Source organism: Chamaea fasciata, unplaced genomic scaffold (genome assembly GCF_029207755.1).
Source record: "Chamaea fasciata isolate MVZ Bird 193981 ecotype frontalis unplaced genomic scaffold, bChaFas1.0.hap1 SCAF_9, whole genome shotgun sequence".
Classification (NCBI taxonomy): domain Eukaryota; kingdom Metazoa; phylum Chordata; class Aves; order Passeriformes; family Sylviidae; genus Chamaea; species Chamaea fasciata.
In genome coordinates, this window is record NW_027094094.1 from 12,715,364 (window position 1) to 12,921,030 (window position 205,667).

The 205,667-nt window shown below is 48.1% G+C and overlaps 5 protein-coding genes across 8 annotated transcripts; 2 read left to right on the forward strand and 3 right to left on the reverse strand.

Moving 5' to 3' along the window:
* Positions 1-7,327: 7,327 nt before the first annotated feature.
* Positions 7,328-37,028, reverse strand: TRIM8 (tripartite motif containing 8). Its single transcript, XM_066191017.1, has 7 exons — positions 36,619-37,028; positions 35,675-36,330; positions 11,702-11,797; positions 10,693-10,926; positions 10,292-10,323; positions 9,607-9,722; positions 7,328-8,888 (listed from the first exon to the last, which is right to left on the reverse strand). The coding sequence occupies exons 2-7, from the start codon at positions 36,242-36,244 to the stop codon at positions 8,281-8,283; spliced, it is 1,656 nt and encodes a 551-aa protein (XP_066047114.1). The 5' UTR covers positions 36,245-36,330; positions 36,619-37,028; the 3' UTR covers positions 7,328-8,280.
* A 7,679-nt stretch (positions 37,029-44,707) lies between these two features.
* SUFU (SUFU negative regulator of hedgehog signaling) lies at positions 44,708-138,026 on the reverse strand. 3 transcript variants are annotated; one of them, XR_010722270.1, is made up of 13 exons: positions 137,722-138,026; positions 131,978-132,112; positions 113,938-114,074; positions 94,617-94,759; positions 92,217-92,302; positions 90,078-90,150; positions 85,352-85,508; positions 83,770-83,881; positions 73,075-73,209; positions 71,480-71,618; positions 58,494-58,562; positions 55,006-55,326; positions 44,708-45,292 (listed from the first exon to the last, which is right to left on the reverse strand). XR_010722270.1 is itself a non-coding variant. In XM_066191020.1 (12 exons), the coding sequence occupies exons 1-12, from the start codon at positions 137,895-137,897 to the stop codon at positions 55,237-55,239; spliced, it is 1,449 nt and encodes a 482-aa protein (XP_066047117.1). In that variant the 5' UTR covers positions 137,898-138,026; the 3' UTR covers positions 48,990-55,236. The 3 variants fall into 3 exon arrangements, 2 of the variants coding, with proteins under 2 accessions (XP_066047117.1, XP_066047115.1); XM_066191020.1 differs by lacking the exon at positions 44,708-45,292 and having other exon boundaries at positions 48,990-55,326; positions 85,352-85,505; XM_066191018.1 differs by lacking the exon at positions 44,708-45,292 and having other exon boundaries at positions 48,990-55,326.
* Positions 138,027-139,871: 1,845 nt separating this feature from the next.
* On the forward strand, positions 139,872-154,629 carry ACTR1A (actin related protein 1A). Its single transcript, XM_066191023.1, has 11 exons — positions 139,872-140,009; positions 145,595-145,659; positions 146,531-146,606; positions 147,345-147,470; positions 148,256-148,380; positions 148,643-148,859; positions 149,760-149,852; positions 150,589-150,763; positions 151,624-151,685; positions 152,060-152,100; positions 152,431-154,629. The coding sequence occupies exons 1-11, from the start codon at positions 139,962-139,964 to the stop codon at positions 152,531-152,533; spliced, it is 1,131 nt and encodes a 376-aa protein (XP_066047120.1). The 5' UTR covers positions 139,872-139,961; the 3' UTR covers positions 152,534-154,629.
* Positions 154,630-155,290: 661 nt separating this feature from the next.
* MFSD13A (major facilitator superfamily domain containing 13A) lies at positions 155,291-168,942 on the reverse strand. Of its 2 annotated transcripts, none has more exons than XM_066191022.1 (9): positions 168,856-168,942; positions 163,025-163,094; positions 162,296-162,375; positions 161,031-161,480; positions 160,047-160,164; positions 158,987-159,083; positions 158,065-158,236; positions 157,312-157,505; positions 155,291-157,094 (listed from the first exon to the last, which is right to left on the reverse strand). In XM_066191022.1, exons 2-9 carry the CDS (start codon positions 163,028-163,030, stop codon positions 156,841-156,843), a joined length of 1,371 nt encoding a protein of 456 aa, XP_066047119.1. In that variant the 5' UTR covers positions 163,031-163,094; positions 168,856-168,942; the 3' UTR covers positions 155,291-156,840. The 2 variants fall into 2 exon arrangements, with proteins under 2 accessions (XP_066047119.1, XP_066047118.1); XM_066191021.1 differs by having other exon boundaries at positions 162,826-163,094.
* Positions 168,943-172,258: 3,316 nt separating this feature from the next.
* On the forward strand, positions 172,259-181,287 carry CUNH10orf95 (chromosome unknown C10orf95 homolog). Its single transcript, XM_066191024.1, has 2 exons — positions 172,259-172,347; positions 179,718-181,287. Exon 2 carries the CDS (start codon positions 179,783-179,785, stop codon positions 180,455-180,457), a length of 675 nt encoding a protein of 224 aa, XP_066047121.1. The 5' UTR covers positions 172,259-172,347; positions 179,718-179,782; the 3' UTR covers positions 180,458-181,287.
* The last annotated feature ends 24,380 nt before the right edge of the window (positions 181,288-205,667 follow it).

Sequence of the window (205,667 nt, forward strand, 5' to 3'; positions counted from 1 at the left end):
AATTCTCCAAGGGCATGTCAGAAAACCTGAGTCCCCACACCCCTGCTCTGACCATGAGTGCTGAGTGTGGGGACTCGTGTCCTCCCCCGCTGTGGCCGTGTCCTCCACTGCAGCTTCGCTGGAGAATGTCACTCCTGCCCTTGGAGAATGCTTGCCAAAGCCTCTTGCAACTTTCTCCAATTTTTCCCACTGCCTATAATGTTTCTTGCACATTAATGACTCCTCTCTCTGACCATAACTGGTCACCAGACTCTTTTTATGAAGTGTACTGGGATGAGACCAGCCCACTCCAACATACTCACTCTTCTCCAAAAGCAAAAGGTGGTGGCTGTTGCATTACCTGGGCCGGCCAGGTCCGCGCAAGCTCTTTCTTTTATGTTCCCTTTTTGTATTTCACCAAAAAAGGATATTTGCAATATCTGGTCATGTTGTTACTCAGTGTAAAATTTAGATGTCTTTGTCGAAAAAAAAAAAAAAAGAAATAAATTAAAATTTAGTAGAAAGACAACTGGTGTTTGGGGGTGATCCATTTTTCTTCAGCAGGTTCATCTTCTGACAGGACTGTCTGTTCCCAAGGAGCCCCCAGCCGGCCACAAAGCTGCTCTTCCATTGCTCCTGTCACCCCACCAGAAATGGTTGCTGGTACTAGAAGTGATCAAAACTGTTGAAGAAGCCTTTTTCCTTTGGATTTTCACTATTCCAAAACTATCAGAGAAGGCAGCCAGCGAAAAAGGGAAACTCTGAGAGGATCTTCTTTTTTCAAAAATCGTGTTGTAGGTTAAAAAAAGCATGTCATGAAACACGTTCTCCACTGACCTGGCAGGAAAAGGGAAGGGGGAAAAGGAAAGCGGCAAACGGTTTAGGTTTAGTTCAGTGAAATGGGGTTGGGAGGGGGTTAGGAGGGAGGGAAGCAAATCTGTTGCTTTCCAACTAATCTGACTCATTACTGTTCCTGCAACACCCCGATGGGCCAAAAAGTGAGAAACTGTTAGAACTCTTTAAACCATCAGCTCACTCCCTGCACAGTCAGGATGCCTGGAAGGCTGTCAGAGCCACTGGAAAAAAAACGTTAAAGACGGTCACACTTAATTTCTTTTCTCTTTTTTTTTTAAGGCACGCTTTATACTCAGTCCTGGTATTTTTTCAGCAAAGTAGGAAATACTTTTTCATCTTGTTTGCCTAATGGATTGGATGTGAAAAATATTTCTCTGGCAAGTGAACACCCTGAGAGTTGTTTGACTTGTCACAATGTTATGTATCGGCCCCTGCGGCCCCCGGCCCCGAAGCCGCTGCGCTTCCCCTCGCCTGTTGCTGTTTACGGTGGGACGCGGTAATTTATGGGGAGGCTGCGTGTGACCTTGCATGCGTCTGCTCGAGCAAACCGCGGGTCCCTTCCCTGCACAAGCCCCGCTTCACATCCACGTGATGAATTTAGTGCTCTCGAAAGGACAAGGAACCGAGCGAATTGGGTGTGGAGAGGAGAAAAAAAAAAAAAAAGAAAATAATAATCTGCAGCCTGCAGGAGAAAAAAACACAGAGATTTTTGTTCCTCTTTGACCAGTATTTCCCTGTTTACGGCCTCGCACCCCCGGACGCCTGTCTTTATCGGAGCAGAGAAGTGGTCTGTGGCCGCAGAGCCCGGATATTTCCGCATCCCCCAGCCCGGCCGTGCTCTGCTGGGACACCTCGGAGCAGGGCAGCAGGACCTATGGCCACGGCCGTGCTCCAGCCCACCCACCCCGGCACCCACCCAGGCTCTGGCTGAAGCTTTTTTCATTTTATTTTGTTTTGTTTAAGTGGAAACAAGCTCGCACCACAGACTCATGATTGGCTCCTGCCGAAATGGCAGCTTCAGGCTTAGTTGGCTGAATTTGGGCTTGTTGGATTTTTTATTGCAATCTGTTCACTTATTTCTCTTCCCAGCACCGATTGGAAGCAAAACTCTTGTAAAGCTGTGGTCAGGCTGTGCCCGTGCTGGGGGATGCTGTCGAAGGCTTGCTGGAAACAGCACCGGGTGGGGGGTGCCCCCTCTGCGTATGCTGTGTAGCTGTCTGAGCGAGATGAATATCTGTATCATTTTTAATGGGAAAAGGAAAAAAAAATCACATTCAGAAGAGGAAGGGCTGGAAGGAGCCCCTCTGCTTGCAATGTGCCGTGACCGCACACCTCCGAGCTGCAGCCCTCTGGGCGGCACAGCTGGGCAGCCAAAGGCAGCCCCAAGTATATAACCCTAGGGGGAAGGGGGGCTGGCAGGTGGGTTAGGCACCAGGTCTGAGCTGCACTGGGAGCTGGCAGGAACGCCCTGCAAGTAAATCACCTGGATGAGAGATATTTTTAAATAGAAGTTGTCCTTGCTGCTTGGCTTTGCAACATTTATGCTAGCAATGACAGCCACAGCCTGGAAGATTTAATGCTTCTTTGTCTGACAGGAGCTTGGGGTGCCGAGGGGGACACTGTTGGGGACAGCGAGTCCCTCCTGCCGAGAGCATCACTGTGGGCTGGGACACTGTGCTGTCCCCAGCCTGTGACAGCTGGATCCCAACCATGGAGCAGACAAAGCACAACGTCTTGGGGTGGCTGAGCCAGCTGTCCTGCCCCAGCTCCATCACCCTCCCTGATGTCAGACAGGAGGATTTATATGTATTTTGGGTTCGTTTTTATAGCTGGCACCTGTGAAGCCAGAGCCAGGAAGGGATAAGCAAAGGGGCCTTACTGTGAGGGGCTGGCTGGGTGGCGAGGGCATGGAGAGCTGGTGGGGGAATGGGGAAACAGGCGTGGCAACCTCTCTGCACCTGGGGACAGTGCTTGGGTCTGGGACTGGGCAGAGAGGTAGGCCTGGCTGGCGGCTGCTTTTGGAGCTGGGGCAGGAGCTGCAGCTCTCACAGCCCGGGGGGGTTGGGAGGGGCCCTGAATTGGGTGCATTCAGCACGGCACAGCTGGTGTGGGCTGCGGGGCGGGGGGGCCGCAGTTGCTCCTGACACTTTTGCCTCTGAATGTGATGATAAACTCCCTTTCCCGATTAGCGCTGATCCCTCTGCCTCCAAAACAGTTGGCCCTAATGAACATACGGCCCAACAGCTGTAAGCGGTTATACATATGCATGGATATATATATTTATCCCCCCCCAGCCCATCCATATATACTGGAGATCACAGCTGTTGCTATTCTTCCTTGCAATGCAGATCAGACGCTCTCTCTCTTTGGAGTCTTACTTGACCTATTTTGCAGGCGCAAGATTTTTTGTGATGATGATTTCCCCAGTTGGTGCTTTTGATTCTGCCTGAAACATCTTGATTGAAGGCAAACAATGGCAGCTCCGGCAGCCGGCAGCACCCCGCACCCACGCGCCGCCCCAGCCCCGCCAGCCGCCACGCGCCGGGGGGGCCCCGGGACGGCTCCGGCCCACAGCGGCTGCTGGCTGGTCCATCCCCACCCAGCTCCTCCGATGCCACTTCCCTGTGCCCATGGGACATGCCTCTGCCACCTGGCCCACCGCCTAGGCCATCCAAGATGGACCTTGAGGCTTGTGCTCGTGTCCCCACTCTCTGCCCAGCTGTCTCCTGCTCAGCCCTGAGCCTCTTCCCACCAGCTGGAAACTGCTCCACCACCCCAAAATCTTGGAAGTCAGGTGGTGATGCCCCTTGGGGTCCCAGGGGTGGCTTAGCTGTGAGACCAGAGGGGGAGATGGTGCCAGAGCTGGCAGGGATGTCAAAACCCCAGTGGCTGCAGTACAGCATCCCATGGGTGATGGACACCTTTGAAGTGCATTCCCCAGTGACCCCCAGTCTCTGTTTGCTGCTTAAAGCAAACTTTCGGGGCTGTGAGGGAGCCTCCCCTGTCCCTACAGCCCTCCCCATCCATACAGGGTGCCCCAAGGAAAGGCCTCAAAGCCACCGCATCCTGGCAAGGAAAAGCGGCCATCCGGGCTCACACAAAGCCATTTCTTGTTTGGCATTTTTGTTTGAAGTGTGTCCTTCATCTGGGTTTCTACAGCAACTGGGAAGTTCCTATCCTGGCCCAGCTGGAGGGAGCGAAGCAGCCAGGGAAACAGAGCAGGAGGGCAGAAGGCGAGGATTGAGGGCAGGAAGGGAAGAAACAAAAAATACGTTTTTTGAGAAGTGGGGCTGCATTTTCTGCCTCCATCTTGGGCCCAGGGCTGCGGCAGCTGGGACAGGATTCCAACCCTGTCTGTGTCCCTCTGTCTTCAGAGGCAGTGCTGCTAGCTGCTAGGGGCCAAATCGGGAGGCGTAAAACACCAGCTTTTAGGGTCCCTTCAGGTAAGGAGTAGTCCACTGTGTCCCACCCTGGTTGGCCCTGGCATGGCTGCATCCTCTGAGCCCTTGTGCCAGCCTGGGTTAAAATGAGTGAATTACCTTAGAAACACACTTTTCTTAAAAGAAAGCAACAAAACCCAATGAAACACCAGTGGTTCATCTTAGGCAGTGAGTCTCTTCATTTATTCATTATGAGATAATACCCAAATCTGGCTAATTAATATTCCTGCATATTTTCCAAGGGCTGATGAGGTATCTTAAACATCTCGTGGAGATGGGCTTTCATATTTATAAGGTTGATGTGCAAACTTAAATTGACACTGTCTAAATATACTCTCATGTTTAAGCATGGGGCTTTCACTCCCAAGGCGCTGAGGGCATTCCCGGGGCACACACCCTGGCTGGAAGCAGGACCTGGGGCTCAGTGGGTGGGAGAGCTGCCTGAAAAGGCTCCTGCAAGGCAGGGTGTGATGATGTGTGGTCCATCTTTCCACAAAGATGTGGGATTTCTGTTTGCTTCGGTAATGGGAACAGAGTGCTACAGGCACTGACCCCAGTGGTGGTCGTGGGGTCAGCGGTGTTTTGGGGTGAAGGATCACTACGAGCACCCACAGGGCCGGATGTGCTGATGGGTACCAGGGCAGGGTCTGCAACTTCCTGCTGAAACCCTTTTCCAAGGTTAAAAATAGGACCTGGTTGCAAACTGAGAGCTTGGTTTGCATTTGCCCTCATTATGTTAATTGCTTATTTACATGTATGCAAATGGAGGAAGAGGCAGTGGCTCCTCCATCTGGGGACCCCTTGGCACTGAGGGGAGCCTGAACCCCACTGGGTAAACCCCTGCTGAGGGCTGTGCCCCCTTCCCAGGATCACCCTGAAGGGGAATCATCAGCTCCTCTTGCCGTGCTGATCCAAGGGCTGAGCCGCAGCCCTGTGCCCCGAGTGTGGTGGCTGGTGGCACGGTGGTTACAGCAGCCATTGCCTCTCCCCTCACTCTGCTGCACCAGATGTGCGTGTCCAGCTCCAGCTGTTCCCCATCAGCCTCCCCCGTGCAGCACCGCCAGCCCTGGGATCCCTTTTCCACCAGGCCCCATGTCCTTCATCAGACACCAATTTGGTCTGGCCCAGCTGCTCATTTTTCTTTCCGCCGCGTGACATGTTTTCACCTGGCTCCTAATCCGTCTCTTTCCATTCACAACTCGAGCTGTTTATGGATGTGCCTCTGCTCCCCCTGCGCTCCCCACCCCCCGGACAGAGCCATCCATCAATAAAACCTCGCTGTGCACCCGAGCATCAGCACTTCCCCTCCCAGGACGCCAGTATCCCAACAGGGCCACGGGCACACATTCCTCCTGCTCCATTGGGAGACCCCATGGGGCCATTGCTTTCTCCTCACCACCAGCAGCACATGGGGCTTGATGGCACTGATGGTCCTGGAAGCTGGGGCACCCAGGACACCAGGGGACTCTTCCTGGATGGGGGGGCAACAGAAGGGCTGTGGCCCCTCTTCTCTGCATGGGCACCCACTCTTTTGGGGCTGGTCCCTCCAGCGAAGGTGTGAGGTCAGAGTGGCCCATGGCAGGGAGACTCCTAATCTTTGGGGGTCACCCTTCAGGGTGGGGGCTGTGCCTGTGTCCCCCCATCAGTAGGTGGCAGGTGCTCTAATGCCTGGGCTGGCAGCTGCTGCAATCATGGGAGGCGGCAGCTGTGCCAAGGAGGAAGAGGATGATGATGAGGAGGACAGCTGGGCAGTCAAACCTAGAGGCACCGAGCCTAGGGGCCATGCCTGGGGAGAGCCCTGGGGTGGGGGGTGGTGGCCCTGGCTGTGCATCGGGGACCCTCCTCCACAGGGAGGGATGTCACTCATCTTGCCTGTATCCCATCACCCCGGGGCTTTTCTTTACTCCCCAGCAGCTGGCCCTGTGAACATGGAGCGGAGACATCATGGGATCCCTGTGGAGATTGAGAGCATCCTGCTCCCCCTCCTGCCACCCTGGAGTACTTTGCTTTTGACTGAGAAGCAAACCCCCAAATATCCCACTGGACTGGGGGCTTCCTGAAGAGCCTGAGCAGGACAGGGTTGGGAACTACTCAGCAGGACAGCAGGGCTGAGCTGCCAGGCTCTGCAGCCTGCGTACAAGAGCGCTCAGGGGCAGGAGGTGCTGCCTCCCCAACCCGGCACTGCCAGGGAAGTTGTTCAGGGTTGTGCTGCCACCTCTGTTGGAATGGAATGGGGGGAGTTAGTGAGAGGGTCCCCCTCCCTCGAACCCACTGTTCCCCTGTTTCAGCTCACTGAGACTTTCTGCCCTTCCCAGTTCCCACCAAAGCAGCACGGGGGGAATCCAAACCGGAACTAAACCAGGGGTGTTTTGCAACCAAGAAAAAAATAAAGCAAGCTGAACCCAAAGAGAGCAATGGAAAACCCCTCCTGCCTCTAGGACACTGCTCTGCTTTATGAAGTCAGCCTCATTTCCCCCAGACAAAGATAGCCCCTGCACGGCCCCAGCCAGGCCAGCCCATGGCCCCACTGCACATCCTGGACAACGGGTTCCTCCTCACCCTTCCCAGCCTTGGCTGAGCACAGAGGGTCCCCAAACCAGCCCAGGGTGCTGCCAGCACCCACGAAGCCCCAGGGGGCAGTGGGGCTTTAGGTGGGGGTGAAGGCTCAAGGGCTGGGTGCCGGGGCAGCAGCATGGCCAGAATGGTGGATGCTGGCCGAGTCAGGAAAGCTGCTGTCCCCGACCCAGTCCCCATCCCACAATGGGGATTGTTCTGGAGCCCATGGGCAGGATGCGGCCTGGCCGGCTCTGGGCCTGACTCACATCCTCCAGCACACCTTCCCACGGGGCTGGGACACGGGATGGGCGCTGGCGGGGACCCCCTCTGCATCTGGGACCCACTGCCGAGCTGCTCCCTCCCAAAGAACCCCTCCAGAAAACCCTCCCGTCATCGTCCGGCCCTGCGGGACCGGGGGGCGTTTCCTTCCGAAAGCAGGTTGGAGCCTCCCGCCGGAGCTGGTGGTCCCGGGGGAAGAGCTGCAGCAGAGCGAGGCATTTGCACTAAGTGATCACATTTATTTGAATATTTTGCATGTGTGTGTGTGTGTGTGTGTGTGTGTGTGTGTCTAAAATCGGTTACAGAATAAATACCTGTGCCTTATAGCAGGAAGTCCACTTTTTTTTTTATACAAAGTGCTTGTTACAGGAAGTTGCATCAGCGATATGCAGGAGGGGAGTGCATTTCGGTCACTCTTCCCCTCCTGAAAACTAGAACAGATTTTTTTTTATTTATTTATTTGTGGTTTTTTGTAAAGTTTCTTTTCCCTTTTTTTTTTTGTGCATTAAATTTCCTGCCATTGTGTATTTACAAATCTCTGAAAGAAGGAAAAAAAAAATGCCAATATGCATGAGAAGTGGCCTTGTAACACAAAAAAAAAAAATCAGCCTTTAAAAAAAAAAAGTAACAAACCCAAAATCTACAAGTATCATTTCATACTGAATCAATGATAGATTTTTTCTTTTTTTTTTTTCTTTTTAAAAAGGGAAAGAAAGGGGTGGGGAAAGGGAAAAAACTGAACCAAACCAGAAGAAATAAACTCGGAGAAATAGAAAGAGAGAAGGTGCCATTGTCCCTTCTGAAGTTTTCCAAAGGCAGAGAGGATCGAGGAAGAGCACAACGCACAGACCCAGATGTCCGACTGAAATCCCCATCAATTTCTTCTCGGTAATTTCTCCCTCGTGTTTACCCAGCAAGGGGCAGGAAGGACTTCCAAAATTAAATTAAAAAAAGGCATTAAAATGAAAAAAAAATATTATTTCATTTTTAAAGGATTAAAAAAAAAAAAAAAGAGATATGACAGAACAACCCTCCCCAAAATCCTGGAGGGGCGTGAGGCAGGGAAAAAATTGGGTTTGATTTAAGAAGAGGGGAAAAAAAAAAGCCAAACCAAACCAGACTTTTCTCTCTGAACACGTCATCGAGCGGGACTCTCTGGAGAGTGTGACGGTTAACTGGTGACGTAGTGTTTGGCCGATGGCTGGCCGTAGACCCTATAGAAATCCTGCCGCCCGTGCTGCTGGGATGCGTCAATCCATTCCCTCACGGCAAGTCCCGGGAGCGACTGGGGGACGGCGGGGGCGGGCGGCAGCGGGTGGGAGTACTCCTGCGACGAGACTGTCCAGGGGAAGTGCCCCGACCGCGGGTAGGGCTGGTGCCCGCTGTGGTTGGACACCGAGGAACAGTAACAGTTATCCACGGAGCAGACGAGGATTTTGCGCCCGCCGTACTGGGAGAGCACGGACTGCTGAGATGACGTGGTGTTGGGGTAGTGAGATGGGTTGAAGACGGAGCCCGAGTGCACCGGCTGCGGGCCGCTAGGAAGTCCAACTATGTGCTGCGTGGAGCTACAAGGCACCATGGCTTGTGCGGACTGCCCCTCGCCAGCCGAAGCGCCCTGGCTCATGTACTGGCTCGCCACAGTCCCGGACGATGGCTCGAGGAAGCTGCCCTCGGGAAAGGCGGTGGAGTGCTTGCGCTTCTCCGCGCCGGAGTTGCTGACGGTGCAGGGGTACATGGGGATACTCTGCAGGAAGGGGACAGGGGTGCTCAGAGGACCTGCGGAGGGGAACAGGAGAGCGGGGTTGTATTAAGCACAGTGTGGAACAGCTCCGGGGTGCTCCGGTTGCTGACCCAAACCTGCAGTGGAGCCCCAAGACCCACATGCCAGCCCCACGTGTGCAGAGGGTCCCCCAGCCCACCCCACCAGTGGCAAACCTAGCACACAGCCCTGTGCAGGTGGACTTGCAGATTCAGTTCTGGGCCCTTGCCAGCAGGCTCGGAGCAGTCCCAGGCACTGCTCTGCAAACAGCCAGTGAACACAGTCCCTAACAGGAGCAGAGCAGGACAGCCTGGGGAATAAACACAAATCCCCCAAGGAGGGGACTGGGAAGCCTCCACAGGACGTGGTCTGCTCCCAGGCATTAGCTGGGGGCTGTGGGACCACGCCAGCCCCCGGCTGTCCCTGCCCACATGCTGACCCCCATCTTTCCACTGACTTTTCCTGGCAATGGCCAACCCCCCAAAAGCTCTGTATTTCAGGGTTTTGTGTAACCCCAGAACACAGCTGTTTCACAAGACAAGGAAAATGCCCTGGGGAGAGTCAGGAATTGGCTTTGTGACTCTCCACACCCCTGCTGACAGCAGAAGGGCTCCAAGGGGTCCCTGCCCCAAAGAGCTCTCCCCACCGTTTAGTACTGGCATCTGCAGGGCAGCCAGCTATGGATACAGGAGGTAGTGAGATCCCATGCCCCTGCACCCCTCAGGTTTCACCCACCTTCCAGCAACTTCCTCAGCTGCTTCTCCTTCTTGGCGATCTCGTTCAGGAAGAGCTTGGAGTTGAGGTGGCCAATTTTGGGTGGGGGCAGGCTGCCACCTGTACAGTTCTGAGTCCTGTTGGGGATGGCAGGCAGAGTGGCATGAGTTACAAGGCAGACTCAGAAGAGGGACAGCTCCTCCCCCCACACCCTCCTAGAGCCAAACCCCCTCCCTAGGGTAGAGGACAGAAGTGAGCTGGCTCTCTCTGGCAGGTAGGACCTTCCCTGTCCAGTTTAGCTTGAACGTCCCCTGCCAGGGCACACTTCCTGGCAGGGGACATATCCCCACCGCATGGCCATCCCAGCTCACCTCTGCTCTGCTCGTGCTGGTTTTAACCCTGTGCCCCCTCTCTGCCCAGTGGAGCTGGACAGAGCCCTGCACCCCAACCCAGCTGGTCACATCCTCTGCTCTGCCACAAGCACAACACTGAGTTTCCCCTAGTCCATGGGGAGGACCTGATTCAATGGCTGCACGAGGGGAGTTTTTCATCCTCCCAGAGAGAGAGGGAAGCTGAGCATGGCACATGCCTCTCCCAAACCCTGTAGCATCCCTAGCCCTGGTCTTCCTCTGGATATTGTGCTACTGCCGCCCCTGTGGACATGAACACACCCTTCCCCCAAACATGTCTGTCCCACTGCGCTTACCTGTCCATTAAGATTTTCACAGACTTGGTGTTCTAGAAGTGGAAGGAGAAGATCTGGTCAGTAAGGCCAATCCCTGCCATGGTGGCCATGCCCCCTTTCAGTGTCAGCTTCCATGGCCCCCCAGGAGGGGACAGTCTGACCATGGGCACTGAGCCTCCCTTCCCCTGCATGGGCTGCTCCAGCCCCATCTCCAGCTGTGGCACCTCCTCATTTGAGGCCAGCACTGAGCCTGCCCCACTTCTCCTTGACTTTTTCCACTGCTGAGCACTCTGGAGGCATCAGCCAGCCCTGCTAACGTCCCCATCCCGCTCCCCACCACACCCGACAACTACCCAATTCTTCCCCACATAACCAAACCTCCCCACTGTCCGTCCCACCCTGGCATGGGCAGCTTGTCTTACCTTCATGAAATTGATGTCCTCAGTTTTGTCGAACATGACCTGGACAGAGCTGAGGAGCTTCTTGGCTTCCTGCATGCGCTCATTGAGGTGCAGAACCTGGGCTGCATTCTCATTGCAGAACTTGGCCTGGGCCTTGTCCAGGATCTCCATGGTCTTCCGCAAGTCCTCATCCAAGATCTGGTGCATCTTCTCATATTGCAGGCGCACCTCGTCCTTCAGCTGGCTCACCTTCTCCTGGGGGGAGGAGTAGGGTCAGGCCCTCTGTGCCCTTTGACCTCTTCCATGATGTCCCAGGACACCTGGGTCCTTTCTCAGCAGTGGAGAATGTGACCTGAATGCTGCACCTCTGCTCTCCTGCAACACCCAGACAGCTCAAAACCTGCTGTGAACTACCACATGGGACTTCCATGTGCCAGAGACCCAACAGGGACACTGTGAAGGTTTGACTGGTTCAGCAGATTCTTGGACGTACTTCCTGGGGTCTGTGTGGGGATCAGCTCCAGAGACCCAATGCCAAGGAACAACCAGCTACACCACCAATGGAAGTCTGCTCCCTTGGAAAATCCCACCCCTCCCCATCTGAATACCCTTTCCCATCTTCATCCCCAGCCCCACCCCAGGCTGGAGAGACTTCATGTTCCAGAGCCTTTCCGTTCATGCTCTGGGAGGCCGAGAGGCTTTAGAGACCACAAGCACTCCCTTCCTGAGAAAAGCTGTGCTGAGCTGAGGAGAGGATGGGCCATCTGATATTTAAGGACAGCCTTGTTCCTCACTTCCCAACTCAACCCAGGACCCATGAGGCTGCAGAGCAGCTCCAAACTCATTTTGCCTCCCAAAATGATGACTGACGACACAGCAATGGAGGCAGGAAGTCTATCCAGCCGCTCCTCCCCTGCATGTCTACCTTCCTCCCTGCCCACCTGGCCCCTGTGTCCCAGGAGCTTGTCCCCATTGTGCCACAGGGTGACAGTCCCCGGGACTGGCCGTGGCAGGGTGAAGCACTGGTTACCTCGACCAGCCGCTTGTCCGATTCCAGCTTGTAGAGCTGCTCCTCGATGTCTTGCTCCCGCTCCTCCAGGCGGTCCTGCTGTTTCATCAGCATCTTCTGCAGAGATGGGGGAAAGCAGCATCGTCAGAGCCCGGCAGCTGTATGTGCCAGTGAACATCAGTGCTGCCCACACTGGCTCTGCCCACGTGGTTCAGGAGGGATGGTGCTTTTTCCTAGCAGGATGCCACTGCCAGGCTGAGAGCCCCCGCATAGCTTGTGGGGCTGGAAACCTGGTTATTTCCATGGCAGAAATGGCAGAGGGGCTGCCTGTGCCGGGCTGTGTTATTGGCTGGGTTGGGTCCCCTGGATGGGGGCAGCCCCTCAGGTAACTTTCTGCAGCCCAGTCAGCGGGGTTGGGTCAGGGCTAAGCCCTGGGGACTGCGGGGGGGGGACACAGAGAGGCTCATCCCCCACTAAGGCAGTACCATTTTGAGGCCCATCACCCATCGCCAGCAGGCTCCTGCGAGACATCACCACCTCCCTCCCTTGCGCTCCCGTACGCCACGCCAAATCTTTTCTCCCTTCCCCGCCTCCTTGACAAGCCCCAGAGCCAGCGTCAGTGTAATCTGGAGGGACAGAGTGAGGAGGAACGGGGCCTCCCCCCGCCACACTGCCAGCCCCCAGCCCACTCCTTGGGGCTGGGCCTGGGCCATCCGCCGAATAACTGGGACAAAACCTTATCCCCAGCTATCAGCGTGAATGCCTCGCTCCTGCATGCTTCCCAGCCAGGAGAAACCCACTGCCCATGAGAGAAGGGCTTCATCCCTGTGAGCAGGAGCAGGGCTTCCCAAAACACCCATCAAAAGCAACTTCAAATATTCACCCTTCATGTTTACTGGGGGAAAAGCCAGGACACCAGCAGGGCAAGGAGAAGGGTTTCTCCTGGCACAGAGATGTGGCGTTAGAGACTCAACGACGGGGGCGAGATGGAAAGAAACCGGCAGCAAGAATGAATTTTGAGGGGATTATTGCTATTATAAACTGCCACTCGGGAATTTATAATCAAGTAATTAATTCCTGGACGAGGCGGGAGGGGGAGGGTGGCAGAGGCGCTGCTGGGATTAATTGCATTGCAGGGAAAGGCTGTCACCTCCGACTCAATTCAGGAGCAGGAATGCGAAGCCTCCTCCCTCCTGTTGTTTTTCTTAAGGTCTCGGGCACCTCCAACCTTACTGTCACTGGGCTCCTACCACTAATAATAACGAGGAGCTAAAAAAACCCAGCTTCCCACTCACAGGCACACTCCACATGCATTCCCGGGGCCCACGCATGTGCACCCACCCAGGCACATGCAGACAGACACACAGACAGCACATCCACTGAAACAGGGCCGAGGGGCACTCACAGCAAGGCAGATCCCCAGCCCACGGGGGGACATCTGCTGCGCGTGCATACAGAAACACAGGGGCCTGCAGCATCCAAGGGCATCCACACGGAGAAAGATTTGAGGCACGTATTAAAAACCTCCTTTTTTTCTTTGTAAAATGGTTGTTATTTGTGCTGCTGCAGCATCAGGAGGCTGCATTCCACTCCCAGGTTTAACATGGTGGGAACTGAGCTCTGGAGAGTGAGTGCCACACCACTTGCTTGAACCTTGGAGAACCAAGGGTGCAGGCAGGAACTGTGTCCTATGTCCTGTGCCAGCAGCCAGGCCTGAGTGTGGAGCTGCTGCGGGCTTCTCTAGGGGCTCAGACAGGGTTTTGGGTCAAGCACCAGGCAGAATTGTGGAGCAAGTGGACAACAGCCCCATGTAGGCAGACTGAGAAGTGGCAGGCAACAAGCCTGCTCCTGGGCTCCAGAAAAAGAGATGCCTTCCAACATCCCTGCTTGCAGGAGGCCAGTTGAATGTGGGAGTTGGGCAAGTCGTGCAGTGCAGGCTGAGCTGCTCACACCCCACGCTGGGCAGCCAAAGGACACAGCGAGCTTTGCACCGAGCCCTTCCCTACACCTCCCTCCCCCCCACAGATTCGCCCTCTCCACCACGGACAGCCAGACCCATCCCACACCAGCCCACCAGGAGGACGGCCAAGTCTAGCCAGGCCCCCAGGAGCAGCCCAGTCCTCTGCCCGACTTCCCTGTCTGCCAGCTGGGACAGGAGTGGGTAAAAAACACAGGACAGGATCCGAGGCTGGCAGCTTGCTGGGCACAGAGGCCAAACCCCCATCCCACTCTGTCGTACCCATCAGGTATCTGACACACCCGAGGCAGCCACTGCCCTTCCCCCCGGTGCTGCCAGGATGCTCTTGCTAGGGGAAAGCAGGGTTTCCCATCACTGGCAGATGCCAGGCGGGCAGAGGCCACCCTGCCAGCCCCACTGGTGTCAGGGACCCCCGAGGGAGGCACCAAACAGCCCCGGACATGCACGTACCATCGCCCTGCAGCTGCCGTAGCAGAGCTGCCAACCTTTGTGTTTTGTAACAAACCTCAGACTGCTCCACTCCAGGAATCATGCAATTGCGTGAAATCACAAATATACATATAAACATATGTAAAATTAACTTTTTATACATACAAGTTAATTTAATATCCCCTCAAAGCTGGAAAAAGTTGACCAAAATCCAACTTAAAGCCATAAAAATCAGAGAGAATAGAGGACATGCAGTGCTTTCTTTAAACCTCATATTTGAGCCAGTCTCTTGATTTTAGGGTGATTTAAAAACTGTACATGCCTGGGATTGCAGCGGAATGGGAGAGTTTTTCACCCACGGCAACAAAACCTTAACAAGACACGAGGGTATGAACTACTCCTTCTGGCACCGAGGGGCAAAATCTCATTGTCTATGCAGCACAGGCTGAATTCCTTAAGTATTTTGAAAAGGAAAATATATCCCTTCCCCTTCCATCCCCTCCCAAATCTGGCATTTCTGAAGTCATGAACTCCTCCTCCAGGATCAGAATTTCTCGGGGTAATTTCTCATATTTCATGCATGACCTTGATGCTGGGAGAACCAAGGCTCCCTCTGTACAGGCACCCTTCCCAGCCTGTGAGCAACTCCGATCCCAGTTTGTCTTTTCTGAGACACGTCGCCAGTTTGCGAAACGCATGCTAAAAATGCTTCTTATTCCAACACCAGCTGAGAGTGAATTCATCTCGTTAATTAATAAATTAATCGGTGGCTGGGGCAAGTGGCTGGTCCACCATGACCCTGTAGGCCCCAGTGAGACAGGGCTAGTTCATGCACACCAGCTTATTCTGCAGGAGATGAACACAATCTCCCCCCTCGTCATGGGAAAAAAGGAATCGTGGGTACAAAAGGGTTGAGCCGATACAGGGAGCTCGCAAACACGCCGTGGGCATCAACCCTGCAAGGGAGCTGGATCACCAAAGGTGGAAGGACAAAGGAGGGTCGTTATCGTTGACTTCCTTTTGGGAGCAGGCTGCACTCCTCCCCTGCAGGCAGAGGAGGGTGATTCCTGAGCAGCCATTGTGGCAAGTCAGATGGGTTTGGGGTACCAAGGTCACGCACTGGGAGTAAAACACTGCTTGGAGGGACGTATCTGCAGGAAGCAAAGCAAGCACTGCAAGGTCTCGTTGCAGGGAGGATGCACACAGCTGGTCTCCGTGGGATTGTGCCGGGGGAAGGCTTGCTGACCACAGCTATCCACGGCACTAGCTGCGAGGAAACCACCACCAGGGCAACCACGCTCGCCCTGCCTGCACCTTGCTGCACCTCCTGGTCAGTCCCCACAGACTATGTGCTGAGGCCAGCTCCCAATGGCCACCCCAGCATGGGACACATCCACCCTGCCAGGCAGGGCATGGGGATATGTCTGCTGGGGGACGGGGCAGTCGCAACAGAGAACTTCGGCAACATTAAATGCCTGCACCCACAAGACAGAAAGATAGTAATAAAGAGTTTAACAGCTCTGATGGCACAGGGCATCTTTGCTTCTCATCCAAGAGCCACGGCATGGCTGCAGCAGCACAAGCCTCAGAGGTGTTACACACACGCGTCCAGCTCAGCCAGCTGGGAAAACCCCCACTGTAAATCGGGGCACTGGGGTGTAGGAAGGAGCTCACACCCACCCAAGACCTCCCAGGCTGGGAGCAATCTGTGGGCAAGATGTCTCCCCTGACTTGTCTTAGGCTGGTCTCGACGCTGTCCTCTCCCAAAGGGCAGAGCTAAGGCTGAGATCACTGCTGAGCCCAGAGCAACAGTGGATTATGGCCCTGCCCTGCCTGAGGCCCAGCACTCCCCTCATCCCCCTTTGCAGCCCCCAGAAACCCATTGCCCTGGGGCCAGCATCGGGGCAGCGAAATCCCATGACATGCCCCAAGGCTTTGTGTTCTCTGAGGCTGGTCAGGGATCTTGTATGCCTCCCAGGGAGAGCTGGCAGGGGAGAGCCTCTGACACCCCTCCCCTGGGGGCTCGAGTGCTCACCAGCCCCTGCCCAACTCCCAGCAGAATCAGGAAGGAGCCTGGCAGCTCCACCAGAGGCAGAGCAGTGCCCCATGACCTGCTGAGCTGCTGTGGTTTTAAACAAGAGCTGGAGCAGTGAAAAGCCTTACTGTGCTCACAGGGCAAATGGAGCCCGTGCAGCTTCTCTGATGTCTAATAAGCACTGTGCATCCTTCAGGGCCATTCACCTTGCAAGAGCAACCGAGTGCCCACACACTGACCTGTGGGATGCTTGCAGGATGCTAATTCCCAATAAACTCTGCTGAAACTGTCTGTGGGTTTGGAGGGTGCTACAGCAGGGCAGGTGGACAAACCACAGGAGTGCACAGCCCCCATTCCCACAGGAAACTGGGGGAGCCGAGAGCCAGACTGCCCCACAGAGCACCTTTAACCACAGCTGGACAGCTGGCCCAGGACAAGCACACTCACTTCTCTGCCTCTCTCCTTCCTCCTCCTCTGCACCCAGGCCTTCCCCTCGCCGCCAAATCCCAGCCACCGAGTGAATAAGGACATTGTTTGCAGTCACCGGAAAGCCAGAACGGAGGGAGCAGCTTGGAGCATGAGGGGCAGGAAGGGTGAGGAGGAGGAGGAGGAAGGTGGAACCGGAGCGAGGAAGCTGCAAAGGGCAGATGCCTGTTGCGGGAATGGCTCCAGACACCTGCAGCTCAGACCAGGGACCGGGATCAAGAGCCCCCATTGAGACACATGTCCCAGCACGTTGCTGGAGACGGGCCTGAAGTCACAGTGACTGAATTTTAATGCACCAAAAGCCCTGGGCCAAGGAGGCGAGCGCAACCTTTCGCCTCTCCAGGCCTCCCACACACAGGCTTCCCTCTCCCCAGCCCCACTCCACTGTCAGCTGGACTGTTTTCTGAGAAAAACCCACGCAATGAGCTATTTTCATCCCTCCTGAAAGTGTCACCCCACCTGCTAACACATCAGAACCTTGACACTGAGCACATCTGGGGCGCAGCACCCCAGTGCCCCCCAAAACAGGATCTCAAATCATGAAATCATGTGCCATGCACTGCCACAGCCCAAACCCCCTGGAGCATCCCTCCCATCCTGCTGGTGGCCTCCTGCTGACCAGACCCAGGCAAAACCAGCTCTTTCGCACTCCCCACAGCCCTCACAACACTCGCAGGAGGCTGATCCATTTAAAGGGGCAGGAAGGAAATGCTTTCTGCTTGGGGTTTCATCTTGCACACATTTACAGTAAGCACCAGGCAAAAGGGAAGGTCTCCAGCCAGAGCACGAGGTCTTGCCTCCCCTGGCCAGCCCAGAGCACACACAGTGCTCCAGGCTTTGGCTTTTCTCACGGTGCTCCTTGTGCAGAGATCAGGCTGGTTTATCCTCAACAGGGGAAGGAAGAGGGGAGGGGAACAGCCTGAGATATTAATAGCTGCCCTTGCTAGGAAGGGATGGAAGCAGCAGCCATGCAGTGAACGGGCACCAAAGAGACCCCCTTTCCCAGCACTGAGGAACCCCTCAACACCAGGAGAGCTGATGCTTTGCAGAAAAAGGCTGAAGGCCAAATAATCAGCACCAGCTTGGGGGAACAGGATGTACAGTGCCTCTTGCAAGAGCAGCTCTCCACCCTGTTCTCACGCTGGAGTGGGTGACGATGCCTCCTGCTTGTCCACATCACCCTGTGAGATGCTGCCTGGCCTCTGAGCCTTCCCTGGAGAAGAAACCATCAGGCTTAGACCCACATCCCATCTCCACGGGCTACCCCACAGGCACAGCCCCACGTCCCACCTCCTGTGCCCACCCCAGCTCAGGGCATCCCTGCAGCACAACTGGCACATAGCAGCTGGATGCTGCATGGAGCCATGACTCATGACTGCTCAGCAGAACCAGGTCAGACCCGGCTCCTGGAGCACCCCAGGACAGTGCACATGGCAGACCTCGCCTCTCTGCATGTCCCTGTACCAGAGCAGATCCTGGGCCACCACAGGGCTGTGCTGGTGCCTGCAGCCTGGGTCAGCTCTTTATCTTGTTTACACCCAGCAGAAAGGAAGAACTCGTTAATAAGGAGAAAATACAAGGCATTGTGTTGCACGGGGCCAGCAACAGGATTTCTGGAGGCCAGGAAATGGCGACCTATTCTCTGTCAGAAAGCAACCCTCAGGAGGATCTTGAGAATGCTAATTCACCTTCCTGGGCCTCTGTGTTTCCCCCTGCTCATCACGGCCACAGGGGTTACTTCATGCTGTGCCTCTCACACAAATGGGGGAAAGAGGCTGGGGCTCTTCCTATAGTTTTTGGACCCCAACTTCAAGCCGTGGCCCAGCTGCCACTGCTGTCAGTGTCCTTGGAGAAGAGATGAAGATTTGCTTCGAGAGGAAAAGGAGAATAAGGGAGATTAAGGAGCAGAGAGATGAGGCCAGTGGCTGGAGACACATCACCTCTCCACCAGCAGCCCTGCAAGTCCTGGAGGAAGGAGCCTTCCTCATATTGGGTGTCCAGTATGGGTGATGTACCCCTCAAAACAGAGGCTCCCTCCATACAAAGCACAACAAGAGGCAGGGAAAACTGCCTCTGCCAAACCTGGGGCTCAAGACTCACTCACAACATGTGCAGAAGAGGAAAAAAGGAGCTGGAAATGCACCAGGAAGACGAATACCAGGACAAGAAGCTAGTCTGCATGCTGGGCATGCAGCCAGGCGAGCCATGACTGATGCTACTGGCTCCACAGAACAAAGATGAGCCTTGGTGATAGAATCATAAAATCATTAAGACTGGAAAACACCTCCAAGATCACTGAGTTCAACCTTTGACTGAACAGCACCTTGTCAACTAAGCCATCAGCACTAATGGCCATGTCCAGTCAGTTCTTGAACACTTCCAGGGATGGTGACTCCACAACCTCCCTGGGCAGTCCATTTTAATGCTTAACCTCCCTTTCAGTGAAGAAATTTTTCCTGATGCCCAACATGAATCCTCCCTAGCACAGCCTGAGGCTTGTCCTGGTCTTGTCACTTGTTGTCTGGAAGAAGAGGTCCACCCCCACCTTGCTACACCCTCCTCTCAGGCAGTTGTAGAGAGTGATAAGGTCTCCTCTGAGCCTCCTTTTCTCCAGGCCAAACACCCCCAGCTCCCTCAGCCACTCCTCACATGACCTGTGCTCCAGACCCTTCACCAGCTCTGCTGCCCTTGCCTGGACTCGCTCCAGCACCTCAGTATTTTTCTTGTGGTGAGGAGTCCAAAACTAAACATGGGATTTGAGGTACTGTGTAATGAGTACAGGGGGATGATCACAGTCCTGGTCCTGCTGGCCACAGTACTGCTATACAGGCCGGGATGCCACTGGACTTCTTGGCCACCTGGGCAACTGCTAGCTCACGATGCCCAGGTCTGTTTCTGCTGGACAGCTTTCCAGCCACTCTGCTCCCCAGCCTGCAGCACTGTGTGGGGTTGTTGTGATCCAAGTGCAGGATCCAGCACTTCACTTTGTTGAATCTCATAAAGCTGGCCTTGGCCCATCGATTCAGCCTGTCCAGATCTCTCTGTAGAGCCTTCCTAGTATTAAACAAGACTGGTCACAAAACTGAGCCTTGGGGAACCTCACTAGTGACTGTGTCTTTGGCCAATAGAGCCACTTCCTGCCCGGTATCTGCCAGGAGAGACAGCATCCCATAAGGGAAAATGCTCCCACACTGTGTCCCAAAGCCACAGGGACAGCACATACATTTGGGTGGTGCAGGAGCAAGATGGAAAGACCATCTCTGAGGGCTGGGGCTGTGGCCACAGGCACAACCAGGCCCTCAGGGCAGCAAGGAGCTCAAGAAATTTCTTCTCTCTGCTGGGAAGGGAGGGAGAAGAGATCCCCACCCAGACCTGGCCAATAGTCCACTCCAGCCAGCTTTCAGCAGGAGGACAGTACAGGCCACCTTTGCCTGGGAGCGAGGAGAGCCAGGAAGAGTCACAGGGCTCAGCTCTGTGTTTATAAAGGACAAGGTCTGTGTCTTCTTCACCATCACAGATGCAGGGGAGGAGCTCCTTTCCCCATCTCTTTCAGTTTTTGGGCGAAAATGTACAAGTTTAGGGCTGCTTATAAATTAGTGCCAAAATTCACCCTGCTGCTGAACCATGTCCAGCACAGGGCTCTGGCTGCAGGCCCTGGCACAAACCTGCCCTGCCCAGCACCAAATGGCCTTCGAGTAAACAGCTTGGGAGCACCAGCACTGGGACACTGCAGGGAAAGTGCAGGGCTTTGTGACATCCAGAAAGTTTCAGACACCCAGACCCGAGTGCCTTGAGCAACTGTTTCCAGCCACTTGGGAGCTCAGACTGACACCAACACCTGGAGCACAACTGGTCCCCATGACCAGCATTGCCTTGTGCTTCATCCCTGCCATGCCAGAAAATAAAATCTGGAGCCTGTAGCTGTATTGAGTGGGATTCACCAGATTTCACAGTTTTTCAGAGCCTAAAAGATCATGTAATAAGTCCTGCCCTTTCTGCCTTCAGCACACTCTGTGCTTGTGGTTTCTCAAATGCTTCAATCAATTTATATGGACATTAGGGGGGCTCTACCATCCTTTTCTCCCTCATGTCTGTTTTCATACATCGGCCCCTTCCCAACCAGAGATTCAGATTTAAAAGTTCATCCAGAGAAAAAAGAGCAGTCTGTCTTTGGTGGGATCATCTCCCCCAGCTGGCTCTCAGAAGTGCTCTGCCAGCTCCAGTGGTGGCAGTCTGGGCAGCAAAGGGAGATCACTCAGCGCTGAAACTCAGCTGAAGCACAAAGTCCTGCTCCTCACACAAGCCCTATTGCTCTGATGTATCATTTCTCAGTCACTCCTCCCATAAAAAATTCAACAGGCTTTGGCAGCACCCCCAATCCTGCCTCGATCTGCTGCTGTCCCAGTCTTGTCTCGCTCTGTTGAATCCCAGTATCTTCCCAATGTAACAAAATCTCAGGGTCTCAGCCAGTTGCCCTCAACGATGGCTGGGGGAATGGCTTGCCTTACAAAGGAGCCATCCTGCTAAGACCCATCCTACTGCTTGGCAGCAAACCTACCCCCATCTGCAAGCCCTGCAAAATTGAGAAACCCTCACTCTCCCTTCCAAATAAAGATCTTGGATTCAAGATCCAGCTGGCCTGTGTGATCTCAGAGCCTTCTCCCTGCAGGGGTGAAACACAGCCAGCCCCTTCCACCACTGCTCCCGCTGCAGGCTGAGCAGCCTCCCCCCTGCCCAAAGACCTCCACTCTGCACCCACCAGGCTGAGTCCTGCCATAGGAAGCCATGAGCTCTGAACAACAGCCCCTTTGGATTCCTACCCCCCTGATTTCTAGTTTCTGCTCTGGAGAGAGCCTGGCATGAGGATCTGGAAGCATAAGCAGGTTTTGTGGGGAACTCAGATACCTCTGAGGAGGAGAACTTCAGCAGCAATACCCACGTGTACCCACGTCTCAGCCGTGAGACCACTGGCAATGACCTGCAGCCACGTGCCCCATCAGTGTCTCATTTGGTGAGCCAAAGACAAGGGGTCCAGCTGCACAGAATGCCTCTCCAGACTCAGGCAACACTAGAAAGAAAACCCTCCTTTGATTTAAAGGGCATGATTTTATTTTTTTTTCCTCCCAACCGATCTAGTTAAACTTCCAACCGCTCAAGGCCATTTTAATTTGTACTGGTAAGTTAAATCAACACAAACAAGGGCAGAACAGGTTTATATGCACCTCTATTACTGGCCTGCACCAACTAGAGTGCAGCTACATTTCTCCAGGCAGCTTTTTTTTCTCTAATAAAGATAAGGGGGACGTTTTGTGCACCTCCAACTGACAAATGGAGCCTGAAAGTGAATTGGGAGTCAAAGCCTTGAGGAAAGTCAAGGTGACTTATGCGCCAATAGGCTGGATTCAAAGAGCTTTGCAAAAATGCAGATCAACTAACAAGATTTATAAAACTCGTTAGGGGCTTAGAGGTCGCTTAATTCTCAAAGGTGCCAAGGAAAGTGCCTGACTCGCAGAAGGATGGATGGGGCTTACAGAGGTGGCTATCTCAACCTTTCAGTTGCTTCAAGAAAAGCAGACTCAATTTCTCTTGGAAATGAGGTTTTGATATGCCAAGATGTTTACTGTGAGCCTTGGCTCCTCCATCACTTACTTTAAAGAAAAAGAAACCAAGTCCTGTTGCTGCAGACAACTGTTACAAACATCTACTGAAAGCCACAGCAGAATCTGCTGCTTCAGCTCACCAGCGCCAGACACCACCCAGAGGAGTATGAGACCAGATTCAGCACACAAGCTGGAAAAAACAGAAGGGGGGAAAAGACTTCGCACTTCTACAGCTCCCCAGTGCCTGGCATTTTGCAGGCTGGAAGCAGCCTGTCAGCACCTGCGGGCAGCCAAGGAAACGTACATGGAGGCCATCCACCCCAGTGACCATGACCACAGTCTGCTGAACACCAAGGACCCTCCACTGCCTCCCTGCTAGGTTTTTTTCTGTTCCAAATTTTGTTTTTTATTTTTTTTGTGAGGTGGTTGTTGAGAATCTGAAAGCCCGGATTATAATCTTTATGAATCCCATAGTTAGATCGCGCTGAACAGCAGCCCAGCAATACCAGATGTTCAAACAAAGCTGCCAACCGACAGCTGTCTGCAGCTTGCAGCGTGTTTTTACTTTAAAATGCAAAATGATACCAATCTATATTAAAAGAGAGACGTTCAGAGCCTTGTGATAGCAGCTGAAGCCGCGGATATTGCTCTTTCACGCAGGGTGTGGCAGCAGAAGGAAATATCTCAAAAACTACTGCTTAAGCCACCCTCCCAGCCCCCCCAAATCCTGGCCCCTTTCCTAATGGGAAAGAGACTCACGTTACTGCCTGAGTGCCGTGAATGTACCAGTGCGTGTCCAAACAAGCCAGCAAAAAGAAAAATGCAGCATGAACAAACACTGTCTAACGAAGGATGCCAGAACGAATCTGGGCGCTGCCCACACCTGGCTCTCAGCAGCATGGGGAGGACAAAGTGACACATGGGGGGACAGAGGGAACCCGTTCTGGGGTAGAGGGTGCAGCCTCTCCTGCACCAGTGACCAAAGTGGGACGAGAAAGGTCCCTTCTGGCAGCACAGCATCACCAGTGGATGCATGGAATGGAGGGGCATCTTCCACTGCTCCAGCCCATCTGCCCAGTGTCTCACCTCAGGTTGTCCCACATCCCTCTAAAACACACAGGGATGCTCTGGCCCCACTGGAGAAACTGCCTGAATATCCTTGATGTGAAGCAGGTTTTCAATTTGCATTGCTTTGTACCTTAATTTCTTAGGCTGGCTGGGACCAGGCACAAAGCCCTACACCCTGCAACCTTTTCTGCACATCAGCAGCTGGAGAAGGCAAGAACTGGAGATCAGCCTTGCTCTTCATTATTTCTCCCTCTGGAAATGCAAGCCACCCACAATGACCACATTTTGGGGATGGCAAGTCCCGAATACACAAGGCATGGCACAGTACTCCTGGCTTGCAGGAATTGTGCAGAAAGGGCTCTGACTTACTCGAACGTGACGTCCCAAATTCCCCATCAGCCACGATCACAGGAAATCTTTGGGACCAGTCCCAAGGCTGCCTCATTGTGCTCCGAGCAGCAACAGCATGAATGAATCATGCTCTTCAACGTGACACCCAGCTCCCAGCAACGTACTCGGGACCAAAATATTTACGTTGCAGATGAGTAAGAATAGGACCAGATCCCCTCCCCAGCCTGGTGACATAAAAAGGCCAACCTGGTCTTGCATTGAGCAAGTGGGTGGCAGAAGGATAGGAAAACAGGAGGCAGAGACCAGTCCCATGTCTTGCAGCCTGGCTCTGCCCAGTGATGCTGAATCAGAGCCCTTCCCAGTTACAGGAAAACCCCAAAGTGACAAGCACCGAGACTACGATCCCTGTGGCACCACGCTCCCTCTGGGTGACACGTGAGGGAGCATGCTGGGACCTGTAGTTTCCGGCCAGCCAGCTGCAAAATGCCATCCCCCAGTAAACACATCTCAAATTAAAGTGATGCAAGGCCCCCAAACTCCTGGCAAGGTGCCAGCCATGGCGTCTCGTTGGCAGGCACTTGGCCAATTCCCATGTGCTGCACTAGCCCCTTTCTAAGGAGAAGCCAAGAGCCCGCACGCCACAAATCCCCTCACAGCTGACCTGCAACCTGCCCTTTCTGGAGCATTGTTTCTGCACAGACAGCAGGATGCTCCCAGAGCTCTGGTGCAGCCCTGGCCCACAGGAGACATCAGCCCTGCTCCTGCCTTGCTGTTGAGCCCCTCCACCTCTGCTCCATGGCACTGTGATGCCAACCCCAGAGCAAGGCCCCGCATTCAGTGCTGGTCAAACTTCGGCCACATAAATCCCAAGAATGCATCCCTTGAGGGGTCCCATAAAGACGCCGTGGAAGCAATCAGAGTCTTGGGCAGCAAAAAGCAACACGCTGGTGGGGTGTTCTCAGGCAGAACAGCACAAGCAGGCAAAGCTCCACCGAATAACCATACCAGTAAGGCTGGGGATAGCCACTTCCCCACAGCATCCCAGATGGGCACACAGCCACTCCGGGAGTGCTGTCACCCTGTGCTCCAGCAAGACCAGACCATACGTCATCCCCTGGGGAACGCGGCACCCCTCTCCTTGCCTGCTCACCCTCCCCGCTGCGGAGGAAATCGTGCACCCGGCTGATGTCAGGAGGCATCACTTCACACAAAGGCCAGGCTTCCTGGCGGGGAAGGGGTGGGGGAGTGGGGAGGAAGGGGAAGAGGAGCCCGGGGCAAAGGCAAACGGCATCTACAGCTCCTTGTGTGCGCAAAAGGGGCAGCAGCAGGAGACAACACGGCCCCTTTACTTCAATTGCCCTTGCACCCTGGAAAGAGAGGCAACATCGTCTTTCCTAGTGCCCTTCAGAGGAGCCACAGCGTGGCCCTGCCCTGCACCCTGTGCACCCCTTTAAGAATGCACGGAAAAGAAGGGACTCAAGTTTATTTTAATTTGCTTCTGCAAATAAATTAGTTCTATCTTCTCCATGCCAGGCTGTGGCTGTTGCCAACCAGGGGACACAGCTCCCTCCCTGCTTAGCACCCAACCAGGAGAAAAGCCATTTCTATCACAAGATATAACATCAGCACCCCCAAAATGAGCATGAGCATGCACCCCACCTGTCTCCTGCTCATGGCTGGCTAAATACTCACGGTACCCATTAATTGATAAATACAGATAAAAATAACGTATTGAGGACCAAAGGCAAGAGCAATCGGCAGCCCTCATGTCCCAAGCTCCTCTCCCAAGTATGCTCCCCGAAGCCATGCATCTTTGCAAAACCTGGCATATCATGGTACCCACAGCATCAATATGACCTCCTGCTTCAGCATCTCCTCTCTTTACCTCCTGCAGTCCCAGCTCACCCCCAGGCAGTGAAAGAGGATGGCGGCCAGCACCAGACTACATTGCTTTTGTCTCCAACTCAGCCACTCTCTTGAGGACAGGAGCACTCTGGACCAGCTGCACAGGGACCAGTGAAGAAGGCTCGGCTGTAAGGGACCTGCAGGATGTGGTCGATGTTGATTGAAAAGGGAAATCACTGATACTGCAGAGGGCAGCCAGGGAAGGTGGATTTTGGATGTGGGCACCGCCAGGGAATAACTGTAAAGGAGCAAACCCTGCCGCTCTCCTTCAATGGGCCGACTTCTGCTCCTAGGAGAAGGCCTGTCATTGGTTTTTAATCTCACCCAATTACGGACCAGCCTTTGACATTATTGATCTCAGGCCCCTGAAGTATCATTTATCTTCCAGGTTTGACTCGGCCATCAGAGCTCGACAGCTCAGACCCCAGTCAGCTCCATCTTTCCAAGGAGCCAGGGGAGCTGCTCTGCACAACTCCAGTCCTGCTGATTCACGTGAGCCATATTTGATGCTCAGTTTCTGTCCTCATATAAGGTGTCTTTCACTCTCTGCCTACCTGGCATTTCATTTTTTGTCTCAAAAATCCAGCTCCTCAGGTCTCTGGCAGACCAGCACTGCTTTCTCAAGCTTGGCAGTCCAAGGTGCCTCTAGTGTGCCCTGCTTCCCCCTTTCAGTTTCATTATCCTCTTTCAAAGAGGATGCGGTGGAGACTCAAACGTTATGGGATGTGCTGAGAACTGCACAGGGACTGGGGGAGCAGCGCCAGCAGCCAGTGCACAACCAGAGAAGCCATTTCTAGCTGTGACCCATTGCCATCTTCTAGAGTAGAAAGGACCAACAACTGCATCTCCTCATTCCCATTTCTAGCTGTGACCCACTGCCATCTTCTAGAGCAGAAAGGACCAACAACTGCATCTCCTCATTCCCTGGTGAGATTGTACCCACAGAAAAACCAGGTGGCTATCGTGGCTTTTTGTGGTGGCTTCCCCTTACCTGCCAGCCAGCACAGCTGCCACAGGGCCTGCTTGTGACTTCTGCTTGACCTTCAAAACTCCAATGTCTGCTCGCCCCACCAGACCCAGAAGAGATGGGCTGACGGGTTCCCTTTCCCCTGGATACCTCCATCTCCCACCCAAACTGACAGACGCTCCCAGCCTCCACTGTTTGGGAAGCACAAGGTTTTCCTCAAATGCCTTTGTCAACAGTTACTGGATGCAGCACGTACATGAAGGCTGTCTTTTCAGATGCCTCCTGTCTCTCTCTCCTGAGAAGCCAGGCCTTGTGTTTTGGGAAGGAGTATTTCCTGAGGAAGGCTCCAGTGAGCAGTTTTAATGCATGGAGAGAGGAAGGTTTACTTTTGGTTCTTCCCCTTGTTATCGTTTATCATATTGCTGAAAAGCACTTTGGCAAATGGAGATTAATACCATGTGCATTCATAGATTGTAGCAGGAACCAGCCCAGGGAAGAAGCAGAGGAGGAAGTGCCTGGATGGGGGCAGCTAGCAGGGTCCATGTTCTGCAAGGTACCGTCATCAGCAAAGAAATCTCCAGGATTGCTTCCCCACACTGCCATGGACTTCCTGACTCCTAGCAGGTCTCCCCACCTCTGCTTACCTCTAATTTAGGGTAATACCCTGACTTCCCCATCCAGACTTTAGGTGGGTGCAGAGATTAAAAAATGATCTTTTTTCTTCCCTGTTCTAAGTAGAAAGCTACAAATTCCTTAGCTGGAGGACAGGCCTCGTTTATTTTACCTGCTGAGCTTACATGCTCGGGTGATGCATTTGGAAAGGGGCGGTCTTCACAGCAGGCACTATTTTCAGTTCCCTGCCCAGATGCCCTGTTGTGCAGGATGCCAGCAGGCAGAGGCAGGAAAACAGCCCCCAGATGTGCTCCCATTCGCTTGATGGGGTCAGGCTCTGTCCCCACCCCCTACAACCAAACCACCTCTGACCAAAACAGAGCTCGCAGGCCTCAGTCACCCGGCCACAACAGTGCAGCTGTGGCAGGAGAGCTGCAGTAATTCCCTCCTGGATCTGGCCACCCCCATCACTAAGGGGCTAGCACAATACCAGAGGGAAGGGGGAGTGCAGCACCCCCCCCGCCCACACTGTCCCCAAAGGGTCTGTGAGGGGGACAGAGACCTCGCAGCACATTTATTCCGCTCCATCCATTTGAGAGGCACGCTTCAAGGGGCTTTTTGCCGTCAGAGGCGGGTGCACCAGGACAGGAAAAGAACAAAGGGAGGCACCGGCACCCCCAGCCCTTTGTCTGAGCGCAGAGGAGTTCACCTGCAGGGAAAACCTGCTCCCACCGCAGAGGCGGCAGCTCCACACGGATTCAGATGGGGAGAGGGATGCGGCCCCCCCCTTCCAGCAAGAGGATAATGAGCAGAAGGATGCAATCACATTACCCTCTCTCTCCCCTTGCCACACGCACAAGCCCATTACAGTGCACGCCAATCCCCCTGACTTACCAACAACCCAACAACCGCAACCAGCAATAAAAACCATTGCCAGAGAAATACCAACCCACCCCCCAGCGTGATCGATCCGTGTCTGCGTGTGGCCCAGCACCAAACCCTGGAGCTCGGCTCCACTGACCAGGATTGACTGGGAGGGAAGGGGGTGGGAGACTAGCTTCCAGGGGACGGGGTTTTAAAGCCACACAATAACTGGCTCAAATGAGGGTTTAGATTAAGCTGTCGTGTGGCAAGGGAAAACACTGCCTCCATTAGGACATGCGGGATTTTCTTTCCCTTTCTCCAAACATACAGCTCTAGGATGAAGCTTCCAGGTCACCCAGGCAGGGAGAGGAGAACTGGATGATGCCGAGCAAACGGGGGATCCTGAACAGAAAGAGATGGGTGGGGGGAAGAAAAGACAGATCAGCCCTCCCGAAGCCCCAGATCATACAGTCGGCTGCTCTGACAATGTTTACTCATATTTCAGAGAGACACAGCCATCCGGAACATCACTCCCTGCCAATTGCCTCATCTGGAGCCATCCACAGCTCGGCTCTTCCCAGCCCACTCCAGAGACAGCCCCTCCATCAAAGCATGCACACAGCAAGAAACTGAAAAAGGACAGGTAGGGGGAAGAGAAGAAACAGAGAAATTAAATTAATTCATGGGGGTTTTTTTTAACAGTTCTGGTACATCATCCCAGCAAACGGGTGACTTGGAGTGTGCTTGAAGTGCTGCACCACTGCAGACTCCAGGGCACTGTGCTGAGCTGGGAACTTCTGCTCATGCCACCATCACAAGAGAATCACAAGACAGAAGAGGGACAACCACGATGCCCTGGTGAGAACAGGCTAAAGCTGTCCTTATCAGAAAGGATCTGGGACTGGGAACCTCTTCCCTGAGTTCATCTGGGGCACATATGTAAAAACTTTTGCGTGCATCCAGAGTTTCATGCCTGTGAATAACCATCCATATTTGGGGCCAGAAATCTCTTCCTCCCATTCCCAAGTATGCTGGATGTAGCTCCCAGGAAAAAGAGGGGTGGCTGCCTCTGTCCTTCCATGGAGGAAAGGGAAGGGCAGGACATCCTGCACATTTCACATCTCCCATCAGTCCCCCAGCATCTGCCTCACCTTCTCTTCCAGCAAACAGAGGTTCATTGCAGAAAACTGGCTATCACTGCAAGAAAACTCAGCAGCTCTGAGTCCTCTGTGCCATCCCCCTTACTTCAACCCAACCAGCATCTCCCCAGCCTACAGGCTGTTGATAAATGCAAGAAGTTGACAAAGTCACCAGAACCTAGCCCAGATCCATAGCAATTTTTTTAAAAGCAAAAAAGCCAGGCCAAACCAGATTCTGCCCCGGAGCCTGCGTGGCAAAGCAGAATCCTGCTCCAAGTGTTTATTTATAAATCCGTACATACATGTACATTTGAATTCTGACAGAATTAATTCTGGCATCCAGCTAATTCAAAGCATTCCTCCCCCATCACACTACTGTTGCAGGCCAGCCCTGCACAGAAGCTGATTATAAAATGCTGCACTAGCCAGGCATTTCTGCAAAGGCTTGTGCTATTGAGCATTCAGTCTTTCCTTGCTTGGCTATTTCATTGTTTCGGTGTCGATCCCTCCTCTCTTGCCCTGTGTTTCCTGGTTACTTTTGTCCCTGCTCTGGAAGCACTGCTGCTCTCAGCCCCATTTCAGTGTCAGATTGAAAAAAAACCCCAAAACAATTACATGAAATTCAAGAGAAGAAAAGAAGAAATTATCACCATGTACCAAGATTTCCAGTAAACAGATAGGTAACGAGCCAAAAATAGGCCAATATGCTGCAAGGCAAGCTGCAGACAGATCTGGGTGTAGAAAACCCGCTGCCCGCCTCCCAAGTACGGCTAAGAAATCCCTGTGTGGTCACACGCTGTCCTCTGGAGCAGAGAGGAGAGAGGTCAGGGCAGCCAGCACTGTAAGAGACTCTTTATTCTTGGGCAGTTGCACGAATCTGATCGCTTGTGCCCTTTGTGAGACATGGAAATCTGCCTTCTCCTCCCACCCCCTTTGCCAGCCCCTCTTCTGCTCCTCCCGCTCAGATGGGGACAGAGGCAATTCCTTGGCTCCAGAGGAAAAGACCAAAGCAGCAGAGAGGCTGTGGACGCCCCTCTGGCAGGACCAGGCCCGGATGAGCACATGGGAGACCTTGAGAACAGTGCTTTGTTGGAGCAAGGGGAGGGGAGAAGAAGGAAAGGACAGTCCTGGGACTTGTGCATTCCTTGAAGGGCTCACCCAGACTCCCACGTGTGAGGCACGAGGTGGAGGGGTGGAGAGAAGTCCAGGGTGTCCCACTGTAGTTCACGTCTCTCCTACTTCTTCCTCTCCATCACGCTCATGGGCTTGAGGAGAACAGCACGCTGATCACCTCCATGCCAGCAGACACATGATGCTCACATAAATATCACACGACAGATTTAGATTAAACACAGGTCTGGGCTAAGTTCACTATGCCCTCATCACCAGACAAAGCTGGGCTTAGGCCTCCTAGTTCAGAGACCAGATCATGACACCTCTGTCTCGGGCTCATTCAAAGTCACTGCTGAGGGAGGGCTTCAAAGTGGGAAGGCCAGGGCAGTCTGGTGAGCAGGGGAATAGCTACATTTTGTTGCTATTCCTTGCAAAGCAGCTCAAGGTCCTCAGGTGAACCTTTCCTTATCTCTCCTCTTTTCACCTCACTCTCCAACAGCTGCCATCCACACTGCATTGTCCCCTGTGGGAAGGGAGCATTCTCCACAGCAGCCCCTGTCTACTCCTTTACCAAGGCTGCCCCTCCACGCAAGTCTCCTATCTCCCACCCAACCCAGCAGGCTGCCTCCCAGCATCCTCCATCTCTGCTGTCACTTCTGGGATTGACTCTACACAAAAGACTTGCAGCTGCAGGTCTGGAGCAACCAACCACTGGCAACCTGACGGGCTAAGGGCACAGAAAATGCTCAAGCTTAGCAGGAAAGCAGCAGGGAAAAGCCCTTAATCCAAACCCTGCGGAGGCAGGAGACTGCTCCAGTTCAGCCAAAGATCTGGGACTGCCAAGATACCCACTGCTGCTTGGCCAGCAAACCCAGAGGGGTTCGTAGCAGGGTGGCTCAGCCTCCCCCCAGACCTCTCTAGGGCAGCTCGGGCTGCTACAGCTTGAACTGAAATCTGTGTCCCTGACAACACAGAGCAGCAAAGCCTGACAGATCGATGTGGAGAGCGGCACAGAGCTAGGAAGCCAGGCTAGGTGGGTGCTGGGATTTCTGCCACTGCCCAAGGCCCAAGAAGTCAGTGCTCATCACGGCAGCTGGACCAACTGACAGCATCCTAAGGCACAAAGATCAGCCACATTTAGGTGCACAGTGCCAGATTCCTGAGGCCCCTGGGCAGGAATTAGGGCATAAGCAAAGCCAGGGAAGGAGAGACCTGGGTTAGGCTGACCTAACCCTTGGGCTGGGCTGCAGCTCAGCTCCAGGGTGCTGGTGGAAGTTCAGATGGAGGGCACAGGGAGAAGCTGCAGAACTCCTGCTTTGTAGGACTTGCTGCAAAAGTTGTCTGGGGACCAGGTATGCTCAAAGAGTGCCACAGCAAACACCTGCCAGGCACCAGCCACACCACCTACAGCCATGAGAGCTAAATTAGCACTCAAGCACTTGGGCACTTGCACTCACAATGCCTGCAGTGAGCTGCGTGCCGTGCTCCTCATAAACAAGTCATCTGGAAAATAAGTAAGCCTGTAAAAATCCAGTCCATCACAAGTTACCAAACCTGTTTCAGAGTAAAACAGCCTAGAGCAGCTCATGCCAGAAGCCTGGCAGTGAAGCTGATACCAAGCTTCCCCACCGGTGGGACTCCCTTGGTCCCAGCAAAACATCCCTGGCACAGATGGCAGCATGGGGATGCCACGTGGGACTTGGTGGTGGCCAAAGCTGGCAAAGCACCAGAGTTTCTGGTACAGACTTGAGATCCGTATCTTCCTGTGCTCCTACCAAGCACTCACCTTTCCTCGTTCTCATAATTTAGAAAGCACATGACTTGGCCTTGTGGGGTGCTGCCAATAAAGAAAGCCCAAACCCACTGAGTTGCAGAGGGACCCAGCAGCCCAGCCCCTGTCCCCCTGGAATTGCTGAACATGCACTGCTCCATGGACAGTGCTGGATGCTGTTCCTACACACCTGCAGGAGGATTCCCAATGTTTTTCTCCAGGTCTCAGCACCGCAACGCATTTTCTCCCACTTAATGTTCAAAACCACCAGGGATCTTCAGAACGTAAAGGGATTTCTAGGAAGCTAGGACGGGGAAAATCTATCTCCTTCCACCAAAACAAAAGAGAAGCAGAGCCTCTCTACCCAAGCCCTATTCCACTGGTGGCACCTTTAGCTGAGGACAGGCAGCTGGGAAACCTCTGAGCAAGCTCAGATGTACCTGGCCTCAATCAACCGTGTCCCATGCAAAGACAGGACAACCATGGTAATATCCCGCAAGTGAGTCTCTTTCTCTCACTGCTGACTTCTTACACATACTCCAACCCCAGCAATGCATTTTTCTCCTTTTTGATGGAGAAAAAATAAAAAGCAACACATCAGCCTCACACTGGAGCAACTTTCTTTTTCAGCCTTAGAAGTAGATTGCCCCATGCAGGCGGGAGGCACATGGCTGGGGAAGCAAAGGCAAAGATGGAAGAAAAAATGTTTCATTTTCAGACCTTGACAGAAACAAAATGACAAGAAAAAAAAAGAAGAAGAAAAAAGAAAGAAAGAAAAAAAAAAGAAGAAAAAAAAAGAAAAAAGAGAAAAGAGGGTGCCTTGTTGGCTTTTCTTCCCCCCCTCTCCTCTTTAAGTGCTACGAAAACAGGAAACAAAGGAGAAAACATCTCACGGGGGGAAGGGGAGGTAAGCGCTTTATACGCCCACGAAAGAAAGATTAACCACATATTTTATTTACTGTTTGTATTACAGTTGCACCGTGGAGTTCAAGTAATTCCGAGCCAGGGCTCTGCGGGTTTGCGCAGCACCTAATGCTGAGCGGGGTCCCTCCCCCAAACTCACCAGGCACATGTTCCACTTCAGGAAAACCCTGCACAGACACCCCCTTTCCTCCAGCAGACACCTACCTCCAGCCTCCTTCAGCCAGCCAGAGCACTTCTGCCCCAACTGCCAGCTCAGCTGACAAAGCACCGGGGCTGTTTTGAGCCCCTGTTCCCCTTCAAACTGGTCTGCAGCCAGGGGTAAGGTGCCCTTCGAGGTGAGTTGGCAGCACAACCAGAGGAATAAATGCTAAAAAAGCAGAGGTTATGGGGAGCGTGTTTGCAGGCTCCAGTCCCTCCTCCGGGCCATGGGGGCCACCCCCTCCACAGTGAGTTGATGTTGCAACCCCCACACTTGCGAGTTCCCCGCACCAAGGTCAGGGCTCTGATCCTCCCAACTTTGACTCATTTCTCAATTAACGGCTTTCTGAACACAAGCCACACATGGAACAAACCTCTCACAATGGGCCCCCCCCGGACCTCCCAAGTCCAGCGTTACTCATCTGCCCCCCAGTCCCAGTCCATCTTTCTCAGGATGCTCCAAGTGTGGCTCACTGCCGCTGCAGGGTGAGCAAGCAGCCAGGAATCCCGGGCCCGGCTTCCCGCGTCACCAGCTGAGCTCATGCACCCTAATTCGGGAGCCGACGAGGCCACCTTCCTTGCTGGCTGGCGACGGGCAGCTTTTGGCCAGAGACCTAGCCACGGCCACAGAGCAAGGGCTGGCAACCTGCTGGGTGCTTTTCCCAGGGCCTCATCCCTACCCCAAGCACTTCAAGGAAGAGCTGCTTCGACTATAGGGGGGATCCTTTGGGCACACCGTCCCCCAGCTTGGGGCTGTCCTTCATTGACCCAGACACTGTGCACCCAAGTGAGCCACGCGCCCAGCGGGAAGAGACAAGCTTATCATCACAGAGAAAGGAAATTAAAATAACGCGGCGATGGAGGTACCGAGGGATTTGGCCAAGGTCACAAAATAATTCCGTGGCTCTACGATACAGCCGTCTAACACTTTTGGTGTCTGGCCACATATCCTAAAATTTCAAGCTAGGGCCAAAATCCAGCCTAGCCGGTGGCAGATTTCTGCCAGGTCATTAGCAGCGTGCATCCGCAAGAAGCGGCGAACATCCAGCCATAACAACGGCAGCAAGAACAAAAAAAACACGCAGCAAGAGCGGGAATAAATGAGATCAAAGTGTCCTGGAAGAGGACCTGGAAAAATAGTTTTGGTCCCTGGCTAAGGCTCCTGGGAGATGCACATGCGAGCCCCATCCCAGCCCTGCACAGCCCTCCCGAGGTGGCTCCCCACCCTGGCAGAGGGAAACCAAAATGACTCCCTATAAATAGAAGCAGAAAAGCGCTTCTCCAAAAGACTGACTGGGTCTTTCCCCTTCCAGCGTGTGTGGCGGAGCTGCTGGCACCTCCATGGAGGTCCCTGGTTTTCCCCCAAAAAACCTGGAGAAGAAAATAACCTTCCTGTGAGCTCAGGCTGGCTCCTCTCTACACAGAGCTGCACCCACACCCCCCCTCCGCCCCACTCCCAGGCCTGGCCATCCAATTGGAAAGTAATTATACTGCAATTTTTATTTATGACTTCTTTTCTTTTTTTTTTATTGCTAAATGGTGACTCATTTTGGCAACATTAAAATACACAGGAAATCATCCCCATTTTACAGTAATCACCATTCAATTCATTGTTAAATATTTATTCGGCAGACAAGCGCCGAGCCTCTTTTGAAGGGTCGGAGAGGGAGCGGAGGGGCAGCCCTGAAAAGGGGGAAGGTGGCAGAAGGGTCATGGCAGGGTTGGCCCCAGGGCTGGTAAATGCCCGCCAGGAACTGGAGGGTGGGGAGCCAGAGGTGAAAGCTCCTGCCAGATGGCCTGGCCAAGAGCAAAATACAGACCCGCTTTCCCTCGAATCCAGAACAACAGCCCAAGCTGCTCTAAGCAGAGGGGCAGCCCTGTGCCCCCTAATAAAAATCACATTATTTGGCCAAACCCCAAGACTGAATCCCCACCAGTGAGACGTCATGGGTCTGACACGTCATGGGTCTCTGACACGAACCTCTTCCATTGCTGGGGGGAAGAGGATGGCGGCCACTGGCTCCAGTGGGAGGCAGTGGGAAGAGCAGGCAGTTTGACATTCACAGGCCTTACAATGGACAGGGTCCGCTCCCGCAGCCGCTTTGTCCTCCAAGGAAGCCCAGTTTTGGGGTGACTCGACCTCAGATGCAGGCAGCTCTTCTGCCTTCCTCCAAACAGCTGCACAGCCCAGCACAAACCTGGCACACGGTCCCTCCAAATGCCCCTGGCCCGAGACCTCAACCCTTCCCTGCAGAGCACGCACCCAGGGGGCTGTAGGTCCCACAGCTCAACAGCTACAAAGGCCTCCCAGCACAGACACCTTCCCACCTTCCCTGGGGAGCCCCCCTGGCACCCATGGGCTCTGTCACTGCTTGGCTGGGAGGCCACCCAACATGTCTGCCACAGAGGGACCCCGGGCGGAAGGAGGAGCAATGCCAGGATGGATGTTGTGTAGGTCCTACACAAACAGAGGGGAACAGACACGGCAGGGAAGAGGGTGGCTGGGTGGTCCCCAGGCTGGGCAAACCCAGGTGTCCAGGATGGTTGGACTCACCCGGATCTCATTGCGGCGGATCTCCACGTCGCAGACCGAGTGTCCCTGGTGGGCCCCGCTGTAGTAGCAGCAGAACTGGCAGACGGCCACCTGCTCGGCCTCGCAGTGGTACAGGCGGTAGGCGTTGTGCTGGGGGCAGCTCCAGGCCCGCACGTCCTCCGCCTCCACCAGGAGATGCCCCCGGGCCGTGGAGGGCTGCTGCAGGTGGGTCTGGACGTGGGACTGGCAGCACGGAGCCTCGCACCTCAAACAGATCTTCTGGGCGGGCAGCGGCGGGCCCCGGCGGCAGAAGACGCAGTGCAGGACTGAGGGGGGCTTCTCCAGGTTGAGGGAGTTGAACTTCTCCACGATGTTGGTGAGCTTCAGGTTCTTCTCCAGGTTGGGCTTCTGGTTGTAGGCCTGGTTGCACTCCGGGCACCGCACCAAGCCCGACTCCTTGGCCCACGCCTCCCCGATGCAGCCCCGGCAGAAGTTGTGCTTGCAGGGCAGCTGGACCGGCTCCACAAAGACGTGCAGGCAAATGGGGCAGATGAGCTCCTCTTCGAAGCAGTTCTTCCAATTCTCGGCCATCTCTGCCGACAGCTCTGTCGACGTTTCCCCCGAGCCGCTTCGGTCGCTCAGTGCGGTCTAGGGGCGGACGCCGGGGTCTGTCCTCCCTGAAAGGGGAAGGCTGAGGGTGAACAGATAGGCTCCCCCCTCCCCGCAGCACGCGCCATAAATAATAAACCACAGCAGATTTTAAAATCGGGGATAAAATAAACCACAGAGCAGCACTCTAGGAATATCCGGCACGAAAACGCAACGTACCCATCGCTTTGTTAAAAAAACAACGCAAACGGTTAAAAAAATCCCAAAGTGATCCTGTTGGACTTACAGCCCGAAGTCCTAACCACCCCTAAAAGCCATTTGCTCCTTTTTACCCCAGAAGGTGAACTGAAACTTACCAAAGGTTGAAAAAAATCCATACAAAATCCAGCAGCAGAGTCCAAGTTCCATATAAAGCTCCTAAATTTAGCGCTCCAGATCAGATTTTTCTTTTCTTAGGTTTGCAACTGACATTCAATATTTTAAAGGGACTTTTGTCCCCCACCAAACCTGGCCAACAGCTGAGGGCAGCGACTCGCTCGGGGTTTTTTTCTCCTTCCCTGTATTTCTCCTCCCTCTCCCCCTGATGGGAGTTGGGAATCAGAGTCTTTTAAAGGAAACAGATCAAAGGGTTAAGATCCAAAACGGGAAAAGGAGGAAGATTAAAAAAATAATAATAACAGCGACGATGACGATGGCAGAAAAACGAATTCTCCCTGCGGCCCCCGAGATTTGCTTCTAAATCAGAGGAGCAGCAGAGTAAAAAAAAAAAAAAAAAAAAAAAAAAAAAAAAAAAAAAAGGAAGAGGGGGAAAAAAGACAAGAAAAAAAAAAAAAAGAAAAAAAAAAAAAAAGAAGAAAAAAAAGCCCTCTCGCCTGCTTCGAGATTGCGAGGTCTTGAATGGGAGAGCTCGGTCATTCAGAGCAAACCCCAGCCCAGCACTGCCCGCCCAGCTCCTCCAACGCTCCCGGAGAGGGATGGGAGAGGGGACGGGCTTTGCCACGGGGGGTCTTGAGCCCCGCGGACCCCAAATCAACCTGCTCCCACTTCCCACCAGGGCTAGAAGGAAAAAGGCGCCCGGGGAGGTCCGTCCTAGTCCGCTCTCATAGCCGGCCCGGGGGTCGCAAGCCCCCGACGGTAACAATGCTTTGGGGCGCACGGACGGTGCCCGAGCCGGCGGCGGAGCGCTGCCTTCCCCGGCGCGGCCCCGCCGGGAAGGGGCGAGGCGGCGGCGGGCAGCCGGGAGGAGCCGGCCGGAGCGAGCGGTTCCGGGAGAGCCGAGTCAGCTCTCAGCCATCTTGAGCTGCCCGGCTGAGAACGGAGACCGGGAGCGCGTTAAAAATAAAATTTAAAAAAAGATAAGGAAAAAAAAAAAAAAAAGAAAGAAAAAAAAAAGAAGGAAAAAAAGAAAAAAAAAAAAGGGGTATTTAAAAAAAAGAAATTATAAAGTCACCAGAACAACCCCGCTCCCGGGAGCCACCTCCTCCGCCTGCCCAGCGAGGCTCTGCGGAGGGGCTGCGGGGCCAGGCGAGCCCGAGCCGAGCCGAGCCGTCCCGTCCCGGCGGGGCCGCTCAGCACAGCCCCCCGCGCCCGCCCCCGCCGCCTCCAGCCATCTTGGGGTCGCCCTGGGCGCCGGAGCCCCACGCCCCGGCTTCCTCCCGCCGCCCCCGGGGAGGCGGCCGCGGCCGGGGGGGGGGGGACGGGGGGGGGACGAGGAGCGAGGCGGGTGGGGGCGCGGATCCCCGCAGCGGGGAGGGGAAGGGGGGGCGGCGCCTCGGGCTCAGCCCCGGCGCGGGGGGCCGGGGCGGCGGCGGCGGGGGGCGGGCGGGGCGGCCATGGGGGCGGCGGCCGCGGGGATCGATCAACCGGGGAAAGGGGTGCGGACGGGCGCGCCCCGCCCCGCTCGGGAGCCGGCCGGGGTGGGGGGGGGCGGAGCGGAGGCGCCGGTGCCGGTGGGTCTCGCCGGGCGCTGCCGCCGCCGCCGCCGCCTCGGAGCTGCCGCTGCGCTGCGGCGGGAGCGGCCCCGCCCCGCCCGCGGGACCGCCCCGCGCGTCACCGGGCACCGCCCCCGCCCCGCCCCGCGCCGCGCCGCCGTAAAGGGGACACGGCTGGCGGTGGGGCCCGGCGCCGCCTCCGCCGCTGGCCTGGAGGAGACCGGCGTTGGCGTGGATCGTCTGGCCACTGCGTCGGCCGGAGGGCCACCCTGCCTGGCCATCGGCATCCCTACGCGGCCGGCGCTGCTCACGGTGCCAGTCCATAAAAAGGCTGATTGCCCTGGAACCGGTGCACATCTGGGTCACAGCTGGTACTGGGCAACATCCTCATCGCTGTGTGCAACTTCTTCGCAAGGGCAACAGGAGGGGCAGGCACTGATCTCTCCTCTCTGGCAAGCAGGGACAGGACCCGAGGAAAAGGCCTGAAGTTGGGTCGGGGGAGATTGAGGGTGGATCTGAGAAAAAGGTTCTGGTTGGACACTGGAACAGGCTCCCCAAAGAAGTGGTCAAACCACCAAGCCTGCCTGAGTTCAAGAAGCATTTGGAAAACACACTCAGGGATGCTGAGGATGTTTAATTCTTGACTATGTCTTGTGCAGGCCAAGAGTTGGATTCGATGATCCTTGTGGGTCCCTTCCAACTCAAAATATTCTGGGATAAGTGCCCTCAAGAACCTCCTGTGCCCTCTTGGCAGGCTTCTGGATGGGCTGTTACTTTGCACAGGACCATTTAGGTGCGTTTCCTCCCTGTGCAGAGCAACAGCCGTTTGTCCCCGGGGATCTTTCCCAAACCAGCAGCCCCAGCACCTTCTGCCAGAGCTCGGGGCACAGAGGTGTCTCTGTTAACAGCTCTCTCACCAAATGTTTCCGCAGCTGTTTCGTGGGACACTGTATATCTAACCCCTGCCATATGTGCCAAGCTGCTGGGAATAAAGCACATTGCTGGTGTCAATCCATTTCCCACTGGTGAGAGTGTCAGTGGCTCAAAACGAGGTATTTACATCAAAAAATGGTCAAGGGCAACAGTCTGGTTTGTGATGGAGAGACAAGAGGGCAAATGCTCAGTTAGCAGCTTTGGGATCTGGCCCAAACCTGACCCTTGGGTGACGATCTCTGATGGCAATTTGCCTCTGGGAGGGATTTAGCAGGAATTCCCCATCTGCAGCCTCAAAGTTACCGACCAAAATTTCTGGAGACACCACTCAGTAGTGTCTACTATAGCAGCCTATTATCCCCCGTGCCTTGGACCACCTGGGGCAGCCTGCTAGAGGGATGAGCATTCCACACCACCCCCAGTATGGAGATTTCCCAGATCTTTCTGCACTGTGTTTTACAGGAGGCCCCTGTGCATAGGCAGGTCCTGCCAAGAGGCACTCTGATAAGGAGACAGTGATGGCTTCTGCTGCAGGACTGGGGCTCACCCCCTATCACCCCTCCATTCCTGCACATCCACTCCACAGCTCCTGGGGCTCAAGTGCTGATTCCTGAAAAGGGAGCGGTTTGCCATGTAATTCCTCTGCCAGGCCTCAGAGCCCATGGGCTGTACCTCTGCTCCAGGGTTTTACAAGCCATCCGGCAGCCAGGACTGGTGGGAGCTGGGCAGGGCAGCATGAGATGTGTCAGAACCACAGTCGACTGGAGGAGGCTGTGTGGAGGCAAACCTCTCCCCAAAAGTCAGCGCAAAACTATTCATGACTCTCACTTCTTTATAAACACACACAGTACCAGACAGCCTCCAGTGACAGCCACCATCCCCACCCCAGCCAGTGCAGGGCTCTTCCGCAGGGGCTTCTCAGGCCCCCTGTACTCCCACTGTGGCTGTGCTGGGGAAGCTGATTGGTATTTACCAGTACCTAAAAGTGGAAGGGAGACGGGATGGGGCTTAGCCAAGCTGAAAGATGGACCCTATTCCTGGCTGGGAATCCCTCTGTCCTGGGACTGGCACTCTGTCATCATATCCACATCTGGATAATGCCCTCTCCCTGCCCATGCCAGAGAAACTCCCTTGGCAAGGGAAGCCCCAAAGCCAGGCTGGGCATTGCAACCCTTCCACAACCAGCAGGAGCTGCTTGGGAGAAGGCTGTAGACAGGGTCTCTGCCTACACAGCTCCTAAACCCTTTCCTGACACTGCTGGGTGGCTGATGAACACCAGCAGGAGTAAGCTGCAGAAAGCCTGCCCATGCTTCAGTATCCGCTCCACCAGGATCATGGTGTGAGTCCCAGACCACACCAAGGGGCCACAGAGGTGGTTTGTAGCTGAGTCCTGGTGTACATCCCTCAACCTCCCCCAAGACTCAGTTCTCAGCCACTGCCAGACTATCATTCCTCTTTGCCAGAGGTCTCCCTTCAGCAGCCCTTAGTCCTGCTCTGGAAAGACCATTGCCTGCCCCGTCTCCCCAGAAAAGCATCAGCATCTCTGCTGAGCCCTCAATGAGCACTGACTGGACTGCAGGTACACCCTGCAGAGCCAGGGTGCTCAGACACTAGCATCTGGCATTGAGGTGGCATTGCCTGGTGCAGACGATGTCCCTGGAAGCAGGGATGAGCTTGGCTGCTCTGCAGAGCTGAGGTACCAAACTCACTTTGGTGTTTAGGGCTTGGGAGCCTGCTGAGTTGATGGTAGAGGGAGGGTGTTTGCAGAGATTTACAGAGCACTTGGCTCTTAATGTGACACCATCCCTGTCTGCCACCACCCTCTCTTGGGAACACTCCTGAAGGCTCTGGCACCCAGCCCTGTACCTTCCCCAGAAGCTTTGAGCCCTCTGGAAGTAAAGCAAAGTGCTATGTTTCTTGGGTCATTTATAACTCAATTAACCAGTCAGCAAAAACCCATCACCCCCCTTCTGTCCCCTTCCATGTCAGCCTGGTGAGGTGGCTCCCTGTGATGGAGAAAGCTTCCTCCACTCTCCTCCATGTGGTTAATACGCTAAAGGCTTTCACTGATATTTAAGTTTTAAAGCTGGTTTTAAGGAGGTAAGGAACTTGCAGGGCAGCAACAGCCTGGTTTCCAAAACTAAACGTCTGCTTATGGCCAACCCCTGTTCCTGTTTGGGGTGGAGGAGGAGGGAAAGGGCTCCATGGAAGAGGCACAACACAGAGGTCTCCATGGTCTCCTGCTGACCCAGCCCAGGGCACACCACCAACATGCACCACTTGTGCCCAGCCATCCCATGGAGTCACACTTGTCCCTCACATGCTGTCACCTGCCAGCTCTGGCATCCTCCGAGCCTGATACCTTTTGGGAGAAGATGCATATGTGTGTATGTAGTGCATCTGCAGGGGAAACCTGTCCTCTGACATTAATAAAAAGGGACCAGAAGCAGGGCATGCAGCCTGGTCCCCACAGCACACAAAGCAGGTTTCCCAGCCCCCCTGGCACTGGGATCCAGTGACACCCACATCTGACACTGGAAGCTGGGAACAGGTCTGGAATGGTGTGTGGGGTGCAGGGATGGTGATGCCCTTGCTGGCCCCGTGGGAGAGCCTTACCTTTGTGCAATGGGTGCGCAACTGGGGCTCCTCTTGGGGCAAAAATGCTGGGCTTTCTCTCTTCCTCCCAGAGCCTAAAGCATGGGCCAAAGTGGATATTGAGGGCTGGCCAAGGGGGACTGCATATCAGGGTGTTGGAGAGGAGCTCTGCTTTGGTTCCAGCAAATCCGGGGTGGAACAGCCCAATCTGAGGTTGACTGGCCAAATCCAGGGGTGCACAGCCAGCCAGCTGTGGAGCAGGGATGATGCTCCAGGGCTCAGCACCTTGGCTGAGCTCGGGGTGCTGGTGGGTGCTGGTGATGCAGCAGTGGGTCCGGCAGCTGCGGGGCTGGGGCGCGGGGAGCCGGACAAGGGCCCCTGTAGTTCCCTGCTTGGAGGGGTTTCTTTCTATGCAAATGCCTGGGAGCAGCTGCCCTGCCGGCGTGACTCATTTCCTGCTCTTGTGTCACATTCTGGTCAGGCCAGTTTGGCAAAGGCTTTCTTCTCTCCCTCCCTGGCTTCTCCTCCTTCTCTCCCCAACGCCGAGGGCTGGGATGTGCATTTGCTCAGTCCCTGGCAGGATGAGGCAGGATTTTCAGGAAACTGCGTCAAAGCCACAAAACCTCCATATATATTAAAAAAAACCCAAAACAACCAAACAAAAAATCCAGCACAATTTTCTCTTATTCTTTTTTTCTGAGCATGATGGAGACTGGCGGTCAGACAGGCTCCTCCGCTCTTCCCCCCTCCTGGGGTGGCTCCTTCCCCTGAGACCCAGCGGACAGGACCTGGCAGAAAAGCTGTAAAAGTTTGCTGGGTGGACAAGGGGAAAAAAAGGCAGCTTGGTCTCATTTTACCTTCTGCTGCCAGTTGGAGAGGTGCTGCCAGAGCCGGGCTGCCAGTGGGCAGCCTTTAACAGGGGATGGCTGGTGAGATCATCTGGGAGAGCCACCATCCCTGGAATTTGCCCGACATTTCTTTTTCCTCAGCAGAGCTCTGGGGCAGACTCACCACTCCTCTCTGAAAAATGTACTGTATGGGGTTAAAAGTAACTCGTTCATCTTAAAAGGGATCTGGAAAGGATGGTAGCAAGTGCCAATAGATCCCAGCGTGGTGAGTCTCCCACCACAGGTCAGGAAAAGGGAAGGTGATTGTGGCAGTGAATCCCTCTGGCTGCTCCCACAGTCCATCCAGGCTGGCACTGCCCAAAGCCCAGGCCGTGCCACGGGTAGAAAAGTCTGATCTGTGTTGTAGTGGTGAGGCCAGGATTTGCAGCCTCCCAGGTGGCCATGTAAACCCTCCTGCCGCGGGACTCTTGCTTTGCTGTGTCACCATCCCCTGGCTGCAGGGACACACAAATACCCCCTTGCTGCCCTCAAGGCCAGGGCAGAAAGCAGCAGCCCTTTGCCTTGAACTCATGGCTACCAGTGGCCCGGTCCTCCCTCTGCTCCAGCCCTTTCCCTGGTGCATCAATCTCTGGCACAGCATCCCACACCATAGTGAGGCATTTCCCTGAGGGAAAGATGGAGCTCCTCAGTGCTGCCAGCCCAGCAACAAGCTTGGGACATGAAGATGCCAGCCTCAAATCTGATCATGGGAGACAGGATGGGAGCAGGATATGATCTCACCACCTCCATTCCCATCTGCAGTTTGATTCAGCTACTCTCCCACCAGAAGGCCCCTGTGATCCCTGCCCAGAACAAGGTGTAATCTTTGCAATCTTCACATCAATTTCTCAGCCTTCCTGTTAATTTTCTGCATGTTCCCTGCAATTCAAGTTAGCTCCAGCCAAAAGACAGTGGCACACACATTCTAAGAAGCCCCCTGCCAGGGAGCTCTTGGGCTTTCCTGTGAAGGGCAGAGCATCCAAGGCTGTCATGCCCTGTGCAACCCCAAACCCTCAAAGCCGAGTGGTGCCATGGAGCTCCAGTTTGGTGGAACTGGGGGAAACCAGGGCAGGTGAGGGCATGAGATTGCTCCAGAGCTGTGGCCTATGCTCTCATTGCTGCTGGGGTTCAACTTCCTCTCAGAAAGCCTGAAGGTCTGTTTGCCCACAGTGAAGGGAAAAGCAGGAGGGCTCTGGTATAAATTAGGTCAGGAAGCATTGCTAATAAACTGTCACTCCTGGTTGTGTAATGGGAGCAATTACGGGCTTAGGTTTTGTTAAGACACCAGGAAGGAAAACACGACCTGTCTGGGGGTAGGAGTGTGATAGCAAACAAAAAGGAGGGTCCTGTTGACAGAAGGATGAAGCTGCTTTCGTGTTGGAGGCATTTCTGTCTCATCCTGGTGCGTTGGCAGCCTGGGGCTTGAGCAGACTGAATGGGGAATGCAGGGAGTGGGTTCTCAGCTCTCTCTGTGCTCTCTCCTTCCCCTGGGCACCCCAGGGCCCCAGAGTCCCTAGGCAGGTAGTTTTAGCCCCTCTGAAGCCTCCCTGTCCATGATCCACTCTGCTCAGCTCAGTGCTTGGTGCCCACTGTCCCCACACAGATCCTGATTTGGGCTCCAATGGGGACCTGTGGGCGGCAGGGCCCGTGCTGGGCTCTGCCAGGAAAGCCTGGGAGAAGTGCCTGAGCTCTTCCTGCATCTGATGGCCCTCCTCTCCCTCCAGAGCTGCCAGGCTTCCCTTGCTGCCCACCTTGTGCTGCCCATTGCACTGTGGGCAGCAAACACCTCTCTGTCCATCCCTCCCTGCTGCCAGTCTCTGAAGGGATGGTTGGTTGCTGGTGGAGGTCACCAGGAGCCTGGCCAGAACAAACTCAGGGCTCTCCATGAACAAAACCCCAGGGTCCTGACAAACCTGTGGTGGGGACACCCACGTCCCCTCCACAGGTATCAGGGGAGTGGGAGGCTCCCGGAATGAATCCAGCTAGTGCACACTACTAAGGAGGGGCTGTGGCACCTGGCAGCCAGGGTTAGCCTTTAACCACCCAAAACATGTCAGGAAGGGAGAGGAAATTCTTGAGGCATCTATTAACATAAAAGGAGTCATACTTTATGTTCGGTCTCACTTATGGCTTATAAATGATTACTGCACCTTTTAATAAATGGTTAATCAAATGTTAGAGTCCAAACAAGTTGATGGGTTGCTTATTACCACAGTTTATAACCTTTTATGAATGCCTTCTGTCGATGTACTTATAAACATCCATACCACGTACTTCTCATGTCTTGACACGTTGGTCACATCTGTTTGAAGTTTATTAACTCTTGAGCTGCTCGCTAACGGCAGGCTGGGGGTATCCCGCTATTTTCCTGTATCAATCCTTGCGGCTCAGAGGGCACACCTGCACCAGCTGAGGGGCGGTGTGGGCGTCCCCCTTCATCCAAAAGAGGCTCCAGGCGAGCAGGATGCAGCTGCATCAGGAATAAGTTGGCAGTGGGGTGTTGCTCTCAGGGGTGCATTTTGTTTTTGGCCACCAGGACAAGGAGCCAAGGGAAGTCAGTGGGAGATTCTTCCTCTCTTGAAGTCACCGAGCCGAGACAGGACGTCGTCCTGGGCCGCCCGCTTGAATCAAAACCACAAGTTATTGGGCTCAGTGCAAGGGGAGCTGGGGGGAGATTCTCTGGTCTGCAAACACAGGAGGTAAACACAATGATTTAATGGGCTTTTCTGGACTAGAAACCCACAGAAACATCCTTGGCCATTGCCGTTCCTGTGCAGCCGAAGCCCCCCTCCCACCATGTTGCAAATAATGAAATGAAACTTTCAACAAGTTGAATAATCAGAAAACAATTTTCCAATAAAATCATTCCCTGAAATCTCCTTTTAAGGCAAGGACTGGGATTCCCACTGCCGAGCGTGTTCCCAACGCCTCACAGTATTGTTCGGCTGGCTGTGCCGGGGCTGGGCAGGCTGCCACACCACCCTGTGCCCCCGGGAATGCTCCCTGTCACACGGCCCAGCCGCCCCTCCACTCCTGAGCCCCTTGGCCTTTATGTTTCCCCTTTTGCTGCAAGCTTCTGATAATTTTCCTGTTCAAAAAGCAAGTGGGACATATGAGGTGCTATGGCCCTGTGCTTGCTCCAGCATTTTTAAGAGGTAGAGAAAGGATCTGTGCATTAAGCAGACAGCGATGATCCCAGCCTGGGCAGCAGGCTGGGTCTCCCAGGTCATCTTGGCCTTGGACACTCCTGGAGATTTTTTAATATCTAACCATGCTTTTTCCTTTGCTTTCTGCTGTCCAGCCCTTCCAAAGTGGGTACCCCATCTCCTGCAGCAGGAGCATCTCCAGCACGGGACAGCCGTGCTCGCTGCCCTCCAGCGGGTTATGATTTGTGGTCAGAGGGTAGAAAGTCTGAGGAAATAAGAATGATGGGAAAGGGCATTAAAAATACTCCTCCCCTAGGAAAAACAAAACCAAACCTGAGGTACACTTTTTTGAAAAGCCACTGTGGCAATGGTTGCTGCCTGAAATGAGGCAGTGCTTCCCTGTGGCAGGTGAGCAATGGGGCATGGAGGGGACAGAGGGGACAAAGCCTGCACTGAGGCCACTGTGGCCGAGCTGCCATGGCCTGTCCAAACACAGCTTTCAGTTCTTGTGAGCGATGAGGTGACAGGGCAAGGTAAGGCCATCTTTTTCCCCAGTGCAAACCCTGCCTGACAGCAGGAACAGCTGCTCCAAAAGCTATTTGGAGAAGCTGGAGCTTTTGGGCATGCCGTGGGTGCCTAGACAAGGAGCTGGGGCATGCAGGGGGCTTCTCTACAGTCTCCTCCCACTCCTGCCAGGTCCTGGTTTCCTGTGCCAGACCTGAGGCTGTGACAAGCAACAGGACAAGGATGCCTGCTGGTTCCCTGCTGTCCCCAAAGCTTGGCTGTGAGGCTGGGAGTGCTTGTTCTGTGCCAGAGGGAGGCAGCAGGATCTGGCTAAGCTTGGCTGCTCTGGGACCCTCTCCATTCATGGCTTGGCCACAGGGCCCCCGGGAATATGGGGCGTTAACATGTTGGGTCCTATGCACTGGGTTGTGTTGGGAGTTTTCCTCTGCACCGAGGTGCTGCTGTGGCCAGCTGTGCCACAAACATCAGCTGGGAGAGACAGCAAGCAGGAGAGAAATGAGGGAAAAAGAGGGGAAAAATAAAAATCCAAAGGGACCTGGTGTGCTGATCACCCGTGAGGCCACATTTCTGGGTGTTGTATGACACATCCTTGTGGTCCAGGGGGGCTGAAGCATGGAGAACACCTCCTTCCCATGTCTGCACCATCCTGCCATGGGCTAGAGGGCATGCCATGGGAAGGGATATGCTGTGGGGGTGATGCTTTGTGAGGGGGTTGGGTGTCAGAACTGTTCCTGGGTGCCCAAGTCCAGCCATGTTGGCTCTGTCCTGGGTGGGCAGGGAGCACCACGGGAGTAGGAGCCCCTTGCTGTGGGGGATGCTCCCTTGTTCCACCCATGGAGGCCCCTCTCTCACCCCATTTCATCTCCCTCTTCAGCTTCACAGGTGCACCCTCTTCCCCACTGAGGTTCCCAGGCACTAACATTCACTTCTCAGATGGGAAATGAGCCCCAGCCCTCTCTCCACACTCCAGAAATAAAACCAAGAGAGGAGCGAAATAAACAAACAAATCCCTTCCCTCTCCTGGCTTGGCATCTGCTCACAGCCCTTCCATTATTAATTAGAGAAGCTGCCGGCATTATTAGCAACAAACCGCTCCTAATGAAGTTCAGAGCCGCAGATCCAGGAGGGGCTCCCAGACACTGCTTTTCAGAAACCTTAATTAAATTCACTGCCCGAAGGTGCTTTTGGCTGGGGTGGAGGCAGAGCAGGGAGGCTGCCTGGGCTGGGCACTGCTGTGCCCGTGGTGGGCCTTCGGGGGAAGGGTGCCAGCAGGAGAGGGGCACCCCACTGTGCCACAGCTCCACGGTCCCCTCCGGATTTGGGGCCGAACAGAGGAAACAGCTGGGATGCACTGTTGCAAAGGGAGTACTGCTTGACCACCTCAGGAAAGGCAGAAGTGGATCGTTTGATTCATTAATTAAATTAACCAAGTGGCTGGCAGTGAGGGTTCCCAGCACAACGTGGGGTCTCTTGCTGGTCTGGCTCTGCTGTCCTTGCTGGGATGTCCTAAAGGGGTGGCCCTGTGCTTGTACAGGCTTCAAAAACTGGGAAGGCAAGAGGTGTGAGGGGGTCTTGGGCCAAAAAACCAGTTGTGGGTGGCCTCTCTCCTCCCAAGGCCCTATCTGGGTAAATAACCTCACTGGGGAACCCAGCTGACCATCAAGATTTCCTCAAGTGCGATGGTGAAACTTGGCCAAGCTGTGGTGATGTTCTCTTTGTCATGTCCAGCCGGGGCTGTTGTGCACTGGCAGGGCTTGGAGATCTCACTGCCTCACATTGGGGCTGGGGCAGTTTGTGTCTGGATGCAGCTGTGGGAGAGGTCTTAGGAAAAAAGGATGGCTTTTACGCCAAACTTCAAAGGAAGAGACATCCTTGCAGAAACCCTTTCTGCTGATTGCTCCCCTTCTGATGCAGGGTGGGCTGAGATAACACCTGCAAAGAGCAAGTGCAAAACCTGCCTGAAGCTGGATTTTGGCTCTCCATGAATCCTTTCCTTTTCCTGTCATCCTTCCTCTGAGCACTGCAATCTCCCTTCCCCCCTGCCCAGATATTCCACCCTTTCTCTCTGGCCTTAAAGGCATTTATTACTGAGGAGTGTAAAAAGATTACTGCAAAATCGTTCTGTGTTACTGGGAAATCATTGCAACATTAGCTCAGTAATATTTTTTCATAAGTGTTTGCTGTGTCTCTTCTCCAACATATTCGGTCTCTGCACACACATCCACACCCCCACAAATCCCACTGAAGCCAGGAGGCACTTGGCAGAGGGCAGGAACACGGACCTGACCTGACACTCACCCCAGCTCCCTCCTTCCTGTGCTGGTGGACGAGGTTGCCATCCCTCGGCCAACTGGCTGCATGCTTGGACCCACGTGCAAGCACTCCCCATCCTTTTCCAAAAAGCACGGAAAACCCTGGCTGTCAGGGCACTCAGGCTGCCTTGGCTCAAGGGGTTTTCACAGCAGAGATGCTCATGGAAGATGCTGAACCTGGCAGGTCCTGGGACCAGTCGTTTTGCTGAGTTTTTAGGGAAAAAAAAAAATCCCTTTCCCTCCCACACTTGTACTCCAGAGGTCTGGGCAAGAGACCCTGCTTCCCTGCGAGGAGAGAAGAAGGTGTCAATGAGGAGAAGGAGCTGCCAAAGGAGTTACAGAGCTGAGCAGGAGACAGTTGGTCCCACCATGTTGCCCGCAGAGAAGGACACTGACAATTCTGCAAATACCTTTAATGCACTTAGAATACACGGGAGGAAAAAAAATGTTTAGTGATTCACAAAAATATTACAAAAAGTCACGTGCAGGTGAAACACACCCAGCACTGAAATAACAATGTAAGAATTTACATTAGAAACTAATATAAAATATTTAAAAACCTCTGCTAGTTTAGCTTTCCATTTGTTTTTTGTCTTTTATAAAAAAAAGGAGGAGGGGAGAGGGAAGAAAGGCCATCTACAAGATACTGGTACACCGGCCACAGAAACACAGGCTCCTTCCAGCCCCGCTGGGAGTGTCCTGGGGCTCCTCCATCCACACGACCCCCACGCCTGCAGACCACACACACACACACACACACACACACACACACACACGGCTGAAGTACTGAAAAGTTCATCTCAGGGCTGCAAGGGCAACCCCAGCGGTCAGGGTTTGCTGTGGTCCCAGTCACCCATTTGTCCTCTGCCCTGGGAACCTTGCTTTGCTCCCATTCAGCACATAAAACAAGTAGCCTCCCCAGCAAGAGGCAAAACCTCAGTCTGCTTAAAAAAAGGGAAAAGTTAGTGTGTCCAGCCTGAGCTCGACAAAAGAAGGGTTTTGAAAGAGTCAACTTGGGTTTGGAGAATGACCGTGGCCAAACTCAGAGTACCAGGACTACAGGCCTGGATGGGCACAAGGAGCATCCCAGTGTGGGGGCCAGGGCATCACTACAAGCTCCTAGTGGGATGGCTGCCTGCTTTCATGGGGCTGCAAATTCCCACTTTGGGGAAAGCCGAAAGCCCAGAGACCCCCAGCCCATGATCAGTCTCTACCAGGACAACACGGCCACTCACACCCATCTCCCCTTCCTCAGCCCCTGTGGGTTTTGCATCCCACTTGCTTCTGTAGGAAGAATGGCACAGGAGCCTCATCACCAGCACCACAGAGCCCTCCTGTTCCCATCCTGCTCGGGGCATTGTCAACAAGCCGTGTTTATGTAGGACCTACCGCACATGGTGACAGCTCGGTTCCTCCCACCCTCGCCGCTCGTGCAGTGGAGAGTTTACGGAGCTGCACTTTTGCTGCAGTTGGGCCCCAGGGAAAGGAACAAAGGAGCCATTTTCATCTCCAGCCTCATTGGGAGTGGAGGGAGAGGGCAAGAGAAAAGACCAGTGTTTGCAAAACATGACAACCGGCAGGAAATTTTCCTCTGGCTTTTCGAGGTTGGGTTTTTTTCTCTCTCTCTTCCTCTTTTTAAAGAGGGCAGGCACAGCATCAGGACAGTTTGAAACGAGCAGGCCCTGGCCAGCCACATCTGCCATGTGCAGCCCTTCCTGGCTGACGATCCTCTCCTGCATTGGGACTCCACGAGCCAAATGGTGAATGATGCTGTGGTCTTCCAGCGAGGGAAAGGAACGGGGCAGCCCCTTCACAGCAGACTAGAAATGGCATTTGTGAACTTAGGATGATTTTATGGTCTGTCAGTGACTTTAGGGGAAACAGAACCATGGTAGAAAAGAAGAGGTGGTGAAGCACAATACACGACAGGTTCGCTGCCTGAGAGACAAGTTGATATGGGAGCACGTCTAAAACATATTTGCAACCTCAGGCCCATTCTCCATTTGAAATTTTGGACTCATGTCAAACACAAGGGATGGGGTTTTTTAAAAGAAAAGAGAACAAGCAGACACTGCACAACAGAAAATAATGTTATAAAAATAGGTTGAAACAGAGCTTGTTAGGTTGAGAGACTTAAATCCAGCTTTAAAATCTTAAGAGGTGAATCCCATAGGCAAATGTGGATTTTGAGATTGCTTTGGATACAGTCTGGCTGCTGTGCAGGCTGGCATTTATCAATAGGGACAGATGCACAGAAAGGAATTCTTGGTTGCTCAACGATTTGTCTGCCCTTGCAGCTTCACTCACAGGAAAAATTAAGGCACAATGCGTTCTCTCACAGGAGGGCAGGCACCCAGTCCCTGGGAGGTGGAAGGGCTTTCCTGGTGCTGGAACTCCTCCTCACCTGGCTGAGACGGAGCAGGGGCTGAAGGCCAAGACTTGATACAGTGGAACCAGAAGGCACAGGGCCATGCTCTGGGCTAGGGGAAAACTGGACACATGGGTCTAAGGGTTTCCTCTGGCCTGAAGCTTTTCTCCCCACCTGATATGATGCTGCCTTGCCCTGGCCAGATACAAGCTGGGAAAGCAGGACATGGACTCCGGATGCCAACCTAGGAGGAGGGAAGAGCCAAGCATTGCTTTCAAGTGTTTTGGGTTTTAAAAAAATATTTCTACAGGTCCCAGATGAAAAACAACACAACCCTCACTTCTCCCAAGACCATTTGATGACCTGATGGTGTAATTTCAAAAGCCATCCAAGAGAAACTGAATATTTAAAGTGAAGAGCTTCAAATTATAATTTCAAACCACTGTTGGCCATTCCACATAGAGTAAAACCAATATACACTGTCCTCAAAGAATTAGACATAGCAGGCACCACCTATCTAAGCCAGTGAAAATATGGTCACAGTAGCTACAAGACTGACTGCTCTGCTCAGATCACACCCTACATACTTTAGTACTGAAATTATACATTCCTTGCCCTGTTTTTAATCAGAGATAGAGAGAGAGAGAGAGTAGCCCTGGCTTTTAAGACTTCTCGTGTTTCAGAATTGCTCTCACATGTTGGATTTTCAAGGCTCTTCAGCTTTCCAAATATCTGAATTGACCTGCATCACCAGATTTCTCCAGAAGAGAAAAATCCTGTACTCACTGCTTCTAAACTGCTTTCATTTCCATCCAGGTCACTGTCTTTAGCCAACACAAGCCCCACAGGTTTTGGCTCCATACAAACCTGCTTCAGGCCTTCTACACAATCTAGAAAAAATCAGCACCGGTGGTCCTACCATCTCAGCAAGTTTGGGCTAGAAAAACACCATGGCATTTATTAACACTGACGACTTCCCTCTTTCAAACTACTTGCTCACTAAAATATAAAGGTTTCTTCTCCATTTCTTTCACACACAGACATGTCCTCTTGCCCAAAGATGAAAATATCTAAACTTCACATCTCATTTACTTGCCAATGAGTAAGCCCTTGGCATGGTTGCAAACTTGATGTGAATCGTGAGGGGATGTCCTGTGGGTGCCCAGCTCTTCAGGATATTGAGAACTGCAACTTTCTTACTCTTAGATAAGTTGCTGAGAGGCAGTGACATGACCAGGGAGCTTAAGGGCTGACTTTCACCAGGTTCTCATAGTTGCTCTAACAATGAGACACAGAATTCTATTTTAGCAATTATTTGTCTAATATTTCCCCCTCTTACCTAAATAGGAAGATTTCACTTCCTTCCCTTCAAGCCTTCCCCCTTCAATTGTTATCTGGCTACCAGCAAAGATCTGTGAGAAAGTGTCTCAGAAATAGAGATTTCTGGCATGCCACCTGTTCATAACTCAAATACACAGAACTATATATAAATACATGACATGGAACAAAAATACACACACACACACACACACACACACAAGGATACTGGGCGTATTATCACATGCATTCAATGTGCTCCTTCTGAAGTCAATGGAAACCCAGCCCAGAGCGTCTGATGAGAGTAAATACGGTGAGGAAAACACTTGCATGAGAAAGGCAGAACTGGAGCACAAGCCAGCTGGGAGGAGGTGCTTTCCCTGCATACAGCACCAGTTCCCTGCCGTGAAGGCTCAAAGGGTTCATAGGGCAGGAGGTCCCAAGCTTTCCAGATGTGTGTCAGAGCCCAGAGAGGGTCTGATGGACTTCTCTCTGCCCCGTCCTGATCTCTGCAGGAATAGCAACAACTGACCTTCCAAATGTCCCTTCTCCACCAAGATGTGGATTTTAAGCTCCTTTAATGAGAGCTAGCATCTGGAAACAAGGAAGAGCAGCCAGCACCGTGGCAACAGGCCAGCTCTGCTGTGGCACCCCCAGCAAGCTTGTACAAGAGCATTCATGGGCTACTGTTGGATGTCTTTGGGACAAAATTGTAGTTGCTGCCCTTGCCTTTTCCCCATTGTCACAATTATCTGTTTGCCCATTATCTTGTGGTTAGACACTTAGGCACTTTGTTTTTCAAGCTGGACCGGTAGGTTTTTCATGCCACTTTCTCACCCATGCTGCCCCTTGCACATGCATCTACAGTGCAGAAGGGATGCTTAGTGCTAACCAGGACAATGAAAACTGGCCAAGAGAACCCATGGATGAATGCAGCCTGCCACAGCACAGAAATCACTCTGGCTGGTACATGCAGATATCTGAAAGTTTGTTCTTTCACAGCAGGATTTTAAGATGATCCTCTGAGTTCAGACAAAATGACAAACTCATTTACATGTAAATTGCTTTCATAGCTTTGCAGAAAGGAAGGTTCTGCAGAGCAGTGTTGGACCCTGCATTTGGCCTGCCTTAAATTATAATATAAAAACAATTATAATAATACAAATACTACTTTGTACACAAAGCACGCCCTCCCCTGCAAACCCTGGCATGCTTCGGTAGGTCCTACAGCCCTCTAGTCAATAGTCACCCTCTCTGCACAGAGAGACATTGAGTGACTTGCCTGAGGCCACAGAGGAATTCTGTAGCAAGTCCAAGGAAAGCTTTGTGGCTCCTAGCTCTGCTTCTTGACCAACATTAACCAGCCTCAAATATATGCAGAAAACATCAAAGCTGACTGTGCTGGGAAGAAATTAAATCAGAAAACAAACAGAAAACCAACCCCAGGGTAGTGTGAGGCCTCCTGGACTTTGCTGTTTGATCAGGGGAGTTAAGTGTTAAAAGCTTTTGTTATACTTGTATTAGGATCACACAGCAACTGCGCATAAACCACCAGTTATCTTTTAGGCAGAAAGGGGTGGAAGGAAAGCTGCACCTCCCCTGACAAGGAGTGAAGAGTTGTCACCAAAAGACAATGGGCAGAGGAAGGCTGGGGAATATGCATCAGAAGCAACCTGCAGCAGCAGCAGGGGGTAAAGCCTGCGGTGGTTTGCTGCAGCGTATCCACAGGGCCAGCAGCTGATGCAGAGACACAACCTGGCACTGCAGAGACCGGCTCCTCTGCACACATTTTGCCTCAAGGAGGAAGCCACAGGGATCTAGAGAGAACGTCTTTTCAAACTGGTTTTGATGCTTTACAGTTCAAACCCATCTGAAAGGAGGAAGGTCAGCAACAAGAGCCACCACAGCGAGGCTAGAGGGGAAAATGGAGCTGCACTAGGGCACAACCCTGCTGAAACAGGGAGAATAGTTGGCTTCATTGAGGCTGAGTCTCCTCTCTGCTATGCCAGGGCAGCAGAGATCTCCACTTCACATGCTTTCAAGCAGCCCCCTGATCCTGCAGAGCTGCTGAAGTTGTCCCTGTAAACAAATGATCCTTTCTAGCTTCTCAAATTCTGTACAATAGCAAGGAAAAAATACTTGACAGTATCTCTTTAAAGATAAACACACTGTAAACAGGAGATCTCCCCCGCCCCGGTAGCTTTCTTCCTCCTGCTTGTGCAAAACCAGAGGTTGCGACCTTCCCTGGGGTTCAGGCACAAGGACAGGATGCATGAGAATAAAGTTGCCTCTGTTTGCAGCAATACCATAGCTAATAGCACCAAGACCAACACTTAAAACATGCCTAATTTGAGGGCAGGGAGGATCTGGATTTGTTTTTCTTGACTGAACTAGAAAGTTCATATTTAAATCTGTTCAGCTTCAAGCATGTGAGCTTTTGGCCTCCTTTAAACAGGGGAAATACCATTCCGTTTCTAAAAAGAAAAAAAAAAATAGCACATGGAAGAACAGTTCTGCAGTCAGTAAAAGTTTGGCTAACAAAAGGACTCCAGAGTCACGTAAAGAACATTTAATCCATGGATTATAGGCTCGCACCTGGCAGAAATGTATGTGTAAATACAGGCGTGCAGAGCGTCTACACCCTGGGCTAAGGCAGAGGGGAGTTCTGCAGCTAGGAGAGAGAAAGGATTCTTACTACTAATTTTCATAGTTAAATATTTCTCACTCACACTCACACATACGCAGGCTGTTCCCAGAGAGTTCAGCCTTGGGAAGGATAAAGGAAAGGGCTCAGTTCGGTCTGGGCTGGTGCTGAGTAGCTCCTCTTCTCTTTGCAGTGGTTGTGCAGCAAACTCTTTTTATTTGCAGGCAGAGTTTTTACTGCATTAATTATCCTGTGAGTCACTGGGTAATGGACAGTAACTTGGCTCTCCCAGTTGTTAGAATAGTGTAATTCAGCTCTAATGCAGTGGGTTGTCGAACACGGCATCTGGCAAGATGGAAACTTTCAGTTTCTTTTCAGGCCAGCTGTACTCCTTTGGAAGTTTAAACTGTAAGACAGTAAAGAGAACCAGTTAATGCATATCACTGCAATCTGCACAGAAAAAACAAAATTGTTGCAAAGGCAGGCAGCCCCATGTTATTATTATTTTTTAAAACAAGAGGCCACTAAGAAAACATTTCCCCATCAGTGTGTTTTGGACAGCAATGGACATTAGATAATGTGGCTGGTCTCAGCTGCCAAAGTAAAGTTCTGAGCTTTCAGCCCAAGTGCTGTTTATTTCATCAGATGAATTTTGGAGGGTTTCTGCCCCCATCACCATTTCCCCTTCCCAACCTCTCAGATTTGCAGCAGAAGTGTCTTCCCTCCTATCTAACCATGTGCTCTCCTTTCACCCAGCCCAGCACCCGGAGCCCACATCTGCTTTACAGGAGTCTTAGGGCAGCTTTCAAATCCCTGCTCCTTCAGGGTGGATTGTAGGTGAGCCATCAGAGCTCTGCTGGGTGACAGGCAAACTGTGGTGCTCTGGCTGGGGAGAGCTAATGTGCCTGCACAGCATTCCTTCTCCAGTCCTTCCCACCTCTGGCACAAAGGCCTCACAGAGCTGTACAATGCCTTGTGCTCACACAGGCACTCAGCTGCTCAGGCTGTTTTGCAAACACTTGTTGAAGCACACAGAAGGGAGATTTTTTGCCCCAGTCTGGTTTATACAGCACTGTCTGTGGCCAGTGTTTCCCAAACAAGGCAAGCCCACTGGTCCCATCCTGATGCCCTTCCTTAGGCTAGGAAGTCACCCCACCATCAACCCAAACACAACCATGCAGGGACAGAGCTGCAAGGAGCCTTACCACCAACCCCTCTCACAACCACATGAGCAGTGCCCCAGCATTCACACAGGTCTCCCAAACACAGCTCTGGAGTGGGGGTGAAGGTGTGGGGTGGAATCCCTTAGGCAACAAATCTGCCCCATCCACAGCTGAATGGCAAACAGTTCTGCACAGGCATTTCATGCAATCACAGTGGCCAACCTGAGGACCAAAAATACATGGGGGAATAGCTCTGGAAGCCTGTGTACAGGCTCATTTTGTTTTCAAAACTGTACTGCACCCAGTGTTGCACTGCCTTGCCCTGTGATACTCCCTGACACCCTGATGGGACTCCCAGGGAGGAATCTCATGGGGACTCAACACCACCACTGACAATGTGCCCTAGAGGTGGCTAATTGAGAATGGTTATGGATACAGTGGTCCTCTCCTAGGACAGTCCTCAGACCCAGGCAGCAGCACCGTAGGCTTCCCAGAGGCTGTTTGAATAAGAGAGCTGGTACAAGGGGACAGCGACCTGGAAATCATCAGTCTTTATCCAATTACTTGTCTTTCTTCCTGCAAGCACCTTGTTTGTGATGAACATCAACACAGGCTCAGTGTGAGGTTCCTGCTAAAGGAGATCCCCTCCAGCTGCCTGCTCCACAACAAGGGTGTCCCTAACATGAATTTGCTCCTGACCTTGCTCCATTTGCAGCTGCCCATGAGGGTAACCTGCAGTTGGTATCCATTGACCTTAATATGCTGGTCGTTCATGGTCTGATCCGTGATCTGGGGGCATGGCAGGAGGATTCTTCAGGATAGAGGCCACCACAAACTCCTGTTTGTTATCCTCTAAGAAACAAACAGTCCAAGTCCCATTTAAGTTTTTTTTTAACAAACTCAAGCCCTGTGTATAGCTTGCACCATGTAATCTACTGGCCCTGCACAGCCCAGGGAATTCTAAGTCGCTGTCTAGGACACGTGAAAAACATGCTAAAGATACTCAGACAGATTATTTCACTTAATTTCACTTAACACAGGTGGCTCTTTATGCAGCAAAGGAAAGACTCCTCACAGCGCTTCATTCTACCACATGAACATCATCAGCAACAGTCAGGGCTGCTGAGGAATGCTTTCAGATGGCCCAACCCAGATCCTGCAAGTTACAAATCCTTGGAGGAATCTGGATGCTGAAAGATCACATTTCATCCCAAGTATTTTCCTTTTTATAAACAGCAGTGGTTCCAAAGCAATCCTCTTGGAGAAGTCATCCTTTGCATTTGTTTGTTTTTCACTTTTTAATTCAGCAAAGTCACAGTGAGTGGGAACCAAACACCCTGTTGCTGTGCCAGGAGCCGCCATCCTCTTTGCCTCCATGGACAGCAAAGGAACATGAGCCGTACAAAGCCTTCACTAAAGGGCCTTCAATCCAAAGTGCTCCTGGGCTTCCATGTCACTAGCAAAAATGAGCTTTGGATTAGGTTTAACTGGATAAAAGCTGGCCTGAAAGTCACTGCACAGCCAGCAGCGTGCTCCCCTCACTCACACAGTGAAGAACACCCTGGCATTAAGTCAACTCTGGATTAAACAATTAGAGCCCTGAGATTTTCCTGGGGGGAGGGGAGCAGAGCAAGGGATGGGAGGGCTGCTCTACTAGCCAAGGAAAGTTTCTTTAGAGTCTGCAGGGAGCTGTAAAAAATGGGATTAAAAATATTACATGTCATTTCTGCCACTGATCTTTGAAGTCAAGCAGAATATTTATATGGCATGCATGGGAGACGGGGTGTTAAATGTTCCCCAGGAAGAGATCACATGGCAGTGGGAAGTTTAGTACCAGCTTTTATAAAGCCCCCCTGGCTGTTGCTGTAATGCTTCCAGACTGGTGATGGTCCTTCACACACCATGCAGGGCCAGCAGGTGAAGGCCAAGTAGCAGATGTGAAACAGCCCTGCCTGCTTACCAAACCCACTAAAGGAGGCCCAAACCACAAATTGTTCAAAAGTAAATGTGCTGCCACCATTTTCAGCCTTTCTGAAAGCAGGGAAGATGATGTGCTAGGAGCTGCTAGTGAGAACAGTATCTATGCATGGCATGGAGGAAACCCTGCCACCTGGCCCAGGGGCTGCACTGCTTTCATTTGGGGTGTTCAGATACCATGCTGGAAAAAATGCTGATGGAAATTGAAACCCAGAGTCTCCCTTAATACCTATCCCTGTCTGGTATTTCTTGCAATCCCTTCTCTCAGTGCCTCAGTGGTTCACAGCAGATGTGAAGGCTTAGCATGGCCTCAAGTCTATGGATGGGGCAGGGCTGCAGCCTGCAGGCTGAGGGGAGGATCAAAGACAAGTTGCAGGATGGGCTGAGCTCTCTGGAACAGTACATGGAAGATACAGGAATGATGCAGCCTTACTTCCTCTGGAGAATTCAGGTCTTCTAAATCTTCCAGCATTCTCTCTACGAACTCTTCAGTCAATAGGATCTGCAAAGGAAATAGAGTATTTTATGCCTTTACACTCTTAGTTTTAGCTAACTGAAGGAATACCATGATTTCCGCACAGAGCAGACTGAACCAACTGACTCCTTCTCCTATGTCCCTCTTTACTGCAATACAAAGGTTTGAGGGCAAGGAGCTCCTAACTTTGTCTTCCATCCCAAACACTGAAAAAATGTCGAAATTATACAGAAATCTTTTTTGACCCTCAATTATCTCCCTCAGTCTAAAATTAGAGGCTCAGCTTTAGACAGAAACAGTGGGGAGGGAGGAAAAAGGGTCAAGATAACAACTGTTGGAGAGACAGTGGGAGACAGCCACTTTCATCCGATCCACTGAAGTCAAGCTCACAGTTTAATCAGGAAATAGCGGCATAGGAAGAGCCAGAGACCCATACAGAGCTGGCGCTCTGGGCATGGGGAAGGGCCTGACCCCAGTACAGCCCACTGTTCACATGAACCAGATGCTGGGTATGGGAAGTGCTCCCAGAGGTGCCCACGTGAGGCACCCCCATGTTGTGATGGCACATGCCCATCCTGCATGCCTGTGCTGGGAAAGCTTTTGGTTCATCTCAGAGCCAGGCTGGCAAAGCATGAAGCAGTCCAAGAAAACGGCTGCTGTCAAGTCAAAAGTCCTGGATGGGGACCACGACCCCAGCTCCATGGATTCCCCCAAGTCACAGAAACCAGAGACATCACGGGAGAAATCAGCCCCAGGAATGCAAGAGGAGGAACTCCCACCCTCTTTAGAAAAATACGTGATAGGCAAAAGCAAACACATCCTGCCCTCTTCACAACAGCCACAAAGGCCAGAGCTCCAGGCAGGACAGCTGGCTTGGCACAGGAGCAGAGACGGCGGCGCAGGACCAGGCAAACATCCCCACGCAGTGAGGGGGCCTTGGAGCAGCATTCCTGGGAGTTAGGTTGCAACAGCATCCAGTGGATTATTATTCCCCTTTTAGCCTACAGGTTTGTTTCTTTCCCCTTGCTCCTCCCTTCCTTCCTCTGGTCCACCCTTTCCTCCACTCTGGCATTACTTTCCATCCGGAAGAGCCCACCATTCCCATGCCCCCTTTCTCACCCTTTTCTCCCTGTTCTTCCCAGCCATAAGCCCTGTGCTCCAGAGAAGGGACTGCTCTAGCACTGCTCTCCACCTCACATCTGGAAGAGGGGCAGCCAGGCTGTCCCACTGCCCTGCAGGAAGCCCACCTCCCATGCCCACTGGCTGCTATGGGCCAGTAACACCAGTGGAGAGCAAGGGAGTGCCAGGATGCCATGGACAAGTGGAAGCCTCTGTGCTCCATTTTGGAAGCACATAAGCAGGACTATTGGACAGAAAGAGAAAGGGAAAACTCTGGTCTCCCTTCTTTTGTTGGGCAAGATAAGAGATCCAAAACCCACCAAATCCAAATCCAAGGTGTCTGCAGTCCTCTCCCCTCAACGTTGCCACACTGCTGCCACTACACACAGATTTCCTGGGGGATGACAGAACCACAACCTCCCCTCTCCACTACGTTCCCCTCTTCACTTAGCTTCAACCTGCAGCAGGCTCCAGGCCAGGGTGTATGACCAAGCTGCTCAGCATGAATGCAGGCACCTTTACCAGACCTTTCTGATCATACCTTGAGCCTGAAAAAACTCTGCTTCAGCTTGGAGCCAGCAGCTTGCTGCTTTGGACAGGACTCTGCAACCTGGCACTACTCTGCAGACTGGCAAGCAGAGGAACATTGCACTGAAACACGCAGTGCCACCGCAAACTGCTGCAGTCTCCTTGCAGGGGTCTGCAATTCTTCCGCCTGTTGAACTGGAGACACTCATTTGCTGACTGTTTGCAGGAGGAGGGAAAAGTCTGTCCCTGTTGGAGGCAGGAGGGCAACCTGATCACTCAGCTCAGGAGGAAGGGCTGGGTGGGGAGTTGGTGCTCTGCACCGAGCGGATCACTTTCTGCGGAGGTGCAGTCTGCAGTGGGGTGAGGGAATGAAAACAATTTGGCAGACATCAAAATCTACAGAACAGCCGGAAAAAGGAGGAGGAATTGGTATTCACAGCAATCAGGCCAGGAGGAAATGAATATTCAGCCATCCACAGATGAGCAAAAATGCCAGAGGTTGGGATGGGTGAGAGAGCAGGAATGAGGAGCTGCAGCTTTGGCAGGGAGACTAGAAGACAAGTGCAGCAGGAAGACCCCAGGCATTCCCAAGGTGCCACAGGCAGGAGAGAAATGGGAGCCACGTGTGCAAGGCAGCCAGCTGCTCTGAGGCTGTAGGAAAACAAGACAGGGTATGAAGGGATAAACAGCAATGCTGGAGAGAATGAAGGAGGGGACAGGTCAGGTCTTGGCTAGGGACAAACCTATGTGGAGCACTGTGCCTAGCACTGAAACTGGGGTGTGATGCCTTAAGATGGCTGAGCCTCTCTACAGCTCACTGCCCTCTCTCAGTGAATTTTGGTAATCCAGCTGAAAAAAAGCACAAATTCCACTGAGGTACTGAGCTGAACTGGCTCCCTGAAAGGTCTGACAAGTGGAGCGAGACAGGAGACCACAGCTCCAGCTGCATTTGGGGGCTCAAAGCAATGGCAGCCTGCTCTGTGCAGCACGTGAGGAAAGATCGCAGTGCATTCTGCGAGCCCTGCATGGACAGTTAACTTCGGTGGAGGGCAGGCATCACAGGCTGCAATGACAAACTGCTGCAGTGACATTCACACACACAGTGTGTGTCTCAGAGCCTGTCCTTAACAGTCCAAGTCAGAAAAAAACCCCACCCAAATCCTACTACCCCACACTGCTGGAGAGATCTGCCTTCCTTCCTGGTGAAGAAGGGAGACTCCAAAGTGCAGGTGTAACCAAATGTACAAGCAGCCACATCCCACAACACAGGAAACTGGCACTCTTGAGGCTCTCCTGAGCAGGCGGGGGGAAGGCATGTGCCAGCAGGACACCAACTTCTTAAGAGGGCTTGGAAGCAAGAAATATTGTCATCCTGGATTCGCGTCTAGACAAGATTTCTCCTATTAGGAGTAGCCCAGTCAAAACGGCCCAAGAGCATTAATGCCTGTGCTCATACATAGATCAGGCTGCCATCCCCACCTGCAATCAGCTAAACCACCTTCGTGCTGGTGAGTGAGTCTTATGGAGAAGGCTGAAAATAAATCCAATCCTATCTCAGTGCCCCTGACTCACAATATTTCACATTTCCAGTTCTTGTAGCATGCCTGCTCTTGCACAGTATGATACCCCATTACATTAACACACACACACACGTTGTATGTGCATAATATTAAAGGTGACATTCCCAGCAAATAAACATGACAGACTGCCATTGCTCTAGGCACCTAATTTAATTTCCTCTGGGATTTAAACCTTAGAAGCTCAAATTAAACAAATAGGCCTCACTCACTTTATACTTCAGAACTGAATCTGAGTTTTCCTCTGATGCTGTTGACTGATCTTATCAACAGGACACTACACAGAGATCACAATGATGAAGCAGCTTATTCCCTTCCCAAAGGAAAACAGAGCCCCACTGTTGTGCTGCAGCCATGGGAAAAGCCGACACAATCTGGAGGGCAAACGAAGCCATCCCATGTGCACTGAACAAGCCTCTTCTCCCATGAAATCTCTTGGCTGGTGCTGAGGAAGCAAAGGAGCAGTCCTGAGCAGGTGTCCTGGGTGCCGCAGCAGCCCAGTGCTCGCAGCACTGTGTTTTCACAGCCCTGTGCAAACACCCAGCCTGCCTAAGCTGGTCACAGGTTGCAGCACAGCCTATGCAATGGCTGTTTGCAGTATGAACGGTGAATGGCCCTGCCAGCCAGCTGTGGGTATCTGAAACAACTCTTTGGGTGCTGCACAGTCCTGCACGCACCAGGATGTCCCTCACCTAGAGAGGCCTGCACACGTGCAAAACCATTGCCAGCAGATCTGGGTTCCGTTTGCTCTGTGTTTTGTGGCACTGAGTCATGCTACAGATGCTCAGAAGATGATGACTAGCCAGAAGATAAGTCCCTGTTTTCTATCACGGGGACCTACCACACAGCTGAGGTACAAAGTTTGGGTTCTCACCACTTCACTAACAGCTGCAAGTGTCCACACACGTTCAGAACACCCGGCTAGGCTGCCTCATTCAGGTGATGTGCTCAGGGAACACATGCTGTCTCCCTCTCGTGGCAAGTCTCACCTGAACTTGCTGAAATTTACTTCTTATCCACAGGGCTCACCTATGGGTCACCTGAAGGAGTTTGTGTTGAAACTTTCTGTGTTGAAGCTTTCATACCCACATCTGGATGAGAAATCTGTATCATGACTTGGTACTCAGCTGCAGTCATATGAAAACGGATGAAATCTAAAAGTGTAGGCAAGATCATAGGGCTCCACATGAGTTTGTCTGACTTTGAAAGCAGCTGGTACTTAGTAAAACATTAAAGACTTTATAGTCAGCTTACAGGTACCACCCCACAGTTAACACCCTGTCTCTCACTACAGGGGCGAGGGATTGAAATTCTCAGCTCAGGAAGGGCTACTGGGGACAGAGGTCACACCAATGCTGAATGCCTGGCACAGCTGGCAAGACTTTGATCAAGGAAGACTCTCAGAGGCTGAGCTAGGAATCAAGCTGCACGTCTGCCCAACTTAAGGAAACATGCTTTGCCCACGGCAAGACACAAGCAAATGGTCTAGCTACACTGAAGCAGAGGCTTTCACTGATAATACTCCAATTTTCTTGCCTACCTAGGAAAAAGCCGAACAATCACACACTTTGCCCTAGTGCTCTGTTTGCATTAAACACTGCAAGTTGCTTTTCTAGCAGGTTTGTCAAAGAAAGGAAACAATATTTTATTAGTTCTGGACTTAGTACAGAGTTGGCCTGTCTGTCAGCCAGAGAAGGTGAGGACACATTGAAATAAACCTCTATGTAAACCACACTAACCCTTGTAAGAAGCTGTTCATGTATTGGGTGCTACGCCTGGAACAGGTGGAACAGTTGTAGCCTAAGCCAAATAATCTGTTACATCTGCAAATATCCAGCAACTTTTAGGAGTCCTTTGCCCTGAAAATGTTTCAGCTTAATTCTTGTTGTCAGCACAGCGGAAAGTTCAAGTGTTCAGCCCTTCCCACTGAAATTTCCACCAATAAAATCCCCTGATGACCATGTGTTGTGCCACAGGCACTCCCCAGCCCACCACTCTGCTCTCTCCTTGACTTGGCCTTCTTTGTGCTGCTTTGCTTATGCTGCAAGTGGTTCAGGGCAGAGGTCTTGTCACATCATTGTTCTATGTCAGGCCAGCCCTGACACTGTCTGAAAAGGCCACCTTGCTGCCTGAATCCATCACAGCTCTCACCACACCCTCAAAGGTACCAGTATTGCAACAAACACCTCTGATGGGAAATTCCACTGCTGCTCTTCCAGGAGATTCACAACCCCCCTTGTAAAAGAGAAACATCCAGTCACAGATGCCTCAGGAACCCTATTGCTTCACACCATGATGTTACAATCCCAGAAGAGGAAGTATAGGATGACACTGAAAGATTTTGACCTTGTGGGATTTTTTCATGACATTCTCAGTCGCAAGGCTGATCCCAAGGACCTGAGCTCCTTAGAACCCAGACTGATGAGATCTATCATGCAGACAAGACTTCTTTGATTCAATACATAAAATTTGGCTCAGCTGGGGAAAGGGCTGGCAAGGGAGCCAAGACAACAGGCAAACGCAATTCTTTCAGAGAGAAAAAGCAAAGGAAGAACAGGCCTTTCAAGGAATGCACTAAGTGGGTGGAAGAAAACCTACACAAAGTAGCCAAAATGTAGTTTGAGTGGGAAGGGAGGGGCATTAGGTGGCAGGATAGACAGTCAGATTAAGAAGGATGAAAGAACCTGACTCATCCAAAACTAGCCTGGACAAAGTACTAGAGAACATGCTGCAGGAGAGTTGACATTGGGAGGATCATCATGTTCTAACGGTGCATTTCTACCCCAGACTAAGTGTCTCCCAGTGTCTCATTCAGCTCTGAGGGAGAAGAACCCAACGGGATATTGCAGTAAGATTCTGGGGAGTGTTTGGGGCACACAATAAACTTACTGGAAAACTGCTAGCTTAGATTTCTAAGAGCTGGTCAAGAATTTGAGAGAAGCCGCTCAAAAGATTCTGAAAAATAATTTCATGAGTAGACACATAAAACTGCTTTGGAGAAGAGCAGGCTGTAGTTGTACACAATTCAAATCAGCTTGTGGGTGTTGTCCTTAAACACACCACGCTAGGAATAACACATCTGTTCAAGTGTGGGGAGACCAAAAATCAGTCCTATGTCTTCAAGAGAGGACACGACCCATAGCTACCACTTACAAGAGAGCATCTTGAGCATCAGAGTAGCTCTTTCAAATGTTGCTTTGAACCTCTGTTGCCGCCATTATGCCAATGTGCATAAATGATTTAACATGTGGTCTAGCAGAGAGAAGAACCAGATGTGCTCATTTCCAGGGGAATGTCCTGGCTCTACCGGAACAAAGTCATTCTCTTGTGCGCTCTGTCTCTGTGACTAATTCAGTGTTTTATATGATGTGGAACAACTCCAATTGGAAGAGCTGAGGAAGAACCAAAATACCCTATAGTTGTGGTGCCCATAAAGCAAAGAAGTAGAAATAGAGGTTCAAATTAAAGAAAAGAAATAAAGTATGAGTTTCTCATATCCTAGGCGAGAATTATATCCCTTAAATATTGATTAGAGAAAGCTAACTTCTAACACCTCCAACCCTATTCTGCAAAACTAGATTTTTTTCCTGCTTTTATTGAAGAAAACTTTCTTATTTCTGGTTTCATTCAACATAAAAGGATTTTATTTCAGCTTTTGGTCTCTTTAAGGCTTTTGTTTCAGCAGGAAAAACTGAAAATATTTAAAGATTGGGCTCAGTCTGATCTTCTTTCCCAGATTTTTCACTTAGGTTGCCAAACCAAAAGAATGGATCATCTCCCATGACCCTGCTCACAGTAATCCCCCCCTCTGCTGTGACTGCCAGCATAGATAGCACATGTTGATAGCTCCTGCATGCTGGATGCTTCCCACGGCTTCCATGCACCTATCCTGCCTACAGGCACATTTAACATTTTCTATGAAAGGTTTGACCTTGCTGTCCTAAGCCTCAACTTATTTTTCCATGCTGGATGCCTTGTTTTTAGTTTTTAAAAGGTTTTTAGGGAAAAAGGAATCAAGAGAGGTATTTTGGAAAAAGTGTATTTTGACAGTATTAGCAAATTCATGTGATAATTTTGTTGGCATGAGAACCATCCTTATGAAGAAGGTGATAAAGATTAGAAAATGAATGCTCTGGAGGACAAGGGAAAGTCTTTCTCCTGATTATGAAAATGCTTTGCTAAGTCAGAAGTCTCTGAAAGTACTGCTTGCTCATAGCCTTTATGAGAAATGAACACTCCTTCACTGAGCACATCCAGCCCAAGGCAGCTCTACCCCAAAACAGAGCAGAGGTAGCTAAGGATTCATTTTTCCTCTGATCATTCCTCTGAGAGGTGAGGGATTGCTATGTCACCAGGCACATCAGGACTTAGGGCAGGGAAACTCTCCAGCACTCTCAGTGTTTCTGCTGGAAGTCAGACCATGTGGAGGAGGAGGAGAAGGAATTTTCCAACTTGAATGAAGGGGAGGGAGAGGAAAGCAGAGACGGGCCAGGATGAGGGGAAGACAGAGACACAGAAAAACAGGATGAAAGGCAGATCAGATGCCAAAGCTGGGAACAACGAAGGAGACTGGAGAACCCCATTTCCACAGCCTTAACATCCACATTCTGTCAGATGGACATTGGGAACCTACTGGCAGGGGAGGTGATCAAAGGGGGTCCCCCAGCAGTGCCTGGTGCCAGAGGATAACACCCCACCACTGCTGCGAGCTCTTCAGCTCACACAGAGACTCTCATTGTGCTGAGAATCAGGGGGTGCCAAGTGCCAATGATCCATAGCCTCCACCTGCCTAACAGGATTAGTCCCAAACTGGAAAAAATACCCTCTGCACTCAGAGATGCATGATGCTGGACATACAAAAAATTTTTGGAAATTGGTGCACAGAAACTATGCTGCACTAATTTGCCGTCGGCACGTGTCTGCCTCACAAAACAAATGTGTAATCACAGGATCGCCTGCAGGTTTTCTCCAGCAAGACCTCTGCCCTGCTCAGTCCTCAGGATGGTTCTGCTCACTGAATGCAGCATTAGTAATTTCTTTTCATTATCATTCAGCTTGCTTCCCCATTCTCTCCTACTCTCTTCCCCTTTATTTAGTATGCTCCGTCCAACTACTGCCAGCATGGATAACACTGGAAGTACCTAATCTTACTGTCCACCACTCTCTCAACCTCTGACGTGCTTGGCCTCACACTTCTGCAAGGCAGGGAAGTGGTCCCCTCCATACAGCAGATGGGGGATGGAGGCTCAAGGAAGTAGAGACTTAAAAGTCACAGAGAAAACCTGCAGGAGAGCAGGAAGCTGAACATGGGTCTTCAGCCACAGCTCCCAGGCTGAACCCCTGCCCCAAATAAATCCTTTCTTTCTCCTAACCTGCAAGAATAAATTTTAATCTCTTCCTGAAATTGTTTCTGGTGTTCATCTGTGGAGCTGGAATGCCTGGCAAGCACTGAATTCATTACATTCTTCACAGGATGACCGGAAGAATGTTCTTCTGAACAGACACAGGAAAATGAATGAAGAAGTTGAATCTGAATGTCTTCTTCTTGTGAATGCCCATCTCAAGACTTGCAGATCCTTGTTTTGAAGTCCACTTAGTCCTGTAGACCACCGAGGTATGCGCAAGGGAATTCCTCCTGACCTCCTCTTGTTGCTGGGAACAAAGATCAGACTTCAGGTCTTGAGCTGGGCATCCAGGAAATGAGGAACACAAAGTCACTTGCCAGGTGAGAACATTTTTGTTTAAGACTCTGGAATAGCACTGAGAAAGGTGTAGTAGACACAGGAACAGGACCCAATTCTCCAGGGCAACATTTAAGAGGCTTCACTGTAAGACTGCTGTGATTTTTTTCTGCAATTACCTGCCTCATTCATTACACACTTTCCAATTTTAACAAATAAACAAAGTGGAAGTCCTATAGGCAAGCATCAACTTTACCTCATGCTCCTGATTCATCTCCCAAACACACTGCATCTCTGTGCAGTGAATGAGGCAATGAGGCAAGCACACTGTTAAAAATATGTATGATCCTTCAATTAGATATTGCATTGAAATACACATGTGTAACAGGCTAAAGTGCAGAGACATTTCTTACATTCTGTGTGCTAGATTTTACAGCTAATGAGGACTCTTTAACTATAGGTTTGTTTTTACTGCACTGCATTGGCTTGTATGTCAGAGTCTGCAGCAGTATCTGATGCGTAACATGTACATTGCACATAATCAAAGACTTGAATGTCATCTTCTTGCCTAGAACAATGACTGCCTAAAGCAGCAGGAGCAGAAATTATCTAAAGGTAGAGTTAAACAAACCTCCTTCTCCCCTCTGGGGAGAGTAAGCAGTCCAGGTGAGCAAGGCAGGAGGGGAGAACAGCCTGCTTTGTGCTAGACGGGCAGAGAGCTCCACATAAAAGCAGAAGAGCTTTGTAGAAGCATGTCCTGACTCCCATCACTGGAGACTTAATGATGGTAATTCCCAAAGGATGATGCATGCTGACAGGCTTTGACACAAACTACCTCAGGATAATATTAATATGTATTAAAGGCTCAGGCAACTTTATTGGGACAGGCTTGATCAGTAACACATTTCAAAAGAGCGTCTCTATCATCTGTTGGAACAAAAGTAAGGGAGGGAGAGGGAACACACGCACAACCTCACCTTGCTTTGGGAATGTTTTAGAGACAAACAAGGTCAATCTGTGATGAATTGCACACTTGGCACAGCTCAGACGTTGGACCAAGAACCTTGGACACTCCACCACAAATACAAATGTCATTGTGGGGCAGTTTATGTTGGAGTCTGTCTGCATGATCAGCATCCTTTAACCCTCCAACATAGGGCCAGACACCTTCTGCACAGCCTTGCCTTGTGCATCTGGAACATCTACCCCTTGGAAAGCAGAGGAGAGGTGCTTAGGAGGCAATATGGGGGCTCTGCAGTCACAGCACTGGGGGAAGGGGGAGTGGAAGAAAGAACCACAGAAGCCTTTGATCATGTGTAATGTTAATTCAAGTGTTACACATCAGAGACTTTGCCACAGTAACTAGCATATAAACAGCAGTCTAGTGTTAACAAGGAGGACTTCTTGAATATGTTTGTACATTTCTGAGTTCAAGCAATTTCCCTATTCAACAATACATGACACAGTGGAAAGAGTTCAGAAATAAACCAGCCTAACATGCTTAGACCTTTAATAGAATTTAGCTTCTTAGAACTAATTAAATGTTACTTAAATGAAAAAAAAAATTCCAAGTACTTGGGAAAGGTGCCAATTTGACAGCTCTGGAGGATGAAATAATCTAATCATCCCCAGAGCATGGGCAGCAGCAGGACAGGCTTCCCCTACTAACATGCCTCAAACGTGACCTGGAAAGACTGTTGATAGAAATGGGGCGTACAATCTCTGTGGTCTAATGACTCCTTACTTTTTCTGCTGAGACTGCTAAAACGGTTCCCGCTGAGTACCAACTGTGGTGCTGATACGGACACCTGTCTGGTCCGAATGGTGCTGGGACCTGCCAAACTCCTGTCAACCCTCCACCAGAGCCCAGTGACTCTCAGCTCATTGCTCAGCCCGGGCAACGGGGGCTGATAAGACAGCAGCTCTCTGGCCTGTCCCACCTTGGACATCCTCCACTCCAGCCCACAAGATGTAAACAGGAGGTACTGTGTTTAGTCTGCAGGTTAGGGCTCTCACTGCACCAAAGCTTAGACTCAGGAGAAGTCAGTCTCTGGCTGCTGCAGAGTTGAGGCCAGGATTTTTCAGACTCTTATTTCTACCCTAAGATAAAATCCACAGGAGGAAAAGCTTGCCATGTCTCCTCCACAGTTCCTCCATTTACTTGTGTTTGCAACATGCCCCTGCATTGCAGTAATGTGCTTTCAGCCACCAGTTCTCCTCGGAGCGCCTTGCTGTGCTTGGGGTCCCAAGCAAGGGAGGAGGAAAATCCTCTCTGGGCCTTGCTGTGAAAGCTTAGCAGGCCTTGCCAGCTCAGCCAGCCCAGGCTGCAATGGAATATACCAAACACAGCTCGTGTCCCTGGAAAGTTTATGCACCACAATTTCTTTTACTTCTGAAGCAAAGCCACATGGACCTCCCCCTCCCCTGCTCCCAACACCACAATAAATGGCTGAGCACAGATCAAGTCTTCCACTGCATACTAAGCCAAGAGTCTCAGACACTCCCACATCTCACAACTGGGTGCTACTCCTGTTGTCCCAGGATGCTTTTAGCCTCTCTTCCTCCCCCCTTCAGCCTGTCCTCCTTTGTACTCAGCACAGGACAGGGCAGGGGCCAGCAGCAGAGCTGGTTATGTCAGACATAAGATCCAATCCACTGGCCTTGTGTAGGAGACAAGTGAGGGAATTGCTTCTCCCTACCATCTGAGCCAGCAATTCTTCATCTTTCCATCCCACCTACTCGAAAAATCTTACACATTTTCAGCACCAAAATAAGAGACATGAAAACAGCCAGGTTCATAAGGGTTAACATATCTGAATGGTGAAATAATTATTGCCATTCTTCAATGTTTGGAGGTTACCTGACCACTCTACACATCAATATATTTCAAGAAGTGATGTAAATGCAAACAAACACTCATGTTTGGAGTTAACACAGTCACAAGATCCTGTGTATCATATGTTAGCAAGCACAGGAACCAACAGCAAATGACCCACCCTTAAACCTGACTCTTTGCTGTTAATCATTACAGGAACATTGCACTTTCCAGTCAGAACAATCAAAGCATGCAGGCTCTTTGAAAATCCCTACACAAGATGATTCTGGCCGAGATCAGCTCCTTTACAGGACATACAGATTCCAAGGTATGATGTCCTCCAGACGTATGAATGCGGGCTGCAGGATGCCTTGAAAACAAGTCATTGGAAGGCTAACTGCAACACTGCAATGCTGAAGCAATCCCCTGGCTTCAAAACAGAAGGGGAGGCAGGAATACCACAGTTACAGTGAAGACAGAGACATAAGAGACACACAGTCCCTCAGAAATGGGCTTTTCTGCATCAACATATTCCCTTAAGATTTTTTTTTTTTCACAATATGCTTATAACCATAAAGAAATTCAAGGGTAGAACAGTGCCACACTGTCAGATCATTAGTGCATCACTGCTCTAGGGCTGACCCTCAACTCCAAGCAGATGGGGATTTTCCAGGGAAGATCTGTGACACCAAAAACATGTGGGTGCTTCAAGTAACCACAAGCTTTTGTCAAAGAATCAGTAGAAAAGAGCTAAAACTGAAAGGCATCGCTCTCTGTACTGCTCTCCCATTAGGGATGATGTCAAATTGAGATCTTGGCTCTGCAGGATCACAGTCCCACAGCTTTCTAGCTCTTCTGCCCTGGCTCCATTCTTGTTTAGGTCATTCCACTCTGCCTCCCCAAATTCCTTTCTGGAAGAAATCAAGAATAAATACAGTCTGTAAAGTGTTCACCGACTTCAGGAAATGGATACTACTGTATTCACAGATGATTTCTGAATTTTCCGGTCAATTATCATTTTGAGTTCCACTATTATAAATAGCAACATTTCACCATTATTTTTTGGAGCCACAATTACTGAAAATATTGTGCAAGAGCTATGAGAGATGTTGCAGCAGAAAACACAGGTTTGTTACACTTTCAAACAACATAAGCCCTTAGCAAGATAATTTTTAGGTCACAGTAAAGGAGGAAAGGGGGAAAACAGGAGGCAGGGTTTCTCACTTGTAACCAAGGTCCGTGGGCTGCATAGGGGTGCTCCTCTGTAGCAAAGGCTCCTTCTACTCCTGTTGATACAAATGTGATTGCTGTATCTCCTGTAATACTTTTATAGGTAAAGTGCCGTCCATGTAAGAGCCTTCCCCTGGGGAATTAAACACATATGCATGAGCTGAGAGGGCATGTGCAGCGTTCAACACAACAATGGAGATACATCACTATTGTTTCTGCCATCAGCATGGGAAACTATTTTGAAAGTAGCAAATATTTATTTTTCAGGAACATAAGAATAATTTCCTCTAAGAAGCAGGTGATAAGCCTCCTTCTGAGGCAGGGAGCTACCCCTCATCTTCCCCCTTAATCTCAGGACCTTATTACAGAGCTAGAATACATCTAAATCTCACTTCATGCCTATCCCCATGATGAGGTGCTGATGTATGCAAAGGCAGGGGACTGCCAGTTTTCCAGCAAGATGGAAACTACAAAAGAGAATCTAAACTCCACATCTTGTGGGAATGTGAAGACGCATTTCTAAGAAGGTTCATTGCTGTGACAAGACCTCGTAATCAAATGTCCTGGTGCTTCACAAATGTCACCTGTATACTTAAGCAAGTGCCTAGAAACACACATACATGACCATCTACAGTATTACTTCCCTTTTTTTATTCAATGCAAGGGAAAATCGTGGCTCTTGTATTTCGGCTCAGAGCATCTGTGACACCCATGCATGGCTTCTAACATGCAAGAGGGAAAACTTCAGGTAATATATTTAGTGCCTACCAGAGTCACAGTTGCTTGATGAGTAACTGCTGGTCAGATGAGCTGAGGTAACTGATCAGGACAGACTGTTCACACATTTGTGACGTAAAATAAAATATGTTTGTGCTAACTTTCCCATTGGTTTCTTAACAGGCCCAGGCAAGTGTGCACCTGCTGCTGCTAACTCTGATACTACCAACATGTAACTCATTAAGCTAAAGTCAATCACCTACAATTACTTGTCTTGACACAATAGTTCATCTTTATCTTAAGGACTAGAACATTTTCACAGGGATTTTTAAAAATAATGCTGGCTAAAATTAAGGAAAACTAGAAGGCAGTGATATGCACAGACTGAACCTACAAAAAATAATGTGTAGAGTAGGCACACAATGTGTTGCTCCTTCAGTCATGTGACATAATTTGTCTAAACCCCACACTTGTATGCATAAACTGATTGCAAACAGGTTTTGCACAACCACTTATCTGAGTCCATAAGTTAGAATGAATAACTTAAGGGATTCCTTTGACACAGTATGTTAAGATGTCCCTTTTTTTTATCACAGGGTTGCTAGCATTAGACTAATAAAAAAACCCCTATAATAACCCTGTCCTGCTTCGGCACTCAAAAGACACTGGAGGATGTAAGAAGAATGAGGAACAATCTTAACATGATGAGTGCAGAATCATGCAAAGAATCATCTGTTTCTAATGTGTTTTGGCAAAATGTCTAAGCTCTGGCCTTTACAGACCCATTGCATGAATGTCTGTATGGTGAAACAATGCCACAAGCCAAAAGCAGCATGTGAGCACAGGCTGTGGAGGAGGATGGCTTCACTCACCTTAGACAGAGGGGGATGAGCGCTCCAGACTCCTGGTTGAATTTCAGGTGCACGCTCTCCAGCTGTCTCGTGCGGATCAGCTCATGAGGAATGATGGCGGCGGAGCTCTCGCTTTCCAAACTGTCCTTACGGCTTCTAAGACAACAGACAAAATGCACATATTCAGGATTCCAGTACTGAGTGCTATTTTGATTGCAAATATTGAAAGATACAGGAAAACACTGTTATGAAGACAAAGACACATCTGAGTTTTCTGCAGAGATACAGCCTCACTCAGACTACCAGTCCCAGCACGCAGCTCTTCACCTTGATTTGATAACCTAGGATCTGAATTGATGCACAGACATGGTGCATCCCTTTCCAGTATAAAAAAAATATTTTTCTGGGAAGAACTGCAGCAAAAGTCTCCAAAACTCAAAAATTCCAAACACTATAAAATGGTTTGGAAGAATTACCAGGTGTGTCCTCCCTCCTGCTTTTGCTTTATCTTCAGGATTTTTCAGGCACTGGCCTGCAGGAAAGGCTTGTCCAGCCCTTTGTGCCTTTTTTTGCACAGTTCAACCAAAAGGCTTTGAGAATCTCCTGGTTCCACCAGCATCAAGTGCAATAGCCAAAAGACAGAGTCTCCATGTGACAAATAGGATATTCACAGATTCTTTTCCCTTGTAAGTTTGGCTGCTTTAGGACAATGGTAGCTTTGCTTTCTTACTCCTTCATTTCTGCAAGACCAGCATATTCAGAAGCTACAACATGGTTATGCTGTCACATGATTAGGAACCTTGCCAGACCAAATCCTCTAGATAATAAAACAATCTATCTCAAAATACTTGACCATAAACAATTTATATGTTCAAAGAGCACCAGCATGATCCCTTACTTGACAGTCTGGAACAATGAATAAAGAACAGGATGGGTTATGACTTTAATGGATGACATGGACTCATGAGAAGTGTCTGATAAGGGATTTACATTTTTGTCACCTGGCATTCCACAAGAATTTAACAGAGGTAAGACTTTGTTAAGACAGTTTCTACAGTACAGAATCGCCAGAGGTGACGGACAGGGAAAGCAGGAGGACACTGAGATTCCACATTGCAATGTACTTCCATTGTGCCACAAGGACCAGAAGCCAAACAAGGCTACCAAGCTGTGGCTCCATTTGAGAACACTGTTAAAACAAGCCTGGATCCTTCCTCCACCCAAGCTGAACTGTCTTTAATGTACATCTGGAAATGATTGTAAAGAATCAGCTTCACCCTCATGAGCTGACCTAGATGACACCTTTACTTGATTTTACCTTTGAGGGCTGTCCCAAAATTACTCCCATCAACCATACACATAGTAGTGCAGTTCAATGTGAATTCCAGTGCAGATCAGCCTCTTGCTTCTGCCGGGTTACCAGGTGAGCCCTTCACCCATGCTCCTGAGCTGCCCACTCTGAAACAACTAAACTCTGATCTCTCATGGTCCACCCTGCAAATACACTGCATGGCCAGGTCAGAGACATGCAGAAAAAAGATACCAGAGCAGCTCAGCTCTCTGCAAGATAAAAACTGTAAAACGTGTCCCATTTTCTTCTTTAACAACACACAAAGGAGTAATGGATCCAGCAGGGACATGGTAGGTCAGGACACAGCTTATGCACAGTTTGGGCTGATGGACTGACAGCAGAGTGTCAGTTTAGTGGGTTAACCCTGAAGCAAAAACACAATATGCTTTGTAGTCTCTATGTGTGGCACTTAAAGTTGTGTTTAATCTACTTCAGCAAACATTTTATAGCTCTTTCTAGGTGGGGTCTTCAAAGAGTGGAGCAGACCAGCATTTTTCAGGCTGATTACCTGAGAAGTGCAGTTACACTTGATTAATGATCAGTTGACCTTAAGCTAAGCTTTGTCTCAACTTCCTTATCAGATCTTATATACACAGTGAGCTGTGGGAAAGTCAGCCTGTGGTCTACAGCTTCCAATCATTCATTTATCAGCCCCTACCAAAAGGCTCAGCCATTAGCAACGCATGATTTTCAAGCAAGCCATAAACTTCCTAAATGCAGTTCCAGAGTTTAGGCACTGTGGAGTGGATCAGGAGTTTTACAGCAATGTTACTGCTACAGAGAAGAGCCTGTGCTCTGCTGACCTGGACTGCCTAAGCGTGGCAGGCATGGGGACATCCCAGAACAGCCTCACAGGCAATCCATGGTGTAAGGTTTGTGCTTCAGCAGGACAGAGAGCTGCAGGACAGCTCCCCACACCCCTGGGCTCCAAATCCCTCCGAGATGAAGGTGGGTTTTTAGGTTTCCACCATGCTAGCCAGTACAGCTGCGAGCACAATGGGGCTGCAGTCCGGAGGGAAAACTGCCTCCGGTTGTTAATGCAATAATAGGAATGACGACAATATTCTGGAGGCAAGGGGCAAAGCTTTCTGAGTCTTATTAAAACCAGCAAAAGCTGTTTGTCATTACATGCTCAAGAGAAGATGTTGACTAATGTATAACTATCAAACGGAACTGTCATGACTTTACGGCTGTCAATAATTATGACTTCACATTAATAAGTAACCAGCCCTTCTGTCAAAAAGGTGAAGCAAAATGGTAGTTAATACTTTGAATGACATGAAAGCATTAATCCTTGACAAAATTTTTCCAAAGTACTTGTACTCTGTGTCTCTTGTTTCCCTTCAAAGGAGCTCACACAATTTCAGGTATTTAAAATTAAGAGTGAAACTCCAATAGCAGAAACCAAATAACCTTCAAAGGCAGACCTTTCTAAACAAGAATTGTGTATTGTGGACTGCACAAAACACATCAGGAGGCCACTTTCAGACTCAGAAAAATGTCGCATGACACGGGGACTAAGAAAAACCTATAAAAATTCTCTCTTAGGGACTGGAAATCCTTGTGCTGACCATTCCAAAGGGTGATAGCCCAGGTGAACGTTCAGCAGGACCTCTAGGTTGTTATTAATAAAAAGCTCATGTCATAACACAGATTGCCATCCACCGCTTGTAGTTTTCAGACTCAGAAAACAAATACAGAAAAAGTTTGCTTTCTAACACTAACATCCCTGGTTTTACAACTATCAGTTACACATAAGTCCTTGCTTCCTCCACCCCATCACCAAATAAATCAGCAGCAAGAGTCAGTGGAGTTTTACTTGTTATGACTAAGATCTAGCTGACTATCACGAAAAATGTTGCAAACTTTGTCTATCCCAGATTTAATACCTTGTCCAACCCCCACAAAAAAATTCATGTTTCTCAGTGTCCAGAAAAAACAACTCTGCAAAAGCCAGGGTTGCTGCATTAGGAAAGGCAGCAGATTTAAATGGAAGCAGCATGCCGGAAATGCCCCAGTTTAAAGACTGCACATCTAGTGTTTTGTGAAACTGGAGGGGAGTTGGAGGAGATTAAAGCGCATTTCCCTCTGATTGGAAGCTTGTGGGAGGTGTAAACGTGGGCAGTTGTCAGATTAATTCTTTAGATGATTACATTCTTTTTGTTTCTTTAAAGCTGTTTGTAGTTGGGTTTGATGTCTCCTGTTCTGGGCAAGTGTATTGCTGCAGTTACCAAGGTGACTTTAGCTGACTTTCAACTATTTTTTCCAGCTTCAGTTTCTACCAGTAGTCTGCTTCTGGGTGGAGGAGAGAGGGAGAAAATTATTTTTGTTGTTTTTTTGTTAAGTCTCATGAATGCTGATTAACATGAACTTAACCAAAGCCATGTTTGATTTTTTTTTCTCTTTTTCTGAGTAAGAGAGGGTGGTCAAGCCTTTGTAAAGGTGTCCAGTGTGGCCTGCAGCTTCCCCAGATCTGTCAACAAGGGGAAAGGGCCTGAGGAGACTTGACGTCTCAGTGTGCTGTGCTCCTTCTTGATGTGAGAAGGCCACACGCTGGAACCTGCAGCCTCCCGGGGGCCCTCTCTTTGTATTAAAAATCAGGGTGGCTGCAACCTGCTTAATTTGATGCCAATTAGCAGCAGCCCGTGGGGATCCTGGAAAATCGCCAATGCAATCACTGGGTTGCACAAAGTTTGGATGTCCCCTCCTTATAAGTCATGTTTATAGCAACTCCTTCTCAAGCAACCACTGGCAGTTATTTTATGGGATTCACGAATACCCAGGTTGATTGGATTAAGAAAGGTTTATTTATTCTTGCATTTGCACTTCACTTTATGATCAGAGCGCTTGATCTCATGGATCTGTCAAGGAAGGAAGTCTCAGTTCCTTTCCAAGCTCTGGTGCTGATATGGAGCATAAATTTGCTGCATTTCCAAGCTAACCTCCCAAGTATCAAAATCACAAAGGATATGCTGTGGGAAGCTGGCCATGGCAGGGGCTCCTTCCAGGACTGGGTGCTCACTGCCTCGCTGAAGTTAGTTTCTGTCATTGCTCCTTGCTCCCTCCATATAAAATTCAGTACTGTGAGTTACCAAATGCAAACCATCAGTGCAGACTTGCACAGCTGGGAGAGAAAGGTCAGGCCACTTTTCCTTTCTTCCCCTCCTGCCCCCTTCCTTCCACTCCCACTTCTTCCCTTTCCAACCGTGGCTATTTCAGACCTCCTCACTCCCTCATGAAGATATGGTCAAAGATCACTTAAGTGCCAACAATCTTCCAGTCTCTTTCCCACAGTTTCCCCTGAAGGGCAAACCAGCAGCTGTGGGAAAGAGCCCTCAGCACCTTGGCACACAGCGTTACAGCACCCGTCAGGAACGCGCAGAGGCAAGTGCAGAACTGGGGAGGACATGGTTACACGGCTCCTGCTGTGGTCACACTGAGACAAGGCTACCTCAAGTGCTCAGACTTGGGTGCTCCCCAGCCTAGTTAAACAGGATGGTGACGATGTTCTGTGTGCATTTCCTGGCAGAGAAGGGCTGCTAGGACAATGCCAGTAGCAACAATCTTCTTGCCACTCACATATCCCTTTGGAAAGCTGCATAATAACCACTGTCAGAGCTTGCAGGGGCCAGACTGTTCCAGGACCTGCAGCTGAAGTGGAATTGAGAGATTTAGGCTGTGGCACTGGCACCCTGCAGACTCATGAGCGAAGTCAAACAACTCTTTTATGCTTCAGGTTCCCTGTCTGTAAAACCGAGACATTTTTCCACGTAGGGACGTTGCAAGGATTAAGTCAATGTTTGCAAAGCACTTTTGGATTCTTAGATGGGGAAAGCTATACAGGAGTGCAAATTATTAGCATGGTGACTGCTTTCCACTTCTACTGACACTGGTTTGCAAGACATTTACTTTTCTAGTTTGCACTCTTGTCACTCAGCCTCACGCTGAGAGACACTCCCTGAAGTATATTGCCTCCTTCCATTCAGCATTCCTGACTCAACCAGGACACCGCTGAATGGCGACCCAATGAGAGAGCATGCCTAAATAAGCAGGACTGGATTGGAAACTTACTGCTTAGTGGTTGCAGAATCAGAAAGCCTAGCCAGAACCAGACAGCTTCAGAGAATGCTGAAATGCTCCTCTTTATGTAAAGTTTGCCTCCAAGAACTGAAGACAGGAAACCAGCTACAAAGACAACAGCTCCTCTCCGCCCAAATAAAGCAGAATGAAAACCCAGTGCAACTGGGAAAAGCAAAGAGCAGACTCGCCTTCAAGCAAATTCTACATTTTTGTATTACCGTCAGAGCTTCCTCAGAAATGCTGCTCAGATGGAGCTTGTTAATGTGCATTAACTCAGTGCTGCTCTCTGACAGGAGTTATCCGTGTGCTCTGTTTACCAAGTCAGAGGAACTGCAGGAGCAGTGGACTCCAGCCCTGGAAGCAGTGCCACTATTACTCATGTGCTCCAAACCAGGCACACCATGTGACAGTCTGGGGTTATCCCAGGAGGAATTCTGGAGTGACACAACTCCTCCCTCTTCCCACGAGGGAAAGGCAACCACCTGAGATGCTCAGAGTGCAGAGCTCCAGCAGGTCACTGCCAGGACAGTCCTGCCAGCCCCACCTGCCGGAGGGTTGTTCCCTACTCTGTTTGCCAGGAACCTGCCTTCATTTCCCTGCACAGCTGGAAACTGTTCAGGGCTGGATGGAATTAGCACATGGCTACAGGGCTACCATATGTTCAGGTTTCCCTAGACTCAACCTGTCTTTCTGCCTAGAAACTGAATGCAGATGGGACTTGAAGTCTCTATGGGTCCCTGGACAAATGACCACCATACATAAGGGACCACCACAATTATCTGGGAAATCCCAGACAAAATCATGAGAGTCAGGCATATGAACCACACTACTTGATCCTTCTTGAGAATGGGGAGAGCTATAAACAGCAGAGACATGATGGAAAAACCTTATCAAAGTAATAGAGACTTGGGAGACCCTTTTCTATCACTCAAACCTCATGTTCAGACACTGGGGTGTGCGTGGGCAATACCTGAATTCTGGCACAATGAAATGCAACAATTACAGATAATTTTAGCTTCAACACATGCAGTAATGCAGTGTGCTAGCACTAGGTTTCTACTCCATGCCTCAACTCACAGCAGAACAGTCTGAGTCAGCCAAGAGGCAGAAAAACATCAATTTCAGCAATGCTGCGTGATCAAGGGGGCCCTTGAGGGGTGGAAAAGGTCAAGAATTCCCCTATCCCAATGCTGGCTCTCACTGCAACTGTGGCAAATTAACTCTGCTGTCCTAATCTGTAATGTGGAGATACTACTCACCTACTGCACAGGAGAGCACAGAGCTAATTACCAGGGACAACCAAAGACTCGGCCCCAGAAATTATTACATCAAGAAATTAAATAGTGATCGAAGCAAGACTCCACAAGTGTCACTGAACTTTGACATCTGGAGCTTCCAGCCCACTGAGGCTTTGACAGCAGCAGTGTTTAGTCTGCCATTTAAATATCCCCTACAGGCAACAGTTCTCTGTATCCAGCAAGAGTCAATCTGCACGATTCAGGAGTCTGGGAGCATTGCCTTTCTGTGTGTCTCAGCAGCACCTACTTAACTGATGGGTCTCAAGAAACAAATAATGCACCACTGAAACGCACACTATTCATACACGTCTTATTTTTCCAAGTGGTAATTGAGAGTATTCAGTTACCTATGTTCAAAATGATTAGTCATGTTTCCAAAGAATAATTCACATGTTCTTTTGTTAATACCTACGAACTGATTTAATGGCTGCTTATGAACTGAGCCAACAGTCATTTTGAGAAACAGATGTCTGATGCAGTTTTAAGCTTTAAGTGTGCTTTTATTCATATCCTTAGGAGAAAAAGGGCTACACAGTCTACGGTAATAACACTAATGAATCAAAGTACTACAGCTGCCCAGCAGGATTTTGACAGAAACCAGCTTTTTCTCAAAGGAACTTTTTTTTAGGACTCTGGGACAGTGAACAACTGGTAATATGCATGCTTAACATGTAAGTATGTGCTTTGCTGAAGCCAAAACACTGAATCAAGCCCTATCTGCAACCAAATAATGTGAGGATTTTGCATAAGCACTGAAAACAGTAACTATACAAAGACTGGGAAATCTATATGGAATCTGGATCCTCTACATTATATACAAATAAGTATTCAAAAGTTTGAGTGTTTGTGATACTATTTATGATGCTGAATGCAGAACAGGTTGTCTGTTTTGAACCTTGATAGATTATTGTGTGTGGGTGGTAGGGTTAGGATAAAAGAAAGGGAAGAAAGCTACTAGGAAAGCAGTTGGTGGCTGCAAATCCATGATAAATAAACAGCACATTCCTCTTCTGCACAAAGTCCTTAGAGTCTGTGTCAGACTTTAACATCCTACTGTCAGTTGGGTGCAAGTTTGACAGACTGGGGTTCTGCAGTGCTCCCTATGCAAAGCAGATTTGAAACAATTTGCCATGCCCCAAGAGAGTGTTCCTGTCAAGTTTCTCGAGAACTTCTAATGCACCAGTTATTCACAGGACCCTTGCAAAGAACCACAGGTTTGATATTTTATGATCTGGTGTGTACAGTGCAGGATATGATTACACACGAGCCTGCTTCCCATCAGCCAGCACCTCATAATCATTAACATATTTATCCTTATGGTGCCTCAAGAAGATGACATTGTTATTAGTCCCATTTTATAGATTCAGAACTGAAGCTCAATAGCTAAATTACTTGCCTTTGATTACACAAGATTTAGAGTGAAGGACAGACCTTAGTCCCAGCCCTACCAGGCCTGAGCAATGCAAGCAAGGATCACAGCAGAAGGACTAGATCTTTGTACAGAATTGTCCTTCATCTCGGGTGCTCAGAAGTCCGATGAAAGAGTTATACCTGCACTGGGTTTGTGCCCTTTGTGTCTCAGCCTTTATCCCTGCAGGTACCTGGAGGGAACATGGATGCAGATACATTACAGCCTGCAAAAGCTGAGCTCCTAAGTTACATTCCTGTGCAGCAGCTGGAAATGAGACTCCATATCATGCTCTTGTACTTAATGCACATTGAGCAATTTTGCTCAAATGCAAGAGACATGCTGAGACAGTGTATTAAGGAAGGCGGAGACATAACAAGATCGTCCTCTTCTGCTTCATCTATACCACACTGTTCTGGAAAATGTGTTGACTGATCAGTTTTAGCCGCAGTAAGGATAATCATCGGGTCTGATTTACATACTAGTTAGTCAGAGGTTGTAAGTAAACACTTCTTTCCAGCACAAACCATCCCTTTTGGTATGGTCAATGCATCAAACAAGTCCCACTGTATCTGCTACACAGAGAGGAGAAGCAACTACACAAGGAGAAGAAGATCTTTCCCAAATTCCTCTCAAAGACTGTTTCAAGCTGAGATTTCCCCTATCCCTCCAATAGTATCACCACAGTAACACGGCTGATGGCTGTCTTTCCTTAAGTGAAGTGCTTACGGAGAAACAGGCTACCTGTCAGTTTCCCCCAGCGGTAACCATAGACCTCAGAGAAATGTATTGACCTCCTAGGAGGCAAATGTTGGAAACCAGCCATTCCTACCACTCAGGCTTCAGGCACGGTGAGTGTACAGCTACTGCAGGTAAGAGAGATTTGCATCAAAGAGCACTGCCACAGATGTGAGGCTCTGAATTTGACCTGCCTTCCTTTGTCTCAGAACAGTTAAAAACACAGGTAAACATTTGTGTGCTTCATTTTAGACCTCTGCTAACCTTTCACCACTCTGTCTCAAACGTATCTCTGTTTATCTCACCCTGAATAACGTAAAGCTCCCTTATCTAAGCAACAACTGCCTCCCAGCATTAAGGCTTACTCATCAGCTGCCTCCTTGACCTGATGTGCACCCAAAATGTTTGTGGTCACCCCCAACCACTGAGGACTCAGAAATTACAGTGGGCATGCAGATGCATGCAGGAGCCCAGCACCTGTGAGAAATCCTGCCCAGTACTTTTGAGCTCTCCAAGGCTGGGTGTGACTCGTGCAAATCACATGGTATAATTTTATATTTTTTTCAGCGGGGCCAGTGGGACCAATCAATGGTCCAATGTGACCAACCTGCAGGTAGAGAAATACTACTCAGTATTTCTGAGTCAGATCAGAATTTGACTCCATATAATTACTATACGGCAAAAGTATGATTATTCCTAAAGCAATAAGAAAGTCGCTTGACATTTTTTAATATAAGTACCTATATCTCATATTACATATTAGCAAAAAGTATCAGCAATTGACACATAATACTTCCCCCAAAGGATTAGGCAACTCATAAACATTCATATGTTAGGCAAATCGGAAATCACCCACAAAATGGAACAAGAAAGGACAATAACAAGAAATATTTTCCTCATGAAATGTCTGAATCAAGAATGAAACAGGAATTGAAACAGACCAGGGTGCTGTTCCTGCCTGGCACTACAAGGAAGCGCTGATTTCATGATGATCTTTACCCTTGAAAGCAGAAGGCACAGATGTTCATCAGAGACCGAGAAACCAAAGGAAATACCAAGGAGAAAGAGTGCAGCAAAGATGCATGTCTTTCTATATCATTTAGATGAAAACATTAAAACTGATGGGAAGACATTGATCTAGCACCTGAAGTCTATGAGGGGAAGGGGAGAAGCCCAGAAAGACAGAAGTGTAGATATTACAGATGGCTTGAAACCACAGGTAATTTTCTACGGATTCACTTAAGCCAAAACTTGCAAGAGATATCTATGGGCCACCCTAGTTCCACTTAAATCACCTGTTAGACGACTGCTATTAGAGACCCAGGTGTCACTGGCATGTAATTACTGACAGAACACACCTGTTTAAGCAAGGCAAGATCAAAGTCACTTAAAAAGAAAAAAAAAATCAACATTTTAACCAAAAGGTTTGTAATTATGACCTTGAAAACAAAATACTCAGAAAAAAATATCAGCAGTCACCTATGCCACCTATCTCTACTGATACCATAGCACTTTTCAGCACAGTACTTTTTACAGGAATCAGTCCAGTCTGAATTCAAGTACTGAAGACCATGAAGAGCAGGTTCTATAGAACAGGCAGAACCACTCTCCATTAGCATGGTTTGTCCAAAACCCCTCTAAAAAGCTGCCCTCCTGAGTACTAGCCCATTTACCCAACCTGAACAACTCTTCTCCCTCTATCTTTTCACTTTGCAAGTATTCACTGCCAGCTTTTCTCTTCCCTTGCCAAGTTTTTTTCCCACCCAGCTTTAACTTTGTTTTCCATGCTGAGCTCTTTAGTCTCCATCTGCCACCATGTGAATGTGCAGGGTGAAACTCACGGTGCTCGGTCGAGGTTCAACCCATTCTGTCTTTGTGCATTGATTGGAGGTAGGACAGGTTTGCTGTTAATCTCAAGCCCTCTCCGCAAAGTCTCCCTGATTTGCTCTGTATCTGCAAAGAGAATTTTTAAAACATGATTTAGAATCCCCAGAAACAACACAGACACAAGAAGATATCAGGTGTGTTTCATCTAAACTCTTCCCCTTCAGAAAGAAGTGGAAAGATGTTATGGCGTAACACTTAACTGCACTTCCTGAACTTCCTTAGGAGTTATTTCACTTTATAACATCAGCTTGAATTCCCTTTTTTGGGTTTCATTGATATGTCAGGCAAGGAGGGTTGGAATCTTTGGTACTGAGTCCTCCTGATGAAGAAATTCTGAGTACTTTTGTAAATTTTCATAAATAAGATGTTTGTTGGTTCTGTAACTCTCATAGAACCTCCTGACACTTCCCAGCCTTTGTACTGGAAATCATTTTTCCCATTAGGCATAACAGGAATTTGTTCCTTTCCCAAATTAATGTATGAAGGTTTCCAAGTTTTGTGCAATTTGCTTTGGAAATCTGTTGATTAATTTACAAGAAGATTCACAAAGGGAGGGATTTTTAAGCAGGGCAACCTTTAGCCTCAAGCTCACATCTGAAAATAAGCTGCAAATCATGCAGTTCAGATGCAGTCTTTTTACTTCGCCTTTTTCTGAAATGTCTACTGGCCAAATACTTTCAATAGGAAGCTTTCCTGACTTTTTTAGAAGTTTCCTCATCTATTTTTGAGAAATCTGAGAAGTAGGTAGAGAAAAAAACCCCACATTATTTCAAAATCTTTTGAAGGATATACAAATTTAATCTCTTAGGCTTTTCATTTCAAGGCTGAGGCAAAACAGCCTTTTTAGATCCAGTGCAGTTAAAAATATTTGCACAGAAGCCAGCAGAAATGCTATATGCATTTAACTAATTTTTACCATGGATTTAAGAACAAGTAAGTTGCCATTCCTGTGGAAAACATTGTTAATTCCAGGAAATCTCAAGCCCTCAAATTTTATGTTGCTTCACCCATTTGAAAGGTAATATGCATAATTTCAAGCCTGTGTAATGGCTATGACATCTCTACCCTGAGAAGGCATCTCACTGCAAAGGGTTTTTTAAATTCTTCTTTCCAGAGTTCTGTATTTGCATGAATTCTTTGAGTTCAGCTGCAGCAATGTGCAGCATCAGTCCAACTTGCCTCCCAAGAAGGGATAATGTTAATAAGGAAACACAGCCTGGGAAAATGAAATTGCTTCACCTTGCAGGTGTTTACAGTCCTGGTTTCAGCAGGTGCTCAGTTTAACTTTGCAGATTCAGATTACAATTTTCCTAAAAACTGAAAGAAACATTTAGACAAAATAATGCCAAGAACTCTTTTCCTCTCTCCTGCCTACTTCAAAGAGGCCAAAATCCATTCTGCTGCCCTGAGATACACCAAGCCTCCCCATGGCTGTGGAGTTTGCTATGAACTCAGAGATGCAGCATGATCAGTGCACTGCCCAGACCCACCAGAAGCTGAAAGGCCATGACAGTGACTTGGCCCAAGACCTCTTACCTTTCCCAGAGAGCCGCCGAGGCTGGGTCCCAATGCAAATGCTCCTGCTGTCTTCATCATCCTCTGGTGGCCGGCTCAGGTCATCCCAGGCACATTTGGCACTCACTCCACTCAGGTTTGAGCCATCTGTCTCAATCCCTTTGTCGACTCTCTCCTGCTTGAAAAGATTCAAAACAACAAGACTTTTTTGGAGCGTGGCTTGAGCCTGAGTTGGAACCCACCATGGTGCAGCGCAACCTTCAGCAGCTCCTGCAGATCCCCTTTTGTGGACAATTTCCACTCTCTGGACCCTGTGCTTTGTCAGCAAACAGCAACTGCACACTGAGCCAAATCAGGAAGCCACTCTGAACTACACAAACCTTTTCCATAGCAAGTTGGTCTGAAATCCCACCCTGTCCCCTCTGCTTCACTACATGGCCCTGGCAGGCACAAAGCAAGGAGAGAGAAAGGTGAAAATCAATGGCATGGGGTGTGCAGGATTGCTTCTTTTGGTGTTAGCACTGATTTACACCAACTTGAAATATTTAAGACATGAAGCACAGCTTGGCAGTCAATCTCTTATATGTCAATGATAACAAACCCCTGAAAAAGTAAAGTTCTCTTTCCAACCTTACCGAAGAGTCCCACAATGAAAACAGCTCACCGAGAGACTCATCATTCACACGGGTTCTTCATTTGCACACCACTCAGAGAATCCCTGCTATCCAATGTGCTGGGGTGTCCCATAAAGGACAAACATGCAAGATTGGACATGCAAGGAGACACAGACCTGTTCTCAATGTCAAAGCTTTTGCAAAACTTTCTCTATTGGCAAATAAACAAACTCCCTCCCTTGCAAGCTGGACTTTCCAAGCACCTAACCAGTGTTTGGGTCTCAGAAGGTGTCATACACCAATCATAAGCAGCTGGATGCTCTCAGGCACCAGGCATTTTCTCAAGGACATGTGCATCTGTTGCCAGCAAGACTGCCCTAAGCTACAGCCAAAACTACAGGAAGCTCCACCTGCTTGGACATGGGCATCAGTCTGAATTTCCACCTGTGACCCACAAGGGGGTAATGTTGAGCTGAACAAACCCGGGGCTGTGCTACACAGACGAAGGGCTGGCACCTCTTCCCTGGCCTCGAACCAGCCAGGCTCGCTTCCCCCATTCCTGAAGGGGTGTTGCCTCTGGTACTGACCAGTGGCACCAGCAAGATCTGCATCTCTCATCTGGGTCACCTCAAAATGCAGGCAGTCCCAAGAAACTTCAATGATTTGAGGAGAGAGCAGTGTAGTGTTATAGACAATGGGAGAGGATCTCTCCACTCCATGTAAGTACCCTCTGGTTTGGCATTGCCCATGAAGACGAGAGATTGTGCAAACATTTTGCTCTTTGCAAAATCTGTCCCCAAGAAACAGTTTCCAGACTAAATCCATGTATGTTCCTCCCCTTGCCCAGCTGTGCATGCTGCACCCTGGGAAGAGCATTGCCCGTTCTTGTGACCATTCAAGAGAAGATTTGAGTAGCTCAAAGATAAGCACTAGCATTCAGGGTGTGGTTGCACAGCGGTTTAAGTTGATGTAATTTGCAATGACTGCAGTCCCACCCTCCTCCATGTGCTCCTACCCCTTCCCTTGAGCCAATTCTTGTTTTTTTCATCTGGATCTCCTCCCAAAACCCATTCTTTGGCCCAAAAGTTGAGGTAGGAGCCTGTGGCTGAGTGCAGGAGTAGAGCAGTCTTGACTTAGACTTAAGCATTCAAAGGACTGCCTTTCTTCTGTCTTACTCCCCTTGTTAGGATCTTCCTTCAGTGTCAGGGGAAACTGGCTTCTTGAAAACGTAATAGGAAAATCTGAGAAATAATAAATCTGCTGTGATTTTCTTTTGTTTTATCCTAAACATAAAATTAGTTGTGTCACCCAGAAATAGAAGTTGTGGGAAAAGAAATAAAAATACATCCGTTCCTACATATGCAGACAATGCTCTAAGTGAGATTTAGCACGTGGCTCCTTTGGGAACCCTCCATGGTGCTCTGTGAGGACTGAAATGAGCTGGCGTAGGGAGGTGTAAGTTGTCAGCGAAGTTATTTTTTATTCAAGTCATTGGGGAAGCATCGGAGAGCCACCAAACCTGCTCTTGAGTAGGGAGAGGAGGCCAGAGGGCTGTGAGGCTCTGGTGGGATCTGCTCCCCCATCCCTGCAGCCAGGGCCCCACTCCCAGCCAGGCCCTGTGGACAGAGTGCATAGCCTCAGGGAGGGGGAAAAGACTCCCATCTGCAGCTCAGCTGGCTTGCAGAGCACTTCCTCGGGGGAAGAAGTGCTGCTCTGTTGGCATCCCCTGGAGATCAAGGGGAGCTGATGGAAACGAGCTGGCTTAAGGCAGCCTAATTTGCATAGCTGCTTCATAATGTTTGCAAGTATTGATGTTAACGGGGGAAAAGTAAAAAAAAAAAAAACCCCAATCAGTGTAGACTCATAGCTCTGGCAACGCACAGTTCTACCCCACCTTTAGCCAGCAAAGATTTGCCTGGACTGAGGGGCTGTTCTTCCTCCCTTGAAAGGGCAGCTTGAACAGGAGATTGGAGGAGCCCAGGGCAAAGGAGGTTCAGCTCTTTCCTTCCTCAAAGAAAGGCTATTTCTGTCCCATTTTCCTCTCAGCATGTGGGAGGGATGCTCTGAGGCTCTTATAAGTCATTGATCCCTTTTTAAACGAGCCAGAGCACTGCAGTGTGACCTGCAGAGCAGCAACCACAACTCAGGAAATTCAAATCAGCTTTATTCTCTTCTGAGATATCTGCTAAACAGAAGCAAAGCACTGAGAATCAGCACAGAGCTGGGGACCGACAGGAATTGTTTGACAGTGCTGCCAGGGAAATCTGAATGGCCTACAGGGAAGCCTGGCTGAACAGAAAACAACCCGCGTTGCCACAGCATTAATTGCCGACATCCTGGGATGACATCTTAGTTGGGATCCATTCTCAGCAACTCTGAACAGAAAGTACAGCTGCTGCTGCCAGGGCTGGGTTTAGGCCTCAACCAATTCCCACAAGAGACAATGCAGCCTCCAAACAAGCTCTGCCTGCTTCCCAGCAGACAACATGCTTGCTGGCTCCCAGGAAAGTTGTCCAGTTTCTCTGCCTGTTCCCTCCCTCCCCTCCACCTCTCTTCCACTGTTGCTTTTCTGGTGTCACACACCCTCTACCAACACCAAGAAAATGACACTATCCTTTCCCCACTAATTAGGGCAGGAGGCACATGACAGGGCTGAAGCCAGCCTGGCACAGCCTTACTCCTGTGCTCAGCAGAGGCTGTTTGTGGGACTCGGGCAGATTTTGCTCTACGAATCCCTGGGGGCGGCGGTAGCAGAGCAGGAGGGAGGTGTGCACACACACACACCTGCCCATAAGCACTTCTGAAAGGGCAAGAGAGAACAGAAACAGGAATGTGTTCAATGTGAGGAAGTCCGGAAGGACCACAGACGTAGCAGGACACAGTGATGAGGCAGAGGTACTCTTTTATTTGCCTTAACTTGCCTTGGCTGACTCAGATTCCAGTAAGCTGAGCTATTTTTCATTTACAATAAACTGAACAAAACCGTGTTATCATTAGGAATCACCAGTGTGCAGACAACTGAAACACCTCCAGGAGGGGAGAGGGCAAGGTTCTGGAATGTCTAAAACCTTTATGGGACTTTCAGTTGTATTAGCTCCCACATTGTGGAATATTTGTGGAACATTTTTTTGTGTTTCTCAGACTGGAGTTATTTTAGATGAACAAATCCTTAAAACCAGTAAAAGTAGAATTTGGTTTTTGTTCTTAAGCTTTCAAAGTAAAAGATGCTGTGAGGCAACTGGGAATAATCAGATACAGACATGCAGACTATAAGCAAATGCTTGTACAAAACATGCACATTTGCACGTGACCTACCAGGCTAAGCCGTAAGTTCTCTGTTAAAGGCAAATATTCAGTGATTCACTGAAACACGGCCAGCACCACACTGGATTTGCTTGGGACCCATGTACTCCAGTACCATGTTATCCAGCTCTGCTGAAGGGATTGCAGAACTGTCTCCCAAATGCATGGATCAGGAGAAGTTCATAGTACAGTAACCTCTCCAAAGAGGCCCTATTCTTATCTTTAAATTTCAGAAATTAAATTGAACTCTGAAGAAGAAGGTTTAACATCTCTTCCTGCATGGATTATTAATAACTACATGTGGTACTTTTGGGTTCCCATCATTTTTCAGTCCACACTAACTACTTGGCCTCAAGTGATATCATACAGGGATGAGCTACACTGTCACATTCACTGTGAAAAAATAGTACTTAGTTAGTTTTGAGTTTTCTGCATGTTATATCTCCTTATGCTTTCATATAAAAGGAAGGAAGAATTTCCTGGTGTACCATTCTTAAATCTTGTATTATTCTATGTCTTTCATCTTCTTTCTTCCTCCTTTCTAAAACATCCAGTCCAATTTTTACCAATTTGTCTCATAGAGGAGATTCCATTTTCCTGGTCTCCCTTCTCTATTGTTCTTCCTAGAGCTGCCATTCACATGGGGCTGGACATGTCCCCCTTGAACCACCTCTAAGAGGGCAACGAGTTCTAAGACTTTTCCAGGATTATTACAAACATTGAGAAGATCCAAGCACCTTTACAGAAAATATTAGAAGTGTTGCATAACATTAAACCAATTCTCCTTGGCTATTATAAGAGACATGACATTTTATAAACTAAACACATACTTGCAGATGTGGGTCAATCTCGAATATGGTCTCTCCTCTTCTCATGTCTGTTATCAACCAGGGGCCTCCAGCTCTACAAATAAAGACAGGTAATGAACCAATCAAGCCTTTTAATTAGAACTCCCCACCAGGGTCCTCAGAGCGGACCTGTACTGTAAGGAAGCACAAGATAAGGGTTTAAAATAAACCTAGAAACCCCTCTATGCAGTGTATACATCCCACAACATGCCTTTGCTCTTTACATTTTCCAAATAAATAAATAACAAAAGCCCTCCATGACCTAGCAGTTAATCTGCTCAGTGTCTGGCACCACCCAGACGTGCAGAGCAGTCAGGACTGACACAGGCTGTTATCCCCTGTGCAGGCCCCATTGCTCACACAAGACTGGAACGGGTTTTAATCTTACAGGAAACGAACTGGGACTGAGAAGTCCAGTGTAGCCTGAGTCAAAGAAAGATGGGCAAGGCATGGAATCAAGATTTATTCCTCTATTACACCTAAGAATAGAGCAGGGCCCCAGTGGGACTGCACTTTTTGCCAAGATTGGCAGTCACGTTCAGTACCACAAAGAGCTTATTGCTCTGATAAATACTATCACAACAGACATTTTGCTCAGTTGGTACTTAACGGCCAAGTACTCAGATGGTTCAGGGAAATCTTTGTTATCATTAGCAATAAAAGTTGGAAGGCTCAAGGTGTTTCCCAACAAAGGTGATAGAAAACAGATTACTGTGAAGATGAAATACTCAGAGACTTCACTTTGGGTCATAGTGCAGCCAGACTGCAGAAGTCAGCCTTAGTGCTTTTCATTTGAAGTAAAAAACTGAAGTCTTTTGGAACTGCCATAAAAAAATTCATTTTTTCATGAGGTACTTTGTTATTGCAGTCAAAAGCCCCCTCCTCTGGCCTAGTTTGTGCTAGTCTCCTGAAACACTTAAGAGTGGGAGCAAAAAAAGTTAATATTTTACAGGTTTTCAGATGCATAGATAGCCACTCTTTTTTCCACATCACTTTGGAAGTGGTGAATTATTAACTGCAGGGGTGTGACCTGTCACAGTTCCTCACTGGGGTGCAAGAGACTTTTACCCTGGTTCCACATCAATGGCTTAGTAGTTTGCAGCTTTGCCTTCAAATCATGCACATTTGAGTCTCATTTTTTCCTTGGAAAGGTGCTTATACCACAGCACAAAAGCCAAAAACCAATCTGAGAACAGACTGAGGAGAGAGGTACTGTATCTGTGTTGACTTAGAGGAGCTAAGGGAGCTGCAGGCAGTGTTTATTGTCTCAGGGACTCAGAAACAAAGATTGCAGCTGGACAAATTCACTCTACTCTAGGGCATTTGCATGAATTATCTGCACTTGTGCCTAAAAGGGAAAAGTTCAAGTTAAAGAAGTCCAGCTCTTCCAAATAATCAATCAATTCAAGGCTATTGTGACACTAGAGTGTACTATTGTGCCCAGAAACAAATATTCAGAACTATTTTGCTCTAAAAAGTAAGTCTTTTGAGTTACAATCACATGGCACTATCTTCCACTGAATTTAAAAATGATTAAACAAAATGCCTACAAGCCAAAAAAAGATTTAGCTGCACCCTAGCAGCAAACAAATCATCCACATAAAATTTACCATTTAAAATCCTTCCCTTCTCAACCCAACATCATCTTTGTTATTTCTCCCATGGCAAAACAATGAACTTCACTTTCATGAATGTTCTTCCTGCTGCAAACTGGCCCACCAAGAGTGGACCAAATTTGAGAGTGACTTTCTCACTTTCAGATAGTACTTTCAGACAGCTTTGTAAGCCAGACCCTCTCCTTCCTTTCTTTGAACTAAACAGCGAGGTCATCAGTAACAGTTATCCCAGAACAGCCAATGAGAAAACCCTGCAGGCATAAGAGGAAGGAAATTAGGTTTTCAAGACCTCATTCTCTTTCACCCTGAACATGTGGACTTCCACATGCATTAATTTGCCATCTAAGTGTCTGTGTGTGAGAACAGATTTACAATGAAATCTCATCTCTTGCTACAGCACAGATTAAATAAGTTCCATCAGCAAGTTAAAGACTGTTAATAAAAATAAACAACTGAATTGTTCTCTATGGAAATGCTCCCCTATATGGGCTATATGACCACTTACAGCGGGACAGTCCGAAGCAGTTCCAAGATCCCTTGACCATTCCACTGCTGAGCTGCATGCAGTTCCTCAGTGCAAACCCCAACAATCTGAAATAAATAACGACAGAGATACTAAACTGGGTGGGAACCATGAAAGAACTGTGGAGAAAATGTGCCACATGGTATGGGATCAAAGAGTGCAGATACAGAGAAACACCATTTTTTTAAATCTAACTAGATATGCCAGGACAAGTGGAGCCTGAGACAAGAGTGGGATCCCACAAGTCCTTGTTGTCTCTCTACTTTTACCATGGGAAGCGCCCTGGTCAAGTGACATTTAATCTTGTAAAGAGTGTGTGAATTTAACAATGAGGAGGGTCTGGTGACAAATCAGGGTTTATAGACTAGTCTTCGTGACTTTTCAATCAAGTCCACACAGACAGGATGGAGCAAGACAGGTAAGGGTCTGAGCATATACAAACACTGCTCTGTCAACCAATTGCTAGGGGCAAATGAAATACTGCACAAGCAATCTCAACCAGGCAAGGGACTTGCTGCCACATGGGATTGCTTTGGTGCTCATAAAATCCTCGACCAACTCAGCTTGCTGACTGGTTACATCTTACACAGCGCCATAAAGTAAAGCTGCTTACACACCACATAATCCACTTGTCACTGCAGGCAACTGCAGACTTCTGCCTTCCTGTATAAAGCAGGGTGTGTTTGCTTTTCAGGATAGGAGCTGCCACACTGAGCAATACCAGATGTCTCTCTAACAGCAGCTGAGATCAGCTGCTTCAAATGAAGGGGTGAAACACCCTTCAGCTGATAGCAGAAGGCAGTTTCTTCCTGCTGTATCAACCGCTGGCTTGTGCCTTTGAGCACAATGATTCACTCTGAGATGAAAAATATTTTTAGCAATGGCCTTCGATTTTCTTCCTCAACACTCTTAAGTCTTTTCCAACAACACTGAATTTTTGGTCAAAATCTGCTCAACTGATATTTTATCAGAAAAGAGGAAAACTGAAAACTAAGTTCTGAAGAGCAGCAAGCAGAAGTGAAGGATGTCCCTTCTGCTGTAGGCACATAACTGCACTGATAGAGATCTGTGTGGAAAACCTTCACGTCAGCACGTACCCAGCTCTGCGCACCCTACCTCTCCTGCCCCTTGCAGAGTTCACTTTCCCAGGCCTCAGCCCTTAGAGGTGCGTTTCATCCCCACCCATCTTCCCAGCTTCCTCCACGAACAGCCTAAATCACCCCTGCTTCAGGACACCCCTCCGTGGGCCTTCACTCACTAATTACATACAAACAGCAAGACTCTAAACAGGAAATTATTTTGTGTTCATTCTTTGCTTTTTGTAATCATTTATCCTCATGGGTCAAAATAAAACAACAAGCATCAAACAAAGGGGAAAACCAAGTCAACTGTATGTGTTGTGGAAGATTAGAGGCCAAGGGCCTCAGGATGCAGCAAACTGACTGTTCTTTGATTCAGGACAGATGGGCACTAAAGAAGAGATGAGGACTAACACAGTACTAGCTGGAGAGTCAGCCAAGGATTATCCTGCTTAACTTGGCCCTCTGTCTCTCCTTCCAGGTCTCACAACTCACCTTGCACTAATTAATCTCACACCACCTTGTTTTTGTTGGTAAAACACAGACATTTGGGCACCTCAGAAAAGCCTTGCACAACAGTTGTCTTGTGCAGGTTTGTGGTAACAGAACTTCCTTTTACATGTTGCAACTACAGCCAAAGACAAATGGGAGCAACTAGAAGCTTAAATTATAAAATACAGACACTTGCATTTTCCCACAGGATGGAAGATTTCCATGGAGCATGAAGAAATCAGCAGTTGGCATAAACTATGCCACTCTTCCACTAAGGTTATTAACCCAATATGCAATTTAAAAATATCCAAAGTGGCCCATATCTAAGAAGCATCGCTGAGAAGGACTTCAGGAAAGCAAGCAAACCTGTCTGGCCACAGAAGCTCCCCATGCTGAACAGCAGAGTTAAATCACAAGGGATTGTTCTTAATGTTTCTTTTGCAAAGCAAACCCAAATATTTCTTAAACAGTAGATCAATACAGGAAAACTCAGCCTCTAAAGAATCTTTGTGTCTGTGCTGCAAGCTACATTTCTGCCATTAAGTACTGCTAAAAGAGCTCCAAGTCCTGCTCCAAACTCTTCTCTTTCTGGCATGCAAACCAGTGGATCACTTACCAATATTACCATAAAATTCATTTTAATTTATCTTTACATTAGCTTTTTAAAGTGTTCCTCTCAACATTTTTTCCCATGTTCATGTTTGAAACTGAAGACAGGATAATAAATATCTGAGTTACACAGCTCAGTGCAATGTTAGCTGCACTCCATGCCCAGGAGGTGGCAGTCAGAGCCATCGTGGCTGGGCCGTACCTGTAGGAAAGTAACGACCCCAAAAGGAGTCTGCACCGGCTGCATCTGGGGGTCTTCTGTCAGTAACATGTGCTGGATTCGAGATTCACTGTTGTCCAAAGGGCTGTGCCACGACACATGGTCACCGCTGCAAAAGGTGTTTTCTGCAAGGACAAGAAAAAAGAAATAGTCTGTGAAGTCTACTAGGACGTTCCTTCTGTTGGCAGCTGCTCCTGACTCCTGCCAGGCAGGGACCTCCGGCCTGGGCTGGGACAGTCACTGGTGACTATTCACAGTGACTGCCCCTGGCCAGCTCTGCTGAGCCTCTGAACCACCTGAAGCAGGAACAGTCTCTCATTGAGTCATCTGGATTCAAGCACTGATTTCAAAATTGCCCACTCGAGTCCTGTGGCAAAAAGCACTGTCTTACTTTGATATTAAGCCAAACATAGCAATACTAGCAAGTAAAATTGGCCTGTCTCTCATTTACTATTAGTCTCCTTTGGTGAGAGGGCACAGAAAGTCAGCAGGCCATACTGGATGCCCATTGCCACAGCAATTCACACTCTTAATTTGCCACAAAGAAAACATTCTGGAATTTGAATTAAACACAAATACTATCCTGCTATATCTAATAAAAATTCTGCTGCCTAACTTGTGATAGTGTAAGTCAAAATCACTGCCTCTCCCAGTTGTCTGGGTGGCTCTGCTGCAGAATTATATTTTTCTTCTTTCCCAAACAACAAGAAAACCAGTAGGCTATAGATTTCATTCTATGTCAGAATAGACTACATCAAAACAAAGCAGGCATTCCTTTCTTTTCCTCCCTTCCTACTTAAAACCCCAGATAATCCCATGTTCCACAGCTAGTGCATGCCAGAAAGCACACCAGAACCCATCTGTCTGATGCTGCCCCATCACACGAAAGGCTAATGCTTGCTTTCTGAGTGAACTAGAAGTAAAACAACCAGCCATGACCACATTCACAGCAATTAAAGCATGCTCCATTTGCATGCAGTTCCTGGAGCATGTGTGGTAATGCTGCCTAGCTGACTGCTTTTATCTTGGGTCTTGTGCTTGTCCAAGCAGAGCTTTATTGTACATACAAATAAACAACCTGGAATCCACATTCTGCCCTCTGAGACAGTTGTAGTGCCCCAGGGACGAACCGAGTACTGCCTGCCTGCTTCCTAAGCCAGTGGCAGGCCCAGTGCCCCTCTCCTTGACCAAGATCATCATGAAGGCAGTCTGGGCTGCTGTCCTTGCTGTGGTCTCTCCCAAGACCTCACTTACACTCAGCAGGAAAAGAGGCCTTGCCCACTAGAAGAGGACTAGGAATTCCAGCACAGACTGGAAAACGTTAATGGTTATTTGAGTTGTTGTCTATTGAGACTGGAGCATCTCCCATGCTACAGGAGCAGGATCCAATTGACAGAGGTGCCCTCCCCATGGTCCTGGATCTTCACCTAACCTTCCCACATTACCTTCCAAACACATCACAACAGGACACACCTCTTAAATATCTACAGTGCCAATAGAAAAACATGGCAGCCTGTGCCACAGCAAGAGAAAAACTTTTTAAATTGCCAGTTAATTGCAACTTATTCCCAGTCACATTAAACAACACCACCAAGGAATTGGGTGCTTGCACACCCCATTGCAATAACTGTGCATCAGGACCACCATGACAACGAGCATGGACTCGTGCAAGGGCAGCAAGGCCAGGACACTTCAAGGGAGCCCTCAGCAGCAGGCAGATAAACTAATGAGAGTTCCCTCAGAATTGCTGTGGTTAAAAATATTTGCAGTCCTCTCCCTGATGAGGAGCGGCTGGCCTGCTCCTGGCTATAACATTGGGCAACTCAGAGCGTCTCCACTGGGTGTCCCCATTGGTGTGGGTTTGAACATTTATTATATGTTTTTTCAGACAAATTTCCTGGACAGCTCATTTGATTAAGAATTAAAATAAACTCTAAATACCATAAGGAACTTAGCCTGAAAAATGAGGCATGTAACAGAAGTGCTGTGATAAGTAAGGGAATGTTTTGCTTAGTTAAAATTAGGAAAGAAAAAAAAAAACAGTGAATGCAAGCTGCTTCAAAGAGTTTATCGTTATGTACACTACATTACACGCTTCCAGATCTGTGACTGAAAGGACTGGTTCAAATATTACTTTACTTTTAGAGTTGAGGAACCATAAACAGACAAATGAAAAATGAAACTTTTTTTAGTATCAAAATATGTTTAAAGAAGCAGCACATGGAATGTTGCAAGAGATATTTTGTGATATTTTCCAAGTTAGACAAAATGTGGGTGATTTTTTTTTTTTTTTTAAATGATAAAAGCCTCTCAGTCACAGTTTTCAGGAATGAAACAAAGCCACAAAGAGCTTATTCTTGGGCCCTGTCTTTATACCACAACATTTTGCCCATCAAATGCTCACACAATTCTATGCTGATCGATCGCTGCGTTTCACTGTTGGTGCTGCATCTCCTGGGAAAGCCCAGCCCGTTTAGAGCAGGTTTTCAAATGCAAATGTCTCTGCTGGAAACCCACCTGTTTATGTCCATGTGAACACTGAACACTTAGAAAATCTCCCTCTCCCTTGCATACACACGAACACCACAAAATTCACACTGACTACTCAATTAAATCACACAAAAAAAAAATTTCTGCAAATAACACGAAGCCAAATTAAAACCTGTGGGAGTTCAAGAAATTTGGAATTACACCCTGAAACCCAGCTTTCCACTTGCTGCATTGTCACCCATGTGGGATGTAAGATCAGCTCTTGTACAGAAACCATTGCAGCATTGAGAACAGCCTGAATTATATGACTTGTAGCCACAAAAACTAAGAAATTACAGAAACAAAGGACTAGATAATCACTTTCCATTGCCTCATGCTGGAAACAGGGATTATCCTCTCTTCCTACCTTTCACACTCATGTTTTCAAAATAGGACAGGGATGAGAACACCACAACTGGATAAGCCTCGTTTCCGTAGGTGGCCACAGCAAAACAAACACTCATCAGAAAAAGTTCCAGGACATGACCAGGTAATTGTCAAATCCACAGGACAGGTGGCAAAACACAGAAATGATCTAGCCATCAAAAGGAGAAATTAAAAGCAAAGAAACTAAAAGAAAATATGTTAAGAAGTTAAATCCAAATTATTTTAGCCGATGATAAATCAGCAAATCTTCAGGAGTAAACTAAGGCTCTGATTTACTGCACACAAGCTGACTGCTGCTGAATATTTCTGCCTCGTGGTAAACCTGAGGTGGTTAAATGTTCCCTTCATGAAAGGATGAGCTAAGGTACCCAATCTGCCCCAGGATAAATTCATATCCTTCAGCAGTAACCATGGGAGCAGGGGATGTGTTGTAAATACACAGGCTTGCTCACAGTACCTCTGGGACTCTTGCACCCTTCCTGCTTGGAAGGGGCACTAACAAGCCTGAAACCTAACACAGCAAGGTGACTCATCCTCACAATTTTGAAACTGGCTCTTTTCCTGCAAGTTTATGTTTTAACAAAAACCACCAACTTTTCTTTCTTTCTGGTGAGGATTGCCGATTCCACATAATCCAACTGTTTCATAGGGAGGTATTGATTTCGTTAGAACTCAACAAGGAAATCATTAAAACATTTCAATTCAAACTTACTATTTTAGTTCATAATTTATAATAGCAAATATGAAGCCTCTCTCTAGCTCCACGAAAATGAAAAGTCTCTAAATCTGCCACAGACCAGCTCTTGTACTATTCTATTATGCAAAAGCAGCAGTTATACCAGACCACTTGTTAAGCCACCCATATTTTGAAGTCTTTAAAATGTCATTATGAATTTTCTTTTACAGCTCACATAAAGCAGGTAAGGTTCCTTCATGCAGCAACAGTCATAATTCAGCTGCACAACCTCTCCTAACTTTACTATCCGACTGCTCTGTAATGAGAACTGGGGAAATAACTCAGAGGGAACCATTCCACTGTAGACTAGTAAATTTTCTTTGTCTAACTTTGCTCATGTATTTTCTTGGAGTGCATTCCCCCTCCCTCCTTTAATTTGACTAAATATAGCTGATGCCTAAAGAAATAAAACCAAGTAATTTTCTTGGCCTCAGGATGTTTCATGAACAGTATAATGAATGCAATCTACATTGAAGTGGTATTACCTAGCTCTAGAGAGAAACACAGATTACTTCCCACTGTATTTTCAATTTCTTTTATAAACCCGCCATCTTTCCATATATGGCATCCTGCTAGGAGTCCTTACTCCCTTAATTGCTACAGGGAGTAAATTGGAAAGGACAGCAAACTTAGAGGAGTACCAGGAACTGAGAGAGAGCTCCATCCTAAAGGCAACCCCAGGCTGAAAGTGAGTCAGGGAACATCTCCAGTGAGCTGGCTACCCTGCACCCAGAGCAGGTGGTGAACGCTCTTTGGGCATTTGGGAGTCTAGTATCATCTTTTGCATGCGCATTGGCAACTTAAGGAGGAAAACAAAGAGCTGATGCTGTTCCACCAGCAAGAAGACAGCAAGGCAACTTTGCACCTACCCAGAGTTCATCCAGAGGCCAGAAATTTGCCCGTTCTGACATGGTCCTGCCACATAATTCTTAAGATAAATTTTAAAATTAGAAGAACAGATTTGCAGCCTGACCATTCCTCTGTACCTCTTCTAAGACACCTCCTCCTTCCAAATGCTAGTTAAAATCAGTAACAGAGGGGTTAAACTGTATTGAGTAATCAGCCAAGTAAATCCACCCAGACAGTGTGTTACAGGTTAGAAGCTGATACAGCACAGAGTGGGGGAAGCCCTAAGTACACTAACTACTAACTATGCTTGGTATTGGGAAAACAGCCACTCTAGACTGATATCCTTCAAGAGGTTCTGTTCCTGCTGTTTCTGGGGAAAGCCAGGTCATCATGGTCACTTTATCTGGGGACATGTGCAAGATGATGCTGAAGGAAACAGCCCTGCTTGTCCCCTGCAAAAGCAGGGCTACTTGGATCACCCCCTCAGAGCAGTGATGTTGCTTAGCTATGCTAGCACAACACTTGGCAATTCTCTGCTACCTTGGTCTAAAAATAAAAGAAAAATTCAACCAAAAAAAAAGCCCAAATAAAAACATACAAAAAACCCCCACCCCAGTAAATTTGCAGCACTGGGGATGCTGGCACACAAACAAGATGACTACATCCCTCACATGAGCCAGACCTACATTATCCGCAGTGCTCAGTGGTGTGAAAACCGGCTGCTCCAAGGGCTACAAACCTGCATTTTGACTCAGAGAGCTCAGCTAAACTGCAGCCAGTGAGTCACAGATGTCAGCCTGCATAACTCAGAGAAACTGTGTATTTGAGGGCAAAGAAGGATTTTAACTCCATGACTTATGGGTGCAGGAATGTTAAAAAGGCCCCCAGTGAGTTCCTGACCAGCATGACAGTGATGCAGCCAGACATTTAAATTGAATGCAGCTTATCCAATACTTACAGAAACAACGTAATTTATTGCATTGCCATTACCCCATGCATGGTCTGTATAATTTATTATATAAATGCATTTTCTCCAACACATTTTTAATATTCAGTCTGGCTTTGTTAAAAAAAAAGTAATCTGGCAATCTGTCACAAGTAAGATTTGATGCTGTTTTTCAGTACCGTTTTGCAGACCAAACAGCTAGAATTAATTGAGAGAAACTAAAGGCGGAGTCCAGTGCTGAAATGTAATAGTTATATGTTTCACTAGACCTAGTTAATACATTTCTAACTAGCTCAATAATAAATATAAGCATGCATGCAAAGATGTTAGCTATAATAAATCGATACGAAAGCTAAAGATGAAAGTTGTGCCTAAGTATCTCAAAGTAATACTGTTATTGCAACTCATTATATGGATGAAATTTTTTAAAAAACAGAGTAAAGAAAAAGACTTTATTCAGACTCATCTGCCAGCCACGTTAAACTAGGATAATTAATGCTAAATTCAGTCTCAAGCTTAGTTTCCTAACCTACAAAGAAGTGCACACATGGATTGGTAAAGAGAAAAAACATTTGGGATATAATCTGTGGGGCCCACTGGCAGTTAGTTTATAATTTTGTTTTCAAGTCAAGATGAACATGTTTTAACACTATACAAGGAATTAGCAGAATTCAAGCTGTGAGATATTTGCACTATGTTTAAAAAATGCTTTTCCTCCCTGTTTTTCTTTTTCAGTTCAATTTTGCTGCCCCTTATCTCCTGCCTTGGAAACAGGAGCTGCCCCAGCCCTGGCACTCCAAAGAGGTGCAAATTCACACAGTGCTGCTGCCTGCTGCAGACATGCAGCATAGAGAAGATCCCTTAGGAAGAATTAAATCCCAGGAATACAATTAAACAATAGCTCCACTGCAGGGATTCAAATTGGGCTTTTAGAAACAAGGGGCCTAGGAAAAAGGTTCTTTAAAAAACATAGCAGGGAAAAAAACCAGATTATCACTACTGTAAGAACTACTTGACCTCTGAGGTTTGAAGACAGTTTCAGAAAGCAGAGAATTGTGATGTAGATTATTCTTTAAAAATTGCTCTGCAGGTTGAATATACAATATTGATTACTGCACAGCTCCAGGGTGTTAAGTCTGGAAAATTAACAACCCTCTCAAAAGAGCCCAATCAATTTATGCCAACACATATAAACTTACTTAATCATTTAATTTTTTTAACTGAAAGTCCAGTGAAGAGCCTCCCATGCTTTCCCAGGGTACATCATCAGCAGGGCTAGGTGATTCCTCACTTATCCATGTTGTGCTTAGTTAGGGTCATCACTACTATTGGCAGTGGGATGATGGAAAATGTATCTCACTGTAGTGCAGCTTCCACTGACGGAGTTGCAAATACTGCTTTTGTTATCACAAAGTAGATCCCAGGCACCCAGATGCCTTCTGCAACATTGCAGAGTGCAGTATTATAGTAAAAAAAAAAAAAAGAAAAAAAAAAAAAAAAAAGAAAAATTATGCTATTGTGCAATGAATAATTTGGTTCCGAGCCTCCTTTACCCCTTCTGTTTTCCAAGACATTTCCATCCCTTACAGATCTGCATATCTGGCTTGCTCCTTCTCCTCGCCCCATGCTATGTGTGTATACAATTTCCATGACTGCAAACTCTGGGAATTTCTCATGCAGGCTCCCAGCAAGTGACTCCAGTGCCCCGGGCACACTCCCACTCCCTCTGCAAGTGGTGGTGGTGGGCCCCCTGTGCTCTCCCTGACTCTGTACAGCCTGCTCCACCAGCCACCTCCTCACACTTTCCTCCCCACAACTACATTCAGCTCCTCCACTCTGTTCCCCTCAGGCTTCTGCAGCCCTTGCAACCAGCAGAACCAGGAGCTGGCATGTTCACCGTGTTTGGTGTCCCCTTTGTGTAAGCACTGTCCAGGGCAGGTTGCATCTCGAGCCTTGCTTCTGCAACAACACGGTTCTCACCCATCTACAGATTTATCTGCACGGCTCCCTCCTCCAGAAAGGGGAAGCTGGAAGAAGGCATGGCAGCATGAAAGGACTTAGTTGGCATTGTTGAGTATGGCAGAAAAAGAAAATGAACACAGATGTGAGTTGCTCCTTTCCAATCCCACAGAAGTTTGCTGCTCCTCTACATCCCATCACTCAGACCCATCGCCCTTGGGTGCTGCAGGGTTGGGGTTCTTTCACCTCCCCCAAGTTTTCTCTTTTACTTTCTCCATGCTCCTGCTCCAGCAACCAGAAGGGAGTGATGTGCTTGCTAAATTCTGAGCTCCAGGTCAGGCAAGAGACTCTTCCACCTCTGCCCAGTTGCACTGCTACCAGCTTTCTGCATCCTTCAACTGCAAGAGATGCATTTTGCAGCACCCCTTTAAAGGGTGGTAGTTAAATCTTCAAGAGTTTCAAAAAGTGAATAGCTTCAAGATGGAGTGGATGCCCAGGAGCCAGAAAGGATATTATACAGCAGGATCTCCTGTCAGATAAGGACTCAACTCAAAACAGGTATTTAATGACAGTTTATTTACAGATCATGTGCCCCACATGACCAGTCTGAAAAGATACTTGCCTGTCATTTAAAAACCTCATCCTGTGTTCTGGCACAGGAAAGCCAGAATGTTTTACAGTTACCTGAATATTTCCCAGCCAGGTGCAACTAGAACAAAGACTGGTACCCACAGACAGCACTTGGCAACCTTTAAATGTCCTCAGTGAGGGAACAGAACTGCAGCAGCTGAGAAAAACTTTCTTCCTTGTTGTTGGACCTCCTACATACTTGTATATATGCAGGCCACTTAGAAGGGTGGACATTTAGATGGATCCATAAGCACCATAAGCCTGTACAGTCACCTGTGATCTTCCCCGAGACATGCAGCTATAAGACATTTCTGCTGAAGAGTTTTCAAGGAGCTTGAAGGGGAAGCAAAGGCAGTATCTGCCTCTGAAGAGCCCAAAGAACATGCCTGCAGCTTCTTTTAATAGCCTTCACAGCACAGACATCTGACAGAGAGACTGTTAGACTGCACCAGGGTATCTCTTTTAGCAAAATTATTTAAGAAACAGCAAGAAAGGGGAGATGGTCTGTGAGAAAACATCCACAAAGTTATCACATCATAACCCTTTCAGAAAAAGGTTCTAATTACTCAGGCATTTGTTCTGGGACTTGTAATGGACAAGAGGGCAGAGGTCTTCAAGAGAGCACTGTGTCATTTTTCTCAGTGGTTGATTATTTTCCCTTAAATTTTCAGGAATTTAAAGCTTGCACAGGCCAAACTTTTGTTTTGCTTTGGCAAAGCGGGAGGCCAAAGGGCAGGAAACAGAAAAACTCTGCATTCACACATACTTGCATAAAATAGTTTTGCATTGAGCTCTACCAACCCATTACAGCACTGCAAGAGAAAAACACTTATTCCAAGAGTTATATTTATGGTTCAAATGCAAAATTAACAGCCTGTTTATGAAGCATTTTTTGAAACACCATCCCAAGTGTTCTGAGAAGACTTCTTTAAGCTCCTAATTTTAAATCAAAAAGCACAGGAGTCCACTTCCCTCAGGTTCTGCGCTGCCCACAACCTCTGAATATACTCTCCCAGTTTCTCTTTCCCACCAAGAACAAAACACTTCCCCTGCTGTGCCCATTTGCTGCCTCCTGGCTGAGCGGGCTGTTGCAAAGGATCTTTGGCTCTGAGGCTGTCAGAAGACGGTCTGTAATGAGCTCTGCACACTGTCACTCTTACAGGCAGAGTGGGTTAGTCAGAAAGCACAGTTTGAGCACCACTTGCTGCACAGATCTTCAATAGAATGTGTAAGAAGGTGGATATGTAACAGTGAACCCGACTTCCAGCTCTGCAGTTCATCTGCAGTTACTCTACTCTGCAGTTTCATCTCACATGGGCTTGGCAGCTGTCAAGGGAAAACACAGTCCTTTTCAGAAGACTACTCAGTATGTGTAACCTTCAAACTCTCCTCTGTGCATCCCAAACAATTGCACACAGGCAGCGAGAGAGGATGCTCTTGCAACTGCAGAACAATCCCTCTGTGTTGTTGCTTTCAGCTCCTCCATAGGAGGAGGCAATACTGTTCTCTGCAGAAGCTTTTAACTGCTAAAGCGGCCGCTTCCGTTTCCCAGGAAAGGCCGGGTGGGACAAAGACCTCACATATGAGAGGCCAAAGGACCTCACACCAGCAGGAGGGGGAGTTTTCTGCCTTCCCTGTGCTGTTTCCTTTGTCCTGCATTCCTCCTTCAGTACAGGGGACAGAGCCTTTATCCAAGGCCGGGCTCACCATGTGCAGCTTCTCCCCTGCTTCCTTTATCCCAGGGTTAAGAGATATTTTCCTCACAGAGGTTGCTGGTCTCTAACATGTGGGCTCCTCCTCACTCTCCTGCAGTGGGGAGGCTCTGGGTAGGATGGAAGAAAAGGTTTCCTGCAGAGAGCTCGGCTCCCCTCTGCCTTGGGCAGAAAACATCAGCCAGATCAGTCCTGATCTTGAACTGCAGCCACTCTGGATAAACACCTGCTAGGGGCCAGCATCCAGGCGTCCCTGGGCATGGGGCCTGCTGGCTGTCCCTCTGCCACTTGGGCTGCTGCAGCCCTGCACAGAGATGCGTCACGCAGCTTCCTCCAGGTCTCTGTGCCAGCTTCTTCCCTCCCTCTCCCAATAGCAGCCCACCTGCAACATGAAGGCTAAAACAACTTGTGCATTTCTAAGTATAACCATATATCAAAGCTACAAGTCTTGGGGCTCTATCCATCCCTAACCCTCTGGGAGCAGCATCAGAGCACATGGACTGATGTAAAACAGAGAGAAGACAATTTTCCCACCCCTTTTTTTTTTCCCTTTTTCTTTTTTTAAATAAACCAACTGAACGAACTCTACTGAACAGCTGAAAAACAACAAGCCAAGTTCAGTTCCCAGGCAGGAACAGGACATGAGCTGACAGAATTAAAGGGGACAGCATCAGTTGAAATCTCGCCAACTCAAACTGGGCCTAAACCTACTTTATCTAAATTGCAGTAGCAGCTACAAACAAGCCTTCTCTTTCAGGCAGCACTGAGATCTCTCACTTACTGCCTGGAAATACTATGTAATCAGAAAAGCAGTCTAGGGGAAGACAGCTTTCCTTCTATTTCAACAAAGTCTTTTATAAGCAACAAAGGCTTTCTGTGCCTTTGCTCCTGGCAAAGTATCTCCATGCCTTAGTGTGAACCTATCCTTTGGGGCTGGAGAAGGTCAGAGACCTGTTACCAGCCAAGAACAAGAAGTTGTGAAGACAACACTAGCTTCCACAGCAAGATACAGGAAATAACCACTAATCCAGACAAACTGCAGGAGAGGAAAAAAGCCCAAACTGTGGGAGATTAGGGAGGTAGAGAAAAAAAGACTTTAATTTATGTTACATAACTAGCTTAATGACAACATAAGACATAGACTTTTCATCCTCCAAGTAAAATGGGAATACAGGTGTCCTTGGAAACTCCTGGGTTTTCAGTCATGCTTTCCTACTGCTGCACTTCTGACTGGGAGGAGTCTCATGCCCAGCCCTGCTTCACAGCACCCATGCTAATGAAGCAAAGGGCAATGTCACTCCACAGTGGCGCTGGTCCCTTCCTCTCATGTTCCTGGGAAATCATTCTGCACTTTTCAAACCTGGCCAAAGGGCTGCAGGGGCTTTTCTATACTGCAGTGGAATTAAATGTGTTGGGGAACAGATTCTCTTGTATTGCCCAAGGTCCCAGCAAGTCACAAACAAAGGCCAGAAAGATGCTATTCACTAAAATCATAACAATTAGGAAAACTAATGGCCAGCTTATCCCATCAGTGGCTGAGGAAATGAGAGTGCTCCAAGGCAAAGGGCAGGACTGAGCCTGGCACTGGGGTGCTTCCAGTATTGCAAAGGGGCAACACCCTTCCTGCTGGAAACAGGAAGAGAAGTGAAGTCAATGTAATCACACAAAATCTAAGGCCATGCAACTCCATTTCTGCTGCCAGGAAGAACAGGCACACCACACACGTGGTGGCATTCACAGCCATGTCCCTGCTCTATGCCCTCTGCCAGTTTACCACCCACACCTGAAACCACTCTGATCAAGAGAGGACTCACAGAGAGGAAGGACAGGCCACCAGCTGCGTGCTAGTTCACAGCCAGGGAAACCTCAGCCACGGCCAAGGCCACTGCATAGCTGCTGTCCAAGGACTGCCAAGCCTGTGCCTCAGCAACCACCCATGAAAGAGAGCTGGGTGTATCCCTGCCTCACAAGTGAGGATAAGAGCATCAGATTCTGCAGGTCCCAAAACTTACAATTATACAAACTGACAAATAATACTAAGCTTTGCAAGCCTGCAGAGGGGATCTGCATTAATTCAACCGAGGAAGCCCAGATCTACACGGGGGAGTAAAAAGGGCCAGGTCTATCGACAGCCAGCACTTTGCTGCAATGCCTTTCAAGACAATTTACAAGAGTTACATCCGGTAATTCCATTGCCAACATCTTTTGCCTTGGCATCCAGCTCCAGAGGAAGCCAGCTACAGGTTAGGGACCTAAGCAGAAGCTTGACAGCTGCCTATTGTGCCCAGCTCATCAGCCAACCACTCTGCACACCAGCAACTGGTTTGTTTTATCAGCCAGCACATCATTTGGTACCACTCACAGCACGTATGTCTCAGCTGGAAGCTAAGGGATGTGACACGGCTGGCTTAGGAGATGGGGGGAGGGATGGAAAGTACTGGGGAGGTGAGCTCAAAGGCAGCAGTATGGGGAGGAGGGGATTTATTGCAGCAGTGCAGGACCCAGTGCATAAAAATGCAAAGGACCAGGCTTGATCTGAGCTGCTGCTCACAGAACAGCTTGTTTTATGGGAAACATGTAAGAGGAATTAGGCTAAAACCCAACCAATTTCTCATGGACCCGCTGAATAACTATCAGATGATGAGAGCTTTTGGCCATGACAAACTTGGGTTAAATTGGAACCAGTGACTTAATGTTTCCATACCCCTTTGCAGAATAGAGGCATGCAGCCCCTGCACACTTGGTTGAGTCCTGTTTACCTACAGCCATTTACTGTGCTACAATTTTAGCATTCATGCAGCAGAGTTCACTGCTTAACAGGTTCTGTTGAATTGAAATTGATGTTGATTTATACTTCTTTGTAGAGCTAAAAACCGCAGTTAATCTCCATACAATTTTAATCTGAAATCCTGGAATACTAGAGAGGAGACAGGGCCAGCTCTACACTGGAAACAGGTCAATATTATAAACAGATGATAGAAATATATATATATATTACAGAGCCATAGCAACCAGAAGAAAAAAATAAATTGGCCTGGGGTTGGAAAAAAAAAAAAAGATAAGGGTACAGTCAGGGAAAAATGTGTATGAATTACTGGCAGATTTTATTTGGCTTTAGTCATTCTCGTGGGAAGAAATAAATAGCTTTACAAACAAGCCAGAGAGGCTTCATTTGTATTCAAGGAAGCAAGAAGTTTGTTTTAGGTTTAGAGTTTGGTTGCTTGTTTTGGTTTTTTCCTTTTTACACACAGAAATTGGCCTGTGTCAAGAATGTTTGAAAACATGTTGGCAAGCAAAGAGTCACTGAGGCTACTACACTGAAGCTTTCTGGACCCCAGGAGATGTGAAGACCAGGCCTGGTGGATATGTCAGGACAGCAGGTGCCAAGGTACCTGCAGGCTAATGGCTGCAGGGCAGTGACCCCCATCAGATCCCCTAATCCCACTGAGCCCCACTTTCAGTGTAAGAGTTATAGTGCCTGCCAGACACAAAGAACCTCCGTGACTCAGACGAAACTAACTTTATTCAGGTGAAAACTGCTGAATAAGGAGAATGCATCTACACCTGCAGCCTTTACAACTTCCATAATCACCCTTGTTTAAACAAAGGTGAAACTGAGCATAGAGAGATGGCATAGTGGCCCCAGACTGATGTACTGGGACATTATGCACATGGCAGGAATTGTGTGTGTGTCCTTCTTTAGACTGTGGACAAGCTGTCATAAAATAATTTCTACCTGAAGAAAGTATGACATGCCAGAATTTACTAAGGAAAGCTACATGTACCTCATTTTGGGCTTGCTTTTCAGCCTGGCTGCCAAAGGCTTGTGCAGCTGTGCTGCCATGGGCACTTCCATGCAGCAGAATAAACTTCCTTTCTAGGGGAAACTTTCAGAAATTGGCTCATGGACTTGAATCATGACAGAGGACAGAAGCTTACAGATACTAAGTTCTTACAGATGTCACAGAATTATCAGATATATTTCATATATTTTTCTCTGAAAAAATCTTCACCATGACAGTGCAGAGGTGTCTGTGGGGAAAAAACCCACAAACCAAACCTAGCTAGTTTGGTTGTTGTTTTGACATGTTGTCAACATGTATAACTTGTCATGTACCTACTGGAATTGGTTCTGTCCAATCCACTTTTCAGAAGGAGTAAGTTTTCTAAGGAATAATTCTGAAGTACTCAGCAGAAATCTACATTAAATTGCCACTGAAAAATTGCACCTTGCATCCGTACTTTTTTTGCCTGCACATTTTGTTATTACTGTTTTGCAGTACCCAGGCTGCAAACAGCTTCCTACTACTGGCTAGTCAAAGGTCAAATATTAAAATTCAACTTTTGTGGTTGATGACTACACATAGACAATTACTCTGAGTCTAAATATCCAACCAGTATTGCAGCCCTCTTCTTTACCTTTTACCAAGATCTCATTTCTTCAGCTTATTCACATACTTGTTGGAACAATGTAAAAAGTCTCAGTAGTATCAAGGTAACCAACATTCATTGCTTCCTATGGTACTTTCTTCTGATTTACTGTTGATAAATCCATGCTGAAACATCCATTAATCAGTGGATGCCTTCTGGATGGTTTTTTTCTCTTAGCAGTTTCTTAAGGCCTGAAATCTGATTGACCAATTAGAAACTTTTTTTTTTCTTCATTTTGGGAGTTTGTTTTGGTTTTGATACAGGTTTTTTTGGAGGGGATGTGAAGAACAGCATTTGCCAATTTTCCAGTCTCCTGTGATGCTACCTGTCTCCCCTAAACCAGTGGGGGCTCAGCCTGCTCATGCTGATATGTTCTGGGGTAAATGTCATCAAGCTCAGCCAACCTGCAAACTTCTAATTCATGGACATCCTCTTAATACTTCTGGCTGATTCCCCACTACAATTTATGCATTGTGGAGAATATAACCATGACATATGCCAATTCATTATCTTTAGGCTCTATGCATGATGAGTTTTCATGACAATTTCTCCAAAACTGTACCTGACAGCTACAGCTGTTTTCTTGCAGGCTAAAAACGTGGAAGCAGCAAGAGCTCATACACATGGGTACTTGTTTCCATTCTACATCAATATATTGCCTTCATGACACCTATCAGACAGACCCTTGAAAACAACATAAATTTACTCTAGAGAGGATAAAAAAAAAGAAGATTTTAATTACAGGAAAACACAAACTATAGTCCCCCTGCAGTGATCAAGGGTCTTAATACTCTAGTACATAAAGAGTTAACACTTGTACTAAGCTCTGGATAAGCTTTCTGTAGGAAGAGCGTTTCTTCCTTTTCATTTGAATTGAAGTATAAATTTGTTCTGCCATGAGATATTTGCAGCACGCCCATGAACCATGACAAGCTAAGGTCACAGAATTGTGCAAAGTTTCATTTTCAAGATTTGAAGGTTTGGGGATTTTTTAAAACTAACAGAGTTGGAATTTGTGGTCATGGTCAAACAGTGATAAAATTAAGAACAGATAAAGCCACAAATAAAACTTTGTGAGACTTGAAAGCTTGGTTTTGTTGAAGCAGGGTAAGTACTGCCCTTTAATCAAAAGCACCAAGTGCTTGTTACAGTGAACAGAGAAGCCAAGGCTGAAAGAGGTCTGAAATTCAATGCAGAAGATTGCTTTTCTAAAGCACTGCCACAGTGCAGGAGAGAGAGAGAAACAAAGGAATGCAACATTCATTAGCCTAGAAGTATTTGTTAGAAAAATACATCACTTGCAATGAGACATGCTTTGCAATTGCAATACACAGGAATAATATTTAGGACAGCAGTAGCTGCTAAGTGAACATTCAGCTCAGTCATCACCACCAGAAAATGCTCAGGCTCAGCAGGAATATAACTACACCTCACTCTCCTCCAGCTTCAAGTGGACTCAGCAGCACACCTCTATGATATCTAAAAATTTCGTTTTTATCAAGAGAGAAGAATTTAGCTCTTAATACAGCTTTCAGAGTAAACAGTTTTCTGACATGTGAAAGTGCTTGGAGCCTATCCAAAAAGTCTCCGCCGATTTTATTCTTTTTCTTGCTTCTTGTTCAGGGTGGATTCATAAGCTTTACTTGTTTCAGTTCATCAAATGTTTTTAAGGCTACTTCAGACGATTAAAGAGACACCATAATTATTTTTTTTAACACAACTGAAGAGGACAACATTAAGGTACATACACCAGAGTTAGACAACACTTATCAGACTTTAATTTGACAAATTTCTAAGCACTACAGTCAGAAAGAAAGAAACCTTTCATCACGTAAAACAATGCTGTCATGCCACAGCCTGCTTCATGCCCAATGGGCTTCAGAAGAACCAATCCTTCAAAAACTTCAGTTTTAGAGTTTCAACATCTGGACAGAGAAGTCCTGTAAAAAAACCAAGAAAAACAACAGCAGAAGCTCACTTGGCTCTGCAGAGTGAGAACGTCAAACTGGGGGAAACTCTACTAGGCAGAAAAGAAAGTAACACTGCTGAGGACTGGGTGCCTGATTACTCAGGAACGACAGAAGGGAGAACACAGGAACTGCTCTGGACACTGCCATCCTGAGAGAAGACAGCTCAAGGGAGTACAACAAAACAAAGCAGGACACGTCAGATGTAACAGAAGTACTGGGGACTATGCAGAGCAATGGAGTGAGAGATCTTTGACTAAATTAGAAAATTACTGCATCTAGCTGTGTTCAAATAGCATTGCCCTGAAAGATCGAGAAGAAACATGATAAAGTATGCCCCATTACAAGTCTTACTTTTAAATGCATTATCTTGTCAGGATTAACACGATGTCTATTATTAACCAAATGATTTTAGCCTGAGAAAATTATTTTCTAAAAGAGACGTGTGATAATCAAATTTGTGCTAGAATAAAACTAGAGCTTGTTCAATTGTTGCAACAGCATACAGATTCCTTTTATACAAGGCAAGGAATGGTTGGTAACAGTCAGTGACAACACACAGCAGCTTGCTGAAGAGCATGAAGCCGTATGGGAAAAATGCCCCAAATCCAACACTTCTGTAATATTTTAAGGGGCCTTTGCAGGTCTCTTGTCCATCTCCCTGTTTGAAGTGGAGCCATCACCAATGCTAGAACAGGGCCAACTTAGTTTTGTTGAGCTAAGTCCTGAACCTTTCCAGGAATGGAGTTCCAGGACCTCTCTTAAAAACCATTCCCTGTCCTTTGCCACTCTCCTTGTGAGCAAGTTTTCCTTGAAGCTTTTCCAGGGCCTCCCATACTGCAATTCAGAGCTGTAGTCCTTTGATGTACTATCTAGCCTTGACCCCACAATCTTGTAACTAACCCTCCCTGCAGCTGTAGGCTTCAGTAAGATCACCCTGCACATTCTCCTCCCAGGCTAAACTGGCCCTGCTCCCTCCAGCTCTCCTCACGGCCCACATGCCCTAGAACCCTGACCACCTTGAACACTCTCCAGTTTTTCAGTATATCTTTAAGGCCCAAAACAGGACATGATATTTTAAGCAAGGCCTTCCCAGTGCCATGCCAAAAAGGTAAATAACTTCCCTCTATCTGCTGTTCATGCTTTTCCTAATGTAACCCAGCATGTGGTTCGCCCATTGTAGGATAAGCGTGGTACTGGCTCACACCCAATTTCATAGTCAAAGAAAGAAGTCAATTTATGATCCATACACTGTTGTTTTTCATAAGGCAAATTGAAAACTAAACACCCAGAGGCTAGAATCTATCAGCATGAGATTGAGCATGCCTTTAGAGAGTCATGGTGGATATAAAGCAAAAACCAGCATGGATAAGCAGAAGATAATACTGGAAAGTGGTTCATGCCAAATTGATAAGCACGGGCATAACCATTCTTTTCGTTCTAAGAACCGTTCTGTGGCTTTCAGGTCAAAAGGATGCATTATTGCAGGAACCAAACAAGGGAAGTCTCTGCCCTGACTGCCAGCTTAGTCACCAAGAGGTTTGCCCTAAAGTATCCTTCCAAATCTCATTTCACTCTGCAGACCTCCTCTCACCCATGAAAAGACAGTGACCAACAAGCAACTGCTATGAGAACTAGTCTAGGAAGTTGAAAATGTTCCAAATGGGATGTAGGATATTTAGTATAAGTTAACACATAACAGGTATATTACTTTGTATCTAAGAGGGAGACTTTAGAGTCAGATGTTTTCTTCAGACCCTGCTATCATTGCATAGAAAATGTGAGTATGAATTCATCACTGCATGGTCAGTATCAAAAAGCTGCTGTGCAATACAATTTAGGCAGGATGGGAATCTCAAACAATGTAAGAAATAATGATAGTCACATAGATTTAGATGCTTAACAGTTGCAAAAATCAAAATAGGAAGGTGAGACAAATTTTGGATGGCAACAGGAGAAGACAGCTACGCAGCAAAGGTTACAAAAATACAAGCAATAATCTGGGCTGACACTGAACTATATCCACCAATATTCAGAAGAATACCCACAAGATTGCCATTTCCTCAGATTTTTTACAGAGGTCAGCAGAGCAATCCTGTTCTTACCCAGACATTTTCCCTTTGAGAGTCAGCCAGCTGACTGAAAACCATCAGCAGAATCAGAAGTTACTGAGCAATTTATGAACTAGTATAGCAGGTACCAAATGCTACAAATTCAATAATCATTGATTTAGAAGGTACTTTACTTGTAAAATACCTCAAATTAGGTTAAAAATGTTCTTCAAATATTTTCATGCAAATCTTGGTGATGCTGGAATGCTGGAAAGTGCCTTTCAAGTACATTAGCCATCAGCCATTTCACAGGTTTTCATGTGCTGACACAAAAAGTAACATCCAATCTACTGATACAAATTAAGTGAAACTATACAAGAACAGTGCAAGAGGATGGTTTGTAGGTACCCTTGTTCCCACTTTTCCGGCAATACTCCATCCACAGCAATGATTCAAAATTGTTGATTCCTTGGCCCACCCAGCTTTAGCATTCCTTACAACTTTTACATTTTCACATCTTAACAACTCCATGTTCATATGCATTGCTACTGCTCGGCTGCAGGGACCACTGGACGGGATTTGCCTGTGATGGAGCTGCAACGTTTTTGGAAGTTATGGCACTTCTGCTGAAAAGTGAGACCTTGTCAGATGGTTGTTCTTCAGCCATCCAGGATAAGCAAATGTGTTTTTCTTGCTGAGAGAAGATATTGGACGTGGCACTCAGTGCCGTGGTTTAGTTGATGAGGAGGTGTTAGGTCATAAGTTGGACTTGATGATCTCAGAGGTCTTTTCCAATCTAGTTCATTCTGTGATTCTGTGAACCCAACTATGCAGGAAAGAGTCACTGGGCAGACTTCCTATAGTTACTGACTGTTGTGTAACTTCAGCTTTTCAATACTCAGGATTTGCAGTAACCTGAACAACAACTGGTTTTGTCCCTGCAGGCTGGGCTGGAGGAAGGAACACACTCTTTTGGATTCCCACACAAAGACAATTCCCAAGACCTGACTGGGTGCTGATGAGACAAGTGTCACACTCTGTAACACATGTGGCCCCTCAGAACTAGAGCAGGAAAAAGCAAGGCTGTGTATTTAACCCTGTGGTACCTGACTGGAAGACGTATCTGGCCAAGCCTTGCATCAGCTCTGCTGGCCAGGTGGGTGGTGCCGACTCCCCCGTCTCCCTCTTCAGTCTGAACGTCAGCTCAAACCCGAAACCACTCGGTCCATCTGTTCCTGTAAACCTGCAGGGAATGAAAAATAAAAAGTCATGACACAGCTCCTGTAACAAGAGCAGGATTAAAGATTAGGACCATGGGAAAAGGATGTTCTCCTCATAGAACCAGCCATCCAGGGAGTGGAATCTGGATGTGCAGTGAATCCTGTGTTCTGTAACCACACATGGAGATCTGCCTAACTGATTGATACAGGACAGTGACAGCCTCATAAATGCAAAGTTGTGCCCTGGACAATCAGCATCCCTATAGTGTTTTACTAGTTTCACATATCAGTTAGTAAAGGAAAAAAGAAATATGTCTTAAAGGGAGAAACGAAAATGCTTCAAAGTGGATATTTTTAAAGAACTGATTCCAGGAAAAAGCATAAACCAGAAACTGAAACATATTATGAATGTTATAAGAAAGTTTTAAGAAAGATCAAAGTTAAGAGAAAGCCTTTGAGTTGATCTTTCACAGCTAATTTTTTTGGAAAGTAAGATGGCTCTCTATTGAACTTCCTCCTTTCGAGGCATATTCTGAAACAACACAGCTTTACTCCTAATATGCAACAAGCTGGAGTTCAGTGGGCTTTTTTTTTTTTAACCTCTTGGATCTCTGCTTCCCAAAAATAACTGTTTAAAGAAGACCACACATGCATTACATTGATACATATGAAGGTTACTGAGTAACAGAAGTGTTTAGGCGAACATCCCTCAAATCTACATTGCTGGTCAGCAACACACCAGTAGTCACAAAGCAGTAAAGCTGAGGGGCAACATTACTTAAATGGATTTGTTCATATGGTAGTGTGACTCTTAAACTAGAGAACTACTAAATAAGAGGTAAGGAAACAAGCATTAAGCTACTTCCCTTTTAAGATTTTTAAAAAAATCCCCAAAGAGTCAAGATGTATCTTCCAAAGAACACTCAGAAAATGCAGCATACAATGCTTATATTCTCAAAATAACAGTTTAATCTTAGAAGAATTTTATTTGCATGTAAGAGATTTGTATTTAAAGTTAAAATGTTTTTGAATAGTTAATGGTCACAAGTTGGTGAAAATACAGGGAAAATTTAAAACCATGCAATTCACCTACACTGTGCAGCTGTTCTGAGGTAACAGTCTATAAAGTAAAAGCCTTTGATCTGTTTAATTTTAGCTTGGTAATCTGGTTTTGAGGAAATTGTGACACATGTGGCCTTGAATACTTGTGATTACTTTGGAAATACTTTATGCTTAATTTAGACAGGTCTTTAGTAGAAAGAAATATTAATATTCAGAATGTAATTAGCATAGTAATTTTGTTAGTATTTTTGCCAAAGGTTTTGCTTTTATTCTTAATAAAAGTCTTGTGTATTTGAAGATAAGATCAATGTAGCTGTTTCAACAACTGTCATGAAATTTCTCTCACTGAACAATGGACCATAATCCAGGATCAGACCTCCTGGATGAGGTTTGGGGGATGTACCTGAGAATGGAGGCAGACATGAGCTTCAGGAGCTACACAGACCTACAACCTTCCAGTATGCTTCTGACCCTTGGTCTAGGAAAATCACAGAGAAGTATCCAGTAGCCAAGTTATGCAGCTTGAGAAGTTAAGCCTCTCTTATGGATATCCTTTTTACTACAAGTGCTCACACTGGGCCCAGCTTCAAAATTCGTGATGATAAGGATGCATCAGTCTGCTAGTGGAGAGGCAAGTAGCATGGGAAATGATTTTTCCCAGTTAGAAACCCAAGATCTCCAGGTACATGTGCCAGTGGAAGACAGAGCAAATGGCTTATCATCTCTCACAAGGACAGAGACTCTTCTCTAGTCCATGTGGAAACACTGGGTTCTCATGGCAGTCTCTTCCTTTTAGAGTATGTCTCCCCTGCTTAAGCATTGTCTTTGGAGTATGACAAGAAGCTGGACAAAAACCCCACCATACCTTGCAGGCTTGCATGCATTCAAACTTGTGCTTCTTCCTGTAAGTACCAAATTTCCCCCAAACTTCTGAAAAACTTCTAGAGAATCAACTGCCTTCATCCAGCCCCAGTCAATGAACAAATTAAAAACCCTAACAATACTTCCAGAAGAGAAAGACCAAACAAGCCTCATTTCAACAAAAAAAAAAAAAATGTGTGGAAGGGTAATGATAACCCACAGATGGAAGAAATCTTGCTAAAGCACATGGAAGCCATGAGTTCTTCCATGGACCTCCCCACATTCTCTGCTACCTGAATCTGCACCAACCTGCTCCCTTTCCAGTGGAAAGCATTCCTAGCAGGTCACTCTGACAAAACTCCTGTGCCAGCTGCAGAGGCAACATACATTTATTACGGCCTTTGATCTACAGAAACAAGATCCTGGTACATTTTGGGGCTGGTTTCTCTGAGACCTAGGGAGGTGAGGACTGAGAGGGTAGGTTTGGTGTGGGTTTTTCTGGTCATGGTTAGGTTGGTTGGGTGTTTTTGTTTTTTGGTTTTGGTGTTTTGAGTTTTTTGTTTGTTTGTTTGTTTTTTTGAGGGGGGGTTGGTTTTTTTGGTTTTTTTTTGGGTTTTGGTGGGGGTTTTGGGTTTTTTTTTTTGGCAGGGGAGGGTGGTAGTGGTTTAAATCTGAAAGTAACCAATTCAAACTACAGCCAATTTAGAACAAGGACTTGGGAGCTTAGTTCAGCATCTCAGCACTGAGATGCTTTACAGGTCATTTCTTCAGCCAAACTCCTGCAGTGCAGCAGTCCAAAAGCATCTCAGTTGTACAGTAAGATGATGATCTGAGATGGAATGTGTGCAGGAAGAAAGCCTCAGAAGTAGTATTTTGTATCCCTGCATGGTCCTGGCTACACAAACTGAAAGCTACAGTACAGCATTAAGTTTCTGTACTAACAGATCTGAATATTTCACATAATTTGTTTTATGCTTGGTTCTGCTGAACCCTGGAGTTTTGAGGGAATGTTTCTAGTAAACACTTCTAAAACATTATGAAGAGGGGAAGAACCCATATTTTGCCCCTAAACTAAATATGTGAAGTATAAAGAATCAGCATGGACTATATTGTGCCCACCACTGCTTTGTTCCCTCCAACACAAGGGCACATCACCTTTTTAGCCAACCCAACTGCAAAGCAACCGGGTAGGTTTTCAGAAAAATAAACACTGATGGAGAAATTCTTGGCTTGCTGCATGCTCACTGGCACACATCACATAGTTTTATATTATGACTACAGCAGTAGTAGAAGGCTCTGGCATCTGCCAAGTCAAATCCAACCCCATATTTAATATTAAAACCTTATTTTGTCAAAAGAGCAAAAATAAACCTTTCAAAAGCCAAGGTCATATATTACACGCCATTCTTAGGTTAAAACTCCCTTTATCCGTTCAGCAAATCAGCTCAGCAGAACAAACCACACTGCAGCACTGCACATATGCTGGAGGAGCCTGGCTTGTTCCTTTAACTGAGGTAAGAGTTTCACTGATCATGATATTTAGTTCCAGCAAAAGAATCCAAAGAAATAGAGGCCCCTTTATTTACAGAGCTGTGCAACCAGGCCCCCCTGAGCCCCCCACCACCCCACGCTCTGCCAGGCCCTCTCCTGAAACCACACACAGAGAACTGAAAAGCTGCTCCCCTCTGCAGCAAAGTACCCAGGGCGTTTTTCACATCAAATAACCCAGCTTAAGAGGATCAAAAGCCAAAGTAACCCTTTGCTTTAAAAGCAGCTCTGAAAACCAGAGGCTTTTCAGTTTAAATCAAAGCTATTTGCCAAAGCATTTTCATTCTCACTTCTGCAAGGAAGAAGGGAAGGTTAGCTTCACTGCAGTGCAAATGGCAGTATTTCTGCAATTCTGCTTTTGAAAGCTACACAGCTCTGCACAAGGAGCAGAGTGTACTAGGTGTTTATTTTTTTGAGAGTTTAAGAGTATGTGCATATAAATATATTAGGTGAACCAATCCCTGGAAAAGGGAGTTTACATAGGGAAATCACTATGATTATTTCAGTCTCAGAACAACAAGAAAGCCCTTTCAGGCTGTTTGGGGATAGTAAGGACTGCACTTTCAGAAGTCACAGCTGCACTCCCAACAACTTCAGAGAGATAAACTGAGTCTCTTCTGGGAAGCAAGGTCACAGCACTCTGGAATGACTTGTGTCAGACTCAGTTTTCAGCTGCTTCAACACTACTTTTGTGAAGCTACTTAAGATGCCTTTTACTTCAACTCCTTAATTGCATCTTTCCACGTTTTCAACAAAGACAGTTACTGGTTCTGCTGCTGGTGAGCTACTCTGATACCATTTCGAAGGCTGCAGAAATATAGTATCATTACATTTCAAAACCAGAAGTCAGGAAAAGCTGCTGTTATTCACATCAGTACCAATTTTAATTGTACCCACAATCCCCATCCCACCCACCAAAAAAATCCCCAACACAGTCATTGCCAATCCATAGCTTTCAGTACTCCAGATCAGCTTCTCAGGATCTCTTCAAAGTTTGTGGAGATAGTCAAACCAAGGTGATGAGCAGGATCCACCACTCTGCCTGATGACACTAAAGCACTTTGGAGTCCAACTCTGAATAGTGTTTTAAGGCTGCAGAAGTAATACCCATCCCAGAAGATTTTTCTGTTAGGTAGCAAGAGAATACTAGACACAGAGAGGACTGGTGTCACAAAAAGGTACTCAGTGACTGACTTCACAGATCCTCCCTGAGAATCACTTTGATCACCTGAGACATAAATCACTTCTCTTTTACTGCCCACTAACAAGCAACACAAAGGGTGGTCTCTTGTCCAAAACCAAAGGAAAAGCCTTCAGCAGCCAGTGAGCTAAACACTTCAGTGTCTCGGTCTCCTGGGAAGGACATCAGGCAAGAGCTGATGTGCCTTAAACAAGATTATGAACAGTCAGTCTTCTGAATTCACGCTGCAGGTGCATTGCATAATTTCTACCCACAATAAGATAATGATCCTCAGATTCCAGAGCTTAAGGGAAAAAGAATAAGAAGAAGAAAAAAAAAAAGGAACTGTACCTAGTGCTTCCAGCATCTTCTCTAACAGGAAGCAGTTGTTTTTAGTGCAGCTGTCAAACAGAATAAAACTCTCATCTGAGAACCCTGACAGCAGGCTGGGAGGTTCCTGTGAAGCAATTTCATTAAAAAGTAGGCACAGAAACCCCTTTATATAAAAGGCTTTAAAAGTATCCAGAAGAGTTACTTCAGTCAAAACCTACCTGCTTACTCACATATTCTCCTGGATTGTTTCCTGACATTTAAAAAAGTATTCATTCACTTAAAAACATTTGAGAGAAGCAGGGAGTGGTTATCTGGATGTCAGATGGTTATCTCTGCTGAGCGCTTAGCAGGAAATTCCATGAGCTCCTGCCACCCCAAACTTGCGCACAGTCTTACTGGACTCCTTTGTAGCTTGATTTAAGAAAAAACTCCATGGATAAGCAGGGCAAATATAAACATAAAATGAACATGTGCTCAAAGATTTTTGTTCTTGTAAAATCATGGTTGGAAAGTGAGTGACACGGTGCTCAGAGATGTCAGTCTATGGCAGCTGCTGCTTAGAGCTTGCTCTTGCAGTACATCATATCAAATGTATAAGTCATCAACTAAATGGAAAACTCTTCTAGAAAGTTAAATTGTTTTTAGAGATTTATTCCAACATCTAAATCCAAACAGATGCAGAGGCACTTACTCTGCAGTTATTTGAAGGCGTTTCTCAGCTTTCTGAAATACCCATGTAGGATCCACTTAGAAAGATTACACTGAGATAGATCTGGGTAAAAATTTGTGAATTGATTTGTGCTGGCCAGTATGAAAATAGAACTGTGTTTCCCTGAGCTACCATTCAACGAGGGAAGAGCTGTTACAGGGCAGAAGGGAAAGAGGAGACAAGGTACAGTTTCACTCACACATACACAACACTGATTTCACAGATTTTACTATTCAGCTTCTTCAAAACTCAGCCAGTTACAATCTTGTCCCTGAAACTTGGAGACTCACAGTTTAGATTTTGTTTTTATAAAACTGTCTCTGTAAATAACAAATGTTGACACAACAGATAAATTGTTTTTTCCTCTAAACCTACAGAGTCAAGCCAACCTTATTCGTAATCCTTGTTGTTGTGTCGTGTAGACACAACTTTTATATAGCGTCACTAGATAGTGATCAAACTCCGGAATAGGAACTAGGGATGTGATCCAGGGAAGTCAGCCATCTGAGAAAGCATCAATAGGAAACTTTTGAAGGTCCCTTCCAACCCAAGTGATCCTACAAAGCATCATGGACAAGAACACAGGTATAAACTTCTACTGATACTCTGTATCCAGAACAGTGCTTGCAGGACCCACAGCTGACAATTCATAAACACTTGAGTTAAGCCTGTTTTGACAGAAGTGGTTCCTATACTCAGCTCCTGAACTGTGCTTTCTCAGGCCTAGTGCGTTACAGTAAACCACCACCAGTTTTCTGGTCCCTTTAATGTGCTGGGCTGCAAGTTAAGGCAATCTAGGGGTTGCCTCTGAGGCCCTGCTATCCATGCCATGAAAGCAGTAGCATCTGGGAGAAGGACAGAATCATGCTTAGCTGCTGGAGGTTAATCCCTTTGAGCTCTAGAGGCTTTGGAAGCATTATTGTCTCGTTCTCGAGAGTGCAAACATACAGTCACACCTGTCAGAAGAGAGCTTGCAAAAGGCTGCAAAGGCCCTATTGGTGCCAAAGGGATCAATCTGCCCCGTTATTAATGCTACGTTGGCAAAATACAGAATACGCTGAAAGTGCTAAAAGAGCATCCAGGTAACCTAAGTTTGAACCCCCGGCCTGCTACAAACTTCTCATCCTCCTCAACAGGTTACTTAGGAATTTGATTCTCAGATGTAAATAATGATAGTTCCCTGCTTCAAAGAGTAATGTGACACGCTCATCATATAGGAAATGCTTATATACTCCATCTATCAAGGTCACAAAAGCTGGGAAATTAACTCCACATTCTGCACAGCACGGACAAATACGGAACACGGGAAATGACTAAAACAAGCAAATATGAAACAGGAGGTTGCATGGGATATGTCACTCCTTACTCCAGCAAAAGATGTTCACATGAGGGCAGTCCACATTTTATTTTCTCCATTTTGTGGTGCATGGATGTAGCTATACCAGTAGATGATGGTTTACTCTCCCATTATAACTAAACTGACAAGACCAAACCATTTCGTCTTCATGATTTCCAAAACAACTTATTAAAAATAAATAAATCTATGTGTAATCGAGTAACTGGACTACTAACCATGCGTTTCAGCTCAAGGGCTCACACAGCTCTCCACAGAGCTACTCTGGCTTCCCACTTCATGGCCAGCTGAATCAGTCCCAGCCCAGATGAGGTGTTGAGAGCAGGTTCTGAACCACCACAACCAGCACCACAACTGAGGTTGTGCTTCTTGGCAAAGAAAGTGCAAAGAGCTTCACTGCAAAAGCCTGGGAAGTCGCAGCAGACTTGCATCATCTTAATGCCCACTGAAAGGATCTAGAAAGAAAAGCTAGGGGTACAATAAGGATTTACTATTGCATTCACAAAAGAAGAGTCAAGGCATTAATGAAAAAGAAAACTTATCAAGATCTGTAACATTTTACTTAAGCTGCCTATTTATGCTGCACTTCAGAACTACCCATCCCTCATTTCTACAAGGTCCAGAAGAACAGTGCTCTCATTTGGGCTCAGCTGGAAGTGATTCTGCCAACGAAGCACACAGTCACTGCATGACACAGTACACTAGAGAAGACAAACTTTCATCTGCACATGGATCCCACTTGATATTGGAACTGAATCCTTAGCTCTGATAGACAGGGAATGGTAATACATTTCCACAACTTCACCAAAGGGTTCAGCTGCAACCTCACCAGTGAAGAGAACATTAGCAAAGGGCTAGTTTGAGCCAGTGTGGCTGGGAAGAGCAGTATTGCTGTGCTTGGAGAGCAGCTGGGAAAAGGGCATCAACTTTACTTGCAGTGTCTGCTGGCTCCTTCCTAGCTCCTATTGCAGAAAGTTCTGCAGCTGCTGGGAGGAACCTATTTGCATAACAAAAGTGCCTTTCAAAAGCAGTATGGGGAGGGTGGAAAGAATATGAAAAAAACCTCAAGGCCACTGACAGCTACAGTTAGTATTTTTCAGCATTGCCTAAAGGTCTCAGGTGAGGCTCAGGACTCCAATATTTTACATAGAATATAAACACTGGGGTCCTCCATCACTTTCCTGCTGGCTAAAGAAGATACATTAAGAAAAATCACACAAGAAGCAAATTTAGCATATCCTTGAGAACATTTTTAGGACTCTCATACAATTAAGTTTTCAGCTGTGCAATAAATGAACTCGGGGCTTAAAAGATATTCAGGAGCTTTTAGGAGCTTGAACTCCAACAGCTTGCAAGCAGGCTGTAGGCACTCACGTATTGCTGGTTGGCAAAATGCTCAATGTGAATCAGCAAGGTGCACCTGCAGCCCAGAAAGTCAGCTGCGTCCTGGGCTGCACCACCAGAGGTATGGCCAGCAGGTTGAGGGAAGTGGTTCTGCTCTTCTACTCTGCTCTTGTGACATCCCATCCAGACTGCTGCATCCAGCTCTGGGACTCCTGTCCTAAAAACGACATGGATTTGTTGCAGCGAGTCCTGAGGATGGCCAAGAAGATGCTCAGAGGACTGGGGACAGGCTGGGAGAGTTGGGCCTGTTCAGCCTGGAGAAGAGAAGGCTCCAGGAAGACCTTAGAGCACCTTCCAGTACCCAAATGGCTGGAGAGCTGGAGAAAGACTTTTGACAATGGCATGAAGTGACAGGAGAAGGGGGAATGCCTTTAAACTGACAGAGAGTAGGTTTAGATTAGATATTAGGAAGAAATTATTTACTGTGAGGGTGGTGAGACACTGGCACAGGGTTGTCCAGCAGAGCTGTGATGCCCCATTCCTGGAAGTGTTCCAGGCCAGGCTGGATGGGGCTTTGAGCAAGCTGGTCTAGTGGGGATTGGAGCTAGAAGATCTTTACAGTCCTTTCCAACCTAAACCCAGGTCTATCTCTATAATCCTGATGGATCTGGAATTCAATCCTTGATCTTTCACTTCATCAGCTATAGAAATCCAAACAATTCTGCCTTCCCTGGTGAACTGTTACATAGTCTCATTTCATTGCAAAGGGTGTACTTAAAAATATACAGATGAGCACCATGAGAGATCTTAATCAATTAAACAGGCAGCAAAAGGTCCTTGGAGCTTGAGCTGTAATTCCAGGGAAAAGGAAGCACTGGACTGCTGGTGAAAGACTCCCAAAAGGGAAACATGTGAAATCTGCAATGAAAAGTCTACTATAGATATATTTTTTAATCTGCCTGTAAGTGTTAAGCTTCTTCTGCAAGACTATCTTTCATTTGAAACTTTTGAAACTTCCAGGGCTTGTCAATGTTACATGAACTCCATTTGTTGTAAGACAATGTCCAAAAGGACAAAATAAGTCTGCCTCTTAAAAATCAAACAAAGGAGGAAAGAAAGTGTCATTCCTTCACCATCCTTTCAGTGGCTCCAGGCTTACCCCAAAAATTTTTAATAGTGGCAAAACAGTTTTGCCTCTCAACCAAAGCACTTCAGTTATGGGAACTGCAAAATTGCTCAACTTGTCTTTCAAACAGCAGGAAAGTTGGGAGAGAGATGTCAACTTACAGCATACTTCAGTACTGCTTAGTGCAGTAAGCAGGAGCACTCTCCTCGTGTTCCTGATCATTTTTGGAGGAATAACCCGCCCAGTAAAAAACACAGAGGTCAGCATACAGCTCATCACAACTGCTCTCTTAGAGAAAATCCCCCATCTATCTCTGAACACTAAATTCTTTGCTTTTCTGCTTAATGTTACTCTTCTGGATAAAAAAGGAATTCGAGGCCCAGAGACATATTATTTTTGCGTAATAAGGTTATACATATGGATTCAACTTAGCTAGGAAATGTCAACTTAAGGCTTGTCTTCATGAGGAAATTTACTGTAACTGGTCTACCAGTATAATTACATTGTTGTAGTTCTACTGGTAAAATTCCCCTGTTGAGCCTTATTCATAACAACAGCTGCCTTTATGGTTTATTTTTGTCGACTATGCCAAAAAAGGCCCCTGCTCCAGAAAGGCCACAACAATTTACAGCGGAGGAGGGAAAGGAGCTGTGCCAGTGCAACTGGAGCAGTAGAAAGAATAACAGCATAGAAATGGCAGTATTTCTTTATACTAATGAGTTATTTGCTACAAAAGAAAAAGGTGAAATACTGTACGAAAACTATACTGTACATCAGATATCATTGCAGGTAAGGTATGTGCCAGTTTCCTGCTACATTTCATAGCTTTGGTAAAGGCCCCCAAGCCAGACAGTGGTCTGCATCAGCCCCTATGTGTGCATCCTTTTGTTGCTGCCTCCTCCCCAAATACTGCAGTGCATTTTTCCCAGGAGTACTCTTTTCCCCCCATTCCCTTATAGAAGCAATGCCTTGCCACCCAGCAACTGCCCAGGGCCCCTTGGACTGACCCTCAAAAACAAATGGGCATTTAAGACCAGTCCCTCTGGTTTACAGTTTGCATCTCAGGGACCAGGGATAGCTGGAAAGCAAAAAGCACTCTTTGCAAAAAGGATTTTAAAACAATTGCCCTTCACTTCGGCAGTGCAAGAATGCTGAGCTAGACAAAACAATGAGCCATCTGTGCACTCTTCCCTCCTTCCCTTGTCTGTATCCTCTGAGCTTAAATCACAGCTCCCCAAGAATGGCTGAGTCCCCCTTCACCTCCGCCCACTCTGTTTACACCCTGAAAAAAACAGTTTTCTGGCCTATTTTTTTTCTTTTTGTTCTTAAGAGCCCTTGCAAAATCTTCCTTTAAACCTCAGCCCTTTGTCAGGTGGTATCCCATCTACCCAGCTTTGTCAAGTGATCAAAAAGTGCCTCCCACCAGTGATCCGTTCCTTGTTTACCATCCCTAGAGGCAGAGTGGCACTCAGGAGCCCTACTCACCCCTTTGTCCAAGGAAGGCAATACCATCTGAATGGGAGACCACCAAGATTTGCAGCCCTCTTTTGTTAGCCTGGTGTCACTGCCTATTGGGCCTTGATTCAAAATTGAGATGACAGTAGAGAGGCAGCTGAGTTAGGTCATCACCACGGAGTTTCCAGCTTAGAACAGAGAAACACCAACAGCTCCAATTTCACATAAATTTGGCAACTTTATTGTAAGTGGTAATTTGCTGTTACCAATTGTAGCCGCTGCCTCATCAAGAAACATGCACTATTCTAGTACTAGTCAAGAAGCCATGTTCCCAACATTCAAAACGCATTGAGGAAAAAACAAAGGGGATTAGGTATGAATAACAATTCGGATCTATTTCTTCAAACATTTATTTTGTTAGTATCTCTATTCCAGGCAGCAAATGGATTAAAAAATGTCAATGATCTCACAGTTGGAATGGCTGCACTGCTCAAAAACACTTTTACCTTCATGTCTCATTGAAAGAAAAAGCTGACAATTTTTTAATTCTTGATTTTTAAAACATCATAAACAGACCTTTATCACATAAAGCAATCTTTTACTAGAACACCCAGTTTTGATCCCCAATTGCTTCTCTTCCTGGCAGGCTGAATTCACTGGGAGAACAGAGCCTGCAAATTCTCCCACATCATTCAGCACTAACCCAGCTTGGAGATCAGAGTAAGGAAGCCATGTCTCAGGATCTACTCTCCTCCACTGTGCCAAGATCATAAATGTAGAAGCTGGCAAAAAACCCCCCCATAAAATCATCCAGCTTGAGCACTATGCCCCTTCCCCTGCATGGCAGCAAGAGGCTCATCCTACCAGGATGCAGCACTGGAGTGCAGACACACTACTGAACAGGAAGTGGTGTTTGCCTTCAATGCTCGGCACTAAACCTTCTTCCAATCTTTTCCTCCCTTTTTTTATTTTATTGAAAACAGTCCTTCTTGTAAATTCAACTACCGTGCTGTAAATGTTAAATGAATTTCCTCCCATGCCTCACAAAAACATTCCAAATCTAGCACAGTTCAAGAGTGGTCTCGTCCCACAACCCCTGCATGTAAACACAGATAGACCGCAGCACAAAGCAGGCTGCTCTCTGTAGGTGGCCTACATCTTTCATTTCACTAAGGGTACTAACCACCTCCAGCAAATGACATTTGGAAGCCAAGTGCACTCTGCCTTGGAGGAGGGAAAATCAGATTTCCCTGCAGTGACCAACAGCTTCAGGGGAGGTCTGCCTCCAGCAGTGAAACACAAGCCTTAGAGGGTTCTGGTGCATGGCAGTCACTAGAGGGACACATAAATAGGCATAATGCTTGGTTTAACTGTTGGTTGTTTTGGTTTTTTTTTTCCTAGGAAATAGAGAATTCAATCCTACACGATCACACTTGTGCATATGCTCCTTTAAAATGTCTGAACTCATTGGTCAAATTCAATCCAGTCCTTCAGAGGAAGAGCTGTCCCCAAAAAGTCACATTTCTGCAAAGTATGCAAAAACAAACAGCCAGATAGAAGAGAAAGATCTACAGGTGTTCCCATTAAGCAAGTTTCAGTAGAAGCACAACTGTGTTCCTAGACGCCAGAGAATTCACACAGGTGAGACTTGTTACAAGTACCTTCATTTTAAGAAAAGCTCATTCCAACTCATATCTTCATAGGTATGAAAAAATCTAATCACAAGGCAAATTCATTAAAAGACGGATTTTATTGTGCTGTGCAGCTAAACTACTCTTTCCAACTCTGACAGATTCTCAAATAAACTATCATTGAAAGAAAACACTTTTTTTTAAATCACAGAACTCCCTAATTTCATGGCCTCTCCCTTTGCACTCTGCCATGAACCCTCCTCTCTTCTCTTTGCCTCAGACAGAAGACCAAATGAAAAAAATAAGCATTACATTTGGGGTCAGTCTTTGATAGGCAGACAAGACCTGGGAAGAAAAAGGAAGTCCAGAGTATGGTGCTCACCTCGGACCCTGTCCCCTCCAAGTCCTACCTCTGGTACCTCTTTCCTAAATTGATGCTCACTGATATCCTCTTCCATGTAATTCCCTTTAGCTGGGGCAGATGCTCCACCTCCAGCAATCTTTCATCTCTCAAGGTAGACATGCTGAACTTCACAAATCTTATCTGAAATATGGATCCACCACCCCTCTCTAATTTACCGCCTTCCAAAAGGCCCTCTGTTTTATCATGAAAACAAAGAGGGGCAGAGTCAGTCTCCACTATTTAAAAAGTGTTCACAGTTACCTTGGAGTTTGGTGTAATATTTCAGCACTGCTTTAGGCATGCGGTTTATAAAGCACTTAGGGACCCATTAAACAGCAAAATTTAAGGCTAAAGGCTGGCAAGCTGAGGGCAGTGAGCTTTTAAATTTATGAAAGGCTACAGAACTAAGAGGCCACTAAAGTGACAGCTGTCAGCACCACTCCGTCCTACATTCATGCAGGTTCAAAGGAGAAGCCAGCATGGACTCAAAAGAAAGAGAGCACTCGTTCCAACTTCCAGGCTATTTTCTAAATACTCTTTTCAAACTCCTTTTATACTGAGAAAAAGCCTTCCAGAAAACATCCACCCCTCTGCAAGCCCTGCATTGGTTACCTGATCCAGTTTTGTGCTCCTTTTTCTTCCTCCCAGCTCTAACAAGCATCCTTGCCCTTTTACAAGTTAAGGTCATTCAGAGGATCTATACAAGCAAGCAGAACACAAGCTGGACTGAAGATCTTGAAAGGCTCATGCCTACCCTTACCTTTAATAGGGAGGCACCACCCACAGAGACAACACGTTATCCCGGCATGCACCGCTCCCTCCTGATCCAAATGGAAAGCAGCACAAATCAAAAGGACCACAGCAAGTTGGAACCTGTTGTCTCAGCGGGTGGTACCCTGCATCTGTAATAGAGATGAAGGCAGCTGTAATCTCTCCGGTTTTATGCAAATGGGATGCTGCACTTCGGCTCCTGGCTGGGGGCCAGGGAAAAAAACAAAACCAAAACCTCCAAACCCCACCACCCTTGTCAGTATGAAGCTGATGTAGTAAATATCAAAACACAGTTGGCACGTCACTTTGCGGGATGTGGGAAGACCACAAATGAAAATCTTATCTCAATCTATCCATAATTTAAGCCTTACTTTCTATTTCAGCTCTGAATTACAGCCCTGCAATTTTAATACAAATAAGACTATTCAAGGTGTTCAGAAATTCTATCCCATCATGGGTTTCGCTTCCCCTGCACTTCTTTAAAGTGTTAAGAAAAAGGATGAGCACTTGAACTACAGAACAGTTAAGTGGAGACTCAACTTTGGCCTTAGAGCAAACTGAAGACAGAAGCCAGTCTGGGAAAAACACATTTTCCTTTTTAGTCCCTGGACAGCCCTGCAAACCTGTGCCAGAACAACCTGAGGCTGGCACGCACTGTGGCACCACAGTAACACAATCACAGAACGCATAAAGTTGAAAGGGATCATAGTGTGTCACCTGGTCGAACCTTCCTGATCATGCAGGGTAATCCCAGAGCAAATGGGACAGGGTTGTGTCCAGATGGTTCTCTAGTATCTCCACAGCCTCTCTGGACAATTTGTTCCAGTGCACGGTCATCCACACAGTAATTAGGTTCTTCCTCATCTGCAGGTAGAACTTCCTGTGCATCAGTTTCTGCCTGTTGCCTCCTGGGTCAGAGACTCCTGAGAGCTGCTGCAAAGGCAGCACTCAGCAGTAGCTGAAGCTGGCATTGCCACTGATGGAGTCTGAGTCCAGCTACATCTGCTGATACTGCCTTCCTCATGCACCTGTCCTCCACCAAGGAAGAAGTCACCATAATGTTTGTAAACTGCAGGTATGATCAGGCACCTGTCCCTTGACTTCACTGATGGATTGGCATCAGAGCATGAACCTGCAACAGCCAGCTGAGGCACTGGCTTTGTGCAGACACACATTCCTTGCTGCAGGCAGTTGCTGCCAGCAAGGGGTGGAGAAGAGCGCAGGACTCAGCATCTCCTCTCCCACAACTGCACTGGCCACATGCTTCCTGCCAGCAGGCTGCACACACTCACCACCCTTCAGAATGCAAGAACAGTCAAAAAAAAAAAGGACCAACTTTAACCCTGCTGAAGACATTTAAGAAGTTACACATTTGTTTTGAAAGAAGATAGAAAGAGCTAAAAATGGAGTGTAACTTGCAAAAACATCCTGGAACGATTTCTGCTGCCACTCAAGTTGTGCAACATGCTCGACTGGAGAGACTTATTTCCATGCAAGCAGCTTGGCATGAAATCCCACTGAAAGGCCTGTGGTTCCCTAATGCTGTCATGACATCATGATTTAGGATTTTTAGAGCTATCAGCCCAGCACAGCTGGTGTCATGGTTGCCATTATACCATGAAACACTGAGGGGTTTTCAATGAAAAAGGTTTCCTTGTTTGAAATTCTTAGGTTTCTTCCACCTTATTCTACAGATTCTCAAAACCAGACTGTCTCTGTAAGCAGAGCATAGCTGATACGTAAGCAGAGCAGGAAACAGTGCTGCTTTAACTGAAAATAAATCTGTCAACAAGGAGGCACCGAGAGAGCTCTACTTCAGACTTTTCAGGTTCTTATTAAAAATATAAATTAAAGTCAACATTTTCACATTATTTGCTACATCTGTTTGCTATTCCATTATAAATAAAAATACGGGGGCCTCCAATTCAGTGTTCATTCACTCAAAAAAATAAAGAAGTCCTTAATACTGCATTATAACTGTTCTAAACTGTACTGTATTACCATGAGAGGTCCACAAGGAATAAATTATGCATTACCCAAACTGGGCAATTAACAAGACCTTTGGCAGTGTTCTATCTTTCCCCTTCTAAAGTATGAAGGGCAGCAAGGCTATGGAAGCACATCCCTGTTGTAGGAACCTTGCTGACTGTCACAAGCAGACGCATCTCTGCACTCTTTGTAGACACCTAGGAAACCAAAAAACCCCACAAACCCTTTCCTGTCTCCAGAGGCCAGGGCAATCAAGCAGAACTCAGTGCCACACTGGTGTTAAAGGAAATATACCAAAGATTTAAATAACTGCCCTGCTACCCCATGCTTCTGCCAACCATTTCACAGCACACTTTACCTCAGACAGCAGAATCCCAAAGCCCTTCAAGCAAAAAAGAGACATATTTTCTTAAATAAAGCTTTATTAAATTTCCTGTCAGAGAACAAGAACCTCATGAGAACATAGGAAAATCCACCACATTCCTAAAGTGTGCACCCAGGGCTGGGCTGGTGATGTGCAGCTCCCAGAGCCATCAAATTTCAAGAGCAGTTTTAGCAAACAGCAATTGCTCTTGGGAGTGAGAACTGCTGGTGAGTGCTCAGCTCCTCTGAAAATCTTCTCTCAGCCAGTCTACAGTGCTCATGTACCAGCTGATAACTTCAGGTTCAGTCTTTAGGAGATGTATACGTTTTGACAGCTCTACCACATGCATAATTGTATATTAAGACTTTTGGACATAAGGTAGAACCAAGCTACTTGACAGGACAAATACTATTAATCTTTGTAGCTCCAAGAACGAGGCCAAATTAAAGGTGACAGACTGCAGACAGCTGAACATCTCAGGGTGAGTGACACAGGGACACAGTGCTGTGGAGCTGGGGATGCTGTTCCAGCCACACAGAGAGAAACACACACCTGATTTACAAACAAAAGCAGCATGTGAAGGCCTACATGTTCACACTCAGACCTCTTGTGGAAGGAAGGGAAGGAGGCCTTAAACTTAATTTCTTTCACTTGCCCTACTTTTCCTCTGCCTCTACAACTAACAACTGGGGTTTGTTGTTGGTAGATGCATTGGTTAAATGTCCCAGGCAGATCTCTGTGACATTAGGGTCCTGTATAAACTCCAGACTTGTTTTCTGAAAAACAGCTCTGTAACCACAAACACAAGGAGGAAAAAAAACCAGGAGAAACTGCCTTGAGGAATGAGTGAAGTTAAAGAAACTGCCCAACTGCTGCTGTTGCAAGAGAAGCACTTTGATGGAAAAAAACTGGTGACTGAATCTTAACCAAGACAAACAAAAGGAGGAAAGCTTGTGTGAACAAACTGGAGCCTTTGCTGCACCTTTCATCAAGGACATTTATCCTGCAACTATAACACAGCACAAAGATAGTTTCAGTAAAGAGTGACAGCAGAAACCTTATGCCATTTCTGGCTGGTTAAAAGGTCATGTTCACAGCCCCAAAATCATGATGGCTTGGCTACTGCTACTCACTTTAACTGGAGTTAAGGAGTAAGGTCAGCTAACGAAAGGGGGTTATATTAACGAAATAGAGCTAGCTCATGCTGCCTGCTCGGTCTAATCCAAAGTTCCTGCTAGAAACCATCCATACCAACAACCTAGAGACAGTACTTTAATTACTGGAGAAAAGAGTCAAACAATTAGAGTTTTAGGCTTCTGTTTCACAAATTGGCACCTTAGACAGCAGCCACTGGGGTGGCGGTCTGTTGACAGTAACACTGCTGTGCCAGCAACAGCAAAAATGCCCTTACAGCAGTTTTCCAGAGGAAGGCATTTAAATCCTGACCCCTCCCTGTGCATGTTAAGTGTACGACCATAACAGATTACAGAGTGTGAAAAACACAACAAGACAGACAGTTAAAAGAAAACTTCCCAACCAGTTAAAAGAAATTTAAACAAAAATCCACTCAACACAGAAAGGAAACATACTGCATTCAAAGCCTGCAGAAGGGAACAGAATTTCTTCTACATACAAGAAGCGGCATACGTCATCTTTTATGAGACCAGGACTAGGGTGTTCTCAACAGAAAAGCAGCTGTTCAAATAATATGAGCAGCAGGACAGGGTTTTACCTACACACCCCCAAAATGCAACACAAAACACAACGCCCAGCTACAGAACTTAACTGACACTTACTCATGTACTCGGTTGTCTCCATACAAGTCACTTAACCCAAAGCTGACGTAGTGCCAGTGCTCGGGAACATTCAGCGCTGGGTTTCCCAGGTTTCTGTACATGCTAACATAGTCCAGAGGGTCAGGTCCTCCCAACCTGCATTAAGACCAGAAAAATTATTACATAAGTTACTTTACTCAAGACAAATGGTAAGTCTCCCCAGGTGATAGAAGAGGTTGTACAAAGACCTGGTTTAAAACAAAAATTAGAACATTCAAATGACCTCTAAAAAAAAAAATAAAAAGATTGAGGAGAAAGGTTAGGCTAAGTCCAGAAAGCTTTGAGCACAGGAAGACAAAGTACATGTGTGCAACACAAAAATGTTTTTAACGTTAAAGCATAAAAACCTCTGGAAAATCATATTAAAGCTTCCACAAAACACAAAATTGAAAAACTGCTAGTAAAGGAGCAATGGCTGTATCTGCATTGCAAGCTCTTAATTCAGTCCAGAGGCACATACCTCAAAAATAGTGATGCTATTCCTCAAGCAGATTTTGAAATTTCTAAGTTTTGAGGAGAGTAATCCATACTTCTGAACACAGATAAAATAGTTCAAACAGCAGAGGAGAAAAACATTGATTCAGTAAAACTAGCAGCAAAACTTCCAAAAATACACCACTTGCATTAACCCAGAAAGAGTAAAAAGCACCACTGAACCCTCTGCATTAGCATTGGAATGGCTTCCTTAAAAGAACATAACTTAAAAGTCGATGCAGCACAGGCAGGTTACATTATGCAGCAATCACCAGACTGCAGCCACCCTTCCTGCTAAAAGGCACAGGGAATTGAGGCTGTGTGCCAGCGGAGAGCACAGCACATCCTCCTGCCACTCCTGTCACCTCTGTCTGAGCACAGACAGGACAACTCCCTGCTGAAGGAAGGAACATGCTGGACTGTTTTGCTGTTTGCCCTGTCAGTCATAGAACACCTATCACAAGCAGTTATGGCACAGCTGAGCAGCTGTTTAACCACTTGGTGCCTACAACACACTGTCTTCAAGTAAAACTCTTAAGACCCCATTCACTGGAATCAATGATTCTACACCTCAATTCCTCTCATGTCTATTGTCTGTTTAGACCCTGACAAAATCATCTGCAGGTTGCAGGGCATGGCTGTGCTTCTTTCACTTGTCCTGGGGGTTTGTGTATCATCATATGCAGCCTCCATGGCTGGAAGATGGATCCAGCCCTAGTGACAGTGAGACACTATTTTAAAGCCTCTGCCCTCCTCCTGTTGCCTAACCTTATCAAGTCTGTACAAAACAGCATATCAGCTTGGTGTACTAAAAGGCCTCTCCACAGGTGTGCTGTGCTGCCTTGCCCCTACTGCTGCTGGCAAAAAACCAGAGAAGCTGTCCAACATGACAGACTTTACCTAGGACAGCTTCCCCCTCTTAAGTCATATAAGGCCATCATGGTGACTGAGACCAGCTGCAGTTTCTCCAGCAAGTCAGTGAAGGCTGCACACCAAGATACTGGGGCAGGACAGAGGGGATGGGCAGCTTGCCCCCAGTAGTGGCACAGGTGTTCATTGTCAAAGGCTACATCAGAACAATGCAGCCTTTTTGTGTGACAAGTGGCATCTTCGTGGCATAAAAGGCAAACTGATGAGCAAACACGGGGAGAGTGTGTCAGACCCCAGGATGGAGCTGAGTCTGATCTACTGTAGACAACTGAGAAAACCTGTTTTCAAAGTCTAGCAATAGTTTGAAACACTCAGGAATAAACAAGTCCCCTCTAACACCCTTTCCTCACCTGTTCCCTTTCACTGGCATCAGGTCACAATGGAGGCTGAGATCTCTACCAGAAACACCCATTCAGGTGGCTCTGTTCAGAACATGGCACCAATGTGCTGGCCAGTGCACAGCCCCCCAGGGATCCATGCTGGAGGCAGTCAGATGGAAGCAATTCCAGCCAGGATGGTCACTTACCCTTGAGGAGTGGCAGTGAACAGCAGCAGCCATACATAATTATTACTGGACTGGGAAGGCTCCGGAGTGAGGCAGGTTCATACACTGACCAGTGTGAGAGATTAGTCAGTGGTCAGAGCAGTTTGTGGGCTTTGCAATGAAGGGATCACTGCTAAGCAACCAGCGTCTCCCACATGAAGAAAACCTGCTTCCAAACAGGGCTTAATAACACAAGAGAAGTCAAACAATCAATGCTGAAACACTGCTGACACAGGCACTCTGACACTGACGACACACAAGAAAAACCTATACACTGCTCTTTTCAGGACAGGGACTGCTCCATGCTTTTCCCTAGGGCTACTCAAACATACTTGTCAGGTCTGATGCAGATGGCAAGTCCTGCCTAGGACGGCACCAGGCAAGCCAGACACCTCTCCCTCACTCCTGCCAGCAATCCTGTGTTTGTTTCCAAAGGCCAGACTTCTCTGGAGACCAACAGCACTGCACTACCCAAGAGATGGCCACAGCAAAGTGGCACCAGGTGGCCTGGAGCAGCTGAGCTCAGTCCTTCCCAGAGTTCACTATCAGCTGGTTCACATGTTGCTCAATGATCCAGTCACACCATATTTACTCGCTGAGAAATGTAGTAGGCTTGGAAGAGATGTAAACTAAAAGCCTGCAGCAGTGACTAATTCAATTCTGAAAAACACATATCCAAGCCACACACCTATCTATCCCCAAACCGCTGCAACTGCACGAGCATCCAGCAGGAGCTTTAAGCCAGCTACCTGCCTCACATAATAACACAGCCATGGCAATAATGCTCACCAAAGGTTACTCAGCACAGATATTCATCCAGTTTCGGTGGCAGGTTTCACTGCTCTATGCTGGCGCTGCCGTGGTATACATCCTCCCGCCCACGGCAGCCGCGGCAGGGCTCGACCTTGTATCACAATCTACATATCAGTACACGCACTCTCACAAAGAGCTGGGAGCGTTGGAGGATTTTATTAGGAAGAGCCCAACTTCAAAGCCAGAGGTACAGTACAAATTTGTTACATTCTCTATTCATGGAGCTCATTCAGGAGCAGGAAGGGCTGCCTCAGGGGAAACCCTGTATTTGCATCTGCACCAAGAGTCTTCTTTTGACTGATGTTAAGAGCGCTCTGAAGTTTCTGTGGAAGGAGAAATGCAGAACAAGGAGAGGAAAGAGACCCGCAATGGAAAGAAATTGGAAAACTCCTAATTCATTCACCCTGAAAAGCCCTTAGTGTATTGTTTGTAACCACTTCCCAGCAGCTGACAATGGGACTGCTTTTCACAGTTACCTTTCAACAGCCCTTCAGAAGCAGTCTGTGATTCTCAAAAGGCTGCAGACCACAACTTACTGCACAGGTTTTTGAGAGTATGGCCTGAAATTAAGACAAGGTAAAAAAACCCAGTAGTCGAGCCCAAATAATGTCCATTTCAAAACCTAACACAAAAAAAAAGAACAAATTTCATTTTTTTCACCAGCAATTCTATGCAACAAGATATTTCAATTTGACACACTCTACCACATTTTATAATAAAAGTAGACACTGGATATCAAGAGAAACTCCATCTTTGTGCACGGCCTTCACAAAAACAAACTCTTCCAAGAAAAGTTGGGATTCTGATTGAACCCCAAGCTCTCTCCCAAGATATGCAAATAGCATTTTTAAAAACTAGTTCCATTAAGTAATCCACATGGCTAAACCCCTTTATGTAAGAGGCATGGAGTTCTGCACATTCTCCAACGTTACACAGTTAAGATCTGCTCTGATCTGCAAGCCAAAGACTACAACTTCAGCTCCCTGAACAAAAAACACAAATCGCTGTTAACCATCGAGAAACTGATACATATAATTAAAAGCTGATTAGTGTTACAATATTTCTTCTAAGGCAGGGAACTTCATTCAGCAATTTCCTCTTCCAATCTAAACCAACTAACAGGCGGCAACCCAGGCCGAGTAGGGCAGATTAACAGAGAGAGTTGTGGCAGGAGTCTTTCTACCAGACATAATAAAACCAAGCTCCAAGTTTCACCCAACAGCAGAAGAGAAAGAACTTTTGGCGTCCACGGAGGCTTTACCTGGCACAAGCATTTCCTGCACAGGACAGCAGTAGGAAGCTCACCTCTACAACAGAAGCTCTCAGCTCTCACTGTTGGCTGAGCTAACAGCTGGAGGAACCACTAAATTGAAAATGCCAGGATACAGGCCTTCACATCACTTCTTACTTGCAACCTGCCATCACTGCCAGAAGCATTTCTTTTAGTGTTTGAGTTCCAACCATAGCGAAACCCTAATCAATCCCTTAAGCAACAAGGTTTCTTCCCAAACAAGGGTCTTAGACATTCTTTACTATAGACCTAAATTTCCCTCAACCTCCACAAATCTTACACCAATATAGTCAGTATGTTTTAAACTGTTGATAGAAAAGAAGTGCTAATGTGACTGGAAGCACTTCATGAGTATCTAAGATTAGACACAGGCGTAAAAACAGACTGATCAGACCACCACCAAAGTACTGATGTGCACAGATGACTATGAAATTATTTATATTTTGAGGTCTCAGATTTGTAACATCTCAGCCCACTGTGTCATTTTAATACAATACTCCCCTAAGCAATAAGGGCTAACAGACAAACTTCTTGCTAGAATCACTTAAAAAACAATTCTGTGGACAACAACGGCAATAGCTTTGACTGTCAGAGCACACAAGGAGGATGTTATTCAGCCGTTGCTCATGACTCTAATTAGATAAAGACATACAGGTTGAAATGAGCTGTAAATAACGAAATTGAGCATTTTCTATTTTTTTTTCAAGTGCTGGGGTAGGGACTGGCCAATGTCACATAAAGCAAACATTCGGGGGTGACTTGATCAGGTTCCTTCGCCCCAGAGGAGGAGCTAAGCAATAGCAAAAGGAACTCCTCTTCATGCGGGATTAGATGCTAGACACTTATCTTGATAGCTAAACATCCAAGAACTTCCTTCATGCCACTCTCCCACATAAACAACTGCTGCTCCTGGTGTCAGACACTGTGTCAGCAGAGACACTAAGCAGCAGATTCCCAGTCTGTGATAACACACAGCTACATAAGGCCAAGAGAAGCTGGCACTGCCCCGCGGGCTTTATGGGTACACACGGCATGTGTCCGGCCAGGAGGCTGCAACAACGGGTTCATTCCGGTCACTGCCACCACACTCGAACCCCAGGCTCCTGGCCAGAAGAAAGAGCTCCTGCCTCCTGTCCAGGGGGAAACTCCAGACCCTCACCCTCTGTGGCAACACCTCCACTGAGTAACACGCATTCCCTTTTCATAAGACCTACCCCAGCCGGGGCCTTCATCAGCCACCCCTCACTCAGGGACCCTCCAGATCACCCCAGAAACCCCAATACACTCACCTGTCTACACCTCCCTAGACCCTCCTCCTATTGCCGCACAGTCTCCCCAGAAACCCCTCCAAACACACGCCCTAGGCAACCAATTGCACCCCCAATGCCTCCATCCCCAGACCCGCTGCATATCCCCAAAACTCGTGCATCTCACCCCTAACTCAGGACGAAACCCCCAGTCCCTCTCCCCGTGCTACAACCCTCACCAGCCCCTCCACCTCACCCCGTGCAACGTACCCAGCCCCAGTGCTTCTCCCAAACCTTTCCCACCCACACCGTTCCTCCCAAATCCTCCCCTATCCCACACAAGGCGCCGGCCCCACCGCTCCCCGCTGCTCCACGCAAGACCCCGGCCCCATCCAGGCCGCCTCACCAGTACTTGAGGATGGCGGTGACCTGGAGCGGGTTGGGCTGGTCGGGGTAGAGGCGGCGGCACTCGCCGTAGATACCGTGCAGCCCCGGCGGGAACAGCGACGGGAAGGACCCGGATCCCGAGCCGGACCCCGGCCCGCTCGTGGGGAGCCCCCCGCCCGGCCGCACGCCCTCCATGTCCCGGAGGCGGCTGGTCCCGGCCCGTCCCGGTTGGTGCCGAACCCGCTCCACTCCCGCCAGCCGCTCCTGGCCCGGCCCGGCCCGGCCCAAGGGCTGCGTGGGTCCGCGGGAGGAGGGGCGGGGCCTAGTGCCAGGCCGCGTGAATGACAAACCACCTCTGCCAATGGCGACGCTGCGCGGGGCTTGGCGAGGAGGGGGCGGGGCCCCGCTGCACTGGCGATGTGAGTGACAGGAACGTCTGACCAATGGAAGCTCGCGGCCCGGAGGGCGGCCGCGCCTCTGCCCCCGCCCCACGTTACGTTGTGGGCGCGCCCCCTAGCGGTGTCGCGGAGCCCCGCCATGGGCGGGGCGATGGCCGCGCGAGGCGGTGGCGGGAACGCGGAGCGGGTCCGGGGGAAGCGGGAGCTCCCGCACCTGGGCGGGCCTGGGGCAGGGGAGGGGTTTGTTATTGCTGCCTTTACACCTCCTCCGGCGCTCAACGCACCTTTACTCTCCGCGTGCGTTCTCTGTGTCTGTAGGTCCCTTGGAGACAGCTGGAAGCTGCCAATAGGTGAAGTTTGAGGGCTCTCTGATCGCGGATTGTGACTCGTGCACGAAGCACACGGACCGTCTGTCTAATTCCCGAGTTGCAACTACAACTGTGGTCAAGCAAAGCCAGGTATATACATGTGGATGGTGTGTACGCAGTAGTCCTACACGCTTTTCCTAGAGCAAGGTCCTGCTTGTTAATCTGCAAATAGAAGTGAGCTATAGAGTGCTCAGAGGAGAGGGTGGGTGCTCGTGCTCGCATTTCTCACTTAAAGAGGTGAGAGTTTATTCTAAAAACATTCACCATACCGTTTGGGAGAGCACACATGGTCAAGAAGTTGACAATTTGACAGCCCAGCGATGATCCCCTGATAAAAGAGGTGAATAGTTGGTGTCCTCACTTCCCAGAGTGAAAAATATTTCACTTGTCCTGTAACTGTGATACTGCTTTTTGTGGCATCTGCCTGAGTAATCAGTTGCAGTCAGGTAAGAAGGTGAATGTTACAGAGTATCTATGGAAGGCTGTGTTGGCTCCATACACCCATAATGAGGGTCTCCTGGCATTCACTGAAGTGATACAACACTGGCCTTAATTTAAACCCCTCAATCCTGTTGTACAAAAACTCCCTCTTTTAGACTAGGTGAATAGGGAAGGTCGCTAAAAATAAACATCTGGGATGAGACATATCTACTAGGGCTAAAGGCAGGAACTACAGGAGAAAAGTCCATGTCTGCAGGAGAGATGTGGGACAAGACAGGTGAGCCAAGTCTTCAGGTGTGCTCACTGGCATGGAAGTCCATTTCAATTAATTTCAAGACCCAGAATTTCAGTCATTGATTATTCCAAGTGCTTTTAGAATACTTAGTCAATGGAAAATGACAATGTGTTTATTGTCCAATACTGAAATTCTCACGATGTGCATTCTTTATACTGACACATTTCGTGGTTCTCATGCCTCAAGAATGGAGAGAAATTGGTATTTTGTGGAGGGAACAGATGTGTTATGACCAGTAGTTCGTAAAGATGATCACATGAAATTATAGGACAATAAAATGCTTTCCTTAGTCATAGATCCCCTCTACTGAAGTTGATGGGATCACTTTTTCTCCTTTCCTATTAGAAAAAATTAGGCCGGAGGAAATCTGTTGAGCGTAAGCCAGCCAATTGCGCTGCAGCGTTTCTTGTGGAAATACCCAGCTATATCCTGGACCGCAACATCTACGGGTTTCCCGGCCGTGGATGTGTCTCCAGGATTCCCTTTTTCCGCACTCCGCCTCCCAGCACGCCCCGCTCCTGCGCCGGCCTACAGCTCCCAGCATGGCACGCTCCAGGAGCCAGCCTACAGCTCCCGGCATGCACCGCTCCCAGCGCACCTCCCCGCTGGGCTCTGCGCAGCGTCGGACTATAACTCCCGGCAGGCGCCACTGCGGCGGGAATACATCACCCAGGCGGCGCCGCGTCACCGCTCCGCGCATGCGCCGCCGAGGGCTGGGCTGTTGCTCCCTCACGGGCGGCTGCGGCGGGTCCTCGCCATGGAGTCCTACGATGTGATAGCGAACCAGCCCGTCGTGATAGACAACGTGAGTGCAGGCGGCCGCGCGTCCCGGGAGCGGGGAGGGCCCGCAATCCCTTTGTCATCGGGGCGGCCGCGCCCCGCCCGCCGCCGCCCCCCCTCCCCCACCTCGGCCGGCCCGGCCGCCGCCTCCGGTCCTCGCACGACGCCATACAGCCTCCTTGGGGGCGGGGCCGCTGCCCTCGGCGAGTCGTGATTGGTTGGGGCGACTGGCAGTCACCCGCAGCGGGGCCGCTGCCTCGCGCTGGGGGGCGCAGCCCCCCCCGGTCGCCGTGCTGCCTCTGGCTGGGAGGGGCGGCGCGCCCCCATTGGCTGAGACAGCTGTCAGTCAGCGGGGCGGCCCGCTGCTACCTGCCGGAGTGGGGCGGGACTGTCGCCAGCGCACCTGCGCTCATTGGCAGCTGGCGCTGTCGGTCAGACAGGGCTTCCCCCGGCCCCGCCCCACCCCTCTTTGTGCCAGGGGGACAATGGTGGTGCTGGGCCAGGCCATGGCTACACTCCCAGCATGCTCCGGGGCAGGCCTTGGCCAGGGTTCCAGCGTGCTCCTGGCAGACCGTGGATGGACCCCCAGCAAGCTCTGGGGGTGCTGGCACTTCCCTGGGCCCATGCAGGACATGGAGCTCTCCAGCCAGGCACCCCTCACAGGCCCAGCGAGAGAGAATCCTTAACCCCTTGTACTGCCCCTCCTCCAGTCTGTGCGGCACAGTGGTCACAACAAGGCAGTGCCATTCCCAAGGCGTGGATTTCCGTGCCTTGGAATGCCACTGCTGAAGGATCTGTGCCCAGCACGGGTTGCATCAGCAAGTGTGATGTTGCAGATGGCTGCTCCAATGTGCTGATGCTGCTCGTTAGCACAAAGCAGATCTTCAGTGTGTGTGTGTAACAGCTCTGCGGGAGATGAATGACAGTGATTCCGTGCCTCTTTGAGGTACTTCTGGGTCCAGTTCTGATTTGCCCCATCCATGCTGCCCTCCCAGGAGGAAGGACCATCCAGGAAGGGGTGGGAGGTCATGTCTTGGAAGGAGCCTCCTTCAGTGTACTGAGTCACAAACCCGTGCTGCTCCCTTCTGACCTCTATCGCCAGTGATTGAGATTCTGTTGTTTTGAAGGGTCAGTACTGTGCTCCGTTCTTTGTCCACAAACTTCATTTCTGCTGAATCTTTTTGCCGTGTGATGTGGGTTTCTTAGCCTGGCAGTTCTCAACCTATTGCTTTAACTCTGCATAAGGTGAATGATTGTAGGTCTTCTCAGATAAATGCGGTTATTCTTCTGACTTTTTCTTTATTGTGAATCCCAAATTCCCCTCTACCCCTTGAGCTCTCTGATACAATTTTGGCTTTGTTTGTTTCCCTGGAATCTTACAGCAGAGGGATTTGGGTTAGACATTGAAGGAAAGCATCTAACAGAAAATGAGAGTAAGCAGTAAAATTGACTGTGTTGAGAAAAACATTTATTTTCTTTATTGAAGATGTTTAAAAATGCACTAGGTTGATTGTTTTTAGGAATGACTGGCATCAGCACTGATCCTGCTGCATTGTTGAGTGATTAGCTAAATATTAAAGTTCTCTCTAAGTGTTCTGGCACCACGAGGATGACTTTGTTGAGCTATTCATGTAGTAGCAGCCTATATTTAATTTCAGCATGTCCTTTTGTTATTTAGTGCAATGATTGCCACCCCTACCTCAGACCTGAAGAAGGGCTCATGTGCCAGCAGCTGATTCTGTGTCTTTTTTCATTTTATCAGCTGGTCTTATAGAAGCTAATTCTTGTTCTTGCCTCTCCAATAAACGAGCTTGCCCGTTTCCCCTCCCTGTCCAAGAAGTAGAATGGAGCAGTTGTTGTGACATCTGCCTGGAACACTGGCAGGCTGTGGGCCGAGGAGACTCGTGGTGACACTGCATTTTTGCTACTCTTTGGAGTTCAGCAGAAGGGGAAGTGGAGCTGCACAGAGCAGGTACCACTCTTCCCACTGCTGTTCCATTACTGCCTTTCCTCAGAGACCTGCAGGCTCCTTTGGAAGGTTGAATGTTACCCTGTCTCACGTGTGCCTGTGTGTGGGAAGGTGGGAAGGGGGAAGTGAGATACTGAGCTGGTGAGAGCCAGACCCCCCCAGTCCCAGCCCTACTCTAATATCTCAGTGTGTTCCAAAAGGACATGAAGTTCTGTAGCTAAAAAATTACCAGGGAGGTTTTTTTTCTCTTGCCACACATTGCTCTTAGCTGTATGTTTTCAGCAGGGAGAGCTTTGTAATATACAGTGGGAGGTTGGAGACTTACCTCAGCACAACTTTATACTCTTCACTGTCTAATTTTTAAGAGTCACATTCCTATCTACAGTCCATCAAGCTCTCTGAATGGTTTGGGAGCCCTGCTCAACATAATGCACATGTCAATAGTCCAGCTGTGGCTTAAGTCAGTGCAAATTCCTTGACCTCCATGGAACATGGAATTATCTCTTGTTTGCTTTGTAGTCTTAAGTGGTGGCATTTTATGCAGCTGAGCTGTCAGCAAAGGCTGTTGTGTCTTTGGTTTGTTCTTGATCTTACAAATTCTGTATCAAATAAAACAGTTTTACAACAATGTGAAATGTGCACTCTCCATAGAAAGTGCTACACAGAAGATTGATTGGTGATTTCCATTTAAATTTGAGTCCTAAATGCATCAAGATGAATGAATCCATAACCAACTGGCTACAGAGCCAGTAGATGAGGTATGTTCAGGGATGAGGTTCTGAGTGTCTTGTGTCCTTCAAGACACTCAGAAGAATTTTTAATGAATTTATCTACCTTCACCTTTACATTTTACATGTAGGTTTTCTTCTCTTATTCTTTTGCTCAGATTAAAATAAAAATATAAATAATAAAGCCCTGCCAAACAAAATGGAATGAAAGCCCAGCCAGGATAGTTACTGGTGGAAGTATATAATGTTTTTTTTTTAAGTTTTAATAAATCAGAGTTTGGAACAGAAGAGAAGATGCACGTGTTTTTGCTTATTTGAAACAAAGATGAAAAAACAGGTCTTTAAACCTTCTGAATCAGAGTTATTTCAAAATGTAAACATTTTCCTCTCATTGCATTGGAATCTCAAACTGGTCTATAATAAACAGACCTACTCTGTGTGCACGTATCTTCAAAGAAGTAAAATGTTTTCAAGAAAAATTGAATAGGTCAGAAAGTGCAGTCAGGTCTTTGTAGTGGGGAGATATCAAACAGCTGTTCCTGGTTTATTCCCATGCACTTGGAAACACGACTCTGTTGAAGCCCCATCCCACCAGCACATTCAAAGCAGTCATTTGTCTTTGACTCCAAGTTGGAGTTCTGAACTCCCAACAGATTTGGTTAACTTTGAACTGCAGTATGTAAATCTGAAAATGCATAACTTGCTGGGAATCTCACCAGGACACACTGGGTAATTTTTGGCCTGACATAAGGAAGTTTCAATCTCTAAGTTAGAATAGGAGTATCATTGTTCTCCTGAAACCAGTTCCCCACAGCAGAATGTGCTAGCAACAAGATCAGTCCTGAACAAAATATTCACTAAGTGCAATATTCAGTTGTGGTTACATTATGTTACTGCATTTCATCCAATTATTTTTCTGCAAGACTTGCTACAGGATGGTATTCTTTCCCAGGCAGAGTGTTGTTTATAAGCTGTGATAAGAAGAATCAAAATAGTGATTTTGGTTTAGTGCCTGTTTCACTTTGAAGGGAATAGCCAGAAGAGAGTCTGTCTCAAGGGAAGTCTTTTTAACACCTCACAGGCCACTTTGTCACATTGATATCAGTTAGTGCAGACCTTGGGCTGCAACTGGAGCTGAGTCTCTTGTGCAGAAAGGAAGTAGTTAGTCCTGCCCAGTTGACAGCTTGGGTGTGCTCCTGGAGCCAGCCTGGCTGCAGGTGTTTATCAGGAGGCAAGGATTCAAGCAATCTACCTTTCATATGCTTTATAAATAGCAACGTCTGGTTTGCAGAGTATTCCTGACACTCATCTCCTACAGATGTGTCCTGGCAAATCTGACTCTGATGGTTTAGAGGCAGGAGTATCCCAGCTCTGGTGATACACACACGTTCTGTGCAGAGCCTGACATCCCAGCTGAAACTGCTGATGGAAGTAGCTTGGCAGTAAAGCGCTGGACTGTGAACGGGAGAGGCTGGGGCCACCCCACATTCCTTTCTACTGAGCTTGCTCTGGCTGGTAACCTCTGGCACTGGGAAGGCAGCATCAGAAACCACTGCAGCCAGGGCTTGCCTGGCAGAGCCCTGAGCAACTCATCTGGCCCCAGCAGCAAAGTGAAAGTGGTGATGCTGACCCATGCAGAGGTGGTGAGAAGTGGAAAGCTATGGAGGAGCTGTGTTGCTACTCATTTTAAAATGCTGTGGGGTAACCAAAATGTCTTTTTGGCCTCAAAACTAGAGCATTCCTACTGCAGAGCCCTTGAGAATGAACAGGCATTTCACAGGTCATAGCTTTCAGTGCAACCTCACACACACTTTGCTCCCACTGTGGGCTAAGCAGAACCACTCCTCTTTCTGCAGAAGGGCTTGTGCCCATGGTAGTCTGGGATTACCAGTGAAACGGCTTATCTGAGGAGATCCTATGAAAATCCGCTCCTTAGCAAAACTTGGGTGTTCCTGCAAGCTGCTCATTGTTTCAAGATGTCATTCCCTTTTGCAGGGAGAGGAAATGGAGGAGGGGAAGGAGTCAGCACAGATCCAAGTTGATGGTGTTCCCAGGATGCTTCCGGACAGGGATGAGAGCTGTGGGGCCAGATGCCTGGCACTGACTCCCTGCCAGGGCCTTGCTGTGGCTGGTTTTACCCGCTCTGTGTTTGCTGCTTTGAATGTTGCAGAAGGCTCTTTGGATCTGTGCCTTCCTGACTGCCATCTCTCATCTCCTCTTTGTCTCTTGCCGTGTAACCAGCACATTTGTCCTTTCCAGACCACAGTCTGGGTTGGTTTCCAGTGTCTTTTCTCTCCACACTTCTGCCTCCTTAGCATTAGCTAGTTCATCCACCACTTGATCATATTTTCCCTAGTTTCTTCTCCAGTCTGTTTCCCACAATTCTTTGCTGCTTCCTTCTCTGATTTTATCCGCCCTCCCACCATCCTTTCCAAATCTCCTTGTGAGAGGCCTTGTAGCCTTCATTCTTCTAGTGCCTCCTGAAGCTGGCAGAGTTCAGTTGCTCTTGCTGGGCTTTCTGGAGTGTTCTGTTCCCCCCAGAGGTTAACTAATATCGATGGACACCTGTGCAGTGTGGATTTAGCCTCCTGCACCCCTCACTGTAGCCCTGCCTAGAAAAATCCTCGTTGGTACAGGGCAGTGTTTGGGTGTGTACAGAGCAGTACCAGGGTGTGCGGGATGGTTGTGCCCTGTGAAATGTGTCACTGCCAGAGAGAGTGCCAGTCACGCCTGCCAGTAGCCAAACTGGCACTTCCCATTCCCAACCAGCCTGGAGAGTCAGTCCCTTGGGTGCTTTATTCTTAGTAGAAAGGAGAGGATCTGGCAGTGCTGATGTACTTTGCTACTCCTGTAAAACTTGTGAAGATGATGGAATGAGTGATAAGCTCACGTATTTGTCTGTTGTTTCCACAGGGCTCGGGTGTGATTAAAGCAGGTTTTGCGGGTGATCAAATACCAAAATACTGCTTTCCTAACTAGTAAGTATTCTGCTGGTCTTGGTAACTTCTTAGTACTGTGTACCAATTCTTTAATGCATAGAGGGGAAGAATTCCCCGGTTTTATGAATGGAAAAATGAGTTACTCTTTTCTGCCTGCTGCAAAGAAGCATCAGGGAGATAAGAGCTCTGCTGTTAAATATTTTGAGATTTTTGGGGACACACACATCATAAAAGATTACATCACTTTGTCAGGCTCAACACACAACCAAAGCTGTAGGATCCTTTAATATGCATACATAAGGAAAAGGACCCGGATAAAGTAAAATTTGGTGTAAGAAGTGTGACACCTCTGTATTTTTTTGGTGTGTGGTATGATGTCTTGATTCCTGCCAGATTTCTTTGTAAGTTTTCTTAGAGTTTTGCCAGGAACAGGAACTCTGAATAGTCACTGGTCTTTATTTTCAATGTGATGGGTTTTTTGTGAGTAGGTTTGTGTTCTGAGCAATGTGTTCTGTATGGGACAGTGGGGTATGGGACACAAGTGTCTAATCTGAGAAGTCTGCCTGAGGTCAAGGCAGCACATGTGGATCCAGCACCTCAGACAATTCCTCAGTCTAGCCATGTTCATCCCAGGCACTGTTGAAACAGGTGAGTCCTGAATAATCAGTGAAAATATGTCCAGACTCAGCTGCTTTATGTCCAGCCAGTTCAGAACTATCTACAATCTGTCTCCTTCACCTCTGATTTCTGGGATTAGCTCAGAGTAAACCTGGGTCTGTCTGCACCTGGTAGCACCCCCAGACTCACCCATTGAGAAAGTTGTGGTTAGGACAGAGAGAAGCACTAAGTAGGCAATCCTTGGGTGCATCTGAGCTCTTTGTAGAAGCATTTACTCTCGTCTCTGTTCTAGTGTGGGCAGACCAAAGCACGTTCGTGTTATGGCTGGTGCTTTAGAAGGGGACATTTTCATTGGTCCAAAGGCAGAGGTAAGAACACCAGTACACTGCACTTGTCTATATATCTTAGTGTGCTGCTGTAAGAGGGGGATGTGGCAGCTGGACTGTGGTTCTTTGGTACCATGTACGTTTGAAGAGCAGAACAGATTGTCACTTGTGTGTGTGTCCAAGGTGGAGTGGGAAGCTTCATGAAAATCTTGTGCGAATCTGCCGACCACAGACGTATTTCCCAAGGCCTTTGATATCTCTCTTTTCTTTTTAGGCTACTTCTATCTCCATATGGTTACATACTTTTGACTGGGAACTTTAGAAAAGGACCCTGCTCAATTGCTGTATATCTCCCTGCCATGGGCAGGAAGCTTCTCTCCACAGTCCTGCTTTTGTCAGCATGTTGTGTGGTGACATTTCTTGTGAGCCCTTCAAACTGCATTCCCCAGTAACATCCTATTATATTTTATATCTTGACTGAGCTGGTAGTACAAAGATATCGTACGATCGATGTCTGTGTGTTGACTTTAAAAGTGTTAGGATGGAATATGCTCTGCAAACGTCAGACATAGACATTCCTACTTGGCATGAAAAGGCCTTATCTAGTCTTGGCTTCTCTGGAAGTGATGTTTGTGATGAGTGTTCAGGTTTTGCCATGTATGCTATAAATAAGTTATATTTTAGTGGAATCAAAACTCAAATTGAGTCTGACAGTAAGCCACAGTAACAGTGCTCAGAAGTGTGATTGCTGTTGCTCTCTTGTTCTTCCTGTTTGCTCAGGAGCACAGAGGTCTTCTTGCGATCCGATACCCGATGGAGCATGGCATAGTGAAGGACTGGAACGACATGGAGCGCATCTGGCAGTACGTGTATTCTAAAGACCAGCTCCAAACATTCTCAGAAGAGGTGAGAGACCACGTTATGTAAAGGCACAGGCGTCATTCAGTGCGTGTGTAACACCAGGAGCCTTGGAACTCTGGGAAAGATTTGGGACTTTTCCTTTGCCCTTCTTTCTGAATGTGTGTCTGTTGCTAAATTAGGTTCTTTCAACTCTCAGGAGACACTGCACAAGCATCCAAGCAGAATTTCTCTCCAGATCTGATGGTCTGGCCTGTGTGAAAATCTGCCTTTCACATTTGCTATTCACACTTTCTCTAATGATGCTACTCTAGGCCAAGTGTTTCTGACTTTTCCTGTTCTGCCTGCATATCAGGCATTTCCACTTAGCAATGACATAATTTGAAGTGAGGAAGGAGAAAACCACAGTCCTGTGGTCTGGAAGAATCTGACCAAAAAAATACTGAATGTCTGAGAGCAATCTAAGTTGTGGAGTAGGAATATTTCTGTCTGCTTGTGCTAAGACCATATGCCTTCACCCTTTCTTGGGGTCTGTGTATTTTGGCTAATCTGGCTGATTTTTTGTCACTGAGAGTCATCCTACTTGTCCTTCATGGGTCAGTTACTCACAGAGTACATTTCCTAACACTTCTTCATAACTAGACCAGAACCCTGCTGGTCGTCCAACTTAATAGAGATTATTCGCATCTCATACAGCTCAGGTGAAATTACTCCTTTATACCTGTCCTCTTGCACCAGTGGTTCCTAAAGTGAATAAATAAGCAGAAACTTTCAGGAACACCCCCCCGCTGCCTCCTGGTCACTGCAGCACAGCTCCTTCTTCTCTTTCCCAGCATCCTGTGCTGCTGACAGAAGCACCCCTAAACCCGCGCAAGAACAGAGAGCGTGCTGCTGAGGTGTTTTTTGAGACCTTCAATGTACCAGCACTATTCATCTCCATGCAAGCTGTGCTTAGCCTGTAAGTGTCTTTTGTCTTTGATTTGTGTTTGTGGAATGTTGTGAAAGACCTCACTGATGTCTGACTTACCCCCTTTTCATGCAAGAACTGAAACACAATTTGTGTAATAAAGAGTTTACAGGAAATTTGCTGAACTGCAGACAGAACTTGCTAGGCCCTGTTTGTGTGAAATCTCTGTGTCCCGAGTTAAGCATGGATGTGCTGCTTGCCTGGGCTCACTTTGAGGTGCTTGTTCTGACTTGAGCCTTTGTCCCTTTGGTAGCTACGCGACCGGCAGGACCACGGGAGTGGTGCTGGACTCTGGGGATGGCGTCACCCATGCGGTTCCCATCTATGAAGGCTTTGCCATGCCTCACTCCATCATGCGGATTGACATCGCTGGCCGGGATGTCTCCCGCTTCCTGCGTCTCTATCTCCGGAAGGAAGGCTACGACTTCCACACAACCTCTGAGTTTGAGATTGTCAAGACCATCAAGGAGGTGATGCCTTGTCTTGTTTCTGTGTTTGTCTAAGAGGGGGTTTCTTCTCAAGTGAAGTTGTGGCTTGTGAAATCTGGTGGGAAGTTCCAGCCTACTTAGCTCTGCACCTAAATCCATTCTCTATGTGAAGGAGTCTAGGGGCCACTAAGATGAATAAAGGACTCTCATATGTGGAAAGGCAGGGAGAGCTTGGACTGTTGAGCCACAAGAAATGTTTGGGGAGAGTCCATTGATGTATATAAATGTCTGAAGGGAAGGTGCGGAGTAAACAGAGCCAGACTCATTTCAGTAATGTCCAGTGACAGGACAAGATGCACAAACTGAAGCACAGGAGGCTCTGTCTGAACATAAACTTTCTTTAGTGTGAGGGTGACCAAGTGCTGGTACAGTTTGTCTAGAGGGTTGTGGAGTCTCCACCCTTGGTAATATCATCTGGATGTAGTCCTGGACAGCTTGCTTTAGAGGACCCTGTGTGGACAAGATGACCTCCAGAGGTCATTTGCAACCTCAGCTGTCCAATATTCTGGGAGCGTTATAGTCAAAATCACAATAATCCCTCTTGAGAGGCTGTTAACATGGTGGTGAAGATGGGCTGGCGGTTCGGAATTGGTTTTGCATTTACCTGTGCTGCAGTTTTTCAGGGTCTGATGATACTTTTCACTAGTGTTTGTTTACCCTTTCTGGAATAAAATCCATGGCAGCTAGGGATCACAAGTGGGATATTGCAAGGTAGTTTACCTGCTGTGAGCCTTAAAGGTTTTTTCTCCAGCACATAATACTGTTGAAATCAGTCTCCCAAAAGGGATACATGGATTTTGATCATTAGTGAGAAAAACATTTTATCAGAGGCATTTGGGTTTACCCTTCTCATCTCCCTCTCCCTGACTGTTTCCTCTCCAGCGTGCCTGCTACCTGTCAATAAACCCCCAGAAGGATGAGACTCTGGAGACTGAGAAGGCTCAGTACTACCTGCCAGATGGAAGCACTATTGAGGTTTGTAAGGACTACCCTCAGAGAACTCCTCATGTGGGGCACAGGGTTTTCAGAAAAGTCCTCAGTGACAGGAAATTTCATGTGGTGTTAGATAGGAGGGGATAATTTTAAAAGTCCATAACTCATCCTAGGCTGTTGACTGGGCACTAGAGTTTTTAAGGAAAGAAAACTTTACTAGAAACCTCACAATTTCTGCTAGAAGTCCTGGGTAAGGATGCAGCATGCCAATGGGAACTCTGGGCTGTTTGAGAGCAGGCTCTGATCTAACAAACTTTAGGCAGATCAAGTATGGAGTGTGGGTAGGTGTCAGCTCACTAAATCCATCAGTGGTTTTATATGGGCTTTTTGTCCTGCCTAGAATTGTCTCCTGTGCATTAACAGTTGATTTGAAGAGTTAGGAATACTCCTTAGAAGACTGAGCCCACTATAGAATGGTTGAAAGAGAGGAAATACAAGTTTTTACCTCCAGTACCAGGGCTGGATTTGCTCCCTTGATGCCAGACCTGCTGTATGGGGCTGAGCAAGTTTCTTCATCTCTTTCATTTGCAAATTGGAAATGGGGCCCTTTGTAGGAGCTGTAGTCCAAACTGGCATTCACTTGGGATCTGGTGATGAGCACGAATGTCCAGGAAGCTTCATTACTCTGAAGCTTCACCTTAGAAATGCAGGCCCATCTGTAGGTAGTGAACAAAGCCACATTGTTCTCTTCCCTCTGTCCTGACTTCTGCTCTTGCAGATTGGCCCTGCCCGTTTCCGAGCCCCAGAGCTCCTGTTCCGGCCAGACCTCATAGGGGAGGAATGTGAAGGACTTCATGAAGTGCTCGTTTTTGCCATTCAAAAGTCAGACATGGATCTGAGGCGAACGCTGTTCTCCAACATTGTGCTGTCTGGAGGCTCCACGCTTTTCAAAGGTTCCTGCCTCTCCTCTTTCAGTGTGCTGTGACATACCTGATCTCTTGCTTCTTTCTCATGTGAAACTGGGAAGATAACCCAGATCACCCAACTTGTCCTCTGGGGTGAGGGCTGTGTAAATTCTGCTCTCTCAGGGTATTTGCTTCCTAATTTTCTGAGTCCTAGTCATATCCTGCTGGGTATGCAAGACACCTGCTCTCATGCACCACTTTCTGGGCTTGGAGGGTTTTTACTGTTTTCCTCCAATCAGTGCCTGTGGAAGGACTAAATAATAGCTGTGTTCATTCCTGCTGCTGTATCTCACAATATCTGAGACTAGATACCAAAAAGGACTCTTCTATCTTCTCAAGTTTCTTTAGGTCTGTGATATGTGAGAGTTCAGTGGTCCTAGTCCTGCGTGAGTATCAGCTATGTGTGTGCAGAAAGATTTCAGCCCATCCCCTCAGGGCTCAGTTGGTACCCATTGACCTAAAGATACCCTCTGCCAGAAGCCACTAGTCTGTTATCCACTGGTTGACATCTCCAAATAGATCCTGGTCTTCCCATTCAACCCCCTGTACAAATGGGCTGGACACAAGAGGAATGACTAGGGAAGGAGGAGGTCCTAGCTAAAAACCTTGTTTGCTTAACTCAGGTTGCTGCTGAGGAATAGAGCCCATTGTGCCAGTGTTTGAGGTCTCAGTGAGACAAAATCCTGTTATGTCACTGTCTGTGTTCTGTGCCTCCCCAGACTGGACTCTCTGTAAGATGTGGAATGGGGTATTTGAATAGGACTACATAGGACATGTCCATACTGTTAGTGGAGGGAACTTGGGACTTTGCTGAGGTGCTGACTGCACACATTTTCTGTCTTGTGTAGGCTTTGGTGACAGGCTGTTGAGCGAAGTGAAGAAACTAGCTCCGAAGGACGTCAAAATAAGGGTAGGAGCCATCTCTTGGATTTGTCACTTACCAAGTGTGTTGTTCTGTGACCTTGAAAGAACCTTGCTCAGACTGCAGCTGCCTTTTACTTCAAATCAGAAATGCCTTTCCTGAGACACTCACATGCCCAACAGCATTTGCTGTTGTGATGAAAATCAGTTTGGTTTCATTACTGAGAATGTGGCTCCTCTGACATGACCCGTGTCCAGGATTCTGGACCAGAGTGACTGTTTTGTGGGGATTGCCAGGTGTCTTTCTCTTGGGAGAGATCACATGTGTTTGTCAGGTGTTAGCTGGAGTAAAGTGTGTGCAGTGTGCTAGGAGAAGCAGACTGGAGCTTGGAAAGGTACTGACTGATTCTCTCTTTATCCCAGATATCGGCTCCTCAGGAGAGATTGTATTCCACGTGGATTGGGTATGTACTGCACAGCAACACGTTTTGCTGTGGGACTGGGCTGGAGAGGCACAGCCTGGCAGCTCTCATGTTGTGCTGTGTGTTGGGGGTTGTGTTGCTCAGCTGGGCAATGCTTGGCCTGTTCTTGAAGCAGCAGTCACCAGGTCATGTGGGAGGGGGCAGGTGGTGCCAGGCTCTGTAACACTGGCACATTTGAGGATAGTGGGAGAGGGAGTGGCTGTCCAGAGAGTGTGTCTGTCATGGGTAACTGAGCCTAGGCAGCTTTCTGTCATGGGGAAGTGTCAGGACAGAAACAGTCCTTTAACCCATAACGTGCCTGTCTCTCCGTAGTGGCTCTATCCTGGCCTCTCTGGACACCTTCAAGAAAATGTGGGTTTCGAAAAAGGAATATGAAGAAGATGGAGCTCGTGCCATCCACCGAAAAACCTTCTAGCCCTGGGACCTGTCCTCAGTCTCCTCCGAAGACTCACTTAAACTCGCTTTTCTGAGTCCGAGTGTCTGAGAGCTGCCTGTGTGTGTGTGTGTGCGCCAGCATGCCCCAATGTCACTGAGCAAAGACGACAGCAGCAGGAGGGTTGTATTAGTACTACTAACTTCTTTTTGTTTTCATTTGGTTTTTTTTTAATGGAAAGGAGAAAATACCAATCTAAATTTCTCCAGAACGGCCCATTCCTTTTTCATTGCAGTCCCTTATTTTCTGTATCACAGTCACATCTGTCATTGTAAAACAAATAAGCAAAAACAAAGGGAACAGCTCATAGAAACTGCCTGGCAAGCCAGAAGGGAGCCAACCACTGCAGACTGCTCGTGCAGGCTTTACTCAGCCTGACTGCAATGCCTGGATTGTCTGGAAACACAAAGCTGAGGCCCCATAGCTACTTCCTTCTTCAGCAGTGTCTTCACCATCAGTAGGTTTTTGAAGTTGTTTTTAATATATTTTTTATTAAGAGAAAGCACATTCTCAACCGTTAAGTCCATTTTCCCCCACTGTTTTGGTGTATGAGTGTGTGTATGAGTGTGTAACTTCTTAGCCTGATGTGGGGTCTGCACCACAGCTGGAGAAGTTGGTGATAAGACTTAGTTTGTATTGCATGGAGTAGAACAAAGCAAATCTAATCAGCTATCATTGTACTAGACGGTTATTCTCTCGTACCTTGTTTTAAATACCTTTTCTCCTCTGGAAGCAAGTACCCCGGAATGGGCGTGAAGGCACTTGTGTGTTCCCCCTCAACCTGCCAAGATTTACAGTGCTGACTTCTCGTGTTCTTTGTAAGAGTCGAGGCTGTTTCCCTCCTTCCTGCCATGTCAGGGCAAAGGTAGCATGTATTCACAGCCAGGCGTAACTCTTGTGTACTTTATCCATTCTGGGGCAAAATAATAATTGGGAAGGTGCATTGTAATGTAAGAATTGTTTTATTTATTGAAATGTCTGAGGATCTCTCAAATACTGACCACAGCACCTGGGAATTACGCTTTGGGTCTTCTTTGAACATCTGTTGCCCAGCTGCCCGCTGCTCAATGTTTGCACTGCGCACAGCACCCATGCTTAGCGGAAAGGCCAGCCCTGCAGCACCACCCTGTCACTGCTCTGCGGGGCCCTGCTGGTCGCTAGGAATGCACCAGGAGAGAGGACAGTAAAGCAGACCAGGAGGTCCGTGTGAGTGGCGGGTTTGTGAGCAGGAAGGCTGTCCTGCTGGCTGTGTTCTGCTGCACTATGGTGCCTTTCTGCTCACCTGGCAGCTGCTTTGCTTGTACTGCTCTAACAGCCCTGGGCAGCCTGCAGACCTGCTTGTGTTGGGGCATGCCACTGTTCTGATTTTACTTGTGCATTATTCGGTGCTCTCTTTTTTCCCATTAGTTTTCTGCAGAACATGGCAGTAGGAATGGAGCTGGAGTTGCTTGGTGGCAGTTCCTCCCCGTTTCTCTCCTTTCTGTTTGTTGCCACACATCACCTAGGGGTCACTCTCAGGTGCAGAGATGGGGTAAGAGCTGGAGGATCACCAGAGGTGAGGGAAAGGCCAGTGCACTGCCCCAGCTGAGATGAATGTAAGCAGCAGCCGGTTGCCACTGCAGGAACCATGTTCTTGGGGCTCGCCCATGGGTTTGGAGAGACTTTAGGCAGATGGGTGGGGTGGTCTCTCCCAGCTGAGGCCAGGCTGCTTGTTCCCCTCCCCCCCATCAGAGCAGACTGTTATTTAAGCAAGAACCTGTCAGAAAAGAGCCATCAATGCTCAGCCTTCTGCTGGGAAACTGGTTCTGTTCTTACTGGTTTGCTGCAAGAGGGGAATTCCAGCAAATTCCTCTTGGTTCCATTACTGCGTGCCCCAGGTAGTGCTCTCCATCCCCCCAGCCCCTCCACTGGCCTTGCAGCAGCAGTGCTCTATTTTGTAACCTGCAGTGACTGGGCAGGATGGTGCTGTCTCCAATCTAGCGTTTGTTTGGTCTGCCTGACTGTTCCCTCGCACACTGTCCAAACCATGTTGCCTGGTGGTGCCCAGCATACTTAAATAAAGTCATTCATATACAACACTCAAGCCTCCTGGCCTCCTCTTCCCACATCTGCAAGTTTAAGGAGGTAACTTGTGTTGTCTTCCCTGTGCAGAATTGTTGCTCGGCAGACTCTGCAAGGAGACACGGTCTTTGGTCCAGGATTGCATTCCTGGCCTTGCTTTTGTGGGAGGAGATTCTTGGGCTGCAGCCATGGTGTCCAAATGTACTCTCCTTTATATGCGTTATCCCTGAGACTTCTGTCACTGCAGACAGATGAAAGGCTGGAACAGGGTAGCCTGGACTGAGCAAGGGTGATGCCACTGCTCTTGTGAGAAGAGCTGGTGCCAGCCCAGGTGTTTGCAGGGAGAGCAGTGAGTACAGCTGTGCTCACCAAGTGGGCCCTGGGAAGGTGGCACAGTGCCCAGTGTTATCACTGTTCTTATGATTGTCCCCAGCAGCCACTGGTGTAGGAACAGGACACAACTAACTGAGGCCTTCCAAAGCAGCAGGAGTTAGTGACACCTCTCTTCAAAGGCAGGTGATCCCCTCTGCCCCCTGCAGAAACAGCCAAGCCTCAGTGCAGGTTTGTGGAGAAGCAGCTGTTGTCCCCTTGTCTCCACCCAGCCACAGCTGTGTCCCCACAGCACAACATCTATCTGGCCAGGTTGGAGCTACTGGCTAGAAGAAAATCATCAAGCAATTCAGAAAAAGATCATCTTTAATTTATGAAATGGCAAATCATTCTCAAACTTTGTTAGAAGTTCCACAAATAACTTATGATCAAACTATTAAGAACTACAGCAGCCTCATGGCAAGGAATGTCTTGGTCCAAGACAGAAGGCAGCCATGTCCTGAGGCAAGATGGCAGGTTGGTGGGCTGAGACCCCAGAGGGAACCTGGCACTAAACAAAGAACATCCCTCAACGTGCAACAGCTTCCAAACACTGCCTGCCAAGCCCCCTCCTGCAGCAGGCAGGCACAGGCTTTGGCACATCCCTTCTGCCTGCCCCCAAACACATCACAGGGATTGAGGAGTCACTCCCTTGCCTCAGGGACCCCTTTGGTGACTACCTGTCCATCTACTCCCAGCCAAAAACAGGGAGACCAAAGCACCTGCTCTCCTTGGATCCCTGGCTCAGCAGCCAAGTGAAATGATCTAACTCGGGCACTGTTTCAAATGCAGAGGAGCTGAGGTGTCTGCTCCTCCCCACAGGGGTAAAATCCCAACCCTGCGACTCCCAGTCCTGTGTCAGACTCCAAAGAGAAAATGAAGGCACAAAAGCAAGACCTGGTGTCTCCTCCAGGCTGTGCTCTCCTGCAAGAAGGGAGGGTGCCAGGCTGCCTCACTGGGTCACCTGGGATTGCCATGGGCAGGGAGGCACTTCCAGTGTCTGGATTAGGGGTTGGTTCCCTGGCCTTGCCCAGAATGGGAGGGGGCTCATGGTACAGCTGTGTGACAGAACTGAGTAGAAGGGGCTGTGGAGAGGAGGGATAAACACATGCAATGAAATGCCCAGTGAAATGATACAGCTCAAGGCTCTGAACTCAAGTCAAGCCCAACACCCTTCCCAGGCCAACAACAACTCCCTCTACAAGGCCACAGAGGAGGGAACCCCAGCATAAAACAGCACACCCAGCAGATCCTGGCTGTGCAGGATATTGTCCTGGGAACAACAAATGCTTAAGAGTGGATTTGGTCCAAGAACCACAGCAGTGCAAGTGGGAGAGTTGTACCAGTTACTGGGAAAGGCCTTCAAGGTCCTCTCATCCCTGCTCCTGTTTGGCAATCATTCCCTTGGTCATTTGGTCCCTCAGGAGCTTCCCACTCCACTCTCCTAGACTGCAAGGCTCTAGTGAGGAAGGATTCCCTGTGCAGTCTCCTCCTGCACAGCTGGATAGGCTGTGGCTCCCCAGAGCCATGCCCAGCACAGACAAGCACACTGGGGATGTGTTTGTTTCAAATACCTGCAACCCAGCATCTCTGTTGGAATGAGCAGCTCTCTGCTCCCTGGGACAGGCTGGGGTAAAATGTTCTTGCTCCTGAGATGAAGCGATCTCAGGCCCCTCACATGCTGAACCTCTCTGCCTTCCCCAGTGACCACCACCTGGAATGAGTAATCATTGGCATTGCAGCGTTTCACAGCTGAACCGTGAGCATCAGGCTCTCTCAGCCCACCATCCCTGCCCTTTGCTTTGCCTGCCCTCCAGCACCAGCTTGGAACCAGCAGCATCCTGGAGACTCAGGGACCCTTAGATTGTTTTGACCTCTGCTGCTTGGCCTTGTGTCAGGCTCTGCCGCTGAGCCTTCACCATCTGCAGCCGCTTCCCATGCAGGCTGAACTGTGACCAGCTGAAGAGCTGCAGCAGGGCGCATGTGATGGGCACAAAGACGAGGAGGTAAAAGCAGCCCTGGCGAAGAGTTGGCTCCAAGGCCACAGCAGACTCCAGCTTCGGCTGGGCACTCACCACATTGTTCAGGGGATTGCGCTGGAAGATGTCATAGCCTGGTGTCAGAGAAGAGCTTGTGAGAATGGGGCAGTGGGGATGGGCCTTTGTCCATTCTCTTTGAGTGACCAGCCATGGAGATGCAGAGACCAGGCACAGGTTAGCAACTGAAGAGCCCTCTGCACCCACCCAGGGCACAGCACAAGGTGCCAGATACTGAACTCACAGGTCTGCCGCCCTGTCCTGCTCCAGTGCTTTCCCCAGGAGCATCCTTACCTGTGTACGCACACAGCAGCCAGGTGCCGATCAGAGGGGCGAAGGTCTGGCCCGGCTTGGTGACCAGAGCCACCATCCCGAAGAGCAGGGCTGAGGCTGCCTGCTTCCTACGGTTCAGGACTAGGTCCTCATCCACCAAGTCAGTGACCACCAGGTTGAGTAACTTACAGGTCCCTTCTGTGAACACACGGTTGCTGCAGAACAACAGGCAAAGCACTGAATAGGGCTATCAAGAAATGACAGGAAAATGTGACAAATCAGAAAAAATGGCAAGGGTGAAAAAGGTTTCCCCACACTTGAAGTAAGAATTTCAGAAGCCCTGGTTACAGGAGAGGAACACAACTATCAATAAGACTTTGTACCACGCAGTGACACCTCAGATCAGTCCTGACCTGCCACACAGACAGGCCTAGGGACAGGACACACCAGGCCTGCAGCTCACAGGCACCTGCAGCACACACCGAGGGCTGTGGAGGAGGAGAGAAGCTCACAGCAGCTGGCAAAGGCAGGTGCAGGGTGCCGCCAGTCCTGCTGGTCTGTGACTTGAACATCGCTGCCTCCCTCACTCCGCAGCAAGACAGTCTGTGGATTCTGCAGTGACCTGTCCCATGTGCTGTCAGAGCTGGAAACCACATGGCTTATGTATGATCCTGCCCCCTGTTCCCTGCCTTCCACTCCTCTTCTTAAAACAGGGACAATTCATTTTGTTTGCCAGGAGGCAGAGGGCAGGGGAAATGACTGCTGCTTACCTACCTGGCAATGAAGATGCAGAGCAGATACACCTGATCAGGTCCTGCCAGGAGCATGACAACACTCAGAGCCAGCTTCAGGAAGAAGAGTCCTCGCACCACAGCGTAAACCCCACAGCGACGGCAGAGTGACAGGAAGTAGAGGTTGTTGAGATGGGGGGCAATGTAGGAAACACCTGAGCAGAGACAGAGGCACAGAGAGCTTGATGGAGTTTCACTTTCCACCATTTCCTGGTGATAGATCAGACATGATACTGAGAGAGACAGCAAGGTTGGCTATTGCCAGCAGGACAATACAGAGTAGCCCCCCTGCATATACAGAAGGCTGCAGCAGATTTATTCCACGGCTTTGTGGCACAGCGCACACTTTCCTGCAGAGGGAGACCTTCTTCCATCAACCTCATGGACACGAAGGAAGAAAAGACTTGCCCAGCGTCATGCAGAGGCTGCAACTCAGCCCTGGAGCAGAAATGAGAGACAGGACTGCCTGACCAGACCCGGCCTGCACAGAACCCTCCCAGGGTAACTCTAGGACCAATGCCCACATATCTGTGGTAGCATGGAAATAGTCCATATGCTGCAGAAGGAAAGGAACAAAATTCATGGCTGTGTTCTCTGCTGCATCCTAGTGCTCAGAGCATCCTAGCACAGCCTCTAGTGCTCAGAGCAATACCTCTTTGGAGTCTGGTGTCCAACACACCAGGCTTGTCCTTACTAGAAAAGGCTCCAAGTTACTTCTGTGCCCAGGAAGGTCAACTCAGAGGTCCCTGGGAAACATGTGGGGTGCATGCATGTGTGAATCTTACAGCCCAGAGTCCTGCATGTGAGCATACCTCTCCCCAGATGGAGTTTGGGAAGAGCAAACCCAGACTTGGACCAGGTCCTATGCAACTTGGCTGCTCCCTCCAGTCCCACCTGAAACTCACCAAGCAGGAAGGATCCAGTAGAGACAGAGATCTGGTCTGACAGCAGGTGCTCCAGGAACAGAGGGAAGAAGTTGCTGTTAAAATGGCAGTGAAAAACCTGTGAAGGCAGCATGCAGACAAGCTGGTCAGCAGGAACAGCAGTGAGAAAGAACAGAAAAAGCTAACAGCTCTCTGAGGTCTGTTGTCCTAGGAGCCCCATGCCAAAGGAACATGCAAGATAGGCCTGGAGTACTTCAGCAGAGCAAGACCTTGGCTGTGGCATTTCCAACACTGCTGGCTGAGATTGCAGAGCTGCAATGCCATCAGCCATGCCCACTGTGTGCCCAAAGTCAGCCCCACTGCCTGGCTGTACAACACAGTGCTGCTAGGGAAGACAGGGCCAGCAGGTGACAGCAGTAACCAAGAGGCTTTGGGGGAGACAGTGGCATGGCAGGAGGGAGGAGGCAGCGGGCAGGAGGACATTGGTAAGGCAGTGAGGCTTGAACACAAAGATGCAGACCAGAATCAAGAGCCTGCCTGAGGGGAACCGAGGAATCCCCAGGGAGCCATGACTGCAGCACACAAAGCTGGGCAGGCTGCCGGCATTTGGTAGTCATCACTGAAGAGGATGAAGAACAGAAGTGGTAAAAGCCAGCTGGGAGATGGATCCAGCTGGACTGCGAGAACAGTGATGTGAGCCTCAGGAAAATGGAAAGGGAAAGGAGACTGTGCTGACAGCCATGCCAGCAAACAGCACTCGTGAACTCATCCCCTCTGTGGGCCAGGCCCTATGCTTCTGCACCCCATATGGGCTGCACAGATCTCAGTCAGTCCCCATAACCCAGCATATGCTGCAAAGAGAGGAAGGAGCACCCCACAGCTTGCTCAGGAAGTATCCTTAGTCGCAAGCAGGGAGAGTGGCTACCAGCTGCTGAATCAGCCAGCATGTGCAGGAGGCTCCAAGAGCACGTGGGTGCTGGAAACATCTCTACCCTTCCTGGGGAACTCACATACTGCTGAATCACCCATCTCAAACAGCCAGAGCCAGCTCCAAATCGCAGCATGTCACTTCTGTGCCTACCTGGATGAGATTCATGCAGACAAACCAGAGGAAGTTGCGATGCCGGGAGAGCTGCTGGAGATACTCTGCCAGGGTGATCCTCTTCTCCTGGGGGACGGAGAGTTTCTCAATGTACAGCCTGTAGGAAAAGGAGGGATAAAAAGCAACCATAAATCCCTCACACCAAGACAGAGTCCCCAGCTCTCCCCGTGTACGCGCAGAGCTGTCTCTCAGCTCCCATTCCAACCTTTTGTCCTCCTGGACCAATTAGAACAGTGGCGTCTACAACAATGATTGCCTATTGCTAGTAAGAAGCACAGGCAACAGGTCTCCCAAAGAATATGTATTGTCTTACGGCAAAATTCACATTTCTGTCCAGAAATGCAATCTCCTCTTATCAGCCATTCCACTATACATACGTTTGTCTTCCAGGTCCCTGCAGTTAGCTCACCTGGCAGATCTCATCGGGATCTGCTGCTACTACAGCATAATGCTGGCAGCTTGTAACATGGGATGACAAGTGAGGCAGCCTGAGGAAGGAGCTGAACAGGGAAAATCAGCTTGGTGTGCCCTACCAACAGCCCAGCCACTGTCAGGCAGCTGAAGTGAGTAACAGGGAGAGACATTCACTTGTGCAACTCTGTAGGGCATGGGCAGCAATGTGGTCTCACGCTCAAGCAGGAATGCTTTCGTAAGCTGCTTCTGACATTTTACCATTCACAGGCCTCACTGGGTGCTCTAGACTGAACTCATTTCATGTTCCAAACACTGGATGGCCATATAGCAGGTTAGGCCTCTGCCTCCAGTTTGGACTAGGGCTGACATAAGACAATTTTGATCTATTTTCAGTGGAGCCACAGTGCTAGCTGATCCTGAAAACTGTATCAACAGACAAGAACCAGAGATAATTAACAAATTTTGCCTCATCTGGGATCTTTTCACACATTTAGTTTGCTGCACATCTATGCCAGGCCTTTGTCCCTGCTGAGAATTCATGACCCTTACTCTTTCAGGGTTGATTCCTGGTCCCATTTCGCTTTCCCATCAGCCTGAAACCGCTGGCGGAGCAGCTGTGTGGACAGGGTGAAACCAACAACGGAGCAAAGGGCCAGCAGGACGCAAAATATGCGAAAGGAAAAAAAGTCCTCCTTGTTCCACACTGCATAGGACATGAAGACAGACAGGGAGCCTATGGCACTGAAGAGGGAGCAGTAGAAGTTGAGGCTAGTTCTGTCTTTTGCTGAAACAGCCAGGTCTGCAAGCAAGGCATTGTGATGGAGGTCAACCATGGTGAGAAAGCTGTCGTACATGCAAAGGCAAAGGAGGAACTGCAAACCAGGATGAGCCCAAGAAACCCAGAAAGCCAGGAAGGAAATGGCAAAGAGGGGGCCATTGTGGCTTAGCGCTCTGAGCCTCTTCAGAACTACTTCAGGGGAGGAAATCTCTGCTCCTGCTCTGCAACAGAAGAAAAAAAAAAAAAATTAGGTACCTGGACAAAACCCTGTGTGATCACATATACTTCCTCTGTAAGGAAGTCATGTAAGTGGCATAGACACAAATACAGCTTTTGCTGAAGTAACAATGACCCATATCAGATACTGTCTCAGCTAATAGTAAATACATTGACAATATGGGTTTAAAGAAGGCCAAAAAGAAAAGGGATGTTTTTTTCTCTAGAGCATTTCCCTCCCTGACAGTGCTGTACTATCTGCACTTTGCACAATGTAAATGATTTTCATGAGTTTTTACTAGTTGCAGGAAGCCAAACAATGATTTCCATTAAAATGCTGACGTAAATACACGAGAAATGCTAATGGTGAACAATACAGAGCTGTCTTGCCTCAGCTCCCATCCTATAGAGTTTGGGAACAACTGGTCTAAGGCATTCCATGTGGAAATAACTGTACTTTTCCCCCTTGTGCCTCCCAAACCATGTACAGACACTCTCTAACACCCCATTAAGAGGCTTGCTCGTAGAGCAGGGGCTTGAGATTTTAGATGCCCATATTTTAGGTCCTGCATCACTCACGACTGTTAGGGTTAGGGTCACATCCACCCAATAGGTGTGTGTGACTTTCTCTATACAGTCAAGTACTCAAACAAGATTTATGAGCACTGAACTTCAAAGATGCCATGAAAAGGACGTATTTAAGAGTTCCATGCCCAATCAGCCATTCCCATGCCATCATTTTAAAACTGCCAATTCAGCATCATCTTCCCCAGAGACTAAACAACTTGCCAGACTCTTCTGGAATCAGAACTTCACTTACTGCTGTGTGCTAAGGAACACTCGGTCACTCAGCCAGCCAAACAGAGGGTCATTGAGGCTGTTCCAGATCAGAAACACTGTCTAGGAAAGAAAACAGGACAGTGAAACAAACCACACGTCAGCTCCGTTCTGTCATCAAAGCAAGCAGCGGTGAGCTGGCATGATGAGCCACCAGCAGGAGCTGTCCCAGCACACCTCCCCTGCCCCATCACTGCTGCATGATGCCCCTATTTGGGGCAACTGGCAGTAAGGCCAGTGGTTTTCACTGCCTGTGAAACACCCCAATGTCCCCAGAGGAAAGGAAGTCGTAAGAACTAAGTCTCTGCATTTTCTGTCCCAGCTTGTTCTATTTTTATGTAAGTGGGAAAAGCTGAAAAGCCTAAGTTAGCACTTGGAAGGCTCCCTTGCTCCCTCTCCTAAAGGGAACACTGCTGTTATAATTAACAGTTTTCACATGTATAGCAAGGAGCAGTCTCGGTTTCAGAGTTTCCTACTTAAAGAGCACAGCAGCTGATGGAAAAAAAAACTAACCTCTCCTATCCAAAAGGACAGTTTATCAATCTTGTAAACAGAGACGAAGGTGTCCACATAGTACAGGAGGAACACGTTGTGCAAAATGGAAACAAAGAGTGACAGAGACCCGTAGATCACTGCAGTGGGCAAATGGAAAAGACAAGCCAGCAGTCGCAGCCCCATGTTGGTGCAGTCAGTGTTCAGCTCCTTTGATCACCTCCATTTCAGGTGAGAGGTCTCCTCCCAACACCTACTACATCTTTGTTGGGGCCAATCCATTATTGCTCCTGCAGGAGAGAAAAAAAAATAGAATGAAAACAGATTCATTTTCCTAAATGAAGTAAAAGGTGAGTCAAGTTAATTGGTAAATCTTTGTCTGCAGAGATCAGAATTCATATTGTTTCGAAGAGCTGCTACAAAGTGGATTGGAGGGGATTTAAGAGACTAGAAGCTGTCTGCTGCACTAAAGCTGTTTCATTAAGCTGAAGCCAGGCTGTGGGCTCCTGGGGTACAACTGTCTCATCCTGATCAGCCTGCCCTGTCCTTTACCCTGTAATGTTCTCTGTTATCCAGCAAGTAGACAATTAATCCAGCTCTTTAAAGGCAAGGTCACAGAAGGAATCAAGCTAGATAACTGCAGACAACAAAGCATCCTTCAGAAAACACACCTAGTCACTGGTATGTTTAGGTACTAATGTAAATTTTTACCCAAATAAAAATGACAACAGCTGTGATGTAATCTCACATGTGCACAATGCTTTCCCCAGGCAGACACAGCTGACAGCACCTGGGCTGGCTCAGACAGGAGTTATTTACGGCGAGCAGTGCTGCTGCTTTGTGGCATGAAGAGACACGACCAGAACAAGACTGCAGCAGGAATGCTGCCATCATGCAAAGAAGTGACCAGAAGTCCCTTAGCAGTTGTCCAACTTTTCTTGGAATGGCCTAAATCTTAGGATCATAGTCTGAAATAAAGATGCTTTGGCTGGACAGCAATATACACAGAAATAAAACATGTGGACACAGCAACCTTAGACCAGAACAAGCCACTGTATGTTCACAAGGGGCTGAGTGTGAGAGGAGGACTCCTCACACCTGCACTGAGGGAGCTCATGGCCAGGAGGTGGGGCCAGAAATGTTCTCTTGTGCTTTTCAGGCTGAGCTCTCTCTCACACTAATGTTGCTACAGATCCAAGGCAAAACACAAGACATAAAGGTTTCTTAAATCAGTAAGTCAGCTCCTCCAGCCCATGCCACCATGAGAAGCCCTGTTCACAGCACACACACAAGAAGGGTGACCACAAGGTTGTTATCATGGGACTGTCAAAAGTAAGATAAAGGGCTGTGTGTCACTCCTGTTTCAGCCCTCCAGGGTCTGCACTCACCAAACTCAGACATATCATGGAGGCTTTGCAACATGGGATAAGATTGAACACATAGGAAATAGGAATCTGTGCACCACACCAGCCTCTTGGGCTTGCAACAGCAGCTGCAGCAAGGCCAAGCAGGAAATCAAGAAGAAGAATAAATGTCTGGGTATGAAACCTGATGAAATGCCGGTCCCATTCAGCATTTCCCTGAAGCCATGAGTCTGACCACTTCTAGGCAAGATTAGAAAAGCAAAAAGCAAAAATAACCATCTGCTCTGCCTAGGCCAAGGAATTCCTCATAACTAGTTCAGAAGAAGCAGGAACAGCATTTGTTCCAATCAATTACATCACTAGATTGAAACTGCATCTCGGTTCCACTCCCAGCCAAAGCACTAAACTTCAACTGGATCCAACTGCAGAGCCCTTGTGGAGCTCAGACACCATTCTGCATCCCTGCCAGGCCAGAATCCATGGCCAGAAAAAAAGAAGACACTGCTTGGAAGGGAATTCAGCCAGACAATGAACCTTTATAGACATAATTAAAGACAGACAAGCTTCATGGGGAAATTTCATTTTGTATGGTCAAGAATTGGAAAGGAATCACAATGCACAAAGACAAAGGTTAAGAAGAAGGGAGAGTTAAGACAATTGTCACAGAGGTAAGTCCTCTGTGTCTCACCAAAAGCCTTTGTGGAAGGCTTATTGAAGAGCAGATGAAGACACCAGAGTGCTGGGCCCCCTCATGGAACTGTCAGGACACAAGAACTGGGAACACTCACTGTAACAAGGAGGAAGTCAGCTTAAAGCACACAAAAATATTTCTTTACTTGGCAGGTAGTAAACACCTGATATTCACTACCAAAGGATATTGGAGAGCTGGGCAGCAGGTTCAAAGGATTAGATAAATTCATAGAAAACGGCTGTACACAAACAACTACTAAAGGGAACAAGGCAGGAAAATCCCCTCTAGCTGCCCCAAGCCAGCTGTGCAGGCTGGAGGTGGACAAGTGGAAAGGCCACAAATGGTGCCCAGACTCATGTACTCTCCCCCTAAACAGCATCTCCTGCTGCCACTGTGGGGCAGGACATGGGGAGAGACAGACCAACAGTGTGACTCACTAGGGTGATTCTTACCCTGGGCTTGCCCTTGCTATCCAAAACCTGTGTGAAAGCAGAGTCCACTCAAGCCTTGGTCTTAGTGCTGCACTTCATGCTGTCCCCATCCAAAAAGTGCTTCACTGAGCACGTTGCACAAACCACAGCTGTTGAAGTTTCCAGAGACACCTCATTTTGTCACATAAATGCTACAGCTCTGTTCAAAGAGGGTAAAGTTCCACTTCCTTTCTTTTTGCTCCCTCATCACTCCCTCACAGATGTGCAACCTCTCCAGCCAGCTGATATTTGCAAGTGATGTCACTTTTGCTAGGATAGCCATGAGGTCATTTGATAGATATTTTTTCCCTCCCCATCTGCAAATGTGCAGTTAAAAAGAAACAAATCACAGTTGTCTGTAAAAAGCAGATTTTACTTCTACACCCAAATCACTGTGTTATTGCCACAGTGGTATTTTCATAACCTTTTCCTTGGGATGGAGAATTACTCATGGAGTATGTCAGAACTTTTCAACATGAGGCTGTAAGAAGTGATGGGAAAAGGAGCTGCAGGAGGGAATAGCTATCATTCATCCACGCTGAACCTTTAACACAATCATAAAGCAACAAGCTCATAAATTAAAAAGCAATGAGTCTTTATTTGAGGAACTTCCTCCTTCGCATTTGACATCTGGCTCCTGCCAGTGACGTCCACAGATCTTATCTTCCTGAGGAGGATGTTGGAATACCGGCTACCCGGAAAGCACTGCTTTTGTTTGAGAGTGCTGGCATGCAGCTGTGTCTGGAACACACCACAGCTTGGGGCTCACACATGTGCTCTCATTCCTAGCCAGCTCACAGCTGGATTCATGAGTCCTCGTGTCCCATGGTGATTCGGCAATGCTCTGGCCTTCCAACAAGGCTGAGCTCCAGCCTTCCACAGCTGAAGCCACTTGTACTGAGCCAGCAGCAGAGCCATACATGTGAATCTTGGCTCAAGCCAGCCTTTTAAGCAGGGCCAGATGATTTTTATGTGCTGAAGTTGCCACTCAGCAACTGAAACAGCCATCTGCAGACCTGAGTGCAGTATCAGAATAACCCTTGTATTCATTCTCCCCTGTGTGGGTAATGCGGGCTGCAATATCCCAAATAATATTTCAGGATATGACTGTGCTTGCTTGAGCTCCCACTACACTGCCTCTGCTGTGTATTCTAGATTTTGAGGGGCTTACTAACAGAAGGTCAAATACACCAGCTCTGTATCTCTACAACGGCTACACAATAAATCCACCCAGCAGCTGGAAAAATCACTTGAGAAGAAACCCTATTTATAGACATTTGTCACAGCCAGACAAGACTGGGCTGCTGGCGGTCCAGCCCCATTCACAGGGAAGCTGAGCTGGAGCTGCACCTGTGAAAGAGCTGATGCCCTGTGACCTGTCCCAGCAAAATGCCTCGTGCTGGACACATCAATTCCTCCCAGAGCCTGCAAGTGACAGTCATGGACATCTTTGTCTGGTCAGAGTTATGTGTCAGTGATGAGCCCATTCTGGGAGCACAGACCAGGTTCTGCACACACCTTCCTTCCCACACATGGTACCCCAGGACACCTCCACAACACATCTCAGAGGGTCCTCACCCCGCAATGCTACCTGGATTCTGGCAGAACTGTGTCAGTAAAATGAGAAATCCTTCCACAGAGCTATCTGAATGAATGAAACCAAAAGAGCCCCCATTTAAACAAACAAAAAAACCCCTCTCAAAATCCTATTTCTATCCCAGGAAAGCTCCTTCCTAGATATACACTTCACAAAATTTAGGCTCCTCTGACTAAACTTTGATCTTGTGTACCCTTTTAGTGATGAATATAGCTCCAAGGCTCCCAGTTTCTCCACTCCATACTTCTCCTGAAACCCTCCTAACACCCTTGGATAATCCCTTAGTACCAAGGACTTTTGAGGGAAGGCTAAACATAGTCCTGTGTGAAACAGGAGAGAACACCCCAACAACAGGCTCCCAGAAGCCTGGTATCTGATGGGTGAAGCCATTAAACCACCCGGATCAGGTATGGAAACATGGCTGGAAGAAGTTATAAGGGCGTTTCTCAGAACTATTTACCAATTCAACAATCACTGACGGCTGTGCATCATGAGGTTAAGTAATACCCTTCTTATTACAAGCAATCAATCATGTGCTTCCATCACTCCTGCTGAGTTCATACAGGCAAACGCAACTGCCACACAGACAATTAACACCTTGAACCAGCTGGTAGCTTCCATGGAGCTGTGCTCCAGCTGAGCAATCTTGTTCAATCAGATCTCATTCCCTAACAAGCACACAAGGTTTGTCAATACAGAGATAACTATCTCTCGATCTCATAGCCTTAGAGCGTGGCATGGCTTTTACCTTAACAAAACACAACGTCCCGTGTCTAAAGAACTCATTGTTTTACAGTGTAAAGAAAGTGTGTTAGATGTACTAAAAAACTTGCTCCTGATCATTTGCTGACAATATAAGCGCTAATCCTGTAGTGGACCTCACAGCACTAGGACGGGAACCATTGCCAGGTAACTCTGGCCTCAAATTACAAAACTACAAGTAAATTTGAAATCATCACTGGAAACAAGCCCCAAGAGTTGGTTCAAAGGAGCTACAAGAAGGGATTACTGCATGAATCCTGCCTGTTCTTTGTTAAGACTCAACAGGAAGCTCCAGGTGAGAAGCAACTTTTGCCACTCTGCCAAGTGCAGCCACCAGGAGTTTCTGCTACACGTCTTCCCGGGAGCAGGGAGTCTCTTCACCTATGCAAACCTCCCAAAGCCATCGTCCCTCTGGCAGGGCCCCAGCTACAGCCACAAGGCCACACGCCACTGACCGGGTCACCAGCCGCAGCTGCTGACGTCCCACGTGCAGGACAGGAGCACAGGGAGCCGGGCGATGCCCGCGGAGTCAGGCTGGAGATGGGGACATCACCACTTTGGACATGCCCAGGTAGCGCTGCCATCCCCTGTGCCCACCTGCAGGGACCCTCCACGCTGAGGAGAGGCCTGGCAGAGGAAGGGGAGGCCGGAGGCATCGCTATCTTTCCCTAACGGGTTCTCCAGAGGCATTGCCATCCTTCCCTGGTGGGCTCTCCCGCGGGCTCCATGGCAGTGGGTCGAAGCCTGCCAGGTGAGCAGAAGGGGTAACAGGGACACCGGAGACCCGCGGCACGCTCCGAGAGAAGAGGGCAATGCCAGAGCCGCCTCTCCTTGCCGGCAGGCAGATGCCCACCGGCTCCAGGACTGAACCCCCGGCCCACAGGCACAGCGGTGACACCAGGGGGCGACGGCACCCCCCGGCCCAAACTAGGATCATCCACGGTAATAGAGGGAGGGATCTGCCAGGGCTCTACCACTGCAGAGAAGGGGGAACCCCCTACACGCAAAGGCGCCCCCAGTGGGGAGTAGCGTCTCTCCCACCCTACCCGAAGGGCCTTACTGAGAGGACGAGGGGTCCATCACCCTACCACACTACAGGCAGGGAGACAAACCGGGGCCAGCGATAAGACGAGAGAAATGCCCGCCTGCCGCCTCGGCGCCTCCTACCTCCGTCCGGTACCGGCGCTCCCCCGCCGCTCCGCCGTCGCACGGCGCGGCCGCGAATGCGCGCCCCCCTAACCCCGCCCCCACGGCCATTTTGCGTCCTGGCAAGTGAAGCCATCGGCACCTCCCGGCAGCCATCGGGTGTGAGGTCACTCGGCTCCCTTATTTGCATATCCCCGCCCCCAGCCGCACGAGCCTCTCTGGTCCGGCGCCACCTCTATGGTCCGTCCGCCCGTCGCCATGGAAACGCGGCCTGGCCAGGGACGCCGGCGCTTGGAGTCAGGGGATCGTGGAATCATCAAAATCTCACGAGATCTTCAAGTTTATTCAGCCCACCCGCCAGCCCAGCGCCACCACTGTTACCCCTAAGTTACTAAACCATATCACCCAGTGTCAGATCTAGAGGCCACTTGAAAACCTCCAGCGATGGCAACACCACCACCTGGGCAACCGATTCCAATGCCTGATAATTTGAACAGTGAAAAAAAAAAAATCTGATAGTTAATCTAAATGTCCACTGTCCCAGCCTGAGGCCATTTCCTCTGGCCCTCTCACTGTAGGTGCCGTAGAAGAGACCGGCTTCTGTCTCATCACAGTCTCCTGTCAGGGTTTGTAAAGAGCGATGACATCCCCTCTGAGCCTCCTCTTCTCCAAAGAGCGTGTGCCAAGCTGCAGAATGACACAGTGGAAACAAAAATATATATGTGGCTGCTTGGGCAGGTGGGGCAGTAATCCAGCAAATATCCTGTCTCTGGTCTTAGTAATCAGCAACTTACATTTCTCTCCCATGATTAATTTCTATTCATCCTGTGTATTTCAGAAAATAGGGACTATCATTGTCTATTATCATTTAAGATCTCTCTGTGACTCTTTCTCTCAAAGAAACAATTCCTATGTTCGGCATGTGCATCACCTTCTGCCTCTCACTGCAACAGTTGCTTCCATTCAGCTGTTCTCAAATTTCACCAGGGGAAATTTCACCACGAGAAATTGAGGCAAAAGTCAATTGCTATGTACAGAAAGGTATTATTGCACCCTATTACTTTCCAATGTTTTTGCACATTAGACTGACTAGTAGCTTTTAAGCAGGTCATTTTTATAAATTCCTAGAAGCCAGACAACTAACTGTAATAAACATGGTTTGTAATTAAAGAGTGATTTGTAGCTATTTAGCTTCAGCTATTGAGATCACCTGCAGCAGAGCAAGGCATAAGGCACTAATCAAAGAATCATTTAGTTTGGAAAAGACCTCTAAGTTCATGGAATCACAAAGCATCCCAAAGGAGCTGCACTGCTGCTGCTGTTGTGCTCGGTGATGATAAGCTGACCTTGCAGACAGAACCACCCGTTTAAAACTCTTAAAACTCCTGTGGAGATTTCTGTCTGTAAAGGTCCACCACAGTGCAGGTGCTTACAATAAGGTAGTGCTGATGGGAGCCACTGATACGGCTTCTTACTTAATTACAATCTGGATGAGCCTTGAGTACAAATAGAAGCTTAGTTGTAGTTGAGTGTGAGTAAAAAGCTTGGGGGAAGTAAAACTAAGAGAAGACAGCAGGCTTTATTTCTGTGGTATTTGATGGGGGTGAGGGGGTTCTTTTCTTTGTTAGTTAGTCTGTTGCTTTAAAGGTTACCGTTCTTTAAATTTTGCTAATAGCGTTTTGCTGACTTGAGAAAGACCCTGAAGTTTTGGTGAGTGCTTTTGAGGTTTTTCTATGCTGCCTTTATGTGCTGATTTTAGCTGCTTCATTACTTATGTCGTGTCTGAACATGTAATGTAATTGCTGGAGGAATGAGCTTCCTGTTACTGTCTCTAAGTATAAGGGCACGTTCAGGCAAGTTTTGCAGTCCTGGTTACCTCAGGAAAAACTTCCATAAGGTGTAATGTGGTATCTTAGGGCATCTCCTTACTCCCTGTGTATCCTTAAGACACTTGAGTGAAAAAGAGCCTGTAGAAAGTAGCCTGCTTTCTTAAGATCTGGTTGTGTGTCCTACTGTTCCTTGGTTAAGTGAAGGCATTCTCTTGGTTGTCTTTCCTCTGCATGTGAGTACGCGTATACTAAGCAAATGTCTGTGTTCTGCACTCATAGACTGGGCTATTTTGTAATTTTTCTGCAGTTATATGCTACCTTAAATGTTTGCAGTAGCAGAGAAGCGTACAACTGAGATGTTCTGTATTTTGCCTGGCTTTTTAAAAATACAGATCTCTTGAGGTGGCTTCCCTTTCACATCTGCTGTTTGATCATGTGGGTGCAAGTCCATGTACACTAGCATAACTTGGTTGTAGTATTGATTTATGCTAGTGCTCCACGCTGTAATATTCCTACCACCACCTGCTTGTGAAAGATTCTAATGTAAATTGTTATTGTTGTGTGATGAGAAGCTTTAGACAACTTAATTTGGAAAAAAGGACATAGAAAGGCCTTTGAGTGATTGTATTCCTGGAAACACAAGATTTTCTTTTGATTCCCATTTTAAAAAATCAATAGTGTTATTTGTGAGCATCATTCTGTATTGTCCAAAGACTGTAACAGAAAGGAATTTGGGTTCTTTTGGTTTGGTTTTGTTTGTTTGTTTGTTTGTTTTTGGTTTGTTTTGTTTTGTTTTTTAAGTTACAACAAAGTTGTAGATGAGCAGATGCTGCTGTTGTCTGCCTTGGGGCTGCGATAAGAGTAGTATTCCAGTGGGTAATTCTAGCTCAGGTATTTGAACTTGCACTAGAAATGCAGTGTGTGTTGCTGTTGTAACAGAAAACCCCCTTATATACCAGAGGGGTATGCTGTATGTAATACAACCCCAAAGACTGGATAATCTTTCCTGCCCTGTCCTACTCTGCAGAGTGTTGATCCCCTGGGAAGACTGAGTGCAAGTGCATAAGATTATGCCTTCCATACTTTGGCATATCCATCCTTGATGCAGGATATGTGGGAATGGGATCTAAGTGTACTTAAAGAATAAAGAGTTAAAATGCAAATAGCTTTCTTTGACACTGGTGTTTGTCTACAGAGGAAAGCCTCTGTGGCCACAAACTCCTTCTGGAGAACCAGGCTGTTTGATCGGTTAACTCCTTTGCAGCATATCAGGAGACTCTCCCAAGAGTACTTCAAGGACAAAGACTTGTTATCAAGCAGCTGAGAGACCAGGATGCTGTGGAAGTACAAAACATGTTGCTCTGCTATGCAAACTGTGCGTAAGATAAGAAAGTGCTGGTAGGTAACTGGAGCTGTGCATGGGAATTAAGGCTGGAACTGAATTATTTGTCTTGGAGTGTGTAAAGTAAACAATGTATAACCAGGAGGAACCAGATAATTGTGGAATGTCTGAAGCAGCTTTTACAGGGTAAAATCTTCCAAGGCCACCTGCACCATATCAGTAATACCGTGTAAGGCTTAGATTGCCAAGGTAACAATATCGGAATTGTCAGGCTTAATTATGAATGTGACAAACTGAGGAAGAAAAAATCTGAGTGGATTGGCTGCTTGGGAGGAGACTGGGGTAAGGGAAGCATAAATGTGGCAGGAAAAGCGTATCCTGAAATAAGAGAAAAATATATAAAATGAGGCAAAGGTGAGATCAGCTGACTGAAGGACTGCAGGTGTCTGTGGATGATAGTGAAGCCTGAGAACCCAAGCCTGCAGGAATGCTGAAGTGATGCTCCTTGAACAACCTGCTGGACTCTACATCAGGTCTATGTTGGAAAGAATTGTTTTGGGAGGGCAGAGCAAAGTGGAATAGATGTGCATCCTAGTGCTAAGTGGTGTGGGAGGGAAGGGTGACTCAATAGCATCATGTGTGGTTCATAAGACTTGATTAGTTGTTTCATAGCTGTGTGCAAAGTGATATAAATAGCTATGAGATGCCACTGGTGCATTAATGAGGTTATTGGTCATTTAGTTGACTTATTGGTGTGCTTGATATAAGCTAGTGCCCTGAGTCTGTTCTCTCAACACTGTAAAGTGAAGGGGAGTAGCTGGACAGAAGTCACAGCTGGGGACTCATCCAGGGCCTCCTAATTTGGAAGCTTGAGCTAGCTGATACTGAGATATTTTCTTTGAAGAAGAGCATGTGTGGATGGAGATAATGGATATCAGATGAATTCTTGAGTGAGAGGAGGAGCAGGTCTGTGCAGGCTGTGTTTTAACATGGAGGGAATCCTTAGGACTGAGCACAATGAAACACACATTAAAATACGCTCAACTAAAGACAAAAGAGTTGCGTCAGGGAAAGGGTTTAAATGAGAAAAAACATGATGGCTGGGATACTGAGACATGGGACACAGATTTGAACCTCCGGTGAGGAAGACATCTGATGCAAAGTGTGCCTGCAGTGGTTACTGGGAAGATGAGAATGGTGGTGGTGGAAGCTTTAATAACACAAAGTTAGGCTAAGCTGAAAGGAGAACATGTCAGAAAAAGAGAAACTGTGGTGTATGTCTAAAACGTATACTCTGGTGCAGCAGACATGTGCCCAGGGAGAGGCTGAATAGGTGACGGTGTTGGGATCACCTTGGCAGCAGGCAGGGATGTTTTCTAGAGCCTTGCCTGCTGATGCAGTCACCCTATGGTAACACTCATCATGTTTATTCCTGGTGGCACAGCTGTTCCAGAGCTGCTGTGTTATCCAGCAGCTGCAGTCAGAATAGGAGTGGCTGCTCCAAACCTCTCTGTCACCAGCGAGGTGCCTTTTGACTGCTATTTGAACAGAGTTATGGGGGGGGGGGGGGGGGGGGTTTCTGGATAACTGCTGTCAAGTAAAGACTTGCTCTGCAATGACTTGGCCTTTTCCTGGTGCTTTGATTTCATATGGAGTCTGGGGTTTGCACAGACCTCAGAAACAAATGCCAGACCCACGCTAGACTTCAGTGCTTTCTGGGAATGTTATTTTGAATAGCTGAAATGGATCTACTCCCCCTTCAAAGGGCCTCTATAAGGGGTGACTGACTGTAATATGCATTAGCTGCTATTTCCACTGTTACCAGTGTCAGCTGGAGCTCTTTTCTTCGTGGTGCACTAGTAACAGCAGGGTGAGACTGGTGTCTTCTGGCTTCAGAAGTTAAATTCTCTCCTTTGGCTGAGCTGAATGGATTGTTCATGGACCTCTTATATCAGCTGTGTGTGTAGTATCTTTCCAGTTGGCTTGGGCTGCTCTAAGAATTTGGGCAGTGAAGTAATTCCTGCTAGAAAGGTGCCTCTTGTGGGGTGAGGGGAAACAGGATCAGAGCCCTAGAATTGCTGGGGGAATTCCTCAGACTGGGTTAGTGATGTGGGCAGGCCTGTTCTCTACAGCATCTATTTGTACTGCTGTTAATCACCACTGTGTGCTAGTATCTTGAATTAGGCATGATGCAGTAACCCCTTGTGCAAGTATTTAACACTTCTTGGAGTACTTTGCTGGGGCAGTATGGGTTGTTTTTTTCTGGGAGAGTGTAGCAAAATGTGGTGCTATTCTGTGTTTGGGGGGGTGAGTGGATTTGTGTTCAAAATTCAAATTTTTCCATTATTAAGCAGCACTAGCATGGGAATCTGATCCTCTAGATAAAAACTAAGGCCTGAAAAGGCCCAGCTATTAACGAGCTATTGCATTTTCCTTGAATTCCTGTGTTGCTGCCAGGCATGTCTGGCAAAGAGAAAGCATCCTGTTTGGGAAGGCAGCCAAGTGTCTGCATCCTAAGGATCAGTACCGGTGTGGTGGGGGATCAAAGTTGTTGTGTTGTGTGGCTTTTCGTACTGCTCTCCCACCTCCCCAAGAAGTACTTGGGAATCTTCTCCTGGATGAGTTTCACTGAGAAGACTTCAAACCATGACCTTAAGTTGGCAATAAGTGACAAGGAAAAATATGAGACTGCTTTGTCATGATCATCTCCCACGCACTATCTCCTGCTACCAGGATGCTGGGTAAGTGCGTGGGACTGACACCAGAGTGATGGAAGACAAACCTTGGCTGAATAAAAACATTCAGTTTTAACATCTCTCTTTAAGCAGTCCTTGAAGTTTTGGGGTTAAAAAAAAAAATCTTTGCCAAAGCTTTGTCAGGTGGCAACAGTTTTGCAGACTCTGCTCAAAATGGAGGGACTAACTGGAAATAACTCATTACTTCTTCATCCTCTTGGCTGGGGGAAATTGGTGCTTTTGCAGTATTCATCCCTGTACCCTTGGGTGTTGTTACAGAGCAATGGCAGGAGATCTGTGGTTTTTTGTGGAGTGGGGAGAGAAAGGTCAGGAAAAAGCTAGAAAGAACAGTCTGAAAGCTTGAGTGCTGGAACAGAGGAAAGGGAAGTGTAACTTAATGGGATCTTCATTTGTGAGCTGATCACAGGGCTATGGAATGAGCAAGAATAGTTTCAGTTGAGAATTACAGTAAATTAGATGCCATGTCCCCTCCCATGGGCCCAGCGTTTCCACAGTTGTGCTGTGGCTAGCAGCGTGTTCCCTGAGGGAGTATCTAAACCCATCCAAACTGCCAGCCTGATCTGGTGACCCTGCTTCAGCTGGACAGAAGACTTTGTGAAACTGGCCTCTCCATACATGCGAGATACTTGTATGCAGTTTCACATGTTGGGTATCGTGGCACACCTGTATGTTGGTACTGCCCATGATACAGTCAGGCTCACTTTAATATCTCTCTTACAGAATGTGTAGTCTGACTTGGAATTGAATATTTACTCTGTCCTCTGTTTTCTGTAGCTCACAGTGGTCTTATGTGTTCCACAAATACCTAAAAAGGAAGCTCACCAAATTCAAAGCTAGCCTAAGTGATAATAAAGCTCTACTGCCCTGAGAGGTTCAGAATAACCATGGTCTTCTGTATTTTTAGCAGGTGATTTCTGCTGCTTTAGATGCTAGGAAAGCCCTACCAGACTTGGGCATTTCTGTTTTAAGTATTGGTCGATTCATCACCTGTAGTAACTGAGAGGCCTGAAACAAAAGCTTCTCTTATCAAATGTCCTCTCTAGTTTTGTATTGCAAACATTGCTTGGTTGCTCCATAGCAACTCAGTGTGGGGCAGCTGGTGTGAAGCACACTTTGCTTGGCAGGCCTTTTTTGGGAATTGTGGTGTCAGTCCCCTTGACCTGCACCAAGATGTTTGAGGAGGGAAAGGCCCTGCCAGATGACTGGGGCAATGGGTAAGGGAATTGCTGGAGTCAGCTCTGGCAAGCCTGGGTAGATAATCTGCAGTATCATGTTCTCACCAAGCAGAGATGACGATCTTATGTTAGTTTTCTGTGACCGTCTTTGGAAATTTCGCTCCTTTTTTATTGTGCCTGGTGTCTCATTCAGCTCCAGCCAAGTGGGATTTCAACCCTTTTCCAGCAAGGTCAAAACTGCTGGAAAGGCTTAAAAGGAGAGGCTGCCTTGTCTCTTGCTGTGGCCTTTCTTACTGTATTGGTCCCTTGTTGTTCCCTGCCACTGCTCCCAGTGCCCTGGCTTGGGAAGGCTTGGCTCCCAGGCACAGCCTGTTGTCTGCCCTTCCAGGCTTTTCATCTGTGACACCAATACCTGGCATGTATTGATGGGTGTCAGTGGCTCTCAGAAGCAGGCAAGCATTTAGCGGATTTCAGTTCAGGCTTTAAGGACTGCTTGGACTGCTCCAGCTCAGGACATTCAAGTGCTGGGCAACAGATGTGGTGGGTTGTGTGGGTTTTTTGGTAGTTTGTTTGTCCCCCCCAGGTGTAACAGACCTTGAAAGTGGAGCAAAGAAGGATGGTAGTCTGAAGAGACAGGACAGCTAGGATCTCCTCTCCCTTTCTGGTCCTGTAGTTGCTCCTGAAGAGTTGGAGGCTGTCAGATATTTACTTTCAAGACCAGGCCAGCCTCTGGCTGCTGGTACTGGAGAAAAGAAGTAGGAGCAGGTGGGTCATAGTATGGTTTTAGTTGGAAGGGACTTAAAGATCATCCAGTTCCAACTTCTCTGCCATGGGCAGAGGCACCTTCCACTAGACCAGAGTTCTCAGAGCCCCATCAAGCCTCATCTGGAATCCTTCCAGGATGGGGCATCCACAGCTTCTCTGGGCAGCCTGCTCCAGTGCCTTACCACTCTCACAGTAAAGAATTTTAGTTTCTAATATTCAATTAGAATTCACTCTCCATCAGCTTAAAACCATTCCCCCTTATCAACTATGCCCTTGCCCATGTGAAAATTCCCGTGCCAACCTTCTTGGAGACCCTCTTTAGGTACTGGAAGGTGCTTTAAGGTCTCCTTGAGAAGAGGAAGGGGAGAAGAAACTGGGGATTGGACTCCTTCCTCAAGTGGTACCACTTGATATTGGTGTTTGGAGTTGGTTTTCTTAAGCATCTGGCTTTTGATGCCTTCCAGCCATCAGATGGCCTGACAAATGATCAACTTCTGGGCAAACACTGTTTTTCCTGAAATAGTGTCTGCTTTTACTTCCTGGTAAGTAAAGTAGGACAGGATCAGGCAAGCTGTACTGGTGTTTTCAAAGCCCTCTTTTCCTGTACACATGGATATGTCATGCTGTAGCTCAGCCTGAAGGTCACGATGAACAACACACAATTGTGTAATGGTGGGGTAAACTGCATTGTCAGCCCCTGGGAGCACCAGGGTGCAGCTCTGCAGGGGCAGGGCAGGAGCATTGTGCCTCCTGCATACCAAAGCCTTGTTGCAACACACCTGAGCATTCAGAGCAGTGCTGGGCCCTGCAAGCTGGGAGCTGGTGTTCAGTGCCTTGTGCCTGTGCAGGTAAGGCTGTGTCTGGGCAGTGTGAGAGCTCTATGCTCGGGAGCAGGCAGGGACAGGGCAGCACCAGGCAGTTGTGCAGCGGAGCCTGGCAGAGGTCACCCAGTCAAGGCTTGCCCTGGTGGGTTTGTAAACTTCCTCTGGGGCTGTGAAGTCTTGTGTAGGATGCCAACACACTCCTCCCAAGTGATCTGCTTCCAGGGAAATGTATTTGCTTCTGTGGTGGGGCATGTGACAATGCTGTCCTGAAGGGCTTCTAGTCCTGCTTAATCCTCATCTTGTTCCCCCTTCTTATCTCTTCAATTTGCTTCCTCTTGTGGGTCATCCTGCCAGGCTGAGCCACCAGCTTGTTCCCCTTAGCTTCCTTCAGTGTAAAATCAAAGCAATTAGTAGCTGTGCTAAGGCTGCCTTGTGATAAACCCCCAGTGATTTAGATGGCCTGTCAGTCCTTCTCCTTGCAGCTGCAAGGAAGACCTGGGAGCAATGATGTTGACAGCAAAAATGCAGGGTGCTACAGAAGCTTTTGAGCAAGAGCTGTCATCAACTAGATGCAAACAGATTCTCCAGGGTTGTCCTTAACTGGCATGGAGCAGCACACTGACTAGCAGAAGGGGTGTAAACTGGGTTTGCTTTGTTTCATACAATGGATGCAATAGCTGCACACTCTCTGTGCAGACCACTTGTTCTGAAATACAAGTACTTCACAGAAGTGTGGATCTCAATAGGGATGCATGGATGAGCTATTTAAAGAGGTGCTGAGACTGGTTTTCAAGATGAGACCATTTATTCCACGTGCCCACCTCATGCTGGCATTGACATACAACACCCGTTTGGATTTTTGTGGTGGTTCTGAGCAAGTTAGGCAAGTAGGTTGTGAACTTTGTTTCATTTCCTCCTATCTGTGAGGGTGATGATTATGATGGGCTTTGTATCCAAGGTTGCAAGTCTTGTTTTAGGGTGCTGCCTGGCCTTTACTGAATACTGCAGTGCTGTTCTACTGTTCCCTATGTAGGGTGAAGGCTTCTAGCCCTGAACCTATGGCAAAAGTAGGCTTGAGACAGTTAATGTGCATTATGAACCTTTAGGAATAGGAGGAACTTGTGCCATTTAAAAAGAAAAACTTCCATTTTGCAGTACCCAGCACTGTTTGTGTCAGGCAGCTCTTAAGGGTCAGCTGAATTTTCATCTCTTTCTTGGTCAACGCCTGTGAGAGAGGCAACTCCAGTTAAGGCTGAAACAAGAAAATCTCACAGGATCCGAACTCCATGAAAAAAAATCCAGTTTGCTGCCTTTAGTTGCAAGACCTGTGCATGGTCTTTTCCTGTCTCTGATAGCTAAACTTTTTTTAAAAAAAGCAACCCTATACTATATACAGCTTCCTTTCCTGCCCTGGGGAGAGGATAATGAGTCCTGGGAGGACATTGCTTCATGCCCTGGAGGGTGCTTGGATATCTGGCAAGGGCAGGCTAGGAGCAAATTCAGCTGTAGGTCAGAGTTGCTCAAGGTAAATGCACACTTAAATGTGAATGGTAATTAGTGAGACCAGAAAGAGAAACCTGTACATGACAACTTCTCAGGGGAAATGTACATTTGCCTGGATTTTGCTCTAGAAATAAACAGTAAGCTCTTGTTTGCTTATCAGAGCAAAAGTGGGGCCTTGGGAGGATAGGGAGAGAGTCAGGGACAGTTGATCTTTTTATTTAATATTTCCTTGTCTGGGCAGGACAGCAGTTGACATGACTGCAGCAGGCTTGGGCTGTTGCCTCTTTCCTTTCTTTGCCTGCTTGCTTTGTTTCTTTCCCTTGTGCCTGTCTTTCCCATTTTCATGCCTGCTCAAGGGCCTTCAGCTTCTTGCAGTGTCTTTTTGCCTCCCAGCACTGCAGACACAAGTCATGAGGATATGAGGTTGAATCTTCTGCCCTCAATGGTCTTTATGTCAGCTTGTTCTCATCCTTCCAATTCTGAGATGTGTGGGTTAAATGATTTCTTGCAGAGCAGCTAACAGGCCATATGGCTCACTTGTTCTTGATAGGTTACTGCTCCTGCAAGCTCTGGGGAGCTCCTTGTATTAATTATTAATTAGCTGGTATGCTTACAGTGCTAAGTATATCTTCTTAGCCTAAAATGTATATAACCAATGAAAATTTTCTCTTCCCCTACTGTCCTCACAGCTTTTGAGACTCAGCAACTGCTCCAGAGAAGTGTCCCCTTGTGTAAAACCCCAGTCTCCTGTACAATGTACCAGTCCAGCTTTGTGCCACGGGAATATTACCCAGCCATGATCCCACCTTCTGCCTACACCTACCCACTGCTGCGGCCTGGGAGAGCAGAAGACGTGTCCAGCTCGGTGATGTTCCCTCCCATCCACATGCACAGCTTCTACAGTCGACCCATCACCTTTGTGGTGGACAGGAACGGCTACCCTGACTATGCAGGAGGTCATGTGGAGTATCATCATCTCTATAGTGCCTCCAATCCCTATATCCATCCATACCACACCTGGCACCTCCCTCCCATGGTCCCTATCCCTCTCTACAATCCCTATGCAAACTACCATCCCTATGATGCCTGCCAGAGGTCAGATCAGTATCGAGACACGTGGCCGGAGGGCTTCACAATGAGAGGAGAGCTTCAATGGGGGAAGCTTGGAAAGGTGTTTGGGCCAAGGAAAGACCTCCCAGAATTCGTGAAGGATGACCTCCGGAGGGTATATGGCACCTACCCCCGGACCAATGTTTCCATATCCTACCGGAAAGGAGAGTTCTTGGTCAAGGGAGACCCCAAGGTAGAAGACCAGGAATATGCAGTGGAGAAAAAGGTCACCCAGCGGGCTGTGACCCCCAGTGCCAGTGAGGCAGATGACAGCAGTGAGGACCGGAACCGTAAGAAGAAAAAGAAACTGAGACATTGAAGTAGTCAGATACCCAATGGACTGATGCTCCATTACCCTCATGGGAGCCAGTTGGCAGCTATTTTTGGTGTGGTTGGCAAGTAACACAAGCAATGGATGCCACCATTCCTGTTGATTTCTTTTAAATGCTCCCCATTCTCCACAATCTTATGGCAAATTTACCCTTTTTGATGCACAATGCTCATCCTGTGAAGAAACCACATGACACTTGAGTGTTAGATCAGCTCTTTGGTTCTGGTTTTGAAATGAGCGTTTGGTGGACTGGTTACAGGCTGGTGGGGGTTCTCCAAACTGCAACCCTTGATCAGAGAAGATGGGTCTCTTCCTACCTTGTCCAGGGGAAGGGCCTGTAAGCTAGTTTTCTTCCTGGAGGGATAAAAGCTCTATTTCCTTCCGGCTGAGGGCAGTGCAGTTCCCAGAGGACACAGGGGTCTTTAACACTTAAAGAGCAATTGTCTGCATTTCTTGTCACAGCTGTTATGACCATATCCTTGTGCTTTATCACCACATGAGGCCTGTATGAAGCACTTCCCTACACTCTGGTGTCCCCATCCTCTTACACACGATAATGTGGTGCTCAGTACTCCTGGCTACATATCCTTACTGAAACTGCTGTTGAGGCCCTGCTCTGGGTCTGACTTGACTCTGGTTGGAGGTGCTGGCTCTCCACTGAGGTTACTGGAGTTGTGTGAAGCACGTCCATAGCTGGTGGTTGGACTGGAATAGTTGTGTTGGAAGCCTGGAGGGCTGCGAGGGGCTGGGTCTGACTTACTTCCAAACCTCCTGTACCTTTTAAATAACTATAAACAATAAAAAACCCCAAATGCAAATGCTTTTATTTCTGGGTCTTAACTACCTAATATCAGCCTCTTTTGTGAACAGCTTGCAATCAAATCTGGCACCTTTTTTGAAGTTAGGGATGGCTTCTGCCATGGTTCATGCCCAGCCCTGGTGGCTTGTCCTGCTTGGCCAATACCCTGCCTTGCTCTAGTTTGTTTTCTGTCAGCTTCTCTAGGGACCAGCAGGAACTTTATAAGCATGCAGGAGAAATAGGGGACCTTCTCTGTCCCCCTGTAGTCTCCTAGTCTCTCCCTGACCTTCCACATGGGAGAGAATGGGGTGTTACACATCTGCATAGCAAAGGAAAGACTGTGAGGGTCAACTTGGAGGCCCTTGGTTGTTCTGAATTGCTATAAAGTGAAAGCAAGTGGATTTTTTTTTTTTTTTTAGTAAGCACGACAGGTTTTGTTTAACCAATTGCCAAAATGTCCTGGCAAATCTCTGCATTTCCCCTTCCCCATTCCTCATTTAGCTTCTCAGAAATGTGTTAACTCTGCTGCCAGACAAACCTGCAAGAGCGCTGAACCAGAAAAGCTGCTGTAGAAACCTTGGACCAAACTGATGCTTCTTGGCTGTGTTGCAAACAGTGGCAGTGGGACTTGCTGAATTGGCTAAAGAAGGCCTCCATTAACACCTGCTGGCTAATCAGTTATGCCTTTGGTTATATAGTATTGGAAAAAGGCGGCAGTTCCTGCTGGGTTGGTTGTTTGTTGAGGTATTTTTAACCTCTTCCTTGACTGAGCAGGCTCTCCTGTCCAGTTAGGGATGTGCAGTTAAATGCCTGCAGTAGCCTTGCATTGGTGGTGCATTCCCCTTCCTTCCAGCAGCAGCAGCTCCTTTGAGCCGTGAACCCAAAGTTCATGCATTGGATCCTTGTGCAGTGCTGCAGCACCTCAGTGGGGTGTGGGAGGGAGTTTCTTCCCCATCCCCTGGAGCTGTTGTGGGACACAGCTGAGCTGGATGCTGCCTGCTATGGGCAGGGGATGCTTTAGGTGGGATCCTGGGGGAGGTGCAAACCAGCTCTTCTAGGCAAAGTGAGAAGGAGCATAGGGTTTGCCATACAGTGATGTTGAAATGCTACATAAATTACAAGGACTTGCATAATGACTTATCCTAAATACCATTCCTCCAGCCTTTAGGTTCTTGGTGGCAGCATGACACAGTGTTATAGTGGAAATATCTCCAAAACTCAAGGGGCACAAGCAGGCTCTCCCAGAGATATGTGATGGATGGGTGAAAACAGAGCCTGTTGCCTACACAAGTACTTTCTCTAAACAAGTGCCTCTGCTAGGGTCATCTCCAGGGCCCACAGGGAGACAGAGGGCATAACCCTAAACTTTACCCATCCTGTCCTGTTTATCTTCTCCAAAGTTTTGTTTGGTTTTGCTGCCTGGACTCTGAACAGGAGATTGCTGGGCACACCCAGGCTGTTGTTCTGACAATGTGTATTTTTAGCAGAAGCTCACAATTGCTTGCAGTACATCAGGAGGTAGCAATGTATTTATTTTCTCAAATGCCATTTCACTTCCAGAGGGAAGAAAACATTCCATAGTTGGGTGGGGGTTTTTTTCCTTGGGGGAAGATGTGCCACAAACCTCTAGTAGCTCTCTGATAGCAGATATTTCTGTGGTGGCTGTAACTCTCCTCCATCCCTAATCTGATCTCTGTGCAGGAGAAAAGATTTACATTTTCCTTGTAAGAAGAGCTCACAGTTGCCTTCTCTTCCTGGAGGTTTGAGGCTCAGTTGCTGCCCAGCTGCAGAACTGAATCCATAGGGCATTTTGGACCCTTTAACGCCTATGGAATTCAGTTCTCAGAGCCAAGCAGCCAGTACGAGTCAGCTTCCCCTGGCTCCAGCCAGCTGTGTCTCCATCTGCAGGGGGGAAAAAATAGCAAAAAGCTCATCATGTCTTTGACACGGGGCAGGCACTGAGCTGACACAGATTTTTGTGACTGGGAGCTGCCACAAGGAGAAGACTCTGGCACCTCTCACCCCAGAAGCGGCACAGACAGACGCAGCCTTCTTTGGGAGTTTTGCTCAAGTTGACTGGCGCTTCCCCCCCCCCCCCCCCCCCATTGCTTCAATGTATCCTGTGGTTTGGGGTTACTGCAAAGCTTCAGGTCAGCCCTGAGCTCTGCCAACCTGCTTAGAGCTGTAAGAGAAACACCATTTTCTGCCACCTGGGGCTGGTGTTGGCAGGTGTGTTGAGAATACCCCTATGTATTTGCTCTGTGTGCAGGTGTCACACATCCCTAGGTCTAAACTTTTCTTCAGTGTGTGTGAAGGGGCACTGAAAAGGGGCAAGCTGTGCCAGGGGGATGCTCAGTCCTGCAGGAGCAGCCCAGCACTCCAGGCACTGATGTTCTGCTCCATTCATACTGAAACCAATGCCCATGGGAATCCCTTGCAGTGGGCGGTGCCAGCTGAGGGGAATGGTTTGTGCAGCAGGTGCTACCATGGGTGGACCATAAGGTGCAGGGGCTTTCTGCCCATTTGGAAGTTGGAAAGGACACAGGGTAATTCTGTATAAAATGAAGAGTGAAAGGCCTTTTCCAGATAGCTCAGAGAGTAGATTCAGGGAGGGACTGGTCTTCATCTGGGATGCATCCCACAACTGCACATGCCCTTTGCTGCCCACTGCCTCCACCCTCTGGTTTGGGCTACAAAGCTCACATTCATGGAGGGGCAGACTTGAGGGACACGTGGGGGATCCCCCTGAGCACCCACAGAGGTGCTGATGCTGCTTGCAGCTTTGGGCAGCCTCACCTCTCAGTAGATGTTCACTTTCAAACCTGGGGACTGAGCTAATGGCTGAAAAGCTTTTCCTTGGCTCAGCAATAGTTTGGCACAGTTGTGATGACAGTGGCTCAGGCAGGAGTAAGCACTGGGAGAGGATTCCAGCCCTTTGCCTGTATGCCAGCAGTGCAGAAAAGCTGCCCTCGGGTCAGCAGAAGAGACGGGAAATGACACACACCACTTTGGAGCACGAGCAAAGATTTCAACGGGGGAGCAACTGTCGCACGAGCAGTGAACTCCACGATTGCTCAACTGCTGGCCCGGGGCTCTATTTTAATCTCTCCTCTGGGAATTACAGTTCAATTAGGGCAGCATGAACTCACCATCCTGATGCACGTAGCAAAGGAGCCAAACCCTGTTGCAAAAGCTGAGGAATCCCAGGCTGAAAGTGCCAGCCCTGGTGTATCCCAGGGACCACGTGCAGCAGTACCACAGGGGCGGCCTGGAGGGCACCAGTGGAGGGAGATGGGGTGAAGCAGAGCTTACAACCAGGGTCCCCACCCTGCAGAAGGTGGTCAGGGTCAGAGAGGCAGCTCAGGGACCCAGCTGTGCACTGTGCTGCTTTTCAGACCCCTTTGACTTGGCAGGGAGTGTTCAATAGCTCTGAGTTCCTCAAACTCTGATCTCCCTCCTCCTCCTCCCACTGCTCTGCAGACAGCCACCTGTGCAATTGAGTGGGCAGGAAGGCAGCCTGCCAGAGACATTGCAGCCACATGGAAGCACCTGCCAGCCTGAAATAGTTGGTAGGGTTGGGATGCTTTGGGGCTGCTTGTTGTCCACCTCATACCCATGGGGTGGTTACCCTGCAGTCACTGGCTATTTGAGTGCATGGAATGCCTTTGTATTTAATTTTTTTAAGTCATAAAACTCTCCTCTGAGGCATTTACCTCACATTATTGATGGATTTTGCTGTTTAAAGTGCCATCCATCTGCCTTCATCCCTCTGCTGCTCTAAGCAACCACTGCTTTCAGAAACTGAGAGGTGCAGTCCAAGGAAAAGCCTTTCTCCTCATCTTTCTCCATGGGCTGATTTGCAAAGAAAGGGGAAGGATTTCAAGCAGACAGGCAGGTGAGCAGGATGAGGGTCAACAGCAACAAGCCTTCCCTGATGGTCTTCCTTCCCTTGTTCCATGGCCCAGGGAGGTGATGTGGGTGCTGGGACTGAATGGGACAGCCCCAGCAACCATCTGGCATGAATTTCCCCATGCCCTGTGCCCCACCCTCCCCAAGGTGAGGCAGCAGGGACAGTTCCAGCATGATACTTTTGGCATCCCACCTGGGGGCGCTGGGACTGGGGCACCCCATTGCCAAAATGCACCAGAAACAGTTTGATCCAAGTGCAATGGAAAGCCCATGGGGGATGAGCTGGGAAAGAAACTATTCAAACGCAAACTCAGACAAGCTCTAATTCTGATTTCATTTCTGACTGCTCCTGCAAGCAATGTCCCCACAGCATGACATCCACAGCACTCTAGATGGTCTGCCTTTGCTCCTTGGTTTTCCTGACCCAGTTTTGTCCTGTGCTCCTTCACCCAGGTGTGGCCAGGGCTGGATTTGGTCCTGTGTATTTTGGGATTATCCTTTGCTCCTAGGGAGTCTGCACTGGAGTGGCGTGCCAGGTAATACCTGGGAGGGCAGGGATGAATGGAGATGTGGGAGCCACCTCAGTGATGGGTATTTTGCTGGTGCGAAGGTGCCCTGCCCTGGCCTGACCCCGTATTTTCTGGAGGCAGTGTCAGGGTCAGGCCGCAGCACTGCACCGTGGGGTGATCATTGCCACAGCTCAGCCCCGGGGGGGAATTGCATCAGGCCAGCTGCAACGTTTGTGGGTGGGGGTTTCATAGCCCCACTGCAACATGCCTCCCCTGACCCTGGAGCAGGAGCCCTTGGCAGAAAGGTTGAGAGCTCCTCAAAGCTCCTGACCTCAGCCCAAAATGATGGTGAGTCCAGAGACACTGCAGACAATCAGGTGCCCAGGAGGATGCTGTGGAGCACAGCAGAAACGGCCACATGAGCAGATTTCTCCATGGCAAGCCCCGCTGGAGGCGACGGGAGGACACAGAGAAGCAGAAGCTCACTCATGACCAGCCCTGCTACTGGAGAGCTGCGCCGCACCAGCTCAGCCCTGAGCTGCCAGAGGCATTAAGCTCTTTCTGGCTTTCGCTCTCCACTCCCTCCCTCCTGTGGGTGGTACACGGGACGGGCTGGAGCGCTGCCCTCTCCCTCGCTCCTGGGGGAGACAAAGCACAAGTCACTGCTGCAGAGGGGACGTGACTCCCAGGCAGCTCCAGCGCTCAGAGGTTAATGATTTATTGCTTTATGTCTTAAAAAAAGCAGCAGCGCACTCCTTTTGGCATTTTCACCTAATTATCCCGGGAGTTACTGATTAGCTAGGACGTGCCTAGGCCCAAGCAGCCGAGTCCTGTGGGTGCTGCACAGCCACCGGCACCGCGCTGACATGGTGGCTGGAGCATTATTCCAGGGAGTTTCACTTCGTCTTCCCGGGAAGTTTGCAGGAACACGTCCCTCCCGCCGTTTAAAGTATGAGAAGCACGAGTCCTGTTCTGCAGGTTACCAAAAATGCCACGGACAGAAGTGAAGATGCTCGTGAACCCAGGGTGTCTGACAGCTCCCGTCCCGCTTCCCGCAGCCGGGAGCGGGTGCGCTGCCATCAACCCAGAGACGTCACCGCGTCCCCCCTGCTCGGCACGGGCAGAGCCGCCCTCTGCAGCGCCCGGGCTGCGGCTCCTTGGCGAGAGCAGCAGCCAAGAAATCCCCTCATTGCAGCCACACCGGTCCTCCCGCTCCGGCGCAGACCCTCCCTTGACCCCGGCACTCACCCGGCAGCTCCGGCTCCCGTCGAGGCGGCTCTGCGGGCGGCGGGGCCGGAGGCACAGTTAAATATTGCAGCCGACTTACTCACTTCTCTTCCTGGACGGCAGCGCAGAGTTTCCACCCACTTCTTTCACCTTTGGTTTCCAGGCTTTCTGAGAAAAGGGGAAGCCGTGGGAGGGAGCAACCGGCATCCCCGTGCCAGGGCCACGGCCCCCAGCAGCCTCTCCTTCCCGGGAAGGGGCGGATGCCAGAGGGGACCGCTTTCCCTGGAAACTGCGGCGTGGCTGGCAGCGCCTTGTTCTCATGGCCCAGCACTCCACGACCCTCTCGGGTTTGGCAGAATTTCCTCCCCAGCCGAGTGGAGGGGGCACCTGAGTGCTGCGTGCCTGGCACAAGCTCAAGGGTGGCTGCCTCACCAGCTCGGCCTCCTCCTTTGGGGGTGAAAATACCCCAGGGACTCAGATATACCTTGGCCTCACCTCACCAAAGCCCATTCAGTTCCTCCTTTAATGTAGTGCCTCTGCAAGTGGGGACAGTGCCAGAGTTGGGGTCACATACACATCACTGACACCTGTGATGAGCTGTGTCCATCCTCAGCCCACAGAGCCCTGCCAGGAGCAGGTGTTGCCAAGGACAGGGAATGTGCCAGCCAGCATTCTGTTTGGCAGCCAGTGTTTCATCCAGTGGCATGCCCATTGGCACCACAGGGAGCTGGCTGCCCTCCCTGGGGACATTGATTGATAGATGATGTTCCCTGGGACATTATGGCTTAGCAGGTAGCCCCAGCTGGCTGTTGCCAGCTCTGGTGAGTGAGTACACGTCTGGTGGGACTCCTTTTCCTTAAAGTCCCATTCTCCAGCATTCTGTCAGTGCCACCAAAAGGACAACCATTGTCTTTGCTCAGAAGTGATGTCAGGTCCCCCGGGGTTCCCCTCTGCCAGCAGTCTGGAAATGAGAATCTGGGGCCCCAGCACTGGCTGTGGCACTGAGCTGATGGTGGGGTGAGCACCACTGCTCTTTCTGTGCCGCGGTGAACAAACCCAGAAATAAACTGGCAAATCAATTGATGGGGGATGTCGAGATGCCTGACATGCCTGGCTGCCTGCACCACCCTGCCTGGGCTCAACAGCTTCCCCACAGGTTCAGATAAAATTTACAGAGTGGTTTTGTCTTTTGGAAGCTGCCATGGTGTTTCTGGAGTGAGAAGCACCTGGAAGGCTCTGTCATAGAGGTGACCAAGCTGGAGCCACAGTTTTTTCAGTGCAAGCCCCCAAAGCAGGCAACATCAGCAAGCCAGTGTATTTTCAGGTGGTCAGGTGTAGTTTGGCTGCACACCTCAACTTTGCATGACTGCCACTCTCTGCCCCTTAGCTCCATCAAGGGGCTGGACAGGAACTTTGGCATGTGCATCTGTGACCTGAAATATTTCTGATTTCTCAAGGCAGGGCTGCCCTCCTGCTCACCTGCCACAGTCCCACCCATACATGACACAGCTTAGGAGCAACCAGCACTCCCCCCCCACAGCCATCACTTTTGGCAGCTCTCAGTGCCACACTGGAGGACTGGAGATCTCCCTGCTCCTTCCTTGCTGCCTGCTCAGCTCTTCAAGGCAGCACTGCAGCATCAGGGCTGTGACACTGATGTCCCCATTGGGGATGGGGCCTGGCCAAATGCCTCTCTAGCACTGGCTGCATTGCTTGTCCTTGCTGGGGTCAGACCTTGGACATCCCTCTGACTACTGCTCCTGATATCTTCTGGGGCCAAATCTTGCCCCCAGAAGGGTTATCCCTCTTCCCAGTACCATGGCTGTCTCGGTCACTTCTTTGCACCCCTCTCCTTGATTCATGGGTCCCCCACATGCCCTATATGTGCATGCCTGCTGGGAAGGGTCTGGTGACCTCCTGAGTTGGAAAACCACTGGGGAGCAGGGGAAGAAGCAGGCAAGAGAGAGGCACAAGTAGGGCAAACAGGGAAGTCACTGCAGGCCTCATGCCAGGGAGATGGGCATCAGGGCAGCTCAGACCCTGCATGGGTGGGAGGAAGGGAATGCACAGCTTTGCTGGTGAACAACTTTGCCAGCTCTCACGATGCAGGTTGTGGGAGGAAGAGGAGGAAGAGCGTGCTTGGAGTTGGAGCGACTGTCTGAATCCCAGTTTTTATAGGTCTGGTGGGCAGAGGTGAGCGAGCAGAAGTATCTGGGGTCACACTGCAGCACCCATCCCTTCCCCGTGCCACCAGCTCAGCTGAGACCTGATGCTGTCCCTAGTCCCCATTGCTCCAGATTCCCCTGGTCTCCTTCAGCCAAAGGCAGCAGCTGTGAGTGAGGAGCAGCTTGGCCCAGCCCCCTGTAGAAGGACAGTGGCTTGGCATATATCGGGGGGAAGGGAGAGCCTCCTGCAGCCTCACTGTGCTGGGAGCACGGCTAGGCACGAGGGGTTTGCCCTTGTTGGTGTGGCCCTGTGGGCGAAGAGGCAGGGGAACTGCCCCTGTAAGGCTGAGACTTCACCCCAGGGGGAGAAAATCCACCTTTCAGCTCTGGGGAGAGGACAAAGGAAGAGAGAGCAGCTGGCTTTTCCTACTCATCCAAAGAAATTAGGCTTAAATCCCCCACCTTTGATCTCCTGTGACTGCAGAGAAAGCCAGGCAGCAGGACCAGGGTGTGGTTTAGTGCACAGAAATAAGCCAGCAATTAGAATACCTCACAGTGTTACTGCTGAAAGCAGAAAGTAGCCTTAGGGAAGGGCTGATGTCTGTTTTCCGAGTGCCTGAGCCCCACAGCACTGGGGGCTTTTGGATGAAAGCAGATGCAGCTGCTCCTTGCCCCGGGGGAGGACACTGGAAGGAGGAGCAGTGAAACGTCTGCAGCCACTGCCTCTGGGGCTGGAGTGGGACAAGGGCTTTCATGGCCATCTGAGGTGGTCTCCTGCTGGGAGATTCAATCTCTTCGGGGAGGCAGCTCTAGGCTGCAGCCCCAGGCTGTGCACAGCAAGAAGGCTGCGGCTGGAGGAGCTGGGGGGCAACAGAGACTGTTTGGCCCTTTAGCAGAGAAGCCCGCAGTAGTGCCCAGATCCAGGATCATGCCCAGCCAGCACCTGCTGCCCCTCCCCAGGCAGTTTCTCTCAGGTGTAGACTCACAGATATCTAACAGAGCTAATCCCACACTTCAGCCTTAGCTGAGGCTCAGTCCATTTCCAGACTTGAACCTAGAAGCATCAGGCTTTGTGAGGTTTTGGGGCCCTTGTGTGTCTTTCCTTTTCCCTCTCCCCTAAGCCAGCAAACTGCCTGCAAGCCCCTGTTCCTCCTCTGAGAAATGTCATACATGAGGGAAACCACATCTTTTTAGCCTTGCCCTTGGGATGAAGGATGTGGTGTTAAGGGACAGCTTGGGCTCAGCAGGTGCTTTTTCTCCTGACAGCACGAAGACAGAGATGCCCTCGCTGAAAGAGCTGAGCAGCCTTGGTTTGTCCACAGAGCCTGATCCTCAAAACCAGGTTTGAGAGGCCACACCAGTGGCCTCAGAGCTGGGGTGGCAGGACAGGCAGCTTGGCTGGTGCTCAGCCTACTCTCAGCCTCTTTGTGATGCCAGCCCCGACTGCACACGGAGCCTCCATCACACCAAGTGTCCTGTGGGATGGGCTGCTCCTGCAGTGCTTACAGATGCACTCGGACCTCACAGCCTGGGGGATGCTGGTGTGGACTCCTTACTTCCACACCCTGCACCGAGCATTTGCATGGCTGAAGAGGAGCTCAGGAATGGTTATAAGCATCAATGATGCTCTGCAAGAAACTGTACAAAGGCCTGATCAGCAGTTGGTATTTTCCTGCCAAGGGGACTTGCTCTGCCTCTCTCCCCAGCAGGGATTTTTGCACACAGCCAGGGTTTTGCTCAGGCTGTGTTGCTCTGAGCTCGGGCTCCCCCTCCACCTGCCTTCCTTTTTTTAGCCTATGTAATATTTTTGCATCCTTTGAGACCTTCTGCCATCTGGCCACCTGGATAGAAATCTTGTGAGATGGAATGGAAATGAACAGGGGAAATGTACAGAAGTTCAGCTGGTGTGACCACCAGAGATGGCATTTACCTCTCTGGAGCAACTCCTTCTGCCCCCAAAGAGACGCTGAAAGCAGCACATACCCCATGCAGCTCCCTGCTAAGTGTGATCTGCCAGCATAAACCAGGCCCCTCAGTGCTGGCAGCCCCAGCGGAAGCATGGCCAGGGGGAAAGGGAGTTTCTTGGGATGTTTTTCCCCTCAAGGTTCCTGTTTCCCCTCCAGCCCTCGCCCATGGCAGCCTTCCCCTTTTCCATGTAGCAAAATGAGAGGCTGGGGCTGAAGAAATCTGGGAGATGGAGGAAAGCTGAGGAGGGGAGGGCATGGGGAAGCAGGGGTGCCCCCCTGACCTGCTGCTAGCACAGCAGTCCTGCCTTTCAGCAGCCCTGAAGCAATTTGGGAATCAAATCTGCTGGCAAGGAAGGGAGGAAAACCACAGGGCTGAGTCACTCCTAGGAAGGCATTTGTATCTGAACAAATTCCAGCCAAATCCCCTTCCCACTATCTCTGTGTGGGGTGTCAGGAGTGGCTTACAGGAATGGCCACATCCTTTCCCCCTGGGATGGAGCCTCCCCGACCAGTCACACACAGTCAGAAACCGGGCAGCATCCACTGCCGACTTTGGCAGGTTTCCATCAGAAGGCAGGAAGGCTTCCCCGCGGGGGAAAAGCTCTGCTGGTGAAGCAGAAGCGAGAGTGAAGGCAAGTGAGGGTGTGGGGAAGCTGAGCCTCTTCCCAGAAACGGCAAAGTGGAGTGTTGCCTTTCAGCAACTCCTGAAAGAGTCAGACTGGGGCTGGTCCCCCATCCAAGCTTTTCATTAATTAGAAAATTGTCAGGATTGGGGATGACAGTCTGCTCCAGGGATTTAGACTAGGAGAGGAGCAGCATGCAAGAAGGATGGAGAATTTGGAGCATCCCAAATGCTGACCCAGCACCTGCAGAAGCTCGAATTTTTGGCAGGGATGAAAGAGGGGCTGAGGGAAAGGTTGCAGGGCTGGAGTTACCCACTGGCAGTGGGAACTGGCAGGGGCAGAGGATTCATCCGGGTCACAGAGTGGAAAAAAGCTTCTTCAGGAAAGAAAGGCCCAAAAAAATGTGTCTAAGAACGTCTAAAATGTGTCTATTTCCCTTTAGGATCATCTTGAGGGAGCTTCTCCCTATGCTCTGCACCCAGATTGATATTTTCTCAGGTTTAAATTCTCCTGATGTGCAAAGTCATGTTCCTGCTTGAAAACACCTTTGCCAGGGGCAAGTGCTGTGTGTGTCTAGAGCAGGATGGGTCCTGGGATGGGTCCCAGCTCAAGGAGGTACCTCAGAGCGAGATCTCAGTGTCTGTGTCCGGATCTGAGATTCATTGCACAGTGCTGGAGCTCTGTTCACCATCTCGGTGATGTCCAGCTCCCTTTCCTCCCTCTAGTGGTTAAAATCCCGACATTTCCCGGGGCTCCCAGAGCCCCCGGCAGCACCCGGGGCTGCGGCACAGGGAGTCAGGGGGTTTCCCCTGTGCTGGGACAACGGGGACGTGGTCCCAGTCCCTACCAGCCCTCCTGGCAGGGCTGCACCTGCCTGCCCCAGGTCTCATCTGAGAGGAGATGGAGTTTTGCAGGGGGTTTTTGGATTACGGACGGCGTTACGTGTGAAGGCAAGCTTTCAAGCATTATGCTGGTTCCCACACTGCTCCATACACACAGATGCGCAATGAGGAATACCAAGGGAAATGTCAGCTCTTCCCTAATTCCTTTCAGCTAGCCTTGCAATTAGTCCCTTGGAAAAAAAAAATAAATAAAGATTTTGAGCTTTGCCAGCACTTCTCTTTGCGAACGCTGGTCTCGCCTCGTAACTAGGGCACAGTGGGAGGCGGGAGCCAGTTAACCCTTAGCACCAAGCTTTCCTCAGGCAGCCCGAGGCGGCTGTGATGAGACTGCCCGCGGGGCTGCGCTCCTGCTCGCGGGGAAAGGAGCCTGCAGAGGCTGAGTGGGCTGCGAGGGGTGCCCGGCAGCTCGCCCGCATCCAGTGACCCGGCTCAGGGCACGCTGGAGCTCCCTTTCCCCTCCACACTCCATAAGCGTTCTGCAGGTGTGCGTGAACCAGAGGTTTGCTCCTGCACTTGTGCTTTGCTGCAGCACGGATAGAGACGATGTCGAGAAGGAGGTGTGGAGCTGCTGCTGCTCCCTGAGCCCGGAATCGGGGCTGTGTTGCTCCCGGAAATCCAGCCGGGATCCACCCACTGTTTACAGAGAAGAGTGCAGTGAATCATCTGTGCGGGGAAGAAAAACACAACAAACTTGGGCCTTTTTAAGCTTTCCGGGCAAGTGAAAGCTGCTGGGAGAGCACCTGACCAGGAGCAGACTGGGTGTCCTGGGAATAGATGCTAGGGCTGTCTCTGGAGGGATCCGGATCCTGGGACAGGGCACCTGTTTCTCCCCCAGCCTATTAAATATGGGTGGCTAAACCCATCATAGCTGGCAGCAGCTGTGTTCTGCCCCCCACCCCACGGGCCAGTCCAAGGGGACTCTAAAGTGAATTTTCCAGGGAGATGTCCTGCCTGGTGGGGACTTGAAAGCAAATGCTTTTCTCTAGACATGAAAGTAGGAAAGCATCGATCTGGAAATGGGTTTGTTATAGCAAGGATGGAGTTACTACATCTGCCTGAACAAAGGGACCAGAGCCCTTGGAGATGGCCTGGGGTGCTCCACCTGACTTGCAGGACACAGGCCTGCTGGGGTCCTCTGTTATTTCTGCCAACCCCCTGGGTTGTCTCAGGTGTCCTCTGGCAGTCGGCAGATGCTCAGGTAGCTAAACTAAGCCCTCGGCATCACACACGCAAAAACTGCAAAAAACGTTACTTTTATGTGAAATAAATGAGGTGAGAAAAGGTCTTTGTGTCTGCCAAGAGCTGCGTTATCTTCCATCTGTGGCAGCCAGAGCAACCACTTTCCCCAGGAATGTGGCCTTTAAGCCAAGCTGCCCAGTGCTGTGGCCCCAGGTCTACAGCAGAAAGGGAAGGTGGAGTCAATTAGCACCAGGAGAGCTTTTGGGATGGGGTCTTGGCATCATTAGGACCCCGCACTGGGTAAGAGCAGACTGAGGGGAACTGCCAGCAAATAAAGGTCACGGCAGGCAAACCCAGCAGCTTGGTGTGGTTCTAGGGAGTAGCTGAGTGTCTCTCAGAGGTGTACTCTGGGGTCTTCAGACAGTTGCCAGGCACAGAAGGTAGAGGTAAGCGGTATGCAAGAGGAGAAGACCCCTAAAAGCCAGCAGGGACCCTAAGGAGGGGTGGAGACAGCTTCCATGTGGGTGGAGAAAGGCTGACCTGGCACAGGGGCTGCAGCCCTGATGCCACCTCGGCTGCCAGCCCAGCTTTGGGCCCCTCTGGGGTTAGTGAAGAGCTAGTGCCAGAGGGGACAGGGCAGCGGGATCATGTGCAAAGTGTTCAAGTGCAGTGGCTGTGACATCGTAACAGAGACACCGAGGAAGTGTGGGTTTGCATCCCAAGTCAGAGCTGATGCTCCAGCCCAAGGGGAAATGTTTTGCAGTCATGGATAAGTTAAGGTGATAGGAAAAAATGTGGCCTGATGGGAATGTTACCCTTCAGTACAAATGCAGATGTGCCAGCCCTGCATGCTGAGGGAAGGCTTGTGGCTGGAAGGAGCTGGAACAGCAGAAGGTACAGGAGACGGCTTCTGGGCTGACCCTGTACTTGAAGGCAGCTGAAAGCCAAAAAGTTGGATTTTAAAAAAAAATTTAAAAAGTGCCCTGGGCCTCAGGGTGCAAAGCCTGTCAGGAGCGGATTCAGGAATGACAGGTGCTCACGGCAGAGGTGGAAAGCTGTGCAGCTCTGCGGGGACACGGCCACTGTGGCAGTACCGTGGCTGGCAGTGGGCACTAGAGGGCTGCACACTCCCGTCCTTGCTGCCGGAGGTGTCTCTCGCACTGCACAGCCTGCTCTGGAAATGCTGATTAACTTCTGACAGCCTCAGTGACCCGGGAGAGATGAAAATAACTTTGAAAAACGGCAGTTCGCCACTGCGTGGCCAAGGTAGTGGTTTTTCTTCATTTCAGTTGTGCTTTCCGCAAGCTCTGCTGCTGCCAGGGCAAACTTGCAAGGTGAAAAGAAGTAGTGCATGGACTTGACGCTGGGGGGTGTGTGATGAGCTTGTCCAGTTCTCTTAGCCCCGAAAAGTGTCTCCAGCACAGCCCTTATTCCCAGGAACGCTGTGTCCTTTGCAGAAGCAGTGGGCGCCTCGGGTTTAGTGTAGGTAAGGAGTGGCTGGGTATGGTGCAGGCATGGCTGATCCTGCCTCAGGTCTGGGTGATCCACTGGGTTCCCTCCTAGCATGGATTTCTAGGGAACCTGGCAGAACTGGAAAGGTGTAAAATGAAGGTAGTCTTACTCTGAGTAATCTAAAATAATTTTGGAGCAGTGTTTTTGTGACCCCTTTTGTCCCCTTCGTTATTTTTCTTACCTGTTTCTGGCTGTTTTGTTGCCCTGCAGGAAATCCCTGCTGCTTTGGGGCCAGTTGTGGCCCCCTCCACCCAGCATGGTGGTAGACAGAGATCGTTACCATCCTTCCCCCTGATGGGAAGCTTTGGCCAGGTATCCACAGGTATACCAGATACCTAACTCCAGAGTTATCAGGGGCATCAGCATCAGCCCGGAAAAGAGAGAGGAAGTGATGATAAGAGGCTCTTGACTCTGGGGGCCATGGTGCTCATTCCTTCACTGCCTGTGTCACCTACCTTGTGTGACACCACTGACCTTCCACCGGAGGACACACTGGTGGTAAAGGTCCTGGACAAAAATCTATCATATCCTCGTTGTGGGAAGCAGACAGGGTGGATCCTGGGACTGACTGAACATCTCAAGAGTTAGCATGGGAACAGAAAGTTTGTGTTTGTGTGCCAAATGTGGAAAGACAAAGGTAAAACATCGACAGTATTGCCTGACATGTCCCATGGCACAATGGGATTCAGAAAGGATTCCTGCTGAAGGATGGATTTGTGAGGTATGTGGAAAAGGATTCAAAATTAAAATCAGCCTGGAACAACCCAAAAAGCTGGCCCACCCAGTTGTCAGGAATATTGAGTGGATCTCTGCCTTCCACCCCAAATAAAGATCTGCACAAGGGGCATGTTGGCAATACTGGACCAAGGAGGAAAATTTGGATGAACAGTATGAGGGGAGAAAACAAGTTGGTTGGGGAATATATTCCATAAAAAACCATGAAACAGATAAATGGCAAAAAAAGAGTATTATATAAGAGCCCAGTGAAAAAGAAGAGGAGGGACCTGGAATGGGAAACATGTTGCTGCCATTGAATTGCATGGAGAAGGGGACTTGAAATCCCACTATGGAAGAGTTGTTGTGGACTGGTTACCCCCTGTAAAGCTGCCTGTGCCTCACAGGACCTTTGAGAGAATGATCGCATGCAGTTGCTATCAAGTTGCGTAGCACTGTAACATCCAGCTCCTGTTTAGTATTTTTATTGTAACACCTTCTATTTAATATTTGAAATATATTGTGAACTGTGGGTTAGCTAGAGATGTCCTGCCCCGTTGTTGTGTTAAATGCCGTGCTCCAGGTGCACTGGCCATCACAAACCAGTTTCCATTAGGGGCTGGTGGGATGTAGGGATGCTAAGGGGCTCTTAAACATGGTGTGACACCTGCTACATGAATTTGAGGCACAAACCACTGGTTTTGATAAAGTGAATGGGCCACATATACTTAATCCGGAAAAGGAACATGTATAATTTATGTGTTTTGTAAATAGCACGAGAGTAAATATTCAGGTCCCTTGTGAGAGACAAGGGCTAACCTCAAGGATACAGCAGGGACAGCATGAACTGATGCACTCTGCAGGTGTTTGTACACTGACAGAGGTGGATAAAGTAAAACCCATCCTCAAAGGTGAAAATTGTGTAGAAGGAAGGCATTTGTCAGAGATGGTCTCCATATGAGCTCATCAGGTTGAGACCTGCCTCATCCTACTTTGTAATAACCACCAAGTTGGGAGGGAAAGCAAAAAAAAAAAAAAAAAAAAAAATCACTGCTTTTGTCCCCAGAAGTCTGATATAAATGGAGTGTGAAGAAAGAGCTGCAGGAATATGTGGGGATGAGGGAATGTCTACAGGCATTGCTCAGGGCACTGATAAAGTGTAAAAATAAGGAAGGAAAAAGTCAGCACTTGCTTGGGAGATTAGGTAAAAATCAACCTGCTCCAGTTGCTCCTGCTGGGAGAGTCCAGATAGAACATAGCTGGGTCAGGTGGGAAATATTTAAGACTGGTATTTCTTTACTGCTTGGTAGATGAATTGTGATGTGGCTTTATAGAAGTACTTGACCTCTGTTTTCCTATGACATGGTGACCATATTTACTTGGCAATACTGATGTTGGTGGGCAGAAGGTGTGCAGAGATTCTGAAAACACAAACCTCTTCCCAATCCCAAACTTTCTGGGAGATGGGCTAGCAGATATAAAGGTAATAGGAATTACATGAGACACAATTATCCTTCAGTACAGAAGGCATTTGATTGTTTTTCTAGGTAAAAGCTCAGATTTATTGCCTAAATTTTTATGCAATAATTGAAGTGGATGAAGTTCTAGCAATTTTTGTGATGAGAGTGTTTGCTAAGACATCTTGAAAAATACTGTGATCCCAGAGACTGATAACAATCGAGTATAATGGAAGCTTAACAGAGCTGGAAAGATCACTTCGTGGGGCTGTAGAGGAATGTGGATATCAGGCACGCTGGAATTCAGGAAACAAAACACAGATTTGTCAAAAGGCTGTTCAGACCTTGGCCAAGTTGCCTCTGTGTGATGTGCTGCCTGTTGGTTACCTTGTCCCAGCAGCTGAGTGATCAGAGAATAGCCAGAGGGGTGTGGGAGTTACTAGTCAGGATTTGTTTTGTAAAAGCACCTTACTGATTCTAGTGGGAAACAAGAAGCAAAGACAGTCTTTTTTCTGCTGAATAAAACATTCTTGGTGTGGCGATCTAAGTGGGGCCCCAAAAAGTGACAGGTTCTTGTGGGTTCCTTGTCTAATCTCACTGTCAAAGTATAGAAGAAATTACATAAAACTTGTATTGTCCTTGAAGGGATAATGGGATAGTAAAGACAGATAATGTGTGTAGGACACCCGGGATCTGTTTTGTCTATAATGTTTGCTTGAGTGGAGCAGAAGGGAGGAGAACTTGAATTTGTTTCTCGGCCTGGAATGAGAAAAACAGAAGGGCTGGGAATTGCATGTGACAGGAGCTGGCATTTGGCTCTGAACAAGCAGCAGTGTGGGTGCAGTGATCAGCAGGGGAACAACCCGTGTGGGACTAAATACCAGCTGCCTGTGGGAACCCTGCGGGTGCAGGATGTGTGTGCATGTGGATGCAAAAGCAATCCTCTATTTCCTGTTCTGGAGTTCAGCTCTGCAGAACAGGCAGAGACCATTAGACCCCATTGAGTGACCTCCCATCTTTCACAGGCCTTGCAATTTCTTCCTGTTTCTCTTGACATCAGCCCACTGATTTATGCTGAACTAAAGTACATATTTTTTCCAAAAAAGACAGATCTGAAGACATTGGGAAATGAGAAAACCAACATTTCCCCTGATAATTTGTTCTACTAGTTAACCACTGCCACTCTTTTCCTGTTTCTTATTTTTCATTTCAGTCAGGCTGGTTTCTGAGGCTAAACATTAGTTCCTGTTATAGATATCAGGAATAAATCAAAACGCCCTCTAGAACAGTACCTGCTTTCTTTTTGGGATGAGGGATATGGTAATTAATTCTCCTCAATTTGTCTTGGTTTTGCAGAAGGCTGGGGTTTAGTGCTATTGCTGCTGCAGAAAAATTAAATCCCATCCTTCCCTCCTAGCTGTTTCATGCCTTCTGCCTCACACCCTGTAATGCAGCAGGGAACTGGTTCTCTTGAAACACATAAACCTTTTGTTGCCTTGAGGTTATTTGGAGTTTTCAGTCTGCTCACCACAGGGCTGTGAAGATGTCTGGTGGTGTGGTGCTAAGCCCAGAAAGGTGAAGAGGAGGCTGAAAGATTTCCAGGTGGGATGTTTTTGCAGCAGAGCCCACTTTCAGGGACCAAACTGCCACCAAAGACTTTTGCTCAGGGAGGCTTTTCCAGTCCCCAACTTAAAAGCAAAAGGCCACTGTGTTTGACCAGTGCCAAGCACTACCAGCCTTATGTGCAGGACTGCTGTAAGAAACAATAACAGAGCAGTTACAGATGATAATGAAGCAATCAAGCTTTTTTGAGTGTAAAAAATTGAAAAATGCTTTCCTTGCTTGTCAAGAAGATGGTTTTGTTTCCTTCCCTTTGAAAAGCCACAGATGCTCACTCTGAGGGCAGAAATATAGGAAGAGCAAGAATGTACTGCAAATGTACACCCTGATCCTCTTGAAGGGTTTGGCTGATGGGAAGAGGGAACATGGACAGACCATTGGAGATAAATGTTTCTTGCAGGATCAACCCAGCTAAGGCAAAGGTGAATTAACTTACAGAAACTCTGTTAATTGAAAGCACATATGAGCTGGAGCTATTGGTGGGAAAATGCAGGAAGGTTTTTTTCCTACCCACACACATTCATTTCAGTCAAAACCATCTGGATTAGCAAAAAAACCACCAAACCAACCAAACAAAAAAAACCCCAAAACAAACAAACAAAAACCCCAAAACTATTTAATAAACCAGGAAAAACTACTTTGATTGAAATGTGGAAGGTGTGCTTACAGTACCAGGAAGGAGAGCTGAGGAAGCAGTGACCTTTAGCAGAGGGCAGAGAGGAATGAGCTGTCTTGCAAAGCTCTGACTGATAAGGAACATGGATGAACTAATTGACTGGATTGATTATAGTCTTCTTGTTACAAGTTAAACTCTTCCTTAAGAAGGAATTAAAGGAAATTCCTTTGGCACAGTTGAGGGAAGTGTAGGAATACCTGCCAAGTAATAACCTTTACATTTTTGTGGCCCATTTAATGAAGCTGTAAATGATTCAGGCTTTGTGTGACTCAAGTCTACCATTTAATAGTTTTAACAGAAGAAATGCTTTCTAGATGAGTTCATGCTGCATCGTGTTTTGTGTATTTAAAAAAATTCTCAATTTCCTCTAGGCTATTACGTGAAAACAGATTTTAAAGAGGTTTTTTTTTAATAAACAGAATAAATGAATGTTAATAATTACAAGTTAATTATAAACTCTGGGTGTCACACAGTATAAAATTAAAGGCATAGCTGAGCTCCAAACCATTTCTTTATCAGAGATGATATTCAGATAATCAAACTCAGCTAACCTGTTGCAAATACTGACCTTGTACCTACAAATGAAGTTTCTAAGGATTAAAATGCCGATGGGTGTTTTGGAAGGTCACTCATATTTCCCAGTGCTTATTTTAAAAGTGTGCCAGTTTGTCTTAGCTCAGGGTTTGACCTCTAGATCATCACACGATGTTTATGTAGATGCCAGAGTCAACAGTTCATCATTAAGTGACAAGTAAGACACTGAGAAAAAGGCCTAAGGGTGTCCCAGGGTTGCTCGGCAGTGTGGCTCTGGAAAGTTTGGTTGGAAGCAGGAAGCTGTAGTGGAGAGAGCCTGTTTTAGCAATGCTCAGAGTGATGAAAACATGAAGTAGAGCATGGGGGGAATCATCTCTCCTTTTTAGCCAAGCTGGGGATACTGGATGTAGATACATCTAGTGATAATGTTCAATAGTGGGAGAGTTATTGGCATAAAGAATTTTGCCTCCATATTTCTTCTCAGTTTTCTCTCCGACAGGTGTCACTTGAGATTTAAGTATGCTTTTGTTCTTCTACTTTTTGATTTAACAATTTAACTTAGTTGTCACTATGCCCTGCTAATCCAACATTTGCAAAAAGCAGGTTTATTTCTTTGAATGCTGAGCTGCTTTTTGCTGCCTGGTTACCCTGTGACTTGGTCACTACAGTGCATTTACACATAATCACTATGAAGTGCGACACCAACTGGCCTAAGTACACCTGAAACCACTTTCAAGCTACAGACTCAGAAATCCCTAACAGTGTGGCCCGGTGGACCAGAATTTGGCGAGGTATATTTGCCTATTTGTGTATATGCCATGCGTGTTTAGGTGCCTGTCTTGTAGCATGCAAAATTGATGTGAGACAATTTTGCACCTAAATTGCACCAGTTCCTGGCCATTTCTACCTCTCCTGTGCTCACTTGTACTTAAGGTGTGTTACTGAGGGTGTGTTGCCAGAAGAGCAGGATGTATTGCCTATTTTTTTCCAGGAGCCTGTCCAGTGTTCGAGGGCATTCAAATGTTTCATCCAGAGTCCACACAGTTTCCTAAAATGACATTTCTGGAGTATGTTTGTTGAACTGTTGTGAATTTGGGAGGGATGGTGAGTGCTGGAAAACAGAGTCAGGGTTAAAAGTTGTCTTGAGGAATAGTCTCAGGAATGCATTGACGAATGGCACAAAGAATTGCAGTGAGTTAACACAATGCACTGTAAGACTGTCAGATGGAGAGTGACTGTTCAGCAACAGCTCTGACAGAAATGATCTGCAGGTCACATCAAATCAGAACTGTATGTGAGGGAGGAACCCCCTCGTCCTCCTGTGTGAGCACGAGTTTATCCTGTGGGTATGGGGATAGATATTTCTGCTGTAGTGGGGCTCCTGTGGGAGTATGCACTTTGTTCTTTGGGAAAGCTGTGAATTTCTCGAGGGAATTCAGAGGAGAGCAATTAGTGGTGTGCTGTAGCAATACTTGATCTTTTTAAAGTGGAAATGGTTCTGGCCAACACCCAGTGCTTTCCAGTTTTGTGCATTTCTAGCAGTGATTTGGCTTTAGATATCCAAGGAAGAGCCTACAACCCATCCCTGCTCTCTGATATCGGCCAGGGTGGGGAGCCGGCTGGAGTGCGAGACTGGGAGGGTATACTAAAGCATTCAAGTCTCTGGGAAGATGAGATGTGCTGCATTTGCTGCTGTAAAAAAATTAATGCAACAAGATGCAACGTGGATCTTAATGAAAAGGGCAGTTTAGTTTAAAGAGAACTTATTTTCTTCACTCACTGTCGTATGTTTTATTCACGTTTTCACACCCTCGTGCTTGTGGATTCCAAGACACATGTCAAAATCCACGAGGACTGCTTGCATAACACTAAGGACGTGATGCTGGCTTTCAAACCCTTGTTCCATATTTTGAGTTCCTCTTGATGATGCTAGATCTAGTTTTTGAACTGGTTTGAACCAATTTTTAGAATGTAATTTACTTAAGAAGTCCAAGTTATTGCAGTGAATTTGTCTCCCTAAGAATCTTGCTTCTTCCTCCATAAGTCTTGGACAAGGTGGCAACAAGTTTTCCTATTAACATCTAACTCTCTTCTGCTTTTACAAAGCCTGTTCCCCTCTCACCAAGCTGTGATGATGCCTTTTCCTCACTGAAGTGACAGCTGTGTGGCTCCCTGGCTTCTAGGTGAATTGGCTGGTCCTGCAGACTTACCTGGTTACTAAAAAACCCCCAAACCTTTAAAGGAGATTTGGTAGTGCATGCCATTTTTTGATGTATAGTCTTCCATTTGTTCACTCACAGACATGGAACTTAGATTAAAAATAGTAGAAAGTCAGTGTAAGGGGTTTTACTGAGTGATTACATGTCTAGCTTTTGAAATATAACAGTGTTTCCTCATTTTGGCCAGATGTCACATGTCTTGTCTGATGGAGGCTGTGACACTTATTTCCCTGTCCCAGCAGGCATTTCCTTGTTAATTATTCTGAAGGCTGAACAGTCTCTAGCTTCATCAGAACCCTCATTGTGAAAGAATTACAGTTTTTAAGGCTGATTCAGGAATTCCCTCAATCTTTGCAAAAGAAATATCTTTGAAAGAGCTTGGTCACAGCATAACATGTAAATGGAAGATGAGAGAGGTCTGGCAACTTGATTAGCTAACTGAACCTACCAACTAAAATTTTTGTTGCTTTTCATGCAAAAATCAACATATTTATGTTATGGACAAAAAGCCAGAGAAACAGTGATAAGCTGCTGAAGGAAAGCCTTTTTCATTGCCTGCTAGCAGTGGGTTGTCCCTCATCTTTTCTTTTTGTGTTTGACCTTCGTGTCAAGAATGATTAATCTTTACAGAAGCAATCAGCTATTAACAGGAAGTTTACCCAGAGACAGCCTCCATAGAAAGGGAGCATCAAGGACAGGAATTAGCTTTGCTGAATGTTAACATCATGGATGTCTACTGAAGAAGCCACAGGTGAAGGCCATTTCCATTTTTAATTTACTTAAGCTATAAACGAGAATTTCCTTGTAGTCATGACAAAGGAATTTTGTGTGTGGTTACATGGCTATTGCCAATGAACCTTTAAGTATTGAGAGACCTGGAACACACAACTTAGTAATACTTGCATAAATAAAAGGTAGGGAATAGAATAGATGGAATTTAACTGACCAGGCTGATTGGAAGTTTTTAATGAAAATGGTTGTAGGAATGGGTATGCATGCCAGGAGAATCATTAGTGATAGTTAAAGTGAGCAAACTATGTACTGATTAGTAAATGTATATTAATGTAGTGGAATTATTATGTACAGACAGATATTTTCTACACGCTGTGTCCCCTTGACATATCAGTGCAGTGCTGCCAGCTTTTTGTCCAGTCAAAAAAAAGGAACTGGTGTGTTAGTTGAGTTCGACATTACAGTTCCCTGGGTAAAGCAGGCTCTGAAAAGCACAAATACTTCACAACCTTGAGATAAAAACCCTCTCCACTGATTAAACTGTTAATTGCAATTGGAAGTGGTACCATAAATATCCTCTCCAGATGTTTACCTAAAGGAAAGTTTAGTCTTCTGCTCCATGAGCTGTATGTCAAGGTATCAGTGTCTGCTTGGTAAAGGAGGTGTAAATTGCTTCCTGCAACGCACAGCAGGGAGTATCTGATCTGATAACATCTGGGAATTAGTGAGAAAGGGAGAGATTCTTCAGAAAGTTGGAAGGAAAGGAAACCAGGAATGCCAATAAATGTCTGTATCTTAGCTCTACTGTAATTTGTGGCTGTGCCGAAACCACATGGCAAATTGGTGACCAAGGGAATAAAGAGCAGCTGAGGCAACCCCAGCCAGGAATCTGAGTGTGCAAGTGCCTTGAAGAGTAAATCAGCCTGATGAGTTAACACAGGCTTGGCTCAGACATATTCATGTGAGGTGCTGCCATGCTTCTGGCTTTGAGCTCAGGTATACGATTCAGACAGAGGAAACCAGCCTAAGTCTAAAGAAAACGTTATTATTCTGGTTTCAAAATAAGTGTTTTTCTACTTCAAAACCCCCAGCCTGCATAGCGCTCAACAGACCCCTTTACATGTGCAGCACAAAGAACAATGGCTGCCTGTAACAGAACACTTCCACGTGAGACTGGGCTTTATCCCTTCCATCAGTTCCACAACTTTTTTTCAGAATCTGTGTTCTCCCAGGAAAAACAATGAAAATCTTTAAGCATTTCCTTTCTCTTTCTGAGCATTGACCTTGAAGCCAGTGGCACATCAGTGTCTATCTGAGAAAACCACAGTGGTCAGCTTTTCCTTCCCTACTGGGTAATGATGAGTGGTGGGATGTGTGTGAATCTTGATAGAACAACTGAATTTACTGTCTGGATAATGATCTGCTATTACTAAGTTGACTACAAGAACTTAATAAAAGGTATGCTAATAGATATTGGTTGATCTGTTTCCACACAGACTTGGTTCTATACTGGGGAGAAAGCAATTTACAACACTTAATCTCAAGGGGGTAACTTATACCAGTCTTCCTCCTACCTGCCACTCCCTGTGGTTCCTTGGCAAAATCTTCCTTTTCAGTGAGCAGCATCACTGCTTGTGTTTGCTTTTATTCTTGTACTTACAGTTATAGGAGAGTTTCACAGTCCTCTGCCACTTCAGAAATTTTGTGATGGCAGCCAGTGTTTTATGCTTTTAAGGCCGAGTTTAAGAGATCAGAAATCACATAGCTCAAAGCTTTTGAAAAAGAGACTGAGGGATGGGCATGATGAAAGGGAGTGACTGAGATATTCAGGTGTTCAAAAACAACTTTCTTATTTTGTCCTGTGCTTCCAGTTCTGTGTTACTGTTACTTTCTGTTTCTGTTTCCCTAGGCCAGCCTAAGGTAGGGTGTGAGAAGAGAGGTGGGGTGGGTCACACCTTTTCATTTGAGTCAGTTTTCTCCTGGTCTCCTGGTGTTTCTGAATTAAAAAAAAAAAAAAAAAAAAAATCAGGGAAACAGTGGCTTTGGTCACCTCCACTCTTAGGCAAAATGCTAAACAAAACCTCCAATAAAAACCCCAATACATACATATAGAGAATATCTTGTATCTGTGCAGTGCCTGCTTTGAACTGCTAAAGTAACTTTTTCATATTGCTATTTTTTACAAACTAATTATGTGAATTCACACAGAATTTTACAGATAGCAGTACTGGCATTCTCTAAGCTGGCAGGTCTGGTTCTTCAGGCTGCCTAGTCCAAGGTTTTGTCCAAAATGTTTGCCAGGTGATGGTGCAGGACACGGGATTCCACTCAGAATGCCTTTTCTGGGGGAAGTCCAGGCACAGAGGGTATCTTGCAGAGCAGGCTGAGGACGGGAAGGCACAGGGTTTAGCGCAGATTTTGAAAAAGTTACTCCCATTGCAACTTTTTAGCCTC

Coding starts and splice junctions, on each gene's coding strand:
- TRIM8 (XM_066191017.1), bottom strand. CDS start 36,244: ATGGCCGAGAATTGGAAGAACTGCTTCGAAGAGGAGCTCATCTGCCCC. Junction 10,927..11,701: donor CGGACAAGCGGCTGGTCGAG/GTAACCAGTGCT, acceptor TCCTCCCCCCAG/GAGAAGGTGAGCCAGCTGAA. Junction 10,324..10,692: donor AGGACATCAATTTCATGAAG/GTAAGACAAGCT, acceptor TTCCACTTCTAG/AACACCAAGTCTGTGAAAAT.
- SUFU (XM_066191018.1), bottom strand. CDS start 137,897: ATGGAGGGCGTGCGGCCGGGCGGGGGGCTCCCCACGAGCGGGCCGGGG. Junction 92,303..94,616: donor GGGTCGTTACTTTCCTACAG/GTACGGCCCAGC, acceptor TATTTATTTCAG/ATTGTTGGGGTTTGCACTGA. Junction 90,151..92,216: donor CTGCTTCGGACTGTCCCGCT/GTAAGTGGTCAT, acceptor CTTTATTTGTAG/AGCTGGAGGCCCCTGGTTGA.
- ACTR1A (XM_066191023.1), top strand. CDS start 139,962: ATGGAGTCCTACGATGTGATAGCGAACCAGCCCGTCGTGATAGACAAC. Junction 147,471..148,255: donor TCCAAACATTCTCAGAAGAG/GTGAGAGACCAC, acceptor TCTCTTTCCCAG/CATCCTGTGCTGCTGACAGA. Junction 151,686..152,059: donor CGAAGGACGTCAAAATAAGG/GTAGGAGCCATC, acceptor TCTTTATCCCAG/ATATCGGCTCCTCAGGAGAG.
- MFSD13A (XM_066191021.1), bottom strand. CDS start 162,990: ATGGGGCTGCGACTGCTGGCTTGTCTTTTCCATTTGCCCACTGCAGTG. Junction 161,481..162,295: donor GTGTTCCTTAGCACACAGCA/GTAAGTGAAGTT, acceptor CTTCTGTTGCAG/AGCAGGAGCAGAGATTTCCT. Junction 157,095..157,311: donor GCTGCTGTGTGCGTACACAG/GTAAGGATGCTC, acceptor CTCTGACACCAG/GCTATGACATCTTCCAGCGC.
- CUNH10orf95 (XM_066191024.1), top strand. CDS start 179,783: ATGTACCAGTCCAGCTTTGTGCCACGGGAATATTACCCAGCCATGATC.